General features: G+C 44.0%; 18 protein-coding genes and 2 long non-coding RNA genes across 70 annotated transcripts; 8 read left to right on the top strand and 12 right to left on the bottom strand.

The window, feature by feature from the left end:
- Window positions 1-7,218: 7,218 nt before the first annotated feature.
- On the bottom strand, window positions 7,219-14,452 carry pfkfb3 (6-phosphofructo-2-kinase/fructose-2,6-biphosphatase 3). Of its 5 annotated transcripts, none has more exons than XM_040174831.2 (15): window positions 13,823-14,452; window positions 12,698-12,826; window positions 12,444-12,540; window positions 12,294-12,360; window positions 12,139-12,213; window positions 11,994-12,050; window positions 11,761-11,885; window positions 11,475-11,682; window positions 11,223-11,369; window positions 11,031-11,135; window positions 10,758-10,887; window positions 10,504-10,631; window positions 10,138-10,326; window positions 9,857-9,879; window positions 7,219-8,588 (listed from the first exon to the last, which is right to left on the bottom strand). In XM_040174831.2, the coding sequence occupies exons 1-15, from the start codon at window positions 14,049-14,051 to the stop codon at window positions 8,582-8,584; spliced, it is 1,716 nt and encodes a 571-aa protein (XP_040030765.2). In that variant the 5' UTR covers window positions 14,052-14,452; the 3' UTR covers window positions 7,219-8,581. The 5 variants fall into 5 exon arrangements, with proteins under 5 accessions (XP_040030765.2, XP_077957678.1, XP_040030764.2 ...); XM_078101552.1 differs by lacking the exon at window positions 13,823-14,452 and adding an exon at window positions 13,506-13,634; XM_040174832.2 differs by lacking the exon at window positions 7,219-8,588 and adding an exon at window positions 9,163-9,356 and having other exon boundaries at window positions 13,823-14,450.
- A 3,298-nt stretch (window positions 14,453-17,750) lies between these two features.
- rbm17 (RNA binding motif protein 17) lies at window positions 17,751-27,018 on the bottom strand. Of its 3 annotated transcripts, none has more exons than XM_040172742.2 (13): window positions 26,630-27,018; window positions 26,168-26,319; window positions 24,961-25,077; window positions 24,571-24,737; window positions 24,289-24,401; window positions 23,453-23,503; window positions 21,910-22,045; window positions 21,151-21,302; window positions 20,870-20,920; window positions 19,748-19,824; window positions 19,537-19,635; window positions 19,389-19,461; window positions 17,751-18,036 (listed from the first exon to the last, which is right to left on the bottom strand). In XM_040172742.2, exons 2-13 carry the CDS (start codon window positions 26,288-26,290, stop codon window positions 17,933-17,935), a joined length of 1,263 nt encoding a protein of 420 aa, XP_040028676.1. In that variant the 5' UTR covers window positions 26,291-26,319; window positions 26,630-27,018; the 3' UTR covers window positions 17,751-17,932. The 3 variants fall into 3 exon arrangements, with proteins under 3 accessions (XP_040028676.1, XP_040028678.1, XP_040028679.1); XM_040172744.2 differs by having other exon boundaries at window positions 21,910-22,041; window positions 23,452-23,503; window positions 26,630-26,771; XM_040172745.2 differs by lacking the exon at window positions 20,870-20,920.
- il15ra (interleukin 15 receptor subunit alpha) lies at window positions 26,793-34,052 on the top strand. Of its 30 annotated transcripts, none has more exons than XM_078100203.1 (10): window positions 26,849-27,230; window positions 28,053-28,259; window positions 29,244-29,282; window positions 29,448-29,519; window positions 29,626-29,673; window positions 30,279-30,401; window positions 30,980-31,093; window positions 31,190-31,259; window positions 31,395-31,509; window positions 33,069-34,052. In XM_078100203.1, the coding sequence occupies exons 1-9, from the start codon at window positions 26,849-26,851 to the stop codon at window positions 31,492-31,494; spliced, it is 1,155 nt and encodes a 384-aa protein (XP_077956329.1). In that variant the 3' UTR covers window positions 31,495-31,509; window positions 33,069-34,052.
- On the bottom strand, window positions 32,874-43,113 carry fbxo18 (F-box DNA helicase 1). Its single transcript, XM_040172741.2, has 21 exons — window positions 42,369-43,113; window positions 41,764-41,928; window positions 41,074-41,663; window positions 40,647-40,783; window positions 40,298-40,445; window positions 40,029-40,210; window positions 39,866-39,940; window positions 39,655-39,746; window positions 39,036-39,204; window positions 38,482-38,701; window positions 38,265-38,352; window positions 38,070-38,165; window positions 37,834-37,970; window positions 37,189-37,285; window positions 36,921-37,087; window positions 36,742-36,805; window positions 36,446-36,637; window positions 35,860-35,985; window positions 35,550-35,656; window positions 33,349-33,483; window positions 32,874-33,223 (listed from the first exon to the last, which is right to left on the bottom strand). The coding sequence occupies exons 1-21, from the start codon at window positions 42,385-42,387 to the stop codon at window positions 33,065-33,067; spliced, it is 3,165 nt and encodes a 1,054-aa protein (XP_040028675.2). The 5' UTR covers window positions 42,388-43,113; the 3' UTR covers window positions 32,874-33,064.
- A 1,831-nt stretch (window positions 43,114-44,944) lies between these two features.
- nudt5 (nudix (nucleoside diphosphate linked moiety X)-type motif 5) lies at window positions 44,945-48,575 on the bottom strand. The gene is made up of 11 exons (XM_040174149.2): window positions 48,499-48,575; window positions 48,122-48,223; window positions 47,688-47,752; window positions 47,220-47,287; window positions 47,064-47,116; window positions 46,872-46,979; window positions 46,658-46,753; window positions 46,383-46,484; window positions 46,196-46,204; window positions 46,055-46,108; window positions 44,945-45,966 (listed from the first exon to the last, which is right to left on the bottom strand). The coding sequence occupies exons 3-11, from the start codon at window positions 47,742-47,744 to the stop codon at window positions 45,857-45,859; spliced, it is 657 nt and encodes a 218-aa protein (XP_040030083.1). The 5' UTR covers window positions 47,745-47,752; window positions 48,122-48,223; window positions 48,499-48,575; the 3' UTR covers window positions 44,945-45,856.
- On the top strand, window positions 48,475-53,955 carry cdc123 (cell division cycle 123 homolog (S. cerevisiae)). The gene is made up of 13 exons (XM_040174148.2): window positions 48,475-48,606; window positions 48,917-48,988; window positions 49,180-49,243; window positions 49,697-49,729; window positions 50,115-50,210; window positions 50,554-50,660; window positions 51,079-51,130; window positions 51,323-51,398; window positions 51,827-51,949; window positions 52,281-52,309; window positions 52,395-52,499; window positions 52,597-52,734; window positions 53,412-53,955. The coding sequence occupies exons 1-13, from the start codon at window positions 48,533-48,535 to the stop codon at window positions 53,454-53,456; spliced, it is 1,014 nt and encodes a 337-aa protein (XP_040030082.2). The 5' UTR covers window positions 48,475-48,532; the 3' UTR covers window positions 53,457-53,955.
- A 3,258-nt stretch (window positions 53,956-57,213) lies between these two features.
- camk1da (calcium/calmodulin-dependent protein kinase 1Da) lies at window positions 57,214-93,202 on the top strand. Its single transcript, XM_040174094.2, has 11 exons — window positions 57,214-57,578; window positions 72,204-72,335; window positions 74,597-74,671; window positions 79,969-80,107; window positions 80,274-80,400; window positions 84,497-84,572; window positions 87,028-87,140; window positions 87,387-87,465; window positions 87,559-87,646; window positions 88,103-88,319; window positions 88,586-93,202. The coding sequence occupies exons 1-11, from the start codon at window positions 57,481-57,483 to the stop codon at window positions 88,708-88,710; spliced, it is 1,269 nt and encodes a 422-aa protein (XP_040030028.2). The 5' UTR covers window positions 57,214-57,480; the 3' UTR covers window positions 88,711-93,202.
- Window positions 93,203-94,987: 1,785 nt separating this feature from the next.
- ccdc3a (coiled-coil domain containing 3a) lies at window positions 94,988-103,210 on the bottom strand. The gene is made up of 3 exons (XM_040173985.2): window positions 101,603-103,210; window positions 101,046-101,223; window positions 94,988-95,922 (listed from the first exon to the last, which is right to left on the bottom strand). Exons 1-3 carry the CDS (start codon window positions 102,007-102,009, stop codon window positions 95,629-95,631), a joined length of 879 nt encoding a protein of 292 aa, XP_040029919.2. The 5' UTR covers window positions 102,010-103,210; the 3' UTR covers window positions 94,988-95,628.
- A 633-nt stretch (window positions 103,211-103,843) lies between these two features.
- optn (optineurin) lies at window positions 103,844-111,838 on the top strand. The gene is made up of 13 exons (XM_040173984.2): window positions 103,844-103,987; window positions 104,694-104,818; window positions 105,103-105,311; window positions 105,530-105,691; window positions 105,803-105,987; window positions 106,866-106,959; window positions 107,868-107,983; window positions 108,154-108,303; window positions 108,467-108,551; window positions 108,660-108,818; window positions 108,916-109,058; window positions 109,307-109,392; window positions 111,104-111,838. The coding sequence occupies exons 2-13, from the start codon at window positions 104,698-104,700 to the stop codon at window positions 111,214-111,216; spliced, it is 1,623 nt and encodes a 540-aa protein (XP_040029918.1). The 5' UTR covers window positions 103,844-103,987; window positions 104,694-104,697; the 3' UTR covers window positions 111,217-111,838.
- Window positions 111,839-113,294: 1,456 nt separating this feature from the next.
- Window positions 113,295-123,370, top strand: mcm10 (minichromosome maintenance 10 replication initiation factor). Of its 2 annotated transcripts, none has more exons than XM_040173983.2 (18): window positions 113,295-113,685; window positions 116,690-116,742; window positions 116,831-117,124; window positions 117,210-117,428; window positions 117,547-117,678; window positions 117,809-117,977; window positions 118,091-118,256; window positions 118,744-118,911; window positions 119,483-119,599; window positions 119,706-119,902; window positions 120,192-120,286; window positions 120,390-120,503; window positions 121,385-121,873; window positions 122,024-122,154; window positions 122,548-122,661; window positions 122,789-122,934; window positions 123,016-123,058; window positions 123,147-123,370. In XM_040173983.2, the coding sequence occupies exons 2-18, from the start codon at window positions 116,736-116,738 to the stop codon at window positions 123,228-123,230; spliced, it is 2,685 nt and encodes an 894-aa protein (XP_040029917.2). In that variant the 5' UTR covers window positions 113,295-113,685; window positions 116,690-116,735; the 3' UTR covers window positions 123,231-123,370. The 2 variants fall into 2 exon arrangements, with proteins under 2 accessions (XP_040029917.2, XP_040029916.2); XM_040173982.2 differs by having other exon boundaries at window positions 113,422-113,685; window positions 117,806-117,977.
- A 750-nt stretch (window positions 123,371-124,120) lies between these two features.
- ucmaa (upper zone of growth plate and cartilage matrix associated a) lies at window positions 124,121-128,867 on the bottom strand. The gene is made up of 5 exons (XM_040173986.2): window positions 128,659-128,867; window positions 127,544-127,603; window positions 127,369-127,461; window positions 125,776-125,874; window positions 124,121-124,580 (listed from the first exon to the last, which is right to left on the bottom strand). Exons 1-5 carry the CDS (start codon window positions 128,714-128,716, stop codon window positions 124,492-124,494), a joined length of 399 nt encoding a protein of 132 aa, XP_040029920.1. The 5' UTR covers window positions 128,717-128,867; the 3' UTR covers window positions 124,121-124,491.
- A 724-nt stretch (window positions 128,868-129,591) lies between these two features.
- LOC144406241 (uncharacterized) lies at window positions 129,592-130,358 on the bottom strand. Its single transcript, XR_013467443.1, has 3 exons — window positions 130,223-130,358; window positions 130,017-130,092; window positions 129,592-129,730 (listed from the first exon to the last, which is right to left on the bottom strand). It is a non-coding gene; the product is annotated as an uncharacterized LOC144406241 (long non-coding RNA).
- Window positions 130,359-131,364: 1,006 nt separating this feature from the next.
- Window positions 131,365-135,077, bottom strand: phyh (phytanoyl-CoA 2-hydroxylase). The gene is made up of 9 exons (XM_040172624.2): window positions 134,805-135,077; window positions 134,394-134,449; window positions 133,864-133,974; window positions 133,418-133,586; window positions 133,241-133,322; window positions 132,960-133,141; window positions 132,728-132,877; window positions 132,475-132,609; window positions 131,365-132,139 (listed from the first exon to the last, which is right to left on the bottom strand). Exons 1-9 carry the CDS (start codon window positions 134,868-134,870, stop codon window positions 132,086-132,088), a joined length of 1,005 nt encoding a protein of 334 aa, XP_040028558.1. The 5' UTR covers window positions 134,871-135,077; the 3' UTR covers window positions 131,365-132,085.
- Window positions 135,078-135,888: 811 nt separating this feature from the next.
- On the top strand, window positions 135,889-172,990 carry cdk17 (cyclin dependent kinase 17). 2 transcript variants are annotated; one of them, XM_040172621.2, is made up of 17 exons: window positions 135,889-136,361; window positions 156,845-156,989; window positions 159,096-159,260; window positions 163,609-163,742; window positions 165,703-165,828; window positions 166,242-166,298; window positions 166,405-166,519; window positions 166,642-166,736; window positions 167,282-167,344; window positions 167,538-167,661; window positions 167,852-167,972; window positions 168,145-168,242; window positions 168,343-168,448; window positions 168,674-168,716; window positions 169,548-169,638; window positions 169,738-169,815; window positions 170,423-172,990. In XM_040172621.2, exons 2-17 carry the CDS (start codon window positions 156,863-156,865, stop codon window positions 170,461-170,463), a joined length of 1,584 nt encoding a protein of 527 aa, XP_040028555.1. In that variant the 5' UTR covers window positions 135,889-136,361; window positions 156,845-156,862; the 3' UTR covers window positions 170,464-172,990. The 2 variants fall into 2 exon arrangements, with proteins under 2 accessions (XP_040028555.1, XP_077957679.1); XM_078101553.1 differs by lacking the exon at window positions 135,889-136,361 and adding an exon at window positions 147,739-148,969.
- Window positions 172,991-173,482: 492 nt separating this feature from the next.
- elk3 (ETS transcription factor ELK3) lies at window positions 173,483-182,080 on the bottom strand. Its single transcript, XM_078101554.1, has 6 exons — window positions 182,045-182,080; window positions 181,576-181,787; window positions 178,401-178,636; window positions 177,532-178,248; window positions 176,142-176,264; window positions 173,483-174,481 (listed from the first exon to the last, which is right to left on the bottom strand). Exons 3-6 carry the CDS (start codon window positions 178,605-178,607, stop codon window positions 174,386-174,388), a joined length of 1,143 nt encoding a protein of 380 aa, XP_077957680.1. The 5' UTR covers window positions 178,608-178,636; window positions 181,576-181,787; window positions 182,045-182,080; the 3' UTR covers window positions 173,483-174,385.
- A 1,314-nt stretch (window positions 182,081-183,394) lies between these two features.
- Window positions 183,395-191,666, top strand: hcfc2 (host cell factor C2). Of its 2 annotated transcripts, none has more exons than XM_040175029.2 (17): window positions 183,395-183,624; window positions 184,250-184,398; window positions 184,488-184,648; window positions 185,154-185,356; window positions 185,530-185,614; window positions 185,713-185,816; window positions 187,066-187,296; window positions 187,395-187,580; window positions 188,256-188,320; window positions 188,801-188,918; window positions 189,190-189,246; window positions 189,330-189,385; window positions 189,792-189,929; window positions 190,015-190,200; window positions 190,349-190,646; window positions 190,746-190,818; window positions 191,034-191,666. In XM_040175029.2, exons 1-17 carry the CDS (start codon window positions 183,459-183,461, stop codon window positions 191,041-191,043), a joined length of 2,286 nt encoding a protein of 761 aa, XP_040030963.2. In that variant the 5' UTR covers window positions 183,395-183,458; the 3' UTR covers window positions 191,044-191,666. The 2 variants fall into 2 exon arrangements, with proteins under 2 accessions (XP_040030963.2, XP_040030964.2); XM_040175030.2 differs by having other exon boundaries at window positions 189,795-189,929.
- A 1,400-nt stretch (window positions 191,667-193,066) lies between these two features.
- Window positions 193,067-201,478, top strand: cep83 (centrosomal protein 83). 9 transcript variants are annotated; one of them, XM_078101560.1, is made up of 16 exons: window positions 193,067-193,473; window positions 194,141-194,347; window positions 194,846-194,996; window positions 195,215-195,307; window positions 196,200-196,331; window positions 196,419-196,670; window positions 196,742-196,873; window positions 197,239-197,353; window positions 198,439-198,583; window positions 198,736-198,885; window positions 199,192-199,267; window positions 199,333-199,490; window positions 199,581-199,794; window positions 199,877-199,977; window positions 200,110-200,299; window positions 201,166-201,478. In XM_078101560.1, exons 2-16 carry the CDS (start codon window positions 194,148-194,150, stop codon window positions 201,301-201,303), a joined length of 2,247 nt encoding a protein of 748 aa, XP_077957686.1. In that variant the 5' UTR covers window positions 193,067-193,473; window positions 194,141-194,147; the 3' UTR covers window positions 201,304-201,478. The 9 variants fall into 9 exon arrangements, with proteins under 9 accessions (XP_077957686.1, XP_077957689.1, XP_040029321.2 ...); XM_078101563.1 differs by having other exon boundaries at window positions 200,113-200,299; XM_040173387.2 differs by having other exon boundaries at window positions 199,581-199,689.
- On the bottom strand, window positions 201,390-219,426 carry plxnc1 (plexin C1). 3 transcript variants are annotated; one of them, XM_040173385.2, is made up of 31 exons: window positions 218,181-219,426; window positions 217,755-217,871; window positions 216,201-216,335; window positions 215,998-216,098; window positions 215,825-215,930; window positions 215,575-215,740; window positions 215,349-215,451; window positions 215,144-215,219; window positions 214,885-214,926; window positions 214,655-214,788; window positions 213,867-214,046; window positions 212,741-212,849; window positions 211,976-212,149; window positions 211,734-211,901; window positions 211,439-211,532; window positions 211,211-211,312; window positions 210,153-210,256; window positions 209,987-210,028; window positions 209,778-209,902; window positions 209,228-209,426; window positions 208,102-208,248; window positions 205,903-206,071; window positions 205,665-205,765; window positions 204,826-204,901; window positions 204,227-204,261; window positions 203,992-204,087; window positions 203,695-203,861; window positions 203,453-203,600; window positions 202,433-202,573; window positions 202,271-202,345; window positions 201,390-201,787 (listed from the first exon to the last, which is right to left on the bottom strand). In XM_040173385.2, exons 1-31 carry the CDS (start codon window positions 219,177-219,179, stop codon window positions 201,683-201,685), a joined length of 4,536 nt encoding a protein of 1,511 aa, XP_040029319.2. In that variant the 5' UTR covers window positions 219,180-219,426; the 3' UTR covers window positions 201,390-201,682. The 3 variants fall into 3 exon arrangements, with proteins under 3 accessions (XP_040029319.2, XP_077957682.1, XP_077957681.1); XM_078101556.1 differs by having other exon boundaries at window positions 216,016-216,098; window positions 217,755-217,877; XM_078101555.1 differs by having other exon boundaries at window positions 217,755-217,877.
- Window positions 219,427-247,666: 28,240 nt separating this feature from the next.
- LOC144406242 (plexin-C1-like) lies at window positions 247,667-257,442 on the bottom strand. 3 transcript variants are annotated; one of them, XM_078101558.1, is made up of 16 exons: window positions 255,701-257,442; window positions 255,187-255,303; window positions 253,652-253,786; window positions 253,448-253,548; window positions 253,254-253,359; window positions 253,004-253,169; window positions 252,778-252,880; window positions 252,573-252,648; window positions 252,314-252,355; window positions 252,084-252,217; window positions 251,298-251,477; window positions 250,187-250,295; window positions 249,547-249,720; window positions 249,305-249,472; window positions 249,010-249,103; window positions 247,667-248,882 (listed from the first exon to the last, which is right to left on the bottom strand). In XM_078101558.1, the coding sequence occupies exons 1-16, from the start codon at window positions 256,706-256,708 to the stop codon at window positions 248,776-248,778; spliced, it is 2,820 nt and encodes a 939-aa protein (XP_077957684.1). In that variant the 5' UTR covers window positions 256,709-257,442; the 3' UTR covers window positions 247,667-248,775. The 3 variants fall into 3 exon arrangements, with proteins under 3 accessions (XP_077957684.1, XP_077957685.1, XP_077957683.1); XM_078101559.1 differs by having other exon boundaries at window positions 253,466-253,548; window positions 255,187-255,309; XM_078101557.1 differs by having other exon boundaries at window positions 255,187-255,309.
- Window positions 257,443-267,796: 10,354 nt separating this feature from the next.
- On the bottom strand, window positions 267,797-268,564 carry LOC144406309 (uncharacterized). The gene is made up of 2 exons (XR_013467582.1): window positions 268,191-268,564; window positions 267,797-268,110 (listed from the first exon to the last, which is right to left on the bottom strand). It is a non-coding gene; the product is annotated as an uncharacterized LOC144406309 (long non-coding RNA).
- Between the last annotated feature and the right edge of the window lie 13,476 nt (window positions 268,565-282,040).

A 282,040-nucleotide genomic window follows, 5' to 3' on the forward strand; every position in this document is an offset into this window, starting at 1 on the left:
CAAATCTGCCTATTAATTACGCTGTGTACCGCCACCCACGGGCAGAGGGGAGTATTGAGCCTTCATACCACCAACAGCGCGACGACACACACACACACACAAACACACAAGTTGGCTCTTTTTTTTTCACCAATGAAGTGACAGTATGTAAAAAATGATTTTACGGCAAACCTGACAGCTGTGAACGTGTTGAAAAACACTGCTTTAGAGGACAGGATGTCAGGACATCTCACAGAAAACCTGTTTGAACATAAAGTCTAAACACAAACATTTTTTAAACCTCACAAGAAGCAGAAGAACGTACACTTTACTCTCAATATATAAACTAACGTTTAATCACTGGAAGGGGGGGGGGGGGGGTAGGCTCCTTGATGTAGCCGCATTACTTTGGTTGTCCAGCAGGTGGCACAAATGCAGCAAAGTTGGACAACTTCACACGGAAGGTAGGTGGCAGGTAAGCAGAGCTCACATCAGCTGCAGTGAGGTCCTCAGCAGATGTTGTGGAGGCACAGCATGGCAACCCTCTTATTCCCTTCTTACAGTTTTCATTATGGAGTTTTTCAATCCAACACAATGGAGAATACAAAGATGTCATGGCTGACATTAACTCGGATGGTTTTATTTTGCTAAAATAACTTTAGCCTCAATCTTACTTGCAGGAACAATCAGCTCATTCTAAATATGAAAAACCCAAAGTCATTCTAACCGAGATAAAGTTAATAACAACACACACGTTGCACTACTGGTTGCACTCCTAATGCAGCTGACCCATAATCCTATTAGTCAGCACATTTCCTGTTCATATGCTGCCATGGTGACTGCAGCATTGCCAGGATGTTGCCTCATTACCAGCTCAGCCGTGTTTACCGGATTTTCTCTCTCTTTTTTAAAAGCATACCAACACATTTTTTGTTTTTTTGACGGACATTTTTTGAATTTCATGAAAAAGTACTCGTTTACATGTATTTATTGAATGCATGTAATAACGATAGCAATTGTGCCAGTCGATCTATTGACACTGGGCCCTGACTGGCAGCGGTGTCTCTTACGTTAAACATGGAGCCTTCAGCTAAACTGGCCTCACATATTCTATCAGTGGCAGAATGTGACTAAGTATACAACATTTTGAAAGAAAATATTGTACTTTTAAGTCTTGTATTTGACAATTGTTGTTCGTATTTACTTGGGAATGACCTTTGCATGAGTCTACCTGGACTTTTACTTGTGATAGTGATCAGAGTTATTCGGGCCTGTCAGTTAAGAGGATACGCAGCAGCTAAAAGCAGATTGCATTTTACGTTCAGCATTAGACCGGCTCTCACGTGCTGCTCTCGTGGATTAAGGAGCAGTTAAGTGCAGAGTCAAGGACAAAACCTGGATGTGAGTTTTGATTGAAGTGTTTTTTGTTTTTTTTCTCGGCGGTTAATACCAAATCCAATCAATCACCCAATTAACCAGGTAGAGAATAAATCACTGTTGTCTGGGGATAAAATTGAAAGGTTAAACGCTCCATGTTCTTGACATTAGAGGTCATGTAAAAGGGTCAATGTCAGGGATTCTCGAGATGATGATGAAGCAGAGGACTGCAGACAGAGAGCAGGCTTGCATGCGGTCCTGGGTGAGACCATCAGAGCTGCCCTACAGATGAACGAACTGAGGATCACATCAGGTTAAACATTTCCCGGAAAGAGTTTGACATGAAGGAACGGCCTCGCGGCCACGCTTAGCTTTGGTTTCATTCAAGGTTTCATATGAATCTATGATATTTTCTCAGGTACACAGGGATGATAAGCGGCCGTGAGTCAAGGGAAGGTCACACTGCCTTTAAGTTACAGAAGTCACTTGTTGCAACACCGGCTACTTCGCAACACAACGGGAGAAATTCAGTTGCGCCCTGTAATTGCAAAAGTAAACTGAGAAATCCCAATCATCACTTACCTCGCCGCCAAATGAATATGATCACCTGTATATTATATAGATGGTTAATTGGTGACGGGGGGGTGTGTTGAATGTGAGTGCGTATTCGGTTGTGTGTCTCTGTGTCTCTCAGCTCGGCTGGGATTGACTCGAGCCCCCCCGCAACCTTGAATGATTGAATAAGCGTCTGTGAAGAGGAGAGATGTGAATTCATTCTTATTGTATGTATGGTGTTTTGGGAATAGAGAGTACAAAAACAAAGTACTTACAATAAGATTCAAATTCTGCTTATGCAAATAAAGCTGTTTCTGATTTTAATAAAAGTAATGGAACGTTTTTAAACACATTGCTCAAAGTATGTTATATGGAACTTAAAAAGCTAGTTGATGATGATGAATAAATTGTGTAAAAACGGAGCCTAAAGTAAATTGTAAAGCGCTGAAATAGGTAGCTAAAAGTGATGGATGAAAACTATATTATTAAAATACTTGGACGGATTAAAAGGAACTTCAAATTAATTGTGAGCATCCCCTTGTATTTGTTTCAAGGATCCGAAATCTTTTGAAAACCAAATTTAAGAGCTTTTTGATGACATTGTTGCTGCCCTTAAAACCTTAATTTCACCGGCACATTACTACAATGCATGTTGCAACGCTGCATGTTCTTATTCACTTGTGAGCTCTTTCTCAATGTTCTCTTTTCAGAGTAGAGGAAATACCAATACGTAGGTGTCTCTCCCCTCAAGGGGGGAATCCACCCCTGGGTTTTTTCTTTGTCAGGCTGTGACTACGTGAGTCTTCACACATCACTCTTGATTGATTATTCATGCAGAGGGCCAAAGAGGTGGGGAGGAGGGGAGGAGAAGAAAGATGAAGCTTGGTTAGAAGGAGAAGATGTACGTGGTTTTGCTCACACCAATCGAAACCTCATTTTCTTTATTCCGGCCTTCATACGAATTTGCGTCTTTTGCTTATCACTTTTTTCCCCATCTTTTCCTCTCCTTCTCTCATCCTTCATCCTTCACATTCTTACCTTGTCATCAAAACATACACCACCTTTATTTATTCTTCCCATAATTTCTTTCCTTACTTTATTCCTCTACTTTTCGGCTGCCGATGTCATCATCATGATTTTCAATCATGTCACGCACACAGGAAAGTATGTGGCACTGCCACTGAGTTCTTCGCTCCGTTACATTTGGATGAGCTGCAGGTTCTGCACCTTTTTGCCTTGTGGTTCAACAAAGTATGTGTGCAAATGTTCCCTTCCCAAACCAGCAGACTGGAGCGGGGCAAATATTCTGCTAGAGAATCCATTTCAAATTCCATCCCCCCGAGTCCTCTAATCTTAAACTGGCGTTTTTAAGTTAAAAAGTATTTGTGTGGGAGGTGTCCCGGGCTCTATGCAGTATAAAGTACATTCTATTTAACCACAACATGAAATCCAGCCAGGGACCTTCGTCAGCTGATGATCTCTACTGCACACAATCCAAAAATGGCTCATGTTTGAAGAGTATATTAAAAGTAAAATGTCAGAGCACTAACCTGTTTCCCAGTGCTGACGATTAAAAAAAATCCTGCTTGTGACAGCAAGGAGAGAGAACTGTACCAGCATTTTCTTGAACACACTACAAATACTGAAACATGATAAGTTAATACTTATTAGGTTAAATAAGTCATGATTAAAGCATGGAAAAAGGGGACTCTGGGAAATCCATGTACTGTAAATGCAATGTGAGCCAAACCTAAACGTCAGGGTGAGTCACCGTGGAAATGGAACCGTGCAGAGGATCACGTAAAAGGGCTTTTATTAAAGCGCCAGTGTAATCAGGAATAACGCATGGTCTATTTAATCTGCTATGCTCCATTCATGGCCACCGAGTGACTTATCCTGTCCATTCAGGACAATATCTCTCCATCAATGGTCTCTGCACAAAGAGAGAGGGATGAGTTTTCACTCCTCCACTGGAATAATGGAGTTTCACATGTTTTACTAAAAGGTCAACTGTAGCACATGTGTATACTGTTTTATATACATACATATTGAATGTATGGATACTCATATTCATCTCACAGCTCACAGAGTCGGGCAGAGGGGTTTCAGTTTTGAGACTTTTCCTCCTGTATTTATTTAGTTTCATTGTCTTCTGTTAACAATGTAAAGAAAGATTCCCACTTGTAAAGAAGTAGTCTACTGGTTCAAACCAGTTTGGCCTATTTGAAAGCAAAGACTTGCAGGGTCTCTGGAGGGGCTACAGGTCTTTTGTTTAGCAAGTAAACTTCCACAGAGGACCAAGAGAGGAATGTGTGACGTTGCGGCGTTTCTACAGGGAAACGTGTTTGACAAAGATGAGCATGTGGTTTCTGATGTCCAACAGTCAATAAGACATTCACATGTTTTTACTGACAGTGATTTATGGTTTCCAGCCTCTTTTAGTAGGATGGATCCACAAAGCCAAACACACGTCGTGTTCCAAGCATGTTCATTTGAAATTAAATAAACTGGATATTAACTGTGCCAAACAGAATTCTGTTTTTGTTGTGTGCCTTTTTTTGCAATGTTTTTACTACATTTGGTGTCAATGTCGAGGGCTGATTGGTTACACACTTCCATTACCTTAAGTTATTTCAGAAATTGAGCTAATTCTTCAACCATTTATCCAATTAGTTGTAGTCATTTTAGATATGTAGTCATTACTTGCATGTAAATACGTTAATAATGTATCTGGTACTTTTATAACGTTTCAGCCATCTTGCTTGCTGTTACTTTTTTAGCTATTAGAGTAGTCAACCATTTATTCATAACATTCAGATATTTCATCCAACTAGTTTTTACTACTTACTAGGTAATTTATTCATTTCTTTTAACTATTTCAACCTTACTTTTAGTTATTTTTCACCAATTAGCTGGTTCCTATTCCAGACAGCTTTGAGCCTACATGTGTACATGCTCTGTATGTGATGAGTACAAGTAGGTCACCTTGACCTCAAATGGGCCTGTGACACATGACCACCTAATAAGGCTAAGCAGGTATAGAGGATGACGAGCTGCTGAGTCACGATAAGGAGCGACAAAGATAGAGTGCGAGGCGCGACGCTCGGCCATCTGAAACTGTCTTGATGTTCCCAAGTGAGCTTTTGGTACACTCGGCTAAACTTGGACCAACGTCCACGACTAAGTGTACGTTTAGTGATTGGGTACGTTCACAAGCCTTGGTCAGTTCAGCATTAGACAGCTGTTTGTGAAGCTTATTCGCTTCGCCCTCCCTGCCAACACCAATCTGGCGCACTATTCATACGTCTGACACAGCAGCCTCCCATAGAGATTACACACACACACACACACACACCAGGACCAACGCCAGACCACAGTCTACTTCCGGCTGAACACGTCACAGCTGGAGCAACAAGTATTCAATTTATATCTTGCTCTTTATTAAGATAAAAAGCAGCTAAATATTGAAATAACACGGCAATGACGGGGCGTAAGCAAACATTCTGCATATTGACAGTAGAACACTTGCATAGGTAAAGTGGTCCAATATGCAAAGTGAGAATGCAAAATAGGTTTGAATTTCCGTGACGTTGTGACTGCAGAGGAAAAAGTCATGAGTCATGGACACGAGTTGTGTATTTATGTTTGTCTGTGTACGTGTGGAGGTGCACACGGAGCATTTAGCGTACCTGACAGCAGTAACGTAGCCCATCTGGCCACAAGATGACCAGTTTGAGCCATGACAACCTGTCTACCCGTGATACAGACTCAAGGAATTCTTGCATTCAGCTGGCAAATACTAATGAGTGTCCACGTTTGTTTGAATGAGCGAGCGTGGGAGAGAGGAGACGGTCCGCCACAGCATAGAGCGGCAAATGTTCAGCTCATTATGCAGCAATTTACATACATTTCTACATTGTGTACAACAGTGATTCTCAACTGGTGGGTCGCGATTTTTAATGGCCTTTGCCTGGGAAAATAAAAATTAGAATTAACAGCTAGCTGTTTTGTTTTTTCATTGGCGTTTTTGTGTTGGCATACGCATTCTGTCTCCATACTATCTCAGGTTCAAACTGCACCATATTTTCATTAAAGAAATTTGAGAAGTTGAGAATGTTCGGCTTGTCATTAAGAGGTGATGATGGGTCCCGGAGCCAGACCAGTTGAGAACCACTGGTGTACAACATATCTTTCCAATGTTTTATTTTTTAAAAATCATCATTTTGATAGTTTGCAAATAGTAACTTTTTGCGTTACACCAGAAACACACTTGGCAGCAGTGAAGTGCGACTTGAAGTGATCATTATATCACTTCTGCAGCCGGGAGGCCTACTTGTGGGTTTCCGGAAGGGAATCATTTTTAACTAACCGACTGACTGCGGTACAACGTCCGTTGACAGTATTCCCAATAGTTCCCATTTTAGTTTGGCCGCACTTTAAAGACACAGCTGCAGCTCGCCTAGCTCGGAGCGGCCCAACGCAGCTTCCTGGTTGTCTCACCGCAGTTGCTTTGGAAAAGGCATTTGCAAAGCAGGAAGCAGTAAAAGTAGCAGCTCGTTTGCATCTGTAAAGTGGTGAAAACGTCCCAGCTCATCAGCACGCCGGGATACAAACAGACAACGATAGATGTTTTCTGCATGGATCATATGAACCATGATGAGCGGCCCGCTAAACCCAAAACGTGGTGACACTATTGAAAAAGTCAAAGGGATTTCAAACAAAGAGCAGGACTCTTTTTAAAAATAAAAAAAATGATTACACACACACACACACACACACACATCACAATAAAGCTCTGTTACTTTGTAAAAATGTTTTGAAACATAGCATGTTACGAAGTGATTGTGTAGCATGTTGGCAGTCCAAGTTTTGTGCATAGGTTTCAATTTAGAGATCTAGAAAAACACAACGAAGACAATTCTATTTTTAAATTAAATTATTTTTGGTCACCAAGCACTGCCGGTCAAAGGTTTATTTTTATTTATTTTTTTTAATCAACCACAGAACTTGAATTTATTACCACCACAAGTGCAATAACAAAAACCTCATGTTGTGCTCAATCCTTTAAGAAGGAGAGCGCATGTTTTCAGAGACATCCTGAATCGCAGCCACTCAGGATTTGCCTGATAGGGGCCGTGCTTCTCACGGCCTGTGACTCATGAATCTTGTGAATGGGTTAGATAATGAAGGCAGGAGTGCCAGAAAATGCTGGGCACACAGCAGATCTAACTCCCTAACAGGAAACTGGGTAAAAGTAGGCTTAATGTGAATGCTGGGCCCGATGAAGATAAGCAAACCAAAACACTGTAAATGTTCCAGGAGTTCATTTATTGGTCCAGCAGATGCAAAAATTAACATACCGTCCACTCATGCATAGTCCTTGGAGATCAAAACAAGGTTCCTTTCACTCAAAGCATCCAAAATTACATATAAATAAATATGATAACAGTTTTTACAAAAAACTAATTTTCAAATATCTTGAGCAGAAATGTTAAAAGTTTTACAGAGAGAGAGATTAGCAACTTCGATCTCTAAAGATCGGGCCTTTCATAAGTACAAAAATACTTCTACAAGGGAATTTATCTCCTATGCAGTTATATTGTATGCACACACACACACACACACACACACACACTTAAAGATATTATCAACGGCACGCATTAATATAACAAAAATATATGCTTACATCTGTGCGGAGCATTGCAGCGTAGAAGACTTCAAAAGAAAAGAACTTTCAAATGATCGGGATGCACTGTAGTGTCAAAACTTACACACTGAAAAATAAAAAAAAATGTAAGTGATATGTGTAGTTATTAGACTACACATACATATATATTATGTGTAGTTATTAGTGACACGTGTTGGCCCTTCCCGAGCAATCGATTCCAGAGAAGCGGCGTCAGGCTTGCAAAACAAGCACTACAGGCACTCTACGGCAAAAATCACTTCCATCTCCGAGACATGACAAAATAAAATACAAATGTATACTCGTTGTGCAAAATAATCACATTTGTATAGTGTCAAATAACAGATTAAATCATAACGCTCTTCCATTGCACAGGTTTTTAAAAAAAATAATAATTGTGCATTAAAAACAGCAGGGCGTCTTAAAAACTTTACAATGTAAACTAAAATAGAATCCTTTACATTTGTATTAACAGTGCCATCATAAGTTAAGAATGGTTTGAAATATTTAACCTTGCCGTGACAGTTGGTCTCTCCAAATTAATAAACCAGTGAGACTAGTTCACAGAGAGCCATCAGAGATGTGGTGACCTACCAGTAATAACCGTCGATTTGAACGAGTCACAGTTCTCCTCTTTCAGTCTTATAAAAAAAACGGGACGTTAAAGGTTTTCCCATCAAACAAATACAATAAATTGAAAATGGCAAAAAAAAAGAAAGTAATAAATAGTCTTGATTCATAATGAAACATCTTTGAACAGAAATATCTGACTGGGCAGCGAAAAAATATCATGATCCTTCATGAATAATAAAGACTGAGGTTACTTGCGTGATTAAATGAGAAATTATACCAAAAAAGAAAAAAATATATGATTTAACTCTTCCTGGTTGCTTCGTGTTCAGAGAGCCTTTGTCAGCAGTCTGCTCATCAGTGAAGTTTATAGGCAGGGCTGCAGGACGTCCCGGAGGCCGGAGGAGTTCCTCCTCAGGTTCTGTAAGACCACAAAAAAGAAAAATGCTGTTATGGCTTTACACGTCTTTAGAAACTTTTCTATAGTTCTGATTCGTCAGATATTTTCAGAGGGTGTGAAAACCACGCAACCATGCAAGTTCATGTGTAAGTGACCAGGTTACAGTATACGTGCGCACACACCCACCCACACGGTTAATCCCTAGGAGATTAGGACGAAAGCTGAAAAGAGTCTCACACCCAAAAGCTTTGTCTGTGCCAGCAGACATCTTGTGCGAGCTAATCAGCGCACACTGCATGTTCTCTGCAGACATAAAAACTATTTGGTAAAACAAAAAAAAAAAAGTACATTTTGCAAGATATGTAGCATAAGACAGCTGCAACTAAAATTGGCCATTAAAAAAGGCAAAACACTGATTGGAAAGAGATAATATATCAGATCCTTTTAATTCAGCTCGTGGCACATTGATTGTGTCTCTGCGTTAAAGGAGAAGGCATGATGCCTATTTTTTTTAGGCTAATATTTCCCCCCCCCCCCCCCCCCCCTCACTAAACAATGCGCATTTATCATGTATTTGATACTTTTGATTAATTTGTTTAGTTCAGTGATTCAAAACCTCTGCTTGCTTAGGAGCATAAGCGTAATTGTGCCACAGTCATTTGATTTAGTCTGGTTGGTTATTAGTTCATCTTCTGGTAGAACGGAGCAACTGAGAAGCCTCCACAACGCATTTACCTCTGAAAGACTAAGAGGGAAACTACCTTCAGATATTGGAGGTGGGTGGTTCGTCTTTAAGCGAGCCATGAAGAGGCCAAAAATAAACCCAGAAACAAAAAGAAAACAACCAGAGTTCTCAGCATTGGTCGGCATGAGTCAGCGTAGTACAACAAGCCAGTTGTAGTGACGACTACAAGAATGACGAAGGCTGAAGGAATCCCAGGAATGCAAGCGGGGAAGTGAGGGTTGCTCATTGACAAACACAGCGCCAACGCTTTCTCATTTCCCTCACGGCTACTCACGAAATAAATGTTCCAGTTACATAAGCATGGAACGCTACGGCTCTTCTGTTAGAGCATTTGAAATAGGAGCATCATAATAAATATGATTAATAAAATAAATTACTATACATATTTACAGATTTTTTTTTGGACAAAAGAAACCTGCCTGTTCATTCCTCAAGTTGGAGAAAATAATAGTCGGCAGTGAGAAGTATGTAAAGAAAGATGAAGCATAAAGCGACAGGAAAACAGCGAGGAAGCCAGACACACGAGAGCGGAGTGAATACTTACAGGCAGACTTGGCCCAGCCAGCGCTGGAAAGGGACGAGGAGAAGAGCAGAAGAGGACAGGAAACCAGAGGGTGAACATACATGCAGCCGGCACAGAGAGCAAGACAGATGAAGGAAACGGGTAGAAACAAACATCTTGCCAGGCATCATCGGGCAGCTGCTGTTGACTTGCGTCTAAATCATTAGATCCTGGCTTGTCTCTTTATTCATAGTAACTCTGAACATGTAATACTGGGAAATTAAATGAAGGTGTGTTGTGCACATGTTTTATAAGAACGCTACCTGTCCAGCCAGGGCCAGAGGGAGGTGGGAGGGGCTGCAGAGTGCCAGCGAGGCCACGGATGGCGGTAGCTCCTGGATGGGAGCCTCGTCGAGGTCGTCGATGCGAGGTTTCTTGATGTTCGACTCGGGGCTGGTCAGAGGGGTCACACTGTTCCGCCTGAGCAAGCTGCCCGGAGCCCTCCTCATCTCCTGCAGAGTCAGAAATTATCAAGATGATTTAGACTTGAGAATAAAGCATTTGGTGGGGCTGCGTGTAACTCGCTTTTGATTCACCGGAACCACAATAGTTACACAGGATGTGACATTGACTTTGGTTCTGCGTGGACGAGAAGAACGTGTCCAGTGATCCGTTGAATGAAGCGTTACCTCCGGCCGGTCTCTGTGGGTGTTCACCGCCTCCACATTGAGAGAGATGGACTCCACCTTGCACCCGTAGGCGACCGGGGTGAGCTTCAGCACAGTGTGGAGGGGACACTTCAGGTAGGGCATCTCCTCTGGAACAAAAAGGAAGAAGAACAAAATCAGAGACGTGAACACGGGTGCGTCAGATTGGGGAATTGTAAATGTTTTTTAGTTAGTGGCACAAATCCAGAGGGATTTATGGGGCGTGTAGTACCCACCTGCACTCTTATCCAGGAAGTAGGCCAGCAGGCAGCGCATGACGGCCTGGTGGCAGATGACCAGGACGTTTGCTTGCCTCTCCAGGTCCATGATGACCGGCTCCACCCGCTGGACCAGGTCCTGGTAGGACTGCAGATGAGGTGAGAGGGCTGTTAATTATTGTGATTTCATGTGATTGTAGTAATCTAAAATACATTGAAAGGGAGGGTTGAATTCTTATATCTAAAATAATAATCCAGATTTTTAGAGAGTCCAGCGGACTGGGCGTGTACCTCCCCAGCAGGGTAGCGATAGTAGTATTTGTCTTCATCTCTCAAAGCAAACTCCTCCGGGAATTTCTCCTTTATCTCGTCGTACGTCATCTCTTCACACATTCCCTAAAGCAAAGAAGAGGTATACGATTAGACTCCTCCTCTCGCGGCTGTGTGGCGAGGTGGAGCGGCGTGCGATGGCCCGATGCTCACCGCGTCGATCTCGTTGAGAGCCTTCCACTGTTCGTACGGGACGCGCAGGTGCTCCGCGGTCTGGATGCTGCAACACAGCTGGCTGGTCCAGACCTTCAAGTCCTTGGGCTTCTGCTCCTCCACAAACCCAGCGAGGGCGGATGAAAACTACGGCAGGGAGGGGACAGTGTTCAGCACCTGAAGCGTAGCGGTCAAGCAAATATATATATATATATATATATATATCCCAGCAGTGTGTGCGGCGGCACGTACCTGCCTGCCCCGCGGCGAGAGGCCCGCGTCTCCACCCAGCCGCCCCTCCAGGTTGTCTGTGCTCTCTCCGTGCCGGCACAGGTAGATGGTGCGGGGCTGGACGTGGATGTTCATCAGGTAGTAGACGATCTTACTCTGGATGTGATCTAGGATTTGGTTGACGAGGAAACGCCGACCCACGTCTATCACCTGGATGAATGAGAGATCCCTGCAGGACAATCGGGACTCTTAGAGTTTGCGTGTGATACCGCCGACGTGCCGACAGAGATCCACGCTGATCGTTTACCTGTCGTACTGGTCGGGGTCAAGAGGTTGGTAGCTTGTTTTGTAGCAATCGATTCTCCTCTGGAAATCCAGCACGGCGTCGGTCGTGTTGCAGTCACGGTAGTCCGGGCACGACACCTTCACTTCCTGCGCAGGGAGGGAGATTGTAAGATGGCCACAAAACGCGCCTGATCCCAAAGAGTTATGATCATTTCATTTTTAGGCCACGCCAGGTTCCATTGTGATTTCCCTCACCATGATGTTCGATGCAATGACGCCGGGATCGTCGCACACAGACTCAATAAAAAAGATCTGGGAACAGAAAGGACCAATTGTTGAAAGTCGCCGCATCGTCGAGGACATTGTGCTTGACCCCTCGGGTCGCCATAGCAACACTTACCTTGAAGTCATTCTCGCTGCCAAACTGGAGGATCATGTCTCGCCTTTCTCTTGTTGTGTTCGTGGCATCGAAGACCTGAAGAAACGGACACGACAGCGTTGTCAGACATTTGGGTTTTCCTTTGGACAAAACAAGATGCATAATGGGAAACTCACCGCTACTTGGCCTCCCTCGTCTTTTAAATAGGACTTTACATCCCTCAAGGCTGCTAAGGCACATTGCCTAGAGAGAGAGAGAGAGAGAGAATGTCAATAAAGAGTAAACCGTAGCTTATTCTTTTTATTACGCACAGGTGTTGAACTCACTGCCTGATCTTAAAGGCGCACTCGTTATCCGGCTTGAAAAAGTCATAAGAGCTGTAGTTCTTGACCGCCTCCCTCCGGTACTCCCCGACGTTAAAGACTACAACACACACAGGAGAAGGAGCAAAAAAAAAAAAAAAACTATGAACGCAATATCCTGGAGGAAGAAACATCACTCGACGCAGCCGGGTGAAACACCCGGAGGAGCCGAGCGGCACCGATGAGCTACTGAACGAACGAACGGGTCGCTGCGGTACCTTTGGTGGGCATGCCGATCCAGTTGAGGTAGCGGGTGAGTTTCTTGGAGATGTACGTCTTGCCTCGAGCCGGAAGACCAACCATGACGATGACGGTGGGGGGGTTGGCGAAGTGTGGGGCGCCAGCCGCTGCGAAGAAGCACGGGAAGGCGTGAAACAGAGACAACAGCTTTGTAAGCAGGTCGACGACCAAGCAGAGGAAATCCTGTCCAGAATTAACTTCCTGAATGTACAGCTTGTGCCCAGTAACCCGAGAGCAGCCCACAACCAGACTACCACGGGGAGACGGCCCAAATAGCAGCTGCCCACCAGGAGCCGAGAACCTGGCAGAGTTCAGTGCAACACCCTCTGCACCCATGATCTCCATTACCCTCCCAGCAGGCACGTGGCCTTGTACCTCCACACCCACTGCACCCACTTTTCAGAACGGGGGCTCGCACGACCCACAGGTTGTTTTCACTTGACCCTGATGTACCGTAACATTTTCCCCTGGAGGATATTAATCAAAACGACATGCGGCTGCAGGTCGCTTCACATCGACTTGGACTCAAAGCGGGGCGGAGGAATGCTGGGCGTCGATACCGCGGAGGAATGGAAGATGGGATTTAAGTTGGCCGACTGAAGCAGTGAATACTTCTCATGTCCTCAGCGTCAGAAAAGGGTTTGTGACAACTCGCTTTTTGTGACAAAAACAAAAATTGTATTTTTTCTTTTTTTTTTTAAACGGGTCACACTCAAAGTCGATCCTAGGATATCAAGTTAATCAGCACAAACGCGCACGCGCACACCTCATCCATCTCCAACTCACCTGTCCTGCACGCCCTCTTTGTGCATCTAAATCAACTCCACACGTTATGGAGGGGGATTAATGTGTGCTGCTCGGGCGCGGGGAGGGCTGACGTTATAGGACCGGTGTGACTCAGGTGCACCTCGGTGGAGATAACACAAGTAAATTTGGAGTGACGATATGGAAGACATTTCCTTCTAACAGCCTCGTAAAGCTACGAGCTTCTCCGCGGACGCACGCGCACGTTGTCACGTAGAAACACAACTCAGACATCCGATCAAGAGAAGAGAAGAAACACGAAAGAAGACAACAAACCTTCTGGGATTTTTTTTTTTTACCTCTGCGGGGGGCCGGCTTGTCATCCTTGGCGGGCACCCAGATCTTCTGGGTCCGGTTCTGGGTCAGTTCTCTGGGCATCCCGTCAGCACGGAGGAGCCGAGTCGCTCGGATCCCGGTGGGGGGAGAAAGGAGTGAGGAGGAGGAGGAGGAGATGGCGGTTGTTGGAGCCAGAGACTTGTCCGTTTGCGTGTAATTTGCTGAACTCTTCTCAATGTGTCCGGTGCGCATGGAGCCGGTGTAAAATGCCGGTGTGCGGCACACATCCGCTATTTAACTCCGCCCGGCGCGGCCGAGTAACGTGACCGCAGTGACGAAACGTGCCGAGACGTGCGTGCGCACCGGCCATGCGCGCGCTCACACACAGGCAAACCACGGCGCGTCCCCGTGTGCACAGATTTCATAAGGTGATGATATTTCATGTAATCTCGGGAAGCGTGCTTTTTAAACTGACAATAGTAGCCAAAGTACCTTTTATTCGGCCTTTATCATCAGTATTTCATTATCAAGTTCATTCTTGTTATGAAACATGGTGATTTCATGTATTTTTTTTAAGCTTTTAGCTGTATCTTTAAACTACGGTTACAGAGGTGACAATACGTAATCAATGGATGCATTTAATTTTATTCTAAATTGGAAATTTCGCGATAAAGTTCTCACCCGTTTAGCGGTTGTTCTTTACATCACGTTCACCACGTCTTCAGTCCAAGTGACGTCATCTCACGCTGCCTCCTTCCTCACACTGGGTTGCCCCTGAGTCATAATGGGAATGACAATTGACAAATGTTGCATGATTATATATATATAATCATGCAACATTTGTCAATGTATGCGTGTGTGTGTGTGTGTGTGGATTTACAACAAAAATATAGAAATAAAAGACTAACGAGTAGACCTCAATAAATCATACTTAAACTAACTTAAATCAAATGTATTTGAGGCTAAATATAACATCTCACTGAACCTCTACTGGTTTATGCCACCTGGTTGCAAATGAAGACACACCCAACACACACATACACACACACACACACACACACACACAAACCATCTTATCCCACTATCACATTAAAATAATTTTCAAATTCAATATAAAAGATCAAAGATCAAACTTACTGACATTCGTGTAGTCATACTATAATGATTACGTTTTTTATAATTGAGTTATTAATCAAAGTGCATCCACGAGGGTCAAAGCTTACTTCATCATGACCTCATTTAATCTTTTTCTTTATATTATCGTTCTGTGAAGCGCCTCAGAACTTGCATACAGTAGAGGATGACGATTTAACTCATCAAACTACAAGTGATTATACACCTGTCTGTCTGAATCAGTAATGTAGTATTCCATACCCCATATTTTTACGCAGTTAACAAAGCAATGCTATTGAGAATACCTTTTACAGCGTAATGAAATTCCGTTGTTGCATCAGTTTGTGGCCGTACCCTGAACTCTCTCCAACCTTTCCCCCAAATCCTAATGCTTTATTGCATTCCAGCTGATATCCTGTCTATTTAGCTGGATTTATTCAACAGTGACAGAGTCTCCCGTGTTGATCACCTGAACAAAGGTCATCTGTCTGACAATAGACACAGAAGCATTCAAAGAACATTAACTATTACTTCGGATGACGTTGTGATGTTTCCACCTTACGGGTTCATTTGAGTCAGTCTGAACAAGGACTGTCATTGTGAAACTTTGTTTGGTTTGTGTTCATTGTCTCAATAGTGAAACTATTCTAAAATGTAATCTTGAGAAAGAAAGTGCGGTGGAGGATAATAAGCCTTCTATCTTATCTTTTTTTATGCACATAAAACCTCTCACATACTTGGCAAATGCGGAGTGTGACCATGTTTGAGATAGTATTTTGGAGGGCTAAACTGCTCCTAAAAGTAGCTGTTAATCCCGATGGGGCCTGAATGAGTACAAGGTAATAACAATATTATTTGTGATAAAAGCTCTTAATTTAAGTTTTTAGTCTGTGATCAAATGTACTTTGAATCACATCTATCTCAACAGAAATGTTCCCTTTGTTTGGAAGCGTTTACAATAGAATGTCCACTTCCCACTTTTAATCCCACTGACATGTGGAGATTCAGGAGACTCATAGCATGAGTTGTTCTTTGAAAGAAGTTCATTTAATCCTCGGCTCTCTAATGGCCTCACTGTGAATCATCAGCCAGCAGTGTCTGGGATCCACAGATCAAAATAACAAATCTCCTCCAGTGTTTTGTTTTGTTCATCCCGTTCATCAAACAGTGTACGTATCCCCACCCTTAACGCCACAACAGAGTAACACCGGAAACAAATGACCTTAAGAACAAGTCTGTGGTGACGTCTAAAAGACAAAGACCTGCACAGTTTCTATCTTCTTGCCTTCACCACATTTCAGCAGGAGGGCAGGACAGGTGAAGCCGAAGGGTCACATAATATACAGTATGTATCCAGTAGGCCAAAGAAACTAAGTACAGCTTTGAGGCACTTTTAATTTGCTTAAATATGTCCATAGTATCCTCCATAACTTTACTTTAGAGTACTTTCTTTTTCTCTGCCATGTTTATTTGGCCCTTATAGTCACGTAAAATATATATGATATACTCATCAAATATAAAACTGTTTAACCTTTACCAGTATTTATCAGCTGTTCCAGCCTCGTTTAAAATACCTGTTAAAGAACCAAAAAGATTAAAGCATAATTTCAGAATGAGAGCAACAATTAGATAAAAGACCCCTCAAAATAAATAAAAAATAACTTTTTTCTTTCTTCTCTCCTATCTGGTTGCTTTGGCAGTTTTATTTAAGTGAAGGAACTGACACTTCTATCCTCCAGTCGTTTAGCAAGTTCTAAATGCATTAAATTGGTCTGGAGAGAAACATCAGCAACGGCAGAATAAGGTGAAGGACATAATCAGAAGGCGGCCCCCAGTGAATATAGATCGTTGATCAACACGCAACATTTTAAAACCACACAATGAGCCCGACACATCATGACCAGGTCTCAAGTCACATCGGCTGGTATGTAGGTCACGGTTAAATATGCCGCTGACAACCAGTGACATCACTCCACCGAGCATCGCTTTCACGCCGGTTATATGTGCGCGCATACACACACATACACACACACACACACACACACACACACACACACACACACACACACACACACACTTCTAATGCAAACCTGCGTCTGACCCCCGAAGGTTGGACTTAATTCAAAATCACATAAAGGGATTTTAGCTCTACAGATTGTAACCAAGCTGATTTTATTTTGGAATGTCCAGCTTTCCAAAGTAAAGGAATGTAGTTTCAGTCATTTATTTAGAACCAGCAGGAGAAAGAGAAGATCCATTCTGAGTAAATGCGAGAACTATTCATTTTGGTATGTGAGGAACAAATTGATAACCCTTTCCTGTCAGATTCCGCCACTTCATCTGTACTCCCTTGACCTTTGACACCTGAATGAGGGAAGGACATCTTCCAAACGGCCTCTCAACTCCTCTCTGGTTTCCGGTCCAGCCCGTTTCTCTGATCTGAATTAAACCTGCTCCGGTGGGATGCTTCCTGATATATTTCACCAGCACCTCTGGGGCTCTTTTTGGTGCGCTTACATAATTCTGAATGAGGCTGGGGCTGTATTCACCATCCCAGTCCCCATAATCCATCAGGGCTAAGTTAAGACTGTCGGCCCCTCGGGATCCCAACACTACTGAGGAACCGGCGTTATGTCAGACAGAATTCTAAAAAGGAAACTAGGCTCCATGACAGGATGAAGTTTTGAGCAACATTCCTGGGTTTGCTAGTGTGTTTATACAAGGATGAGTTATTTAGTCACCGTGACTCGGCTGCTTTCTAAATTCTACACTGACTCGCTAAACACGGCGTTAAACTTTACAACAACATAAATTTACGCAGAATAAGTAGAATGGACATTTTCAGTAGACATTTTCTTCTTCTTTATTTTGTCTCGACATAAAAGGTTTTTCACATATCAGGACAAAAATGAACAGAAAACAATAAGATGAACATCACATACAGACAATTCACTGTTACTCAGGAAATTTAAAAAAGGGTTTATGTACAAGCGAGGAGACGGTGTGGGCCTGGGGAGACGTCAGAACTGCTCCCCGAGGTCCAGAATCCGAAACTTGTCTTGATTGTAGAAGCAGGCCTTGACGACTCGCCCGCCGAAATACCGACCGTTCAGATCCACCACGGCTGCACAGACACAGAGACAGTGTCATACGGTGAAGACGGGATTAACCAGTCACATTTCTGCTGTTTTTTTTCTTTTTCCCCCCCAAAGAGTCCCTATGACAATCTCCTGAACATGCAAGTCTTCTACAGTCCAGTTCTCCCAGTATGATTGTTGAACAACAGCACACGGTTGAAACGCAGCGGTATTTCCAAAGCCCTGATTGCTGGAAATCTGCTGATGTAATACCGGCAGGAAAAGGAGAAACACAACAAACTAAATGACGCGAGGGTTGTTTACAGTTCAATAGCTCTGCTGAACTTCCCCCATTGAAGCTTTTAGAGGAAATATGTTGATTTGGATTAGCGAATACACGGAACCAGTGTTTAGCTGTAATTCTTCTCACATCCTCAATTCCATATGTGCACAGAGACAGCTTGATATATGCCGAATTGTACTTTTACCCATTTGGGGAAATATGCTTATTAGCTTTCTTGCCATGGGTTATGAGAACCCACAGCGAAGCATGGGGGGGCTTTTTTCTTCATCCTTAGTCATGGGGGAGGGAATTATGAACAGTTCCAAAACCTAGTCTATTTTAGCACAAAACCTTCAGGCTTCACAACAACACAACCAAATCTTACAAAACAGTGGCTTCAACCGAAGAAGATTCACGTTTTGGAAGGACCTTGATCCCAGCTGAAAATCTGTGAGAAGGCCGTGCACAGGAGAAGTCCCGTGCTCAGAGACTATCCGACACACTTACAGCAACTTTTAAAAAACAGTGGGCAGATATTACCAAGTCAAGTTGTGCCTAATAAGACTCCTACCTCAAAAAGTCTGAGTGCTGTAATAAAATCAAAAGATGCTTAAACAATATTGAGGGTGTGCATATTTAAGCAACCAGGTTTTGTTTGTTTGTTTGTCTTTCAATTGAAATGTTCAGACATGATTTATCCCGGCCTCATTTTATTTTAGTCTAGATTTTTCATATCCACTGTGTATGGTGTTGTGATCCGACTGGATGCCACACAAGAACTAGATCACGCAGCGTGGCTGTTGAAGACAACCCGTTATGATGGTGTATTCAGTGTATTTCCTGAGCGCTGGGATGGAAGCGCGGTTCTGCCGGGGTTGCAGGGCCACACGTGACACGTAACACCGCAGGGAGCCTCACCTTGTTTCTGAACTGGGTCGACCCATTTAGAACGTGGCGCGCTTTCACCTACACTACTGGAGCAGTTATACAACGGTGGGAGGTAAGTGATGCAGTTACGTAAAGTCAACCCACCCCCCAAGTGGCGATGACCCGCTGATGATGAAGATCAGGTGGGCCTATTAGCGGGAGGCTCGTACCAACAAGAACAATACTGACCTTTGATGGCCGATTCCACCCTCTCAAACTCCAGAAATATCCTGACAGCATCCTCGTCCGGCACCACTGCAATCTGAGAAACGTTTGGTTTGTCATTGTCCCTTCCATCAATAAATCCACGTCACACTTCGGGATTCTCTGTCCTTACTTCAAATATGACACATTTCACAACTTTGCCGTATTTCTCGCATTCCTCTTTCGTCTCGCCCTCCAAGTCTTCGTCCACCTCCCCACGGCCCACCATGTTCTGTGAGACAAACAAGGACATCAGGCCTACCAACACAGGACCAAAGGAAATAGCGAGGGCTCAGAGTGCACTAAAATGTCCTATAAGACAGCATTTAAGAACACACACATACCCTCAGCAGGACCACTTTGGTCGGGTTCTTGAGGATCTCTGTGAGCGGGTTGGCGTCGGACTTCTTGGAGGAGTCCGCTGGTTGGGTGCAAACAGAGTCAAAAGGTTATGTTGTTGTTAGAGGGGGGGGGGTTGTTCTTAATAGAATATGCCTAGGCTGCTGGTGACCTGGATTGAGAAACGCAGAGCCTAACAATACGTTTTATCGTGGCGAGCTTGATTAAATACACGTGACGGATTAAACAATTTGGAAAATATTTTGCTCAAAAGCTGCGGTTTGCTGAGCCAACGCGGTGCTTCGGTCACATCTGGCATATTTATATTAAGGGTTACTTATATTGTTTTATACATGCTTCTAAAAAAAACACTGAAAAGATATTGGTATTCCTAGAAAATGGACTCGGGATAAATGCCTTGCTCAAAGGAATGCTAAAAATGTATCTTGTACATACACAGAATTCTTCTCAACTTATGAGCATGTCTCTAAACTCTGACAAAGACCAGTCGTCCCCAAACTTGAAACAGTGTTCCTTAGGACGCATACGGGGTCCACGAACTCGACCTTCCACAGGGAGACAGGGAGAGAATGTATGTAAGAGTATTCTCATCTAGTACTCTTGTAGCGATATCAAACTGTAAATACCTCTTAAATATAAACTAAATATACAACTACGGCTGTTTTGTTGGACACAAAGCTGTGATGATGGGTGACCCAGCTGTGATGTATAGTGTGTGGGAGAAAACACTGCATCCATCATTTCAAACTAAGAATCAGGTGCCATTAAATTATCATACAGGAATTACGGTGGGCAGCTAGTTAGCTTAGCTTAATATAAGGACTAAAAGGACGGGGTAGCCAGCATGGCTGAAGTAATTCATCTTTCTTAATTGTTTACTCCGTGCAAATACAGAGGTGATTGATTATTTCTAGAAGTAAATCAGCGTTCTAGGGTCACTTAACATAAATGCATGGCTGTTCAAATTCGGCAGCTTTGCCTAACAATAAATAAACACATACATGGATGAAACACATAGAAACACACGCGTGCGTCTCTAATAAAAAAAGAGGCAGGATGGTGTACTGTGCGTGATGAAAAAAGAGAAAATGAGAGTGAAGGCCAACCTGCAGAGCCTCCACCTGAAGTCTCAGCAGCGACTGTCTGGCTGGACCCTGCTGCTCAGACACACAGACACACGCACAAATTTGAAAGACGTGCAAACACGGTCACAGTAAAACATCGAACTGATCCTTGAATGACGCCATAATGAGCTCTGGAGACAACACAAGCAATGGTGGCTTCATGTAGAAGACAGGTAAAAAGGACTCGAAAGAAGTGGACGAGGGAAAAAAAACGTGTGTCGTTTACTGCGTCAATCATGAGAAGAATAAAAGGTGGTGCTTACGTTTTTCCGCTGCGTCGCCTATGATGATTTTTCCGCCCCTCTTGCTGGTCTTCTCCACTGACAGCGCCGTGCTGAGGCCCTGCTCGTGCTTCCCCAGGCCCTGGCCTTCTTTGAAGCCGTACTTCTGCATGATCTTATGAGCCACCGTACCTCTATGGGGGGTTCAAAAGTGTAATTTGTGGAGATGCCAAAACTGCTTTCACAATACTCTTATACTGAATGTTTTCTCTTATCTATGTAAATGTTGCTTCATCGGAATTGATCTGGCTTTTGACAAACTAGCAAGTGTATAAATGATAAACACAGCAAATGTTCTTTGGATGGAAATAAAGTCATTTTATACTAAACACGTACTTTAAATTCCACTAAAATGAATTAAAGTTATGGCCTTAATTCATTAGACATTCCTGCCAGTAGGGCGGCATGGTGGTGTGGTGGTTAGCACTGTCGCCTCACAGCAAGAAGGTCCTGGGTTCGACTCAGTGGCCTTTCTGTGTGGAGTCTGCATGTTTTCCCCGTGTCTGCGTGGATGCACTGGGGATCACGTTGATTGGTGACTCTAAATTGCCCGTAGGTGTGTGTATGTGTGTGTGAATGGTTGTATGTCTCTGTGTAGCCCTGCAATTGGCTGGCGACCAGTCCAAGGTGTACCCGGTGCTCGCCCGAAGGTGGCTGGGTCAGACTCCAGCGACCCTGTGTGCAGGATAAGAGGTTTGCAGATGGAAGGTTTCCTGCCAGTTTTGTGTGTGTCGCGCTCACCCCATGTTGGCCAGGAAGGAGCTGGTTGGTGCGGGAGGTGAACGGGGGCGCTCCGAGTCCTCGTACATTGGTGGAGGGATGGCGGCCTTTGAGCCTCTGGCGGGGCGACCTTCATCTTCGTATGAGAACGATGAGCCTAAAAGCACAGCAGTCATTGACACGTGTTGCAGCATTTGTAATGTATTATCCAGGCATGAAAACGGGTCAAGGGTGAAAAAGGTGAGAAGGATATTACCCCTCTAGGGCAGGGGTTTTCAACTGGTTTTGTCCCAGAGATTTGTTCGAGTCATTCATCATCATCAAGCTGTAGCTAACGTTAGCTAAGTCTATGTCAACAAAGATCCTGGGTAACTTAACTTGGATATACCAGAAAATATTAAAACCATCACTGACCCTGTTCGCAATTCCCTGAATCTCGCGCTCCCTTCTGACACGCGCACCTGTTCGCAGTTCACTGAATATGAATACCCCCCCAAAAAACCTCATTGAATCTACACGATTCACGTAGGTCACCTATTTTGGTTTCAAAATGGCGAATTTCGCCGAAAGGTGAGGGATTTTCATGCCTGATTATCATTACTATTACTACGAACTAGTTTTCATCTTGTTTTACTTTCACTACACTTCCCCCTCTTTGCTGCTATAATCCTGAACATTCCACTGCTGCAATACTTATAAAGGACCATCTTATTTTATCTCATCGCTTATTCACGGTTTTTATTCTTTGCATGTATTTTGGGGTTTCCTTTTATTTGATTTTACATTGACATTCACAATGTGAAAGACACCTCAAACTCTGAAGATGTAGACAGTGCCGCCCTCTGCTGTAGACTTAAGGCCGGTGCATGCTTCTGCGTCGTTGCGTCGACACACTCGTTTCAATTCATGGTTCTGTGTGTGTTGCAGAGCAATTCACCTCCAGAACAACAGGCAGAGTAACATGTTTTTGTTGAAGACGACCTAGAGAGTCACGTCTATTCATTTATTTGTTTATCATAGACTTTATTGCCCCGTGCATCGCCACTGCTGCTTTTCATCACGGACACATTTGTCCCGTATTTTCCTCCACAACTTTGTTCACTTCTCAACCGGCAAACCGGCGATCTCCCTCCATGAATCCAACCCGCTTCTACAACCCGCCAATGACGGCTTGTATAAGCAGTCATATTTACGCATTTCTTCCGACAAAAGTTCTTCAATCTGATCTGTTCTGTTCTCTTGTAAACATTCTTCGTTTTAATAATGGCGGTATCGGGCCATGAAAGCGGAAATGTGAGACTCCGTAAAGGATGTAGTTAGCAGACCAATTGCAGCCTTGTGCGCTGCGGGAGGCTTGCGTCGCTTGCGCCGAAAGCGACGCAAGCCTAGAAAAATGGCTCGACACACACAAGGACGCAAGGAGGTGTGAAAAGACACACAAGGGGGTCTTGCGTCTGCCGAGCTCTGAAAACGCAGAAGCATAAACTAGGCTTAACTGATACTGATTTCCTTTCACTAGTCAGTAGCTGAAAACCATCACCACATCATGAATCTGAAGACTTACCATCTTTGTCCACAAGTGAAGAAGGAGGGGCGATAGCCGCTCCACCCATCACTGCCAGAGAGAAAGATCATGACAGATGTCATTGATTTGAAGTTCATTTTTGTCCTTGTTTCAAACATGATTTTTGGGGGAGAATTTGTTGAGGTGCATATTGTGAGAGTCTCAAGAACTCGTATGTGACCTTTCTTGGGGAACTCGTGACCTGACCTAGTCTACGATGAAATCCATATGTGGCTTGGACAGACCATATCATGTTCTTCTATTTACCTTTCTCCTCTGTTTTCCTCTCTGTCTAATTAATTGATTTGGTCCCACTAAGGGAGTGTCGCGGAGGTTCCCGAAACAACATCTGGTTACCATTCCTCGGACCTTCAGAGATGTATAAAAGCTCCTGGTTCCCCCCAGAAACTTTGTCAGATCTTCCTGCTCCTTTTGGGGGAAGGAACTTTCTGTCCCTTTTCAGCTGAATTGTAGTCATTTGACTTCTGTCTGTGCTTACGGCTTGTGCTGATGATTTCTGTATTCTTTATCATTTTTCTATATTCTAGTTAGTAATAAATACTTAATCACGAAGCAAGCTCAAGATACTTTTGATTTCTCACATGGGCTAGATCCACAAATTTCCACCACAATGATGACTTTGATGCACACATGTTACTGAATCCAATGTAACTAATGTTATTCAGCAATGGTGTTATGTGGACTCCTGAGTCTGTAAATACAATAATAATGGCAAAATGTTTGATATATTAATTTACCTATATAATGGCTCTCAACCAATGGCAAATCTTTCTACAGGCGTGTCCCATGTGAGCGCATTGGGATAAATTACTCACTCCGTTTCCTCCGCTCTGCCTCGTAGTCCTCCTCCTCATCCGACTCGCCCTCCGCTGCAGGGAAGCGAGAGAAACCACTTGGAGCTCCACCATCTGGCCGATCTTTCCTCTTCCTGCAAACACATCAGGTTCAAGAGTACAGAAGTCCTGTGTTCCTTAAATATTTAATATTACTATTCCATGGGAACTAGAAAGCCCTCCAGAAATGTTCTGGGCTTGATCCCATGTTGTTGCTACAAGCACGCAGATACAAGCTATCATCAGGGAAAGAGGTGGCAGTACTTTTCTCTCTCCTCAATCTCCTTCTGCCGCTCCAGCTCCCTCTGGCGCTGTCGTTCCTCTCTGTGTCGCTTTACCACTTTCTCGTAGTCGTTGGGGAACATTGGATCGTACTCGTCCGCCAACGGGATCAGCACATCGCCGGAAGAGAAACCACTCGGCACAGCTTCCTGTAGCACACACACATATACAAACACAGGCTACGATATGAGATCTACAGATAGGGGTGTTAAAGGTCCAATAGGTTATTGGATCACAACACCACACACTAGTCTGTAACTTATTATTAACATCACACACTGACATTTTAAGGTAAAAATCAAGCTGCTTGGACATTCCATACATTGTATAAACTCACAACACTGATGATCGGGCTCACTGGATAAGACAGACCTTCAGTGCAGCGGCAGCATATGGAGGAGTGTCTGCAATCTGTCTCTCTTCACTGGAGCCTCCTCTCTTTAGATCAATAACGGGAGCCAAGACCGTGGTCTGCTTCATCCGCTGGGTCTACACACACACACACACACAGAATGAGCACACACTGAATTCATAATGTGTCCATGTCACAATTGTTTGGTATGGGTTTGGTTTGGATCTAAAATGTAACATTACACTGTTTACATGCTACTCTGTGTCGTTTATAATCTATAGTGCAGCGGTTCCCAAACTCAAGAATGCCGCGGCCCAATTTGAAATCTGAAAATCTTTTGCGGCCCACCCAAACCTTTAATCACAACTCTGATCAAAACATAATGATTAAATGACCGTAAGAATTTAACCAAAATCAAACATCCGCGAGCAAAAGTTAGTCTCCGCGAGGTATTTGCTCGCTTGCGAAACGTGAACTTCGTTGCTCGCGGGGAGAATCTTTGCTCGCGAGGAGAATCTCTGCTCGCGCTCGAAGGAGTTTTCTACGCGCTCGCTGTTGTTCTTTTTGACAGTAAGGTGGAGACGGTGCTTTCAGGGTCCGATCGATGCCGTGAGGTGCGTCCGCTCCCGCCGCCCCCCTCGCCATCCACGCCTTAAAATTTCGGCTGCTTTTAGAATAACTTATTTTCCCCGTTAAGATGGTTCAGCTACTGTAGAGAAAAGGGCACCGTCTCTCGATCTTTAATCTCATGAAGTGCTCGGCGAGAACGACAGCTTTGTTTCTCCGAAATTAAAGCCTTTTAAGTGCGCCTTGGAGTGCGGAAAATGCGGTATATTTACTTTAATACTACAAGTTCGCCCCGTTTGTTGAACAACGAAAGGCGGACAAGAGCAGCCGTTTCGAGCAAGAGCCTTATTGTTTTAATTAATCTGTCCGTTTAAATTGTTTGTGCTTCATCAACTAATGTTTCGCATACCTAATGTGCCACATCATAAATATTTTATATTAATTTCAAACTTTTAAAAATTGAAAATTAAAAAACTTTATTTATTTATTGTAAATGACCTCTCGCGGCCCACCTGCAGTACCTTCGCGGCCCACCAGGGGGCTGCGGCCCACACTTTGGGAATCGCTGCTATAGTGTATTCTCTCTATGATTGACCATTCTCCTCCACATGTACATGCGGTCGGTATGTTGGTGCTTGTGTTGCATGTAACGGTGCTCACCTTGGCTTGGGTCAGAGCCGCCTTCTTCACCTTCAGCTGGGACTGTAGCAGCTTGAAGTTTTTGGACCAGCCTTCGGTCTTGGTGTCACTGGCACCCACACCGAGGTCATCATACAGCGACATGCCCCCCCCCCCCTCAGTGCCTCGGTTTCCTGCGGACAGGTTTCATTTGATTCACCGTTAGCGTTGATGTTAAATGACTTCAGAAGCATCACGTGTTGCAACTGGTTACATGTTTTATTCATTAAAGGACTAATAAGTGATGTGTCACTTACAAATGTTGCCGGCTATATTTATTCCATGCTAAGTACGCTATGTTAAACTCAAGCAGACAAGGAGCTGCTGGCTAAATAGCAACGTAGCTAGCACTAGCTAATGCTAATATAGGCGTTTAACGCTAACGTGACGTCTAAAGAATTATGGAGTAAACAACTGTATTATTTCGCTTGTTTTTTTACTTACCGGGTTTAGAAACACCTGGACATCAACTAAATGTAAGTGCTTATAGCATTGAAAAGGGTTAGAGGAAAATGTAATGTGCAGCTACGTACTCGCAGCCCGACCCGGAAGCTGAACGCAAACTAAACGTCACGCAGTCGGCCGCTGACGCTTTTGCGCCACCTGGCGCCCGGCGGAAGGAAGGCTGGTTCACGTCAGAACACACCGGATAAATGCATTTTAATGGCGTTTACTAAAGCCTTTGTAAGACGGGTATTACTAGCGGGTATTACTAACAATGTGCCGGAGTGGACCAATGCGTCGCCAGACCGCCGCCTAGCGCGCGCCGGGGAGGACGGAGGATTTCTGGGTTCCTACAAAAAAAACACGCAGGGCATTTCAGCCCATGGCCAAGAGGAGTGGCATGAAAGCAAAACTAAAAGGCGCAGTTTAGTGAGCAGCAGGGCGTTGACCAGTGAGGATGGTCCTTGCCGGTCATGGATTACCCAGCGAACATGCTTTGAGTCTCTGCAAAACCGCCAGATGGACCTGCACTGCCGGTTTGCTTTTTCCTCTGTGTGCCTGATGGTAACTTGCCTCCTGCAGTCCAGGCACTGCTCCACCGGTGAGTGCCGCGCATTAACGCTTCATGTATTGGATTGTGCTCGGGACTCCCTCTAAAGTTTAAACAATCTTCACTTCTACGTGGCACTGCAATGAAACAATTATGAAAAACATCAATTAGTGTCTTCGTGTATCGGTTATTATCTATTTACTTCCTCTTTCAGCCACAACTGTGTGCGCAGTTAGGGACTGCAACAGGGAACACGTTTTAAATTAGTCAATACAAACACTTGACAAATCATGCGGGCAACGGATTTATATGCGTTCACATCTGAAGGAATGGAGGGTAATTATTTACCTGGCAAGCCTGGTCAGGGGTCAGGGGGATTTAGTAAAAGGCTCCTTAAATCTACGGAGGATAAACGGAAACTTTCAGTTCTACGCCATGCCTTTTTTTGTATCTAAACCATGAGTGGAAGATAAAGCGATGAAATTATGAAAATTATGATTTTTTATAAAACAAAAACACCCAATTGTACCAAACAAAATTGTTTTTAGAGGTTTTAGTGAAGAAACGACTCCTCACTTGATCTGCGTTAGAGAGTTAATGATTCATCAAGGAACATGTACTATGAAGGTGTTTATGGAGTCCCACTAGAGCACAAGGACATTACATCCAATGATGCAGAATAATTTAAGAAAATTACCTGCCGTATCCAACATTCAGGACTTTTTTTGTAGTTGTAGCATATTAGGAATTTGACATGGCGGTTGGTGCATAACATTGGAAAGTAAGACCACGAACAATAAGACGAATAACATTCAATTCAATTTGCATACTGTTTTTGTTGTAATTTTTCCATATGATTTGTTTTTCTTCCAGACAAAATCAATTGTCCGTGTCCACAAATTCCCCCAAGGCTTCTAACTCTTCCACCAGACACATGCTTCCAAATTGACCAGACTTTTCGCTACGTGTGCCAAGAAGGTTATTTGAGGAAGGTTGGAACTTCCAATTTAATCAAATGCAAGCAGGATGGCAATAATCCTCCAGAGTGGATCCCTCATGAACCCTCCCTCAAGTGTATACGTAAGATTTTTATTTTTTATTTTCACTTTCCTAATGATCGGTCCAGGGGATCTGACTCGGACATGTAAAACCATTTGGGGTTTTATATCCATTTTTTGATCTGTATTCATAAGCAAATCCATAATGGAAGAAGCTATACAGTGGAGGCTGGTCCATAGAGGGCAATGCGGCGTGGCCCCACCTTGAGCCCCCCCAAAAATGTATCATTTTTTTAAATGATATTAAAAATATATTTTACTAACGTGTCTATTTGTGTTTTTGAAACATGGAATATACCTGGTATTATTTGTAAATTAAGATATCAGCGCAAAATATATGCCTTTCCTGCACGTCCTCTCCGCGTGTCTCAGCTGGGCTCGGGCCGGGGTACCAAAGCGGACGGTCTAAGAATTAGAGTTAGCCAATCACTGATGAAGTTAATGAGGGACATTATAATTTCAGCGTCCTAAAATACATTGAGTTTTGGGCTAACCCCTCGTCGCTCTACGCTGGGCTCTGGTCATGGCGAGTCTCCGAAGCGCCGTTTAACAACATAACAAGAGTGACCACCGGCGGTGTCCTTCCAAGAAGACCCGGCCCAAACTTGGTACCAGAGGAGAACTATATATATATATATATATATATATTGTAATATATTTATCATTATATAGTAATATACATATTCAGTAATATAATGAATTGTTTGAATAAGATGCCCTTTATTATGTTAAATATGTTATTTTATGGTAAACTGTAATAAATATTTAACTGCAAAGTCACAATGCATGTTCGATACCTTTTTTGCATTAAATCATCCTGGGATGTTTACTGAAACTGATTGGCTGGCCCTACCAAAAGAAAAATCCACCAGCCGCCACTGTATTACAAAGCAACTTTCAAGTTCAATAATGTCCACAAAAAACTCAAATCTAAAGGGAGTGATGGGAGGAATGCAGAATCCTCCGCATTCTTCTTCTTCTCAAGCTACCATTTGCTGTTTTTCAGCTGACCCGAAGCCACAACCACCAAAGAGCACGGTAACAAGTAAGTGTTAGCTCCATTAGAAAAACTCTACAGTTCCTGTACACCGGGATGTTTTATTATTATGAGAAGTGTTTTTTTTTTATACATTTGTGATTTATGATGGTCAGACCTTACACTAAGTGACACTGATATCCTATATGATCCCTCCACTGCCACCACGGTCAGCGCGATCCGCTCATTGTTGTTCAGCTGAACCAAACACAACCACAACACAACAAGCAGAGAGCACGGTAACAAGTAAGTGTAAGCTCCAACACAAAACTCTGGAATACTTGTAAAGAAGTAATATACAGGTTTAAATGTCTGTTTGAGTTTCATGATTGATAATGGTCCGATCTTGCAGAGGGTCGTGCTGTCATTCCTCACAGCTTCACCATTGCCAACACAGTCAGTGAGTTCTGTACGGGCATGAAAAACTACAATAACTCTAATAAACTCTGGGCCACTGACGATGACACTAAAACCATAACCCATGCTATATCTGGCTAAATTCTGTGTTACTAGTGGTTATAGTTGCGTTAGTTGTTATGATTAGAATCAGCAGCAGTAAACGTTGTTGTACATCTTCTGCTGTGTTTACATGGAATGTGGTAAGACACCTTCTAGGCCACACAGAGAAAGCAGCATACCTTTTACTTGACTGCCCCGTAACACTTAAATGTAAAATGGCACAAATAGAAAGGTCAGTTGTACAGCCACACCTGTACGTACTAAATTAAGTATCAGCCATTATAACAGTGGCATTGCTATAAAGCTCGTAACAAACTAACACTAAAACCTCGGATGAGTTTCCCGTCTTTAGTCTGTACCGTCACTGGTTACCTGTCCATCCATGTAAGACACTCACGCACCTGGAGTCCCCCATTTACGCATGACTAGACCTTCCTTCCTAGTAGTTTGACAAACGTTATCGACAGTGAGGGGAGGGAGAGTGTCGTTAAGAAGTACTAACAGGCATGCAGTTTGAGTTTCCAAGTTTATGTTTTTTCTTATCAGCAGCCACTTCCTCCGGCCCACAGACGACCCAGAAATTAAGCCCCTCGCCTTCAGTTGCTGCAGAGCCAGACAGGCCAGAGCCGACCCCATTGGGTCTGCTGGCCCTGCCAGGTCCCTCACAGGGTAAATGGCTTATAGTCCCGGCGATGCTAAGCTGGAGGCAGCGCGTGTGGTTTGAAAATTGAGAATGTGGTTTTACCGGCCAGGGACTGTAGCAGTTAAACTTAAAAGAATGAGAAAATGCCTGCACAACTCATTAGATAGATATTTGGTATACTGCATGCAAGATGGACATCTTTAAAACATTATCCCCCCCCCCGTACTGACAATGCCGTACTGTGCTTTGTGGGGGACGCTCTTAATAAAACTTGAGAAATTAGTTTAAGGAATGATCATCATTTTTAAGTGACCTTCAAAAAAACATTACTCGTCTGGTAGTACTTCACTTTGCGCTTTCTATCTTTTATTATTTATTGTATTCACTGCAGCTAATGTACCAGAAGTTTCAAAAGTTTGGACACACTTTCTCATCAAATTGACTGAGAAAATGTGTCCAAACGTTTGACTCTAACTGTAATTACAATTGTTTTTACATAATTGACGGCTTTGGCCAACAGAAGACATTTCGTACATGTCACATGTTCGAGCCCCCCGTTATGTAAAACTCAGGCTGGTGAAAAAAAAAAACCTCTCTTTCACAGCAGCAACAGAACGAGTCGTGACCGAGACCGAAGCGACACTATCGACCTCATCCACCGCTGCACCTTTGAACGGCTCGACACACAACCCTCAGGCGTTCCCCCCCGCCGCCCACAGTAAGCTGCTGCCGCTGTACCCATCTGTGCCAAAGGTCAGTCCTGAGACGGAGGGGGAAGGACACCCTTAACCCCGAGTATTTCTGTCATCCGCAGCCGCCGTCGGCTGTGGCTCGTTGGCGATCGTCTGTGCTTCGATGGGGATCGGCTTCTTTTGTCATAGAAGGTGAGCAACCGGCAACGCGCGCAAACATTGCCGCCGGGTTTGATCATTCCATCTGTGCAAGCAGAAGTACGTCACACAGTGGTCCAACGTGTTTCACTGATCCGGGATCTCATCGCCGCTCTCTTTGTGCTGAAGGAGGTCGAAAAGCCACACCCTAACCCCAGAAGAGCAGATGCCCATGAACGGCGTTCAGAGCGACAAAGAGACAGCGTCAAACTCTGCGACATCGCAGTGAACCCACTTGATGTTGGTAATAATCTGTATGGTTTTATTGTCATCAAATCGAATGAGAATGCTGAACCCAACAATGAAGTGATCCCTCCAACAACAACTACTCTGTTTAAAGTAACCCTCATAAAGCGCTTTCTTTCAAGGTGTATTGTTGGAGGAAAGCGATTACAAAAGGCACCACCTGCTCCCTGCGGTATTTGGAAGGTATCCAGAGACAGACTAACAGCTGGTTTTGCTCATTTAATTGGAATGATGACTATAGAGAACATGGAGTAGCTACACCCTGAGCAGCAAACTTATTTTTTGAAGTTGTTAGTCTAGCTGTGTTCAAACTGGCTGTTGCTACTGAGCCAGCGACACTTGCTTACGTTTGTCAGCACTTGAGTGTGTCAAACTCTTCCAGAAGGGTCCGGTCGCCAACATTATGGAGAAAAAAAAAAGAAAAGAAAAAACTTATTTGGTTATATATTGAAGGGGGTCAATGATGTACTGATGTTAAAGACCTTTCAAGTCGAAATATTTCAGCGTCTCAGGTGACTTACCGCACCACTCGTATAAATAGAGTACCTGTCAAAAGTTTGGCCACAAACTTCCTCCACTGCATAGAAAAAAACATTCAGTTTCAATACTGTGTCATAGCCATTTTTAACATTTCCAACTACCTAGATACCTCTGTGTTGGAACAGTTTAACACTCCTCTCTTCATGATTTAATTTTCAAACATTCTTCTGCGCGCCTGCTAATTAACGTCTCATTTTTATGCCCATCATTTTGAGCCTCATGAAGCAGCAACTTGAACAATACTGGAATAGTGTCACTGATTGTCCAAACGGGGCGAGCAGCTTTTAGAGGCAACATTCGTCATCATCAGAAGATAAGATATTCTTTCAAAAACTAATTTGAGATTTAAGAAGTCTTTTTTAGCTGCAGATGATACGATCTGGTTTCAGTTAGAACTAGACACCAAGTTGTAACAGCTTTTTGCCAGATGTTCCTTCTCAAGAGTTACAACAACAGGAAAAGCTTTTGTGGTATTTTCGTTCATCACTCTTGCCTGCGAGCCTAGTTGCGTACACTGATATAGATCCTCCTCCTCGTCATGAGAATCTTTTGGGGGGGCTACTTGTACACTGCTCGGTACTGAATGAAGTCATTACCTGCCAAATGTGAAAGACGGTTTCCTTGCTGTTTGCTTAAGAAGCTGAGGCTGATGGCAGGAATGTAGCAGATGTTAAAGCCGCTGCGGACCAACCGATACTGCTGAAAACTTCTATCTCCTTCCACCCACAGCAGAATATGTTGTACCGTACGTAACGTTGATCTCGTTGGTTACTTTAAACTGTTTTCTTCCCCCCCCAGCGATTACTGGAAAAAAAGTCACGATCCTGCAATTTTTGTTTTATATACTCAAACACACAATAACAGAGTGCTCTCCAATGAAACCTCAGTCCGACTGATGGTCACTGGGAGCAGTAGGCTTTATAAAAAGGCTCCTGAACTGGATATCACACACACACACATACATATTTTCAGTCTGTTTCGGTGTAAACACGCAGCGCCGTCCCTTTGCGCCTCTAGAAAAGACCCAGCAGCATGCGGTTGTCCAGGTGGACGAGTCCTCGTGGTATTTCGGCCATGGAGAGCACGTCGTCCGTCATGAGGAAGGCTGTCGACCCGATGCGGGTCCACACGCACCTCTCGCACAGCGGCCCGCCGGCAGACACGCCGTCCGACTAGACGTGGACAAAAGGAAATCCGACAAATGAATCCGACATAATCGTGCTGATTTGGATAATGTAGGGAACCACTAACGGGCTTCATGTGCTCGAACATATCTCGTAGGCTGGTTATAACTTACACATTTCATCTGCGTTTTGCTCATGATGAACGCGGAGCCGGGCGTGGTGCAGTTGGGGCATTCGGAGATGCAGCACGGGAGCGGGTCGCCCACCAACGGCGTGCCGGGGGGCATCTCCGACTTCAGGAAGTATTCCTGCAGACAACAATCATCATCACATTTTGAAAGAATTGAGGTTATTAGGCCAGTGGCTAAAGGGCCGAGCAGCTTTGCTGCTGTAGCATGGCGGCTTCCAGAGAAGAGGACCAGGGTGAAAGGGGGGACGGGGGGGGGGCAAAGAAACAGCCAAGTGCGGTCTGGCACTGACTTCCTGTGTTTTGGGCTTTTGTCACTTGATTCAACTCATCTGGTCTTTGGACTTTGGACTATTCTAATCTGGGCTTCACAAAACTTCTGGATAAAGACATCTTGACTACACAGAATATTTTGTTAATTTAGTGCTTCTGCTGAGTGATCCAGACTGCGGAACATTTGTTGACTTGCACATATCTCAGTTAATTTAGAAAGGAAAGGACACCCAAGAGAGGATTTGAAACACTTTACATGATCTTAGTACCTTTTTAAGAGGCCATTGAAGTAAAAACAGCTTATTATTTTAATGAAATTGTGACGTGATTCTCGTTTTTTTTGAGTCTGTATTCTTATGGTTGAATGCACTTATTGTAAGTCGCTTTGAATAAAAGCGTCAGCTAAATGACATGTAATGTGGTGTTTGTTTGTTTTCTTTGTTTATATGTTTTTAAATGTTTTATCTGACTTAATTAGTTTGTATGAAGCACCAATTCACAAATATGAAATATGGTGCTCTCGAGGAGGCTCCTCATGGAAAAAGCTGTGCAGCAGCTGTGGAGCGCTGTGTGTGTGTTCCACATTTCACTGCTTAAATTGATCAAATGTCTGATTATGAACAATGGATGTATAATAATTCTCCCACACACATAATAAAACTCTGAGTTCTATATGGCGACTGTGGGTGAGTGGGGAGCACGGTCGTCCTCCAATCAGAGGGTTGTCGGTTCGATCCCAGGCCCGGCTAACCCGCATGTCGATGTGTCCTTGGGCAAGACACTTAACCCAACATTGCTCCTGTAGCTGCGACTACAGAGTGTGAATGTTAGTTACTGATGGGCAGGTGTCACTGTGTGTGGTTCTCCTGTCATCAGTGTATGAATGGGTGAATGATGTCATGCACGCATACACATACATATGATACATAAGCTGATAAAATACATATCCTATTCATTAGTATCAATTTGATTCTTTGGGCTTGTTTTTATCTACATACTCTGAAAGAGTTGATCATTATTCTCATTGGATGATCATCCATGAAGCCTCCTACAAGCAGGCACATTTAAAGAAATATAATCTGATTGATTAGTGACGAGGCACTTAAATGAGCCGTTACATTTTACCAACACGCATTTAACGTTAACTTGTCTGCAAAACTTAGTCGGGCTTGTAGCCTCGCAGGGGGGCGGTGACTGTTTTTGCCAGGATTATATGATTCATTTAATTGTATTTTGTATTGCACAATATCGCAAATTTGCCTCAGAGGTCTTTACAGTCTGTACACATGTGACATCCTCTGCTCACATCGGCACATGAAAAACTCCCCAAACAATGAAAAAGTATTTGATGGGAAGAAAAAAGGGAATAAAACTTTAGAGAGACACAGGACAATCCTCCCTGGGACGGACAGAATAAACAACGTAAAATATGTATAATACATTAAATTCATCCGACAAAAATGATTCAAATTATCATTATCGCCTTCTAACGTAAGACGCGCACACGCGATTATCCTGATGACTGACATCTGGTTCAAACTAACGAGACGGTTTGAGCGCCGATCCACCTTCAAGGGACCGAGATAGCCTGATGTCAATCATCTTGGTAATTTGAGCTGGATAATCGGACATTTGATCGACTTAGTTGAACCACGTACGAGGAACAGGGCCCAGCTCATTAAGCTGAATGAAAATGAAAGAGATTGTAGAGAACAAGGTGAAGGAAGTGAAACTGCGCCTGCATGGGGCGGTCATACGAAGGAGGAAGAATCATGATCACGGGGTTCGGAGCAAACAACCTTTTACACAATTTCACACCACTAAGAACACAAGAAGGAGACAGGAGACATTCTGACAGTAGAATAATCCACAGTGGCTATGATGTGAACGTATGTGTGAGAGACGAGGTCTCACCCCGGCCACTGTGAGGAGGCGGCGGATGGACTTGGTGATGATCAGCGAGGTTCTAGCGCGAGTCACCGCCACATACAGCAGATTCCACTCATCGTCTGCAAGCTTAGCTGAACAGGGAAGACACACACAAAACGCTCACCACTATTAGAGTGACTTGAAATCTGCATTAGTTAAACAATGGTTGATAATTTGGCACTATAACGGGACTAACAACATGAAAAAGCAACCCCATGACACTTGCTCCAGGGCAACAGTGCCTCCCATTAAAACCTACAACATAAAATCTATGGCAACAGGAGAAGAAACCCACAGAAGGAGAAGTCTGGATTGAAGTGCAGGTTGTGGTTTGAAGAGGGGACTTTGGCAAAGTCATCGGTGACCATCACAGTGTCGAACTCCAGACCTTTGGCCTTGTGGACGGTTCCCAAAATGAAGTCTCGAGCAAAAGCAGAAACGGGTTGTTACCAAGTACAGTGAGTTTAACTGCAAACAGACTTATTGTGAACAAATATGATGAAAAAAAACAACAACCCATAATTGAGTTGATTTTAGTAACTAGTATTGTGTGTTTGGCTAGAACCTGAAATGTGTTAATCCTCTGTGTCATAGGGCATAACTACTGTTTAAAATAGTCCCAGCCAAATACACCATCCCCTGTATTTTTCTGTTTATTTCAATAACCTACAGCTTCATAAAGAGGCAATGGGCATGTTGCAAAAACACAAACTAGGATTTTAAAAAGTATTTAGAGACAACAAAGGTATATTAACCGTAGCGCCGTTGGAATGACATACTGACAATATTTATATCATGACTTCACGTTGCATTATGGATGTCTGTCCCATATGTGGTGTTTCAGTTACTACCCTTGAGACCAATAGGAAGCTACCTAGTACCTGCTTTGTGAATGTCCTCTTCAAAGCACATTTCCAGGCGCTTTACCAGCTCAGGGATGCGCTTCCTGTATTTTTCAACAATGCTCAGTTTGGTCTCCAGTTCCAAGTCATTGGTCTGTTGGACGTACTTCCTGAAGGCCCAGACACCATTCTGTTTGTTGGCAAAGCAGCGAATCAAAGGATCCCTGACGCCTGAGGAAAGAGCCAATGTTGTTTATAAAAAGATAATAACAGCAGAGGCTAAATAAAAGGGGTGTTACTATTCTGATACAAAAGGTCAGATGTATGAATCTCACGTTTTGTCCCTTCCAACAGCTTCCAGATGTCAAGGATCCGATTCAGGCCGATTCCACCGACACCCTGAAGGAAAGGGAGGACCTGTGAGTGCCTGATATCACATGCAACCTCCCCAGTCATCCTGAAGGAAAACACTCTTGCTATTTCGTCCTTAACTGTCAGTTTAGTGTAAACTCACTCCTATGAAGTGGAGGCGGCACTGAGGGTTGGAATCCGTGAGCCGGACGGCTTCGCCGAAGACAGTGACGTTGCATCTCGACAAGATGGCCGTCTTCCCCGGGCAAAGACTCACACCCTCCATCAAGGCTGCCCGAACGTTGTCTGCCGCCTCGTCACACACTCCGCCTGCCTCCGCCAACAAACAATGCAGGATTTTCTTACTGAGACAACTTTCAGGGTCACAAAGCATCCATATTTTGGAAGAAGCGTACACGTTTCCAAGTTACCTTTCTGCTTTCCTCCCACCAGAATTTTCTCCACTCTCTTGCACTCTTTCAGTATGGTAGCACCCACGTAGGCGATCTCGGCACCGAACCGAAAGCTCTGAAAAGAGACATCAGAGGCGTGTTGCTTCAGTTCTTTTGTTCACACTGAACTGCTGAGAGTTACAACCATTTCTACACACGACTTGCAGAATATTAATAAACAACTGTTTGCTATGTAAAGATATAGTGGTGATGACTTATTAAACAAGCTTTATGTTGACCTTTATCCCGAGTAGATATTACAGTAGAGCATGCTGAGCTGATCTCAGATTTATACCTGCATGATGTAGGTTTGAGTGAGATCAATCAATAGACTAATAGGCAATAACCTCAATCAGCTGTTTTTAAATGTTTGTATACAAAAAGAAGTTGATAGTGGACATAGAATAGGTTAAGAATCTTTTTTATAGCTATTATTGGCCAAAATGAGACACAATGTCGATGAGATGCCTCTGAGCGAACACATATCGTTGTTATTATCATATCTGGCATATTATGTTGCAGCAGCAGTTGTTGTGGTACGGGCTGTTCAAATATGGCTCCACCCTGCGGAGCTGGTGTGTTAGAAGGTTGCCTCCATCTGCGTGTCTGTGTGCTCGTCAATACCTGCGTCAGATAGAAGATGTGTGTGTGGTCGATTAGGTTGAGGGCGTTGACGGCTCCTCTGAAAGTGTAGATCTGCTGATGAGGATCCCCGACCAGGATCTTCCCACAGCTCTGCGCCAGAAACACATCCAGGATGACTGAGAGGGAGAGAGGAGAAGAAAGAGGCCGTCACCATTACAGTAATCAGATGAGACTCTTCTCCCCCCTCTCCTGGGACTGCGTCACAGCGGCGCTACCTGGCGTGCAGTCTTGGGCCTCGTCGATAAAAAGCACGTCGTATTGCTGAGACAAGCAGGGCTTTGGAACTTGGAGCTGCCATAACTTCAGGTAACCTGAGGATGAGAAGTTCCGTTGACCACTTCTGCAGCATTCCCTCCAATATTAGAACAGAATTCCCTTAAAGGCATTTCCCTCATTGGCAGCGGGCGTACCGTCGTGGGTCATGTGGTAGGCGTCCACTTTGGTTTCATTGAGATCCTTCATCTTGTTCCAGATAGTCAGCGCTTCATCAGCAAACAACTGAAAAAACATACACCATAAAAAACGATTAACTATTAACTAATTAAAACATTAAACATTCAATGTGACCGTTGGGGTCCTCTAGCTTAATGTTCATTCACACCAAAGTGGCTGTTTGTCACCGCACACCTTTCTTTCAGGCTCCAATATGGCCTCCCGCTCGCGGTGCCTGTTTATGCGGACATAGGGGACGTGTGCGACGGTGAGGTTCTCGTCCGGCGAAGCCATGAAGGTCCTGAGAGTCGTGGAGACGACTTTGGCCCTGGCGAAGCCGCCGCGGTGCTCAGGCAGAACAGAGTTGATTGCGAACGGCTTCAGGTCAAAGGTGAGCTTCCGACAGGACTGGTATCTGCGGCGGGGGAGATAGCGGGAGCACAGCAGAGAGATGCCGACACACAGAGATAAAGTATAATGAAGTTTTTACGCTGTACATTGTCCATACATGTTTTTCTTGACACACTTAGTATGTGAAACTATTTATTTTTGTCAGTATTATGTTTAAAACATCTAGTTATAACTTAATGCTGAAAATAAATAATGACGTGACAAAATGCTGAAAGGTAATTTCATAAAGAATTATGTCATTTAGAAATATTTTTAGATAATTGACATATAAAATACGTGCAGGGATAAATCGTAATAAATCAATTTATTTTTCTATAAGAAGGGGGGAAACTCCTCACCTCCTCCCAACGTCGGCAAAGGCCAACGAGTGGACGGTCTTGCAGGTCACATTTCTGGGGAAACGGCGCTGCGCCTCACTGGCCACCGACTTGTTGAAGGCCACATACAGGAAGCGGAGGTGCGGCCGCTGCTCAGCGTACTTCACCAATGTGGTGGTCTTCCCCGTACCTGCCGATGGACAACACGGACCTCTCAGCTACACACGGCACACCACACGCAGCAGCACCGACACAAAACTAATTTTCCTTCTCCAACGTTTAAACGGCTGCACGTCTCCAAATGCAGCGCTGACAACGTCAGAACCTGTAATGCTAAAACACCTTTTCCTTAACTTAAGCGCAGACATGCAACAAAAAGACCATAGCCAGTGCCTAATTAAAATGCGTAAAAAAGTGTTAAAACCCCAATGGTTTTTACATCCAGATGTAACTGCTGCGGGTCCAAGCAAAGGTACAGGATTCAAAATGAAACAGCAGATTTGTTGCGTGTGAAAATCTACTTGACAATAAAACTCATTGTTAATTACGCCACATTACTTATTCAATCATTATGTTTGTGTGTTGGTGCAATGTTTTCTTGAATGTTTGAATGTTGACGGTCATGGTGCTGCCATTCTACCTGCAAAGGCCACAATCTTGATCACGTGGTCCTTCTGGACGTCGTGGCTGAGGATCTGCTGCTGTTCACCTGTGAGCTGAACCTGAGGCCGCCTGGCAGCAACACACACACACACAACAGGGCACTGTTAAAAAGCTCCTCAGATTTTGGCACTCCACTGGTTGTTGGTTGTTGTTCTCATGCCACGTCAGTGACGCTTTCTGGTGCTCACCCGCTCGTCCCGGAGCCGACGGTAAAGGGGCCATTATCCATCAAGTGAAGTGTGTAGTAGATGTTGTAATGCAACCTGGAAAAGACGAGAAACAAAAAGAATCACGAGGAAGCAGGCGACAAACGCGAATGGAGCTGAAGGCACCGACTCTCGTAGCTCTTACCGACTACTAATCTTGATGTGGTTCCTCTTCACGGCGAGCAGCATCATGGCCATGTGACTGAAGTACTCTGTGATGGCGGTCTGCGACATGCAGCCGGTGAGCAGAGACACCAAGGCCTGTACGTCACCCACGCTCTCGCTCAGGATCAGAATGACCGCCATGGCTGCGTACGGGTTGGGACCCTGAAAGGTTGGAAATGATGTAAACATAATTTTCTCCATAAGATAAGAAGATGACGTTTTTTCCATTTGTATGTTTTTGAATCATACATTTATGCTAAGGTTGAAGAACTTCTGAATATCAGGAATGCGTAATCTGATGGAGGCCTCGGCCTGAGGAAAAAGGCGGTGTTTCTTTACACAGTCCAGAACGTCCTGTGGCCTCACCCGCTCGCCGACTGCATGCTGCGCCATTAACCTGTCCAAAACACACAGTAACAATTACACACAGGCCGCATTCATTACATCATAATACAGAGCTCCATTTAGTATGAACAAGCTGAAAACAGTAATTGAATGGAAGGGACATGCATTGCATTTAGTTGAATTCCAGAATGTGTTATTCAATCTACACATTGAAATGTAATGTTTCATAAGCGGTCCCTTATTCATGACTTACACAACAAGGCTCCGTATGCTGTGCTGCGATGACGACGGATCTGTGATGCTGCTGTTCCTCAGCACGGAGCAGATCTCCTGCACGGTTTCCTTCTCCCTCATCATGTAGCGGAAGTATTGTTTCTTGAAAGGGACAAACTGCACAAGGGAACACAGACGCACAACATCCAAAACAAAGTTATTTTTTTAGTTTTAAATATGAGTACGGCAACGTCCAACCACAGGAGTCAAGCAAACTACTTTCTTAGAAAACTCAATAGTGTTCACAAAGTTTCACTATTTCTTTTTTGTTCTTCTTCTTTTTACTTGCTTAAACGCATTTCTCCAGCCACAGTACACGTACCCTGATTTTGTTTCTTAATTTCAACTACCCCCCTACACCTTTCTGCTAATATGGAATTTAATATAATTCTGTGACACGTTTGAACCTTGGTGTCTTGGACGATGTTCCTCCAATGATGGCAAACCAGGCTGACACAGCGGTAGAGGTCTTGGGCGGTGACGAGGCACAGTATTTGCCTCAGCACCTCCTCTGGAAGATCATCCATGCAACCCTCGGGTTTAAGCAAGACCTTCCTGCTACCCAGGAGCCCGTAGTGGGCGTCAGGCAGGGCCTCCACCTCCTCTTCCATGTCGTGACTTTCTCTGTCCCATTGGACAAACTCATCATCATCTCCAAAAATCTCTGCTGTCATTCCCTCCAGATGATCCACGCCATGCTCGTTCTTTGGCATTGACTCTGCAGCCAAAGGGCTTACGTTGTCAACCTCCTCCTCCCATTCTTCTTCAGGGTTTGGCGCCGACGGGGGAGCCAAGAAGCTCACATCGTCGTCGTCGTCGTCATCCTCCGTCATGACGCCCGTCTCTTTTTCAGGAAAGCGGTTTCCATTGAGTACATTTGTGCATGTGGACGAGTCGGGCTGAGGGAATTTGTGTGGACTTGAACGGATGACTCTTGTCACAGAGAAGAAGTTGTCAATGGCCTTCTGGTGCCCAGAGGGACTTCCTGAGGCAGATGCTGTGAGAGAAAAAAAAATATTTATGTGTTACAACTTTAGGACTACACAAACTAAAGAATGGACAAGTGCACATGTTGCAGAAGGAAAAGAGCAGATTACCACACTTCCGTCGCTTGGTGGGCGTCCTGGGGTAAAGCCCCCGGTTGGCGCTGCGAGTGCCTCGCCCGTTGACCGTGTGGGGTTGGGTGAGGGCATTGGTGCCCTCCGTCCTTCGGGCAAGTTCATCACATTCTCCGGCATTCAGGTGCCTCCTTTTGGCCTTTCCTAGAAAACGACGACAGCCAATAGCATGGAGTCATGACAACACAAACCACTGTATTGGAGATGCCCTTGTGCAATGTGAGCCATTCCTCAGTTTCCCTATCCAACAGCTTATTGCTAAATCTAAGGATAGCCAAACAGGCCAGTGTTGTACTGCACATCATCAGTGACCCCTGAAAAGTTAGAGGAAAGCACCGAATTTATCCGTTTCTGGCTATGAAAAAATGACAAAACGAACATGAGCGAGTCCACTTTTAGTGTTACTATCTATTGGCTGAATTCACTCCAAGGGCCTCACTAAATACCATCTGTGCGACACTAAGTTAATTGAAGGTGGTTGTTTTAACATTCTCCTCTTTTGGACTCTGTACTATGTTTAATAAGCTTCTAAATTAACGTAACGGAAGTAACGTTAAGTCACTCGCCTCCTCCTAGAAACTTACCCTTAACAGCCATCTCCATCGTCGTGTCCAGGGCATCCGTCTTTTACTCACAGAACTACGTGACTAGCGTTAATGATTCCCATTTGCTTTGCTTCTGGTCAAACGCAAACTTATTTGAGCAGAAACGTCGAAGCTTGCAGAAAAGCTGCTGAATGGGGGTGGGACAGCCGTGCATCCAATGCCTTGGTAAACAACGACTGTTGCGCTAGCATGCTAGGCTAACCCTACTTTTCAGCTTTGTCAACAGCAAAGTTGTTGAAATTATCTCGTGTAGATACTTTGAATTAATTCACGGGCTTACTGACGCTCATTTCGGAGCATTTGTGGATTGAGAAAATGTTTCTAAACAGTCAGGCAGCAATAATTAAGGCAGAAACGAACAACTCTTCGTGTTGTTCATGCGGAGTTGCGCACGCAGGCTGTAGGCTGCGTACACGTCGCGAGAGCGCGCACGCACAGCGTGATTCTCATGGGAAACTAAAAACTTTTTTAACCTCCCTTGGTTAAAAACTTACTCACGTGTGTGTAACATTTTTATTGACTGAAATATCTGACTGTTCCGAGTGAGGAGCTTGCAATGCACAAAATACAACATGAATACACTGTAAGTAAATATTGTATGATTAGTGAAATATTAATGAAATAGAAAGTATGTACAGTGGAGTAAAATAGGTATTCAATTAATTTAAAACAGCAGGTGCAATGGTTTTTGATAATGGTTAAATTAAACAATGATTTTTTCAGGAGTTTTGTTGTACAGTAGTATATTGCAGTAGGCAGGAATGATTTCCTGTAGGCCTATCTGTCCTTGTGACAGCAAAGCTGGATTATCCTGCTTTTCTTGCAGTAGATGGTGAAGAGGGTGGCCTGGTTTATCCTATATGGATACAGCGGTTTACCATCATGCACCAGGGTGAGTTATAACAATGACATACCCTGGTTTACAACAGAACTCAGAAAGCTATGGTGCAGAAGGTTCAGGCATTTAGGAGTGGGGACAAGGACAAGACAAAATACAGGTTTAGCAAGGCGATGCTAAAGAGATGCTAAACGAATGTACACTTAGAAACCGCAACACCAGCTTTCAGCAATTGGCTCGGCTTCTGTCTGGAGAGGTCTCACACAGACTACTAACTATAGGCCTAACCCCCCCCCACTGCATCAATGTGACCTCTGCCTGCCAGACCAGCTGAATCAGTTCTACTGCAGATTTAAAAGACAATGTGACAGTCATTGACTCCATACCCCACCTCCTCCACCCTCCTTCTCAGTCCAGGGGTGTTAATCGGATCGTAGTCGGACCGCACATAGTCGGACAAAGGTGTTTACATGAAACGGATAATTCGATTTCAGTCCGACTAAGCCAGTTATTCGAATCCATGTAACCACGCTGAGTGACGACCCTTTCTATTCTAGAGAGAGAAGTCAACAGGCTTTTTAAAAAGCAGAACCCACGCAAAGACTGTCTTCCTCTCTACCCTGAAGCATTGTGCTGATCAGTTGTCTTAGGTGTTCACAGCAGTCTTTAACACCTTAGAGGAGACGTGCCACGTTCCAGCCTGTTTCAAGGCCTCCACCATCATCCCCGTCCACAAACAGCCTTGGATCACAGGATTTAATGACTAAAGGCCCGTCGCCCTGAACTCTGTAGTCATGACGTTCTTTGCCTTGTCCTATCCCACCTGAACTCCCTCACCGACCCCCTCCTAGATCCCACTGCAGTTTGCCTACAGAGCCAACAGGTCTGTATATGATGCGATCAACATGGCCCTCCTTTCATCCTTCAGCATGGACTTCCAAGGAACCTATGGCAGGATCCTGTTTGTGGACTTCTGCATCACGTCTCTGCTGCAGGACAAACTCGCCCAGCTGCACGTGCCCGACTCCACCTGCAAGTGGATCACAGACCCCCTGTCTGACAGGAAGCAGCACGTGAAGCTGGGGAAACATGTCTCAGCCTCTCGGACCATCAGCACCGGTTCCCCCAAGGCTGCGTTCTTTCTCCTCTGCTCTTCTCCCTGTACAGAAACAGCTTCACCTCCAGTCACCAGTCCGTCAAGCTCCTGAAATTTGCAGATGACACCATCCTCATTGGACTGATCACTGGTAGGGATGAGAGCGCCTACAGGTGGGGTGATGAAGATCTGCCGTGGTGCCCAACAGAGGTGCCAAAAGACGAGGATGGTGCATTTCTACACGGCCATCAGCGAGTCATCCTCTGCTCCTCCATCACCGTCTGCTACGCTGCAGCCACAGCCAAGGACAAGGGCAAGCTGAAGTGTCATCCGCTCTGCAGAGGGTGATCGGCTGCAATATGCCGTCCCTACAGGACTTGTTCGCTTCTAGGACCCTGAAGCGAGCTAAAAGGATCGTAGCTGACCCCTCTCACCCCGGACAAAAACTGTTTGTGCCCCTTCCATCTGACAGGAGGCTGAGGTCCATCAGGACTAAGACCTCCCATTAGACAATAGTCTATAGGATAATTCCACTAGTCAGGCACACAAACTAAGTATTTTCTCTTCTACCACTTTTGCTGTTTAAGTCAGTTTGAGATAGAAACACACAATTTAGGAAAGTAAAAGTAGTAGAACATTTATTAAATGGTCAGGCATTTCTAGAGTAAACCATCAGTATTGTTATTGGCACCATAATGTTGGGAGGCACAAAATGAATCATTTCCTATTAATCATTTGCTACCTTTATCACAACAGCATCTGTTGTACATTACAGTGGAGTTACACAAAAAGAAAGAAAATATGTTGTTAATACCTCAGACAAATGTACTATATGTTACTATCACAATACATGGGTTATTTATAACTCACTGGCTGTCTACTTCATCTAAAGGGACGTTTCTTCTGTTCTCAGGAGGCCTTTAGACAAATGTGCATGCTTAAAGTGTTCGGAGGTGAATTTGTTGCATCCATTAAAGTTGGCAAAATACTATGTTAGGAATGTTTTTTTGATCACTCAGTAAAAGCAGCGTCTCAAACTACACGTAATATCATAAAAATAAAACCGGTGACATTAGTCATTCTAGACTAAGGGCTGAAACATATTCTGTGTTGATGTGTGAATGATTAAACAGTCGACCAACCGGAGTATGAGTCAGTCCTCAAGGTAGTACTTCCATACTGACAACCACAAAGTGAGCAAGCAATTGTAAACAGCTCCTCCATACGCTCATTTCCGAAAACCAAGGCCATTTCCGGACTTCCATTTCATAATTAGACTTTTGCATTCAGTATGTTCAAAACACACAGTTGTTAATACGTCTTCTAGATTTCATTTTGCTCTATGGATGGGCATTATACATCGCAGAAACAAATTAAAATAGGAAGTTACTTGTGTCTGAAACCACATTTCAACAACTTTTCATATACAGTTTCTCATTACAAATTTGGAAGGCCTTTGTTCACAGTCCTGTGTTGTATGCCCTTTGTAAAAGAAAAGAACATTTATTTCTCTCTCATCCCGAATGTTTCCCTTCACTGCTTCAGGACGGGGAGTTCCCTCGGCTTAAAGAAGGCCTGAACCATCCCCATGGCGAAGATGTACACTTTGGCATCCACCACAATCTTTTCTTTCTTCATGAGATCTACCAGATAAAAGCATAAGTCAGTGTTACTCCTCGCTCTCAGAATGTTATCGTTACTCTTAAAAAAAATAAAATCCCAATGCCTCACCATCTATTTTCATCTGGAATTCATCGAGAGGTAAGAGAATGACTTCAACAAATTCTGCAAGGGGAGGATACGACCGTGGTTTGATCTGGGATACATTTTATTTATTATTTCTGATGTATTTTAAAAAGGAAAATAACTCACCTCCATCACCTGTAAGGAAGAATTAAGGAAGAATTTATTATTATTACAAAATTCAAAATAAAGTTATCTATTGAAAATGTTCCCTTGAATCACTCATGCGCCCTCACTTTAGTATTTTGCAAGAGGTCAAAGATTACATAAATATTTGATTAGACAAGAGAGTAGGAGATAAGTGAATGACTCTCACCGAGCTGCTGCTTTGGGTTGATATTCTCCCCCTCGTCTCCGTTGATATTGACCATGACCATCTGGGTGGTGCAGTTAGACAGGCCGGGGTCCAGACAGGTCACTGCGACCAAGACAATAACATAACTGCTCTACCTTGTATTTTCAAAGGAATTAGAGCAAGATACGTATTTTCACCCTTGGCCCCTTAACCTCTCAGACACACAGAAGATAAGATAAATCCAAGAGAATGTGCTTATGCAATCACATGCACAGCAAATCTCAGCGTGACGGTACCTGGAGTGATTCCCACTACTTCCCCTTTGTAGCCGGTTTCTTCTTTTAGCTCCCTCAAAGCAGCCGCCTCTGCACTTTCCCCCTCGTCAATCAACCCTAAGCACAGCAGAGACATCAACATGAAAAATGGACACAAACTTTGTCACTCGACAAGAAAAACTCTACTTTCGACGCTTTTCAAATGGTTCCAATTTGGTGAAAGAAACCTTCCGACCTGCAGGAAACTCCAGAGTGTGGCAAGCCATGGGGGGACGGAACTGCTTCACCATCACCACGCAGTCTTTGTGCAGCGTCCGCTTCAGCAGGGCGATAATCCCAACACCTGGGGGAGAAGTGTGTTACAGCCAACAGCACCTTTACCAAGCAGTTAAAACATACACATATTTATATAACTGGATGTGCTCACCATCTGCTTCTGTGTTGGTTTGCCTTGTTGTCCTTTTCACGGTCTCCCAGGTTCTGGTGGATGAAAAAAAAAGGAAAAAGGGGGGGGAGAGGGGGGGTCAAAACGACACGTGTGTGTGATTGCGAGGATTGTGGCAGTCCATACGCACAACAGTACCTGGTGCTTCCGGACCAGTCCACGTACGTGGTCTTCTCCAGCTTTACCCACTTGCCTGTCACCATGAGCTGCAAAACACACCGTTGTGTGATCACAATAGATTACAACTAAACAGCTTAGTCGAGAAGTTAGTTACTTAGTTTACAGTGTGAGCTACTCCAATTGCACACAACTCTTCTGTTATAGAGACGCATGCATGCGGTATACAAAGGGTCGTTCCTGCAAAACTGAAAAGCAAATACATCAAATACATTCATTCGTGTGTTAATCGATTCATCTAAAAGAGCAATTGGTATTAATCGAAACATAAAAGTGGAAGTAACAACGGCAAATAATATGGAGTCTCGGATAAATAAATTGCCAGGAGTAAGGAACATAACGTGGCAGAAAAGGAACGTCCTGCGAGTGTAATTCACAGCTTCGCGTGGAGCATTCGAAGCTGCAGGCTTCACGTCAGTGGTCACTTGCCTCTTCGGCCACGACGTGCGGAGCAGCGGACACGTTGGCTTCCTCGGCGTGGTTCATTTTCCCAACTGTGAAGGGGAGGAAAGTAGAGTCGGAAAGCTTCAGTTGAAAATGTGATAAGGTCCGCTTCAAGCTAGACTGGAAACAAACAAACAGAGGTCCAACCAACATGTCCCAGCAGAAAAGAGAAGCCAATGTTACACGTTTCTGGTCACGAGTTTGTCAATTAACGTTAGCTGCTACAGCCACGACTCTTTGCCTCCCTTCGAGCATGTTTGTATTTCGTTTCTTTATCTGACGCTAGCGAGCAGCGTTGTGCTTTAAAGTGCTTCCGGCGATCGGAGAGTGCTCGATTTAAACTTTGGATGATCATTACAAATGTGCTCGATTTAAACTTTGGATGATTATTTCAAATGGACAAAGTAAACTAAACTCACGTGAGTCTCCAACACAGCCGAAGCAGCAGAGACCGGAACGGAGCAGTGACGAGTCGGTCACCACTTCCGGGTCCCGCGAATCAACCGCAGTCCAGTTTTATTCTTTATCGATGTGAAAGACTTTACTTAATGGTTCATGTTTTCATTGGATACCAACATTGTGTCATTTCCACATTTTATAAGGATAAGTGCAATTAGATACTAACACACGGATAGTGGATGATTCAGGCATGCTTTATAGATTACATTTTAATATGTTGTATTAGTTTGTAATAGTGAAATGTGAGGAAAGAATTGTCTTAAACTGTTAAATGTCATTAAATGAGAAGGCGGCTCCAACAGTTCCATTTAACATCCCGAGTGCGGAAGATATTTACCGATGGACTCTCTTCCGTTACGGGAAATCGCAGCATGAAGAAGGAGCAAGTTGTAAACTGTCAGTTTTCGGTTTGGTATCCGATATTCAAGCAACATACGATTAAAAGGTAGAAAGCTGACGTTTGTAAAGAAGTCCGATAAAAATGTTGTCCTCGTCGATGCTGTTTAGCGAAGTCCATCTTTAGCTGAAAGCTAATGTTAGCTTCCAAACAGGATATTAACGTTATATCTGTTATTATCTTCCAACTCTGCTCCTTACGTCGCTCCTCATTATCACGCGTATTCCTACAAAATGTTGTTTGAATCACTCGCATTCCTCCGTGTCCTCCTTCCTCTCACCTGTTCTTTGCCTGTTGTATATTTAATGTATAATTGCATGTATACATCTGTGATGTCGTGTGTCTTCTTTTCCTCCAGTCTGATTCTTCCACTGCCTCAGAATGTAATAGACTATTTACTGGACGATGGCACACTGGTAGTCTCTGGGAGGTACGAGGCCACTGACACACGCAAGCACACACACACATTCTGTTTTCTTTAGTATTTGAATGGATTTAAGAAGCATCGAGAGATGCTTTTTGTGCTTATAGTGGACAAGTGCTGCTGCAGGTTGATCCTGTTCTCCGTTAAAACTTAAACTAGATCTGATTTGAAAAATCACTCCTATTGTTTCTCTTCAGTGACCACAACGCACAGCAGACATACACTAACAACAGCGACTCCGATGACGAGGAAGACATTCAGGTATGTATGCGGAGACTTTGTTGATGTTTGTCTACTTAGAGAAAGAGAAACTGTCACACATATCTGCACACTTGGATCATTTCAGTGTTACGCTTTGTTGTTTGTAGAAAAGCCTTAGACATCTGGTATAATATGAGACATAAAGCACTAAAACTGGTTAGCAGCTTTATGCTGATCGACTTCAGCTACTAACAAGTAGGTAGGGCACTTTATTCAATGCAAAGTAAATTTATACTGCAACGTTGGTGGATAAATGCATCCACACACAAATGTTGTGAGCTGTTCTAGTCTGTTTTCAGGCGTTTTTATCAGGGGTCTATCATATTATATTCCATAATTAAATGCCTTGTCACATTACCTCTGGCTTCAACGCAGGCTTGAAGAGAACTGTTGATAGCAATGTTTACAATGTTTACCCTGAAACCCCGTTTCTTGTTCTCTGTTTCTCTCTAGTGGTCAGATGACGAGACAACATCCACCGTCACCGTGAGTACAGCCGATATTTCCCACCAAAATGTCGGTATTCTGAACCTCCACCTGATGAAACATTTACACCAGCTTCAAGTGATCCGCATCCCTCTTATGGTGCATTCCTGACATAAAGCACTAAAACTGGTTAGCAGCGTTATGCTGATCGACTTCAGCTACTAACAAGTAGGTAGGGCACTTTATTCAATGCAAGCTGTTCAAGCTGTATTCAACAGAAATCTGCACCCCCCCTCCCTGTGCGTATCAATCTATAATGCAGTATTTATGACTACCATGTGAATATGTGGCTTTCTTTGTATGTGTGTGTGTGTGTGTGTGTGTGTGTGTGTGTGTGTGTGTGTGTGTGTGTGTGTGTGTGTGTGTGTGTGTGTGTGTGAGATAGGCTCCTGAGTTCCCAGAATTCACTTCGAAGGTGCTGGAGGCCATAAACGCCCTGGGTGGGCGCGTCTTTCCCAAACTCAACTGGAGCGCTCCTCGGGTAAAACATCAGTGACCAGTATAACCTTGAGAGGTTGATGAACAGGCAATGGAACTATATCAAAACATCTGCTTACATTTATATCCATTGTTCAGGAGTTTGACCCATGTAATATCAGCAAAGCTCAGTGTGCTACCTCATGTCCTTTTACTCATCAACACCGCCTTTTGGAGGCCTGGGAGAAAAACCATGTCCTCCTCAAGAATTCAAGCTTGAGTAATTGAAATACAAATGATTTGTTTTGTAGAATTTGTTTGTATTTATTGAAGAATGAGGGCTGCTTCTTGTACCACACACCAGCTTTAAGCGTGTGTGCTTGTGTGTGTGTGTCCCTCCCTTTCAGGACGCTAACTGGATCGCTCTCAACAGCTCCTTGCAGTGTAACAGCCTCACCGACATATTTCTGCTCTTCAAAAGTTCTGACTTCATCACTCACGACCTCACCAAGCCGTAAGCCTCGCCATCTAGCAACGGCATAATCACGCAGCGTACTTTACATTTAGATGAGAAATGATACAGCTCACTCCTAAAAAAAACAAAAAAAACACGACAACTGGGGTTTTGTTTATATGTGGCAGCAAAGCACAAGTGGCAGCTGAAGATTTATACCTCTCAGCTCTGCGTGATAAACATTTACTGCAGCAAGTGATTTAGTGCGGCACACAGCCGCCGGCGGAAGCTCTGTGCGTGTGTGTGTGTGTGTGTGTGTGTGTGTGAGACTTAGAGTGAGAGATTACAGAATGCAATCTTGAGAGCAACACAGCAGCCGAGCTGTAAATATAAAGCCCGAACCCGTGTGATGCTTCAGAACATATATTATAGTTGTATCTATTTAACAGGTGTAACCTTCCTTCATGTCCATGTGCAGATTCCTCCTATGTAGTGACCAGGACTCCCCAGATCCACTCGTAAACTATGAGGTATTCAAAACTCAAGATGACTTTCATTAGCCGGTGTAATGAAACTAATATGAAGTTTTATTGTAGAAAATTCTGTTTTTTCTTTCTCTGCTGTTTTATTTGTGAAATGTTGTGGTCTCGTCCCCCCCACTTCCTCCGTGTGGCCGCTTGTCTAATGTTCCTGTTACCGTCTGCGTTGTCCTCTGTCCCCAGCTGGTCCTGAGGAAGTGGAGCGAATTGATTCCTGGCGGAGAGTTTCGCTGCTTCGTCAAAGAAAACAAACTGATCGGTAATAATCCTCCGATAATAATCACCCTCCATTTGGGCTTTGTGCCAAAACATTTGGAAAAATAACTGCTTATAAGAAGGTATTAGCCAATGAGTTTACGTCCAATGTTTCCTTAACTTTACTTGATTGTTTATTCTACATTTTACCTTCACTCTACTGTAGATGACACTACACCCAGTAATCAATTAAAACCAGCCGCTACTTCATAGAGAAGCTGCCGCATTAAAGTACAGTTTGATTCTACTATGTTTATACTTTTGAGTAACATTTTAAAAGCAGTGCGTTTACTGTTTAACGTGTTTCATTTTTTCTTCCACCGCCGTTCTTAACTCATAAGACTCAACTGAGCTTCCCCTCCATCGTAGCACTGATGAAATGCTGTTTGAGGTGATTCAGAGAGGATTAACGGTGCGTCCGTCTCTTCCCAGCCATCTCCCAGAGAGACTACACTCAGCACTACCAGCACGTCTTGAAGCAGGAGGAGCAGATCCTTCACGCCATACAGGCCTTTTTCAGCCAGCACATCCAGTACAACTTCCTGGACGAAGACTGTGAGGATCGCTGTCTTTTTATTATTTTCCTTTTATATTTCATTACTTCTTCCATTGAAAGCTAATTATCCAAATATGTTATTTTTCAAGCAAATAAATGTTCTTTGTGAAACTAGCAGATAGATTTATATAGTGTATACTATATTTCAAATGTGGGCGAAATGCTGTCATTTCACTCAAACATACTAATAAATAATACAACCAGGGAAACTGATCATTTTGAAGTGGTCTCAAGCTGTATCTGCGCATGTTAAATCACTATATATATGTGTGTGTGTGTGTGTGTGTGTGTGTAGTTGTTTACGCTGTTGTCTTCTTTCCCGTTTTACAGTTGTGTTGGATGTCTACAGAGACAGTCAGGTGAGCCCCGAAATGACTTTGGATGTGGGCTTTGTTTTTGCTTTCGAAAGAGTGACACTCATGCGTTTTATGCGTCTGTTTGCAGGGGAGGGTGTGGCTGATCGACGTGAACCCGTTCGGCGAGGTGACCGACTCGCTGCTCTTCAGCTGGGAGGAGCTGGCGACCGGGGGGGAGCTCGCCCAGCAGCAGGTCTGCCATCATGACACACAGACACACATGCATTCTAAAAAGGGAGAAAAGTTGCCAATCCATACTGAAAATTCTTTTCTGGTTTCCCCGCGTGCAGGAAGGCCCGGCGTTTCGCTGCACCACCAGCGAGGTGACGGTGCAGCCCAGTCCCTGTCTGAGCTACAGAATCCCACGGGACTTCGTCGACCTCTCCACTGGAGAAGACGCTTACAAACTCATCGACTTCCTAAAACTGGTAAGAAGCAGCCGGCCTCCTTCGGTTCCTACGAGTGATTAAGAGCATTGAACAGCGTACTAGTGGGCGGGCTTAGAATGTGCTGTTACACACACACACACACACACAATTCCCCCTGCTACAGAATGATGTATGTCATGAAATTGGTTGGTTAGTTTCTGTAGGCTCACTTGTTTCATAAAGATGATTGACATTTGAAGAAGTGTGTGTGTGTGTGTGTGTGTGTGTATGTATATATACATATCTATATATTTCATTTTTCATTTTGCATCTTTTGTTGAATAGAACAACATGATCAGGGACATGAGCAGGGTTGACACCCTGAGTGGGTTTTTCATCTCCACTTTAAGCCAGTGGAGTACTAGTACCTTGAGAGATTATTTTACTGCAGGGCAAAGAGAAAACTGTCTGTCATACACATACATTATTCCATTGCTCAAATTCAAAGACAATCACGTTCATGATGACGTTTCTTCATTAAAGGCCGCGTGGATATTTGACTGAAAAATGAATTCCAAGGGGTTACTTTTATTTATTTTTTGTTTGAGTTACTCTGACTTAAACTACACGGTTGCCATGGTGATATATTGTAGAGGGTAAGATGACTAGCAATGAGTCTCTTCTGGTGGTTACAATCAAGAGTTTGAACTCTGCTGTTCTGTCTCCTCTCCTAACAGAAGAAAAGCCAACAGGAGGAGGAGGAGGAGAACCCTCCACAGTGACTCACAAGGAAGACGCAGATGCCAGCATCCTCAGCCCGTCCCCGACCCAGCGACTCGTTACCCTATGTCCCGATTTATTTCCCTGTTGAGGGGGGGAGGCAATGATTAGTTGTTGTTTTTTTCCAATGGAGAGGGAACAAATGAAAGCAAATATATTCATGAACACTGTAGACCCTGCCCTTCTACTACTAATATATGCGTGTGTATTATTTTATCAATCTTTATTTCAGCCCAAATAGCTGGAAATTAAAAATTGAATGCTATTCGGCGCACACATCTCACCGTACGCAAGCGCTGGTGCGTAAAGGACAGACTTTTTTTATATAACCCTGAAGCCGTGAATCACAGTCACCGTTCATTATTCTCCGCAGCCCCCCCTGCTCCTCCATCCACACCACCCTACCCTTTGCTCCTAGTCGCTTATTTCCAGCCTTTTTGTTACCCATAATGCATCACTGTAGACGGTAAAAAAAACCACCATTAAACTTCTTGTTGTGTATTTGCTCGGCTGTCAAGTCTGCTGGGTGCTGTAAACTAACACATCGAATTTTTTTTTTTTTACAACATTTCTCTCATTAGGGAGCCAAACGAGCGCCGCGTGCACAGCGCAGGACACGGCAATTTCTTTTATCTTCGTTGGATTGATTGAGCAATTACAGGGAGATGGAAAGAGCTGGTGTGATGAGAGTTATGGCTCCCCGGGTTAAAAAGCTGTCGATGGGGAGCGGCGTACTGGGCACATATTGTGGGGGTTGTTGCAAGGTAGTAATTGTTTTTCTCCTTCTAAATGAAATTGGACCATAAACAAACCAGGAGGCGGTGTCTTGGTGTGACCCGCGGTGCTGGAGGAGCAGATTCACTATTTACCAGGAAATACAGAACGTAATCAACGACAGAGTCTCACGGCTCTCATCAGCGTCATTTTCGGGAACAAAAAAGAAGCGATCATTAATCCCTGTGCTCCACTTGGTTCCAAAGAACAGACAGAAAACAATCTGGTGAACTCTGCAGTTGGATTAATAGTCGCCTGGACACAAAATGCTACTGTTGCTCTTTAGCTGTTGGATATGTATATAGTGTATGTGTATTGCTAATTGTTATAATGCTGTTATGACAACACTATAATATGAATCAGGAATCAGGAACATTTATTACCAAAATATGAATATTCAGACATACAAGGAAGTTGACTTGGTGGTTGGTGCATAACATCAGACAAGACAATGGACAACAAGACAGATAAGACAACATAGTGCAAGAACAACAATAGGTGCAATAGGAATTTAAATTAAAAATAAAAGTTAAAAATAAAGTGCACCAGCGAACAGAAAGTGACAAGTGTGTGTACGTGCACGTGGAGTGCGAAGGGAGTGACCAGTGGAGAGGGATGTCAGAGTCAGTCAGTGGGGGACCAAGCTTGACTGCCGATTGGAAGAAACTGTTAGTGTGGCGGGAGGTCTTAGTCCTGATGGACCTCAGCCTCCTGCCAGATGGAAGGGGCACAAACAGGTGGGACTGTGTTCTTCCTGAAATCTACAACCATCTCCACTGTCTTTAGAGCGTTGAGCTCCAGGTTGTTCTGGCTGCACCACGACAACAGATGGTCAGACTCCCACCTGTAGGCGGACTCATCACCACCAGAGATCAGTCCAATGAGGGTGGTGTCATCCGCAAACTTCAGGAGCTTGACAGACTGGTGGCTGGAGGTGCAGCTGTTGGTGTACAGGGAGAAGAGCAGAGGGGAAAGAACGCAGCCTTGGGGGGAACCGGTGCTGATGGTCCGAGAGGCTGAGACATGTTTCCCCAGCTTCACGTGCTGCTTCCGAGAGCAAAATGTGTTTGCCACCTGCTTAAGAAAATTAAAACATTGTGAAAATGGAGTACGCTGAAATATCTTATTGAGCAGTCCTTTAACAGCATCCTGAGGGGTAATATCAGCCCCCCTTCCCTTTTGACATGGCAGACGATGACTTTGAATTTCTAATCCTAGTTTGTGGTTTTAACGATGATACACTTCTCTTTTGTGGATGCATACATGCACAAAGATAATCATTTCCAACAAAATTAACAAATTAGAAAGTGACTCGAATGCCGACGGGAAGAAACCGTTTGTGTAGCGTGAGGTTTTGGTCCTGATGGAACTCAGCCTCCAGCCAGATGGAAGGGGCTCCAAAAGTCTGTGTCTGGGGGGAGAGAGGTCGCTGACAATCTTTCTTACTCGCTGTAGGGTCCTTCTAGTGTTGAGGGAAAATATTTCTTTTTGTCCAACATATACTCCTGTAATAACCACTTCTAGGGAATTGTGCAAGTAGGGATATAGCTGTATTTATATATCCAGGTAGATGAGTTACAATTTAACGGAGGGAAAGGCGACGCTAGGAGACCCGTAGATCGATATAGTAGGTACAGAACGGGAGGGCCAGCGAGATGGGGTCAACCGTCCAGATTGAGCCTGTTATCATCAACGTACCAGATAAAGGGAGAATAGTGGGAGAACATCGGGACAATAAGGTGCGTAGTCAGAATGAGGGATAGTTAAAACCATGAATAAATGAATCCTCAACAGAAGAGAAGTCGGTTGACAGCAGATTGCTGCCAATCACCCCTCTCTGCAGAGCCAATGAACGATGTTCACGGCGGTGAGCTGAGTGACATCTAGATGAGTTAATGTGATCACATTCTTCTGGACCCATCCAGTGAGATTCCTGCATGGTGCACCATCACGATGTATGGTCGAGCACCGCGCCTTCATCTTCCTCGACCTTCATCCTCACTCTGCAATCACCCCCGCTCCTTCCTTTGCAGCCGGCTCATCATCTTTCCATCAGGGGGAGGTCACGCTAGCTGGAGTAAATGGTGAGGGGGAGGAAGGGTGAAGGGGATTGGGGAGGGGAGGAGAGGAGAGGGGGTTCCTCGGTTGCTGCTGAAGAAGAGCTGCAGTAGTTTGCAGACAGAATACTCATGAGCAGCTGAGGCTGCAACATATTGTCCTATCCCTCCCTCCTTCCCTCGGTGTGTGCGCGTGTGTGCGTGTGCATGTGCGTGCGTGTTGTGAGCCGTAACGCCGTCAACAACCTCCCGCGCCACAATTCCATTAATGAATTATACGGTGAAAGAGTTTTCAGCTCGGAATTACACAAGGGAAGACGAACATTTTCAATACACACAAATGATAATGGAAGGGTAGAAAAAGTGACCGTTCAACAATTAACGACGTTTAGAGAATTGTAGCAGCAAGGTTCACAGTCAAAGTGGGAATTCTTGACAGCTTAATACAGGAAGTGTTCATTTAAAAATAAAAGCCCGGTAGAAACGGAAAAAAGTCCGGCGTTGAATTGTTGTAATAAATGATCAAAGCATCAAAGTAAAACCGATATAGGCTATATATGCCATATGATTCGGTTTTTTTTTTTACAGATGCTTTAATATTCTCTGTATTTTACCTATTAGTTTGATCGCATATCTGATTTTACTAATCATTGTCTGTTTTTATTAAGTTAGAAAATAGAATATTAAGTATATAAATCTCATGTATATATAATCATAATGATGATGATGATACTGATTTTATTAGTTCTCGTACTATAACATTAAGAATGATAAGTATTATAAACACAGAACAACCCCCTCATGCGCGTGCACCTACGTCATACTAATCAACCGTAAATTATTTTGAAAGCCACCACGAGAAGCGTCGTTATCTCCTCTTCAACTTGACAGCCGCTGTCCAGGCGGCCAGAGATGGGGAAGGGGAGGAGGGAGAGCGAGAGGAGGAGGGGGGGAGGGGGAGGCAGCAGGGACACAGTAACCTGCAGGAGGACTCACATGGTCCTGCTGCAGTGGAGGAGCACAGACCTGCGGGACTCTACAAACCTCCCTCGTTTAGTTCCACTTCATTCTTCTTCATTTTCATATACACCCCCCTCCCCCCCGGGGCCATTGTTATTTTCTTTCTTTCTCTTTGCTTGTTGCTCGCATCCCTCCGTCACCGCAGCCCCGCCGCGTCGCGCCGGTAAGCAGCGCCATGGCTCGGGAGAACGGAGACACCGGGCGAGGAGAGACGTGGAAGAAGCAAGTCGACGACATCAAGAAGATATTCGATTTTAAAGAAGTCCTCGGCACGTGAGTTGACTTAACCTCGGGTATCTCTCTCCGTGACACTGATACCCCCCCCCCCCCCCCCCACAACCCCCCCTGACCTCTCCATACCGGCGTACATGCGCGGCTCCTCAATGCAAGTTTAGGAACTAATTTACTGGTTTTAAGCATCAGAATTTGCCAATTTAGCATGTAACAGTTTACCTTTAACTTTAGGCTAACCATTTCATTTTATTCTGCTATTCTAACATGTTCTCACTGACTCGATTTGTATTCTCAGATAAATATATAATGATAATACTAATAGTAATAATACATATTGATCCATATTTACATACGTGTGTAGTAGCTACGTAGCAACGTATTAGCAGGTTCATATAGCGTTTTGTTCCCTAATAAAGAGACTAATGTTCCCCTAGTGGTCCCGTCATGTTTATATGGTCCCGTGTGGTGTTTAATCATGTAGGGACTTTGTAAAATGACCTTGGATGACTTTGGTGCTTAAAAGTAACTTCAGAGTGGATAATCTTTTCTTTCCAGTGGATTATCTTTCTGGCACATTCTGTAACATTCCTGGACGGCTTTGACAGACAGTCGTTCAGACCGTCTGTCAAAGTCTGTCTCCCCATTCCACTCACAACCTTTGTTTTTCAATCACCTGAGACACACACGCTCCAGCTCCATGTTAGGATCCATGCTTCTCCCTCCCTGTTGCATCTTCTCTGTCCTCTTCCCTCTCGTTCTCATTGAAAAGGCAACGGGATAAAGGTGCACCCTCAAAGTCTCTCATCTCTGTGTGCCCGCTCGGTTTTTCCTGTTGGGTGGAATTAGCCGCATCTGTATTGGACGGCAGCCTGGAGGGGGGACACGCAGGACGGATGCAGATTGGGATTAACTGCACAGGGATTAGGAAAAACTTCCCCCTAAATGCTACGAAGTGCTATCATGTTGTATAATTGCTGGATGACGGTGGGTGGCTGGCTGGCCAGAGTTTGTTTCTCTAGATCACCTAAAATTAGGACTGGATGTGGGGAAAACACACACACACTTACTGCAGGCCGGTAGTGGACTCAATGATCCAAATCAGCCATGTTGCAGCCACATATTAACCAGAGCTGCTGACGGGCCTTAGAAATGGATGCATCAGCAAAAAAGGTGTAGGGGGGAGTCTGTGTGTGTGTGTGTGTGTGTGTGTGTGTGTGTGTGTGTGTGAGATGGAGTGGTTTGTGATTAGCATGGCAAAGCAGAATGAAGGAGAGGAAGAAGAGGAGACAGGGTGACTCGGTTGGAAACAGATGGGATTTTTAATCTGCGTGACGGAGCAGACAAAATAGGGATGAAAGTAGCAGCTTGGAGCCAATCAAAACTGAGTTGTTCTCAGCGACCGCATGACACAGGACAAGGGGACGGATGTGTGGCGCTGCAGGAGTGTCCCAACACCCGGATCGTAGTTTGTAGTTTGGAACATCCGTTTCCCTCGTAGTCACCAGGCTTTGAAGTTTGATTCTAGGGTCAGTCTACAGGTCAGTGTACACCTGTTTTAGGTTGGTTTGCCACTGAGCTTCTTTTCCACAACAATCCTAATCCCAATGGCGAATTACCAGTGGCCTCTTGAGGAGGGAAACCACCGCGATGCTTCTGCCATCTGGCTTCAACCTACAAAAGCACATCAGTGTAGCACTCTGGGACAGTGAACCAAGCACAAATAAAGATTTGCATGTCTGCCTTCCACCCCCGGCGTTGTGTTCAGGTCCAGCAGCATGTGTGGGAAACCCTAAAGCTAGTCGGCGTATTGCTCAGCATTGAATGTCTCCTGCATCAGCGTTTCTGAGCTGCATCAGCACTGACAGGATGTGACACTGCTGACACTGACCCATCATAGTCTGTGTCCTCACACTAAATCACCCAGGCAAACCATGTGTATTTGTGTGTGTTCTTTGTGTGCATGGTTGTGTTTGTGCATTTAAACACCTCCTCTGTTCACATTGTTGATATACCTTTTTTCCTGCTTATATTGGATTCATCTAAAGCCAATATTTATGCTGCAAGGTGTGTGTGTGTGTGTGTGTGTGTGTGTGTGTGTGTGCGTGTGTGGTTGCCTATACACTCTCCACAGTGTCTAATTACCCTCCCCACTGGTGTGTGTGTGTGTTCAATAATTCAATACCAACAGGGGTGTGTTCTTTGTGTCGGCGTGTGTGCGTCTCAGGTAGGCCGCAGCTTGCTCAGCGGGAGGGGTCACAGTGAGAACAAGTGCGGGAGACGGATAAAAGAAGTGAAGGCCGAAGAGAGCGAGCGCACTGTGTCGCTCGACACAGGGTTTGGATTAGCCTCATGGTTTAGACTCCGGGTTGAAGTAAGAGGCTCACTGAATGAGTGAGTTATAGACATAAAGTGAAGTGGCGTCCGTGATGGTGGTGCATTGTGGGACCTCACTGTGCCATCTAGGGCACGCTGGCCTTAATTGCTGCTCCATTTCCTGCTGCTGCCACTGCCCCCCCCCCCCACATCCTGCTGTTCTCTCTCTTTATGTCTCCATATCTCTCTCTCTCTAGGTCTGAAGCTCTTTCATTCACCTCCCTGTGCCTCCCTGAAAAAAAGTTCCTATTCTTCCATCCGTGTTATAAACGGCCTCCTATAAATAGAACAAAAGAGGATTGTTTGCAATGTGACAAAACCAACTCCAGCAGTTTGACCGTCCTCTTTTTTGTCTGCGTGGCACACGCTCCAAGACCACGCGACCACATTGTAGAGGTGCTCAGAGAATCCCTCCGTCTGCTCTGTCCTTTCCTCCTCCCCCTCCCTCGAGTCCCTCTCTCTCGCCCTGGGATCAGGTGGTCGCCGTCCCTCGCCGGGAAGCTCTGTGACGTCATCGGTTGTCGTGTCGGTGGGGACCGCCGATGCAGCTGCAAACATCTTTGTTGTTTGTCACTGGGGTGATTGGCTGGGGATGACGCTGATGTACGACATCAATCATGTTGTTACTCTCAGCTTCGTTTGTTGATGATAAGCAAAATGCAGACAAGGTGGTGACATGGTTAGTGTTTATATTATGACGACAATCTCCTGACTTATTATCCAATAAACATATTTATGATGCTATTCCTGTTCCTGGTTTTGTGGTTGATGATCATTTCAAGTTGTGGATGCTGAGGCCATTAGTTGTGTTATGAAGCAATATGGGGGGTTTGTTATAACCTTTTAATAAAAAGATCTTCACTCAAGGTGCACTTACTAGTTTTTCCCCTGCAACCATCCCCCTCAACCTTATCCCAGCGCCTTCATCAGCGGATGAAGTTTGCTCCGTTGTCATAGAAACGATTACGAACCTCGTGGTAACAGGTGGTAATGAACACCAACAACTGAGCCATCTCCATGACAACACTGCAAATAGCTTCAACAACGCCCCATTAACAATGGAAATAACGGCCATTGCTGCTTTGCTCAGCCTGGAGCGGTCCGTACTATGCTACGCTCATGTTGTAAATGCTCGATCAACAATACAAACAACTTTGCCTTCTTTGAGTCACAGCCCAAAGTGGAAACATAAGTTGAAGTAAGACAAACGGTAACACTTATGTTCTTGTTGGTCTGATCCTGGTGTTATCCAGGTCCATCATTGTTACGAACGACGAGGGCAGGATTTCAATACACTGAACATATGCTGAGCTGCGTTTGGCACCTCAGGGCTGCTAAATTTGAGCTACAGTCACGACACAGACACACACACACACACACACACTCACACACTAAGCAGAGCATTTAAAAACAGCAGAAGGGCAAAGGCACTTTTTCCTCTCCGTACACGCTTCAAATGGAATCCTTGCTTTCGCCAGCTGTCAGGGCTTTCCTCATCACTAATTGCATGTGAAAGTCTGTGTGTGTGTGCAGGGGGAGGGGCAGCATCCACCTCTCTGCACATACACGTGTACCGACCAGACCTCTGAGTATTAATGATCATAAAGTTTAGTCCATTATCGGATCAGCGCTCTGTATTAAACCTCGGAGCAAACCGCACTCAGCTTATAATGTCCCCCAACTGGAAGCCTGTTGCCGCCGCGCCGATCTGTCCCACCAGCTGCGTGCCCCCTGGTGAGCCACTGCCCACACATGTGGGAACGCGGTCGCTGTCTTCGGGAAGAGCACAAAATGTGGACGTTCAAAAGGACAAAGAAAAGTCCTGTGCTTTTTGTCCTCTTTTTTCCCTCATAGTATTCCATCAGTTGCACAGAAAGGAGAACAATTTTTGTGACATTACACACATCAGAAACACTTCACACAGCATCCCAATAGGGGAGACAAAATAATGTTTCTGGAAAAAACGCAGGGCCAAAATGGAGATGCTGTGCAAAGACCCCCCACAGAATACATTTCCCCTTGTTTGATCTGCAGTCTTCAGCTTATGTGATTGGTTGATTCATGATTTGGTGCTGCTGGGGTCAGAGGACCAGCGGCGACAGGTACAGTTTAGCTAATTGTCCTCACGCGGGCCTTTGGCCCCTCAAAACAACATTCAGAGGCAAGTTTGTTACTGCTCTGTTCTCGGTATTAACTCAATGGTTGTTTGCGTGTCTATGTCTTGTGAGACACAAGTGCATCACGTATGAGGGATTCTGTTGGCTCCAAATGGCCAATGATCTCACCGTGTAAATGTGGTGTTCATGTGAACGCGATATAAGCGACTGCTCATATTGGTCTTTGAACTGACAAAAAGGAAGCTGAAGCGCAAATAAAATGAAAGGTAGCCTGTTTCACTGAGGCTGCTGTTGATTGTGATGAGGCTTTAGCTAGCATTGCTCCTCATTATGGGCCAACAAAGGTTTCTTCATAAAAGGTATGGTTCATGATTTGTTGTGTTGTAATTAAATGACATTTGTTGTTTAGTAAAAATCCAGAACATTTACACTGCAAACTCTCAACTAGTGTGCAACTTTTCTGGGCCCTCATCCCATATCGATCGGACTGCTTGGATTAATCTTAGTGTAACAGGCGTGAGTGATTGGCGCCGTTAGTGGAGGCAGCTCCGCGGCGGGCCAGCACGCACTCCGTCTTGTGGACAGGTCATTTCGGGCAGACTGTACGCACACAAACAAACCCACGCAAACACTCACAGAAAACCCCACGAACACACACACTGCATAGAAAGAAGCACAGAGAGGCTGAAACACACGAATGAGCCGTGGCGCTAACACGTACACGATCCAACATTTTGGCAGAATATTTCACATACACACACAGGTAAGACATTTATGTAAATAAAAAAGTCTAAACAAAGCTAAAAGTAATTCTAAAATGGCACATTTGACCCTGGTAGGCATCGCACTTCACAAGAGTGACACACACACACACACACACACACACACACTCATCTGTACCTCGGAGGCTTTTTCTATATTATACTGTAACAGACCTACTTGGTGTGTGTGTGTTGGGGGGGCTTGGCCCAGTTGCTCTCACATTGTCCTTGAGCAGAACGCAATGCTGCACACACACACGAGATGCCACGTTTCTAAACCTCTCATGCTCTGTGTACCTGCACAAGTTGTCTTACATTTAACGTCATTTTCATACAAAGAGATGCTTTACCAGCTTTGAATTGTGTTACGGTATAGTAAGAACAACGCTGTCATTTGTGCGACACACACACACAGAGCAGCACATGTAGGCAACGCTCCTCAGCAGATGAGTGATTAAGTATTTAATTTGTTTGATGTTAGTGTGATGACATCATCGTGACATAACAGTCAATCCTCCACATTTTTATTTTTTCTTTCCGCCGGGAATCCTCTTGTTGGGCTCGGAGGTAAATCATATCACTAGCACAGGTGATGTAATGTAAAAAAAAAACATTCAGTATTCTAATTGGATTTTAGTTTTGATGTTATTTTATATTTTTTATTTAATATTTTGTAACCATGGTTTGTTGGGGCGGGCCGCTGGACGCTACGGCCGACAAGGGTGGAGGGGCCACTACGGCCCCCCCAGAGCGGAGCGTGCGGGTACTCTGAGAGTCCCGGTGCGTTTCGCTTAACAAACGGTTCATAAAAGGAAGGAGACATATATTTTACATATTTTCTGCTGTATATTGGGGGGGGGGGCACATTGGTATTTTCTCAATATTGGGGGACACGCCCCCCCCCCCAAAAGATTGTGTGGTTACGCCCTTGGTCTGGTGGCCCCCATGAATGCAGTAACTTTGTTTAGTGAACAAAAGATGAAGCTACATCCAGAGCACGGTTAGCTTAGCACAAAGATTGGAAACGGGGGGAAACAACGGGTCTGGTTAGCTATGTGAATCCATTCACAAGCTCCTCTAAAATTCTCTATACAAAACAAGTAAAGAAATGTATTTGTTGGGCTGCTTCTTAACCCTGGCGGCAGTCGATTCCCCTTCCCGCCGCTGCATGACTCCAAGTTTGTTAAATAGTGACACCAGAAGTGATCACAAGTCTTATACACTAATGATCTCAGAGGCTGCTGGGTAGCTTCGATGAAACACTGACCGGCTCCTGACTGACTCATGGAGTCACACCGTTACATCATCATTCGCTCCTCTCATCCAGCCCCACCAGTGATGAAATTCCATCCATCCCCCCACGTAGCCAACGGTCGCCCCCGGCGATTCGAGAGAGGCGAGCTTGCTCGCCTGTTGGCGGATGCCATTCACTCTCTGTAACCTACAGGCCAGCCGCACCCTGCCGCTGTTTACACACCTCCTTTCATAATGTTGAACTTGTGCTAGCGTGATGTCAGCGTTGATTAAATGAAATGTGTAGTCTGCTGAAAGGAGCCGAGATTAGGCTGATTTAATGGCTGCTATGCTGTGCCGCAGTACTGCTAGCACCTGTTCTCTTGTGTGTGTGTGTGTGACAGAGGTACATTTGGTTATCTGTATATGTGCACGTAGAGCTGCAGGGAAAGCGAATGCATTATATCCCAGGAGGGAAAAAAACAGTGTGGGCATGTGTGCGTATCTGTTAGCCAATTAAAAAAGAGGATCCTATAGCATGTTTAAATATTTGCACTAGGCTTGTTTCTAATGCAACCTCAATGGGGGGCAGGACACAAGTAAACATGCAGGTCTTCAAAAAGGAGGAAGATTCACTTAATAATGACTCATTTTCATGTACCACAACCTGGCTGGAAACACAGAGGCTTGTGTTACCAGCCAGGTTTGCAGGTCTTCAGTAGCCCTGTCGTCCGTGTCCCCGTCGCACAGTCCGTGATTGTTTCGCACGGTGACGTCTTACTATAATTCTTTAAACAGATGCTGGTGCTTCAACTAGGCCGAGTTGATGCCCGTCAGCTAATGCGCGCGTGACCTCATCTTCACGAATGAAAAGGATCCGTATCTCATTTTGTACATTTTGTTCCTCCTGATCCGTGGGTATTTAGGGACCAATATTCTTTTAAAGGACAAGATGACCGTGTTACTCTACTGAGTCAGAGGAAGTGGACATGTTGACCCACCCCGGGAAGATAATAGGAACGGGAACATAATGAAAAAATGACAAAAAGATATGTTTACTCCTAGTGTGTGATACATAAGCAGGCAAAATCCTCACCGACTCAACATGTAATAAACAGTGAATGCCACAGAAATAGAAACACAGTAGAGTGTCAGTAGATTTGGACAACACTGGTCTCAGTCATTTCCGCTGTGTCATTGTTGTCTGTTCTCACGGCTGAAGCCCCTGTCGTACTGTAAAGAGTTAAAACGGGTTTAAAGCTCTGGAATAGTGTAAATGTGGATGAAGAGATGAGTTTTAAAAAGGAAACGTAGAAGAGAGGATAGACTAGCTAGACACATGTGACCCCCCCTCCTCTCAGGCCGGATGTCTTCTCATCACAAATCTATTTAACTTCCTACTCAAGGCTTCCACACACTCTCATTAGAGCTGAGGACCTCCAGCATGGCCTTCAACATGTTAGGTCATGTCCTTTTATTTATTTCCGTTTGCAAAAAATGCCACCCTCCTCCCTCCCTCCCTCCTCCCATCTCCGCCCCCACCCCCCTCTCTTTCTGTATGCCTCCATCACTCAGCAGGGTTCTAGTTATTCTGACTGGGAGAGTGCGGTGCTGTGCTGGCAGTGTGCATGTTGCTATCGCTACAGTCAGCCATGTACCTTTTGCCACATCCAATGCTATTGCCAGATAATCCACCGTCTGTGTATGTGTCTGTGTGTGTCTGTGTGTGGCTAGGGGAATCTCCAAGGTCACAGGACTAGAGATAAACTGCTTAGTCACAACAGATTTTCTTTTTGCCGCGGCAGTTTATTTTTCGCTGTTTTTATTGTAGATTTGGGGCGTTGTTTTAGCGGTACATTCATATAATTTCAATCACGCAAAATCCATACGAAAAGTCATGGTTTTGACACCTGTCATCTATACGCCGTCGGTGAGCGCAGCAGCAATGACTGTTGGCGCTCCCCCCTTTTCCCTTTTTTCTGATCATATTTTTGCCGTTTGTCTTTTTCTTTTGTTAAAAACATCCACTGAGCTCATGATTCACTCCTTTCATGCTGCCACAACCTTCATTTTCATATGTGCCGAATTTTGACTTTGAAGTATATTTTTCACACGCACAAATATGTCCACACAGTCATACACATCGTGCACAAAGGGCCGTGAACATGAACACACACAAAGTCTCACACTTTCACACAGGGGATTACCCAGAGTCCAAGCAGCCGCCACACACACACACACACACACACACACGGGTTGAAGCTGTTACCATGGCGAATAATGTAAAAGCAAAGTGTCCTGACAGCCACATTAGCTGTTGCCTTGGAAAATCCATACCGCGCAGGCCGTGTTTGTCATGTGTAGCCATGTGAATCGAACACACAGACAGGAGGCATCGTCTTTCTTTCTGCCCTGTGTGGCCACTTTCCTAAATTATAGACACATGTTATGCCACTCCTGAATTAATTTCTCTTCTGGATTCGGAGGATTCCAGGTCATCGGCTTGATCGCGACTTGATCACGACTATGGAGCCAAATCCAGGTCAAAGGTTTTGATAATTTGAAAAACAAATCTGAAAGTTTTGGTCTTTTTGGGTTGAATATAGTTTTGACTATACTTTTTTATTATTTTTCATTATTACTAAATGAATAATAAAAATTAAATGGAAATGATATTGAGACCGCCAAAGAAAGCATCACCTTTTTCTGTGGAAGTGTGGCAGTGAGACGTTTCAATGGAGATGTCCAGGGTTTTTGTTGAATCCCTACTTGGACCACGTGTGTATCTTGGATGCACACCTGACATCTCAGCTTGTCTTTGCCGTGAACGCATTGAATCTGTTACGACAGTGCATTGCAGTGCATTGGTTCATGTCTTTCTGTTAATGTTTATTTTTGTGCCACAGAGCTCAGCGTGCACGTCCCATCTGCCATGGTATTGATGGTGGCGAGTAGCCCGGTCCTCACCTTATACGAACAAGTTGGTTGGATTACCGTATCTCAAGCGTTTAGACCAAATTCTGCTTTCGCTTTGTGGCTTTTTTTGTTCTTAATTGCACAGGCATTTTCCCATGCTGTTTTCTCTCTCCCTCTTTTTCTTTCTCTCTCTTTTTCTTTCTCTCTCTCTCCCTTTCTCTTTCTCTCTCTTTTTTTCTCGCTTGTCTTCATCTTCTGCTGTCGGAGCCACATTGAGAATACAGACTATAATTGGCACTTAATTGCTGCCCTGGCAACAGTGCTATTTAAGCTTGAGCACTCTGTAACGAAGGCATAGAGCACGTGCACAGTTGTAAAATAAAGAGGAAGGATGACACACATGTAAGGAGGTTCCTGTTTTCCTCATTTCACCCAAAGGGTGTTTTCTACATATGGAGATGGTGGCTCAGCCGAAGATGCGCGTGGCAGCAGTGTTTGCTTTCTGCTGTGCTTTTATTCTGCTCCGGTGCGTTTACGCAGAAGCTGTACTCAATTTTCTTACCCGTTGCTATAGTGATTTAATATCCGTGTTTCACCTGCGGGTCCCCACAACAAGTCCAGAGATATTGTAGAGAGTCAGAAAGGCAAACAAACATTTGTACTCTATAAAGTTAAATCTGTCTCCTTTGATCTTGATGTTCATATTTAAAATATTAAAATGTTTCGAAGTAGTTCTAGTGATTTATTGAATCAACAACTGAGATGAATGACAGATGCAGTAGCTCATTCCCATCATGTCAAGACCCTGCAATAGTTGTGGACTATGTTATGCTGCGTTTATGGCGCCCCGCAAACGCGAAACCTCATCCTCGTGTCGCTACCGAGTTCACCTGCCCGCTGCTGCGTTCAAAGACCTCTTCACCCGCCCCGCAGGAACACCGACTGCCCAGTGAGTAATAACGGGCTGCGTTTACAGCCAGCGAGGTCTGAATTAGTTCCTCAGAGCGCAAGACGGGACTCCTGAAAGGGTTCCATGAAACCCTGAGTTTCTTTTAGTTACAAGAAAGGACCTTAAGACAGTGGAGGATGACGTGTAACCAGTGGAGTCATTATGAAGCTAAAACAACACAAACCACTCAACAACCTTCTCTTGAGACAATGACACACAACTGTGTCATACTGTGTGTGTGTGGATGTGGTCCGCTCAGTGATGACGGTATTTTGGGGCTGTGTAATTTCCCTTGCCCAGGCTCTGTCGTTATGTGTGTGTGTGTGTTTGTAGGTAAGAGCACATTTAGAGGCAACCGCTAATTATTGAATTGGCAGGATGTGACCTACACTGCTGACACACATCTGAATGTGTGTGTGAATCATAAGCATACAGAAAATGTAACTTAGCTTAATAATAATAATTTCGCTAAGAAGCTGATTCAAGTGTATCGTGTGGTTGAGCGAGGGATGTGTCAACATTTTGCACTTAATACAACAAGCGTGCGGCATTAATTCCATTTCACAGTCCCATTGTACCTGAGCAAGAGAATGGACTTTCTTTGTTTAACAACCCTGTTTAAGTAGGGTTTGCTTCTAGAGGTGTGAAATCATGGCACTTTTGAGCAAAGCTTGAGCCATTTTAACACCACCATTGGGTTCCCTTGTCTATCAAATAAACTTTTTTTCTTCTTCAATAAATACCATTCTACAAGGAAGCAGCAGTTTGAGGGAAAGTCTACAATCTGATTACTGTGTGTGTGTGTGTGAGAGAGAGAGAGAGAGAGAGAGAGAGTTGAACATGCACTTGGATGTGAAACAAACACATACACACTGTTGCTACCAACATATTTCTCATAGAGGCAGCGCAGCTCGCCTGACACAGTTACACAGGTTCATACAGGGGGAAATGCAATCATTGTTGCCGCGGGTAACGGCAAGCGGGTGCTGCCAGCCAGTCAACCCCCCTCAAACACACACACACACACACACACTGGCCAAAACTGTGCAGCCAGATGTTATACAAGCTCCTGTTCTCCAATCAAATGAGCCCCATAGCGTCTTCAGCGTGTGTGTCCCTGTGTGTGGTTGTGTGTGTACAACCAAATATACACACACTCTTTTAGTCCTTTCCTCTCTATTCTGACCTTTTTCCTGATTTCAGTATAGCTCAGCTTCACATAGCCACTAAATGTTCCACTATCTTCTCCAGGTAATCACTACCTTTGTTTGTTCGCGTATCAGTCTTGGCAGGTAAAATAGGTGCTGAATATGAATGAATATGTGCTTTATTTTTTATTTTTGTATAGTCCAATGACTGAAACAGCTGCCTCCTGCGGCACAAAATGAGGCGATACGAGCCGTGAAACTGAAACACAGTGATAAAGTTTGGCAACAAACAAGTGCAGCATGTTGCATCTGTCACGGTGTGGTTTCATTTCCTGTCTTATTTTGTAGTTTTCTGCTTCTTGTCTCCCTGGGTAACTTCACTTCCTGCCTTGTCCTGTCATCGTCTGTGATTGTCTGATTGTTTCCACCTGTGTCCAATCACTTGCACCTCCCAAGTGTATTTAAGCTGGCCCTAGTGTGTGCGCGTGCGTACTTAACTAGCGTTTCTACGTCTGCATTTGGGTCCTGCCTTCCCCACACATCCCTGACAGCATCAGTATTGTTTGTTACTAAGAAGTGCTTTTTGTTTCTTCTTGCTTTTAGATATTACATTACATGTCATTTAGCTGACGCTTTTATCCAAAGCGACTTACAATAAGTTTCAACCATAGGGATACAAACTCAGAAGAACAATAAACAAGAAAGTGCAATTTCATCAAATAAGCCAATTTACAACTTGCTATAGATCCATTCTAAGAACAATTTAAGTGCTGCAGTTTGTTTTGTGTTTTTTAGTCCAGGTATAGTCTGAAGAGGTGTGTGTCTAGTTTGCGGGCAGAAGATGTAAAGACCCCAACCAGGACAGCACAGAGTTGTGATCTAGTTGAGTTTTTTGCTCTCAGTGAGGGATGAACAAGCAGGTTTGCAGATGCAGAGCGCAGAGTACAGGATATAGCGTTTGACCATGTCCTGGATGTAAGCTGGACCCGATCCATTCACAGCATGGTAGGTGAGCACCAATGTTTTGAACTGGATGAGGGCAGCCACCGGTAGCCAGTGAAGAGAGGAGTAGTGTGGGAGAATGTAGGAAGGTTGAAGACCAGTCGCGCTGCTGCATTCTGGATGAGCTGCAGAGGTCGAATGGCAGTAGCAGGGAGACCTGCAGTAGTCCAGGAAGGAGATGACAAGAGCCTGAATCAGTACCTGCGCTGCCTTCTGAGTGAGAAGGGGACATATTTTCCTGATGTTGTAGAGCATGTATCTACAGGATCGTGTTGTTGCAGTAATGTTGGGAGTCAGGGAGAGTTGGCTGTCGAGTGTCACGCCGAGGTTCCGAGCAGTCAAACTGGGCGTTAACAGTCAGGTCCTGTGTAGGAGAACCTTTTCCCGGAAGGAGAAGTAGTTCAGTCTTGTCGAGGTTGATTTTCAGATGTTGAGCGGACATCCACTGAGTCTGAGGAACTCCAGTAGTAAGAGGACAAGGTTCCGACACAGATCCTGGCCAGGTTACCCGGTAGGTGCGGCCGTCGAGGTAGGACGAGAGAAGGGAGAGAGCAGAGAGAGCAGCTGAGACACCGAGTTCCTGAAGGGAGGAGATAAGGATCTGGTGGTTGACTGTGTCAAATTACATTACAGGTCATTTAGCAGACGCCTTTATCCAAAGCGACTTACATTACATTATTAACCCATGGCTTTTTTACATTTTGCCCGGGGAGCAATTAGTGGTTAGGTGTCTTGCTCAGGGACACTTCGACTTGAGACATGGGGCAGCCGGGACTCAAACCACCAATCTTGCGGTTCCTGGCGCACCCGCTCTACCCCCTGCGCCACGACGACCCCATGCAGCAGAAAGGACAGATGAGAGAGAGGCGGCGTTAGCAGTGTGGAGTCTGAGACAGCGAGGAGAACAGTCTCTATGGAACTGCCTGCCTTGAAGATGGTGGGTGTCAAGGAGGTTGTTATGGTGGAGATAGGAGGAGAGTTGGTTAAAGATAGCAAGAGTTTTGGACAAAAAGGGAAGAAGAGAGACCGGTCTGTAGTTGTTTTCTTCAGATGGGTTGAGGGTGGGTTAACTCTTGCCTCCTTCCGAGAAAGAGGATAGAAAGAAGGATACAAAGTGCATTTGAGCGGAATATCATCATTTTATGCTCACACTAGCCTGCTACATTGTTTGGTTTCAAAAGATCTCTTGACTTGAGTTATGTTGTTATGTATTAAATGGCTCTTGAAAATGGCTATAAAAAAGTTCATCCCCAAAATTTTTTGAAGGTGTGTCAAGAGGGACAAGTGCATGTAATTGGAAGAGTTTGGTGGTTGGAGACCCCCGATTTATACGAAGCAGGACAGTGGACGGTGAGAAGAAGGAGCTGGTAATGTTGAGGCCAAATACTTATGATTGGTTGATGCTTCACAGATATAGCTTCATGTCACCTGCTACCACTAAAAAAGGACTCGTTGCCATTAGATTTGATGCTCGTATTGCAAACATATTGTATTTTTATGTCAAGACGTTTGTTTTGCAATAACACAATGTCGGTAAAGCTGAGGGCAGATCGTCTCAGGAGTCAACATGGACCGATTACCTCTCAATAGGCTCATCTTCATTTGTCGCCCTGCCTGTCACACACCCACACATACAAACATACACACACCATCATACAAGAACCAAGAGACGTTTCGCCTCTTATTGTCAGGATGATTGTGATTGAGGAGCATCCATTTTTATGATGCGAGAAGCCGAAAATTATAAATCATTTTTCCACCGTAACAATGAATGAGTAAAAATAATTGCTAATGTTACAGTTGGCAAAGCCAATTCCCTCACCGTGGCGGTGTAATTTTCTGCATGTGACGATCAGATACCTGAATCTGCTGTCAATGAGATCTCAAAGGGAAAATAACTGAATCATTCCAATCTTTATTTTGGCATTTTCTTCCCTCATTTGTTCGCTCGGTTTAATCCGGCAAAAGCAAATGTCACTGAAAATGAGGTTGGAGATATGCGAATAAAATGCTCGGGTTTAAAGTTACTGACCCCACTCGTTTGGTCAGCTCGACCTCTAATACATTGAGTTTGTTATGTTTTTTGTGTCGATGATGTATCGTCCAAACCTATTTAAAATTAAAACCAGCATAAATGATATGCCTCTGTTTGAATGTGTCCCCAGAGGAGCATTCTCCGAGGTAGTCTTGGCCCAGGAGAAGCTGACCGGCCGGATGTTTGCGGTGAAGTGCATCCCCAAGAAGGCCCTGAAGGGGAAGGAGAGCAGCATCGAGAACGAGATCGCCGTGCTGAGGAGGTGAGCGCCGTCAGACAAAACACACAAACGCAAAGCCTGCTCAAAGCGCTGGTTGTCGGGGCAACTGTGCAGCCCCTCTCTCCCCTTCGCGCATCACTACCCCTCCGGCTTCGGGTCACGATTCGTAGCCCATCTACCGCACATGTTCACACCACGGCTGAAGCGCCCGTCTGTCGGAGCACCAAATGGTCGCACCACGTCGAACAGAGGAACTTGAGTGCCGTGTTTGGAGTTTCAATCAGTGTAGAGGAAATGCATCATGATCAAAAACATTTAGCATCACAGACAACGACACACATTAAAAGGGGTTATATTTAGATGTTCACACTTCAAGCCATCGGGTATAGTGCACTGTATAATAACCGCCGTGACAGCTACTAACATGCAAGGAAGGCAAAGCTTATCCCTCCAAGAGGAATAAATAAAAATGTCTTATTTCCCTTTCACGCATGCACATGTGACCGCAGAAATGTCAAGCTTCTGGGCCTCTGTGCGCTGTGACAATACAGATGTGTTATTCTAATAGATATAATAAATGTGTTCATTCAGCCGCTCTGTGCAACATTAGAGAAAATGAAAATTGCCTCCAGTAATAAAGGAGAGAGATGTGGACGTTCGTCGAGACAAATGAGTGTCATTACTTCAAACACATGAGAGCCTAAGTGATCCCGCTGGCCGCCCCCACCGGCCCGTTCGCATCGTGCGACGCAGGTTCGACTCTGGAAAGAAAGCTGACGACTTTACACCGGTCAGGGTTTCTTTGTGTTTTCACCAAATCAAGATAGTACACGCATGCAAAACAGAAAAGCAGCATTTAAAGAATGTTGACACTCAACGCCTTTCTTCTCGCTGTCTTTACATTGTATATTGTAATTTGTAATTTGCATACTAATGTATCATATAAAATAGATATATTACTCAATTACTAAATAACAAATCAATTGTTTCAGCTGACCTCTGAGCTTTGTTCTATGCTACATTAGAAACGAAAAAGCAGCGCCTCACATGACATCTGTGCAGAAGGACACACGCAGGACAAATCCATGAATGAGAACAACTGGCAGTAGCATCAAACCAGTAATGTACAAAAGCGTTCTTCACAAAGCACCCTGTCTCTCCTCTGCCATTACACTCTCTTCATTATCTCAGGCAGAGAGTCAATACACACACACAAAACACACATTCTCCCTTTTCAACCTGCTCGCCTGTGTCTGTGTGTATGAGTCCCGTCTCAATACCACAGATCATCGGCAGCCTGCCGTCACAAAGGTTGCACGCTCCATAATAAGTGTTAGATGCACACCTGCTGTGCATTACTGTGTGTGTGTGTGTGTGTGTGTGTGTGTGTGTGTGTGTGTGTGTGTGTGTGTGTGTGTGTGTGTGTGTGTGTGTGTGTGTGTGTGTGTGTGTCTGCGTGTGTGAGAGAGAGAGATGTAGGCTAGGGGGAATTACCTTTGTTCACAATGCAAAAGATGATTAACCCACACACCCACACACAAAATCAATTGTGTTTCTACAAGTCATGAGGTGTTAGAATAACGAATGTACACCTACACACACACAGACACACAAATAGAAGGGTGGAAACACCCTCTTCCAAGAGCCGTAACCATGGAGAAACCAGCAGAGAAATGACAGAATAGAGCAGAGAGGTGAGGAGAAGATGAAAATGGTTTTGTGGCACAATGGCCCTCTGTGATCGGAAAGTCGTCTGTTCCCTGAAGAATTTTTGGTGGGATGACGTTTTAGTGCAAAGGTTCATCCTCGGCTTCGGCATCGTTCGAATTGCAAAAACATTACAATCCCATTTACACACAGTTTCACTTTCAACTGATACTAACGTCCACATACTATGCAGCGGGATTGCAGAACATGCTCAATGTCACAGCATACTTAGTCATCTGTGATTTTTAAACCCGGTAATGGACTTCTTCAGATGCCAACTAGCCTCCAGAAACAACAATCTTGCCTTTAGTAGCTGATCTGGAGCTTTCATTCATATCTGACATGATCTTCATCGATGGGTAATGTTTGGGAAAAATGAATAACATGGAAATCTTTATTTACGTGGCAACTGGGCTAAATATCCACAGATGAAGGTAATAATAATGTGATCGAAAACTCCTTAAGGAATCTGGATACTGACAGTATCTGGAGGTAAAAACCCCATTGGAGTTTAGCTGTTTTGGTGGCTTATAGTGTGACGTAAGACCTGCTGCAACTTTGAAATGTGACACTGATGGTCTGTCTTTGCTTTGCAGGATCAAGCACGAGAACATTGTGGCACTGGAGGACATCCACGAGAGTCCTGATCACCTCTACCTGATCATGCAGCTGTGAGTGTACATGATTTTTGATTGATTTTTGTTTAGTTTGTTTGCTCTCCTACTTGAGCCTTTGTGAGCGTTGATCAATATTGATGATGAGGAAACAGGCCTCGAAATGATCCACATGTCCTGGGAGATCATTCAATCAGATCCATGCGTAAACTTAGTGTATTGAGGACGCACATAAAAAATCCAAAAATACTGGAGGCATTTTAATATTTAAAAAAATCCAAAAATCTAAAAATTCAAATAAAACCCTTTATGCATGCTGATATGTCATTCATAAATACATTTACAATTTATAAAAACATACACACATACACACACACACACACATACACGCACTCACTCTTCACTTCAATGACAGCTCTACTAAGACGACAACATCTCAGACACACGCACAAACAGACCTCCCGTCCTCCCGCACACACACGCACACACACACACACACACACACACACACACACACACTCATAAACACGAAGGTTGCAGCACGGTGTATGTGGTTCACCTAAGGGTGCCCTACTAACCCTCCTCTGCAAGGTTACTGCTTACATAAGAGGCGAAGTTGGTCGGCCTGTTTGTCTCTTGTACTGGAAACATTTTGATCAAGGTGCAATTACACAAGTGAGGCTTTACAATTGCAACCCGGCGTTTTCTCTTTGCCGTTAGCCCCGGTTAAATACAGCAAGCTAGAGTATCTTTTCACTGGTAAAACACAACATTTTTATAGTTTTTATAGTTTATAGATTCACAGAAGAACATGTTGAGTAGATGCTGATATAAGTGTATACATGTTGTTCTGTGAATCAAAACTATAAAAATGTTGGGTTTTACCAATATATATATATATATATATATTAGTTCTGAAAAACATCAAAAATGAGATCCATTCCCTTATTAGTTTTCTATGCGGCTGAACTGGTTTATTTGATTGTTTGTGCTCTAGTTCTTGAGTCCATGTATCAGCTGTGTGTTACAATCAATAACAATTAAACTTGGGGGATTTTTTTACTTGCAGAATTTAGCCTGGATATTCTTTAGATCTGGAAGATTCAAATGTACCAAAGCTTTACAGAAACTAGTGCGTTATATCTTTGAAAAAAAGACTAGCCAGAGGCTACAAAGGCTTACGATTACTCACAAATATAATAGTAACATTTGCGGGGGAAAACTGGCAAATATGTTAATGTTTAGAGGGAGAGTGTCAGAGACAGAGACGTAACGTTTAGGAGGTTGTTCTGGTGTAGCTGGGAGCTCGTATCATTCTAAGTAATAGGTTGATGGGATGTGGCTCCTATATAAGTTACTGGGACATAGTTGTCAGACCTATATACGAATTATACAAAATTATCTGTGTAACATTAGCTTTGGTTAGTGACCATACGCTACTGCTCATACCAGACAAAATAAAGGCTGGAACAGAAAGAAAGTATGTTTTGAATTGAGCAAAGTTGAAGAGTATTGCCTAAGAATTTGACATTTTGTCAAATTTATGGAGTAACAAACAAGTACATCACCCTTCTACTCAAGACCAGGAAAGATTCTCACCGTACAGCCAGGCGGCTCCTTCTGCTGAGTGAGAAAGTGCAGAGAAAGTGCAGAAAGTGTCTTAAATCTTGCATTCTCACTACTGACCATCAGGGGCGACACCTCTGGTTGCAAAAATAAATCTGATGTAATGGTCATAAGTCTATATGAATATTATTCTACTTCTCTCTCGGTTCATTTCATCTGTAAACATTTTAAACATGATTTTATATTCTCCATCTCTATTTTCAATTCTTCTTAGAGACTGCAAATGAAGGATTTACTCCGACGAAGCCTTCTACCTCCAATATCGTTAACCTTTAGCAGAGTTTTCCGTTTTCACGAGTAAACCAATTAACAGCACCCGTGTGTTCTGCCCGGGGGCCAACACCTGTTAGTCAGGTTTACTTTGTTACACTGATCGAAGCGGAGGATTAGTTCCTGTTTCTAGATTTAACAACTAGTATATCTTGACTTTGAGTGGAAGCTTTACAGAGGTATGACTTTCTGTTTTATGGGCAGCTATAAAGTAGATGTACCTCTTTCTTTTGCACAGAATAGCACAGGCCTTCAGACTTCAACAAAGACGTCATCTCAGGGGGCTCTGAGCGTTCAACCTGATGCCTCCGCTCCTCCATCCCCCTGTCGACCTCCCCCCATCCCTGTGTCTTTTCTCTCCTCACCTGCTCTCTGCTCCCTCCCTCCTTCATTACTTCCTTTCCTCTCCTCTCCAACCTAATTTACATGCTCTCTGGTCTTTCACTTGCTCATTTATTTTTCCTAAACGTTTTTCCTGAGCTTTTTTTTCCCCCAGGTTCCATCTATTAATAGAATATGGGTCAGTTGCCATAGTTTAGAGGTCAAAGTTAACACCTGCTTCATAGCATTTAGTTGGGACCTTGCGAATGGCAGCAGGTGGCATTAGAGGTTAGTTGTGCAGTTCTGAAAAGCCGTTTTGTGTGATTTTTCTTTTTTTGCTGATTTTAAGCCCTCGTCACTGTAAAAATATATTAGTCCCACTTCTTATGTGCCACTTTTTGTTCTATTTTATTGATATTTTCATTGTGCTCTTATACAATTCTGCATTGTCTAATGTTCACACAGAGCTTTGGAGGGAGGCGTGCTTTAACTATGTTTAAATATAGATTGCTTGGTGTAACAGCGTGAGAGCAGAAAGCAGAGAGCAGTTCAGCTTCCCATTTGATCTGGCCTCAGCACTGCAGGCTGTTCTTCCTTATGCTGCACACAGCCACTCCGTCACTGTACTCAGATGGATCGGTGGAGCCGGTGGCAGCAATCTGCAAAAGCAAGGCTTTTCCAGACCAATCACCACCATAATAAAGTAGGATAATGTTCATTCACCAAGGGGGCTTCAGCACCCATGAATCTCGTTTAGAAACATGGATTTTCTGTGTAACTATGACGTGACGGATCGATGCTGTCCGACAGCGCTTCCTTCACTCCAGTTCATCGAATCTTACGTAACCTCCACCCCGGGGAGGGAAATCGATGCGACCCAGGCTTTTTATTGATATGAATGGCATACCAGCCAGAATGTGAAAGCAAATGCAGTATTGAAAGTGGCATATTTGAACTTGAGCAGAGAGGTTACCTGAGGAAGGTTGCAAAAATATGCATGATGCTTGTGGTATAATATTTGATTCTTAGAGTATATTTTTAAGTTATGTTCTTTTTTTCCTGCATTTAATTAAAATAATTAAATGATTCAACATTGTCATATAGCAATTCTGAAATTACACCATAACAAAACAATTAAACCGTCATGTCATTTTACAAAATTTTCTTTCGTCCAAATTAAGGATTTTAGACATTTTGCAATATTAGGGAAAGGTTTGTTCTTTATATTTGTTTTTTAATGCAAGTTATTGTGTGATGGATGCTCATGTGACCAAACATGAACTGGATCTAAGAAAAACAAAGCCAGGAGGGCCTTTGAAGCAAGAATGAAAATATGATCAGTTAGTCAGTTAGTCCGAGACTGTAATGACACGAAGCACAGCATGAATCTCTCTCTCTCTCTCTCACACACACACACACACACACAGACACACCTGAAAATAAGGCCGCCTGTCAGACGTGATGCAGCCACATACCTCTAAACAGATGAAGGAGAGATGGATGTAGGGATGGTGGGGGGAGAATGAGAGAGTTGAGAGAGTTAATCCTGGAAAGAAAATACATCGGCAGCTGGAAACAGGGACGACTCCCCAGAACCCGATGGCTTAAAATGTAGACGCGTTTATTTCCCATTGGACATACAAACCCTGTTGTTACCTTTTTCACCCTTTACGGCTTTGCAGGTACGTGTGTAGATGTTTCTGCTCTGATGAACTACAAAATTACCAAAGCTCATCAGAAGTTTGATGGTCGGACTCGTCAACAGGGTTTTTGTAATAATTTGGGTAGTTGTAAGTGTTTAACTTGTACGTCATATCTGTATTTTCGTCACACTTGTCTCCTTGTGTATGCGCTTGCTTTTGTGTGTGTGTGTGTGTGTGTGTGTGTGTGTGTGTGTGTGTGTGTGTGTGTGTGTGTGTTTGCGTGTGGTCCTGCTCTCGCATCTGTGTGCTCTTGTGTGGGTGCTCCTGTCTGATTGCCATAGTCTCCTTACGCAAACGCTTATGCAACGATGCAGCCTGGTGGCTAATCTCTCCTTTTGCATGGTGTGTGTTTGTTTGTTTGTCTGTCTGTCTGTCTGTCTGTCTGTCTGTCTGTCTGTGTGTGTGTGTGTGTGTGTGTGTGTGTGTGTGTGTGTGTGTGTGTGTCCAGCCCTTAGCTGTCATTCCCAGAAATGACTGCCTCTGAAACCGAACATGTCGCTGCCCTCTTTGAAGATTGAGGCTTAGCAATTAATTCCAATCTTTTTTTTTTCAGAGACTTCATTAGAGTTTAACTTCCACAGGCTTTAATCTGATCTGTCGCCGTGACAATTTCTCACAGAAACCCCGTGCAACTGTGCAGGCGTTCGCCTTCATGCACTCTTGTGTGTCTGTAGTGTTGTATGAGCACATTTGGGGCCACTGGTGTATATTAGTGCAATATGCCTTCACAGTTGTATGCAGTATGAAGAGAATACTACAAGGTTGGTTGAGTTCTACTGCTGTTATTATAACTACTAATAATATTACAAACACTGCTACTGTGATGCTGATTTACGTCTGCACTTTTTCTGCATTTTGTCCGGAAAATTGTTGGATTAACATCCCAATATTTAGATTAGATGAGAGAGGTGAAGCAGGAGCTTATCCCCCGGCAGGGGGAGCTATGCGCCTGTACAGCAGATAATGAGCCCCATCTCTGAACAAGTAATTTCATGTGGTCCGAAGTCATAAAACATTTTTGGAAGAATCAGCCAGAGGGGATGAACGTTGAAATGTTTCTTTTTTGTTTTTTGGGGTCAAATCTAACTTTTTTCTTGTACTAGCATTGATGTCTTCCATTCCAGTTATAGTTTACTTTCTCATGCAATTCCAAAACCATTGTATCTGCATTTCTGGGCCCAAATACTGAGATTCAATACCAGAACTGTGTTTTTGAGAATCAATACCATAGCATATAATATTGCTATTGCTATTTTGCTATATGTTACAAGGTAAGCTAAACACTGCAGGGTGTCTGAGGACTTTGCGTGTGTGTGCGTGCGTGCGTGCGTGCAGCACATGGCTCAGAACTTATACACAGTTCATAAATGATCAGAAATCTTGATCCAGCAACACACACTGACATACATACATAATTGTCTTGGCACTCCTCAGGGTTTCCGGTGGCGAGCTGTTCGACCGAATCGTGGAAAAAGGTTTCTACACAGAGAAAGACGCGAGCACGCTGATCCGACAAGTCCTGGATGCTGTGAACTACCTGCACAAGATGGGCATCGTCCACCGAGACCTGAAGGTAAGACACACACATACACACAGGCCCTGTGTTTTACATCACACCAGCGGTTTGTCCACAAAACAGGCCGCGTCTGACCAAATAACCATGGCTTTAATAAGAAAATAGAAGCCCATTGATTCGCCCTCTATCTCTCTCTCTTTCTCCCTCCCTTCCCCTTCCCCAGCCAGAGAACTTGCTCTATTTCAATCCCCAGGACGAGTCCAAGATCATGATCAGCGACTTTGGCCTCTCCAAGATGGAGGGCAGTGGCGACGTCATGTCCACCGCATGCGGCACGCCAGGATATGTGGGTGAGTTGGCCTCCAACAGTCTGTAGTCGTTCCTCATGTTTCTTTACCCAGGCAACTTTATGAAGAGCTAATAAACAATTTGATCTTTTGTTACCACTCAAAACTCTTGGTCAATTTTGAAACAGCTCCTTGATTTTAAGACAGATGTTGACAAAATCCGGTTTAGCCGACCAAAATGACAGATTTTACTGTAAGTAGCTAGCTTGCTAGCCAATTAAGCTAACTTAAGCTCCCACAGTTCAATCCTCTTCTCCGCGTGTATTTTGCTGTTTGAATCAAGTTTTTCCACATCCAATCCACAACTTCAGCCTAGTTACTGTCGCTAAGCTGTGATATGGCGACCGTTTTTCGGAGGAGGGGTTTAGAGCTTCTGGGTCCTTATCCGAGTCGTGGTTTGGCGATGGAGGTCATAGCTGCCACGCGTCTCTATTTGTCATTATGCCGCTCATAGCTGCCACGCGTCTCTATTTGTCATTATGCCGCTCATAGCTGCCACGCGTCTCTATTTGTCATTATGCCGCTCATAGCTGCCACGCGTCTCTATTTGTCATTATGCCGCGACCATGTAAGTGTATATAGAAACTGAGCTGTCTCCTTTGATCTCTGCAGGCATTGATCCAACAACACACGCATGACAAATTCCGAGCGCATGTTGTTTCCATCTGACACCAGCCATGTTTCCTGTGTGTATGTGTGTGTGTGTGTGTGTGTGTGTGTGTGTCAACTGGCAGCTGGCAGCTAACTAGCAAACACACATCATGGCATAGAGGTGTTTTTTCCCATCCCCCAACTATACAACTCAAACATGAATTAAGAGGCTTTCAATATCTCAAAGAACCATTTAATATTGCAAAGTCAATATGCAACGCATGTAGAACCTTCAAATTCATAAAATGTTTTTTGTAGAACCACACTGTCTTCTAAAGAACCATTTAAGAACCTTTTTCTCTGCGTGTGCAGTGTGGATTTTTAGTGGATTTTTTTTATGAGTGAGTAAATACTGATAGCGCTGATGTCATTTTTATGTTAAAAACGTGTCAATGAGAGCATCAAATGTTCTACTTTATTGGCTCTCAGTTCACAATTGAGGGACGTGATGGTGATAAAAAAGGAAGACGTGGTACTTTTAAGTCGGGACTTAAAATAAACTGAAGCCGAAGAAGTTCTAAACGGTGTTTTACGTTAACAACCGGAGCTGCTTCTTTAATGAACAACAATTTGCAGTAGAAACCATGTGACCTTCATCCCAAACTTTAAATAATTTTAAACTAAGACGAGTCATTATGGGTCCAAAGTTTTTAGCTCTCTTCATTACGAAACTTAGGAGGTAATGTCACATTTTAAAATCCTGGTTGAATTAATTTGCTATAAAAAATGTATTTAAAAAAAAGAAAAATAACACACGTGTGACTCAAAGTATTACATAAAAAAATTTAATTAATGAAAAAATAGCAAAATACATTATAAATCATTATAAATTAGAAGAGCATGTCATTGTAATTATACTCTAAAAACCACCTGAAAGGATTACAATTTTCTCATCATGCAGTTAAAAAAAGCAATACACGTATCGGAGCATTACTGAATGGCATAGCAACACCCATTTGTAAAGAATTTTAAATGTGTTTCTAATGAATGTTTCCTGAATACAAATGTTATTACTTTTGTTAGGGACAACCAAACCAATTTTAGATATCTTCAATTTCTGAGTGAACATTTCATGTAGACAGTAGAGGGTAGCTCTGTTCATATTCTGTCAATAAAAATCACATTCTCACAGTGGGTCCTGTGATAGCTCAGAGAACTGCAGATATGGAAACGCACATGAGGGTCAAACTACGATTCAATGAATAAGCAAAAGAGTACAATGGCTGACATCCATTGAGTGAGAGACATGAATCTCAGCTATTATTAGATGAAGAGGCTATTTAGCCGTTTTTAAAAGGGGGAAAGGGGCTCAGGCAAATGTAAATTCTTTAATGCATATGTATATATATTTATATGTATGTATGTTATGTATATATATATATGTATATATATATGTATATATATATATGTATATATATATATATATATATATATGTGTGTGTGTGTGTGTGTGTGTGTGTGTGTGTGTGTGTGTGTGTTATACGAGACAGATTTTTTTTTCTGAGCATCTGCGGGTGACACATACACTTTGACTTTAAATGATGAAATCCTTGTGTCATCCTCCCGCAGAGGCCTGTTTGGCCCCGGGGCATTTCTACCAGACAATTTGTGTCTAACTGTGTCTAAACAATAAATAACCCTTTGAAGGCCACAAATTAAAACCAGATCTGAATAAATTCCAATGACAGTGTTCTTCCTAAAGTTCTCCAACACAAATCTATTTCGAGATGCTAACAAATGCTTTGAGCATTTCTGAACATGTCACCATGAACCATAACTGAACTTATCATAATAACATGCTACATCATGAGCAGTAGGTTGACAGAATGTGGGGAAAGTGTGAGATGAATTTGTTGGATGACGGGATGTCATGAATTTGGAGCTTCCTGGAATACAGCTCATGCTTAGTGTGCATTTAATGATAAAGTAGTTGATGTTATTAAGAATTGAAAATGTTTAACCACTCTCCTCTTTATATAGTAGGGTCATGTTAAACAGAACACAAGGAAGACAAAAAAAAAAGTACAGGTGTGACGACTCGACGAGACAGTGAAGATTATCTTCCTGTTTTTATTTTTGTAACCACTGCACTTCCTGTATCTAGTTTCTCACCCTTCGTTTCTCCCCACAGCTGAGTTTAATTTGCAATCACCTCCACCTGTATTTAAGCCTCAGTTCCCCCCCACTTGTCTGTGTCAGGTTATCTTTTGTCTTTCCCAGAGGTGCATGTTAGTAGTCAGAAATTCCCAGTGCTGTTTTTGGTTATCTTGTTTTTACTTCGTTTCCAGGCCCTCTTCCTTTTTTGTTTCTACAAGAGCGTGTGTATTCCTCCTTTGCCTGTGCACCCTTTTGTTAAAAGATTCCAAACCTGGAAAGAAGTTTTTGTTGCCTTATTGCTCTGCACCTGAGTCGAAGTCCTGACCCCTCACAACAGGATTGTTGTATAAATTAAAGAAATAAATAAAAACTGATTCGTAAATGAAAGTTTATATATATATATATATATATATATATATATATATATATATATATATATATATATATATATATATATATATTCCACTTAACATAACACAAAATATACAAGGTACATGGCAGAGTTAACTTAAGCGCCTGTGGGTCACATTCCTGGCGGCTTGATAGCTCTAACTGGGAAGCAGCTTCAGGCTGGTGATTCCAAATAAGTCCTCTTGGATTTAAAAAGCAACGAACACACCAAAACAGCTTTGCTTGGTAACAGCAGAAGAGCGACCAAAACAGTCCAAAGATGATGATGTTTTATGGGTGATGTGGGGGACGCACCGTGCAGGTGTTCTAAGCAATGAGAGTGGAGGTACACATGTGCTGCCATGTTTTAGTCATTTACAACATATTTGACCATAAACTCTTCATCTTTCTTAAGCAGTGAGCTCAAGGCACAATGACCTCAGTGTGTAAACATGATCTTTATGCAGCAGGTCCAGCAAAACAACACAGCCACACACGCTTTCGCAATGACCCCGTTTAGGTCTATAAACAAGGCTCTGATTCAGCCTGTGTGCGAAGTGTCTGTTTCGGCATTTCTTCATATCTTGCCATGTCTGTGTGACGAATCTATTTAGAATCATGACGAAGTTGGTGAAATTTGTATATTCCGGGGGTCTACTTTTGTGTCGCTTGGCGTGAAAACACTTACCTCCCGCGGAGGACATTCCACCGTTATCCAAACCTGACACGTGATCAACTTGGACAGACAAGGAGAGTCTGCATATTTTCTCTTTATTCAGGCTCCTAAAGCAGCCACATTTTCACCTAATGATCGCACCAGAGTTTTAACTGGACCCTCAACTTGCTGAAAAGACATTTTGGATTTCAGCTGAGTGAAACAAACCCCATGCTGCTGCAAATTGGAGCCACATTTGTAGCAAAAACAAGTAACCAATTACTTATTTTTTCCTTTCCCTTTCAGCTCCGGAGGTCCTAGCCCAGAAGCCGTACAGCAAGGCGGTGGACTGCTGGTCCATTGGCGTGATCGCCTATATACTGTAAGTACCAGATGGTCTCCTTTAAGGTCAGATCCTGCTGCGCAGCCAAGCGGCCCGACCGTCAGCGCACACTCCCAGCTGCTGTGAGATTCACAGTTTGCACTAGCTTCTCGCCGGGAGCCACGTTGACACCTTATGTCAGAATATCGAGCTGGCTGAACACATCAGAGTTCTTTTGCACTTTTTTTTTGCCGCAAGACTCCGCTCATTTGACTCACTGGGATGAGTGAGTCTTTAGTATTTGGATAAATGATGCACATTCTGAACTATTGTAACATTTTTGCACCTGTAAGCTATGAGAAATAAATAGTATAGTATCCATTTGTCTTATTGACTTGTCATAGTAGGAGAAGCACAGGTGTTGCCACAAATTAATTTGTACTCACTGCTCCAGTTTTGTTTGTGAGAGATCCAGCCATGTTAATTTGTGTACACAAATTAAATCCGTTTTTATTTTTGTATTCTACTTAACCGTACTGTATACGTAATTAAAATATCAAGGTATCTGTATGCATCAAATCAGTTAAACAATTCTGTTTAGACATCTTTTTCTCTGCGTAGGAATCTGTAACATCCCAAATATCAGATAACATTCCGAGATTCCGATGACACAGAATGACTCTGCTAAGCTTGTACACACACACGACCACCGGCAGAGTTTTGATGTTTAACACCCACCACATTCCTTTCATCAAGTTAGCTGGCATTTATTTGTGGTGCACCAGCTAACAATGCCAGTATGAGCAAACGCGTGAACAGAACCTTACCTGGCCCTTAAAGGTCGTGTGACTCTACTGTGTTCTGAAGCTGACTTGTCTCTGTCCCACATGTGTGTGTGTGCGTGGGTATTTGTTAATTTTACCCTGTGCGTGTGTGTTTTGGTGTCGTTCCGCTTCCTGACGTCTGGGCCTTGTATGAACATGGGAGTCTAAATTTGTCATTCCCGGCTTTTTGTTTTTCTTCTCCCGCGTCATTCCGACCTCACAACACCAACACACACACTCGCACGTGTGTGTGTGTGTGTGTGTGTGTATGCTTGCTTGCTTGCTCCACCGAGAAAAGACATTATTACTGTAGCTTGAGCATTAGGTTAGATCAGATGTCAAGGGTCAGAGGTCAGCAGCAGGTAAACGGGATACGGTGTGTGAGAAGTCCCAAAAGGACAGCATGCGCTGACTGTTGTGTGTCTAAGAGGTCTGTGATGTGTCTATTATATACACGTATACACAGTGTGTGACTGTGTGTGTCTTTATATGTCTTATAAGATCATACCGTTTTGGTGCAGCTGCATTCTCATTGGAATAGTGTGTGTGTGTGTGTCTGTGTGTGTATGTGTGTCTGTGTGTGTGAGAGGGAGGGAGAGAGTTAGAGCGGCTCCCCGCTGACAATTAGCACAATTAGCGTTGGGATTCAGACCTTGTTAGCTTTTAGATGCTGCTCAGGTGGAAAGATCTCATCAGGTAATCAGCCATGATAATCACCTGGGAGTGTGTTCAGGTGCGTGCTTGTGTATGTTTGTGTGCGTATGAGTGTGCGTGCGTGCACGTGTTCAGTGGGATGGACGGTGAGCAGAGGCTAAGTCTCCAACCGAATGTGAAAGCAGCATCCCTCCACACCAGGCGAAACCTAGTTTGTTCCTGCTGTGTGTGTGTGTGTGTGTGTGTGTGTGTGTGTGTGTGTGTTATAATGTGGAGGCTTAGCTGAGTGACACATGAGTCTAAAACCAAATGAGAAACTCATGGTGTGCTTTTATTTTCCTCTTTGAGTGTGTGTGTGTGTGTGTGTGTGTGTGTGTGTGTGTGTGTGTGTGTGTGTGTGTGTGTGTGTGTGTGTGTGTGTGTGTGTGTGTGTGTGGGGGGGGGGGTTATTGTGTATCGGCGGGGAACGGCATTTTAATGAGTTTTTATCAAAATCTCTTGGGGCGTCCAGAACTTCAGTAATGAGGTGCGGATGGTGTTTTTGGGGTTGAGCAGCAGCTCCCCCGTCGGCTCAGGCGGTTCGTTTCAGGGACTCAGACTGGAGCCTCAGTAAACACTGGGAACCAGTATTCTCACGTTGACCCCATTAAGGTGATACCGCCAACTATTGCCAGGACTACCAATAAAACCACCGCTGTGAGCCTGGGACTGGAAGGACACCGCAATGAGCTCACACAAGTAACCCGATATCGAGAAATCACGGCACATGTGTGCTGTTTAGTATAACAACAATGAACAAACTATTTAATTTAACTAATTAATATCTTACAAAATTCTGCCTCGTCATTCCTGAGATCCTAATGAATGGCTTAATAACTGTGAATGCCTGAATAATTTATTGACTGAGTAAAAACATAAAAATAATCAGTGGTTGTTTTGTTTTGCGCCGCATGAAATGACAGAGTGAGTTAACAAATCCCTCTGTGACTGAGTGAATAACCCGATACACGAGTCAGTAAGTAACGTCTCGTCTGCAGGCTGTGTGGTTACCCTCCGTTCTACGACGAGAACGACTCCAAGCTGTTTGAACAGATCCTGAAAGCCGACTACGAGTTTGACACGCCGTATTGGGACGACATATCGGACTCAGGTGAGCCCCCCCTCCTCCTCCTCCTCCTCCTGCTCCTCCTTCCTCGTCACACATACATATTTACCTCTGACATCATCACCCTGGAATAAATGTATTTGGTAATCAGTCACCTACAAAACCACGTGCAAACTACACACTGTGTTAAAGCAGATTGCACAAAGAATTATTCTAAAAGGCTGTTTAAAGCCTGTGCAGTTCTTGTGTGTGGCAAGTTTTGACTTTTCGTGGCCCCTGTGTTTCATTCAGCCAAGGACTTCATCGGCAGTTTGATGGAAAAGGATCCTGCCAAGAGGTTCACCTGCGATCAAGCGCTCAGACACCCCTGGTGAGGAATGACTCTCACTTGGGCTGTCGGACACTGTATGGTCACAACTGTTAACAGAGAATGTGTGTGTGTGTGTGTGTGTGTGTGTACTAGGATTGCCGGTGATACAGCACTGTGCAAGAACATCCACGAGTCAGTCAGCCGACAGATCAGAAAGAACTTTGCCAAGAGCAAATGGAGGGTGAGTCGAGTTTTCTGTGGTCTCTTCTCGTTGCTTCGGTACGGCTCCTCCAAAGTTTGTCTGTGTTTTGTAGAAGATGAATCCCTCTGTAGTAAGTTTGGCCCGACACACGTTAAGGAGTCAACCATCATCATCTCATCCACCTTTTTCTTCCAGAAAGTAATGTGCACACCAAATCGCTGCTTTCTTTAAGAGCTGCTCCTCAGGCAGTGTGACATTTACAGCTCTGCTTGTTAAAAGCTAGCGTAAGATGACCTGAACCTCCAATGTTTTTAATGGAAGATGTTTTATTTTGCTGGCGTCACTTCATGGAAAGCTTGGTCTTCAAAGCCTTTTTTTAAATGAAATCTTTCCTATGGTTCCCCTCCTACTCATGAAACAGTACATCGGCGGCACAGCGACCTCCCCCCGAGGTCAAAGTGAGAGCTCACCTTCCCATTTCCCACCTCTCTCCAGCAAGCGTTCAATGCCACCGCCGTGGTCCGCCACATGAGGCGGCTGCAGCTCGGCAGCAGCATGGGGAGCAGCGTGGACGCCTCCAACCCGCCGAGCCAGAGACAGACTGGCCAGAACCAGCCGGCTCAAAGCCAGACGGCGCAGGGCCAGAGCGCCAACACGGCCGCCAACAAAACCACTTTGACAGACAACAACGCGGCAGCTCCGCGCAAGGAATGTGAGTCAGCCACATCAGCGGCACTTATATATTTCAAATGTTACAGATTCGCTAATACTCTAAAGCTACACTACGACGACACAATTGAGGTTGAGCGGACCACAAAATTAGAATTAGAGCTGCCAACATTAGCGTGTCCGGCTAAGTAGCTTGGCTACCTGCTAACCCAGCGAACATGCTAACTTTATGTATGCTGTCTTAGTTGAAGGTTGCTTAAAAAAAGGAAAACATTGCCCCTGATCCGGCCGCCGTCTCTTCACTCTCAGGTGTAACTGCGTCGGTCTCATCCTGCAGTCTGGCCTCCGCGGTCTCCTCTCCCGCCACGGGGGCGGAGCTGAGCCGGACGCACCCCTCTGCAGTTCCCGCCCCGGTGCTCACAGAGACCAAGTGACGCCAGGTCCCGCGGGAAACCAGCTGGGAGGCAACGGCACTGTGAGGCGGAGAGACGGAAGAGAAACGGGAGGACGACAGGAGAGGAAGAGGGCCGCATCCGCCACCCAAGCTCCGCCCCCGCCTCTTCTTCTGCGTTCCTTTGCTCTCCTCACTACGTTTCCACTTAAATGAGCCCGCCCAGCAAGTTTCCCGCCCTGCTCCGGTGAGAGCAGAGGACTTTACTTCCACCCCACCGAACCGAGCCACACGGCGCCACACTGCACGCCCTTCCGCCGCCCCGACAGGACGCCGCGCGGCCACGGACTCTGATCCGGGACGTTTGTGAGGCTCGAGCAGTAACTGATAGGGTCCGTTGGTGTCACATTATTCAGTGTCGGTCAACATCAACTTCCTTCTCCAATCGGGTCTTTTGCTGCGCCAATTTATTTAGCTTTTTTTTCCAAATTAGGTTTGACTGACTTTTTTATTTTGTATTATTACTGATAAGGTCAAAGGAGGTGAACACACCATTGTCAAATTGATATTGCTACTTAATGTTCATAAACGAGATCACTGCCAAGACAAGAGATCTCCTTAGCAATCATTTCTTTACACTGATTTGACCAATCTAGCAAAAAGATGTGACAATTCCTGTTACCCTTGTTAAAATGCTACATATAGCACCTTTAAGACACTTTACATGCCCTCATGGGCTTGTCTGTCTGTTTGTTTGTGCTTTAAGAAGTGCTTTAAAAGAACCATACGACTGTTGAGACGTGGAAACATGAGTCAGCGCTTTATGTATTTTTGCACAGAGGGTCCGATGTGTTCGCAGACACAGATTAGCCGCTTTCCACTTAAGTTAATCAGAGAGTAGAGATTGTAAACCTCTATCAAAAATAAAACTATTATAATTATAATGACTCAGAATGCAAGCCGCAGCATCGTGCAACTTTATTGACTGAAAGATTCCTATCGGTTTTTCAAGACTTAACAAGACAATACACACATACTACGACGCATGCAGCAGGTTCAGGATAGATCATTTTGCCATTTTGATTTTCCAAACCGGGAAGCGGCGCAACTAAAGAAAACCACACGTTACGAGCGTCTGTAAGATAACTTCGCACACGGGTCCTCGGAGAGAGATCCGCTGCGTGGAGTCAGAATCCAAGACGGAGAGGCCGTCGGCTGCCGCTCTAAAGAAGCCATGACCTCACCGTTTTTGCATTGTCAAGCTATACCCAGTGTAGAAGTGCTCAGGGAAAACTACAGCTGCACTCTGAGCTAGTGGATATGGATTTCCCGGTTTAGCTTGTTTCCCTCAGTGTTTTGTCGTTTTATGGTCCCGGTGTTGTGGCATCCCAGTTAATGATACGGCGCTGACGTTGTGGTGACTTGATAGACAGCGACTTGGACTCAAACCTGGACGGCTCCACAGAGGACTCCTGTCGACTCAATCCGCAACCTTGTGCTTGACAGAATGGGACCGTACAGTCCAATGATCCACGCCTTTATCCCCCCCAAACCCTCCTCTATCCGCTATCCAGACCAAAATTAGAGTAGCGTGATTTTTGAAGACAAAAACTGAACGTCCTGTTTGTATTGCTAATCTAAGTTTGATTTTACAGGCTGAGTCTTTGATGAGTGGGAAATGACTTCAGTAGCTTGGATCGTGTCACCTACCTAACAACGTCGAGTGCTCACTCTCACATATCAGTTTGTCAAGATGCAATTCTTCTGATCCCTTTATTGTGAATTGTAGCCAAAGACTAGTGCTGGGTACCAAGACAATTTGATTCATTCTACTCAATGAATTAGTTAGAACAGAGCTAGTCAGATGTGAAGTGGACTAAACCTAAGGGCTGAACACCCACTGCAAATTATTCTGGAGGGGGATTTATTCCCCATTCAATTCCTTCCTGATCTTTTGCCATTTGCCTTCTTTTTATTATCTACACTGAGTGCTGGCGACAAGCATCTGCGTATTATTCATAGAGCTTGTTTTGCTCCGTACGACATGTCAGCGAGGGTGAGACCACAGCTGGATGAAAGTCAAATTATGGTCAAAATGAACAGCTCTCTGGAATTCACCTTCAGCACGCTGCGAGTATTAAGTTTAAGTATTAAGTACCTATTTGGCAATGAGGTTGACTAAATCAAAACTTACCAGACAGTTTGTCGTATGTCCTGGGCGGTGTGTTACTCCTGCTCTCAATGCACAACAACTTTCTTACCCCATCTGTAGCTTTCAGCCCCAAGCCCATAGACTCCTACCGAGGACGTAAATCTTACAAAACGAGTCACACACCATGTAGTTGACCTGAGGCAGAACCAAATGCCATTCAAATCTGCTTATTTTGGTAGGGCGTAGTGTAAGAAAAGACCTGTTAGCCTAATTTATTTTGTCATTTTATATATGCAGTATTAGTGAAAGAGAACTTTTTAGTGTTTCTACATATTTACAACACCCACATGTCTCCTTACACTACCGTTCACCTCTCAGAAATATATATTAATCCTTGACGTTTTTACAGCGGGGTCTTGCGTTACATTTCTCTCTACTAAATCAATCCATGTAATCATCTGTAACCTTTCAACCATGTAAGGGCTTTATTCCTTAATCTGATTATTCATTGTATCCATGTCTATATCCCCCGTTGATTGCTATGCATTTTTTTTTACATATTTAAGTGGCGTTGATGTTTTTTCTTGGAAGTGGGATCAGGCAACGCGTATAGATTAAAGGGTTTGGGGAATGGAAAAGTACAAGACACTGAATCCCTGACAGATCTTAGACCATTTCATCTTATTAACGTCATTATCGAACGAGCTATATTGGTAAAGCAGCCTGAAACTTTTTTCTCTGGCACAAAAGACGTCAACAACTAGTCAGTTGACACTATGAGAATCATTAAATGTGATGTTGTCCACTTCCGGGTGGGCGTTTGGATTTATGAATGTATTGTGAGGCAGGCAGAAGGGTTCCTGTTCATGCTACTCTGTGGTTTTATGTCTGCTGTTCAAATTAAAAAGGGTTCTGAATGAATCTTTCCATGTTTGACATGTCACTGTAAATAGATTGTGAATATGAATGATTATTTTCAAGATAATATTTACAAATGTTTTGCTGTTCGGGCATGTGGGAGTTAATGAACGAGTGAGTGAGTGGCTGTGTTGAGGGAAGTTGATTGTATTCTCTATGGAATGTTTCATGTAAAAAAAAAGAAGCTAAAATCCCCTTTCCTCCCCTTCTGCAATCTGCTGTCACATATATATGTGTGTGTATATATATATACACACATATATATGCTGCTACACAGTGCAGGTCAATGCCATCAGTGTTGAACCACCACGTCAGTGTCTGCCCAACTAAACGTGAAAGCATTGTTTATTGAACTCAGGCTTATGTTTTTTTGCCATTCTAAAGAAAGAAATCCAAAGCTGTGACCTGCTCAGAAACACACTGTTAAGGACGAGGCACAGCTACGAGCTGCTCTCCTCCGCCTCTTTCCACCCTTTGTGAGCCTGCGCTCTTAGTGTTTGACGGTGTCACTAAAGATGAAAACGCAAGCATGACATGGAAAAAAAAAAAAGTGCACCAAGAAATCAACTTCACCATGTGTATTTGCATAACCGTGTATATGCCCTTGTATGATGTAAGTATCTCTGTACTATGTAAAGACATGCACAGGTTAAGGTGTCTGGAGTCCACAAAAAGCTGTTTAGTCAGAAGTACAGTTTTAGGTTCTACAAACAATTTCCAAAGGCAAAAAATTAAATGATCAACATTGTAACCTCGCATTTCTTAAAAGAAGCAGGAGTTACAATATCATATATAGTTACAATGTCATATATGTAATTATGAGAGTAATCTCGTGCAGATTCTCAGAATACATGAATCCACAGATTTATCATAAAAATAATCAACTAAAAATGATTAACATATTTATTTCACCATGGCGCAAGAGAAGTTGCTTGCTTATTTATATATATACTGTATATACTGTATATAGACAATGACCCGTTGCAAACTGTTGATCCGTGGGAACTGATTTCAAACGATTTAGGAGTCCCAACATTATCTTGGTCTCTCGTGGACTAAACATGTTGCCCTGTGGCGCATTAGTGGCAGCTAATGAGAGCTGTGCCGCCTCTGAAGAATTGTTTGTAGGACTTAAACCGTATACCAGCTGCTTTTATGTGACCCGATGTCTCCCTGTGAGCGTCCTCGTCCCGCTGACCTACGAAGTTAGGTGCCTGTATTGTATTTACTCTCTGCATGTGACCACGACAAGCTCCCATCCTGTGCACCCTCCGTCATATCTCTCAAAGTGGGTGCTGCCCACCGCACTCACTGTGCTGGTGATGACTTTCTGTTTATGGAGCTTGTATATCAGATGCCTTCGACAATCACGTGCACATATCAGAGGTAACATGACAACACAGGCCAGAGCGACTGTTTTTGTTTTGTTTGTCTTTCTCCTGGAATAAATTTTGAATGATCGTAATAAGATTTTATTTTTTGGGTGGGCGGGGTTTGTTCTTGTGTCACATGTGTCTTAGTACCACTCAGTCTCGGAGTTAGTGTTTCATTTTTTACAAATGTAAACCCATACGTGTGTGTGTGTGTGTGTCTTGTACTCTTCCACACTCCCAATTTAAGGATCCACGCATGTTTGACAAAAAGCAGACACTCAACCACGAGGCCGACATATCGTCCACTTATATCCTGCGCAACAGATGTTAAGTAGACATACATGTTGCAAACACATGAGGGACACTCACTAGCACATGTTAGAATACATTATTGTTAAAGTATTTAAAACATCTACAGATGAAACTTTTGTTTCCTCTTCGGGTTTAGACTCAAATCCACACTGAAATGATTGCGCAGTTGGGTTTGATAAAAGTTCAGTTAACAACACACTAAAAAATATGATTCTTCAACAGCAGTTTGACAGCTGCCATGCATCCGTGTGGAGGAGACACTAGTGGTTTAAGGTATAGGGCTGCAATAAGAAAGATCCATGCTACTTTGATATTTACTGTGAAGATGTTTTTGCTTTTCCCGCTGTCTCTGTTTGAGCTTCTCTTCTTTCTTTCATACTGCACTCGTCACTTTCACTCGTCACTTTTGTCACTTTGTGTTCACTAGTGCACTTTATTTTTTAATTTTTATATATTTTTTAACTTTAACTTTTATTGTTTTATTTTAAACTAACCCATAGCCTTATACTACTAACCCATAGCATTTTATATTATTTTATTACCCGTGCACTGTTGTCTTGCCGTCCTTTGTCGTACTGTCGTACTGCCACGCACCTAGTCAAATTCCTTGTATGTCTGACATATCATGGCAATACATGTTTCCTGATCCCTGATCTTGATTCTTCTTATCTCGGTTCAGTGTGTTCGTTCTTAGCATCAGTTGCATGTTTGGCTACTTCGGCGGTTGGAAGAGATACTAAGTACTTCCCGTCGCTGTGAACCTTGCACCAGCAGAGAAGAAGACAATGATCGAAGGGATTTGTTTAACAGTACTGCAAGCGAGAAACTGCGATTTAGCTTTTCTCTCCATCCAACCCGCCCCTCGTTCTTTCAGGATATTCTGTGATTTTGAGTCCCTTGCATTTGCTCCGGTCCCGTAATGTGGCCTCCTTCCAGAGATTTTGGTCTTCCACCGAATTGGAGGAATAATTTCCAGTGGCGTCCCGCTGTTTCGGAACATTGCTTCCCACGCTAACACATTCCCTTCACTTGATGAACCTGAAGCACATCTCTTTCTTTGCCAGATACAAGACTTATACACACACAATATCTCCCCTGAACTTAACCTGGAGGGCTTAAAAGACACGTGTGTGGATATTTGTTTTTTTTTTGTGTTCCGGTGTCCCAGGTGTTCATAGTCTCCCTCAAAGCATTGCCACTTTCACACCCATGTTTATCCAAGTAAGATTTTTTATGCAGAAAAAACCATATCAACAGACCAGCTAATGCTTACAACTTTCAAACACTGATATTGACTAAATGATGAATGAACCATCTCATGCAACATCCCGGGATTCTCATTCTTAAATGCACTACTCACGTTGGTTAAAGAAAAGGTTGATAAATTACAAGGTTCTAAAATGAAATGTAATGTTTCTTATCACTGCTTCACCATGGCATGATTACGTGGAAGGCATTTTTTATTTTTCTTATTTAACTTGAATTGGATGGTTTCTGAAAGCAAAAAGCTCACTAACCTAAAATACTTTCCAAGTACAAGTATATTTAAATACGTAAAGCTGCCGTAATCAATATTTTCTTTTATTTCAATTAACAATGGGTCAAATTAGGGTGTTGATTACAGAAGGTGTTTCATAAAGGGACAGTTATCACAAATTTGCATTTCCACTCAACTCAACATCTTGTTTTAGCGTGTTTTAGCCCATTTTGTTTGTGCCTTGGTCTGAGGCTTCAATGGTTCGATTTAATCCAATCGCATTAACATTAGTCTCCAGCTTTGTCCTCCCACCTCCCATCTCGATGTCTTTCAAATGTCTCGACGCCAATGTGAAACATTTTCTGTTGAGATGATTTTGGTTCAAATTTCAAACTTGTTGAAGCTCTTAATCAGCATAAATATACCTGTACATGACTTTTTTTTGTCATAATGTAGTTTAAAAACTTGGACCATTATTATCTCTGTCTTCCACCATCGTTCACAGCCGTGTTGGACCACACGGAGGCAACTTGTGCCGGAGACAAGCGGCAACTGAAGGCCGCAGAGCCTCAGTACTGAGACCAGACATGTTCCATTGTGTCAGATGACCAGGAAGGGGCGTGACAGGAAGGGGCGTGGCAGGAAAGGGCGTGGCCGTCTGACAAAACAGACAGGAGGGATACTAAAGAGAAAGTAGTAATGGTTGAGGGAGCCGGGTGGCGGTTTAAGTCAAAGTCGCGTCCTCTTGCGCATCGTGGTGCTCGCGTAACGGCCGGGCGGCGGCTCCTCCTGCGTTATGGCGTTGCGGTGATGTCCCGCCCTCCGCTCGGCAGCCTCCAGCCTCGCCTGCAGCTCGCGCGCCTCCTGCGCGGCCTTGCGCGCGTTCCCCAGGGAGCGCTTGACCTTGCGAATGCGCTCCTTCAGCTGCCGGTTCCTCCTCTCCGCCGCGACCAGTCGCTCCTGCATCCTGCGGCCCCGCTCCTCCTCCTCGAAGAGCGCGGCCTGCACCGAGGAGCACATCAGCTGGAGAGAGGAGGAGGAGGAGGCCGGGGAGGGGGGTGTTAAAACAAATGAAAAGTCTTGTTTAACAGGGCAAACCCAAATGTTGTAAAGCAGCAATTACTATCATGTCAGTTGGTTGAGAATGAGAAAAGAAAACAGTCCCTCGCTGGGATGTCCACAGTGCTGTTAGTTCCCATTCTCCTTTGGGAGAGCCGACACACTTAGAGGGAGGGGAGAGGAAGTGGAGGTCCTGACCCTCAACACTTAGATTCATCCATTCATACAGACTCCCCAAAGGCAAAACAAAATCAAAGGGAGGGCGTTAACTGTATGTGTGTCTTGAATATGAATATATATGTATCACCCTCATGCGCCTCCTTGACAACGAGAGGGATCACGTACTCTGATGTTTCAGGGACCCAAATTTTCCATCTCATTGGTAGAAAACGAAGCTGACCTAAACCAGCAGCACTTTGAAGAGAGGAACGGGCAAACATGGTAAAAAGGTTTTGGAAATACGCTATTACTAGCACCCATCTAGACCCAAATCTAGCCCCTTATGAAAACATAAATGCAAAAAAAGCATGTGAATATGTTTGCATATGGATTTGTATGCAACACAAGCATCCAGCTGCAATTGACCTTGGTTAAGTCCCACCACGAACGAAGACTGACCCATCATATCGTGATGCAGCATCCGTCATCCGGCCTGCTCCACAGGCTCTCATGAAAGAGTTGTACACATTTTCTCGAATTTTCACAGCCGGTTTAGTTTAATTGGATCAAGTCTTAGTTAAACGGTGCATAGTAGTGATACTCATTGTCTATCAATTAAATAAAAAATCCCTGGAGCTAACATTAGCTGACTACATTAGCACATGACTATTGAAGCTCTAAGCATGCTGCTTTTCCTTTTTAATGATTGTGATAGGGAATAAAGACCTAACCACCTTTACAGGGACGGTTATGTTCCTTAATTTTATGGTTTTCTGTCTCAATCATCATGTGATGGGCGTTAACTTTTATCTGTAACTTTAGCTAGGATCTTAATCGTGTTAAACTGTTTTTACCGCTGAATCAGTTTGACATCCTTGATAAATCATTCAAACATAAATTGCTTATCTTGTGAGCAGTTACCTCCATGCCTGCTCCTGAAGTCGCAAACGGAGGCGGGGCTCAAAGAAGTGTCAATTGAACTCAAGTCATTGCATTGACACGACAAGTTCCCTCAAGACCACTAAAGAAGTACAAACTATATTCTATTCATCTATTGCATAAATTGCACTTTCTTGTTTCTTGTTTTTCTTTGTATCCCTCTGGTTGAATGCACTTATTGTAAGTCGCTTTGGATAAAAGCATTAGCTAAATGACATGCAATGTAATGTAATCTATAATTAATTAAATTTCCTTTATTATTTAGGTGAACCGATCCTTCAAGGAAAGTCTTTCCTTTGAAAAAGGATTACGAAACAATTGTACTTTTTTTTTTTTACAGTTTGAACCCTTTCTCATGCTCACAGGAAGCTTCTCAGTGGGATTCCCCCAACACACACATGAACATGCACACGCACACCACCTGTCAAAACATCCGGTTGTTACCTGCCTGCTGTTAAGCATCATCTGTACAAACAGTATTTAGAGGACGTGTGAAGAAACACACATGCATGTACAAGTTCTCAAATTCAAGTGAACAAATCGGACCACTGAAATGCGGTGTCTCTCTTGTCTGTTTTTTCTACGGCTGTAAATGTTAAAAAGATTAAATTAGCGCTGTACAATTAACGCGTGAATCTATAAGATTATATGAAGTAGCCCAGATTCAATATTTTGAAGATGGAGAGAGCTTTTTGCGTTGGAAGTAAAACAAACAGAGGCGCGACATACAGCGAATAACTATGCAGGGGCACTATGCATTCCTCCACGTGTCAAACAGAAGGGGGGCGAGTGGCCAAACGGACACTTTAGGCACCGCTAGGCTAAGATAGCTGCTAGGCTACTTCCATCTCTTGATATTTTGGTTTCAGGGGCGGCATCTTAGATTTGGTTGGAATCTCGCCGTTCTCATTGTGGTTTCCAGTCTCAGCAGAAGGTTTTTGTCAGGGTTAGTTGTCAGCCGTGGAACACATCTCCACCCACAGATAGAGAACTATATATTCTATATATATACTATATACTATATATTATTTAAAAACTTTGTCACTGCCAAATATTATCCTTGGAAAAGTTATTGCATGAATTTACATGAATTCCTCTCTAAATGTTTGAAAAAGTGACATATGAATATTGTCGTGCTTTTGTTTTCATATAATAATGCTAAATGTAGCAAAACTGTGCAGGAATTTAGAACAAGATGCAGAGTCTTAAAAAGACAGGTGCTAAAGCAGAAAGCTTCGGACACAGTGCAAATACAGGTGTATTCAGACAGTTGGGGAAAAAAAAATGTTGAAAAAATAAAAGAGTTTTAATTTTGAACGCAAACATTTAAATCGCGTCAACATGTTCATGTCGAAACCAAAAATACATGAATGAACCTAAAAGTGAGCATGATATTGATATGTATGTTCCTTTTATTTGCTGGCTAACGACTCACGTGACTACGACTGATGAGTCACATGACAATGATTTTATTGAGAAAACACAGAAAGCGAGTGAGAGATGAAGAGATAAATGGAACACAATTGGTACAGAAAGAGGAGGAAAAACAAGGACAAGTCAGATAAAGTAGGAGCTCGAGATACTGAGCAAAACAGCCTAATACTGTTGTCGCCCTTTTATCCACATAAAATGTTAATGGGACTCTGGAACTCTTGTTAAAGGTGTTTACATGAATGTTACAACTGCAGTATTCCCTCGCTGAGGTTATAATCATTAGAGCACATGTAAACATGGAAATGTGCTGATTAAGAAGCATTTTTTTAATGGAATTTGCTTCAAAATCAACTGAAGGAAAGGAGCCCAAAAGAAAATAAAAAGTGGAATATCTTCCAAAAAATGAAAGAAATCTATAACAAAAAGGCAGGGTCGTTGTAAAAGCTGTTCTCAGTGCTGCTGATAAGAGGAGGCTTTAAAAAAAGATAATTAAGGGTTCCGGGAGAAAAGTGGATCTGTCTGAAGGGACATCTGGTTCCCACGAGACTGAAGCCAGAACCTCCCAAATTGCGTTTTAAGGGTGGTCTTGTGTCTAAACTCATACCACTGACAGAGTGATGTAGCCATGTAGCCAGGGAAAAACCTTTGAAGATCCTTTGGAGATGGATGGATGAAATTACAAAATTGGATTTTGTGGCTTTTAATTTATTCATAATTATGCTTTAGCAGCACAGAGGAAAAGACAGAAGAGAGCTTTTATTAGCTTCAAGTCTTATACAGAAAACTGGAGAGGGAAGCTCCTTTCATCTCCCCACCATAAATACCTGGAGCAAAACACCCGTTTCGTCCTGTAAATGTCTTCAACCCCTCCCTCACTGACCTTTGCCCCCACAGGTCAGAGCCTGCAGGTCATACCCGAACAGAAAGGATAAGGAAGACACTACACCATTACAAGTCAGGAATAAGCAGCATCCTGACTGTTACTTACAAAGATGCTGATATATTTATTTTATCACAAGTTACACAAATAGGTGTTGAATTACTGTGTGGATGTCGGTGCTGCGTGATGTTAAATCATGAATATTTTGTGGTTGTCCAGAGTCATATTCTGAGTTGATTTCGGAACAAGTTCAAAATGAGAGTACGTCCAAGTCGAGACCCAATGCAGTGGAAATATGTGCAAGTCATGTTGTCGAAGTTAATGGGTCAAGACTCAAGTCTATGGGGACATGTCCAATTCAATTTCACTGGAGACAAGGCTAGAACCTCAAAGACCATTTAACTGAAACATCCTCATATTGTTTTATATTGTGTTTTGACACACAGAGGCCTCTGCCTGTCTAACAAATCATATTTACATGTTATTGCTCTAGGACATCAGTAGTTAAAAACTACCAAACAAAGTCAACTCTTGGAGCAGTTAAGTCTAAGTCGGATACAACTAGTGAATTCAAAGGCTACTGTAATGACAATGATGATGACAATGATGTAACCATATGAATGAATGTCCTTTCAAATCCAGGACTTTGACCTGAGTGGCTCCATCACCAGTGGCCGAGTTCCGTCTTGTCCAAAGTGTGACCGGCTGAGCTCACTCAGAGGAGGTTTGATAATAAACACGGCAGAATCTCCTTCCTCTGTTGACACGGTCCAGCTTATCTCTCTTATGGTATTGGGTCAGCAAACATTGCATCACACTGGCGTGAATCGAAGCTGAAAACTGACACACTTTAAAGCTGCTTCCTGTCAAAGATGTGGATCTGTGTTTTTTGACCCTTGACCTCTGGATAGTCAGCATCCTGCCTCTCTGAAGAGCGTGGCATTTAATTGTGTTCATGTGAGTGAGTATTCTTGTATTCTTTGAATCCTTCTGAGGATCAGACCGGTAAGTGAGCTGTTTCTACTGATCCTTACTACGTTCCTGTCAGCAGCGTCACAACTTAACTCAGGATTAAGTGTCCACACACTCACATGCGCCCACAGATAAATGAATGAAAAACATGCACATTAAAAGCTGCAAAACCTTACCCCCCCCCCCACTGCTAATCTGTCATCTCCACGGTCACAAGATGGTGTCAACTGAGCTGACTAAAGAAGGGGGCTGTATATTAATATTCTCACAATGTAATCGGGTTGTGTAAGGAGAGGTTTTTTTTTCTTCAATGAAGCAGCAAGCACTATTATGGCAACCACCAAGCAGTTATGCTGCATACAGTCTGAAGGGGTACAACTCTATCTTGGTTTTGTATGTGATGCTGTGGAAACCAGTGCAATAACACTTTACAATAAATCATCCCTGGCTAAATAATGACAATAATAACCCTTTACTGCTGTGATGTTACTGCTCTTTCCTCTTCCTCTTCTCCTTTTACAAATTATTATTATTGTCTCTTTTGGAAGGTTATTCTTTTGTTTCAGTTTATTTAATTTAATTTAATATTTCTTATTATATATAATGTGTATCTTTTTATTCTATTTCCTTCCCTGTACATGCTGCTGTGATACCAAAATTTCCCTCTTGAGGGATCAATAAAGTATCTATCTATCTATCCTACCCTGTTGTCCTCCTGTGTGTCCCACTCCGGGCTGAAGATGTGGAAAGGATGGCTCCCTTGGGTGCAGTTGGAGAACTGGAAGAGGCTGGAGAAGGTGCGCCTGTTGTCGGACGTGTCGGCGAAGATGGCGTCCTGGAAGTTGACGCCGTGGGGCAGGATGTTGTAGTTCTCATCCATCCTGCAGAGGAGATTGTCAAAGAAACTGTGAGGAGGGAGTTGAAGCTGCTGAGGGAATTATTGGTGTTTTGGCTGACATTGTAGCAAATCAAGTATGTTTCATATGTTTAAATGAGCCTTTTTGCTATCAAATAATCAGAAGATAAAAATCTCAAGTCTCCCCTGCTGGAAATACTCTTGGCATACCAAATATTTTTATTTAACCATAGTTTTGATTATACAACTGATCAGTGCTCCAAAATAAACTGACAAATGAAAATAACTTTTTGTTGCTATTCAGCTTAATGGACTTGATAGTGACAACAATTAAACGTCTAAACTGTTAAAATAATGTTTAGAGTCCAAAAGAGTTGACTTGAATTAGGTTCTGACTTACACACCTAAGGAAGAAGAAGTAGGAGTAGTTCTCCATCACGGTGTGGGTCTGGCAGGAGAGGTACCCCAGTCCGGTCAGGTTGAGCCTTGATCCAGAAGGCACCTCCAGCATGCTGCCCCAGGCCTGATCGCACAGCAACTCCACCTCCGCTGTGTACAGCAGCCCTTCCTCCACGCCCTCGTACCCGTACCCGAACCCGAACGGCAGCGAGTTGTAAAGGCTGTCCACGCCGGTGCCCAGGGGCTCTCGGTGGATCGCCAGGACCCGGGCGTACACGATGATCTCGGCCAGCTCCGCCCGACAGACGTCGCTCAGCGGCCGCCACTCGGAAGGAAGCTGGCACCCGTGCGTAAAAGTGTCCAGATGCGCTAAAACGCCAAGCGCTGCGAGGAGAAGAGTCGTGGAAGACATCCCGAAGAGCCCGAAAGGAATCGTAGGTTGCTGGTAAAACGCCTCACAGCAGAAACCTGTGATTTTACTAATTCATTCAAAGTCAGTGTCCTCTAACATGCAAGTTTCTCAAAGTTCCACATCTGGTTTGTGACCTGGAGGCTTGATGGTGCTCTACTTCACCTAAAACTCTTGAAGCATGTAACGTTTTGCACGAGGTTCGACCACAGTGCTTTTTTCCATTTAACTAAAGGTGTACAGACTCTTTCCACCCCCAGACTCGAGAACTCAACCCTCTAACCCACTTTAAAGAAACGTAAAGCACTCCAAGCTGCTGCTGTGTTCCCCAGGGCTTCCACTTCATCTCCCACAGCAGGGGTCACAGACTTCATCAGAGCACGCGGGTGCTGCGTTCAAGGACTCTTACAACTCTCCGTAATTTTAAATTGCCTTGGAAATTCGATTGGTAGAAAATGTGTTTTTTAAACGTCTTCCAAATGTTGCAAAACATTGTAAAGCAAATTTTACATCCATAACTCTTCCTCCTAAATAAATAGTAATAGTCTGGTACACCTTATCAGATTGATCATCGTTAAAAGAGTGCGTTACTGTTGAGATGCGAAGTTCCTCGTTGAACACAATGACATCCCTGATTGATAACAGTAGCACAGTGGAGCAGATAAGGATTAGGGTAATGGTATTCATTATCTCTGATACAGTTCTCATATACTGTTCAAAAGTAGACTACATCTCTGCAGAAACGATGATGTGTCAGAGAAGGTTCCGTGTGGATCCATCAGCTTCGGCTGCATTTTCCATAAAACAAAATGCACATCACACAAACCTTTTAATAATTCAGTGGCGTTGATTAATTTCAACAGCATTTGCTTAGAATAGACGGCCATCTAACGGACATTGCCATGAACAGCATGCGTACGTTTTTCTTTTTCATATAATAGCGATATAAATAATTGTAATAAATGCTATATGTCACTCTGTGTACGTGGCTGGACCAAAACTAAAAAAGAGATGTAGAATTATATCAATGTAGAAATGGATCTATCACTATCGCCAGGTATTCAGGATCAATCGTCGTTATATATTAATTTCCAGGTGCTATCAACTAAACATGACTGTCATGCCAGTGGATTAGAAGATGAGTATTGCTGTGCAGCTCAATGAAAATGAATCTGCGTGTAGTCAACCACTGTTGCTGACGCACTCCCATTGGCCACAAATGATTTATTTATATGCATAAAATACATTTTCTTCTAATGTTACGCTTGCATCACAGACGAATTTCTATCATATTAACGTTCTGTTGCGTCTGCTTTTACTATGGAAATCTAACGTGTGCACGTCCGGTTGAGGGGCTTCGCTTCGAATTTTCAAAAAGTTGTGAGTTTGTCTCGTTTTTTGGTTCTAAACGAAAAACGAGAAAACGACTGTCCACTTCCGTTTTACCGTTTTGGATTCAAAACGAAAAACGAGAAAACGACTGTCCACTTCTGTTTTACCGTTTGGGATTTAAAACGAAAATCGAGTGTTTTCGTTTTCTGGTTTTTAAGGTAAAAGGGACTATCAAAACGTACACGAAACAGTGCCCCCCAGTACGCCCCCAAGTGGTGGGAGGTCAACAAACAAAACAATACCAAAATGCCTCACGGTCCATTGTCAATAAAAACAACAACTTCAAAATGCATCTCTGAAATAAACAATTCAGAATCCGAATAAAGTAATTTAAACAAACATAATTCACTGTTAAAAGAAGTGTTCAATTCTTGTACCGTTTGCAAACAAAACGCTTTTGTCAATGCGTGATTTTATTTTGAAAATAATTCCCGGACAGTGCTTGGTTTCCGTACGTGAGTGACGTTGTACGTCACAAACCCAGAAGCAGCACGACATTGCTCGACACATTCCGCAGCTCTCTCCGAGTTTGCGTGTATCTCTGGAGGAAAGTGTCGGACCACGTTCATTTCCATATACTTCACAGCGGGTGAGTGTGAACACTTCTACGCGTTTTCAAGCGGTTTTTTCGTGACGCAGTTTGCCTCATCTGAGTTATGAGCAAGTCACTGCTAACTTTTCCGTGTTTACCAGGAGTCGCGCGCCGGATAGCCCCATCTTGAAGAAAGCGAAACTAAAGTTTTAAGAGCGGATGCTAAAAATAACATACAAGGGCGCCGTGTGTCCGCGACATTCGTTGTATTGTACGTAATTGTGTCGGGCAGTCGTCATTGAGTAATTGTTTGGCCATAGTGTGTTTCCCCTCGTTACCATAATGTGATTTTACTATCATATGACCTGCTGATGAGATCATTCGGGCTGTGTGCTCCTGATACCGAATGCTGAAGCACTGAGTCATTCAGTGATGTCAGCAAGGGACTTTTTATTTATGTGCACTGTCAACATGGCAGGGGGAAAACAATAGTCCCATGTTATTATATTTTATTATAAGTTATTCATTCTGCCTGTCAAATTAAAACAAGACTCTGTCAGTGCAGTTATTCCTGTGGACACGATTATGCTCAGACCACATGATGTCTCTGAATCAACGTTTTATCTGTGTGTGTGTGTGTGTGTGCATAGTGACTCCCAGTCTCCTCACAGATCAGTAAGAAGTCCAATGTTCCAAAGAGAAAATCTTTCTCACGATTCTGTTAATATTCAAAATCTCAGTCTCTTGTTTTTGTCCTTCTCAGCGCCATGGCGTCTGAAGGCCCTATGATGAATGGCGACATCTCTCGCTCTCCCGGTCAGTCAGGTGCGTTGGAGGAAACCCTGCAGCAGATGAACATCCTCATCCAGGAGAACCGAGACCTGAAAGGTGAGGACAGGTGGACGAAGGTGTAAGTCTAGAATTATTTTTTTCTGTTCCGCAACATAGCGTTCTGAATGCTCTTATTAGGTCTCATAGTGCCCGAGGGTCGAGAGTCAGGGGAAGCATAACTTCCTGACGGCTCTTGTCAGGGTGGTTTCCGAGTTGTAGCGTGATAGACCTACTGGACCGGTGTATTGGGAAACACATGGCTGAAGAATGGCAAATTACTCGGCCTGCTGCGATTTGTATTCATTCAAATTATTTTCGGCTCGTGTCTGTTGCCACCTCAGAGGCCCTGCGTCAGACCAACCTCATGATGAAGGACCGTTTCGAAGGTCTATCCGCGTGGCGGGAGAAGCAGCGGGAGGAGCGGGACTTCCTGGAGAACAAGCTGGAGGACGCTCGGGGACGCATGGAGGCGTTGACCCTCCAAAACCAGGAGCTTGGCAAGAGGAGGGTGGGGGACGGGAGAACAGAGGCAGCCCTGGGAAGCGTGCTGGTGAGAATATAGAGGGTCAAATCATCTGACAGATTAGAGTTATAACAATAATAATACAATTATTATAATATATCATATTTTAAAATTATATTAATTATATAATTACATAATTTTAAGCTAAACTAAGCAGGGTTTGCCCGGCTGACTTTACATCAAATCTCACAAGATTTAAGCCTTCATGGTATTGTATTGTAATTTCCGCGTGATGTGGTCTCCAGGCGGTGTCATCCAATCAGAACGCTGAGCTGGAGGCTCTGCGGGCCCAGGTCTCTCGCCTGCAGGCAGAGAAGAACGACCTGGTGGCCATGAACTCGGAGCTGCAGCTGAAGACAGACCAGGACTCGCACGAGGACTCCTTCATTGAGATCATCAGGGTCTCGGTGAGTCGACACACACCTTTTCAGCGTGGAAAGGCCTCATCTAATAAACCAAAAATAAGCCTGCAACTGCCGCTCTGGGATATATTTGTGTGTGTGTGTGTTTCCTCTTAGGATGACGGCGTAGACGGTGTGAGCGGTGCGTGTGGTTTGGAGAGGAGCCGACGTCCAGACCTGAGCATGACGGCGTCACGGCTGGAAAGCGAGGAGATGACCGTCAGCCAGCTGCTCCAGTCACTGAGGAATGAGACGCAGCGGGGCGAGCGACTGCAGGGCGAGCTCCAGGCCTCCGCTGCCAGGTAGGCGACCCGGCTCGCCGCTAGCTGATGCCAGGGCTGGGCGGTTTTAAATTTCCTTACGGTATGAATTCTTCACAAGCCGTAACAACTGAACTGCAGAATTCATTCATACCTTGTCGCAAAGCGTTAAAAACCATTCCAAAGTTGGCCGCTGGAATTGCCTCTGGTGGCAACACCAGCAGCCACAACATTGGTCCTTTTCGGCATCCATCCATCCATCCATTGTCAAACCGCTTATCCTGCACACAGGGTCGCGGGGGGGCTGGAGTCCATCCCAGCCAACTTCGGGCGATAGACAGGGTACAACCTGGATTGGTCGCCAGCCAATCGCAGGGCCACACAGAGACATACAACCATTCACACATCTACGGGCAATTTAAAGTCCCCAATTAACCTGATCCCCAAAGCATGTCTTTGGACTGTGGGAGGAAGCCGGAGAACCCGGAGAGAACCCACGCAGACACGGGGAGAACATGCAGACTCCACACAGAAAGGCCACTGGGCGGAATCGAACCCAGGACCTTCTTGCTGTGAGGCGACAGTGCTAACCACCGCGCCACGGTGCCGCCCCCTTTTTGGCATCAATAAATGAATGTTAGGAAAAAAAATACTGTGAAATAGCAGAACACCGTCAGAATCTTGCAAAATACAGTGATAGGAATTCTTGGCCACGCCGCCCAGCCGTAGCTGATGCTCTCTCTCGTCAAGCCAGTTGAAGCTGAGTTTATGGCATTAGGAAACACACAGGATGTCAGAATGTTGTTCCCTGCACTTTTTATTTCAGTAAATCAAATGAGCAGGAACGTATATGAATATAATGTGTATCTGTTTTAATTATTTTTACTTCTTGACATGTGTTGGACATATTACTTGAACAGAATTAGCGAGCTGGAGAAGAGAAAGACGGATGTGGAGAAATCAACACAGACCCCCCAGACAGAGACCAAGGAGGATTCCGGGAAAGAAGAAAAGGTATTTGCTTAACAGTTAAATTCCTAAATCTGGCAGCATTTTATTGTAGTGTTGCAATAATCAATATATTGACTTATTGCAATTGGTATATGGAAATTAACGCAATTATTTTTTGGTGCAGCGATATCTTATATTTATTTCTACATAAAAATGAGTGTCGCCAACATTTTAGCCGATCGCGCTGCCTCTGTCATCTTGTCTGATTTCTTCGCCTCTGCTTTCGAAAGCAGAGGCGTCTCCTCACACACACACACACACACACACACACACACACACACACACACACACACACACACACACACACACACACACACACACAGACGTAGACACACACACATACAGACAGAGCGGAAACTAACCGGTTTTCTTTATCGGGACATCTACAGTCAGTTAGGAAAGGAAGTCTTTTGGCCAATTGGCAGCGGGGCCGAGACGCCCCGTCTCCCCCTGCAGGCCACGGAGCGTGTCGCCCTAACAGCGGTTGAAGCCTCCGCGTCGCGCCTTTCCGTTGAACACATTTCCTTACCGCATGAAGCCAGAGGCTTTGCCCCGATCCCTGTCCCTTGCACTTTTTTGTTAAAAACGGTGTATTTATTGTTTTTGTTTTATTTATTTAGTGTATATTTTTTCACATTCCGATTCTAAATATTCTGAAGAATAAGACATCCTTTGAAAGAACGTATTTGCATTACTATGCTATTATATATTCATATTGTCATTATGTAATCAGTGACTTATATGGTATAGAAAATACAATAATATTGTAATTAATTTATTACCAAAAGTAGTTATCGTGAGTGGTGTCATTGTACTGTGTGCATTCGGCAGTCCGACAATGGTCCATTCATTTTTGCAGTGTTTTGTTTTTCTCAGCTCAGTGATGCTGTCATTGTGCTAACATTCTTCAGGCAGCATCGGAGGTGGAAAATCTGAAGTGTCAGATGATGACACTGTTCAAGGACCTGCAGCAGGCCCAGAGCAAGCTGTACGAAGCAGAAGGCATGAAGAAGAACCTGCAAGACAGGTTAGGCCAGCACAGTCTGCTCTGAACCTGAAAATCGTTTAGTGAACGAGCCAACAACAATACCAGTTTTTTTTTTTTTTTAAAGCAAAGCTCTCCTTCAGGCAACGTTCTCGTGCTTTATTACCACCTGTACACACACACACAAACCATTCTGTTCCTCTCGTGTCCAGATGTCGCGAGGTGGAGCAGGACGTGGTCACTCTGAAGGCTCAGCTGGGGGAGAAGCAGGCCGTTCAGTCGGAAAACAGCCGACTGAAGCTGCAGGTGGACAGCATGCAGTCTCAGACCCAGATGGAGCAAAGGAAGGCCGGGGAGGAGAGGTCAGAGACGACACATATATGTACATGTTTATGTGGATCTGACTGCTTTCACTCTCTGGAAAAAAATAGATATCTGAACTGAGTTTCTTTCCCAGTTGTGTTCATCCTATATTTGGACACGCCCACTGGGTCACAGTTAACCCCTTTGCCTCCTAACTCACAGGACCAACCTGGCCCAGCTGAAAGATGCCTACACCAAGCTATTCGAAGATTACAATGAACTCAAAGAGGAGAAGAAGAAGAGAGAGGTCAGTCAGTGAAGACAAGGACCGTTTTAGCGAGATTTCCATCAAACCCAATGCAGTTATAAGAGAAATGGGAGCCAGACGTGTGACCTTTTGCCCTCTGCTCTTCAGTCTCTCATGGTGCAGAAGGAGGTGGTGGAAGAGATGCAAGAACGTCTGAGTTCTGCCGAAGAGGCCCTGGCTGCCAAACAGAACCACATCGACCAAATGAAGCAGGAGATCTTCAGCAAAGAGGAGAAGCTACAGACAATATCCGTGTTCCAGGCTCAGGTCAGCAGGTTGACGATTTCTCCACGTTGACTGAACCAAAGCACCGTCGCACCCAGAGTTTCAGACGTTTCACTCGTGCTTATTTGCTTTATCGCAGGCGGAGGTCTACTCCTCTGACTTTTACGCAGAGCGAGCAGCGAGGGAGAAACTCCATGAAGAGAGGGAGCGTCTGGCCGCTCAGCTGGAGTACGTAAAGAAGCAGAACCACCAGCTGCAGGAGGAGTTAGACTCGCTGGGCAGGTACGGAATCAAACCGGAGATCAAGTCTGATGCTGACGTGCTAACAGGCATAAGTCTAGCATAGTTAACGAAGGATCTTGGGCAAATATATACAGGTGTTGGTTGAAGATCGCTCTTGTGAGAGGAGTTTTATTTATTTATTTATTTCAGTTTAGCTTAGGCCGTAAAATCCGTGGTCCTGCGGTTGGTCTGCTTTGCTTTGACACCACAAACCAACTGCACCCGTGTGACACCCGCCTTCTTCACAGGCAATCACTGAACGAGATGAAGAAGAGACACGTGCCACCGGGAGGAAATCCGCACGGAGCCACCGCTAGTCTGGTCGGAAGAGGAGGTACTTCTGCTTTATGTCATATGTTTTTGGAATTGCAGGTTTTTACCTGATAAATAGGTAAAAACGCTTAGTGTGACGCATCCAGAAATTGTAATTCCTCAGTTTGATGGCCACATATTTGCATTTGAACAAACATGATACAACAGGCTAATTAGTATAGATACATTAGTGTAGACCAGGGGTGCTCACATTTGTTTTGGCTCGCAAGTTACTTTTCAATTGACTCAAGTTGTGGCGATCTAAATTGGGCACGCCAGGTAGAGACTCATTAGTTTAGCCTTTTTGACCGTGCCAAGCAAGCTATTTCTCTCCCTTTTACACTCTTTATGCTAAGCTAAGTTTATCATTAAACCATGGTTTAGACATCCAAATGAATACCATTCCCCATATTATTATTTTTTGTTAAGTGCATGGCCTACAATTCTATATTTATATATGAAGATTTGCACATTCGCCCAGTGGCCTTTCTGTGTGGAGTCTGCATGTTCTCCCCGAGTCTGCGTGGGTTCTCTCCGGGTACTCCAGCTTCCTCCCACAGTCCAAAGACATGCTCTGGGGATCAGGTTAATTGGGGACTTTAAATTGCCCGTAGATGTGTGAATGCGAGTGTGAATGGTTGTATGTCTCTGTGTAGCCCTGCGATTGGCTGGCGACCAGTCCAGGGTGTACCCTGTATCGCCCGAAGTTGGCTGGGATGGACTCCAGCCCCTCCGCGACCCTGTGTGCAGGATAAGCGGTTTGACAATGGATGGATGGATGGATTTGCACATTTAAAACATAGTTTCAAGGACTACATTGACCATTTAAATTCACATCTAAAGGAATAGTGTAATTTCTCTGTGACAGTGACTGAGTTGCTTACTATTTACTGACCTTAAACACACCTACCAATTACAATTATGCTTTTCCAGTTGTACTGTAGCAAATAGGATAGCTTCCAATGGAAAAAGAAAGACCACTTACTTAGCTACATACTTAAAATGACTGTCTATGTGCAATACTAAATTGCATTAAATTTCACATTAATTTCTCACCTGATCATCTGCATGTCCAGAGCTTGTCCCTGTCTGGCCACTGCTTTCATCTTGCCTGTCTCTTTCCCTGTCTCTGTGATGCCTGCATTGTGACCAAATGTAATTTTATCAGAAAAACAGTGACTCGTGCTTTTATGAGGCTACTCGTTTTATTTGCTTACACATTTAGTTCGTAGTTACTTACTGTCTGAAAAACAACGCGAATGCTCGGCTGCTGGCACAGTTTTCTCTGCTTTTTAGGTAACCTAAAATCCTCCATTACTCTACCCTAAGGTGTCGAACTCATTTCAGGTTCGCGCCAGTTCGCTGGTGGCCGAAACTGCCGTGCACAGTAAGAGGACAATTGAAAACGTGAAGAAAAACGCTTGGTGGCGCTTGGGAAATATGTCAAGAGGGACGAGCGCACATAATTAGAGAATCCGGTCAATTTTCAAAATAAACATTTTTTTCAGAAAAGAAAAAAAAATCTTTCTGTGGTGCAGCCCGGCACCAAATGGCCCACGGACCGATACCCGTCCGCGGTCCGGTGGTTGGGGACCACTGTATTAACTAACTGACCCGTAAATCGTGATTGGTAGAATTTATTGCAACGCAGCCACCGGTCTGAAAGGTAGGCCAGGGCTCGCTCAGTGACTGGGACATCTATCGAGGTTGTGATCACTGTCTCTGACTCTCAGGTGCCGACTGGCAGCATCAGGGGAATATTCCAGAACATGCATGTCCCAAGTGCAATGACATCCTGCCGGACCTGGACTCCCTGCAGATCCACATCATGGACTGCATCATCTAGACCTCCACCGTTAAAACATCCATGACAACAGTGGCTCCATTTACACCTCAATCTAAGTCTTCCTCTGCTCTCACAGTTCCACGGTCACCTGGGTACCGGTAATATTCACCTTACGAAGGGAAGAGTTCACTTTTTGGTAGGATTTAAAAGAAAAGGATCCTACGGCTTTATTTAGGGAATTATTGCTCCCCTCTAATTTATTTTAAACTTGAGAATTCGTTGAAATTAAAGAAGACAAATTTTTGAAGTGTCAAGTTTGGAAAAGAGTTACACAAACCCTTTTGTAATTAGACGGTCACGTGTGCGATGCAGACATTCAATAAGTTCAGCCTTTGCAAGTTGGGGTATAAACGTTAAAAAAGTTCCAATGGAATTCTATCTATATTCTTTGCTAGGAAAAGCTTTTTCAGCTGATGACTGGGTGGTTGGCGAACGCACAATGTAGGCACTTTAATATGAAGATACCCTGTAACTAGTATGTAATATATTTAACTTGTTTAGTTATCCGTCACTGTAAGCCCAGCCTTTCTACGTCTTTGTGCAGGAGGCTCAAAGTAGTCTGCTCAAAAGTAGTCTTTCAGATTCCATGTTGTACTCCTGAATAAAAATAAAATCTGCAAAATCCTGTCTTCTTCTGGTCATATTGTAACAGTACTGGAAGATTATTTCTGTGACTAAGTTTATGAAAAACCCTTGAGTTTAATGATACAATTGACTTGAATTCAACCTGAACTTAGTGATAAACAGCAGGCCCGTATCAGCGGGTGTCCTCATTACTTGAACAGCGTAGTCACTGTTTTTGTGCAACAGAGGAAAAAAAGACATTATTTAAGGCCCTGTTCTTTAAATATACGCTATTGAACAGTGTACTAATACTGATGCAGCTGTTTAGAACCTTCCTAATGCAGTCTTTGTCTTCGCATGCGGCTTCATCCACAGAGCTTGTTACTTAAGTTATATTCTAATGGTCATTCTGAAAACAAAGACTTTCTTTTTGAGACTTTAGTCCCACAATCTTTTTTTATTTTAAAGGGCAATTTAGTCATTTGAATTGTCAACATCAGACATGAGGCCACTATATGTTCCCCATGTGGAACTAGAACCTGGTTTTATTGCTCACATAACATTCTGTACTTCCGTGGAACTTCATTATTGAAACCCAAACAACGATCTTCTCAAAAGTTTTGTTTCCTTTTTCAACTACATTGGTTTATAGCCACATGAATTCACTGCCACTGTTACCATTATCGTTTTCGTACTGATGATAGCTGGTCACATAGAGCAGCAAACACGCATAGCAAGCCCTCTGCTTCATAAAAGATTCAGTCGTTGTTTGTATCCCTCCACCCCTAGAGGCAATGTAAGCCTGCCGAATGACAACGTATCTACCGTGAGTTAATGGTATACTGATGTTTAAATATTATCTCTTAAAACATTATTTTAAAGTAAATACATACAGCGTGTTTGAAATGAAATTAAAATGCAATCTTCTTTAATTCTATTACTTTTTACTACATCCTGATTACTGGTTTCACCTTACAGATCATAACAAATCCACGATGAACTACATGGGATGTGATCAGTTTCAGCACATCTGACTAGAAATGCCAACAAACACAGTGACTTGTTTTGTGAATACTGGTTCATAATTTAGAATGACATACTGCTTGGTGCTCCAATGCTATGCATTATAGATTTCAAACTTCTGAGTCGACCTCGGGATGGGCCCGTCAAACCACTGTCCATGTGCCCTGCTTGTGACTTCCCGTAGAGGGCATCAGGATCCCTTTCTTTCTCACAATTCTTTGCTTCAATCTGCTGAGCAATCTACAGATATAGATGCAGAATATTTGCATGACATTTTGTTGTTGCCCTAATGAAAAGCCATTACTTGATTTTTTCCATCTTCGCACAGTGATGACACAGGGCTTCCCATTAAAAAAAGTCAAGAGTTTGAATGTCACGGATCTCCATGCGCCCTTTTGAGTCCATACTGACATTCGAGTATCTTAATGTAAGACATGCGGAATGGTTATAGATTTGACCAATACCAACACAAAATTGAATTTTGTGTTGGGCCGCTGAAATGCCCACTGCACTTTCTTATTATGTGTCCTTTTAGAATTAAATTAAGCCGTAAAAGACTTTCTACGATATAGAAAGTTTTTGTTTTCAGGCAGATTGTTGGGCAGCTACTACATCTTTGACAACACGGAAGGGTCCTTCGTTTAGCGCCAGTTTAGATTTTTTTTTCCCTCGTCCCGTGCGACTGTTGTGGAGAATACAACAAAAGTTGTATTCAAATGTATTATTTTTTAACTATAACTTGTGCATTACAGACGTAGTTTGTACTACAAACTTCGTAGTGTTGATTATCGGAAAACAAACAACAAATTGACAGGTTGGAAGGAGTTATAAACTCAAAGTTGCATCAGAGCTATCGAAGGACACAAAGCTGTGACACCTGAGGTAAGTCGGCTAGCTCACTATCTTCGAATAAACAAGTACATAAATTAACGTCAAATGCAAACTTACATTTTAAGGAAAGTATTTGAAGAACGGTTCATTTAACTCTAAACATCGTCACTGTCTATAATATTAAACGTTGTTCTGTTTGACAGTTTAAAGTGATCTGCCTTAAGTTGCCTCAAGCTGAACCTAACTTTCAGTAATCAATACAATATGTACTGAACGTGTATTTAGTACATCCAAACTATATTTTAAGTAAATATAGTTTGTTTTGTCAGCGAAGCCTTTTCGTGCTTTTGTCAAGCTGCCCTTCAAACATGTGTGCAGCTGGCCGGACAGTGTACGCAGTGGGTACAGTTATTGCTTTCCATTCATTAATTATACGCGATGTTGGCTGAGCTTATGCAAGTACAGTTTACCATTGTAATAATACAGCAAACACTGAGTGCTTGAACTGCTCATTTTACTGAACAGGATCAGGAATCTCAAGGCAGCACTTAAACCACAATCAGTGTATCATGGTGTCATTGTGTGGTCCAGTGTAACGCTGGTTGAATGACATATTCACCTGTGTAGGGAGCATTTGAATTAGTTTTTGGTACACGAAACAAGTGTCCCCATTCCAACTTGCATCAGAGCTTTGAGATTGTGAAGTGTGTGAGAAACATGATATTCAATTCATTTTATTTTGTATAGCCCAAAATCGCAAATTACAAATTTGCCTCATAGGGCTTTACAGTCTGTACACATGCACACATACGACATCCTCTGTCCCGAAACCCACACATCGGCACAGGAAAAACTCCCCAAAAAACAAGAGGGAAAAAAAGGTTGAACTTAGGGAGAACGTCAGAGGAGGGATCCCACTCCCGGGATGGACAGACTACAATGGATGCCATGTGTACAGAATGAACAATGTATAATACATGCAAATCCTATGACAGAAATGATTCAAGTAACTGAGTAGTAAGCCAGGCGCACAGCAGGACCACTGCAGGGGCAACCACCATCAGATAGAACCACCATCCACAGAGGCCTGTGGGGAGGGAGAGCACAGAGACTTTAGGAGAGGATAATGTTGGTTTACGAGTACAGTAATATGATTAATATATAAAATAATAATGTTGATGGCAGCAGCAGGTGTCAGCAGGGCCACAGCAGCGGTCAGGACCAGGGTCCAGAAGGAACTACAATCTACGGAGACCTGCTAGGGGAGAAAGCACAAAAAAAAACTTCCGGAAAGAAGCTGAATTAGTCATGTGCATTAATAAAACGTGAATTATTGTAGAACGAGAGCGTGAGAGAGGAGCTCAGTGTGTCCTAAGAAGTCCCCCGGCAGTCTAAGCCTATAGCAGCTTAACTAAGGGCTGGTCCGGGCTAACCTGAGCCAGCCCTAACTATAGGCAGAATCAAAGAGGAAAGTTTTAAGTTTTACTTTAAAAGAGCTGACCAAATCTGCCCCCCGGACTGAAAGTGGAACCTGGTTCCACAAAAGAGGAGCTTGATAACTGAAGGCTCTGGCCCCTAGCCTACTTTTTAAAACCATAGGAACAACAGCAAGTAACCCAGCATCTATGGAGCTCAGCTGCCTTGTAGGGCAATACGGTGTTACAAGCTCTTTGAGATACGACGGTGCCTCACCAGCAAGTGCCTTGTAGGTGAGGAGAAGTACCTTAAAATCTATTCTTGATTTAACAGGGAGCCAGTGCAGAGAAGTTAATACAGGAGTGATATGATCCCTTTTCTTAGTTCTTGTTAATACACGTGCTGCAGCATTCTGAATCAACTGGAGAGGCTTAAGAGAAAGAATTACAGTAGTCCAGTCTGGAAGTGACAAACGCATGAACTAATTTTTCTGCATCACTTTGAGACAGGAAGTTCCTGATTTTTGATATGTTATGTAGATGAAAAAAGGCAGTCCTTGAAGTCTTATTTATATGCGAGTTGAAGGTCATATCCTGGTCGAAGAGAACTTCCAGATTCCTGACAGTGATGCTGGGTACCAGAGCAATTCCATCCATAAAAACTGTATCATGTGACAGCTGGCTTCGAAGTTTTGATGTCTCCAAGACATTCTTGAAGTCTAACTAGCTGGTCCGTCTCTTCTGGCTTGATCGACAGATACAGTTGAGTATCGTCTGCATAACAATGGAAGTTTATGCAGTGTTTCCTGATAAGATCGCCCAAAGGAAGCATATAGAGGGTAAATAAAATTGGTCCAAGTACAGAACCTTGTGGGACTCCGTGACCAACATTGGTGGTCTTTGAGGATTCACCGTTTACAAGCACAAACTGGGATTGATCCGATAAGTAGGATTTAAACCAGCTGAGAGCAGTTCCTTTGATACCAATTAAATGTTCTAGTCTCTGCAACAGGATACAATGGTCTATGGTATCAAATGCGGCACAGAGGTCCAGCAAGACAAGAAAAGAGATGAGTCCTTGGTCCGATGCAAGTAGAAGATCATTCGTAATTTTCACCAATGCTGTTTCTGTACTATGATGCACTCGAAATCCTGACTGGAAATCCTCGAACAAAGCATTGTTTTGTAGAAAGTCACATAATTGATTTGCGACGTATTTCTCAAAGATCTTAGAGAGGAAGGGAAGATTAGAGAGGTCTGTAGTTAGCCAACACCTTTGGAGATATGAATTGCACAATTAAATATATCATTTTGGAAACCTGCAAATGTGTAACACAGTACACCCGATAACCTGTGATACAAAATTATTCAATATGAGGTGAAATTGTCATGACCACGATAAGCGGACTCTGCGATATACAGCGAGTAGCACTTTAATTCACCGTCAGTTCCACTTTAAAAGCTGAGACTGTGATACATGTATATTCTGAACATTTTTAGTAAGTAAGTAAGTAAAAAAATCCAGTCATGGAGATCTGGGTTTGTTTTCTCAAGTCATCATTTCATATGAACAGAAAAGCTGCCAAAGAATTCTTTCCTTTAATTCACTTTACTCAATGGAAGTGTCTTCCTTCTCGTAGGTCCCTTTGCTCATCTGAAATCCGCACCACTGCTAACATCTCCATAATGGACAGTGAGTATAATGGGATTTAAAAACACCTGAAAAAAAGAGCCTCTTAAATAGTTCCAAATAAAAGTTGGCACGTGTCTTGTCTGCCCAGGTGAGGATGACCTGGACATGTTGACGGCGCTGCTGGCTGAGAGTGAGGGAGTGGAAGAAGCACAGGGCTCTCACGAGCAGGCGGACGACTTGGACGGACTGTTTGACGCGGACAACGATGAGGAGTTCGAAGAGGGCGTTGAGAAAGAAGGGCCAGATGTGGGGACGGTGGAGGCCATGTCGGATCTCTTTGGGAAGGTGGATGACATTGAAAATGAAGAGAAAGACGCTGAAAGGAAAGAAAGTGTTGGAGAAGCCTGCAAGAGCCTGAACAGGTCCAAGGAGGATTTACAAGGTACGTGCCGCTGATCTCGCTCCGCTCGTTTGCTTCTAGTTGCTGGACATCGTGTTCACAATCATTGAATGTCTTCCTTCCTCAGAGGAGCTGAGGCGCATGCAGGAGCAGATGCAGCGGTTGCAGCAGCAGCTGGAGGCAAGCCAGAACGTTTCCCCCTCGTCCTCCACTCAGGTCCCGACTGCAGGGAGCTCGGCCGGTCCCAAACCGATGACAACCAAACCGACACCCCCTCGTCAGCCGACCTTCAAACGGACCCCAGCTAAACCGGCTTCAACCACACAGAAGGCCAGGACACCAGCAGGTAGACATGTCGTTGTTCACCAGCCAAAGTCTGAACTGCTTTGGCCACAAAAGTGTAACCTTCATAAAGACACGAAAAACAGGAGTTGATTGTTTTTTTCCTTGTCTTTTAACTGCAGCAAAATCTTCATCAACTCCGGTCAGGGGAGGAGCCAAGGAGTCCTCTGATTTTTCTGATATGCTGAACAATGCTGACTCTTTCAAACGTAAACCCAGGGTAGCTCACCATGTCAAAGCCAGCACACCTCCAGGTAGAACCTTTCCTCGTGAAAACCACAGCAATTGAATTTTGTCATCGGAAATCAATGTGTATTTCTGTTCAGAAATGCTACTTTTGCATCTATTTCAGTGTATTTTTCCTTACCGTTGTCTTGTCAGAAGACAGAGGTCCACTGATGGAGATAAAGATTGGGGGAACCTTCCTGCCAGTGGAAGCATCCTCTCAAAGCAGAGCTGCTCCAGCTGCATCTACAAGAGCGCCTAAACATTCTTCTCTTCCTCCCCTCCCCAAAGACGTGGGTGTTGAGAAATACTCGGGACTGCGGCTCAGGTGAGGAAACTAAAGAAATGCCAGCTTTTTGGTTTTAATTGAACATCAGCATCTGAGTCCGAATTTGTGTTGTCACGTTTTTCAGTCTGTATGTGGACTCTTTTCCGTTTCAGAAAACCACGCGTCTCGTCATGCGAGATGGACCGCAAGATGGCCGACCGGCGCTTAATCCGTCTGTCGCAGGTGCCAGAGCGCTTGGCTCGAGAGAAGCTGGAGGATAGTGACTGGGTGACCTTTGCTGTGCTGGTCAACAAGGTCACACCACAAAGCAACAGCAGTGTAGGTCCACGCTCCCTGGCTGTGACCCTGATGTGTGGCTAACAAATAACAAAAAAACGCAATGTTTTTTTTTTTTTTGCAGCGTTGCTGTTTTGCAGTTTATTCTAATTTTTTGAAGCATTAAAGCGCCAACTTCCCATCTAGGTTTGATAGAAAAATAACCTCCAGTTCACCACATAAAACATGCTGCTAGCAACTCAGCATTTGGGGGAACCTTCTGCTGGGGGAAGCTGAACTAAACGTATCTCTCTGCTGACCAGAAGGGAGCAGATTGTATTCAAATATGTCTTAAATCTTAAAATGGATTGGAAACAATGTCACATTTTCCGCATCTCCATGGCGCTTCCATGTCTAAAATGCAGAAATTCTGCAAGGAGGTGACTGACTGAGGTCGGTGATTTGTGTGTCTGTGTGTGGGTGTGTGCGCCTGCTCCATCGCGGATATTGCAAAGTTACCCCTCATTGACTGAGCGCTTTCTGTCCGTAGGGCAAGACCTTCAGCATCTGGAAGCTGAGCGACCTCCATAACCTGGAAGTGTTTGTGTCTCTGCTGCTGTTTGGTGAAGTCCACAAAGAGCACTGGAAGACGGAGCTGGGCACCGTCCTCGGACTCCTCAACCCCAACCCCATGAAGCAGAAGGAGGGGTACGACGGGGTGAGTGCACAAGCAGAAGAGAAGCCGGTGCTTTTCTTATTATCCTCCTGTTGTTATAGTCATATAACAACAATAATAAGTAACTCCAATACGATTACCATTGTAATATACTATATAAATACTGAATTGTCTTCTTTTTTTGTTTGGTTTTTCTAAAAACTGAAGAAATTAACCAGCAGCTCTTTCAAATCTTTAATTGTCCACATTCTATTTCCACCTTTTAAAATTGTGCCGCATAGGGCTGCAATTAATGTTTATTTTCTTAACTTTTAAAATTCTTTCTTTGCTCTTTATTGATCATTTGGTCTATAAAATAAAAAAGTAGAATTAAACTAAACCAAATTAAAGATTAAACTTAATCTTTTTTTTCAGTTTTGTTTGAAAATGTCTGAAACATATAATCTGTTATCTTAATTGATTAATTAATTAATTGAATCTGAGGAAAATAACAACACACAAAGTTGAATAAATGCTTGTCATAAGGAGAAGAAAGTTTAATAGATAAAAGAGAGAACGGGTGGCGCAAGAAAAGACATTACCAGAAAAATGAAGGCTGTTTTTTTGTGTCCAGGTGAGCCTGACGGTGGATCACCCACAGAAGCTGCTGCTGATGGGAGAAGCTCAGGACTACGGCAACTGCCAGGCCATGAAGAAGAACGGAGACCCCTGCTCTCAGATTGTCAACATGGTGGGTCCTTCTTGCCCTGCAGAATGGGTTACGCTCGCTCTTAGACCCATGCTGCCATCAGGTACCAGGGGCCCAACGCGTCTTACAGTCTCTGTGTCGTCCGCAGTTCGAATGCCAGTACTGCCAGTATCACGTCAAGGCCCAGTACAAGCAGATGAGCTCGAAGAGGGCCGAGCTGCAATCGGCGTTTTCCGGCAAAGCTCCCAACAAGTTGAAGGTGAAGGGCAGCAACCTGCGGGAGCGTCTGTGTCAGGACGGCTTCTACTACGGCGGCGTGTCGTCGGCCGCCTGCGCCACGTCCCTGTGAGTCACGCTCTGCGTTGTCATGTCAATGTTTATTCTAGGAAACATTTGCTTTCATTCAGTGGAGTCTTCCACAAACCAATCTCCATTTTTATTTTATCAATTGAAGCAAGACTGAGTAGTAATGAACCTTGCGCATAACAAGGTCGCAACTATGACTCCTATATTTGGAGGTTTCACGACGTTAAAGTTAATTTCTGGAAGTCGTCCTCCGTTGTCAGGATCACAGTGTGAAAGTGGGCAGAATCTCAGCCGCCTGACATCTCGGTAACAGTCTTGCGTGTTGCAGATCGGCGGGCAAACCGAACAAACCCGTCCAGAAGACGCTGGACAAGCTGTTTGTGAAGGGCTCCGCTCAGCTTGTCAGTCAGGCCAAGAGGCTGGGTGAGCACGGATAGTCTCCCTCACACACACACATGCGTATGCACAAACCCCAGCACCTCTGGTTGACCCCATTCTGTCTGTTCCTTGTTTCATTTGTTACCAGCCATGCGGTCCGGTGAAGTTGCAGGTTGTTCAAATGAATTTAAGAGCCTGCTGTCGGCGCCGACTCCTGGAGCTCTGCAGCTGAAGAAGCACTTAGTACAGGGTGGCCAATCAGGTACACAACCAGGACACATGCCTGTTTTTTACTGCTCGAGCTATGAGGTAATACACTGCCTCTTATTAATAGGCGGTCCCATCACTGTTTCTACATTTTTTATAGGTTTTGTATCATTCAGTAGAAGTAATCCTTAAACGTTTTCTGCATGTTAATGCTGCTACATTTAGGTACATGTACATACTTATAGTTGAGTCAATTACATACAGTAACCCAGCTCACAGTTAAGAGAGGCAGACGGGACAACGCTAGAAGTCAAACGCACTGCTGCTAACGCTACCGTTGGCTCGTATTCTGAAGCCACACAATAACACAATAAACTCCCACTCCTGAGTTCTGCAACGCAATGTTACAGTTTCTGTCGACTGAGACAAGATAACGTCTTAAGCTCCCCGTCTGATGGCAAGGTTAACTAGCTGAAATATTTTAAATATAGTGTACACGTATAAGGCTGGCTAAAATACATCTTAGTACACATCTATCTATTCTACTCACCCACCAGACAGCCCCTTCCAACTCAAGCCACAATACTATAACAACAACTGTAATTTATCCGGCGAAGCACAGAAGTATTAGCACAGCTAACGTTGACTCAGCTTGTGCTAGGTGAACATTATTCATAACATGGCTGACTAGCAATTTGCTAACTTCTGAGAGAAAAGACCGGGCGGGAAGTTGGCCTTTACTGCACTGTACAGCTGCTCATCCCAAATCAGTCGATGTGATCCGATATATTTTCACAAACCATACTTATCAACCTTGCAGTTGTGATGTAGTGAACATTTCCTTTCTGAACATAATTTTCTAAAAGATTCAAATAACCAGACAATGTCTGGTGTTATTAATTGTCTGCCCTCCATCCATTTATTAATCTGCTGCAGTCTCCAAAGATGCAAGTCCAGTTCAGTCCATCACAGCCTCGGACCTGCTGAAGCAGCAGAAACAGATGCAGCGGGAGCTTCTGCTCAACCGGCGGCGGAGGGCTGACGACATCCAGAAGGGGGCCCTGCCGCACTCAGCTGGTCCCGGCCCCAACGCGCTTTCCTCCTCGATGGGTCGGCAGGCTCGGATGTCCCCGAAAGAAGCCTCCGAGGTCCCAAGGGCCACGCAGAGCCCCGCGGCCCCCCACGGACCCACCCTGGGCCGAGGCTTCTCCGAGGGTGAAGACATCGTCTTCTTCGAGAACAGCTCGCCGCCACCGCCTGCCCCCGTCACTCTCAGCCTGTCGGCCGCCAAGCTATCCGCTCTGAAAAAGCTGAAAGCTAAAGGGACGGGGCTCAAAAAGGAAGACCCCAACGCTGTGAAGAGAAAGAGGAGTACCGACGGCAAGATCAATGCCCGAGTCGAGAAGAATCTCACCTCTCCCAATGGTACACAGTGAAGAGCCATTTCTGATATTAACAGAGCGTGAATGAGAAGACATGTTAGCCCTTGATTTGATTAGTACATTGCAGAATTTTTAATTTTTTATATGAAGTGATTTAGCTGTGTCATAACTTGTCCTCTTACTTTTTGCTCAGGCGGATTGTCCGGTAACGACGAAGAGGAACCGGCGCTGAAGAGGAAGCGAGAACAGCTCCGCTACATCCAGTCAGAGGAGTTTCAGAAGATCCTCAACGCCAAATCCCGCCACGACGCCGCACTGCAGGCGGTACGACCAGTTTGAACCTAACCACGTGTTTCTGTTAAGACGTGTTTAACCGGGACAGCCCGTTTCTGAATCGACAGATGTTGCATGTATATTTATGGTAGATCTCATCTCGCAATCGCTTCTTCAAATCGAGATGTCATCTAGGAGTAAAACAGTTTTTAAGGTGTCTCCAGTTTCCCCTACCATTGTATCAGAGAGGGCGGTCCCCACGATTAAATGAAATGGAAAAAAATGTACCCCACGCACAGCAGTTCTGTCCCAAAACGTGCGCAAATATGTCCATGTGTATGCACGCACGTGGTTGTCTTACTAGTGGACAGACTACGCCTCCCTCCTAAAGCTGGAAGCCACGGAGAAACACTTGTGTCTGAATGTCCTTTCTCTCTCTCTCAGGCGGAGTACCAGCTGCAGGAGAGCTACTTCGATCCGCTCGTGAAGAAGGAGCAGATGGAGGAGAAGATGAAGGCCATCCGAGAGATGAAGTGTCGTGCTGTTACTTGTAAAAAGGTACACAGTCGAATTCTACACCTGCTCAGCTCAGATTTGTATCAATCCAAGCCTTCTATGAGATGTATCTTCTCGGTCAGAAGCAGGCAAAGTAAGCCGTTACTCTTCCCATGATCTTCCCTTCCAGTGCAGTTACACATACTTCAAGCCGGCAGACCGTTGTGTGGAAGAGAATCATAACCTGCGGTGGCACGATGCCACCAAACGTTTCTTCAAATGTCCCTGTGGACAGAGGGCCATCGCTCTGGACCGACTGCCCAACAAAACCTGCGGGTTAATATTCATTTCCTACAGCTCATGTCTGGTCCCTCTTGTACCTACACGCACATTTTAACAAGTGTTCTACCATTCCAGCAACTGCGGTCTGTTTAAATGGGAGCGCGATGGGATGCTGCAGGTAAAACCTCTCTCTCACACTTCACCTCTGATATCGTGAAAGAAAGCAGAGCTGACGTTTCTCACCACTCTTCTTTTTTTTATTGCAGGAGAAAAAGGGACCAAAGATCGCTGGAGAGCTTCTGCAGCCTCGTGGAGAGGAGCACGGCAAGTTCCTCAACAGCATGAAGTGACGGCCCCAAGATTTTTAATTCTGCAATTTGTCTCTGTAGCAATTTTGTGTTTGTATTAATTCTGATTTTAAATTTCAAACTTGTTTTTAAATTGGGTGTGCTTTAAAGACAATAATTAAAGCAATATGTTTCATATCAAATGTGTTTCTGAGGAGCTGAGAACACTAAATATAGGGCAAATCTGTTTATCACATATTTGATGGTATTAGTGTACTGTGGTGTACATACAACCTTAAACATTAACCCAACTTCAGTTTTTAGGAATAATAAGAAAATACTTCCACTTAGTGGTTGTATGAAAATTCATTTAAAACTTCATCAACTATTTACTTTTTTTTCCTGCAGAAAAACATAAAAAATCTATACTCGGAGGATAAACCCCTGCCTTCAAAAACGTTGGACACGTTTTAGCTTAAACCCCTCTTAAATGCACTTGATTTTCATTGTGACACCATCGCACTCCGTGTTTTAGAGTGATGACTGCCGAGGCCAAGTCCGCGTGGCCTCGGGACGGGGGAGGGTGGTGTAGAGATAAAGTACTGCTTTTGGATTCAAATCATTATGATGGTCAGTAAGTACAGAGTGACTCGCCACGGTGTCGTTTTTCAGGGTGGTGTTTGTGCTCAATATCTTATTGCTGCTCCTTTCCCTCTCTCTCTGCGCGTCTCCTGCCCGGCTTGTGTCTAGTATTTCCACACTGGAATGTTGACTTGCTTTCCCCATGATGACTTCTGCAGCTCACCTTCTGTTTTATTCCACACCGCCTCCCTCCCTCTGAATGTTCCGAATACCAGTCGGTGCGTAATTGAGATGAGTAATTTAAAATCAGTGGTCTGGGAATTGGGTGACATACCCCTATACATTTGTTATTTTGACTTCAAGACATGATATTGAAAATGTACGAGGTTGATTTATTGCTACTAATGCCACTGGCTGACGTGAGACATGGTATAGCTTGTATGTACATGTAAAAAGAAAAGGTTGTGAAAACTTGCATGCAACACGTAGACACTCCAATTAATATGATAAAGATTAGCTAATGATACCCCAACTGCCCTTTTTATACAGCTTTCGACATTGCACAGGTATTATCTTATATAAAAACAAAAAGTACAGAAAAACATATTGTGGAGAAAACTCAAATTTTCCGGAATCCGGTAAACTGATGGTGGTGTGAGCACTGCTCCGGTGGGAGAGGCCTCTTCTCTCTGGTGGGAGGGGCCTCTGTGCTGCGGTGGGAGGGGCCTGCGTGCACAGAGACTCAGTGGAACCAGTAGTAGCGAGGTTGATAGCCGTCGTAATGATACTCTCGAAGCTGCTCATTCGTCTCCCTCGATCTCTCATTTTGCTCTATGGATTTAAAAAAAAAGTGAAATAAAGTGGTAAAAGATCGCATGGCTGCTGATGTGGGTTATAGAGAAAGCGCCAAAAGGAGAGAAACACAATTCCAAATGAAAGATAATGATGTCTGCTGTGTAATTAGGTAGTAATTAAAGCCAATTTTAGACTTCATAAATAATGGTGATGAATACCAGAAAGAACTATGTTTAAGAATACATTTCTTTTGGGAAAAGAAATTGGATATTCTCTGATATTAGTGTCAAATCTATCAGAAAAAAAATATTGTACATTGTTAGCATTTAGTCTAAACCGTAGTGTAAGTGGCGCCACATCCTCACACTATTTCTAAGAATGCAAACAGCCAGGTTGGATTTATCAGGGAATTCTTTTGTCCACAATATCTCCAACTCGTTGAAACCAGCTGCAACTGACAACAACCTGCTGAAAAAAGGTCAGCAGAGTCATTATTGCTGGCACTTACACTAAATGCAATGAATTCAGCTCATACATGTTTGTTTGTTTGTCTGAGTCTGGTTTGACAGCCAATAATGTGACAAAATGTGTTCGGGGCCTGGTGGAGCTGGTTCTTCTATAACACCTCATTGACCCAAACTACTTAAAACACTGTCTATCTTTAAACCAACTTGCATCTCTGTGGTGTTGCAGTTTTTAGTTTAGAAACTGCCACTGCAACTATATCACACCAGACAGACAGCCGCAAGGAATATTGTCAGCTCGTGGTGGACCGCAAATGGACACTTTGATTTTGGTCGCTCCGCTTTGGTCCAGACTCGTCGGGGCCGAGAGGTGTCGTTCAAGGTCCAAACTCTGCCTTCCCATGATGTGTTCTGCATAGGGAGCAGTCTCGTGATAACAGTCATTTGAGTTATCTTGGGTGTGTTTACTGATCCAGAGTCTTGTAGAGGGAAAATGTTTCTATTTAGTCCAACATGTACTCATGTTATAATCATGTGTGGGTCCTCATCACGACTCAGATGGATGAAGTCAAGGAGATTAGAAAATAGTTAAAACTGTAAAATCGTAATCCACAACAGTGTGTTGTTGATATTTCTTTCTCAATTCAGTGTGACGGAACAAAGTGATGATGAAGTAAACATAATCTTAAATTAAAATGTGATGGATGCCGGGGTTGAGAGGAAAGCATTTGAGAAGGAACTGAAGGCCATTCCATCGAGGATCTCACCGTCACGCTCCTCCTTCACGTAGTTGTCGTACTCATCCCTCTGCTCCTCGCTGTACTCCCTCCTCCGCTCGTACACTGAAAGCCTCACCCTCTGCTCGGCTGTGGAAACAAGAAAGGAAAAGACACTGATGGATGAAGGTCAGTATGCCACTGTGGTTCAGATTGACACAGATCTCTACAGCTATCTAGTGGACATTGCATTCCGTACAAACATTTCCCAAATGGCCGCCTGTCACAGGAACCACCCGTAGCTCAGAAATGTCTCTCAATGTCAACAGAAGATCCACTAATATTTCCTCCAGGCTCACCGTGAGGTGGACATTAAAGAATCCCTCAACACACATTGAATAGATTGCAATTCAATTGGGCCTTTTGTAAGGCCAGACGACAACCTCCAGATGCATTATTTCCGAAGATTAGCAGAGGGGGTGCTGAGCGACAAGAAGAAGTCTGATTGTATAGATGTCCATGAGAACATTACTTAACTTCTCTCAGACCAGGGACCTCTAGTGGTCAAAAAGACCATAAAGCAGAGTATGCTTTAGGGCGGGACTCCTCCGCTTTCACTGTTCCCACTAGTGTTTATTGCTAACTAGAAAACGTTAGCATGCAAACATGTTAAACTGTGATTGTAAATATGATTTAGCTTCCCTCACTCATGTGAAAGTACTTAATAGTTGACAGCCGGGTGAGTTGCCTCTGTGTTTGTCTTCATTGCTGCAAACTGATGAGGTTTCCCACAATCCAATGTGATCGAGAATTAGCTCATTCTATGATTATGTAATCATCCAACATGGATCTATGCAGTAAGGAGTGACATTCTGCTTTTCTCCTTCAGTGGGTTTTCTATCTTACACTAAATGAGGTTAAACTGATGATAAAATCCTGAAATTGGCCGACAAACCAATACAAGCTATTCTCAGCATTACCCAGAGGGCACTTTGCCATCGCCAACACTTTCTGACAAAATGACTGACAAGAGTTCTCACAAACTCTCCTCGGCTGTCCCCTGAGGTTCTCATTAACCGTCCTGGAAGGGAAATCAGGCTTTTTTTTATGGTTCCCAGAATGTGGGGGCGTGTTTTTCCACAGCCGAGGCTCCTGCGGGCCCCATCAGGGCCCATCAGGGCCCGCAGGAGCACTTTAACACTTTTACAGGAATCCTATTTTGCGAAGATATTTGAGGGCCAGAATATGATCACGAGTTCCTGTGTGTTTGCATCTTCGGCCTGGAACACCTCTCGTCCGTGTGTTTGTTCATTTTGTTTGAAGTGTAGATCGCGCTGATGCGAGTGAGAGAACGAGCTTATTGTACTGAGAAAGGAGAGAGAAGGAGAGCCTGCTCCATACTACCCTGTGACTCCTTCTGCAGCCTCCAGTGAGTGTCCGTGTGTGTGTGAGTGTCCGTGTGTGTGTGTGTGTCGGAGTCAGACTAGAGAGCTGGAACTATGTGGAACAACACCTGCTGGAGTTTCCACTACTCTCTTCCTATTTCTCTCCTGAACTTCTACAGCTTGCGGTCAAAAACCTCAGATCATGTCATCCTGGGAACTACCGGCCCGTAGACACATGGATGGATACCGAAGAACCTGCCTTGCAGCTCATAGTATCGGGTTGAGCGGCGACTGCGGCGTTTGAAGAAGTTGGCGGCATCCGACTCGGGCACGAACACTTGCCGCGCTGCGCCTAAAGGTCAGAAGTCAGAGGTCAGAAAGTGAAGGTCACACGGGGAGGAGATGTGGGACGAGATTATTTGAAGGAGTGTAACCTTTAGGATCAACTGCTTTTGAGTCGCCCAGCACCGCCGCGCTGCCCACCACACTGGAAACTGAGAGAAGAGAACCAATCATTTCTTGTCTTTACAGGGAAGCATGCATATGGGGCCAATATTGATACACATGCAGAGATTTGCTTAACGGTATTGCTATTCACCTGTGGGTATAGAATTCTGAAGATACATACTAAAAAGGTTGGTGTAAACAGCAGAAGACATAAGAAGCTGAAAACTGATAACTTATTTTTTTCTTTAAAGCGGACCACAAAATCCTCATGAATTTACAGAATAGACCCTAAACTTCTATGCCGGAACACAAGATTACAACATTAACATAAAGCTTTCTAGCTTTCTAATGTTTAGTTGCACCTTTTGTGTTTAAATTGTCCTCTACAAGTTGCTGCTACAGTTTCTAGTTAGAAACCAGAAGACAAAACACAAGAAACTGCTAAATAAAATACATGCAATACATAAATTATGTCAAACAAGATTATAATTAGAGACGGACCTCTGATGTCACCAAGATAATAAAGTTTGCTTTGGCCTTAATTGTTCCTCTACAAATGACCATTGTGATAGTTTTGAATTGAATTAAAACAGCCACAAACATAATATTTATAATTTCTACAAACTATAAGGTTCTTGTTTGACTTTGCTCACTGCGGTCTGATGTGGCTCATTTCAAATGAATGCTGCTTCTTATCATTGTGACTGAATGGTCCTAATCCCAGTCGTCCTCTGGACGCGTGTCTCATGCTGTGGACTGACTGTCTTTTGGAGAACGACTGGACATCTCCAGACACAATTACAGCTTTTCGATGCCTGTTCTCTTCACTGAAAACATTACATAAAGCTTTGATGCAAATATGCAACAATTCACTTTAATGACCAGAATTTTTGATTCATTTGATTCATTCAAATTCTGATACCAACAAATATATCATGCTCAAAGCAACAAAACCCCACTAGTTTTAGTCTTTATTTCTATAATAACAGACCTCAAATATTAGCACTTTAAATCTTAAATGCTTTTCTGCTCATCGCCCACAGAGGATGTATGACCCACCCAAAAGATACTTTGCCCCAGCTGCCCACAAAAAGGTACTCACGGGTCAGTATGAGGAGGGTGGTGAGCAAAGAGAGCACGAAGACTCGAGTCCAGGACATCTTGAGAGAAACTCCAGTGGACTTAACGCATACGTAGAAGAACTGAGCCGGGACTGATGTGGAAGATGGGAGAGACGAAGAGGGTGGGTGAAGAAAAAAGGAAGGGAGGGGTGGGAGACTGCTAGAATACCAGTTGAAAAAGAGAAAGACGAAAACAAGGAATGAGTTTAAAAAAAAGGAAAGAAAAGGTGGCAGCAGAAGGGAAAACCACCGTCTGAGTAAAGTCATTTTAAAAAAAAGAAAAAAGGTCCAGTGCCCCCAGTATGTGTGATAGCTTTGAGATAATTCTCTTTGACCCAGTCTTTGTCCATCTTGGGTCATATGCTGTCAATTTATAAGTGGATAGTCTGACATGAATCAGGAATCAGGAACATTTATTACCAAAATATGTTAAACATTCAAGGAATTTAACTTGTCAGTTGGTGCATAACATCAGACAAGACAATGGACAACAAGGCAGACGGTTCAGACAACATAGGGATAGGATAGGAACATATAATAGGAATTTAAATTAAAAATAAAAGTTAAAATTAAAAAGTTTTAAAAGTTTAAAAATAAAGTGCACCAGCGAACAGAAGTGAAAGTGTGTGTGTATGTGCATGTATAGTGTGACGGGAGTGACCGGTGGAATGTCAGAGTCAGTCAGTGGGGGACCGGGCTCTGTTGATGAGCCCGACTGCCAACGGGAAGAAACTGTTGGTGTGGCGGGAGGTCTTAGTCCTGATGGACCTCAGCCTCCTGTCAGATGGAAGGGGCACAGACAGTTTTTGTCCGGGGTGAGAGGGGTCGGCTACGATCTTTTTGGCTCAAGTCAAACCAGATGGTCAGACTTCCACCTGTAGGCGGACTCATCCCCACCAGAGATCAGTCCAATGAGGGTGGTGTCATCCGCAAAGCTTGACGGACTGGTGGCTGCAGGTCCAGCTGTTGGTGTACAGGAATCAGGACACATCTCTCACCACCAGTCAATCACTTATCAAAGATTCCTCCTGGATGTCATTGGTCCTTTTAAACCTTTAGGATCAAACAGAACATATCAAACAAACCTCCACGTTAGCTGCTGTTCCTCTGCTCAGGTTAAAGCATCCTTCCTCCAGGCTGGACTTTACATTATGGATGGACATCATAGTACAGTATTTAAATTAAGATATACAATTCATATTGCAGATATTAATATAATATAATAACCAATATCTATAACAGAACTACAATTTTACCTCTGGTCATGATCACATATTATAATTCCTCCTCTATAGACGTGCTCTTCTGCTTAAATTCCTTGCACATAGACAGGGTTTACCTGAGATGCAACAGAACCTGAACCTTCAGGACACATCATTGTCACTCCCAGTATTGTGCATCCAAGGACAGAGCGGCTACATTAAAAGAAACAACACAGAAGCTCTGATCACACGCACAGAGGGAAACCAACTTCATGCTCTGCACAGGACACCATTATCACTCAAGTGAGGAAAAAACGTTTGCACTTTAAAGAGTTTAGCAGACCTGCTGTGCTTTCTTGAATCTTTTGCTGGCATTGTGCATTGTGGCCTTGCCAGCGTCTTGAAAGCTGCAACCGTCCCTCTCGTTGTCATTCCAGCTGTCACCAGCTGTGAATGATCTCAGGTTCTTAGCGTTGCACCCAGCTGCGAGTTGAGGAACTGACGGAGAGGAGTTTCGCATTAAGCGAGAGATGCAGAGCTCCCGTGGATTGGAGTGTCTGTGTGATGTCGAGAAATCTGGTATGCGTTTACTCTGAGGAAAACTGGGCAGAGACGACAGGAAAAGTAATCGATATGCAGTCTGGGAAAGTTTAGGCAGTTAAAGAGTGTGCGAGAGACTCATTTGCTGCATCTGCATTTCTACGCTAATGTGAATACACTAGTGTGTATTCATATACACGTTTATTGTGTGGGTGTGCATATATTTCATATGCGGACGGAGATGTGAATATGTTTGGTAACTTGGTGTTTGTCTATATCATAGACAAACTTGTCTATGTGTCAATGTCGGTTTACCGTGCCTCCACATTTCTCCTGCATTCCAGCGTGGGGAGCCAGTGAATACCTGGGCCTCCGTCTGACAACCAGCCCAATGTCGGCCACCGAGAGCAGTTAGAAAAGTCTAAAGCGCGTACTGTGACCGGTTTGTCATTCTGCCAGGTGAGAGAAACACAACAAGTCTGCACTCTTGTAGATAAGGCTGAAAGAGTGCGGATGAGACCGGTCTTTAAAGATGGGACTTCATTTTGTACTGCTTATCTTTCTCAGTGATAATCCTCTTACCCATAATCCTTTGTGGTTTGGAGATCTCTCTCGTTGTGTCATTTACAATCCCAGAGATGACACCAGAGTTCTCACAGGCTATTTCTCACTTAGCTTAGGACAAATTAGCTAATAATAGATATAATCACTAAAACATAAACCTATCATAGCAGCCTATTTCCCTCTTTGGTTTATGCAAATTAAGTAATGTATTGTTCAAATAATACAAATAACATTTTCAAGATGTTATTGGCATTTAAATATGTTGCCGACCTAATCAATAATAATCAAACGAAATAACTGATTGTTATTAAATTACATTGCAGGTCAAAGGTTGCAGGTGTGTGTTTATGTGTCTAAAGCATGAAAGGAAATGGAACTAGGTTTCATTAAAATATATTTTATATTTTTTATTAGTGTTATTAAAAATTAGATTCGCAACAGCAAGATTGTAGGACAAACGCTCACCATCAAAAGGACATCCAGACATTAACGCATTGATATGTTTATCAGGCAGTAGTTGGGTCAAGGCCTCGGATTGTGTCGATTAACAGGAGCTACAATCATCATTTATACATTTATGCCTCAATACAGACTTCATAATTCTTTCTCTTCGTCACTCTGCTTTATTTGTCTCTCAAGCTCTCTGTCGCTCACAATGTGCTTACTTTCCTTAATCAACATGCCACAAATCATTGTGGACTTTTCTTTCCGTGGAGGTTCTGGTGAATTAAACGGCATGTTGTGCTGGGAAACGCTGCACAGCCTACAGCAGCAACGCCTCCTTCTGCAGGACTTTGTAGTGATTCACTCTCATGTAACATGACATTTTCTACTGAAAAAGAATGTCGCGCTTTTATGCCGTCCTTTAGAATTACACAGATTACATTCCCAAAATGTTACGTCAAACACAAACTCCGAGGTCGCAATTAAATAAACAGTAAGTGATTTAAAGTGAATTAGGAATTCCAAGATTAGATATCTTTGTTTTTCCTCATTACGGGAGGAGGAAACGTGCAGGTGCCGACGTGCCCTGATTGCATCACAGTGTTGGACTGTGGTCGGTCACGCTGCCACGACGTGGTGCTTTATTTGTGCGGAGCTTTCACAGCGAGGTCCTCTCTCCTTGCACCAGGCGGCCTTTGAAAGCCCAGGTGTCCTGTAGTGGGGACAAACCAAGTTTAAGTGGACAGTTGAACCAAATCAAAGTTTCCCTTTAGCATGTTGCCTATACAAGTACATTATGTCCCAAAGAGAATCAGCAAGTTCACTGAGGCTAACGCTTATTAATGAGCAGGTCACACGGAGCATCTCTTCACCTATAAAACGGTGCTTTCCTACTATGCCTCATTGTAACGGTATAAATGATCTAAATATCAGAGCTAATTAAACTGTCCAGGCACAATTAAGTCTCCTGCATCTCTGATTGTGTCGGCGGTTGGGGCAAGAAGGGTTTTAAGCAGACGGATGTCCTGTTGAACGTTAACGTCTGACCTTGAAGGTAATTTCATCGTCCAAGTTGTACTTCCTGCTTGCGATTTCCTTCACTTCCTTCTCTATGTTTTCCTGCATGGTTCCTTTCACGTCGATGTAATAGCAGTCAGCACTGGCGTAGTGGCAGGAGATGGCCTGGACACACAAACACGCACACGTTTTAACTCCCAAATGTTACTACTTTCAAATGTAAATACTTTTTATCCAATAGTCTTTAAGGACTTTCTCTTCCTGGTCCGTTTTAACGTGGTACCTTGCGGAAGCCCTTCGTCTGGTTCATTCCAGAGCCGTGAATCAGCAGCGGGTGGAAGAAGACGGTGTCGCCCTTCTCCATCTCCAGGTGGACCCTGGGGAGGGCCGGGTCGTAGTCGCGCACTCCGTGGTACATCTTGTTCACGCCACCCTGAGGACACGCGAGACAGTGCGCATGCTGCCGTGTTCCTCCGGGCAGGCGTGTCACGGTGAATGTTGCATGCGTTCCATACCTCCCACTGCGGGTAGTCGTGCTCCCGCAGCGTGCTGGTGTGCGTTTCCGGCAGGACGACCAGGCAGCCGTTCTTCCTGTCCACCCTCTCCATCGCAGTCCAAGAGCAGACGATCCTGTCGGCCGGGCGGAAGGGGAAGTAGTGCAGATCCTGATGCATCGGGTGACGAGACGTCTTCTTACCTGAAACGAGTTGGTGGGCGTTTTTGATTGAACTGGACGAGGTCGCTTCCAGTTTCTCTACAGATCCAAAATGCAGCTGGTTAAGAGTTCGGATAGTACCTGCATCGGGAGGTTTGTTGATCAGCATTGTGTGCATGGCCATAATGTTAGGGCCGGTGAAGCACTCGACATACTTCAGTATCTAGTACAGGAAAGCACACACGCTCTTTTAAACAACCACTGGACGGGGCCTTTAAATCCCTGAGTATAAAAAACAAAATGATTGTGTGTGTGTACCTCGGGTAAGGAGCAATACCGAAACAGTTCAGGATCTTCTTGGAAATCCTGGAGTTTGGAGACCGCTTTTTGATCCGGAACAAACTCGGACTTGGCGATCGCCACGTCCCTCATCACCACCATTCCTGGAATCTTGACTTCCCGTCGACAGACCCGTTCAAACTCCTTCCTGCGGGACGCACGGGCAAAGGAGCACATATGGATCATGTTCATCACCTGACCAAACACTAGTGGTCTATAATAAACAAACACGCTTATTCACTGTGGTCATGAATTGATAGTGTGCTTGACATTTTGATGCCAATATACATTAAGAAAATGATATCCATTGTGTTATTATAGTGAGTTTGTTGTTCTTACGTGCTTAGTTCGTAAGAACAAAGTTCCGCCACTTTGAAAGGCCACTATTGTTCCTTCTTGGTCGTCGTGGTGTCTCGGATGCTCACCTGAACCTGTCGATGTCCTCATCAGAAACCAGATTCTTGATGAGGATGAAGCCATTTTTCTCATAGAAGAGTCGCTGGTCTGGGGTCAGCAGGTCTGTGTCGTCGGTGTACCTGCCCAAAGTAGGTGATAAGAAACAACCATATTAACATTTGTCTGCCTGCAGGCTATTATAAACTGCATTCAAGTCATATTGGATTTACAGGTGTGGGCTCAGAAACCTGCCAGTGGTGATAATCAATCAATGAAACTTTTATTTCAAACTCGAGGTCCACATAGTACAAAAGATAGACATCTTCACTCCATCAGTACACGTACTAAACTTGCATGAGAGGATGTTTGCTTGTGCATAAATCCTACGCCTATAGATCCACCTTCACCATCGGGTCGTCACGTTTCACACCAGAGACAGTACGACTCTTCTCTACGAACGCGAACTGACACTAAACATCTGTGTCGTGACCTGCCACCACTGGCAGTAAAGGGGGACAGTATGAGAGATAACGATGTCGTGTAAAGGAGCGGAGAGGACCTCAGTCTCTGAGGAGGACCGTAGATGGAGGCTTGAGCTGAGGTCGGCGCAGGTGTCTGCAGACAGGCGGTCAAGGAAAGGAGACAACCACAGCACGTTAGGACAGCGTGGGAGGTGAAAGCAACGGAAACGTTTCACGTTACAGCTCGACTTGTTAAAGCACTCAAGTTTACGTAGCGACCCTAAAGCAGACATGCTAACGCTAGCTTTCGTTTAGCCGGACTTCATAGTGCGTCGGGCAGTTGATTGAGAAGCCAGAGCGTGACGTAACGGCCACACGTATGTTTCTGACATTAAACAAACATAGCGATATAACAGCTAGCGATAAGTTACGATGCACGAGGCTACAGCGCAGCCGTCCCCCAGTTAGCGGGACAGATAGACATAAACAAAGCCTACGGGAAAGGATACGATCGCGGCAGGTGGTCGATCGAGATGATTGATCAGCAGTCTGAGTCTTTCCGCAGCCCGAGACATCTTCTAGGCAGGTTGTCTCCCGGTGTAGACAGCGAGGACAGAGAGTGGATCTGACTGGGGCAAAGGGCGGGTGGGTGACGTCACACCCACAAACACTTTGGACAACTGGACTGCAAGAGTGATTCAACATGCAACACATGTCCATGCTTGCAGCAGCACAAGGGAAATTGACCTCCTTTGTAATCGTTTGACAGAAAGAAGATATAGGGATAGATATATCAGAGGATGCTACAAACACAACAGTGACATAACGATCAGATTGTATTAATTGTCATTTCATCCAGCAGGTGCCGCCACACAACCAAAGATAAAATGTGATGCTCGGTTTATGGTTGTCGATTGTCCCATTATATATCTGCTTGTCACTAATATGATGATGGCTATTAATATTAATATGCATCGTTTCAAATAAATGAATAAATAAAAGCAATTAAATCGGGGTAGAAGGAATGAATTAATCACAACATAAACACAAACATCTTTTCAATTAAATGGACCTAGTAATCTTATTTTATAAGTAATCCCTTGAGATTGCTTTTGTACGATATTTACTACAAGTGCCATTTATAGATCTTTACGTTTAGAATATATTTGAAAGGTCGTGAGTATTTTGTACTTCTAGTTGTATTATTGTCATAATGAAATACAATCCATGGCGTAAAAGCTGCATGCTCTAAATTGAATTGACGTTTGAATGCGACAAGTTAAAATGTATTCTTAGAATACTAAAAAGCGTCATTATTGCATTGTTCAGTTAACAGCTATTGAAAACTAATTTTAAAAAGTCTGTCCACCAGTGTTACCGGTTTACACCATTTCCCTTCATTTATTTTGAAATGTTACCGGAAGCTGTCCACCACAGTATTGTAACTGGTGGCAGCTTATTTACACCATTTCCCTTCATTTATTTTGAAATGGTACCGGAAGCTGTCCACCACAGCTTGTTTACACCATGTTCCTTCATTTATTTTGAAATTGTACCGGAAGCTGTCCACCACAGTGTTGTAACCGGTGGCAGCTTGTTTACACCATTTCCCTTCATTTATTTTGAAATGTACCGGAAGCTGTCCACCACAGTGTTGTAACCGGTGGCAGCTTGTTTACACCATTTCCCTTCATTTATTTTGAAATGTACCGGAAGCTGTCCACCACGGTGTTACAACACGGTTAGTGGCAGCTTGTTTACACCCCTCCCTTCTCCTCAGTCGACACAGATCCTCCTCCAGCCTCTTTAAACTGCTTTCACCGCCACATTAACGATATATTTTCGGGGAGGGGGGTGTTCAGTCTTAATATCCCCGTCCTCCTGCCCCTCACATGTATCCGTGTGTCTCGGAGGATATTTCTCTTTCGTCTGGAGCCGAAACCGAGCACAGACGGAACTGTGTTACGAGCTAACGTTCCTTTGGTGGGCGAAGAAAGCAGAGGAGCGCGCCCGGGCCTGGCTGCTCCGGAGAGTCGACGCGAAACGACGGAATTCACCCTAATCAGGTAAACACGCGCAAACGTCTTTGGATTACCGAGCAACCTGTCCGATTATGGACTCCGTGGCGTTACATTTCCCCTGGACGCTTCGGGCGCAGACTGAATAGTTGCGCGTGGACAGGTCAACACAGAGGAAACTACAGTTTGACAACAATTCAACCAGAGATTTATAATTTATCAAAACTGTATAAAATGAACTCTATTATTTATCGTTAAGTACCAATAATATATGGTCCTGCCGTGGAGAATGGGGAGAACTTTCCTGCCTTATTTATGAGATTTCATGGCGTCCTGATGTCACCAATAATGCAGGAATGAAATTTCCAAATCGGAAATGAAGAGACCCCCCCCCCCCCCCCCCCAATGTATGTCGATGTGTATCACTGCCGACACACTTCATGACCAGACTGTACGTATACATATGTATTTTGTACATACAGGGATATTAACCTTTCACTTTGAGGCAGAGAAGTTACATGTTCTTCCAGGGCAAGCATTTATTTTTCTGCCGTTAAAAGTGCTGCGTCTGTGAAGACCTCTGTCCTCCTGCGCACTTGAAAGCGTCCTTCAACATATTGCAGTAACCTCCTCCGATGTGATCCGTGTACATGAATTCAAAACGACGGACTTGGAGCTCATGTTTTAACCGTTCTCTGCCACTTCTATTGACGTACCTCTGCAAAATTGCAGCTTAAGTTGGAAGAACACTGCGCTACATGCTACTTGTAAATTGCCTAGCCATTACAATGTTTTCTGTAGCCAAGCTAAGTAAATGCTAAATCCGACACAACGTGAACGCACCATCCCGACTGCTATAGAAACGGTGAGATAAAAAACTGATGTCTGAATTCCTTCAGAACATCTAAAAACGTTTCATATTTTAATTGATATGATGTCTGAATTCCTTCAGAACATCTAAAAACGTTTCATATTTTGATCATATTTCATTTGATCACACAGTTGTCAATCACAATGGCATCACATCGCCCCCGTATCAATCAACAGCCGATGACAGGCACCCGTTTACACCGATCACCCGTTATTCACTTTGGCATCGAAGCGCCCGTGATGCATTTATTCCCTTTCCGCTTCCTGTATGACCTGGATTTACTTCCACTATGCTTCAATCAACTGGCTGCTCATTTGTGTGTGAGTGTATAAGATATTGACCCACATTCAGATGGAGGCTGTTGGCTGTGAGAGTGTTACACCGCCAGAGGAGGAAGTAATTACCCTGACATAGCCCCCTCCCAACCCCAACCTCCATGTCTGTGGAACCGTATAGCAGAGTTGGTATTGATCTGTCTCTGCACTACGTTGCCTGCAGCAGGATCACGAGAGCTGAGCGCGTGCGCTGTGAATCCGCGTACACACTCGTCGTCTCGGCTGGACGAGGGAGGGGACGGCCGAGTGACCCGTCGGCCCGACTGACCCGTCCCCGAGCAGAGGTCCGTTTTGAAGGGTGTGATTAGTTTGAGTTTGAGACAGGAAGTCCGACAAAGTAACCCCGGCGAGGTCGTTGGGTGTTGTCTCGGCCTCGCAGGCGACCTTAAAGCACGAGGCCTCGGCGGCTTCGATTCGGGTCGTCACATTTTTCAAGCGTCTCTTCTGCGAGTCCCCTAACCCACAGAAATCTATCTGTACTTCAGGGAAAAAAATAATAACAATCATTGTCTGTGGTGCAATGCATGGCCATATCCCACCATGCTTTGCTGCAGTGCTCCCTGCACTTACTGATGATCAGCCTCCAAAACACTGTTGCCATGGACAACCAGGCCTTGCTGTCTCTCTCTTTCTCCCCGGCTCAGTTTCTCTCTCCCTTTTTATATAACTCCAACGTGTGCAATGTTTTATTGATCAGAGTGTTTTGTGGCTGTGTGTGTTTTCCCTCCTTATGTGAGGGTTCACATGTCTTGGTATGTGGTTCAGTGAGTGCATCATCATTTTAAGACTGCGTATAGGGCTGGGAGTTATAACAGTTCAACTGGCATGCTGGTAGATTTTTTCACGTACCTTCATACTGGTGTATAGGCGTAGCCACTGGTGTTGCTCTTTTTTTAGCCAGACGACTAACAAGCCAACTCGCCGGCCAGTTGCGGGCGAGTTGGCCAGTGAGCGGTGAACAGCTGTTCAGGTTTTCGGGGTCAACGAATGAATTTGTTTACTTGAGAGAAAAAAATACCGTTACAGGAATTTTTGGCCATACCGCCCAGCCCTACCTGTGTGTGTGAAAAGTGTACACACACTTTTCTCAGCATATATTTTGATTTGTGTAGATTTTACCCCTGGAGCTGATGGGGAAACGTTTCTCTGCCATTTCCCTGCGACGCAGTGGGCATCATGTGGGTGAAGCATAAATCATTGGGTTTATTTTAGGGGGGTCCGGGTAATTCTAGGGCTGGAAAATGAATACAATTAGTGTGGGCTCGGTGCAGTGAGAACACACAATTACACACATTCATAGCTATACGAACACACACACACACCAATGAGGAAAAGTTATGTGAACGATGCAGGGAATGTGAAGTCGTGTGAGTTTGCCCCTCCTCTCTCTCGCTCTCTCTCGTGTTGTCATCTTAGATGAATGTGTTTGGGTGTTAGAAGGGATGTTTGGTCTTGTAGGACAACTCTTTGTGTGGTGTGTGTTTGTGTGGGTATCAGGAGCAAAGTGACTGGCCATTGGCCAGTGTATTAGACTTCTATGTTCTCTCTCACACAGAAGCACACTCTGCTTTAATGCCCAGTGTGGTTATGACATGCGCACGCACACTGTCTGCGTTATTCCAGTATGTTTTGGCACCACGTTCTCTCCAATTACCCACAGGATGAACGATCCTACCATGGCTTTTGTCAGGTTTGTGTGTGTGTCATGAGCACACTCACAGAGGGTTCAGTTGAGTGGAGATGGTCTCATAATGCGTCAGCTTGACCGGTGGCCTGGTTAGAGCAGATACAGACTCAGAGGTCCCACGCAGAGACAGACAAACCCGCGGCTCATTCATAAAGTGACTTCCGCCCTCCCGCGGCGAGCTCTCGCTCTGAATGCAAGAGGTGTCGTTTGGCGGAGAACATGCTGAATTATTCACACAGGCTGTAACACGTGGACCATGTTGACCCCTGTTTCCCCTTTTATTGTCTCTGGACGGAATGAGATATCCGGATCATGTTTTCACCACAAGGAATGAGATATTTATGTTAATAAGCGACGCTGTTGTGCTAATCTTTTATTTCTGATTTCTTCTGATGAACCTTTAGTTTACCCGACTTGACTTTATCCAAACATTTCAACTGGCTCCTTGACAAAACACAGCGTAGACCAAAAATGGCCTAATCTTGTTTAACCTGTCTCCACAAGAGGACTTTTAAGATTTAAGGAAAGCGTCTGCTTACAGTTCTTCCATTTTGCAGCTCAAGGGCCATATTGTTGGTCTGCACGGTGCATCTGAAATGTTTTTGAGTCTAAAAGTAGACTTGATGTGCTGACAAAAACACAAATAAGAGGCACAGTGTTGGTACAGTCAGCCGTAGCTCACAATCTGCTCTTCAGTACATCCCGTCCCACACAACTCTCGCCATCTGCCGGCCTCTCTTCAATCTTTGCAACCGCTCTCGTCAAAATCATAACAATGGAATTACTCAATGTGCCGTTGAATTTGCTTGATTTCCCAACTGTATTGGCAATCTTAGGTTTGCTGCCCCTTTAGCTGGCTTCTTGTTGTTCTTTGCCATCAGGCACAGGTGGGAGTGATGTTTCGACGCAGACACACAAAAGATTTTCCAGTGATGATTTTAGTTGAGGTTTGTAATTTATTGCAGGCAATTGTATAAACAGATGAACATACCGGTTGAACGTGCTCCTATTGATGGTGGTCTGTCTTCGTGGTCTGGTGAGAACTGTCTGGTGCTCCCCTACCTGTGCCTCGCTTCCTGTCACCTACGTCCCTTATGTACACCCAGGTGCACCTAATCACCGCCACCTAGTGTCCAAAGTGTCAATATAAATACGGTGTAACAAACAAAATATACTTTGCCAACAACAACACATAATGGCTCCTACACACCGGCCCCTAATTGTCTTTTATAACAATTACCAAAAAATAATAAGGGAATGTGTTGGCAATTAATTCTCTTCACTGATTCTTCGGTCTTCTTTTGAAGTAGTCATTTTTAGGGCCCGGGGCTCCAAAACTTGGAACCTGGTGGTATCTGATCCTTACCACCAGGCCTTACTAAATATCAGTTTCTTTAATCAGACATATCTTCGTTATTGGTCTTTCCAATATGTTGGTTTTTGTCTGAAGTCGGACGGTACGCACAAGGCCTTGTGCATCTGCTTTCGTCTCCAGTATTCTACCCATTAACCAGGAGCCTCGTGGTGCAGTGGAGTCGACCACCACAACTATGTCACCTGGGGCGAAGTTCCTTTTTACCTTTGACCACCGCTGTCGTTCTTGAATTAATGGTAAGTACTCCTGTGTCCACCTTTTCCAGAAGAGATCTGCCATGTATTGTACTTGTCTCCATCTGCGCCTTAGATACAAGTCCTCTCTTACGAAGAGTCCAGGTGGTAGTATCGGCTTGGTTTTCAACAGAAGGAGGTGGTTTGGGGTGAGTGCTTCCAGGTCCATTGGGTCCTCTGAGAGCTTGGTAATGGGTCGATCATTTAGAATTGCTTCAACTTCACAAATTAAAGTTTGCAATCCTTCATCATCCAGAACTTGTTGGCTAAGAACAGAGCGCAGCACGTTTCGGACCATGCGGATCAAACGCTCCCATACACCGCCGTGATGAGATCCTGCTGGGGGGTTAAAGTGCCATTTAATTCCCTTCTGAAGCATAGCTGTCTGGATTTTGTCCTGATTCAAGGCATTAAGTGCTTCTCTCAATTCTCTTTCAGCTCCAACAAAGTTTGTTGCGTTGTCTGATCTTAAAGACTGCACTTGACCTCGCCGACAAATAAATCTTCGTAGTGTATGGATGCAGGAGTCTGTGTCAAGAGTATATGCAACTTCGAGATGCACTGCCCTGCTTGCCATGCAGGTGAAGATTACGCCATATCTTTTAACAAGACTTCGTCCTCTTTTGATCGCTATAGGGCCGAAGTAGTCTACTCCTACGTCTGTAAATGGAGGCTTGTCTGGTAGAATCCTTTCCAGAGGTAAGTCTGCCATTTTCTGTTCTCCAACTCTTCCCTGCAGTCGTTTGCACACAACACAGTTTGTTATGATCCTTCTTGCTGCAGAGTTAGCTTTGATAATCCAGTACTTTTTACGGAGTCGGGACAGCATATGATTTCTTCCCCCATGGCCAATTTGTTCGTGGATATGTCGTAGCAATAGTGTGGATACGTGCAGGTCTTTTGAGAGAATCACTGGGTGCTTGGCCTCTTCAGGCATCGCTAGTCTACTCAGGCGACCGCCGACTCTCAGAAGTCCATCGTCCAACACCGGGTCCAGCTTGTACAGATGACTGCTTCTTTTAACACCATTTTTACCAGCCCCTAGTGTGGATAGTTCTTCTTCAAAGCTTTGCCTTTGACTGAAAGAGATAACAGCACGTTCTGCATGCATCAAGTCCTCGTGATTTAAACACTGTCTTTGGAGTGTTGCTTTAAAGGCGTGCATTTCCTTTAGTTGGCTGGCCTCGTCTTTTAAAATACTCACAGCGGTCTGGATCTCCTTTCTTTTTCTAGTCAGCAGTAATAGAGTTGTTTTTACTTTAAGTAGCCACGCTACAGCTGTCATTAGACTTTTCCAGGAAGAGAAATAACTCATTAAAGAGCTGGTGGGGTTCAACGGACCTTTCACAATGAGGTTACTTGTGATGTCTTGCTTGACTTCTGGATCATTGACAGAGATTGTGGTTTCCAAAAAAGGTTTCTGCCATTCCTTTTCTGGTTGATAGAGAAACTCTGGTCCTTTGATCCATCTCCTGCAGCTTAAGAAGCGGTTTGCCGTTAGTCCTCTAGAGGCTTCATCTGCTGGATTTTCCTTTGTGCTGACATATCTCCATTGTGACACGTCGGTAGCGTCCCTTACGAAGGAGATTCTATTTGCTACGAAGGTTCGGAAACGTTTTGTTTCGTTGGTGATGTATTTCAGCACTGTTGTGCTATCCGTCCAGAAGGTGGATTTGTTCAGCTGAAGCTGTAATTCTCTCCGAAGCATTATATCAACTTTGACAGCTAGAACTGCAGCAGTAAGCTCCAATCTGGGAATCGTTACTTGCTTTAATGGTGCAACTCTTGCTTTCCCTATCATGAAGGCAATGTGCACCTCCTTTTCGTTGTTTTCCAGTCGAAGATATGAAACTGTACCATATCCACTTTCGCTGGCGTCTGAAAAGTGGTGTAACTGTGCATGTCCAATTTGACCAAAGTTTGTGGGCTTCATGCAGCGGTCCACTTTTAACTCTGTCATGTTGTTTAGATCTGTCAGCCATTGTGTCCATTGTTGAGAAATGGTTTGGGGTATGTTTTCATCCCATCCAAGGTGTTTTCTACAGAGTTCCTGCATAATCAGTTTGGCTGGCAGAACAAATGGCGCCAGGAATCCCAAAGGGTCGTATACAGAGCCAACCACGGACAGGATGCCGCGCCTGGTGTATGCTCGTGAGGGTGCAGTCATTCTGAACGTGAACACGTCTGTCTCAACGCACCAGTGCAATCCTAGTGCTCTTTCCGTCGGCAGGTTGTCCTTGTCCAAGTCCAACTCTTTTATTTCCTTGGTTCGGTTTTCTTGTGGAATTGATGCCAATACCTTACGGCTGTTGCTGATCCACTTAGACAGTATGAATCCTCCCTTCTGGCAGAGAGTGGTCAGGTCTCTTACCATAAGAACAGCGCCCTGTTCTGTAGACATTGATTTCAAACAATCATCTACGTAAAAGTTGTTTTTTACAGTGTCTATAACCTCTGCTGGAAAGTGAGTTAGGTTATCTTCAGCGGTCTTTCTTAGTGCAAAATTTGCACAACTCGGCGATGACACTGCTCCAAAGAGGTGTACTTTCATCCGATATTCGACGAGATCCTGCTGCACGTCACCATCAGGCCACCATAGGAATCGCAAGTAGTCAATATGGTTGTCTGACACTTTGACCTGGTGAAACATTGCTTTGATGTCAGCCATCATGGTAACAGGCTCTTGTCTGAATCTGAGGAGTACTCCTATAAGTGAGTTGGTAAGATCTGGACCCTGTAGCAATTGTTCATTGAACGATGTTCCTTTGAAGCCAGCGCCGCAGTCGAAGACCACTCTCAAGGTTCCTCTCCTCGGGTGATACACCCCGTGATGTGGGATGTACCAGAGTTTCCCATCAGTACGATTCAGTTGATCCTCTGGTATCCTTTCCGCATAGCCGTTGTTAACCATTTCTTTGAGAAAAGTTGTATATTCTTTGCGAAACATCTCCTTTTTAACAAACTTGCGTTTCAGGCTTTGGATGCGTTGCTCTGCTATGCAACGGTTGTTTGGCATGCGGAGATTTTCTTGCTTGAAAGGTAAGTCTATACAATAGTGACCATCTGTAATTTTTGATGAGTGATTCACGATATCCAGGGATTTTATTTCTTCTCTGGACATTTCCTCTCTTTCATTGCTGCTTTCTTCATTGTAGTCATGATTGTATTGTTTAACCAGTAGCTCCTCTAAGTTCACGATGGACAGTCGGTTGACAGCAGCAGCAGGGCAGCCATTCTCATCCCTGCTGTTGTCTCCTCTCAAAGGACCATATATGACCCACCCCAATAGGGTCCTCACAGCGTATGGTCCATTGGCTTGGCTATTGACCACCTCCCAAGGTTCCAATGCCTTAGAAGCATTTGTGCCTATGAGCAGGTCAATGCCAGAATCTATTTCATGAATCTTGACGTCCTTCAAGTAAGGCCATTGCATCAGGTCTTCTTGTCTGGGAATGTTGAGCTTGGAAACAGGCATGATCTTATGTGTAAATACATTGGGCAGTTGTATGAAATCAGTTTTGTCCAGACTTGATATCTCTAAACCTGGGATATGATGACTAGTCACAGGTTTCACTTGGTTCATTGTACGTAACAGAATACTAGTCTTTTGTCCTGTTACATTCAGTCTTCTCATCAGGCTTTCTGTGCAGAAGGTGGCTGAGCTTCCATGGTCCAAAAACGCATACGTCTGCAACACAGTGTCTCCTTTGGGGGTCTTCACTTGTACTGGCACAATAGAGAAGAGACAGGCTATTTCACCGGCCCCAATATGCCCACATGTATGAGGTGAGAGAACAGCATTGCTCCCAATTGATTTTCCATCCAATTCTGTTTTCCTTCCTATGTCTCTTTGTTCAATGTGAAGTATTTCAGGATGATTTTTGTTGCAGATGTCACAAGTCAAACGACTATCGCAGTCTTTGCTCATGTGTCCTACCTTCAAACAGCCAAAACAGACTCCCCTTTTCTTTAAGAAGTCAATTTTTTCCCTGTGCATCTTTTTCCTAATTTGTGGACACCGCGCCAACGCGTGACCATCTCTCTCACAGAACAAACAGGAATTTTGAGGGTTGGTGACGGATACATTTTTCATTCCACTTGTCATTTTTTCTTGTATTGGCATTTCCACAGGTGTTGCAGTAGTTGCAAAACTGCTTCCTCTTGGTCTCGGCCTCTCTCTTGCTGTGACATAGGGTTTGACGGATGTAGTTGTCTTAGCATCCTGGATGTTCCCAAAAAGTGGATCCGACAATATCTTCACTTGTCTCTCCATGAAGTCTACCAAGTCAGAGAAACTAGCTCGACGTCCATGTTGTTCCTGGAGCTGACATGCCCTATTCCTCCACTTGTCTCTGAGCTTGTAAGGCAGTTTCAGAAGAATGGTCTTCATACTGGAAGCGACGTTCAACTCCTCCATATAGGTGAGTTGTTCCATTGCATTGCAACAACCTCTCAGGAATAATGTAAACGCTTGCAATGCTTTCACGTCCTCTGGCTTAATCGCTGGCCAGGCAAACGCTTTGTTCATGTATGCTGTAGCAATCTTATGTTCGCTACCAAAATGTTCTTTAAGCAGTTCTTTTGCTCTTTTATAGCCCTCAGCCGAAGACAAATGTTGACAGCTGTGGACTAAATCCTTTGGATACCCTCTGGTATATTGCTCTAGGAAATGCAGGCAGTCACTGTAGTCATCAGTCTTTCTTTCCACTCCTCTCTCGAATGCCCTGATGAAAACTCCATATTGCAAGGGATCACCATCATAAACGGGAATATCTCTTGGTGGTAAAGTAGAAGAGAGATTGTGTTTAGCTAGAAGAGAGGTTATGTCACTTTGCTTCTGAATGATGTGATAGATATCACCTTGATTATGATCATTATATCCAGGTTGTGTTAGAGGAGTCATATCCTGAGCTCTAACAGATGGTCCATCAGCGCTTTCCTTTGGCTGAACAACCTGTTGCTGGGAAGATGATTCTGTTCCTGTCCGCACATTCAGTCTTTGTTGCACTTGATCGGGAAAATAGGTGTTTGCATGTGGATTTTCTTTGACTGACCTTTTCCATTGAACAGTTCCTTTTTCCAAATAAGAGTTCATTCCGTCTGACACTTTTGAGCTATTTCTTGATTCAAGTACATTGATTTTTGCATTGGTTGCTGCCAGTTCAGTCTCTAGTTCCAGTTGTTCTTTCTTCCTTTTCAGTTGTTCTTCCTGAGCCTCCAGGTCGTGCATTTTCTGCAGAGCGGCGACCCGTTCCATGAGAGCAGCCTTTTCTGCATGAGCTTTAATGCGAGCAGAGGATGTTGAAGAGGCACGTGATGAAGAACTTGATTTGTTGCTTGATTTGGGTTTTGACACATTAGAAATACTGTCATCAGGTCCAATGTCATCTGTGATTATATTTTCGGCAATGGTATGCGTTGCATGCCATCCAACCTCTGAAAACCACACATTTACATCCTGTATAAAACCATCAAAAATTGTCATTTTTTGTTGAAACCAGTGATTTTGCTTTTCAAGTTCACTTTCAGGCAATGGTAACTTCACCAATGACTCATGACTTCTTTTGGCATCATTACAGAGGTTGATTAATGTAACCAAGTTAGATTGCACTTCATTTGCATTCCCTTTTGATTTCATGAGCTCTTTCTGAAACTCCATTGACTTCTTAGCTTGCTTACATTTCAAGTTTCTTGCTTTCTGACAGTTTTCAATGAACATTTCCAAACCTTTTTCAGTGTGTCTAGTAACCCTTTTTCCCTTTTCAGAATCCAATGCAACATTGCCATTTTGTGACCGAACGTCAGGACATATTTGTTTGTGATCCAGTAAACCGCACTGAAGGCAGAATGCGTCGTGCGGCTTATATTGTAGTGAGAGTCAACGAGATTCAGTGTTGCTGTTTCTGGTGCTATAGCTTTTCCAATAAAGCTTAGTGTTGCACGTACCTCCTCCGTGGTTCCTTGTTGTTTGGAGTTTCCAATCTCCTTCCATTAGCTCGCACAGGTGGCGTCAATCTTCCGTCGATTGGGCTGCCCGCGTCTGCCCTGGCAATCCTTATCCAGTTCCAATACCTTCACCGGCTCAATTTTCACTCATAGAGCGCAGTTCTCACTTTTGTACTGGCAATCTTAGGTTTGCTGCCCCTTTAGCTGGCTTCTTGTTGTTCTTTGCCATCAGGCACAGGTGGGAGTGATGTTTCGACGCAGACACACAAAAGATTTTCCAGTGATGATTTTAGTTGAGGTTTGTAATTTATTGCAGGCAATTGTATAAACAGATGAACATACCGGTTGAACGTGCTCCTATTGATGGTGGTCTGTCTTCGTGGTCTGGTGAGAACTGTCTGGTGCTCCCCTACCTGTGCCTCGCTTCCTGTCACCTACGTCCCTTATGTACACCCAGGTGCACCTAATCACCGCCACCTAGTGTCCAAAGTGTCAATATAAATACGGTGTAACAAACAAAATATACTTTGCCAACAACAACACATAATGGCTCCTACACCAACTCTTTCATTTTTTTGAGTAAGCCGTTTTGGCTCCTGCAGAATTCACATAACAGTGAGTTGTTTCTTTAATCTCAAGCAAGAATCTCTAATCATCCCTCTCTTCCCCACTGGGTTAACTAATCAGTCAGTGCCAGCAAAGAGCACCCAAAGTTCACAAGAAACAATCCCCAAAGTTGTGAAGCCCAGAAAGAAAAAATGCTCAGTCTTTGTCTTAATTGAACCATTTCAAAGGACTCCTGTTGCTGAGACGACCGGAGGTTTGTCCCTCTGTCCCCACTGAGGTTTAATGAATCTCTCGCTCTTCACCGCGTAAGCACTTAATTCATCTGAAAGGTCGGACCAATCCGAGGTCAGTATCGCCTGGTGGGCGCGCCCACTCGCACGCACACAAAAACAGACACTGTTAATCTGTTCTGATCAGATTAACGCATCACTCCGACGCGAGCAGTGACAACAGCCACAGCGGAACACACCGAGAAACTGGCGAAATCTCCTTGACTTTATCAACCGGAATCTAGCAGGTGAAGAAACCACAATGCAACACAGCGCTTTTTAATTGACCGAAGCTCCTGCAGGTGTGAGCGCCAGAGACTGAACTGGTGACTGGTGCAGCGACATCTTCCCTCGTCAATGCTGCGTGGTTGAACTGAGGCAAAAAGCAGAAAATGAGCTCCATGGTGTTTCTGGATTTGCCTACAGCGAAGGAGGAAGAGGAGTTAGCTTGGGCTCTGCATTGCTAATGGCCCCCAGTGTTGATATGACCTGAGTGAACTCAGCCGGTACTACCCTGCCCTTTTAAGAGAAATATGAAGACAACACTAGCAGTTAGTTAAATTAGAGTAACACAAAGACTGGAAACGGAGAGGAACGGCTACGAGGGGCTATGTGCCAGACTATTTCCTGGCTGGGCACAGTAACTTCCTGGAGCCCTGTTGTCAATGACGCCAAACCCGGGCCGTAGTCCAGCACAAAGCGCTGTAATGTAATGTGTGAGTGCATGATCTTTAGAGGTGTGGGTTGAGATATCTCATTGGACAGAGTTCTCCTTGTGCTAAGCTAAGCTATCTGACGGGTTCATATGGTTTTGTGTTTTAGTGGACGGACGTGATGGTGGTTTCAATCGTCATCTGACACTCATAAAGAAAACAAATAACCGTGTTTCCCCAAAATAAACTAATGACAATGTGTAGACTATTTTTCTTTTGTATAGCTTATATCTTTAGTCTACATAGCATTTTCCCATTACATAATAACGCTATGGGGTGTGTATTTAATAAGCGAACAAGTCCCCAGCCGACTCGCCCCTTTTTCTAACTAGTTCTCACACTATTTGTACTTATGTCAGATGAATTCAGGATTTTTAGAACGGCACGTCTGTACTTCTCAGAGTAAAGTACAAAAATAAGTCTATCTCTATGGAAACTGCAGTATCATATTGACACTATTGTAAAATAAAATCAACTTAAGCTGAAAACACTGTGCTGCGGACGAGCCTGCTGACCAGTTAGTGCTCCGTCTTTCATAAACTCCATCACAAGCACCGGGTTCGATCGAGCTCCGTGCGTCACCGCAGACGTCAGATGCGATATGTCGCATCTTCGCCTGCGGCTGGGACGTCCCACCTGGCCTTGACCCGAAGACAAGAGGTAGCCGTTACACGCACACACACACACACACACACACACAAAGGGAGCGAACATTCGTTCCCACGGGCCTCGGGAGGTGAATGATGATGGACTTGGTCGCTGGTGTTCAGGGGGTGTGTGGGTGGGGAGGGAGGCGTAAGACGGAGTATGCCCGATGGAGAGCCTTAAAACAGACAGAGGATGCGGAGGAGGGGTAATTACGGAGGGGTTGTAATCTACCATCCTCTTTGTCTTTGTGTTGTCGGGTGTGTAGCTGTTGTTGCTTTGATCTGGCGAAGGATCAGCTTTGCATCTGAACAGAACATTGCATCAAATTAGACCGTTTAATCATCTAATTGAGAAAATGGTGAAAAATGCTTTGCGATATGTTTATATATATATATATATATATATCTATATATATATATATATTAGTGTGTGTGTGTGTGTGTGTGTGTGTCCCCTCTTTAGCTTCCCTCTCCACTGGAATGTGCCATCTCCAGCTGTGTGCTTTGGATTTACCAACCAAATATCCAGACAGGAAAACACACATTCTTTGCATGTTGTGTTCATCAAACTGTGTGTGTGTGTGTGTGTGTGTGTGTGTGTGTGTGTGTGTGTGTGTGTGTGTGTGTGTGTGTGTGTGTGTGTGTGTGTGTGTGTGTGTGTGTGTGTGTGTGTTGGACGGACAGGAAGCTCGTCGTTAACCCTTGTTAGTCTGGTGTAGACTTAATGAGACGGACGAGCGTTATGCAACAGAGGAGGAGGAGGGTGTTGATTTCACAAGCACAATGGGCATTGTACACACGTACTGTAGTGGATCATTGCGGCAGGAGGAACGAAGCAGGGGTTAACAGCAGGTGGTCCGTCTATTATCTAAAGTCTTTTTGTTGCCAGGGAGAAAATGATTGCTAGCTTTTTAAAGCTGCAGTTAGCAAGTTTGTAGGACAACAATGTTGCACCGTTATGCCGTTACGCAGCGACGGCAAGTCGCTTGTTTGAACAGCTCCGTATTCATTGGGATCCAAAAACAACCACTTTCACCACACAAACAACATGGCGCCTGTAAGGTCCAGGAGCGGTGGGCCGTCGCTGCATATAGCCCAACAGTCCCGTTAGATACTGCTCGTATTTTAAAGCAAAACAGCCATTTGGGAAACCCAAAGCCGATTGATCACAAGCCAAATCATCTTCAACTTTTGAGAATTTTTTGGAGAGTTCGTTTCTCCTTTTGTGCCTTTTTATTTTGACTCTGTCAGGGTCCTCGCACACAGTCGTTAACGCAAAGGGAGTCCTAGGTAACATAGCAAGCGAGCAGTCTCTGTGGGATGGGGGGATTAAGAGGATAATCTATCTTGCGCACACAATATTTGTTTTGGTAATATGAGACGGGTGACCTCAAGCGAGATGCAGCATGCGCGCGTGCTTTGGGTGTCAGCTGAGTTCCCTGTAAATAAAATAAATATTTTCCCTGTAGGAGACAGCAGCTCACCGATGTGTGATTCGATTCATTGCCGTGTCCCTGATAAAGCCAAATGTGATGAGAGTTCATTGGTGAAAACCTGAAATAGTTTCTGCCACTCTAAATGTTTGTGTGCTCCTACGCCGTCCACTTGTCTGGTGGCAGCCGGCTAAACAAGGTAGCCCATGATTTTTACATTTAGCTTTTTCACAGAGAATCCAAGCAGCCCCGGGAGGGAGGTAAATTGACCCCTCCCTTGCGCTGGGTCTAACCTGAGGCCTTCTCACAGGTGGACATAGTTGCAAAACGTCCTGAAGCCTTGTAATCACGTCCTCAAATCCTCTGTGCTGGATTCCTGCAATGCAGGCGAGGCAGCAGTTCTACTCCAGGAGCCCTCTGGACGTCCACGCTGCTCCTAAACCTCTCGCTTGTATCTTTAATCTCATTACCAAGGAAGCATGGAAGGTGGATCGAGTGGTAGATATAGGAGCTTTGCAATTGGGCTCAGGTCCCTCTTCATCACCTGCGTTACTGTATCCTCATGCACGTCTAGTAAATTTTAACCTTTTTACTGGGAGCAGCTGAGCCAACATTTAAGTAACATGTGTTCACACTCTGTCTTTCGCCATGCATGTGAAGGCAATGTGTTAAATCAATAACATGCTGTCGTTTGTCGTGGTTATCGCTGCCCGACTCGGGTGTTTAATTAATTGTGTCGCAGGAACCGATTGCAGACCCTTTTAGATCAACAACGGAAAACGTTCAACCGAACACACGTAAGTTTTGGGATCGAGCAGCCACACAAACACACGGATAGTTCCGGAGCGGTGGAGCGACTCGAAAGACTTCACTTTGAATACGTCCCAGGAAAGGCGATGAAGCTGCTCCTCCTCTTTATCACCCAAGTGATATTATTCATTCATTGGCCATATGTAAAGTCCTTTTTAATATTAACATTGGAGCCTTTTGTGCTCTTACAGGCTCAGGGTTATTTCAGCTCGCCCCTTTGGCTCAGTCAGGCTGAAGCTTTTTCTTTTTTTTTCTTTTTTCCTCATGCAAACAAAGGGTCTTTCAGTGGAAAGCACCCACTGCCCCCGGGCCAGCAGCACTGATGCTGATTCTGTGTCTCCTCATAGCAGCACAAACACACACTTGTGACTGTACTCGGCAGGGTGCAGCTGACATGGGGCGCTCGTTTCCATAATCAGGGTGAAGACGTTGTTGCTTGATACAAAAAAAACAACCCAAAATGAAACGCATAATCTGAACACTAGAAATGCAGTAAATATATTTAGTCAGTGGACAACTGCAGTCTCCTGTTTGATTGAGACCTGTCAAAGCATCTACTGTCGCAGTTCTGGTTGTGAGAGGCATCAGGTGCAGGGATTCACGCCGCACCGAGGCTTTGGCTAGGTGACACCCTTTGTGGCTTGTGGTATTTGCAGCGGTGCTCTGATTGTAATGTATACCATGGTTATGAGGGAAACTCCACACGTCTGTCTCTTCCATCGCTACATGTGGGCCTGAGGCGGCGCAAACATTTGATCCTCCTGTGATGCCAGAACCAGACATTTTCTTAATGAGGCGCTTGGGGGTGTCAAAAGTGAGCATTCTAGTCATTTTTCCATTAAAACCTTTTTGATTAACACGCCTGTCGCTGTTTTGAACAAATGCGCGACTCCCAGGGTGCGTACTGGCGAAGCATGTGGGAGGAAACACTCAATGAGACACTTAGAGATAAAACACTCGCCACGATTTGTATTATTATACAGTTTGCAGAGAAAGCAAAAAACAATTTCCTTATTTGATAACCGAACATACAGAGGATGTTTGGCGTGGAGCCGAGCTGATGAGTCAAACACCATCTGCTCGCACCCCCCCGTTTTGTTTGTTCACCACGTCAGTTATTAAAATCAAAATCAACCATTTCTGTATGTTGTCAGTGGCAACTCAGCAGGGACTTCTCTGCTGGCTTAAACATCATCCTACTATAAACTTCATTTTAGTATATTCTCTTTATTTCTTAGTTTTCCTCTTGGTTGCGCTACACGCCTTAAGTCGAGACTTGGAGGGTGGGCCCTTTTTAAGTGAGAGTTTTTATGCAATCATATTTCAGCCGTCATGTGTTTCCAGGGCCCAAGAGATCTGCCCGTAGGCCTTCAGAATCAAGACCGCAATCAAACGGAACTGTGGCGTTTAGGGGTGGGAATCTCTTGGCACCTCATGATTCGATTCCCGAGGTCAACGATTCGATTCTAAACCGATTATCAATTCTAAACTGATAAAACGATTAGCGATGCATCTCGATTTTCTAACTTTTCTCAAATCTGAGTTTGCTACTCAGAGGTTGCTAATCACTTACCTACTTTATTTGATAATTAAAGAAAATCAACAGATGAATTACCTTCTCTAATTTTTTATACGGGAAAAAACATTTGTCACAAATATGATTTTCTATCAACAATGCAAGAACCAATGCAGCTTGCATTTCAACACAATATGGAAGTAGCCTATGTAAAAAAAATGTTAAACAGATTCATTTTTCTTTTAAATGAAGAAAAAGCTGCTCTTAGTCTCAGACCGGTCTGTATTTGTAAAATACAGTAAAAAAGTCCAAATCTGTGAATATCTTGCCAACTTTCAATTACGGAACGACTTTTTGGAAAATCGAAATAATGAGGTAAGATATGCGCAGGCTCCTCCATAGTTCGGTAAAGTTGGCAAGATATTCAGATTCAGACTGACGGACCGGTCTGCGAGCTGGACGCATTGCTCTTAATGTGCCGGTAATGATGGTAAATGATGGTTGGTAAATGATGGTTGTAGCTGGTTGTCATCTACGGTCCACTACGATTACCGAAGTGGGGGCGTTTGTTTTTTGACAACGTTTTATCTCATAATTTCGACTTTCTATCCCCTTTCTTTAGTGTGGAAATGGGCTTCTATAGTTGTGTGAATGCATCACTCCAGCCAATCCAAAAACGGGGTTTGTAACCAATCAGGTGTAGACCATGGTGACTGGCTCCGCCCCCTTACTGTCAAACAGACTAACCTCGCGAGTGAGGAAGTTCACGCTCCGCGAGCGAGCAAATATCTCACGCGAGATGGACTTTTGCTCGCGTGAGACAGGATTTTTTTTTTTTTTTAATTCCGATTATTAACTTTTCTGAATCGAGACCGAATCGTTCTAGAGAGAATCGAGAGAAATCGAAAAATCTTTTCCCCCACCCCTAGTGGCGTTAACCAATCACGTTTCCAGTTGCCGACACCGGGGCCAGCTAGCCGTAGTCAGCACGTGCACGCCTTTGGATTGAATGCGCACCAGTGTTGGGCGGAGCTGTGCCGAGCCAGCAAACTCAACCGGATGACCCCGAGGTGACCTGAACAAGCTCACTTGTGTAGATCTACAAGCTGGTTATTTTCAACCCACAGTGGCTGATTGATTTGGTCGCAGATATACTTCAAACAACCTTTTCAAGACTGACTCCTCAAGAAAAGTTAGACATTGTGGGAAGAGGTCGGCCAACCCCGACGCTAGCTTTTCAATCATTAGACGTTGTGGTCATTGTCAATCGCCCTTCACCGGGCCTCACTTAGGTTTTGTCACCACAGCCCAACGACCAGCTTTAGCAAACGGGGGTTAGAGGAGCACGGGGGAACTTTATGGTCCTGTGGAGCACACACTTGATAGGCCAACTTAAAAAGTTAATGCTGCGAACTCCCAAATCTGCCATTGACACCAGAGGCAGCGACCAAAAGCCGAGCTAGTGTAGAGTTGAGCCCCTTCGCTCTGTCTCTCTCCGCAGCATGTACATGCCTGCAGTCACACTGGTGATTTCATGGCTCTCAACCAAACACAAACGCTCCATTATGGCTCTTTAGTCTGAAATAAACTCACTTGCTTTTGCCTATTACTTTCCTCCCTCCTCGTTGTGTCTCCATCCTCCTCCTCCTCACAAATATTCTGAATTTGCGTTGGATGGAATTTAGGAGAGGAGGTATAATGCAATGGAGGGAAGAAAGGCGTGGACTGGAGATGGGAGTGTGTGTGTGTGTGTGTGTGTGTGTGTGTGTGTGTGTGTGTGTGTGTGTGTGTGTGTGTGTGTGTGTGTGTGTGTGTGTGTGTGTGTGTGTGTGTGTGTGTGTGTGTGTGTGTGATTATTAGGTCGGTAATTAGACCTCGTTGCCTGTTGTCTCCCCCCTCGCTCACCCTTTGAAGTTTCCTCTCCTGGAATACCCGCAAGGCGGAGGGGGTGGGAGTTCTCGGGAATGTGGGTCAAATGTGTGTGTGTGTGTGTGTGTGTGAAATTCATTTGTTGGAGGTGATAATGATGACTGTCTCATATTTCTTTTGATGTCTCTCTCTTGTCGGCAAATCGCTTGGATACCCCCCCCCCCCCTCCCTCTCCCCCTCACACACACACACACACGTCACATGAGTCTCTTTGTTTTGGTTTGTTCCAGAGATAAAACCCGGCTCTGTTGCCCTCCTCAGTAAGGGAGACAAAGCGCACTTATCTCACGCGTGGTGAGTGTGTGGGTGTGTATGAGGGGGGGGGGGAGAGAAAGTGTTTGTGTGCGTTTGCTAGAGAGGGCTTCTCCAGTGCCGTTATTTTGTGTGTGTGTGTGTGTGTGTGTGAATGCCGATGGGGTTAGCATGACACACTTCCGCTCTAAAATTGGGCTAATCACACTCCACATGAGTCACTGGCCAACACTTTGTAGATTAGCTATATATTGCACATATATTGCATTATATATCTACATCTCGTGCCACTTTACTGCTGGAAGGGATTAGTCAGACATTTGGCTGTGTTACTGTTTGCTGCTGTTCAATCTTTCCATTATTCTTTGCACCTTTTTAGGACAAGTTGTCCTTGTTGTAGGTGTTGAGCCTGGTTTTGAGTGTCTTTTCCGATAGCTGTCTCCAACGACAACCGATGCTGAAAAATGTTGAATTGATCATTAATGCCCCTAGTTTGTGCATCGTCTACGTGCAAACCCGGTGTGACACTAAGCAAGTGAACGGCATCGGCAGAGAGAGTGTGTGACGAAGACCACGGACTAATGTCTCGCTTGCTCACCTGCTGGTCTGAGTGGAGGTGATTAACGTTGAAGCTAGCAACCCGGGGTGACCTCAGGCGGCTGGACTTCTAAGTCGAGCCATCAATTCTCCTTCGAGGGACGAGGCGCTCTTTTATGTTTCTGACGTTGCTGCTACGTGGCAGCGTGGAATCGGAGGCAGAGTGGGCTACAGAAGTTTATAATTGCAATTTGCTGTCCAACAAACCAAACAGTTATCGGTTACGAATAATTTATACCAACAAAAATGTTTTTGTGGACACAACTTAGTCATACAATATGTATTAGTAAGAATACAAGCTAGAGTAAAATCTGTAAGACTTGATGTCTAACTCGTACCTAACAATTCCTATTCATGAATTAAATTAGGTCGACTGCTAAGAAATTCAGGTCATATCCTGCCCGAACACACACGCAAACCTACATCCGCACGCATTGCACTCTCATTTCCCTTTTATAAGTGTGTGTGTTTTTGTATCATAGGTTCTGATGACTGGGTTGTCTGTCGCTGTGAGGTTTCCCTCATACGACGTCCTAACACTGATTGATGACAAGTCTCTCGTCACGCAGTGCCGTGAATTGCAAATTGGCAAAATGGGGTGTGCGAGCAGATGGTGTCTCCTGAGTACGACTGCACTATCGACTTTGAGAGAGGACGAGAGGGAGGGGGAGAGAGAAAGCGAGACGGCGGCGGCAGGGGTCACTTTGTTTTGGTCTGAGGATCGGGGGGGAATGGGCGGGAGGCTTCCTCCACTACTGTAGAATGGCCGGTACACACACAACCACACGCAAACATGCACAACTATGTGCGTGGGGAGTTGACACGGCAGCACAATGAGCAGGGACCGGCTTGAGGCATATCGAGCAAGGTGCTTCCTGTGACCTGGACGACTGCTGCGTCAACATAGGCGCACTCGTCTGGCATCCGTTTGTGTGTGTGTGTGTGTGTGTGTGTGTGTGTGTGTGTGTGTGTGTGTGTGTGTGTGTGTGTGTGTGTGTGTGTGTGTGTGTGTGTGTGTGTACGTGTGACTGATTTGACTCACTCCCCCTTCAATTAGTCATTCATTTCTCCTTGTTTAAATGTGTGAATGTGTGTGCAAATGAAAACAGCTGTGTTCGAGATCGTGATATTCATCCTTTATTCATGCTTTATTCATGTGCTGTTCAATCATTTTCAGTATTGGATTAAAAGCAGCTTTAAGTTATTCATAAGCTGAGATATTTTGGATTGTACAGAGGCTTCTGGAATCCCCAGACACACACAATGAAACCATTCCTCTAAATGTTGCTTGCAGTTGTCTGTCTCAGGTCCGACTAAAGGTGGACTGTGTGTCTCTGTGTGCGTCCCACAGGCTGCACGCCGCCCTGCTATGGAGAAGATGAAGAGGATTAAGAAGCGGCTGTCGTTAACGCTGCACTCCAGTCAGACCATCGACGAGTCGCTGTCTGAGCTGGCCGAGCAGATGACCATCGACGACGGAGGCACCAAGGACAACGGTACCAAATCCACTATATTCAACTCTTAAGCCTAGTTTATGCTTCTGCGTTTTCACAGGGACACAAGGAAACGCAGACACAAGAGTCCCTTGCGTGTCCCTTCCGTGCCTTTTCAAACGTGCTTGCGTGCGTCGATCCATTTTCCTAGGCTTGCGAAGCAACGCAAGCCTCCCGCAGGGCACAAGGCTGCGATTGGTCTGCTAACTACATCCTTTACGGAGTCTCACATTTCCGTTTTCATAGCACAATACCGCCATTTTTAAAACGAAGAATGTTTACGAGAGAACGGATCATATTGAAGATCTTTTGTTGGAAGAAATGCGTAAATATGACCGCTTCTACAAGCCGTCATTGGCGGACTATAAGGACGTGCGGATGGCTTCTGATTCATGGAGGGAGATCGCCACAAACATCAGTCTGCCGGTCGAGGGGAACAAAGTTGGCGGAAAATACGGGACAAATGTGTCTGCGATGAAACGCAACAGTGGCGATGCACGGGGCAATAAAGTGTATGATAAATAAATAAACAAACCAACAACTTGCAACACATGCAACACACGCAAGACTTTTAGAACCATGAAATGAAACGAGTGCGTCGACACAACGGTGCAAAAAATAAATAAATCAGAAAAGATTTGTATAGCATATAATGCATACATACATACATATAATGCATTGATCTGGGAAGTAATAATTAAGTAGAATCACCAGCGCATTGGCATTTTTTATTTCATTTTGTGAGTGTAGGATTCTTTGAGCCTTTGGCAGGAGGGCGGCCACTTAAGCCAGCCACTTAAACACACACACTTTGTGGGAGGGGGGCTAGGCGTTTAGGGTGGACGCGTGCTCACTGTCCGCTGGTGCAAGCGTCGGGTGCACGCATACGGGCGTAGGTGTTGGGGCAGAACTACTGTTTGCTTATGTGTGTGTGTGTATAATATATATATATATATGTGAGCACACACATGATTATCTAACACTCGGACGGTTTTAGCATCGCGGTACGGTTCGTCTCCAGTATGTTGACGGTGTGTTAGTCACATTAAAGTGATAAACTGCCACTTGTGATTGACAGCTGCCAGAATAAAAGTACACTGAATGCTTCCTGCAAACTGATTTGATATGAGTTGTTCAATCGGCAAGTGTGGCTTTTATGAATGGCCCAGTGAATATATTGAAATACGAGACACGTTGTATCCTATCTACTGCCGGTTGCTGAAAGGATTCCTCTCAGAATCCACGAAAACCCCGGCTAGCCGAGACATTTTACCTCCTTATGTAACTCATCCTAAACTTGTTGTTCTGATACAACTGACAACCACCTGCAGAGTGCATACCGTTACAATGACTCGTGGGACCATGGCACGGTCTGTCGCCTCCGCTTTTAGAAGGTGGGATAAAGTTGCCAGGAGCAGAAAGGTCAAGCCACACGTTGTGAGAGACTTGTGTGCCGTCTCATGCGGTTCACAACGGGACTATTTAAGAGCTTTTCACAAGTGTGCTTCATCTGAACTCTTGACAGTCTTCTGTGATTGGAGATTTGACCACTTGTTGGGGCCCCTGACTGAGGCTAATATTTTCCTTATTAGTCGAGTAACATCATTGCCCTGGATTTGACAATCCTGCTACTATAGATGCAGGCAGTTGGCTCAGATTGCCAAAACGAAATTCAGTTGTTGTCAGCTGTAACTAGGTGTTGGGAATAGAAAGGGATGCAGATTTAGTCCTCAACTCGCTCAAACGTATATTCTTATCATTCAATTTCCTTGTAAGCAGCACAGTCTCCCCGCCAGTTATTCAAACCTGACTTGGTGCAACATTACACAGCTTTGGAGAATATTTGATTACATTTCTCACAAATTTAGCTCGATGTTTGTTATTTTTGGATACTTGTACTTAAATGTCAAATAATGTCCTGTGGGTTTAAAGGACGCTCGACTGCACAACGTGTGTTTGAAATGAAGAGCGCACTGCGGCGGGTTGACGGAGATGATGTTTTAGTTTCGTTTCATGTTGATATTCGATGTGGGGTGATGAAGATTTGCGAAGATGTGACTGCAAACCCCTGATTCATCAACCGGTCGTTGTTGTTCCGTTGTGTTTCAGAGCCCTTCATGAGGAACGGGCGCCCCCCCACCTCGCACAGCATGCACTCCTTCCTCCACCAGTATACCGGCTCCTTTAAGAAGCCCCCGCTCCGCCGGCCGCACAGTGTCATCGGCGGCACCCTGGGGTCCTTCATGGCAATGCCTCGCAACGGCAGCCGTCTAGGTGAGACACACGCGCACCCTTCAGCACATGTTCTAACACTCGCGCACCAGGAAGGAAGTGACTAGTGAAAGTGCAGATGGCATCCGGGAAACCAAAAAAAACAAAACGTGTTGCGACCCTGACATTTTCCGTCCTGCTGCTTGTGGAGAGCACACTTGAAATGACGGGATGTCTCCATCCGCGGGGGACAGATGCACTGGGGATTCAGTCACTCAGGACTCTGTATCCGGCACGAGCTGATTCAGATCGGCAGTCTGAGATTGTGATGCAGGGGGAGGGTGAAACAGACGTTTTGTTTGGTACCAAAATCTACCTGCCAATGAGCTTTCTAAATATTCAGTCCAGTGGGCATGCGAGCCACAACACTGACGAGGCTGTGTACAACTTCACAAAAACACCAGTGTGCTGTACCCTCTTTAAATTGTAGTATTTTGAAATTGTTTCCTTACTGCTAAACACCACGTCAGAATACTGACCGGTGTTTCTTGCCAGATTCATAACTGCTCTCATAAGCCGCCGTAATCAGTGTGTTTGACTCAATGTTGTAGGTTATACCCCTGGAGTAGTGGAATAGTGTTCATTATTTCATTAATAACGTGGGCCCTGATCGATGCTTCTTGAAGCATATTTTCGCGGCCGGGAGGGGGGAGAGGGGGTTACACTAGAGAGGACCTGTCGAGTGTCGCACTGGACCCTGGCCTAGATAGAGGGACTTGGATCCAAAAACAGGGCAGCTAAGTAGGACATCGATGTACCACATACTGCTGCTATTCTCTATGTGCTTATTAGCAGAGCTGCTAAAGACTGCAAAGAGAACAAGCATGGAGAGAAACCGATCATAAAGTCAGAGAATAAGTACAGAATACTCTCAAGAAGGCGAGGGAAGGATGTTTGGAGAAGGACCGAAAGACCAAAAGTGGGTGGTGGATCGAATCGTTCAAGGTTTTTGAAAAGAGGAAGAAGTGAGGCAAGACGAGATAAGAGACGTACAACAACAATATAGGGAGATTAGAAAACAGCCTTCAGGGTTTTTGAATCAGGTTTGGCTGATGACGGGATAATGTGAAAATATTATTGCGAGCGAAAGAATTTAGGAGTTTTTGGAGGAGATGACGGGATAAAATAGGTGGAGATAATGAAAAGGAATGCAAAAGTAAAAGTAGGCTGAAAGGAACGGAAAGTAGGACAGATGAGATCATTTGCACAGGTAGCAGCCGCAGTCAGACCGGCTGAAAGACACGACGAGTTATATCAGAGCAACGGAGACATATGTAGAGCAAAAAAGAAAGAATGCTGGTAATGGGAAGTGAAAGAAATTGGGGAGGTTTGTTAAGTAAGGCAAGAAATGTGACCGCGGACAACACCAGAGATAGAAGTCACCAAAAAAGGGAAGAGCAGACTAGAAAATGGTGCGAGGATGAGTCGTTTGCAAGATGGTTACAGAAAGAAAGTTAGGAGGAAATGTGGCACTTATGGGGAAAGTTATTGAAGGACAATGAAGACTGGAAGACAAGGTTATTTTTCATAGCTTGCATTGAGCACATTAAATGTGTGCATGGAAAAAAAACACTACTCCTAAAAAGGCATTGGATGGGTTAAATACAGTGGTCAAACATGTCAGGGGCCTATCTGTTTTATAATGATAGCAGTACAACTCCATATCCATCTGCTTGTGCATGTACAGGCTCGTTTAGGTATAGAGAGGAGCCCCAAGAACGCCATATACGGTCAGCCATGTCTCTGGAAGTGCTAGCAGCTGTAACGTGGTGTTAATTGTTAGGAACAGAAAGTAGCAACCAAGAAAGATTAAAAAAAGAGGAAAAATATCACAGACAATGAGATTAGATTTTTAATGTTAGATTCCGGTTGCCTTGGCGTAACCCGTGGTTACCAGGAGGTACCAGCAAATGCGGCGTATTGTAAAGTTCCTAGAAGTCTAAGAAGAGCTACAAAAAAATACAATGGTAGAGTGATTGATCTGCTCACAGTGCAGCCAAATAAACTCCTGCTGTTTTTAAAGAAAAAGGTCAGTCAATTATTAGCTGATTTCCGTCAGGCCACGAGCAACCGCAGGCTCATTTCCTACTGTACATGACATGTGACAGCAGAAAACAATAAATAAATGTTAGTTCTACATCAAATGGCTCACTCCAACTTCTTGTTCCTTTACTCCCTTGCAAATATAAAAAGTTATACTTGAAAAAAAGGGCTGTCTATAACTGCTGTCTTTTTCTTTCGATGCGTTTTTGATTATAGCCTCAGTGATGAATACAGCGTGGGATGGTTCATGAATAAAAGCCATGCTGTATTTAGCCAGTTCTCTCGATCTTGAGCAGGACAAATGTTTCAATGGCAGAAACATAATTGATCTTTGTGGCAGCAGAAGAATGAACAGTAAACTGTGAGGCTGAAATCACTGAAATAGAATCATGTATTTGCATCATGTCCTGTGTGAATCCCACACATGCTCATTTAAGGCGCTGGGTGGGAATGGCAGACCCGCCGCTATCATTGACAAATAGAGGGAATTACAGAATGTAAATATATTGAGTAGCTCCTGCTGAAAATTGTTGACCATAAATGTGTGTAATATCTCTATAATTTTAACTTATCATACATTTTTTTCCGAAATAAAGGATTTTCTTGTTTCCTAAATATAAAGAGCCCATTTGACAGTCCGCCATTGATACTCATATTAATGTTATGACAAGTCGCAGTATGACCACGAGTCTGTTGGTCCTTGCGGTTAGGAGAAATGCTCAATGTGAACACGCTCTCAAGCATGAGTAGAAATCGACTTTCTGATTGCACAGTATACAAAACAGAGTTGTATTGACTGTTCAATAGTCATTGACTGCTGTCTCCTCTTTGCGGGTTGGCGGGGGCAGCCGCCTCAGCAGCAAAAGGCTTTTACAGCCATACCAGTCTCTTGCGGGTCGCATTTTGAACCTTTTTTTGTGGTTCATAAACAGACATCCATAGAAAAGTGGTGATGATCTGGAGCATCTGCAGATTACTTACAGATGCTAATTTTGTTATGATCGGTGGAAAAGTGGAGGTGGATGAAGGTGGGGGGGTTGAAAAGGCAAAGGTGAGAAGAATAGATAAAGAAATGAGGAAGGATGTGGCACAGATGGAAACCTTGCAACAATTTCCTGTTCCTCCCGTTTTTCTTCTTCTTTGGACCTCCTTCACCTTCTCCTACATCTTGTTGTACCATTTGTTTTTCAAGCAAAACAGAGAGGACAAGTTTCTTCAATTTGTTATTTGTTTATTTCAACTTGGATTAGAACACCCTGAAAGTTTTTCATGGAATTTCTGCCCAGCGGTATTGGGAACAACACACAAACGGCACCGAACCAACGGCCTATGGCCGGCGTTGGAGACCTCCGGTAGTATACAACGTTGTTCCTCTCTCACCAAAGCCAAATAAGCAGCAATCAAAACCTCGCAACAATCATGCGTGGAAGGCCGAGTCACAGGTGGAATCAAGCGGGTCAGCCCCCAGAGGAAAATCCTGAAAATGTTTTGGGTTCTAAAAGTGGATCAGTGTCTGAGAAGACTTTGTATGTTTAGCGCCGGCAGGTTCACATTATGGGGCAAAATGTTCTTCTGGGTCCGTAAAGGATAGAAATAGAACCTAACCGTGTGAAGAGAAGTCAATAAGCCACCTGAGTAGAGTAAGAGCTTTGTTAGGGTTCAAAAACACAATGATTCTCTCCAAACATCTTGACTAAGAAACAATAATGAATTATCTAATGTGTGATATTTTGAGAACTAATCCGCTTTGTCTCGTTTGAAATAATGGAAAGACTTGATTTACATCAACAAAAGAATTGTTTCTCCCCTCATTTCTCTGCTCTGCCTTCACGTCTGATGACAGACGGCATGCTTGGAGGCTCTGATACCCTGATGACAGAGACCTGCTCAACCAAGGCTACTCATTCACTGTGCTTGTGCGCACGCGTGTTTTAAGAGGGGAGTGGGGGTGGTTTGTACATTAGTGTGTTTGCTCCTGCTGTTCTATGACAGTAGTGGTAGTTTCATTGCCCTGGTGGAAGTGGTGCTGGTTAGAGAGCTTAATATTTGGGCTCCAGGGGTGGTGTGCCTGAGCAAGATTGCAATCGGTAGAGAGAGAAACGTATGTGCATTTCATTACATCTTCAAAGGTGACTGGGGTTTGAGGGCCAGAAGTAAGCTAACGTATTCGGATCAGTATATCACTATAGTGTGTTATAAACTACTTGTGTTTACATCGTACTAAAGAAATTGTAAGTATAAGCTGTAATATCGTTTAAATAGATTAAAACACTCTTTAAAGCATTGTGCTGCTGTCATTCGGTTTCAGATATTGTGCACGAGAACTTGAAGATGGGCTCTGATGGGGAGAGCGACCAGGCGTCGGGGACGTCATCAGACGAGGTTCAGTCTCCGACTGGCGTCTGCCTGAGGAACCGCCTCCACCGGAGGATTTCCATGGAGGCGAGACACACACACACACACACACGCTGCTCACTCACCGCAAATAAAAAGCTGACATGGCACTATTCCACTCTTCACCCCCTCTCCTTCTGCTCTGCTCACGTTCTCTGCACTAAGCCTTGTGGAAGATGTGATGGGGGAGTCTCTTTTGCTCCTCTTATCCAGACAAAGTGAAGATATTTGCATTTCCGAACTGCAAAAAAAACCTTTTCAGTTAGCAGTATTCCACAAGCCTCCAGTTGGACCTTTTTAATGTGCTGCTCGTATCTTCTGGACGCAGACCTCCCAACCAAAAAGAGGCTTCTTAAACACCCCGCTGGATCAAAGGCGATAAAATGCCCTCTGGGGCCTACAGGGTACCTCAGACACTGTAACGTCCTCAGGCTCTGCAGATGAAATATGAAAAGGATGGATGGGAGGAAAAAAGAAAACTCATGATCATCAGGGGACCCGTTGGCCAGCATGTTTCTAATTTCACGGGGGGTTTATATGAATTCACTGAGACACTTGGGCTGTAGGCCACAACTCGTTTTTCACGCAACTGTTACATTGTTTCACTCAAGAAAAGCTTCATGAGGTCGCATACCTCTTGTTTCGAAAAAGTAATTGATGCTACATTTTAGCCATTTTGTAGTTTGTTTGTGGCTCCAAATTGAATGCAGACGTTCCAAATAGTCATCTTCATGTTTTATAGATGTGAAAACCGAAAGGGTCGGTGTTTGATCTGAGGATGAGTGTCTCATCCTGGAGGCCTCCTGCCCCCTGCTGGCAGAAGAGCCAATGTGACAGAATCAGCCTTGAAAACACTGTTGATGCTTTGACAAACACACAGTGACCTATTGATTGCATATTTTAATGGTTAAAACCCCAGTGAGCATTTATGTTACTTTCACATCCTGTTTACTCTTTGGAGGTGGTTAGTGTGTGCTACAACAGCTTAATTGTGAATGGTTCTCAGTTTAGGTGGTTGGGTTTTATATGCAGATATTTTCAATAAGCGTGTTTTAAATATTGCAGTCGATTAATTTTTCATTTTTTGAAGCCTAAATTGTAAACAGGGTTAATATTCTGATAATTATTTACCCCTAATGCTATATTCTGTAAACCTTGATGTATAAATGGCCATTTGCTGCTATCCACATTTACTATGTAAGAGTGGCTGTTGACATGGATCTCAAAACCCTCCTCAAATCTGTCCACAAGTCTGGTCCACAGGCCAACACCCAAATATCGCAAATTGGACATGGGACAATTTAGAGACATGCGGCAGAGGTTCAAGATATCTCTACTGAAAAATAATCCCTCCCTTTTCTAGACCCCCCGATATGCCATAAGTAGATGCAGCTTCTTCTGTCTGAGCCACTTTGTCCCAGAGCACAAAGCGCGGCGCTGATGAAATGCGAGCGGCCGACTGGATGGTATTTTTGGAGAGGCCGAAACTTCACAACGCGCACGATGAGCAGACAGATGTGACGTCCTCTCTCGATGTATTTTTACCCTTGTTTCTCTTACAGCTTCTCGGCGTTGTCAGTTTGTTTGCCATCTTATCTGTTCTCCCTTTTGATCCTGGAATAGATGTGATTGTTCATCCGCAGCAAAAAGACACAAGCTCGTTAATGTCGACGTTGTTAGACGGAGAGTACATGCTTAATGTCCACACGTGTGGTTTGTTTTTATTCTGGTCTTGTTCTGTCTCGCTGTTCTGCGTACAGGTGTGTTTGTTTACATTTGTGTGTGTGTGCGCGTGAAGTAGCCTACATTGTCTTATTTGTAGTTAAAACATGCCCCACATCAGACACCAGGCGTGTAGCGGTACATTTTCTCACGTGGGCGGTGATGTGAGCAGATTGCATAAAAGCTACATGCAAACGCTCCGTGCCCAAAGACACAAATGTCAAATCGCTAGCTCGGTTACAAATTCAAAACATTTAAAATGTATTTTTCCCGTGTGTTTCTTTAGGACCTCAACAAGCGCCTGTCGCTGCCGGCCGACATCCGAATCCCTGACGGGTACTTGGAGAAGCTGCAGCTCAGCAGCCCGCACTTCGACCAGCCGCTCAGCCGGCGCTCACGCAGAGCCTCGCTGGTCAGTCTCTTTCTCGCTCTCTGTGTGTTCGTGTCTCTGTGCAAGTCACCATGGTAACTGGGCGCCTTTAGATTGGGATGGATTAATAGGGAGTCACAGGCGCTCCCTTCTGCTTTCAGCCCATCAAAGTAGATCATCAGTCTCAGCTGGGGTGTGATCGTCATTGGTCACAGACTGTCAGGGTCATTGACGCTCTGTATGTCAGGAGTCTGTCGACAGTAAGCTTAAAGAAGTTAGTGTTGGTGCCTAGCGGCTAGCATTTTATCTTGTTTGTATCTAAAGGAATAACAAGACCCTGTTTGTGAGTTGATATGAGCTTTATGCAGATTGAGCATATTGCACAATCAAATGTGGGACTCTAATCGTGTCTACATCCGTGGTTAAAGTGACGCTCTCCACTGTCTCTTCCGCAGTCGGAGATCGGTTTTGGCAAGCTGGAGACGTACATTAAGCTGGACAAACTGGGGGAGGTGAGGAATTCCTGACGTCCCATCTTACTTTATTCAAGAAGGAAATCTGTTTCACAGCCCACGTTAAGTCCATCATATTCAAACCAACGTTGTGTGTTGCGTTCAGGGAACCTACGCCACAGTATTCAAAGGGCGCAGCAAGCTGACGGACAACCTGGTGGCACTGAAGGAGATCCGGCTTGAGCACGAGGAGGGGGCGCCATGCACGGCCATCAGGGAAGGTACTCTGGCTTTCCAAAAATATAATATATTTTTATTTTTACTTGTCTATGAAATGCATTTCAATTGCAGTCAGGGGCCTTTGTGATGAAAGAGTGTTCCATCCTTCTGTCTTTGTCCGCAGTGTCGTTACTGAAGGACCTCAAACACGCCAACATCGTGACGCTTCACGATATCGTCCACACTGACAAAAGCCTCACGCTGGTCTTCGAGTATCTGGTGAGACAGATTCCTTTGCGTTATTTTATTTTTTTTCTGTGGCTAGCAAGAAAAGTTCCAGAATGGGACCTCCCGTGTTCACGTTCTCTTTTGGTTCCTGGCTCAGTCAAATGTTTCCCTGCGATAGTTGGGCGAACTGTACACGCCCGCGACCCTGAACAGGATAAGGTGTACAGTGTTTCCCCTACTAGTATAACAAGGGTGCCCTCCCACCACCCCTAAAAAAAAAGTCTGTAATAAAACGCACAGCAGTTCCGCCCCGACACGTCGCAAATATGTCCTGGAATTTGCCTGACTACAAGCCGCCCCCCCCCCCCCCCCCCCTTTTCTGAAGTTGTAGACGTAAGGGAAACACTGGAGATATTGGATACAAACTCAAAACTCTGGTTCATCTTAGCCTGATCTCCATCGACACCGATTGAACACCCACATCGAAGATGGCCATTTGAAACAGAGGATTGATGAGTCCAAAAGACGAGGGGAACCATATGGGGGAGGAGATGGTTGGGTGTCATTCTGTCTGATGGTGTGATTTCTCCCTGTAGGATAAGGACCTGAAGCAGTACATGGATGACTGTGGAAACATAATGAGCATGCACAATGTGAAGGTGCGATTACTCATCTTTTGATTCTGCCTTCTTCACTTATTGCAGATTTAAATTCACATTTACATCCCATCTGAGGAATAAAAAATTACAGAATGTAATGTGTTTATGTATATACCTCTTCCTCTATTAGAGAGTGAAGAACATTTTACACTCTACAGTGATGAACCAAGGGTTTTTCCACGCATCTCTACAGGTTTTCCTGTTCCAGATTTTGCGAGGGCTGTCGTATTGTCATAAGAGGAAAGTTCTCCACAGAGACCTGAAGCCCCAGAACCTCCTCATCAACGAGAAGGGGGAACTCAAACTGGCTGATTTCGGTAAGCGGAACTATGGCAGCAGCTGTTTCCATCAAGGCAGCTGCGAATGATTTCCCGTTGTCAATTTGCAGCAAAATCATGAATTTCAGCTTTAGAATTGTGTAAAGATGCATTTTATTATCCTCAGTTCTGCTCTCTACAGATGCAATGCTTCTCCCCTGTGTAAACAACCTGTGTTGTCTCTTTGCAGGGCTGGCGAGGGCCAAGTCCGTCCCGACCAAAACCTACTCCAACGAGGTGGTGACTCTTTGGTACCGGCCTCCTGATGTCCTGCTGGGATCCTCCGAGTACTCTACACAGATCGACATGTGGTACGAGTCTCGCATCTACTACTGACTACTCCATAAATCACTGGGTTAACACGGAAAAATAATTCCTGTAAAATTCATTATATTACTTGAGCCATTCAAGTACAAACATTTGGAATCAACAGCATCTAATAATATTTTTAAATCTATCCTGTGTGTTTCTGTGTGCGTGCAGGGGTGTTGGCTGCATATTTTATGAGATGGCTGCAGGTCGGCCGCTGTTCCCCGGCTCCACGGTGGAAGACGAGCTGCACCTCATCTTCAGGTTACTGGGTGAGCGACTCCTGAAAACCCGCCCGATTCTCAAGGCATGTCTTCAACCACACCCGGCACAACCCTGTGTATCTGACTGACTGTGATTCTCTGACTACAGGCACGCCAAAGGAGGAGAACTGGCCGGGGATCTCCTCCATCGAAGAGTTTAAATCCCACAACTTCCCCAAATACAAGCCGCAGCCGTTAATCAACCACGCTCCCAGGTACCGCGACCCTGCCTTTCTGGACGTGTGTACAAACTTCTGTATGTTTCTACTTTATGCACCCGTGGCCCGCCCCTTTCGCATGTATACAATAATAGTGTGCGTGTGTGTGTGCGTGTCGCAGGCAGGAAATCCTGTGGAACATTTCACACATCGTTTCCTTCCTCCCATGAGCCCCCACATTCCTGTCCGCTAAATCAGTGCTCTTCCTTTTGTCTCTTGCAGGCTGGACGGCGAAGGCATTGAGCTGCTGCTGGCTTTCCTCAGAGTAAGTGTGTGCTTCCCACATAATACCCAGAATGCAATTCACTCACGGCTGATTTGTCCATTTCACACCTCTGTTTCATTTTAGAATGCTCTCATCTTGAGACACACATTACACTAGGAACATGTTACATGCCCTTCTAAAAGCCAGGTAAAGCATCTTAGAAATATCTAGTGACGCCACATGCACTAATTTCTCTTACCAGTCTTTTTAAAAGGACTGCATTTTAATTTGGGATAATATTTTGAATCCAGTGTATTCTTGCTGGTTTAACCAATGAAACCTACCCAAGTTTTGACTTATAAACTGTTAACTTTAAACACGGTTTGCTTTCTATTTGTCTCAATCAAGTGCTTTCTTTTTATTTGTTTTATTCTTTTTAAAATTTGAAATATAATTATGCATACATAGCTAGCTCATTCTAATCATTATTACAAACAAACAATAAGTTGTGTTATTCCTAAATTTGCTTCTAAGTGATTGATTAATTCTTAAAGTGCATGGATGTTCACATGATATGTCACATGACCTCAATGTAAACGTCATGTTACAAGAAAAGGAGAAGATGCATGATCACAAGGTAACCCTTTACCATTACAATGTACTTTATTTTGGCAATGAATTCCTTCAGTACTGGTTGTAGACAGCAGGAGGCGCACGTCTGTCGGGTTTCTCCCATAGGCAATGTCTCTGGTGAACATGACTCCAGGTTCCTCTTTCTAATGTGGTCAGGTTTATCTCAGTTCATCTAAGTGAATCATTGATTTTAGACGGCAACAGGAAAAACTGCCAACTTCACAGGAAGGTTGATGTTTCCTGTTTCTGTCTCTGCAGTACGAATCCAAGAAGAGGATTTCAGCTGAAGAGGCCATGAAACATTCCCACTTCCGGCAGCTCGGGACGAGAGTCCACACACTGCCTGAGAGTGAGTGCTGCTATTTGTCCTTCTTGAGCCTTCTCACTGCATTATTTTTTTCTCGTCCCTGCTAATGTCTGTAGACTAAACCTCTCCTCTGCGTTGCAGGTGTATCGATATTCACGTTAAAGGAAGTGCAGCTGCAGAGGGACCCTGGTTACAGGAACTCCTCTTACCCGGAGTCAGGTAAAAAAAATAACAATCCCATTGGATATTTAAATTATAACAAAAATCAGGAAACTTTACACAACATCCGGTAAAATGAGACTGATGAACACGCAACGGCTTCTAGGCGATTGTCTTATTTAATTATAAGACAGTTGGCAGTTAAAGATATTCCAGTGAGGAAGTTTTCAGTTGGGGGATTCACAAGAGACAAACGGGAGCCGTAACTACACAAATAGTCCACACTGAAGCAGCAGGGGCCAAGATATCCTGACCTTCAGTTTTAGTTTCCTATAATGCAACTGAAACAGCGTTTTTAATTGGACCCGTACTTCTTGCAAACCACACATCTCCAATGTGTAATTTAGAGCTTTAGTAAAAGCATTTCAAGTCTCAAGCCAAAACCCAAATAACCCCAATGACATCATTATTATTGTAATTTCAACCATCAAGCTCCCTCCAGTACTAAAGAAGACGTTCTACAACAGACCTTTTAGGGATCCTGATTACAAATTAAATTATTTTATTACAACACTCCTGAAAGTAGCCGTCCCGTGATGACGTTATTAATGTAAAGCCGAGGCAGTTTGGGTTTTCATTTTTAAAACCGTTTCTTCCTTCTCTCCAGGTAACGGCAAGATCAACAGGAGGCAGAGCATGCTCTTCTAATGTCTGGTGAAGAAGATGGTCGGCTACCCACCTTCATCATCCCTTCCCACCAACCTCTCGCATGAGCCCACCTCCCCTTTGTACCTGCACACACACATAAACATGCACACACACACACCCCTCTGAGCTTGTGACTCTGGGTTAAATCTATTTGGAAACTGTGTTTATTTATTGGGGGGGGCGGGTTGAGGTTGAATTATTTGCTGCTAAACTACTACTGTCTGTATTTAACACACCGTCTGTGTGTGCGCGCGCGCGCGTGTGTGTGTGTGTGTGTGTGTGTGTGTATATGCATGATGTGAACTCGAGACGCCATGCACAGTTGAGCAGTCAGAAAGGTGACCATTGTTTTACTCCTGACAACGATTCTCCGGCTTCATTTGAGTTAGAATTCCACTGATGTCGATGTCGGCGCTGTGATCCAAGTTGTTGTTGTCGTGCTTGGAGACCGAAACGCTTCAGCTTCTTTAATGTTCTTTCTTTTTTATAAATATGTATATTGATATCTATATATTTGGAGTTTGTTCTGTTTTTCTTTGAGCTTCCGTGACTGAATTGCACAACATTTCCAAATTTAAAATGGCCGTGACGTGAGATGGTGGGGGCAGAAATAACGCTGCCTCGGGATTCCTCGTCGTTTCACAGTAACATTTGAGTTTACCTTACTTCTAGATGCCCCGGGGTGGTCGGGGAGGGGGAGCACTGAGGGTCAAACAGCAGGACTTTGAGCTGATTATGGCTGCAGTTTTACATTGATGGTTTAAGAAGCACACAGTCCAATCAAACTTGGGTTCTTTTGTTCTTGTTTGACCATCCAGCAATGGGACCAAACAGAGGAGAGGGGGCCCGGGGGCCGGGTGGGTGGCGCCAAGCACAGTTGAGAGAGGAATGTTGGAGCTGAACAGGAAGTGACGTCCCACAGGAAGCCATCAAACCTTCCCTGAGACCTCTCAAAAGACTGCCAGGATTTTAGTGCTTAAAAAAGAAAAGGAAAAAAAAAGATGCAAGCTACACTTTCTCCCTCGGTGCTTTGAGATCTCGCTGCAGTAAGTCTGTTTTTAAATGACACCTTTAATGTGTTGTTTTTGGAATCAGGGGCCGGCGCCCAAAAGTATTAAGTGTCCTCTGTGTCTGTGACCTCTGACTTCTCCAGTGTGGCAGATTTTTCAGAGGGGGGTTCAAAAGCCTGATGGTGTTTTTTTCACTTGGTGTTAGACCACTGCTCTCTGGCATTTGTACACAAGATTAAAAAAAAAATTCAAATTGAAATTTTAGATTCAACTGCCTGCAGTGTTGTTTGCGACTGACAGTGATGCTTACAGATGAAGCCGGTTGAGAATTCTCACTTTTCACTGCACGTTTACTGAAGCAAATAGAAGCTCTCCCAAAAAAAATTCTGAGGTGTCAGCTGGTGTGCTTTTCATCCCTGGTTTGAATTATTTCTGGTGTATTCTCATCTAATCCAGATAATTCCAGCAGCTATGTGCTGGCAAAAAGTGCTTTTCAGGAATGTTTGACATTTTGATTTGAGGGATGCCCCTCTCCTATCTGTACAGTAAGTATGAAGCGAGCTGCAGGAGCCTGCTGGCTCAGTAAGGTCAGCTTATTTGAGCGTGAAGACTTGAACAGAGGCTTACCTGGCTACGTCCGATGGTTACACATCTGCCCTGATTTTATTTTTTTGCGTTCTAGATTATTTATGCTAAACTGGTCCCGGACCACATGTTGATTTTGCAGACTCCAGTTGTGGTACTTTTTGTCTACCCGGCAAGAAAACAAATCCTTCAAGAACTCCTTCTAAACGGCACACACGGCCGCTTCAACACTCACAGTAGTTTATAAGGAGAGCAGTGCATAAGCTCCTGCACTGAATTACACAAGGAATGCATTGAACATCACAAGTTGAAGAGTGTTAGAAGATCTTGGGGGCGCTTTTCTGTTACTGCAGCTCTGTTGCTCAACATCTACATGAAAATTTCAAATGTATTTTACGGAGTCTGCCGAGATTTAAAGAATTTAAACAGAGTTGCTGATTGGGTAGAACGTGCCAGACAAATGTTGGAAGCATGACTAATGGTTAACTCATTAACAGCCTAGAGAATTAATGTATAAACAATTAACTTTATAACAGTTTGCGGCTGACAGTGTAATAATCCTGTAAAAATACTCATCATTTTCCCTAATCAAATCCTTAGGATAAGGATAGGTCCTTTTTCACAATGTTTTAGATTAGATTAGATTTTGTGAGTTCATAATTTAACAACCAGAGCTCGCAACGTACAAATGCAGATGGAAGATACGATTTACATTTCAAATAATCTAACAATCATTGTACTCACAGGAGAAATTGTCATTATATTAATGGTTGACATCCTGTATCACATTCCCCAAATGATTTCTCCATAGGTAGCTCTACAATGAGAAAACATTTTTCTTCTCATGTTGTATTTCACGTGAACTGCATCAGTGTTTGAATGCTTCACTGAAACTTTATCACACTTACAATAAATTGTCTTTTGTTTGTCATTCATGTCGCTTTAATTACTCCTTTTGAATACGGGATTATTCCACCGTTAACTGCAAACTGTCAATCATGAGATTCTTTTTTTAACATGAGCAGCTGTGACAGTTTTCTGCAACCGCTAAATGTTTAATATTGCAAAACTGTAAAACCTTTTCAAATGTATAAATTACCTGAATTCATGTGAACGTGTGAGTGTGTATGTGTGGCTGATGCATGGAAGGCCTGCTGTGTTGTGTATTCGACCTCTGAAACACTGAGGTGTGTGTGTGTGTGTGTGTGTGTGTGTGTGTGTGTGTGTGTGTGTGTGTGTGTGTGTGTGTGTGTGTGTGTGTGTGTGTGTGTGTGTGTGTGTGTGTGTGTGTGAGAGAGTGAGAGAGAGAGACTCTTTTTACTGGAACTATTTATTTCTCATAACCATTTAAAGTAAATTTAATAAACCGTCTGTCCAGCAGTTGTTATTTTGGTGGTGAAAGAGTGTTGTTTCCAACTAAAATGTTTATAGTAACTCATTTTATTCCAAAGAAAAAGTAACATTTCTCTCAACAAAACACAAGCAAGTCACTGAGAATACATTTCCATTAATTTCTTTATAAAAATAACCAGGAGCCATTTTACAAAATAAAAGCTTTTGTGCAATTTTGACCTTGAATATCTATTAAAACCTGGTTTTAAGCTTAATACATTTACACAAGTCTTACAATATTGAAGGCACAGCTGGTACAGAGCTGAAAGGTACAGTGCATTTAAAAAAAAGAAAATCGTGACACTATACAGATAAAAACAAATTCACAGCGTCAAATCAAAGCAATGCAGGAGACGAAATGAAAAGACTTCTATGTTTTAACGTGCTGGCTAGCAGGTCTCTGCTAGGAGTCAGAGAGGGACTCATCCTGTGGCCATGCTCAAACCACATCTAGACAAATCTTCATCAAGTTGTAAGAAATTATCCTGATCCGTTGTGTCACTCATAGTACTTTGTTGACAAAGGACAAAAAGCTATTGGTTGTGTGTTAAAATACCTGACAAGGTTTTCCCCAGATTATTGTTGGAATCAGTGGTGTGGATTTTAATGTGGCAGGGGGGGTTAAATAGGGATAACACTAATAAAATTGCAACCAGTCTCTATCACTGAAATTTAAAATGAGATGAGAAATGTAAGGAGGTTTAACCTCCAGTCAACTTTTTGGCATGAAAAGAAGCACCAAACACCCACATGAACACACAGAGAGCGTCTAATGTGAACACTCCTCTCAAGGCCAAAGGTCATCTGGTAAATCAAAACAGGTCTCAGGTGAGACTCCTGTGTGGTTCATCGTCCGAGTCTAAGGCGGATGTGCTCCGCGCAGATCCGGCCTGGCTTGGTTTGGCCCACTTGACTCTTGGAGATTTAGGCTGGCATCAGCACTTGTGGGAGCTGGAGGAGAGCAGCAGAGGAGAGCGAGCATCCATGCTGGGTAACGGCACTGGGATGTTTCCATTCAGCAGAGTGGGGAACTGCAGTGGGGACAAGTGGAGGAGGATTAGAGGGGGAGCCAGATAATGTTTATTTTCCCTAAAGAAAATGTCTGAAGAGAAGCATGAAATGTGTCAGAGTAACTTCCTTTTGGCTGAAGGGACATATACTTTCCTTCTTCAGCCAGATAAGGTGTGAGGAATTATTTGTTATAACTTGTTATTTACATTACATTAAATTTAGCTGACGCTTTTATCCAAAGCGACTTACAATAAGTGCATTTCAACCATAAAGATACAGACTCAAAGGAACCAAGAAACAAGCAATTTCATTAAATAAGCCGATCTACAACTTGTTATAGCTAAGAGCCATTATGCTACAATTTGTTTAATGTATTTAGTCAAGGTATATTCTGAATAGGTGTGTCTTTACTTTGCAAAAGAACACTTACATCCAGGTAAGAAAACAAAGTTGTGACATAGTCATTTTAAAAATAGCTTAAATAGCTTAAATCATGGGGGCTTTACACTGATTGAAAACGTAGGTTAATTTAAAATGTGTATACACAAGTGTATGGATTTATTGATCATTACTATATAGTATTAATTGTATTACATTATTAATGATGTCACCCCCATAATGCTGACACTGTTAAAGTTAGTCAATGCTTTCCTGCAGGGATCTGGGCAATAAGATGAGGTGAATGTGTGTTCTGTTTGAGGTGAATTATTTAACAATCTTGCCAACTGCTCTATTCTGACTCCTGCTACGTTACATTCTGGGCACCCTAGTGGTACACAGCAGCGTGAGGACCGACATTCATTGCAAGGACTAAATTACGGGCCATTAAATGTAGTTTGTCCGTTTTTTTGTTTTTTTTTGTTTTGTACGCCTGTGTATGTCTGTTTAAGAGAGTCGACATGGCTGGGAGGGGCTCCTGACCAACCAGCCGTCTCCTGCTCCCCCTCACCAACAGGAAGTTGCCCCCTCTTTTAGTCCAAACCGCAACGGAAACATCTGTGGCTTATTTTGAAACCCTGGTACGCGGCAAGTCACACATACACCAACAAGCACACAAATGTTGGATAACAAAGCACAAGGTAAGTCTGTAGTGTGAAATGACCGTAACAATAGTGTGCGTATGGGCAAGGGTTTGTTGTAAATAGAGTAAACATAGAGCTGTTTGTATTTTTTACACAGGACAGTTCAAACTGAAACCTAAAAAAAAAAAGTATACTGCCTTAAAGGAGCGAAATAACTGGCTCTTCTCTCATCAATACATTTTATGTGTATATTATATTACGTTACAATATTTAGAAGAACCAGATCAGTTAGCAAACTGACTAACTTAAGAACATCGATCTCTAGTCATTGAAATTGGCAAACAAAAGGAGCTACTGGTCAGACAACTTCGACTGTATGAACTCTTATTCATGTCTTATTTCATGATTTATGAATTCCGTAGCTGGTTTTGTGCGAGGATGAATTTATGTCCTTAGAGGAGAGTTTAAAAACTAAGGTCTTGTCAGATTGTTCAACTGACACTGGAACCTGTTTTCAACGTAGGATTCAGGCAGGTTATGTCCGAATAACTTTGCAACTTCTGGATTGGCCATTCTTTTGTTTGGAGAACATGCGGTCTCTGAGCTCCTCACATATACACAAATACCAAATGTGTGGGGTTGCATATGTGGGTATTACCTGAAAGAGGGGGCCATGGCTCTGCAGCTGTGCAGGGCTGAGGGGTCCCACTGGACTCAGGCTGGACCAGAAATGGATATTGGAGAGCAGAGAGCTCGGAGTGAGCAGCAGACCGGACGGAGTCTACATTGACATAAAGTGAAATGTAGAATAAATACACCACGGTGGAAATGTTTTGGTGTTTATTCTGGCTACAAGTGTTGGAGATCTGCTCATCAAAGCCAAGTCTGCCCTCTAGTGAACTCATGCCTCCCGGACGGACCAACTTGGCAGACTGACCACGCAGGTCCGGAAGCTCCACTCATACCCAATTCATGACATCTATTCTTCCTTCTATCTCTTTAAATTGGACTACGGCTTCTTTCGGTTTTTGTCGCAGGAACATAGGACTTCTATCAACGCTAGTAAGCGGGAACAACAGTTTCCTCAATTGTCATATTTCCACCGCAAAGGAGAAGTGCCAATGAAGTTGTTGTGTTCTCCAAACAAAAAGCTCTGCTTCATTCGTTTTAGGTCAATATTTTTATGCCTTTTGTTCTAAGCCAAGTCAATCTTTGAAAAGGCGCCCTGGTGGCGTCTATCATAACCGTTGCAACTTATGCCCCATGTCTTTCTCATCCTCTTCCATCTCATCTATCAGCTTTCTAATAAAGCCATCAAATGAGCTGAAGAAATATATTTTCGTTCTCAAAAGCTTCCTGTGAACAGATACCAGGCTGTGCTTTGGCAATATCTTTTTCCCGGCTGTACCTCAAATTCCCTTTGTTTGACCATTTTTTTCTGCTGATCTAAAACAGGCGTATGAGCCTTGGTAAGCTGCTTCCTCAGGACCAGCTTATACTTTGTTTTTTAGTGAGTGATCTGTTTTTTTTATTTTTACCAGCCAGAACAAGCTCACGGCGTGACTTGCAAAATAACCGTTTACCCCCAAAAGACCAGAAATCACTGTAATCTGACAACAGGGATGGCTGTCCTTCGGGGACTTTTAAAGGTAGGAACTAAAAGTCTGTCCAGGGGAAAGTGGATCGGGGGCTGTGGATACCAACAGCTCAGGTGTGCCTTGGAAATACATAATTATACAAAATGTTCAGTCTTGAGGGAACTGTTTAGCGTACACTTTTACTTTCCATCAATTAAGTACTGTACACTCAGCGGCATATCAGTGCTCCGTCTGGATAAAGGCGTCAGCTAAATGCCTGAATGTAGTCAACTGTCCTGGCGAGTGTGCTGCTGCCAGTGAATCAGGAGCTACAGAAACATATGGCTTCACTTATGAACCTCCTCCCTCCCTGGCCTCCTCCCCTGTTTCCGCTCACCTCTTTCCATCTCCCTGTCTACGGGCTTCATTTTCTTCCCCCCTCCCTACTATGTGTTATATTCCACGTTGTACCTGTGTGGTGAGGAAGGCAGGGGTCAGGGAGCCTGAAGGCAGCGCCGGGCTGTTGAGAGCAATGGAGACGAGGTCGCTTCCTGTCAGGAGAAGCGAGGAGGCGGAGATTTCCAAGCCTTTGGGTTTCCTGCTTTTCAAAGGCCCGCTATTGGCAAATCTCCCGCTCTCCTGGGTCGCCTGTGACCTTTCTCTCTCCCTCTGACCAGATGAGAGGTTTAGAGGTTGGGCACTGTGCTCTAACTCATTAGTCTCCGAGCCGTGGCCCCGCCCCCTCCACAGGGCTTGTGCCGGGCTCTGCGGCGGGGAGGAGGACGAGCAGGAGGAAGAGCGGGCCTGCACCGGTGACGGTCTGGAGGAATGGGAGGTCTCAGCCGAGGATGGTGGTGGGGTGGGGGGCAGGGAGGAGTGCCCACGGTTGGTTACGAATCGGATGACGGAGGAGCTGTCGCCGTAGTGATCGGATCTGGGCTCCGTCTTGATCGGCCGATGCTGCTCCATGTGGGGCCGCAGGGAGCCGCCGGCGAAGGGGGAGTACAGGCCGGAGTGGAGGTATTGGTTTCTCCCGTCGTCGTCGTCAGCCTCGGGCTCTGACGTTGCGCCCCCACCTTCCTCGCTGCTGCGGCCCGACTCGACCACCGCGGGGTCCATCTTCAGGATCTCAGGGAACGACACAAACTTGTAGACAAACTTCTGGCCGATCACCTTCTTGATGATGTTCTGCAGAACAAACGAGACGTGATTTGATTACTTTTTCAAGCCTCCTTTTTTGTGTGTTGATTTCAATTGGGTTTCATGAGGACATGAATCCCATCATGAAACCAATCAGGTGGTTTGACAATGAATAGTCGAGAACTGTATACGTTGCGTACTTTGTCGTAGTAGTAGCGCAGAGCTCTGCTCAGCTTATCATAGTTCATGTTGGTCTTGTTCTTACGCAGCCCCCAAAGCTTGGCCACCTCTTCTGACTTCAGCAGCTTGAACTCGCCGTCGTTGGACGTCCAGCAGATGAGATGTTTGTGGCTTTGGTCAATCAGCAGTTGCAGCAGGAACTGCCAGAGTGTGATGGAGCTCTCCATGACGGGATGACACCAGAGACACGGGCGATCTACAGAGGAGAATCCAGGCTTAGAGAAATAAAACCAACCAGGCATTGCTTTGTACTATAAAGACGATGGAACAGAATTCTGTTGGGAACCAGATGGATTGCTTTACAGCCTTGTTATATATCCCCTGTTGTTATAAATGTGTTAGCAATCAAATGTCCATTTGCATGTCCAACATACCCTAAGCATTCATTTGACAAAGTTAACGCCTAAGTCTTTATGGGAAATAGCTCAATGCTGGCTCATGGTCACTTTGGCTGTCTGCTGTTTGGTGCTGGGCAAACAGCATTCAGAAAGTCTCAATTATTTCAATTGTTGAACAGCCGTAGTGAACTGGTTAGAAAAGAGACGTGAGACTCAAATGAAACAAGAAAGTTGTGGGACGTAAGAAGAACCAAATAATGAGTTGGCCAAAGGCTAAATCCCTCCGTTGGCTGAGGTTAGATGATCACCAGAGTTAGGTGTTGATCATTATGGATTTTTCCACAAGCGACACCTTTTCCAATTATTAAACATACAAATATTGATCAGTGCAGCTTCTAACCGTTACACTAAAGCCCTTAAAATGGTCTTACATTTTTGGGTTTTTTAAATTCAAGCAATCATTCACATAAAGTGAAGGAAAGAAAGAGAGTAAGGAGGGTAGATGGGTAGCGTTGAGAAGAAGGAGAAGCGCGAGGAGGAACTGTTTCCGGATCCTTCCTCCGGCGTAAACTCCACAAAGGAACATAAGCATAAACAAAGCTGTCCACCACCACCTATCCTCTCACCGTGGACTCCCTGTCTCACGCTAAGACAGCAGACAATAACACAAACTAACATGTATACAAACACCGACCTTGCTGTGAGTTATAAAATGCTTTGATTTGAGACATATACGTAATCTATACTTTGCATACATGAGCTCCCGCTATTTATCGTCATGGCATCCTTTGGCTGCCTTCCAAAGCTGTAGTAAATACTAGTATGAGTGATGCTCAGGGTTACGTTTGATGCCTGTGCCTCACTTCCGTAGCCCATTTAGATGTTGGAAAGAACCATTTGTCATTTGTGGAAAGATGAGTGACAATTTAAAAGAACATTTATTGTGTTTATCTGTGTCCATATCAAGGTTAAAATTCGATTGCGGTGATCGTTGAATATGCTTGAACTGACGTTTACTCATAAAAATTAAGTTTTATTTAAAGGGAGAATGTAAAGTTGTGTTTTCATACAATAAAAACACTTTGCTAACAATTGAGAAGCGTTTTGGTTTGCAGCCCTCTTTACACACTTAAAAGTATAATTTTGTCGGCTGTACTTCTTTTACATTATTTTTCCTTTGTTTGCTCATACTGTCGTACTGTTTTAGTGTGTGTGTGTGTGTGTGTGGGTGTGGGGAGAGACAGAGACAAAAAGCGAGGGCCAGACTTCCGGATGTTTCCATGGTGATAAAGCAGGATGTGGTCAGTGACCTTCTGCCAAGACTAGCACGAGTCTAAGCGGCGCGTTTACCTTGAAGCCACCGACTGTCTCTGAGCATCTTCCTGTTTGTCTGTTTCTCGGCCTCCTTTGCTGTCGCTCTTTTTTTTCCCCCTCCCTCTGTCTTTCTCAATTCAATCAATTTACAAGCTGCTTCATTAGCAGGAAATATAGAACTACTTACTGCCAAAAGCAAACCCTTCAAATACGTCATTGGAACCAGATTTAATTTGCAACCATGACAATATCACAAATCCCCATGGCAACAACATCTGCCTCGAACATTGCCCCCCCAGAAGTGAGGGTTACTCTACCCACCTCCATAACCGACCACTAATTCAACATGAAAATACAGCACGGATCCCTGTTTCTCCCTCTGTCTCTCTTACAGGAAACCACCCAGCAGAGAGGGGAAAGTGTGTGTGCTGCGAACAATGACCCGTCGCCAGGAACACACACAAAAGCATATCCCTGCTTCCTTTTTCCTGCATGGGTGTGTGTGTGTGTTTGTGTTAAGTGATGGAAGAACTGTAGTGCTGTCTGTCTAAACGAGGGCTTCCTGTCATTCAGCTTTAGGGGGCGTCTTCCCGGGGAAAGGCCTTCCTTCTCTGCAAGGTGGGACGTCCTGTCACTGGGAACCGCCGGGAACATACACAAACACATGCACATGCGCGCGCACACACACGTATGCTTCTTTTTTAGAGAAAAAATTCAACTCGCACAGGTTCAAAACCTTAACTGTTCGCCTTGACGTTTTGCTCTGAACAAATCTGGAGTTCTGCGTCTCCCGTAGTAAGTGTCTATTAACACGTTTCTGATACATGCATAAACATTATCCTTCCTAAAACGTTAATCCCTCTGATATACACTCAAGTGCAACTAGGAAACTCAATAAAAGACAAACCAAAAAAAACCCACTCGACTCTCTCTAGTTATTTCTTATTTTTGGAGCGGGGTTTGTGTGTGCGCGCGCGCGGAGGAGAAGGGGGGGGGATCTGCTGGAACTCAAATGGTTCTTTGTTTTGCCCCAGTGACTCATTTTCAAGATGTTGTCTGCTGCCAGCTTCAATCCGGAAGCGCACGGCAATTAGTCTCCGAGGTCCAGACTAACCAGAAAGTCTACAGCCAGACTTTTAAAGGAGCCACGGCTAATTTTTTGGAACAGTGACCTCTTTTATTCCCCCCCCCCCCGTCCGCCGCCCACTAAATTAGAAAGCTACACTTTGGGGAACTTTACGCATGCGTCTGTGCCAAACCCGGAGGACGCATGGCTTTAACACTTTTTTTTCACGCACTGGTTCAACGCTTATTACGCACAGGTTTAATACGTGTCGCGCCGCATCGACGTGCTTTTGAAGTTGCGAACCTGATCGCTTTTCATAGAATACGAAAAGAGTAAATGGAAGTGCGCTTCTGTTTCCCCGTTGCGCACGAAAGCGCACACAGTAAATGGGTGAAGTATTAGTAAACGTGTACCTACCCAGCTGTGGACGGCCGCTCGCTCCTCTGCTCCTATGGCCGTGTGCGAGGCGTGTGTTCGTGTCTTAGAGCGCTGTGTGCGAGTTGTGTCGGGGATCCATGCCGCTGCCGTCTGAAAGCGGATCTGCAGCTTTTCCCTGCCCTGCCTCAGAGCAGGAAGTCGAGACACGCAGACGGAGAACCGGCGCACTTCCTCTGGCGTAGTATTCCCGTCTGTGTAAACACACGCACGCGCGCGCTCACACGCACGCACCCACACAGAGGGGGAGAGAGAGAGAGCGAGAGAAAGAGAAATATTCCCGTAAATACACACTTTTTCCGGAACGCTCATACACCTTTTCTCGTGCAGTTAAATCACCTACAGGTAGTCATTTTCTTCCCCATCCTCTCTATTTAATTCCCTTTCTCTTTCTCTCTCAAACACACGCACAGACGTACACGCACAATAGACGTTTGTAATTCTGACTCACTCAGCGCTGAGCCGAATGACAACTGACGTCACCATCTTCCTGCTCACCGGGAGGGGTTCCTGTTCCTTCGCACACGCGCACACGCACACACTCGAACACAGGCACACCGCACACAATCGTATCTATTTTTGTAACTTATTTTTTATATGCTTATTTTATTCTCCCTCCTTTTTCACTTTATTTTTTATGACAATTTTTTTCTTGCTTTGATTATCATACATTTTTCAAACTGGATGAAATGTTGTCATACAATCTGAAACATCTAATTGGTAGCGATATTATTATACACACGCGCCAAAAAAAAACCTAATATACCAGCCGGTGATTAAATATCCAGGGTCTCAGTATCACAAAGTGAGGTTTTTTAACGACAAAATCTAGTAAAGCATCTGACAATTATGCTCTCAAACAATCCTACAATGTGACAAACAGTGGAATTATTCGTTACCGGACAAAGAAATAAATTGGCTCGGTTACTGTAAAATTGTTATACAGGGTGTATAAGAATTTTAGTAATTAATTTACACAGAAGTGCCCTCAGTTTGATAAAGAATGTGTTAAGTCAGATCCGTTTCAAACAACTCTTCACTATGGACTAATTATCATGTTATAATGTGTCTATAAAATGTTCTAATCAACAAGAAAACGTTCCCTCTTTAAGAGGGCCCTGAGAGACAGATTTAATTAAAGCTGCATTAAAGTAGTTGTTTGGACCCTTGCACATGGACCCACGGGGAATGTACCTGTCAGACTTGATGCTGCATACACAAGTTTAGACAAGTCATTGTGTACCAGCAGAGTAGCCAGATCATTTTGTCTGGTATTAAGTCTTGAAAATTTTGAGTGTATCTAGAAATATAATCATAATTGTAAGTCAGTAAAGAAACAAGTTTATGTGTGTGTGAATAAGACGTTGTGTTTGTAACATGACAGACTGTTATTAATTGCAAGTCTCAAAACCGACTGCTTGTGGCAGCTCGGAAAATAACTACTAGTGATTCAAAGTGATAAAGTGTGATAATGTTGAAGTAAAATGTAATGTAATTGACAAATGAGATATAAATAAAAAAAGTATATGTAACAATTTCCATTGAAAAAAAGGGAAAATGTATTGGGTCAAAAAGTGTCATGGAAAACAAATTTTTAAAAATGGTGAAGAATGTCACAGAAAGTAAAGCCAAAATATATTAGCTTTAAATGTCATTGAAAAAGTAGTGAAAACATTCAGTGCAAAAAGTAATGGAAAACAAATCTATATAGTCGTATTTTGCCAACTTTATTTTGATACCTAGTAAACGAGACCGAGTGAGATGTTGTCTCAACCTCTCTGATTCCATTTCCTCAGGCCTCTTTCGCCCCGCCCACTTCTTTGAAACGTCAACAGCGGCAAACTTGAGGCTCCCTAATCGGGAAAATGACCACTTGTGCAGAGGAGCCGCAATGGAGAAAAGTTCACTCCGTCTCCGGCGTGGTACCGCGGTCCAGACACGGACACCGAGCTGCTGCAATACGGGAACTGATTGTTGTGTTTGGTGGTGGAAATGAAGGAATATCCGAGGACCTCCATGTTTACAACACTGGTAAGCTAGCGCTAGCCTCCCGACTAGCGCGTTAGCGGCTAATGTTTTTAGCATGAGCGGGGGTCAAAAATAACCAACCCGCCTTGAGCCGTTAGTTTTAGTGGTTCATTTGCTGGGTCTTTGCCAATGTTAGCACGTTTTACAGGTTCTTTGGATAAACTAGACGCTAACTTAAACTGATGTAACGTAAGTTGAATCAGTAACGTTACGAATAACCCCCCAAATCGTAACTTTACTCTTTGTTCTGCCATCACGGAATAAAATAGTAGCCATTTTTTGTTTTTATTTTTTGTTTTATATAGCCTTTATCATGGAGGGTCTGAGTGTACTGTTGCCAAAGCTTGAGACGGGTTTGTATTTCGTGTAACGTTGCACAGTGAGTCTTGTGCTTTTTGTGTATGACGTGACAGCATTACGTGGTTTTATCTAAACCAGATTACATGGAGACGTTATGCAACAGAGTCCAATAATTTTACCACTATTAGTATTAAATGTTCTATGCATGTTTTCCGGTTATGTTTTGTGTAATATTGATTTTGCCAATGTATTAAACAAGGGTTTATTTGTGAGGGTTATTGTTTATATTCTGTCTGATACATTGACTGACATCTGCTCATTTCCACAGTCTCTAAGCAGTGGTTTCTGCCCGCGGTGAGGGGTGACATCCCACCCGGCTGTGCCGCCCATGGCTTTGTCTGTGAAGGCACCCGAATACTGGTCTTTGGCGGCATGGTTGAGTTTGGGAAATATACCAACAGCCTCTATGAACTTCAGGTAATGCCGTCGAGCTCTTGCAATTCAAACCCCAATTTCGGTAGTAAAGATCACTCTCACGTGTCCACCGTGGTCCCCCGTGGCTTTAGGCAAGTCGCTGGCTGTGGAAGAAGCTGAAGCCCAGAGCCCCCCGGAATGGCTTTCCTCCCTGCCCTCGGATCGGACACAGCTTCACTCTCGTGGGTAACAAGTGTTACCTGTTTGGAGGCCTGGCCAACGACAGTGAAGACCCCAATGGCAATATAACAAGGTACTTTATCAATGCACACAAGGGGGGCAAATTGAGTCCATCCTCAAACCAGCTGGCAGTCATTTTTAGGGGCTTCTTAGTGACAGCCTATCTAGGAAGCCCTGTGCCTTTACAGGTTAAATTAGGACGGCAGCTAATGATCATTTCTGTTATTAATAAATCTGGTGATTATGTTTCTGATTGATTGATTTCATTTATGAACCATAAAGACCCAAAGATATTAATTTACAATGATATATGACAGTCTCAGAAAACCCTCTCTTGTGAGAAGTTAGAACTATAGATAGTTTTCTTCAAAATTAGTTTTTGCATTATGAGTGAAATGATTGATCGATCATCACAGTTGTTAATTATTTTACTTTGAATCAATTCACCTTTTCAGCTCCAGTTGCAATTAAATCTTTTTAAATTAGGGGTTGACTCCAGAAGGTGCCTCGAGTGACATTTGATAGTTAACCTCTATGAAGATAGATTCATAAATGAGTTGGGTCTTTTCCCGTCCTAGATACATGGGGGACTTCTATGAGCTAGAGCTGCAGTCGCTATCGGGGGCGAGAGGCTGGAGCATCCCGGAGACAAAGGGCGGTGGTCCCTCGGCGCGGGAGTCCCACACCTCGGTTGCCTACACTGGCCTCGGCTCCCAGAAGCTCTACATCTTTGGAGGGATGCAAGGACGGCGGTTAGGCGACCTCTGGCAGATCGACCTCGGTACGGTGTCTTGTTGTTGACTGATTATATGTTATACCTCAAGTAAATTTTAGAAAGGAAATGGAAACATTTGACATCCGTTAGTTGGTGCTGTGCTTTGAATAAAATACAAGATTCTAGTGGGATAGGGTTATTTGCCTATTTGCAAATTGTTGTCCTTTTCCTTTCTTCAGACACAATGGTTTGGTCGAGTGCTGTAACCAGGGGCTCCACGCCGCTTCCCAGAAGCCTTCACTCCGCCAGTGTCATTGGAAACAAGTGGGAGATCTGTCCGCATCAGTGTCATACCTCTGTCATAGGAGATGTCTCGTGTGGGACACCTTAGCTGACAAACTACTATGTCCTTCTGTCCGCAGGATGTATGTTTTCGGTGGCTGGATTCCGGTTCCAGGGTCAAACAAACAAAATGCTTCAGGAACTGAATCGATCTGCAGTGACTCTTTAAGTGTGCTAAACTTAGGTCAGTACGTGTCTGTATAACTGTCCCACGCTGTGGTCACGGGTTTTCATGCAGGGTGAACCCACGGAGAACATATTTGTTCGGTCAGTTAAACATGAAGTTATGTCAACTGTTTTTTAACTTAGAACTTTCAAAGCTTTCAATAGAAATAACAAAAAAACAATTCATAAATCTAGATGAATCACTTAAAAGTTTGACTAAATCTTACGAGTCATTACTTTGTTTAATAGTTGTTTTGTGTTATTAGAGACGTAGGCCGATAACTCTAAAGTGCCAGTCAGGCATTTAAATATTATGTATGATTAATTGTATTAAAAAAAGTCAGGATTTTTTCCAAACCACGGTCTTTTAGGGACACGGTGGTTGTCCTCTGTAGACTCCGCAGGGTCGATGTTGAGATGGAAGTAGCCTATCAGTCCTAAAGTGCTCCGTTTGCCACTTATCTTCCTTCTGTTTGACGCATGGAGTAAATCATCTGCACAGTTCTCCGCTGTATGGTGCACCTCTGTTTGTTTTACTTCCAATGCAAAAAATATCAAATACACTGAGCTGTGGCACCCAGGTATTTGTCATTGCTGACTGACGTCCAGTAAGGGCGACGTTGGCAGCTTGCTCGAGGAGCTGAATACAAGGAATGTACGCGAGACCCAATGGTGCCCTTCAACGGTCAACTGTGTCCCCTGAAGCAATTTGAATCACCTCAGTCTGCCCACCGCCCTCAATTACGTTAATGAAGCGACAGTCACCGGCAACGCAAACAGTCAAAGCTTTGGTCACCTTCCCTCCACCGACTGGTCTGCTGATTTTCCTAGAGAAGTCGTGGAGTGTGCGTCGGCGACCATTTAACCTGGGACTGCTTTCTGTCGCGTGCTTTGCATTAAAGTGGTGACTTAAAGACAAGCTGCTTCTGTGATAAAGCTGAATTCAGCTGTGTGCTACCGGTACATACAACTTTAGTTTTGCCGATTTGTTCCGTCATTTTGCCTCCTAAATAGAAACTTTTCCGCTCATCTCTCTCCGTCTTCATCTACCGCCTCGGTGACACACTAGGTCACGGGAAGTAAAAATTAGTTTAAAATATTTTATCACATTAATCTCGGTCACAATAATCTCATAGATTAACGCGTTCATTTTGACAGCCCTACTTCTAACCAGTGTTTAAGGGGGACCTTAAAGCTGTGATGCATTTTGTTCCTTATTAATCCCACGAGGCCAGCAAGTTCACTTCTGCCCTGCTTTCCTGTCACAGACACGATGTGCTGGCAAAAGCTGTGCCCGGAGCAGCAAGACCATACTGGGTCCCAGCTGCCGGGCCAGGGACCCCAGAGCGACGATCCGTACGCCTGTCGGCCCAAAGCCAGGGCCGGACACTGCGCCGCCGCCGTCGGGTCCAGGCTCTATATCTGGAGCGGCCGTGACGGATACCGCCGCAGCTGGAACTACCAGGTCTGCTGCAAGGACCTCTGGTACCTGGAGACAGGTGAGGGCTTTTTTTGATTGCTGTACTTTTCTAGAGCAAAATATAAGAAAATTAAAAGGCTACAGTTGCTCAATTGATTCTTTATTTCCATCCCCCAGATCGACCAGCCACCCCAGAGGCCCCCTTACTCATCAAATCCACAGTCAGCATGCTCCATGTGGCATGGCGGCCCCTGGCGGCAGCAGACTGCTACGTCCTTCAGATCCAGCCCGCGCCTCCACCAGCCAAACCAGCCGACCCCACTGGAGCGGGTGGACTGGACTCGAGAGGGAAAGATTATGCGGGTATCCTGAGTTTATATATCCAGACAACTTCTCACTGGGCCTCATGACACAGCAACAAATTACATTACATTACATGTCATTTAGCTGATGCTTTTGTCCAAAGCGACTTACAATAAGTGCATTCAACCATAGGGTACAAACTCAGAAGAACAAGAAACAAGAAAGTGGATCTTCCTCTAATAAGCCAATTTACAATTTGCTATAGATGAGTGGCGCTATAAGTACAATTTAAGTGCTACAATTTGTTAGTCTTTTAGTCGAGGTAGAGTCTGAAGAGGTGTGTCTTTAGTTAGCGGTGGAAGATGTGAAGGCTCTCTGCGGTCCTGGTGTCTTCAGAGAGCTCGTTCCACCATTTCGGAGCAAGGACAGCAAAGAGTCGTGATCTAGTCGAGTGTTTTGCTCTCAGTGAGGGAGGAACAAGCAGTTTTGCAGATGCAGAGTGTGCTGGTCAGGATGTAGGGTTTGACCATGTCCTGGATGTAAGCTGGACCTACAGCTTACATCATCATTCACAGCATGGTACGTGAGCACCAATGTTTTGAACTGGATGCGGGCAGCCACCGGTAGCCAGTGAAGAGAGCAAATGACATGACCGGAACAAATTTACTCCCTTTAAAATCTGCCTTCTAAGGAGATTTGTGGCACTGTGACATTTGTCCTTCTCTCCTTTCTCAGGTGTCCAGTGTCTTCACCCTCAAACGGGAGGAACCACTAATCTAGAAGCAAAAGCATCAGGCGAGGTAGATGTGACTTACTCAACAAAGTGTTTGATTATTACATTTAGTACCGCACCCCTGTATCGTCATTAGATATGCTGAGTAGTATATCTGATGTATGTCGGTACTTTTCACTTATACTGAACTTGAACACAGAGCGTTTCCACTGAGGATATTTAGTGTTTTCCTAAAGCAGCCTGCTACTACTACTGAATTTTTCCATATTAGATCTACATGTGAGTGTCCATCCTGAGCCCTCCCCTCTACAGCCCTATCAACCCCTGATTTAGATATTACTCCGCTTGGTCGACAAAAGACTGAATGAGTCAAATCTGTATTTGACTTTATTTTACTGACAGGGGCCTGTGGGTATGATCTCAACATTGCTTAGCATCCACTTGTATCTAAGACCACTAGTCCATATGATATTTCTGTTAAATGTATTATGAATGTTATTATATTCACCGCTGTTTCTTGTGCGTTGACCTCCCCCCTGGATTTCAGGTTTCAGCAGAGCAGCAAACCCTGACAGAATTGACTAACGACTCCGCAGAGACCAAAGCGCGAGGAGAGCCGAGCGCTGGAAGGGAGACAGAGAGGCAACCTGACCCGCAACGCCGTGGTGCGTTGTGTTGTCTCTTGACTATATGCTGGAGGATTTCTGTGCTTCCGCAAATGTAATTTTCAGCTGCAGTAGGCATGTCTAAGTGAAGACAGCTGCATCACTTAATGTATTCTCCTAGTTATTCCCCACACTGCCCTACTCGTCAAACGAGATTTGTCTCCTCGCTCCAGTTTCCGAGCTTTGGTCCTTTGACCTGTGTGTGTGTGTGTGTGTGTGTGTGTGTGTGTGTGTGTGTGTGTGTGTGTGTGTGTGTGTGTGTTGGTTGTAGGTGCTGGACAGGACACCTCAGCAACAGAGGTCAGCGGTTCAGCTCAGCAACAGCCAGGTGACCATGATGCTCAAACGTCAGCAATGACAGACTGCATGCTCGTGTTAAGTGAAATTTACTGTGAACTTTTCTTTTCACAGAGTCGCAAACTGTTTCTGGTGACAAGACCACGGACGTCTGCGCCCCTAAACATCAGGTCAGATTAGGGTCGGGCAATCTGGTGCTTGAAAAATACCTCTATATTTGCGGCTATATATCGATATTTTTGCATCTTCTCGAAACTATTGTTTGACGCCTATAATCTGATCAGCGTGATCACTCCAGACTAATCTGTCACTATGTTTGTTTGTTTTTTGGTCGATTTCAAAACATCACATTCAGGCGAATGTTGATGTTAATAATACCTAGTATATATGCACGCACATTCATACTCGTACAAATGGTGTCTTATGGTCAATATGGCAATTAACTACATCCCGTGTGGAACAGGCCACAGCACATTGAGCGTATTCAGTACACCCCCAACCTCCACCGCTTACCCGTGTCCCTGCGGAGTGGTAATTATTGGTCTTAAATAATCCTATGAACTCCTCCCTGTCCAGCAGAATTCAGACGAAGCTGTGTGGTTCGATGTCGGTGTGTTCAAAGTCCTCTTCTCTGAGGTCAGCCACTACTTTCTACTCGCCGACAGTGACCAGGCAACGGGGGCCGTCACCAGCCGGCTGCCAAACACTAAAGAGGTAAAAAAAAGAAACGCCTGTGCAGTGATGCATAGCGGGTATCGATTGGGTCTCCATGAAACTACCGGTTTCTTCTCACCCACAGAGAAAGCTCCCGGGGCCCCAGGACTATCAGAGCAGAAAGAAGCAGGAGCTGGCTGCGGGTCAGACCTACAGGTTCAGAGTGGCAGGCATCAACTTCTTTGGCCAGGGAGACTTCAGCGCTGTCAGTGAGTTTAAGACATGCCAACCCGGCTTCCCCGGAGCGCCCTCTGCTGTCAAGATTACCAAGGTGACTTTCAAAAAGAATATGCCGACTGAAAAGCTGTTGATGAAATAAGAAAGATCTGCTGTTTCCTTCACGTTCAGCCTAATAAATCACAAATTTCCCCTTGGGGATTAATAAAGTTTCTATCTTTCTATCTATCTATAATCCTCAGGCCAATGATTCTGTCCACATCACATGGGAGGCTCCTTGCTCTTCGTCAGGCCGGATCTTGGAGTACTCCATGTACATGGCGGTAAGGAAGAGCCGCTCCACCAGCTCGGAGCGTCTGGCTCAGATGGCCTTCGTCCGGATCTACCGCGGCACCAAGACGTCCTGCTCGGTTGGCTCCGCCCACCTGGACAATGCCCAAATTGACTTCTCGGCCTCCAACCGCCCAGCAGTGGTGTTCCGCATAGCTGCAAAGAATGAGCAGGGCTACGGACCAGCGACACAGATCCGTTGGATCCAAGGTGGTGGAGTGTTTTCAGTTCCTGATCAATTTTTATAGATAATACTTCGATTGATGTTGTTGATTGCAACTTGACTGAACCTCCTCTTTCTGTCTCTAGATTTCAGTAAACTGCGAGGGTCCACATCCAAAGCCGATGGCTATGCTGAAGTCGACCTGGATGCTGCGGACAGGTAACCACGGTGACCCGACGTGCAATGTTTGATTTGTCACATTGTGAGAAAGAAAATCCAACAGCATGAGATTATAAAGAGATTATAAGGATGGTTGTGATTGTTTACGGTTCTACTACGGGACCAAAACTATTTACAATATTTCATGAGTTCTGTTAATTTTCCCTATCTAGGATTTTTATTGAGGGGTCTGGCTTTTTCCTTCTTTGTTGCAGCTCCAGTTGAAATAGTTTGGATCAATGACAACGTGTTTTGGAGAAGACGATGTTTGCACTCAGGAAGTTGGCAAAGTACCCCACTCAGACGTTGTATATTTCCCTAGATAATTTTGTTAATTTATTTTTTTTAATGTATTATTACATTGTACATAGATTTTCACCATTTTTACCATGTGCTGTTTTAAACAATTGGTTTGTTGAGTAATAATAAGTAATATGCAACTACAAGAAGAATTTACTATATCTGCCACAAATGCTTTATAAAGTATGTGATGGTTTTGATTAAAACACAGATGTTCGATGTTTTCAGGACCAGGACATCAGAAGGAAAATATCTTTCTGCATTGGACCAATTTTACAATCCAAGTTACACAGCAAGGTTATAAAATACCAGTTATGTCTGCTGTGGAATGCTATTATTGTTTTACAATCAGATCCTTCAGGTTTGGTTTAAACCTGAAATCTTTGTTAATGTGTTTTGTCAATGTACACATTTGTTAGTACAAACAATTTAACTATCAATTACATTGCTGCGTCACTTTTATTTGTGTATGAGTTGTAGCATTACTTTTGGACTACTTCTCTCTCACACACACAGTATCTGTAATATAAAATAAAATGTGATCTGGAGAGAGGAAGTTTTTTTTTTAAGGCGCCTCATATTTGCATATTTAACAGTTCGCTACGAAGGGGTGGAGCAAGCAGCAGTGCTCAAAATATAATTCACATATGTTTTAATATAAAATGAATATAGTAAATAGGTCAGTAGGGGGATTTTTTTTACTTCACTTTAAAAAAATCCCCAAAGTTTAGTGTGCGTATCATGAGTTAATTTACTGCAATATTCCCATATTGAATGAAAAATACCATTGGTTTAAGACTGCGGTCAACTCAGCCGACGCTTGAATTATAGTGCACGTATATGCTGATATTTACGGTATTGAACAAGTAACCCGAAAAGTAACCGGAATAAAAGCTGTTTAATCAAATATTCTGGACACTGACTGAAGTATGTGTGTTCAGGACCATTCTGACTACTATTGTACAAAAAAGGAATACTTTTACTGTACAAAGTTAGATAATTATCCTATATTTAGTTTTCAGTTCAAAAGGACCATTTCTCAAGTTTGAACCGCAATAAAAATACTTTTCTCAATAATTCAAGTCAAAGACTAACACATGTATTAAGGACATATCTGACTACTATTGTAAGAAAAGTGAAATATTTTTACTGTACAGATTTGGAGACTTCTTCAAAGTAAAAGCCCTATAATTGCATGTTCAAAAATACCATATCTCCATATTCGAAATGCAATAAAAACATAATTCTCAATAATTCCAGGCCAGGACCAGTGTACTCATGTTAAGGACCTCTCTGACTACTACCATAATGAATATCAAGTATTTTTACTGTACAGATTTGGAGATTTCTCCAAAGTAAACACCCTATAATTGCACGTTCAAACATACCATATCTCCATTGTTTAAATACAATAAAAACAGATTTATCAATAGTTCCAAGGCAAGACAAATGTAGCTGTGTTAAGGACCTCTCTGACTACTACCATGCTGAATTTGAAACATTTTTACTGAACAGATTTGGTACAGGAAAAACACCATTTCTCCAAACATGGAGAAATGGTGTTTTTTAACTTGCAAAAATAGGGCTTTCACTTTTACAGAAATCTCCAAATCTGTACAGTAAAAATACTTGATATTCAGCATGGTAGTAGTCAGAGAGGTCCTTAACACAGGTACATTGATCTTGGCCTGGAACTATTGGGAAATCTGTTTTTATTGTAGCTCAAATATGGAGAAATGGTGTTTTTGAATTAGCCCTATAAATTTCAATTATAGGGCTTTTACTTTGAGAAAATCTCCAATTTTTTACTGTACAAATATTTATTTTATTGTACACCAGTAGTCCCGTACACACATAGTTCTATCATTGTCTGGAAATTGCTATTTAAATAGCCTTTTTTTCGGGTTACAGTACTTGTTCAATACCGTAAATGCCAGCATATACGTGCACTACAATTCAAGCGTCGCCTGAGTTGACCAAGGAAATCCGAGTGTCGGCTGAGTTGACCGCAGTAGTTTAAGGTAATATCAAGCCTGGACCAGCGCGACACTAACTTCCGGGGATCCCCCGCCCCCAAAATACGTCATCATTGCGCCACTCGATAGTAAATAGAAGGTTTCTACAAACGTTGGATTTTATATATAAGTACCGAGCTAAAATACAGAGCTATTCCTGAAGCTGTGATCGAAATGGCTGTTTCTTATAATTTGTAAGATATTCCTTAAATGGAGAAATGCACTTTTAAAAAAAGTTCCCATGGTTCCTCAGTTTGTAGTTTAAAGATTAGCAACCCAGTTCTGGCTAGTTAAGCAAACAATCACAAAGCAAGAAAGGAAGCTCCAAAGTCAACAACGGGTAAGTAGCTTTCTGCAATCTACAGCCACAGTATGTATATTACATGATGAGTTCTTCAATAATTCTTTACAGTGTCCTGTATTTTCATTTGTAAGGACAAAGGAAGCCAGTGTGCGATATATGCTAACTAGCAGCTAGTTAGCATATATGGTGTCGTGGAAAACGGCGCGACATTTAAAAATACTGAATTGCTGTTGCCTCATTCGTCCCCGTAGCAATTTTGAATTAACGTAACAATGTTGTCAACTTAATTCATGGGATGGTTTTATCGTTTGTCTGCTCATAGAGAGAGAGAGTTTCTATTACAGACTCTGGTATCCACATCAGACCTACACTCCAGGGAATGGAGGCTAACTAATCACTTGAGCTTGATTCACAGCCTGGTCTTGACTGATAAGGTTGTGATTTAAGTAGCTGTGGGACGCCTGTTCAAAGCCTCCATGGTAACTAACTGACAACAAAGGCAGGGATAATTGTATCCCTCTCAGAGCACCACGCAACACTTGGAGGGAGTGCGGGCAGTTTGTTGTCATCGTTAAAGACAACGGGCATATTATTCCTATTATTAAAAAAATGTTTTGTTAATAACAAATTTGCCCAGCAAATCGTTTGCTTTGTCCACCTAGCTTTCGTTCAACTGCGCCCCTCTCTCGTCTCCTTGCCGCAGAGGTGAGATGGCCTCCTCCGTTCACGGCCACCCGGCACCTCTCCTCCCGAACCTGGAGCCCGGGTTGGGGATGTCCGCCGCCATGCTGGGGCTGTCTGCTGGGTTGGGTGGAGCAGAGCTGGAACTGCAGAAGATGCTGATCGATGAGCGGATGAAGTGCGAAAACCACAGGACCAACTACCAGACACTAAAGGCTGAACATGCCAGGTATATTTCATTTAAGATTAACCTTTTTTGAATCCGATGGAGATCTATGCCTTTAGTTTCTTGTTGATGTATAAATATTATTGACAGATGGTAGATACAACAATAAATTGTTGCATGTGTAGAGAAAACTGGGAAAATAAAGAATTTCTACTATATCATCGACAACCATGGGCTATGATTTTTATGCAAAATCTGTATTTTAAGAGTGCAATAAATTCAATTTACATTTACAACAGTGCTATCTGTTGGAACTGTACTGAGCTCACTCATGAGGAGGTAATATATGTGTTTGTCTGAAAAAAAAATTTACTTCTTCCTTTATACTAGCTTGTAGGACCTTTATGATCGTTTAAGTGTGTCCCATTTATGAAACCTATACATGAGGTGAGTTTTATGTGCATTTATTTAGGTTATTTGCAGATTTCCTTTGACCAGGATAGTTGTGTGACAGGACATTTTTCATAACCTCCCATTTCTACCCGGTATCTTCTCTTGCAGCTTGCAGGATGAGTTCACCCAGGCGCAGGGGGAACTGAAGCGTCTGCTGAGCGACAGGCAAACACAGCAGGAGAAACTGCAGCTGCTGTTGGCGGAACTCCGAGGAGACCTGCTGGACAAAACCAGGGAGCTGGAAGAGCTGCGACTGCAGGTGAACCAAACCTGGAAAGGGGAAAGTCTGACGCCACAAAGCTTGCACGAATGATGCAGTCTTCTGTTGTTTGATTGTGGCCAAACCTCACTTGTTGGGAGGGTTTGGTTACGTTGACAGATTCAAAGAATTGGACAGTTTCTGTTGTGGTCAAGGATTCGGTTCAAATTTTTAAATTGACTTTTTCTAAACAAAACGTGTGTGTCTGTGTGGACCAGGTGATGACACCTCAGCGGCTGGAGTTGCTCAGAGCTCAGGTACAACAGGAGATGGAGGCTCCAGTCAGAGAGCGGTTCAATAAACTGGAGGAGGTCAGTCCGTCTGTTTCTATATGATTGCTCATTACTTCTTTGTATTAATGGCACCGATAAGAGCGAGACCTGTGTCATTGGTAGCTGCTACACATTTATTTATGTTTAGTTTGCACTTTCCCTTTGTCATAAATGGATATGCAAATTGAGGGAAAACTTAAGTGACCTATGGGAGTCAGAATGATTGGCAGGAAGACGTGTAATGCAGCACTAGTATAAAACAATACACAGACAGATAATACAAAAAAAGAAAGTTGTAAACCATGTCCCCTAAATGCCCTTTAAAGACAGAGTTTTGCATTATATGAATATGTACACACATTAACATGCTATGTGCCCACACTATGTCTTCCCAGCTCCCACAGGACAAAAATCACTCAGAAACAAAGAACTTCAAGAATGAAATTTAAGGGGAAATTAAAAACAAGATTTAAATTAAAAACACTAGATCTTGATCCACAGACAGCCTGAGAAGCTTTCGTTTGAAAAAGGACGAACCCTCGTTAAAAAAAATGTTAGGCAGCCTGTCAGGTGATTGGATGAATCAAACTTACCAAAGTCAGTCAGGAATCAAGACCAACTCCTGTTTTCATCCGAAGGGAGCATCAGGCCTGTGGTCTGCTGCTCTGATAGGGATGATGAGATGCTGCAACAGCACCGGTCAATCATATCCAGGAGTTGATTTGAACAAAATACTTTGCTTTACTTTTTATTCTATTTTGGTCCTTCGCCGGATACATTTTGGCATTTTCCTTTGTTGGCGCCGTTGTGGAAAATTGAAAAACGTCTTGACAATCATCTGGAAGTCAGCGCTCTCAAGCTTGTTTACATTTAGTCCGCTCTCCTGTCACCGATTGAGAGTTTAATTAGTTTTCTCATGTTTCTTTGTCAGGAGACTGAGAAGTACAGGTCAGAGTACAACAAGCTGCGTTATGAGTTCACCTTTCTCAAGTCGCAGTTTGACCACCAAAGAGAAGAACATGCTCACACACTGGAGGAGAGGAGGCTCCGCTATGAGGCAGAGGTCAGTTTGTTGTTCACGGTTATTTTACACTGATTTCTATCAAAATAAAGTAGACTCCAAGTGAAACGCCCCCCTTGCTGTCGTCAGATCTCCCGTCTGGAGAAGGACCGAGAGGACCTGATGGCTCACTATCAGGGTTCAGACCAGCTGCGTGACGGGAAACGAGTGGAGGCTCTGCTGAGGGAGAAGGCTCAGCTCCACCTGAGGCTGAAGGGCCTGGAGACCGAGATGGCGGAGCTCCGCGCCCAGAAAGACAACTCGGGCCAGCAGGCCGATAGCGTCCAACGCATCCAGATCCGACAGCTAACCGAGTCTCAGTCTGCAGTCAAGTCGCTGGAGGTGAGACGTCTCATTGCTGCAGCTCTAACTTAGTTACAATTCAGCTTGATGACCGACTGCTGTTGTGACAGGCGGAGCGTCAGTCGCTGCGTCTACAGCTGGAGCGGATGGGGAGCGAACTCCATCTGACACACGAGCAGAACAGCCAGCTCAGCGGACGACTGAACAAAGCAGAGCGAGAGGTCAACTCTCTGACCTCCCAGGTACGCTGTTTTGTTTTAACTATAATATTATAAAGCATTGTCTTGTTTCCTCCATAGTTAATGGTGGAGACGGGCTATTGTTTGGCATATAGATGGACTTCCTCTTTAGTGTTCAACACCTGAAAATAGATTTTGCCAGACTTTAGGGTGATGAAAGGATTTTCAGGACGATGGTGGGAAAACAGTAGACTTAATAGACACCCACTGCTGTGATAAAAAGAGTGTTGGCCAATGAGGCTTCTGATGACGGCATCCCTTCTGAAATTAAAATTTGTGGTCATGAATTCTTCCGCCAAGTCCCATCAGAACCTCAAATTTGCCACCATCTACTCAAGTTTTCCAGTTTGTCTGTTCGTGGTTCTCAGATTGACAGCCTGAAGCACTCCCATAAACTGGAGGCGGCCAGCATCAAACTGGAGTGTGCTCGCTCAAAAGGGGAGCTGGAGAGAGAGCGAGACGCACTGCACGGGCAGATCGACGGTATGGAACACACACACACACACACACTCTCACTCTGCAGGGAGAAGTGGGCTGTGTTCCTGAAATATCTACTACTTACGGTAGAAGGTATAAACGGGCTGATCGGTGGAGCCTAATAATATACTCATCAATCAGCTGCCATAGAAACGGGCCGCATACATTGATTTATCAGATATTTAGTGGGGTCACATTTAATAATGCGGCTCATGTTTGCTTCACACGGCGACACAAACCGCAAGCGCAAAGAATAAATAAAGTTTGCCTTTTCTAAACCTCTGCGACTCCAAAATATGCCGTGAAAGAACCAACTTAATCAAACACTTTTCAGCTAAACTCAAAGGATGGTGGCGTTGAAGCTCTACTCAGTAAAACAGGCATGAAAATCCCTCACCTTTCGGCGAAATTCGCCGTTTTGAAACCAAAATAGGTGACCTACGTGAATCGTGTAGATTAGATTCGGTTTTTGTGGGGGGGGGTATTCATATTCGGTGCACTGCGAACAGCTGCGCGTGTCAGAAGGGAGATTCAGTGAATTGCGAACAGGGTGAGTGATGGTTTTAATATTTTCTGGTATATCCAAGTTAAGTTACCCAGGAGCAAATGATTAGCTACCGCTACCCCCCCCATCAACGAATGACTCGAAGAAAGATTCGTTCATTTTACTGAACGAGATTCGGTAAAATGGTCGGTAATATCTTACCGCACCCCCCCGTCAACGAATGGGTTTTCAACTGGGGGATCCTTCTCACCTTTTTCACCCTTGACCCTTGAACCTTCACCCTTTTCATGCCTGGTAAAAATGTGTATTAAGAAAAAGTGAATTCTATTTTCAAAATACATTTTACGAGGAGAATCGTTTGAATGCAGTACTCTAAATGTGAAATACATACTGAAGAGAGAAATATGACCGGATAAACTTCCTTACACTATACTACTGTTAACAGTAGTATAGCTACTAGCTATAAGCAGCTATAAATGACAGGTTTCTTTTTATTAAAAATATTTTTCATTTGTATTGTGCATTTGTCTTGTATAACCTGTCTCCTCATTACCCTCCGATTGTCATGGTAGCTTGTGTATCTCAGGCCTGCAGGCGGACATGGAGGTGCTGAAGGCTGCGGTGGAGCGACACAAGGACGTCCTTGTGGAGAAAGAGAGGGAGTTGGTCAGGAAAGTGCAGTCTGCGCGCGAGGAGGAGTTCCATAAAATTGCAACCCTGCACGAGGAAAAGTGAGAATCCCCTTTTGTTATTTCAGTTGGTGCTGGGTCTTTTGAAAGGGGCCCGGCATTTAAATTCCTTATCGGTACAATCAAAAAAAGACTGATATTTGTCACTTCCGCTGTGCAACTTGTCTTGATTGTTCAATACTTTCTGTTGTGAGGTTGGAAGTGGAGAACCGCCTTGCCTCTCTGGAGCAGCAAAGGGCTCTGCAGGTTGCAGCAGACCACTCCCAGAAAGAGGAGTGGGAGGAACGTCTTCGTATCAGCCAACAAGGAGAGGAGTCTGTCCGCAGGGAGCTGCAGAACCTGAGGTCAGCTTCATGTAATATTAGTGAACAGTTACAGGAAAACTTACTTACTGTGCATGGAGAGGCCAGTTTATTATCTGAAGTAAATTTAGAGGAAGTGGTACTGGAGTGGAAAAGCCTTGGTTTATTTTCTCATATTAATGTTTTGCACAAATTAAATGGTGTCAGTTATGATTTTCACTAAATAAAAAAGGCCAAAAAGTCAACAATTCTAAGACAAATAATGTTCATGATCCTACAAAATAGAGAAGTAATAAAATCAAACCTTTATTGCATTTCTATTTTAAAGGAAATTGCTTTGTCTTACAGAAGCAAACTACAGCAGCAGAGCTCCCATGTGGAGGAGCTTGAGAGGCAGAAAGCAGAGCTTGCTGACCTACAACAGGTAACTCGGTGTAATGTGCCCCGGGAGTGGGCTGAAATAAAAAAAGTTTTGTTTTGACCCAACAGCAGAACCAGGAACTGGGTGTCCAGCTGGGGACGCTGTCTCACTCTGAAAGGGACTTGATGGAGACAAACCAGCGACTGAAAGAAACTCTGGACCGAATCAGGGAAGACTTGAGGACGGCCCGAACCCAGGCTGAGAGGAGCCAACACAAGGCAGAGAGGTGCTGCTCCGCCTCGCTCCGATAGCCATCAAATCATACATCTTTGAAATATCTCTTAAATTTCCTTCCTGTGTGTTGCTCCTCCTTCAGGCTGGTGGAGGACCATCGGGTGGAGTGGTTGGAGGAAAAACACAAGCTGCTGGAGAAATACTCTCAGGTCAAAGAAAGACTGCAGAGGGCAGCAGTGGCCCAGAAGAAGGTACTAGTCCTCCTCTTCCCTGTGTCTTTGTATTGGCTTCAGAATGTATCCACTACTACAAGAAGATTCCTTCGTGCTAGACGTTGTCTTGTTTTCAGAATAAGGGTTAGTACATCCCACCTGTTTCACGGGAAGGACACTGTTATAATGCATTGGTGAGATTTTAAACATGCATGTGTTTATTCAGAGGAAAACGCTGACAGAGAACAGAGAGAAAAAAATGCAGTATAAGATTCAGTTGCGGGAGGCCAGGATAGAAGAGCTGGAACTGGAAGCTGCATCAAAGAGGTAAACAAGCTGGTCCTTTTTAGCAATTTCTAAAAGTATAAATTAAGTTGAGGTAAGGGCAATTTGCAGCTAAATGGTTTGTGCGGTGGTCTTGTTCTAAACCCACAATAAATGTTCCCCCTCTCTGTCTAGAAGGCCCCTGTTGTCAGAGGAACAGGCTCCAGTGAACAGACGGCTGAAGGAGCTGCAGCGACGGCACAACGAGTTCCGGCGTCTGCTACTCGGCGGCCAGGGGCCCTACAGCGCTGGCCCTGCCTTCCTGACCTCTTCACCCGCCCCCTTTGTTTTCCTCGGCTCTGAGCGGCCATTAGGCACCATACCGGTAAGTAACATGATTCTGTAGATGATAATAGTCGAATGGAGACACAACCACAGCGGTAATTATGTAGAGTTTCAATCCAATTAAGGCTAATCGATGGAACTTAACTCAAGTTATCATCATAAAAGCTCCATTCTGTAGGAGCAGTGACCGTTACTAAAGAAGGATGTGTGAACTAGGCTGTCAACGAATATTCTGTATTCAAATATATATATGAGTAGTTAAATTAATATTTGAATGTAAAAAAAAAACAGCGGCAGAGGCGCGACTGTACTATACTATATATTGCATGAATAAAATAGAGTGTGTAGGCTGCAACAGCTTCATGCACTGGTTTGATTATTTGCCGTTTCATGCCAAGGAAAAGTTCTGTGTTTACAGCACAGCTCGCTCGGAGCGTTCAATGTCGGTACTGTAAAACTTTGTTTCAATCACAGAATGAAGCCTGCCGTATTTGCGACAAGAATCGCGACCTTAAATTGCTTGCACAAAACTCTCGATAAGCACTCGACATTTGTTCATTTAACCCGCTACGCGCAGAGTGCGACGGTGCGAGAGATCTGCGGTCTTGGCCGTTAGATCGTTTCAAACCCATTTAATGTTGTTAAATGGATTTGAACTTAACTACTTGTACAGGTAATTTATTTATGTCTCGTATTAATTTGTCCTGTTATTGACGTGCCTAATGCCCAACCACATATTCGAATATAGTCAAATGTTTTTTTTTTTAAGTGAATATTCAAATGTCATTTTTGAGCAATTGACACCCCTAGTGTGAACTGATCACTCTGAAAGCAGTGAGAGACAGGTGAACATTAATGTGATGAGGCTGGTGTAACATTTGCCTGTATGACTGTTCTGCGCCGCAGGAGGAGCAGCAGCAGAGGGAGCTGTCCCTGCTCCGTCGGAGGCTGGAGGACTTGGAAAGCGCCCAGCAGCTGCAGCTGGAGGAACTAGGATCTCTGGTGCACGGGGAGCGGGACCCCTCCTCCCAGCCTGGCCTCTGATCTCTACTTCATATTGGACATTTAAAATGAGAAGAAGCTTGTCCCTCCCCCCTAAGACGCGAGGAGTTTACCTGTGGAAACAGAAGGACTAGACTGGTGTTTAATTTAAGCATTTACAAACACGTTATGGTGCACTTTTTTTACAGTGGAATTATATTAAAACATGTCACTTTTCTCCGGTCGTTGTTGATCAAGCAGTTTAGTACTGAAAAACCAAACATTCATAAGGGACATGATCTGAAACTGATTTTGTGCTTTCTGTAAAAGGGTCCTTCACAGAACTGAGCGATGCCTTTCTTTCAAATCCTTGGCATAACCTCGTCTTTGTAGCAGATGATCCAGCCCGGGAAAAATGTCTTCCATGAAAGAGGACAGCAGCTTAGTTCCAGGAGCAGCTTTTTAGTCCATCAAACAAGTTTTTAACATGCTGTAGTTGCTCCATCAGCTCAGCAGGAGCTCCATTTTGTTCCAGCTTGTCTTTGATCTTTAGAAAAGACAGAGCAATCGCATGGCGTTATTAAAAATACGAATAAGGCTTTTTATGATGGTCTAAAATAGCATTATTACATTTTGAAACAGAATGATCAAATTAAACGTTTTATTTCTTCTTCACAATTGTCATTACATTACAGGTCATTTAGCAGACGCTTTTATCCAAAGCGACTTACATTACACTTTAAACCCATGGTTTTTTTTTTTACATTTTGCCCGGCGAGCAATTAGGGGTTAGGTGTCTTGCTCAGGGACACTTCGACTTGAGACATGGGGCAGCCGGGACTCGAACTGTCTTACGACAGTTATGAACAAATTCCTTCTACCTGACCTATTGACACATTTATCTTATTTCAACATTACTCATCTTCCGCATCAGGCTGTGTTCATACTATATTGAGTACAAATAACCGCACTGTTGAAACTTTACTGAGGGATATCAACATGGTGTCTGTGTGCGACAAGAAGGACTGACCTCAGGGAAGTATCGCTGTATGAATTTGTAGAACTCTCTCAGGGCTGCGGCTTCGTTGAACTCGTTTTCGTGTTTCTGAAATGGAAAAAAAAGTTATCCTATCTCTGCAGGTCTTCATATTAGTGGCAATTGTTTAATACTTTCTACAGAAATACACGTTACCTTTGACTCTTCCTGCAGGAATTCCTTGAATTCAGACCCTGTGAGCGGTGACTGGTCACTGATGTGCTTGTAGTAGGCCTTTACTTCCTGTTTAAACGTGGGTATGTCTTTGGCGTAGAGCAGTTTGTTGGTTGGTGCACCCTGAAACACAATGTTCAAAGTATATTGTGACTGAAATGCCTCGTACATTAGCAACAAGTAAAATACCTGAAAGGGCCTTTATTGTAATACGGGTGGATGAACTGCAGAGTTCTGATTGGGTGAGTGAGTCACTGGGGGTCATGCTATTGAGCGATAATGTACAGTACCTTTTTTTCCCTGGAATACTAAAATAGATACACAACGTTTGGTGGCTAATACCCTTTTGTGCTGGAAGACCACTATTTCCTAATTACTATTTCGCTGGTAACCGTATTATAAAAGCAATAAAGGTACGAGAGTGTGTACTTTCTATCTTCAATAATTTAACAGTTTGGGGGCGTTGTTAGGCCCGACGTGCAACTTATTGCTTTACTAAGGCGCTGCTTTATCTTGATATCACACCGTTTGGGATCCCCTTCCCTTTTTATTATCCATGCAAACAATATTTTGTTTGTTTTTTTCCCCCTCAAGAGCACCAGTGCAAGAAACCTGTCTTTTTTCAATGACATATTATGCATTTTTTAAACTTCCTTCCACTACAACTTTTGGACCCATGTGATTTATTTATGGAAATACTGTAAAAAATACTTTAAAAAAACATCTACACGACTTCACATTTTCCACATCCTATTACTATTTTATGACATTCTAATATAACTGGGATTTTTCTGACAATCTATATTATGTTTTTTTGATTTTGTATAGAATGTATGAAAACAAGTCACTACAGTCTTTCAAAAATAAAGACAGCATTGTACATTCAATCTTAGAACCCCTGCATATAGACAGCTTCACATTACTGTAGATCTATCCGTTGTCTCGACACGGAAAGTACACAGGAGTTTCCTGCAATAGTTCATAAGACACATTTTGTGTTACCTTTCCTAGCTGGGTATCGCTGAGGGAGAATGAGTCCATGAAAGCCTGAGTGATGACACTTAGGCAGCTTTCGAGCTGGGGAGTCTTCTCCATGTCAAAAACAAACTGGGGGTTTTTCAGGATATTGACCCAGAAGCGCAGAGGTAAACTGTGGACATCAGCAAGAAAATGTTGGTTCTAAGAGAAAAACCTCTACCAGCAATTGTCCACTGTCCAAAGAGCTGTAGATGATCCAACAATACCTGTTGGTCTTCCAGATGTGCAGAACATCTGGGTCGGTGATCTTCATGTTGTCTGCCTGAGTGTCCAGGAAGTCAAAGAAGTATTTGATGGCTTGGGGGGTTCTGCCTTGCGGCGTTGTCCCCCAGATAGATCTGAACAGGTTCTCCACAAACGAATGCACCGCCACCTTATAGAGGGGAAAAAAGGCAATCTCCTTCTGCCCTGCTACAAGATGAAAAGTGCCTCAAACTGGTATTTGCATTTTTAGAGCTGCTATGTGTTTGTGTGCACGATGGATTCAGGCTCGATCCTCTTGCCTTGGTGGAGAGCAGTTTGGTGAGGTGCACTTCCTTCAGTTTCAACTTCTTCCTCTCCGGGTTCCTACTCTGATCCTCGTCTACATCAGGATCAATCTGAAGAACAGAGCAATTGAAAAAAACATTGAATTACTCAACCTCAATTCCATTGGAATATTTAGCTAGGGACATGTGTAGTGATGTCTGCGCTTATTAGCCAAGGATTCACCTCAGCACCACAAAAAATGTCACCTACCAAGTGGAAGTATTTTCCAGAGAAGTTCTCATCGTCTAAAAGAAAATCAACCAAAACGAACAGTGATTATCAATACCAGTAACAATAAGCCTACTTGGGTTGGTTTGTGCCCCGTCAAAAACAAAAGTGTGGGCCACAGTGCTGCGATAGAAGAGTTAGGGAAAAGTCAACGCTGTGTTTAGAGAATCCAACTATACTTTACTAAGCTGGGTGAATAGGATTCACTGAGGCAGGTCTGCCATGGCGAAGTTACAGCAATGAAGGGCTAGAAAAATCTAACTAAAACACAAGCGCAGAATAGATATGACCAAAAAAAGTGCATTTCCTGAAAGGGTGCTTCACTTGTGATGTGTGACACAGAAGCCCCTTCCTTCCTGCAGCCATCACACCTAGCAAATATAAGTCTCTAAAGAGGAAGCGTTGATCGTTATCGCAAAAACGATCAAAATGTTCAAAATCAGCAGACTTTTTAAAATCCATCACAGGCCTACCTTGTTTCCGTTTAGCTTAGGCGTCTTGTTATGGACACTGACCCCTTCTGCCTCCATCTATATCTATAGTAAACAAGTACACAATGTTGTGTCCTTCTCAGCTCTTACCCTTCAGACTTCCCTGCGGGCTCAGAGGGGGGTGATCTTTCTTTGAAAGCACTTTGATGGTAGCTCCATCAGGAACCTACAGGAGTACAAACAGAAATGTTAGTAAATGACAACAGGTCAGTTGAGATCAGCCGCACCTGAATGGCGGACAAGCAAGAGAAGCTCTGTTCATGTTGTCCAGTTTTTAGCGGCCATGAAATAGTCAGGGAGTCAAAGGAGGTTAGATCCCATTTAAATGTTCACGTTATGCATTTATAAATATAAATTCATGTGGAAATGTGTGTGTGTGTGTGTGTGTGTGTGTATCTGACATATCAGATGATTTTCTTCGTAAAACACTTTGAAGCTCATTTTAAAGACAAGTTGTAAAAATATGTGTTAACACAAAAGATGTGTTGGTTTGAACCTTCATTGCACAACATGTGACAGATCTTCAATGTGGTGACAGCTGGGGATTTCCTAGCGCTTCTGTCAGTGGTTTCGCAATAGACCGTTTCCAGATTATCTTTCACCAGTTCAACCACAGAAACCAAGCAGAAAGACCCGTGTCGTTTGCCTTTGTAGGATGGATCATATTGTTCCATCAAACAAATCCTGATGGCATTCAGAGATTAAAGTGACCAAGAGCAAATAATGACTCCATGATCCAGTTATGAAGACATTACAAACCACTCTGCACTAGTGGGGATTTTCTTCCTCTTGTATAAAAGTCATGCCAACCGGCAGGCCGAGACCCACTTCCTTGCTCTCACGTGGACTCTGTTTCGCATTGAGACGCAACGTTATAGTGGGCGAGCCTTCTTCCACTGACAGACTTCCTAAATTATCCTATTCCTCACCATGTAGTGCTTGAGTGTGTTGAGCATCGTAACCTCCCCAATAACCTCAGAGCTTGAATCCACTTCTTCAAGGGCAACGAACAATCCATTCTTCTCATACTCTGGTGGGAAAATGGGTGCATGTGTGATTAAACTGTGTGAACAAACAAAGAGATTTTCTTTAAAACAGTCATTCCCACCCAAAACGTTGGTAAATTCTACATAGACAAGACTCATAGCTTCAGAACTTGTTACCTACCAAGACAAACGTCCCTGAGGTGGCCGTTGTAGGGGAACCCAAACTTGGCCTTGAAGGTGGACAGGATTTTCTCTTTGACTTGTTCTACTGAGTCACAGCTGAGAGCGTTGACCTCCAGATGATCGCTGACCTCTCCGTCAGTGCCCACTGCAAACAGCACCTTCAGCTTCTGTAAACAATAAACAGCAATATGGACATGCTTAAGTGCTCATTACAGGGAATAACTTGCTGGATTTTTATGGCCACGCAAGATTCAATCAGCTATGTCAGAAGATATGTCCTTAATGGCAGGAGCTCATTCACTGCTTTGAGATACGCAGATTGCTCAGTCGGCGTACGAGTGCATGTGTGAATGCTGAATGCACACAGCTTCTTGTTGCAGTATGAGGCCATTTGTACCCTTCAGAAAACCACTACAATGACCAGTAATAATCAAAGGCTGATTGAAACAATGCTGGTTTCAGAATAAGAAAAATAAAGATTCCTCATATGTCAGGCTGCATTGTTGCTCAGCCGCTGTAAAGATTCTTTAGGGAAAATTGAGTGGTTACTAAAAGGCTTTCACAGCGGTGTTAACAGATAATGTATTATCACTCTATCTTACTTCCTTTCCACAGTTATGCAGCTAATGCAGACAGCCCAATGGAGATAACCCAATAGATAGTTTATGGACATTTGCAGTTTGTTTGCAAGCTGTTCATGTGTTTAATGTGTTAAAACCTGAACATAAAGACTTTGCAGGTGACAATTAGAAGAGTCTTGTTAATTTTACAGGTGTAGCTACTGTTGAACATGTAATACCACTTTCAACCTTTTCAATATTGTGAATAAAGATGTTGTGTCTTTTTAATGCACATCACTAACTTTGTTTTGTATTTGTGGTTTCTCGCCTCACAGGTTTTCATAGGTCATGGTTCCGCTCCTGCCTCCAATCATAGCATCAGCAGGTGCTGCTGTCATTATTATTATTATTAGTCCCATTACTATTACTGCCAGCATAAACCGCGGGTAGCTGGGTTTGTCGTTTACGTTCATCATTTTATTTGTGGGGCTTCGGAGGCCTGAATGGACGGGATGTTGCTGACTTCAATACGTTCTCTCTACATTCAGAAACTTTGGAGCTAGTGCTGCTGCCATTTGATAAGAGTCGGCAACATTGGGTTGGTTTGGGTTTTTGGGTTGGATCTTGCAAATATCTGCAGATTACTAACCCTTCTTTTAATTTTCCATCACAGGTTTACCCATATTATGAAATAACCAGGGCTATGTGTTAGGAACACTCACCAGCTCTGAGGAGTAGGTGCATTCAAAGTTAGCTTAGCTCAACATACACTGCTCACTGACTGTTTAATCCGAGAAATGCTGTGGCGCTCCACTTCCTTGAATTGAGTTTTCGTCGACGAAATTAACACTGTCTGGAACTATTCAGAACCTCTGTTCTGCAACTTCCAGGACATTTGTTTTTTATAATAACCATAAAGAAGCTCCTGTAAATAAAGCTACTGAAGTTGTCCGGTACCGGCCGCTGTGTACTTGGCACAATGTTGCAAACGTTCTCGTCTCGATAACAAAGTGAGTGTGTGAATTAGAAGATTTGGGGTGCTGTGTTTATGTTTAGTCAACAGACCGCTTATACAGTTCTTCGAACTGAGTTAGCCGGATAATTTTCAGGATGAGATTCTAGTTCCACAAAGCAAATTTGGCAAAATCACCATAGAAACACATCCAAAAACTTGAAACTGCTCCGGCGCAGGTTAACTGGATAAACTCGCCACTAACCCGGAAAAAAGGCCAGCTCTCTTCCACATTGACGAAGGAGCAATATAATAGTTAGATTAATATTTCATAGAGTTATTTCAGATCACACAGATCTGTTATCACATAACGTCATGACTTCCTGTACGAGCGCCATCGAAACATTCATTTTAGACCTTCTCTATGGTAACACCACACGCCACGGCCGAGAATTCACTGTCTCACAGACTGTCTGACACTGTCCTAAAAAACAGAACCAAGAATCGGGAAGTGTCAATGCACACATGACTAAACTTGTGACATACCAACACAGAGCAATATGCAAACACAAGAAAGTGTTAGCATTTAATTCCTGAGAATACCACAAAATGAACCTCTTTGCACCCAAGCAAACAGCTCAAATGACAATGCCGTGAGATGTAGAATGTGTTTATTTATATCTACCAGGGAAATGAAGTCCTGAGCCTGCCACAACAGCCAGTCCTCGCTGAGTGTGTACAGAGCTTTCCCTGTCACGCAGTCCACAGGTCCTTTAGCCGTCTGCTGCGTGAGAGCGCTGACCATCACAAACAGGTGCTGACCCACACTCTCCTGCACAAAACCAGAAACGGGAAGAGTCTGTTGGTGAAACTAGGCACAAAGGACACGGTGACTTTGTCACGAGCTCTTGGTGGTTTTAACCCGGTAATATAGTCTGTGGTATCTTTGTTTTTGGCTGTAAACTGCATGTAACATTAATGACCATCAACATGAATTAATAACTCTAGTCGTGATCTCAAATAGCCACTCTGAGCACCGCAGCACACGCTGGTTCACTCTGTTTTCTTTTTTTTGCAATACACATATCAACAGGGATTTAATTTAGTGTGAGGCCTCAGATTAGATTCACTACTGAACCCTCTAAATCTGTGATATCTCTACAGATGTAACCATGGTAATTTGGGTAAGCAGATGAGGCTAAGCGAGAATAGAATGTGGTTTATGAAATGGCTGAACTGACTTCTAGTTCAGCTGTGGGGCATTTGGTAAATAGGCTCCACGGACCTCAATGGAAGAACAAGGCATAATCAAAAGTCAATCACAGGACAGAAGTGCTGTATTATGGTGCAATATATATGAAGCCATGTTTTTAGCTCTCCAAGGCTGTATGGAAGCTAAATGCAAACAAGCTAAATCCCAATGTTAGCATGCTGCCATACTCACATGTTAACATGGCAATGTTTAGTGTATTATATTTACCATCTCAAAGTGGCTTGTTAGCATGGCAACACTTGCTTGTGGAAAATAAACAGAAATTTGAGCTGAGGTTGATGGGAGTATAATATAAGTTTGCGAGTGTAAATTCAAAATATATAAGAATATATTATTTTGACCTGATGGTGGCACAACATGAAAGTCATGGGATCCCCAAAGGTTTTATAAGTAATCATGAAGGAAACCAGGGCAATCCATTCAGATGGATATTTAAGCCTGTACCACGCAGTGGACCAACCGACTGACAGACATTGCCACCCCTAGATGCTAGCATGGTTAAAATAGCCAACTTAAAAGAGACATGAGAGCAACTGACTCTGAGGAAGCCATAAAGGCAGATGGACATCCAGTTGGTCAGCAGCTTCTCCACGGTAGACTCGGTGCGTCGGAGCATCAGTTTGGGCTGAGCGTTGCTCTTCTGCTGAGTCAGAGCCCTGAGCAGAGTCTCCATTATCTCAGTCAGGTACGACAGGTTGTGGTGGAGCGCCACGGTCAGTAAAGAAGCCAACACACACCTGCACAACATTAGGCAAAGGTGAGGAGACAACAAAAAGACGAGGACAGTATCAAGGAACCCAATGGCAGTTATCAAGCAAAAACACCAAACACCATCTGGTTTAAGTGACAGGATCCAGGCTACACTAGAGGGACCATGATCCGCAAGAAGGGAACAATAATGAAACAGCTAGATTATGAAATAGACAAGAGCAAGTCATGAAAATGCTCAACCACAGTAAAAGAACGGAAGATGAGTCGATGAAGTTTGGTGAGCAGAAAGCAACTGCATTTAACTACACTTCAGACATCTGTTATGCAAGACTGCCGGCAAGAGACAACCACACACAGAAAAAACACCCTAAACTGACTTGTCTTTCACGGTGAAGCTCTTCTGCTCTTCTAGAGCGTGCACCATAGATGTGAGAAACAGCTGGTCCTGGAGTAGCCTGGACAAGCCCTGGCAACCTTCGTCAAGTCGAACCTTCACCACGTCCTGATTTCAGGTCAAACAGAGCAACATATCAGTGAGAGTTACAACGTGGTAGCGACATCGACATCATCAGGGCTTAAACCTTACCTGGCCGATGTCTTTGATACACAACGCCATGAAGGATTCACTCTGAAACATACCAGTAGATAAAAAAGGTGGCTTTGTTAATCTGGGAGTAATGTTACTATACGTAGGTTGTATTTGACATCTCACAGCATCAATGTGTAGGATTTTCTTTCCAGCTGAAATGTACCTCTGGAAAAAAAATTCGGGAGGCAAAGTGCTTGTAGTCCAGGAAAGGAATTGCTCCAACGTTTTCCATCAGGTCAACTTTCTCCGTCTGCAGATCAATGAAACCTGCGGAAGACAGTGTGGCTGTTTTTGAATCGTGTGCGTTAAGTTGCTGAACCTGGCACTTCCCTACAAACTTTACCTAACAAAATTATCTAATTGTGAAACAAGCGTTTGTTTGCACGTAGACTGTGCTGCAATGGCTGCACATGCCAAAAGCCGATTACTATAAATGACATCAGAAAAGGGAACAAGCTTGAATTGACAAAGAGGAACTGTGCACATGTATGTATATATGTGTGTGTGTGTGTGTGTGTGTGTGTGTGTGTGTGTGTGTCCAAGTCCGTCATGGTGGAGTTATGTGTCGATGTTACTGTAAAGTGGAACAATGAGTGTATGATGAGATATGAAGCAGTTAACTACAATTTGTGATCACCGTGTTAGCAGGAAGCAAGGCATTGTCACCAAAAAATATATATATATGTATGTAAGTATAATCTTCAACAATTTTCTAAGAAACAATGTATGGATACCATTATTAAACGTTTCTCTACAATATTTCATAGTATGCCATCCAACAATATATGTAAATAAGAGGATTGTGATTGTGCTAGAGGAAAAGTGCATTCTCTTGACCATAGTGTTGGAAATGTTTTAAAACGTGTGATATGATACTCATATCACAAGTTTTACACCTCTTATCTTTAGGTATTTACGTTACTGTATCAACTGTTTTTCTACATTTGTTTTTGTCTTTTCTAAGCAGCCAAATTACTGTTGTCTCAAAAACAGATCTCCAAGAGCTTTGCTCGGAGCGTGGCAGATTTCTGGTTACCCAAGACCGCAAAAAGTACAACCTCAACGCTCGTACATCATTGTAGAGTTTGGAAGCAGACCTTTGTAGTAGTTTGAGCACATCTGCCTTCGTTTCCAGCAGTATTTTGATCATATTTAAGCATTTACGAAAGTAAAGTAGAAACGTAGATCATGAGAGAGAAGGAGTGGCTTCAAAAGGTCAACCTTGTCGAATGTCATTCCTGATGTCGAGCTCCAGGTCTTCCATATGCTTGTTCATCCTAGCCGTGAGCTTGTTCTGCTGGCCTCGGTAGAAGATCACCACCGCTGAGAGACCAAATCAAGCAGGGAAAGGTCATTTATCCAATTGAACAACAAAAATATGGATTTCTTTTTTAGGCTTTTAGTAGACGAAATGGGTCAAATCATTCAACCCCTCTTGGTTTTTATTACCAATAATGATGCAGGGTATCAGCAGAAGGGCAAGAAGAAGGTACAGATATGAAGATGTGCCATTCAATGTTACCATCTTGTCTCCATACTTTATCTGTAAAGAAAAAAGCGACAATCACTATATATTTGAATGGAATATTACAGAGAAAAAAAGCACTACCTTGGTTGGGTAACTATTGCAGGAAAACTCATACTTCTATTATATTTGGTAGCATAGTTTACCATTGATCCAATGAAATGAATATCTGATTACTCCATAGCATCATCTAGACTGGTGTGTGACCAACAAATTTACCAATAACTGTGGAAATATAGCGCTGGTTGTCCTTTGAATCTCGCAGATAAAAAAGTCTGTCTCATTATTGGTATGTTTGGCCTCCATGATGCAGGGGTATTCCTTTCCTTCCTTAACGCCCCACACGGACAACTCTGCCAGGGTCATCTCCAGTTTGTCTGCAATTTTCTGAAATTACAACAGAAACAAATTTGAAGTTTTATGTATCCATTTGTGGATGTGTATTAAAGAATATGCATTACCTGTAAGGTGATGCGCACATCTTCTCCTGTTCTTATGGAGGAGAAACTAGTGAACTCGGGGTCCGGATAGTAGTCTATTGTTGTGGAGCAGGCTACGGTTTGATTAGCCACTTTTAATAACACGGTGCTGCCCAAAGTCTTTTGGTCAGCTGCAGGGGTGTCATAGGTGAGATTCTGAAGAAAATAACACAAAAAGAAAAACCCTGTGTTATTTAGAGTAGCAAGCACGCAAGGAGGTGTGAAAAGGCACGCAGGGGACACGCAAGGGGCTGTTGCGTCTGCGTTTCCTTGCGTCACTCTGAAAACGCAGAAGCATAAACTAGGCTTTACAAATGATGACAGCCTCCTGCTGAGAAAGCTTTTTAATGAAAACTCTTAACAGGAAAAACGCCAAAAAAGATTGAGAATAAGCCAGCAACAAGACATTTTGATTTATTCATGCTATCAATTCTCAGATGAACGTCAAAATACCCCAAAACAATGTGACAATGTTTGAGGTTAAATGATGCCATGTAACATGACATACTGCCGCATAAGGAAAGGGCACGTTATAGCATGATGTCACATGCAAAGCATATACAGAAACAAAGTGGGACGTAATACATGACATGCCTCACTCCACATGTTTGTGCGTAGTGTGTAACAAAACGTAACATAATCTACCATTAGATTACCCAATACTTTTCATTATGTAAAACGACAGCATGTTTATCCTGCAACATAATTAATGTGAGACAACAACACTATGGCAGTCTACAGGCTCACCTGACTGGTTCTGCTCCTGGGAGCTGTGACTTCCTGCAGGGCGTGGCTGTGCATGATCCCTTCCACAAACTCCAGGTAGGATCCTGTGAGTGTTAGCTCCCTCTTCCCACTATTGGACACAGAGCAGCAGCCAATCAGAGAAGATGTTGTTTGTTTGGGTTGCAGGGCTCATGTATCTTTGTAGGGCTAAATAGTTAATGGCCAATGGCAACTTATCAGCGTTCTAATTTCTGCAAAGCTATAAAGCAGAGAGATCATGAAAGCCTGAAATTATGGTAAAAATACATCTGTGGCTAGTAATTTTATAAAGGGTTACCTATATATTACAATCTCAGATTAAATCTTATTGTGGCTCCTGGAAGCTTCAATGTTCTCTACATCCTACAATATACAAAATATTAGGTTTCATGAATCATCAATTATCAACTAATAATTTTATTAAAACCTCCTATTTCTGCATGAGCTCTAAACCAGAGAGATCACGATAGCCTGAAATTATTCATCTATGGCTAGTCATTTTATAAAAGGGGTTACCTATGTATTACAACCTCACTTTAAATCGCATTGTGGCTCCTGGAAGTGTCAATGTTCACTACATCCTACGATATGATGAATAACATTTTTTTATTCAAATTCAATTCTATATGATAATGCCGTCATGCTTTATGGTTCTGGGATCATTACATTTTTTATTTCCATGTTCTGAACAAATTTACATCAATTGTTTTTCAAGCAACAGTGTAGAAATACAGAAGTGGGCCTCTCAGCTGTGCAACTAAAAAAAGGAAGCGGCATGATGGTGAAAGACCATTTTTGGGAAGTGGCGTTCTTTGCCCATAAGATGACCCTCAACTCTTAACTTACTAACAATGTTTCCTAATATAAGTCGCACCAGAATCGTCGGTGAAAAATCACTGGAGGCCAATCCCAAAATAGCCAACTAAAGGTTTTATCGCTCTTTTTGAAAGACTTGTTGACAATACTGTGTAGAAGATTTGTAATTGTCAAAAGTATAAAATCAAGTTAGTTATGATAACCATGGTGAAGACCACAATGTGTTACTCCCCTACTAATTAAGCCACGTGCGTGTGTGTGTGTGTGTGTGTGCGCGCATGCATACACATACCTGATCCAAGTGGTGCTTGGTACGATGTTGGTGCAGGACGGAGATGACTTGTAGGTGATTGTAGCATTGCCGTGGCAACTGCCGTCTGAGAGGAGAGCGCATACTTGGACAGTGCCTTTATTATCGACACTGGGAATGTGGAACGTCAGTTTCCCATCAGTCTTGTTCCATACAGGAGACCTGAGAGGGGAAACCAGTTATTCTCACTGACATCAAGAGTGAGAAAATAACACTCACATTTTGACGCTCTTATGTGGCTTGGAATGAGTAAAGACCTTTTTTTCCCTCAGTAAGATGGAGTTTTATAGTAGAAAGATGAAAACATGATGCTGAAATGGCTTGAAACAGTCCACTGCTGAAGCAGAAGCCCAGCCCGATTCATGACGCTTAGGCGGACCCAAAATGTCCGCCTAAGCAACAGTGCTGCAGAGAATTCTACTTAAAAGGGAAAAGGCACACGTTTTGAGGCTTTCCTAAATGAAAAAACTGGGCATGATCAACAGCTGCAGAACAGCTGCACCAGTGACAAGAAGTTTTCTGACTTTCTGCAACACAAACTTGAAGTTTATAATGACATCCATGAACCATGATGTTATCCTAATGTCAGCAGAATTACATAAAAACCAAACAAAAGAGGAGCCACATCACACAAAGAAAGAAAAAAATCCAGCTTCACTTTAGGAAAGAAGAGAGCACATAGTATTGACCAATTGTCACAAGCACGTTTTTAAAATAATAATAATTAAAATTGATCTTTTAAGCCTGATTTGAGGCGCTGGTAAACTGACTCTAGTGGAAGGCAGTTCACGTCCGCCTGGATCTTCACTCCGGTCACGTCAATGAGGTTGTAACCGGACAACACTGCATGGTTTCTGCCGTAGAAAGACACGCTACTGGGAGTGATGGAAGAGATCCCTGGTGTCTGATATTAAAAAACATAAACATCATTAGTTTCAATCTGAATGTGAATGAGGTGATTAGATGACGATTATGTGTGAGAATTTAGGTTCAGACTGACAGAAAGGTTTATTCCTGACTCCATCATTTGGCAAACTTTTTCCTGCAGATAGAACAGAGGGGAGAGAATGAAGCAGGTTCACATTACTTACACTGTAAATGGAGCCAACAACTATACAGTCAGAGACATCAATCTTCAAAAAGCTCAAAATGAAAGCGGTGTTCATGCTCTGGAGTTCAAATGTAGCACTTTAACACCTGTATGGTGTCTGGAAAAGCCTTGTGTACAATAGATAATACATAAAAACATGCGTATTTACATCGTCCCCTTCTCCATTTGCCCAAGAGCAGCCATCTTTGCTCCAGCCACATCCAGCCTCGATACACGTTCGACACCTGAAGAGGAAACAAATGACACATTTTTGCTGATTGAAACTCAAATCATGATGACACAAACCACATGTTTGTAGTACTGCTTATTGTGTGTTTGTCCGATAATGAAACATGGAGATACTCTGTACTTACAGGACAAAAGTTGGTGTTCCCTTGATGTCAGAGCAGCTGGACAGCTTCAGCTGTTTGTTGAATAGTGTCTTCCCAAGTTTAAACTTCACTGTGAACAGCAGCCCTGTTGGGTCATAATGATGTAACATGTTGACTTTTCCACCTTACACGACTCTTGTGAAAGCGTGAAAATCATTGATCGACAGGGAATTAATTCACTAGATTATTATATGTAGAGCTCACTGACCTTCAGCAGGAAGTGTACTATTTGAAAGGACGCAGGTGCATCGTGGGAACAGCGGAGGAGGGTTTTTTGTGCCACAAAGCTCTCCGGAAATTGCGGAAAATTGACAGGCAAAGTTAGACGCAACCTTCTGGCCCACAGTGAGGTGAGTCTGGATGTGAAGTGTGATCTGATAGAGGAAGGATAAGAGTGTTTAGGAGAAACATGAGACACTCCCAACTGACTGCAGTTAAAGCGTTTAGGTGGTCTGTACCTGTCCAGTGGCGTCCTTTGATACTTTGTGGGACACCATTCTCGGTTGAGAATAATCAGGAATCGACACCCAGTCGGAATCTTGGCATTCATCCTCGAATTTGCAACTAGGAACAGAAACAATATGTGAGTTTATGATTGATTGAAAGCTTCAAAACCACATGTTTCCCTGACCTTCTTTCAGAGCCGCACCAGACGCAGTATGGATCCTGCGCAGACCAACACTTCTGCACATCTGTGTATATGCTGCACTTTGACACGGGAACACGCTTCATCTACAACACAGTCACATGTTAATATACAGTCTAGTTATATTTTACATTTTTATAATAATAATAATAAACATTTTGATATGCATGCATGTACAATGCACCTACCTGGTTCTGTAATGGCATGTACACATGTTTACGATCCACTTGATCCAGATACATTTTGGGAAACACTCGGCGGTCGTCAACGGCCCTGTAGAGCACTCTGGGACAGGTGGGGCGATAGTTCTGGTCCACGGAAAGCTGACGACAACAACAACAACAACAACAATGTAGTTTTGTTACGTTTCTGATTGACCGTCAAAGGGAAACAATTAGGTTTGATCCATTCAAGAATGAGCATTTATGTTTGAAGGACGGCGTAATCTGCTACGGCTAATTAGAATTTGGACGGTTGGGTTTGGGCGACCAGGTAACTTGTAAGGATTTTTACAACCAGATTCTCTGCATCTTAAATATCTTTAATAGTGATAAACAGACACTGTGTTGCCCTCGGTCACCACTAAGAACTAACAGCTACTATGGAAACACAGTGTTTCTGTCAGTATGTTTGCATCATGTCACTTCAACTACCAAAACACAGAATGTGGTTGAACTATATTATTTAGCAGAAATGTCCTTGTGCCTCTTCTTCCTCACGCTCACCAGTGTAAATGATGATTTTCCAGGTTCTGTCTTACCTCACTTACCCCTTTGAGAAGCAATCACCTGACCACACACCTGTCTGCACAGCTGAACCTAATTTTCCTTAATCACTTCTGGTGCTTATTAAAAGCAGCTTTTCGATAGCCTTATTTACCATGCTGCCGTAGATGTGCAACTACTTTTAAATTCTTTTTTAGAATTGAGTTTGATACTAGTTAACCTTCTGTTTGACTTGCATCTTGCCAGGGGAACTGCCCTCCTTTCTCTGACTCACACCTGTTGGTAATCGCTGAACGACAAATATTTAAAGGGATATTTTCGGTCTTTTGAAAGTGTACTGCTGGGGACCGGGGCAGCAATGAAACGTACTAGGGTACCAAAAAATAGACCACCAATAGAAAAATCAGTTCATTAGCAGTTTATCAAGTGTATCCTGTATTAACAATAAACCAATTTACTGTTTTAACCTGCAGCTGTTTTGTTGGTTTATTCTCTTTGCCAATGTCACCAGAAACTGTTCAAATAAAAAATATATTTTACCTCGCAGTGCTTTTTATTGTTTTTTCCACCCCAATGGAGCCGATGGCTTTGCCATGAGTCTAGATTCAATTCTAAATCATTAATAAAAAAACAATTTGGTATGTCATATTTTGGACCAATATTTACAGACCAAAAGGTTTCTATGATTGTTCTAGTTATTTATAGGTCCCCAGCTCACACATTCTAACACTATCATCTTTAACAACAAAAAAACAACCCATTAACACTGCATTGTTTTTATCCACTAGCTGTCATGTGTCCTGCCCTATGCGCGACATTAGCTGCCGGGTCAAAAGACAGGCCTCTGCATTGCAGGGAGACACGTAGGGTTTGGTGAAAATGAAGCTCAGCATGAAAGAGCCTATTGTGTCAGGCAGACGGTTACTGTAAAGTGCTTCCTGACTGATGTTTATTATATATATATAAATAAATAACAATAATCATAATAGATTTTGTATTTAAAGTATTTATACACACCTTGATGAGCTGCCCGTCTTCTGTCCCGATGAAGAAAACCATCCAGGCCTTCTGTCTCACTGCCAGAACAGAGGTCATGTAGTTCTGCTTGTAGAGCACGGCCATTGGCTTCAGAATCTTTGGCTAGAGACAAACAACACTCAAATTAAAGTCAAATGCCGATTTTAGCACCATCTCTATAGCCTTAAAACACATATGAGCCTCATGAACCTCTCACCTTTTCATTACAGTTTTTCTTTTTTAATTCAGTGAGCAAACCCTCATCAATTTTGTGCCTTCATTTCACCCTTAAAACGCTTTGTTTATCATGAGTTCATACTGTGATTGTTTTCAGAATGTAGGACGTCAGTGCGCAAAATGAGCCCACAATTTAATTTGTGTAACTTGGAAAAACACATTTAATCCAAAATCTATGAAACGACCCACCGTCCGGTGTTCCTTATCTTTGCAGTCAACGTGGAAGTCTGGATCATTACAGGATCCGCTGAGGTCCGGGCTGATGTCAAACAGCACCAGCTCGGTGGGGGTTTGTCCTCCACCCACGCGGAACACGCCGCTCCACAGAACCTGCGGCCCTCCGGGGATCACCGCGGAGGCGAGGAGCTCGCTGCCTTTACCCCCATCACCTCCAGGGATGCTGAGCGTCGCGCTCCGGAGAGAGCGGAAAGTCTCCTTTTTGTTTTTTTGTACCCAGAGCCAAATTAGACGGACTTTGTTGTTCTTGTCACTTGAGGGCAGGTTGGAGAAAAGATAAATGCTTGAGTTGATCTGAAATCCGTCCACAAACTTGACATTGCCGTTGATTCGTTGGATTGAAGGGGTATCATGACTGTCCACCATAGAGAATATATGTCCTGTCTGATTGTGTTGCGTATTATGGAGGTACACAGCGTCTGGTTTCGGTACGCAGTGGGGCCTTTGCTCATCTTGCTGATTGGCCGTCAAAATGTAACTCTTGTTTCTTTCCTCCGCGTCCACCAGGAAGCCGACGGACGCGCTGTCTGGCCACATGGACCCCACCTGGATGTGCTCCTTGTACTGCACATTGGAGATGTTCTTCAGGTTCAGCACCTCGCAGTAACCGCACGCAATCACCCCGCAGATGACCAGAGACTCGTTCTTAACAAACGGCAACAATATGTGGACACCAAACGTTGCGTTCTCCTCGTCCGTCTCAGCAACCCGGGAAAAGTGCTCCTCGTTCGTCTGATGCGACCCTGTCAAGACTCCTCTCAGAGTCAGACTGTGGACCTGAGTCAGGTCGTGGCTCAGCTGGTACAGCGTCTTCTCCGTAGCGACGTACACCGTGTCGGAGGCCACGGCGAACCGGCGGATGTCTCCATCAAAGGTGAAGCCTCCGTTCTCCTCCAGGCACCGACCCGGATCTCCCCACAGCGCCAACAACAGACTGGGCAGCAGCATCATATTGTGGCAGCACAGCACTCACACACCGACGGTCTTCATGGCACGCTGCTCTCCTCCACGATGTGACAGGAGTCACGCGTGGTCCTGCTGAAAAGAGAAGTGCTGCCACTGGGTGGGAGGGCGCGCACAACCGACAAATGACGCGCGTAACTTGCCGACTTCCGTTTACGCTCATCGGCATTTGTGCCACTTTTTTTTTTACCTTGTTTGTATTGTCGTAGTCGGACTGCAAAGCAGTTGCAGACAATGAGAGCCTCCTGCTGAGAAAGCTTTTAAATTAAAACTCTTAACAGAAAAAACGGATTCAGAATAAGCCAGCAACACGACGTTATCATTGATTCGTCCTATCAATTATCAAATGAACGTCGTCCCTAAAATGAGTCCATAAAATAGATTTGCATTGATTTGCATCGCGTATTTGCTGCTGCTCGATACTTTTTAAGTCATTCAACGTTCTGCGTTCTGTCATCAAAGAGTCAATAAGCTGCTTAATACTCAAACTAAGGTCAGAACCCGCATCTCAAACATAGATGCACTAAAGCAGCGATTCCCAAAGTCAAGAATGCCGCAGCCGAATATCAAATCTGTAAATCTTTTGCGGCCCACCCAAACCTTAATCACAACTCTGATCAAAACATAAACTAGGGATGATTAAATTACCTTAAGAATTTAACCGATTAAAAATGTATTAACCGACAATGTATGTTTTGTATACCATTTTCTCCGGAGCTCATATATATTTACTTTAATACTACAATAGGGCGCCGCATTTGACATATTTTTATATTAATTTCAAACTTTTCAAAATTGAAAATGAAAAACATTTTATTTATTTATTGTAAATGACCTCTCGCGGCCCACACTTTGGGAATCGCTGCACTAAAGTACTAAAGTAGAGCACATTCGACATCTAGTGTGAGCGTTGGGAAGCGTTATATTTTTGCTGTTAAATGTCACCGACCAAACAAGTCAATGCAATAATAGAAATGCGACTAAGGGACAGATCTCTCCAACATAATAATACAATTCTTATTAATATTGATTCTAAACCAAAATCACAGGATTCGCTTTTTAAATTAACTTAATGTAGCCGAGCGTTTATGGTGCGCCTATACTTTGTGTTAATAATAAAACAAACAAAAATACGGAGCTCCGGTTCTGCGCCATCCGGCCGAGTTGAACACATCCTCTACTTCCTCTTCTTCCATCTTCTCCTCCACAATAAAAGCACCCACACCGGAACATTTCTGCAATGATAGCTTACATACCTCCCCACTCCCATAAAGAAACGTCCCCGTTTCTAAACTAAACTTGAAATGTTACACAACCCCCCCCCCCCCCCCCCCTCCAGCAACATGTCTTCATAACACAACATTTAACAGTAAATAATATCATACATTCTTCATCCCCCACTGCAGATCCTCCCGAAAATACGCCCCACTAATAAGGCATGTGCAGCTACATGACGAAAACATGTCAATCAACATATTTACACATGTAACATCAGCTAGCGATAAGTGACAAAGTCCCTTAAATATGCTCACAAATCTGTCTCACAACTCTGAATGAGTCCTGGTCTGTTGTGGTTCACCGTTTCCCGTAACCAATGCAGTCACTGTGCCAATAGTGACCCGTGGCTCCTCCACTCTACTGTCCTCCGGAGACGCTTCATCCGTGAGGAGAAGCTGGGAGGCTACCGGAAGCACCAGCAGGCCATAGCAAGGTATACGGTTTCAATCTGTCATAATGGACCACTTGCTCCGGTCCGTGGAGATCCAGCGGGCTGCCAGTACGATAGATGAGTCCCTGTTCTCATTGAGTGTCCAACACAGCCAGGACCCTGTAGGGTCGCTTCCAGTGGGAGCAAGTTTCAGACGGTCCTCCGTAGGATTATGCAGCGATACGAGATCCCCTTCCCGATACGGATGGTAACGTGCCCTTCTATCATAGTACAGCTTTTGTTTTTTGTGGGCATCCGCACCATACTGTCTGGCATCACAAACAGCCATCTACAGCCTTTCTGCCAGAGAGGTCGCAAAGTCAGCGCGACACAGAGGCAAGTTCATGTGAACCATCTGCGATGGCACCAACACCCTCACCGGAACACAAGCTTCCCGTCCATGGGTTAAAAAATAAGGGGTGTAGTTTGTGAAAGCATGAACAGATGTATTCTAGGCATAAGTCACCTGTTTCAGATAGTCATCCCATTCACCTCTGCAGGAAAGCAATGCCTTGGCCAGTTGGTCAATGAGATTCCGATTAAATCTTTCGACCATGCCATCAGATTTGGGACTATACGGTGTGGTGCGTGTTTTGTTAATCACTAAAAGTTGACACAGTCTTTGAATAACGCCAGTTTCAAATTGCTGGCCCTGGTCACTGTGAACTACCTCGGGAATGCCATGCATCAGCACGTAATCCTCAAACACTGTGCTACTGATAGGGCTGTTTGATTATGAAGAGCATACAGGTTCACAAACTTGGAGAAGTACATCTGACATGGTTGACACAGTTAGCATCACTGTTGAATGTCTTTGAACATAGAGGGCTAGTAACACGTTAGCCTCTGTAGGATATTAGAAACAAATACACGATCCGGTTCATAAAATTAATAACAATGCATATAGTGTACACCAGAATACAGCCATGATTCTGAAACTGTGTAATCAATAAAGTATTGACAATATTGTAAAACCACTGTAATTCTGCAACTGTAATAGAATAATACCAATGTGCAGTTATGATTGTATTTGATGTAATGTAATCAACTGGAATGCATGCATGTAATACTTGCACAACAACTGATATTGACTAAGGGTCATTCGAAATCCGAGTTACATTGAAGACCACTCCCAGAGGTGTGGACACTGACTTTCACACCTTTAAGCATTGTTATAAATACCTGTAGGAACCATTGTTCTCGAGTTCACTGGTGGAGGCTACAGACGGGCACTAGGGATGGTCAAAAGGACTGACCTGGGGCCTGTTGGTCGCTGAGACCAGCGGCTCCTCAGCTGAGATGTTCTTTTTACCACAACGCCATCTCCTTTATTAAATACATTTGATTTTAACCTTTTGATCAGCGATGACCTCTGTCCGTCCGGCGTTTCTTCATTTTTGAACACAACACCTCGCTCGTTCCCATACTCGTTCCGCTGAGAAATGTGCCGACACAGGACCACCTTAAGGATGCTGCAGCACATCTGGTACAAGCGATACGGCACGACCACCTTATACTGAGCTCCCCCTGTGAGGTTGGAATTCACTCTCCGGCAGAGGAGGCCATTCACGACAGTGAGCCGAGAATATTCAGTCCACAACTTCGAGCTTCCTCTCATCTGCCCCCGAGGCGGTCGAGAATCCCCCCAATTCAACACTGTAGCAATATCCAGATCGGCTTTTTGCAGCTCCTTCAGCCCAGTCCTATCATGTGACGGTGTATGTATAAAAGACAGATCATTTGTCTCCCCCCATCCGGTTTCAACGGCTGCCTATGATGAGGTCAGAGGTCGGGACGTTCCGCGTAGATGGCTGTGTCAACTGACTGTCGGCTTGGGGAGTCCCTGTCTCCCTGTCTGAGCCAACAGCATTCACTAATGTGGTGACCTCTGGTGAGTCGTCATTCCCCATACCTAACCCTGGATCCTGTGGTCGCCGTGAGAGAGCATCAGCATTGGTATGCTTTTTACCATCCTTGTGTGGGTCATTCAACAGGGATCCAGCTCCAATAACCACCTTGCTCTTCTCCCAGTGGGATCTTTGTCAATAGACAGAATGCTGCGGAGGCCCAACAGAGGTTTATGATCGGTTATCACGATGAAGCCCAAGAAACACCACATGATCTTGGGCTAGGTGGCACTTTTTAGGGTTTAGTTTGAGACCTGCTACGTGGATCCTGGAGAAAACTTCACGCAGATGGAGAGATGGCTCTTAAAGGTGGGGCGGTATATCAGCACATCATCAAGATACACCATACGCACCCGTTACGCAGTCCCCGTAACACCAGCTCCATCACCCGCTGAAACGTTGGTCCGGTCAGGTGAGTTGGTCCGGCCCATAGGCATTGACCGCCACTGGTAGAGTCCCCTGCTCGTTGTGGAGGCTGTTTTTTCTCTTCCACAGCAACCTCAACCTGTCAGTAGCCATTAGAGAAATCTAATGTGCTAAACGACCAGGAGTCTGCTAACACATTGTAAGAATACGTGTTCAAGATTTGGAGCCTGGTCGGGGTTATCAAAAATTCAGCCGAATGACTTCTCTCGTTCTGGAAAATTTATTTGTCAGATCACAGGTCAAGTATCAGCGCTGCGTTTGCAAAGGCAGGAGCAGTTCAGGCAGCACACAGGCCGGAAGAACAACTAACTAACATCAGCAAGAACATCATGTTTTATAACCCTTGAAAGACAGAGAAGGAAATATTTCTATTGGCCCTAAACTGGCGTAGAGGAGGACCTTCCACCTCCCGCATCTAAGATCCGGTCACATCCAATGTCCAGACTCCTGACTTAACGTAAACATCGTAAACAGAGTGTGTATGTTGAATAGTGTTGGTGTGTCTCTAACCCCCTTTGGCTGGTAAATCTTCTAGTTGACCCGCAGACCTTACATTCCTCAGCCAGGACAGAAACTGACTCCCCATCCTGTCAGACTCGTGTCTGCCTGCTTGGCAGATCCTGCTTACCCCCTTACTTAACTCTTAAATCAAGACAAGACAGCAAACCCCCAACTAAGCCCATGAAAATAACTTTTGATTATCAATTCCCCCTTTTTACATAATTCATTATGTAAACCAAAAAAAAAATCAAAAGAAACCACCAATCTAAACGCTAAATATCTATATCAGTGAATACGGGTGAATGCAGCAGTCATGGAAATCCCTAAACAGTACAAAAAATCTAAACCGAGTATAATAGACACACAATACATAGAAATATCACACCATCTACGTGTATGCATCCACTATATATGATGTGTGCAACAGTTAGCAGATCACGCGGACAGGAATGTTGAACCTAAAAGGATTTCTTCTTCGGGTCCCTCGAAGTCGGTTCTTACCATACCTATCTCCTCTCCAATCTCCTCCGGCCCTAACAATTGGATCCTCTCATGTAACAAAGCCATCTGGTATGGCAGGGGTATTTTAGCATCTATTGCAGAGGTGATGCGTCGGAGACATAGTTGTCTGATAAAGGGGATGCAGCAGCATCCACAAAAACCACTATTGCGATTACTAAGGTCAGAAAAACTGACAGTAAGAAGCCCTTCCATTGTCCAAAGTATTTACCAAACCAATTACCGACGGTGCCGTCTATACCAGAGTGTTCAGCTAATTCAACAGACATGGCTCTTAGTCCGTGTAATGGTCTAGTGAAGGATCCATCTGGGGCGGTGTTATTGGGGATAAAAGTGCAGCACGCTTGGCCAAACATCGCACACACTCCTCCTTTTTCAGCTAATAACATATCCAAAGCCATCCGGTTCTGGTAAGTCATCAATGAGGTGGCCGATAGTTGGCTGTGCACCCCTTCCAGAGCATCTCTTGTCATATTGGTGAGCCGCTGGATATTGAAATGTACATAATTTAGTCGATCCACATTTTTGTTTACAGTTATAAAAGGGAACAATGATTCCCATCCGGCCGCTATCTGATCCGTTAACTTGTATTGATCAGGTACCCCTCTCGGCACACTATCACACAGAGCGTGGTTACTTCTGCAACTTTGTATGGACCTTCCAAGCGGGGATCAGTCCAACTGAATCTGGCTACTTTACGTAGTACCCAGTCATCCACCTCCACTGGTGCACACTCTCCTTCTTCTTCAGAAAGGATCTCTGTCACCTGTTGAGAGATACTCATCACAGTATTATTACACATTCTCATATAGTCAGATATTTCCACATGTTGGTACTGCAATGGGCTGACAGTGATAGGCAAAGTGGTTGTTAACGGACAAGGCATCTTTCTTCCCGTTAATACCTCATGGGGGCTTATCCCTAACTTAGAGTTAGGACATGATCTTATCCCATACAGCACTATCGGCAGGGCTGCCACCCACGTCAGCTTCGTTTCAGCACAGACTTTAGCCAAACCTTCCTTTATGGTTCTGTTAGCTCTCTCAACTAGCCCTTGAGACTGAGGATGATAAACTGCCCCAAATTTATGCTTGATCCCAAACGTTTTCTCTATTTCTTGTAGTTCAGCGTTCGAGAAGTGTGAACCATTATCCGATCGTATGACTTCTGGAATACCAAATCTGGGTATTAGTTCTCTGGTCAGCCATTTTACTACGTCTGCTGCTCTTTCTGATGTTGTGGGGATCACCTCCACCCACCTAGAAAAAGGATCAACGCATACCAACAAATACCTCTTGCCCTCAACTTGGAAACTTCCAAGTCCAGCCTTCAGTGTTAATGTCCACTTTTATTGCTCTTCAGCCCAAAAGCAAAGCAGAGGGTGGGAGACATGTCACAGACACTTGCAGATAAAACTCAGCTCATGCTCAGTTTGATCCAATCTATTCATTCATTACTGATAGATCACCAACCTCTCATGGTTAGCGTATCCAAATGTAAGGGTGTACTACCTGTTGAACATTACAGGATGACCGTCTGTAACAAGTTTCCATATTTCGGGTACTGGTGCTATAAATGTTCCTTTGATCAGACATTTGCTTCCATCATCAAGATACTGTATCAAGTGTATCGTGCACTATACACTCAATAGCAGCACTCAACAATTTACCGCCCATCTCTGAATTTAGGAGAAAACTCGAAAAACTACAAACATTAATCCAAAAAATGGACAATATATACAACAACTCTCCTAATTCCTTATCACCTTCATTCCTCATTTAAATCTTACACAACCTTATCTCTTAATTTTCAATGACTGATTGTCTTGCCGTGGAAAGTGTGAACGCGTTTGACTGTAAGAACGCAACTATTCCATGCGATGTGTGCACAACAGTCTGGTGTTCCATTGTTATATGGGCCGTTTCAATCAACGCTCTTCCAATAGCAGCTACGTTTCTGACACACGAGGGATACCCTATTTCCACGTTATCCAGCTTACCACTATAGCACATCAAAACCTTACGATCTATGTTACCCTCCCCCTTTTGAAACAGAACGGAATTCACAAATCCGTTCTTTTCACAACATCCAGATGGATGCGTCTCGAGTAGTCAGGGGGGTGAAACGTGGCTGCGCTGGCCATGGCCTGCTTGGTGGCAATAAATGCAGTCTCCGCCTCCCGGGTCCACACCAAAGGCTCTGAGTAGTTTTTATAGCCTGCACCCAATATTAGCGCCCTCAAAGGAGCCACCTGCACCGAGAAATCAGGTATAATATTCTAGCTCCATGTTACAAGTCCTAAGAATTTCATCATTTCTCTAACCGTCGTGGGCCGAGGATGTTGCAAAATGGACGACTTCTGTGTGTCAGTCATAGCTTGCCCTGATGGTGACACAATTCTCCACAGAAAATTCACCTTCTGTCTCCCAATCTGCAATTTCGATTTAGACACTTTGAAGCCGTTTTCCTGTAACCACTGCAGAACCGTTCTGGTAGCGGACATAATCGTTTCTGAACTTGTCCCTGCTAGCAGGATGTCATCCACATATTGTAGTAAAACAACTCCTTCTGGTAGTTCCAACTCGGCCAAAATGGTCTTCAGAACATGGTTAAAAATCATAACCGCGTATATGTATATTGGCGCCCCTTATACGTAAACGCAAACATTTGTCTCGAGCGCACAGCTAGAGGGACACAGAAAAAAGCATTCGCCAGGTCAATGCAGGTGAACCATCTTTTATCAGGGCCTATTGCATTTAACATTGTATAAGGATTTGGGGTGTCATAGTGAGTTGGTACTACAACTTTGTTGACGAGCCTCAAATCATGCACCATTCTATAGTCAGGCTTTCCGGGTTTAGGGACCGGGTTAATCGGGGTATTCCAGGGGGACCCCGTCCTCTCCAATACACCTGCCTGCAGCAACACTTCAATTGTTTTTTCTATCCCTGCGATTTGTTCCTCCCTTAAGGGGTACTGAGGACGGTAAATTGGGACCGTTCCGTTTCTTAATTCAATTACCACTGGGGCCATTGGAATCAATCCCACATCAGCTCCCCCTTTTGTCCAAAATGTATCAGGAAAATCAACTAGCATGAGCTGTGTGTTCTCATGGTCAGTATTTTCCCTACCATGTGTGCGGCTTAGCAGGTGTTTCTCTGGTATAAGTTTTACTTCTGAGGTATGTGCAATATGGTACATGTCATTAGCCTGAGAGTAATGTAAGTTAACATTTTAAGTGGGCACCCAGTCCGTGGCATCAACCCCCGCTTTAACCATTGGCCCCATGTTCTTGGCTTCTCCTCCGCTTTGGATGAGCAAGGTGATGTGAGGAGCAGAGGTCTCTTGTAGCGCATATAGAACTTGTAACTCAGAGGTTAGTTCCACCGCAGCTGCCACACCTTGTTTCCCCACATAGATCTCTCGGACCTTAACAGCAGGATGTCCATGGACCTCGCTTTCAAACTCAAGTCCACTCCACAGGGTGTCATAGTTCTCATCAGGAGACAGCGAATAGTTCATCGTGCAATGAGGAGGATCCGCAGGTGGTTCAGTCGGGTGTAATACCTTGAACCATGGGCCCCAACGGCGGACAGTCTCATGCAGAACAGTTCCATCATAGTCCTCCACTCTCCCCCACCAGACCTCTGCATTCAGCGTCTGTTGAACTTCAGCTTGCAGCAACTGGTGGCCATAAGAGTGGGGTGTGGCACATCGTTGCTGTGTCCCATCCGGGAATGTTACAGTGATACATCCCTTCGTCATTTGCATAATGATATTTTGGGAACACAAAATGTCTCTTCCGTTGATTGTCAGAGTCACCATGGGTTCTGGGAACAGGTTACCGTCAGCCGTCGGATCTGGGCACCCCTATGGCATTTGCTGATGACCTGGGGCCTGATGCCGCAGGCTATCGTCGTGGGGTCGTCGTGGCGCAGGGGTTAGAGAAGGTGTGCTGGGAAGCACAAGGTTGGTGGTTTGATTCCAAGCTGCCCCATGTAACATGTCGAAGTGTCCCTGAGCAAGACACCTAACCCCTAATTGCTCCCCAGGCAAAAATGTGAAAAAGCCATGGGTTTAAAGTGTAATGTAAGTCGCTTTGGATAAAAGCGTCTGCTAAATGACCTGTAATGTAAAAAAATGTAATATTACCCTGTTGTAGTGTATGTGGTGCTTGTGGTGGGTAGATATCATAAGGGTATTGAGCTGGGTTGGACTGAGGCCTCTGACCCTGAGGTGGATGGGGGCATGCGTCGGACCAATGTCCAAGCTGCCCACAGCTGAAACAAGTATTCTGTCGTTGTCTAAACTGCCCTAAATTGTTTGGAACTCGGCCACGATTTCCCCCTACCCACTGTCTTTTCGGTTGCCTGAAGCCACCGTACAGTGGGGCCCCCATCATGTGTTGTGGTTGCGGGGCATAAGGTTGGGGATAGTAAGCCTGTGGAGGAGTGTACACGGCCTGTTGTGGCTGCTGGCAGGCTGGCGCACATGGGAAGGGAGGGGGGTCTGGATAAGGGTCATATTGAGGTGGCCCTTCCCCCTGAGATGGCGCTGTTGTTTGGGTCATCTGTTTGGCTTCACTCTTGCCCTGGTTCACCTTCTCTCTGCTTTACTCCAGCTGTGCTTTCGCCAATTGTAACTGAATATTGTTTAATTCACCCTTTTCCTTATCATATTTTTCTCTGCTCCGGTCCACATAGTGTTTAATCTGTGAGGACCAAGCATCAAAATTCATGTCAGACAACCCCACTATTCCTCTTAGTTGGGTCTTCATTGTCTCCGAGACAGATGACTCTATGGCGCCGCGAAAAAGAAGCTTGGTTCTGTGATCATCCATGACATCTTCCCCTAACTTGTTGTCCCATAATTCTCTGACTCTCCTTAAATAACTATTTCCACCCTCACTGTCGTGTGGGGGAACATAAGTGAGTTCTGTGGTAGCCACCTTCACAGGATATTGGAGTCTGAGCTTTGGCCAGAGCACTGACACCCAATTTGCCAGAGGCTCCCCGTCAGGGAGGTCAGAGGTCCTGGCTTCCCCCTCTAACTTCTGGAGGTCAGCTAGTGAGGCACACGCCACAAAAATTCTTCTAAGATCCCCCAAACCGGGAACACTACCCGCACACTGAGCAAGGAACCCACGAATCCACACTGCACCACCCTTCTCTATTTTAGGTAATGCGAGCTTCATCATGCTTAGGTCTGACAATGCGAGTGGCGCATATGTTGTTTTTTCACTTCCGTCTCTACAAATAGCCGTTAACAGTGGTAGTTGATGAGAGGCCTGAGCATCCCGTCTGATTTTTGACTTCAAATCATTACATTGATGCACATTCGCTCTGGCTGCATTCCCCTGATAATATCTGTTCCTATTACCTCTTAACCCCTGTCTCATGGCGCTCCATCGGAGTAGATGACTGTGGTTTTTGTGACTCTAGCGCTGCTCCATGCTCCTGAAATTCCTCGTCCCAATCATCTGCAGGGCCAGGCTCATCTTCCTCTGACTCAACCTGCCTCCCCCGCTCATCCTATCCACGCCGGGTGATTGATTGCCGCTCTGCCTGGGCTTTGACTAACAAAGTTTCTTCTCCTGCAACTCTTCCTCCCCCTACATTAAATGAGGTCATAGGTCTGTGCTCGGGTTGCCGCTTCTTTACGACTGTCGAGTGACCCTGTGGTGTGTTAGGATTACTCCAATTGACAGGCTCCGGCTGGGGCCTGTCCTCCAAATATTGTACCGTCTCTGAGAGAAAAGCAGAAACCTTCTCCACCCCATCATTCTCTTCATGTGGATATGGGGTTACCTGTAACAACCCTTTTTGAACTACCAAAACCTGAGATTCTCCTGGATTAGTAGCTTTCCCTTGCCTCAGTGGCATCTGATGTGGTTCATTTAACAACCGATTAGCCTCCGCATATGGGCCTGTCGAGTAGGGAGGAGGCGCACTAGATTTACAACCGGTCTCATGCACTTTCTCTTCTCCTGCTTTGGTTTGCGGCAACTGCATTGCCGTCTTACTCACGAATACCGCATTTATTTCTCCCAGAAATGTTCTACAGTCCGCTAAGAACTCATCTGCCTTTTCTGCACTTTTCTTCTCTTTTCCACAAAATCTCCCCTTAACGGCAAGGAGCGCATGCGCTTGGTCTTTTCCTCTTCTCGCCATCCTAAGATGGTCCTGCAGCTGCTCGCCTGTTGGTTGAGAATCTATCTCCCTTCCAAACATTCCTCTTTCCTGCATCTGTGCAACCCACTTCACATATTTTTTTGTTACACATTTCCTATCTTTTTCTAGGGTTTTATCCATATGTCTCTTATAAGTCTTAAATAGGGCAAAACCCAGAGTGCCTTCTTTACACCTCTCCCATATCGTTATGGTTTCCTCCATTTTCATCACAGGTTATTTATTTATTCACACGTGGTTTTTGAACACAAGAGAAAGGACTCAATGCCCAATACTGTGAACCCAATCAAGAACCTTCTACTGTATTAGAGGAATACAGCGCTCGATTGTTGAGGCTTATAACACCAGTTCACTCGTATTGTTTTATTTCTCTCGTATTTATACCACCATCATTTAACTATGATTTTCCCTTTTACCCTTTAATACATATCCCCACAGATGTGTAATCCGGTCAAACACTTTTCACTGTCGGATTCTCAGTCCTTTTTCAAGTCCTGATACGCACAGCTTCCAGGTTCGGTAAAACACCAGGAGTTACACCAACCACCCACACATTTCCCAGTATGAAAAACAACAAATCTTTCCCTGTGTCCTTATTTCTTCATCTAATATTCTAACCTGCCAGTCCAAGAATCACACGAGTAGGACTGCAGGACCAGAGGTATCTACGTACCACACGGATTGCAACTTGGATTTCTACAGACTAAGATTAACATAAATCCCTGCTCTATTCTAAACTGCCAGCCCACTGCATGCAAACGTGGGACCCCAGTCACCAGAGGTATCTACGTACCACACGGATTGTAACTTGGATTTCTACAGACTAAGAGTCGACCTCAGGGAACTCAAGTGAGCCCCGTCATTCCTTTTTAAACTCCTCATATATTTACCTAAGTCCCTAAACCTAAACCTAAACCTAAACCTAAACCCCTACACTGTCTAAACTGCCAGTCCACTGCATGCAAACGTGGGACTGCAGTTACCAGAGGTATCTACGTACCACACGGATTGTAACTTGGATTTCTACAGACTAAGAGTCGACCTCAGGGAACTCAAGTGAGCCCCGTCATTCCTTTTTAAACTCTTCATGTATTTACCTAAGTCCCTAAACCTAAATCCCTACACTATTCTAAACTGCCAGTCCACTGCATGCAAACGTGGGACTGCAGTTACCAGAGGTATCTACGTACCACACGGATTGCAACTTGGATTTCTACCGACTAAGATTATATATATTTTTACCTAAATCCCTAAACCTATGGACACTTATTCACTTTCCCTAACGTTGAATTCAGTGTGAGTATGTGCTTATACTTTACATGTGATCAACAGGAAATTTTCAAATTTAGTTTTAAATTTAATGGTCTTATAACGACCTTATTCAGTCAATGGACAGAGACGAATTCTGCAGTTGACAACAAATCTTTTTAGAAGTATCCAATCACAGACATTTTATTCATTTAGAACAAAAGGTTGTCTGCTCACCTGATTCTGTTTGCGCGCCTGTTGTCAATGCTGAACCACGCCGCCGGTCCTTTCGGCTCGGTCCGGAAAACGGACGTCCCCGTCTTTCTTTGTCCAGGTCAGCAAATCACGTCGGGGTCACCAAATTGTAAGAATACGTGTTCAAGATTTGGAGCCTGGTCGGGGTTATCAAAAATTCAGCCGAATGACTTCTCTCGTTCTGGAAAATTTATTTGTCAGATCACAGGTCAAGTATCAGCGCTGCGTTTGCAAAGGCAGGAGCAGTTCAGGCAGCACACAGGCCGGAAGAACAACTAACTAACATCAGCAAGAACATCATGTTTTATAACCCTTGAAAGACAGAGAAGGAAATATTTCTATTGGCCCTAAACTGGCGTAGAGGAGGACCTTCCACCTCCCGCATCTAAGATCCGGTCACATCCAATGTCCAGACTCCTGACTTAACGTAAACATCGTAAACAGAGTGTGTATGTTGAATAGTGTTGGTGTGTCTCTAACCCCCTTTGGCTGGTAAATCTTCTAGTTGACCCGCAGACCTTACATTCCTCAGCCAGGACAGAAACTGACTCCCCATCCTGTCAGACTCGTGTCTGCCTGCTTGGCAGATCCTGCTTACCCCCTTACTTAACTCTTAAATCAAGACAAGACAGCAAACCCCCAACTAAGCCCATGAAAATAACTTTTGATTATCAACATCCAACGTATCATCCACTCTGGAAAGGGATGACAATCTTTTACCGTTACACCGTTCAAGCGACGGTAGTCAATACAAAATCTCCGTCACCATTATTTGTTTTTTACGAGAACCACAGGCGAAGCCCAGCAAAAACGTCAGTGTTAATTCAACTCCCATAGAGTCAAATTTAACACTTTCCCTGAGTTTATATAATCCTCACCAGTTCAGAGTTAAATTAACACTTTGGTGTTAATATTTTAACTCCATAAGTGTTAAAAATGTAACACGTGTTGTTTCTTAACACATTGAAGAGTAATTTTTACACTAAACTGGGGTTATTCCTTTTCACTGAGGGTGTTAATTTCTAACATTCAGTGTTATTTGATGACACTTTAAAGTGTATTTTTACATCTAAATCGTGTTACTCCCTTACTCTTAAAAGTGTTAATTTAAATCATTCAGTGTTATTTTACACTAAAGTGTATTCATGACAGTTGTGTCACATTTGATGTTCTGAACATGCTTTTTCACTACCAGAAAAAACAAACATTCGATGAATTAATCTTTTTTAATTACAAATATCCAAGCACCATACAACTGAACTCTATGCACACTTACAGAGAACATAATGGTACAATATAAAGGCTATCATCTCCACCATAAGCACTTTGTAAGTCAAAAGGCTTATACATTTTCAAGACTGTCTGCTTTCATCACATTTTTTTCATCACTTTCAAACACGTTGTAGGCATGAAGGTGCTCACTGAAATGGTCAACCATGAGCTTATTCACTATGAAGTAGATCACACTGTTGACTAAAATTATGTTTTTTATTCTGCAAAACACAGGCATATCTTGTTCTGTACCACTGCAAATGACTAACCGGCTCTGTACTCTACCCCGCTGATCTTTACACAGTTAGTAGAGAAGATGTCTTTTGATACAGCGGGCAGGGCTTGGGCAAACATTTCACCACTTTCCTCATTGTCCACATTAAATGTTTTCAAAGGTCCGTACTCAATATGGTTAAAAGAAGATGTTTCCCAATTGGCCGCTATCAACATTTGATGTTTTTTGGCAAGTGATACAGTGATGTTCTTGAAGTTTTTTTGTGTTCTTTTGCCTCAATATCTCATACTCCACATATGTATTAACGGTCCAATTTTTCAAATACAAGACGGGTAATGTAACATAAAATGATGTTTAGGAATCAGGTTTCTACCTGGATACAAGTGTTTGAACAAGTCATGGTGTTCCATTATTAAATGCTTCAAATGCAGTCATGCCTAGTGTAACAGATGGAGAGAATATGATGTTAATTATCTGCAGTAAAAGTCAGCAAAGTCCAATTCTGGTTTCCTTCTGGCACAATGTCACCAAAAATCAAAGGAATGTTTACCAGACAAAGAGTCTGAATAGAGTTGAGTCCTATATTATTGCCTATACTGTCCAAGTTGACCCTTGTCGGACAATTTTTGCTCTCCAAGTAGCCATAGTTAAAAGCATAGATTCGTGACAAAAGACCAGGTTTTGACAACACATTTTCCGAGAGATATTCAAACAGTAACTTTATCTCATACTGAGCCACCCCTTCAAGTATGTCATGCATTATGTCCAAAGAAAAGTTGTAGCAAAAATGAAAGTACTGTAGGCTGTTAAGAGTTGAATTCTTCTTTAGACCAAACACACACATCTTTTGTGGATCAGATTGCAACTCACTGCAGTGCATTTCAAAAGTGTCTTTTCCACGTAAGATTATCTTTGGGTCATCCTCTTTGTAAACATTCTGAGCATCCTCTTTTTCAATCAAACACAAAAGACAGAAGTGACGTCCACTGAAAGACTCTGTAAAACCCATTATTCCATGCATCCCCAAGTTGTCCCCAGTTATCTGACATATAGTGCCATAGACCTTTTCAGATGAGAAAGGCAAATCAATGCCATCACTCTCCAATATTTTGATGTCATCAATTAGAGGCTGTAAAATAGGATCAAAGCCATATTTTTTCACATCTTCTGTGTGAAACAATGCCACCAAATGTTCATCAATACCGAGTTTAACTTTGGAGGCAGATTTCAGGGGACAAAATAGAGAGCACCAACTTTGTGAACACCACGTTTTGAACCCAGTGGGTTAGCAGTCTCAAAGTCATCATAGTAAAGCTGAATTACATGACTAATTCAGCTTCTTTCTGGGAGTTTTTTTTTGCGCTTTCTCCCCTAGCAGGTCTCCGTAGATCGTGGTTCCTTCGGGACCCTGGTCCTCACACCTACCGTGGCCATGCTGACGCCTGCTGCTGCCATCATCATCATCATCATTATTATTTTAGATATTAATCATATTGCCGTACTCGTAAACCAACATTACCCTCGCCCCAAGTCTCTGTGCCCTCCCTCCCCACAGGCTTCTGTGGATGGTGGTTCTATCTGATGGTGGTTGCCCCTGCAGTGGTCCTGCTGTGCGCCTGGCTTACTACTCAGTTACTTGAATATTTCTGTCATAGGAATTGCATGTTTTATATATTGTTCATTCTGTACACATGGCATCCATTGTAGTCTGTCCATCCCGGGAGTGGGATCCCTCTGACGTTCTCCCTAAGGTTTCTTCCCTTTTTCTCCCTCTTGGAAGGGTTTTTTCATTTTTTGGGGAGTTTTTCCTGTGCCGATGGTGGGTTTCGGGACAGAGGATGTTGTATGTGTACAGACTGTAAAGCCCTCTGAGGCAAATTTGTAATTTGCGATAATGGGCTATACAAAATAGAATTAGTAAAGAACTGTGTTTTTGAGAACAATGGATGTGACTTAAAATACCTTCCATCACAAAAGTCTTCATATCTGTCTTTTGATACACATGGTTTTGCAAGTAGTTCACAAATATAAGAATTGCGACAGAAATTTAATAGTTTCCAAAATTGGAATGTAAACAAAAGTGTCTTTCACTGGGACCTGATCATAAGTACCTGTATTTTTATTTTGTCTTGTATCAAACTCCTAAATTTTTTTTCCAGCGGCTCCACAATTCCCCATTTTTTGTTGAAATACTTCATTCTTTTAGTTTCAGTATTAAAACTCACAAATGGGTTTTCTAAATTCTCAAAAACCTTTTCCAATGTAGATCTTACAGGGTTATCTTTTGGCACGGCAGACAGTATTTCATGCTTAACTTGGGAGTGCAGACAACCAGCAAATTCTTCCAAATCACTAACAATTGACGAAACTACACTATTTGCCATTCCACTACCATGGAGTTTAGCAATAATTGTAGCAGATATCTTCTGGGTTTTCATTGATACTTTGACCTGATCCATTGTTATCAAAATACCCAGTGTCAGGGCTCTGCACGACACTTGTTCCTGCAACTTCTGTACCATTTTGTAAAATGAAAATCCGCCTGAAATGACTGAGGTTTCTGCATCACCACTTTGACAATCCTTATCATGCACACTAATTAAATGCTTTTTAAAACCTGAAAATGTTGAAAACTGACGCCTACAGTGATCTTGTGCACAAACTAACTTAGACCTAGTGCTTGGATAGAGACTGTGACAGATTCGGAAATGAGCTATTAGGCACTGACTGGTAGCATGCACAGCGTGACATACAAACCATTTAAACATATTCGTATGTCATTCAAAAGTTTTGCCCGCAACTCACAAACTCTTGGAGACTCATCTGTTGTGGTAACATCAATGTTGTAGACCGTTGTCTGCAGAAAAGTGTAGAAATGGACCAGGGACTCATCATAAGACAAGTTGAACACGTAGTGGGATTTAAACAGTTCATCAAAAGCACCCAACGAGCTGGTGGCTTGGCAGAGGATGAGCGGTTTGTCAACGGCGATGTAGAAGGTATCAATCGCCTTCTGGGTTCGGCCAATGGCAAGGATGTATAGTCGTTTACTCTCCCTTTCCTGCAAATATTCATTGATGGAGCAGCATGACTAAAGAAAAAAAAATATGTGTACACCTTCAGATGAATCTGGTACTTGCTGGTCCATGTGAATGTAATAGACATTTTGTAAACTGCCCCTGTGAATGAGATAATTTGCTTCACTGGAAAAACAGTCCTCAAATAATTGGGACATACTGGCCTGGAATACCATTTATTTGGAAGGAACACAATTTAAAAGCAACAAATGGCTAGCAAGTGCATATACTGTAACTAAAAAAAAAAAAAAAAAAAAAAAAACTGTCTCGTGGAATTTTAACAAATGAGGCATATAATGTACCTTACGTCATCTTCATCTTCTGAAATACACTTGCTTCATCAGGGGAGTGAACAAGAAATGAAATAGCCTCCCTGCAGGCATCTCCATCAAGCTGCTGAGGCAGTGTGTTTGCTGATCTTTGGCGCTTTGGTCCTTGTGCTTGATGCACTGAGACTTGACTGGCCGTTTTGCTGAAGTCCTGGAAATGGTTGTGAGGCGCCACGCTAAATATCCAGTTCCTCTTTCCCCATCACAGAAATGCTCCTGTTACATTTAAATGAATAAACACAAAACAATCTTAGATAGAGTGAAAATACAGCATTGTGAAACATAAGAACAATTACTTAACAGGTTTTTAATATCCTTATAACCCAAGTAATTTCAAGTCAGAGCACCATCATGATTGTTGAATTCTGAAATATTTTCACTTTTATGAACAACAGTAGTTATTTTATAATGAAAACTATAACGCCAAAGCCCTTTACTGTAAATCTGCTGCTGTGTTTTCTTAAGGTTGAAAAACTTGAGAAAAAGGATCCTTCAGTGAGGGAAAGAGTAATAATTCCCAGAGCATACCTCTCCTGCTGACGGGAAGGAATCCTGCTATGGAGAGAGAAAGTCCATCTTTAATAATTTCTTTAGTACAAGAAACGTTATATCATTACATTAGTTATATCATTACAAGATTACAGTCTTATTACATTTCTTTGTAATTCCTTTTTAAATCTTACCCATGTCTCTCAGTCATATCACTCGCCAATATGTTGACAAACTGTCTCCGAGTGCGGTGCTGTCAGGTTGGGACATGGCTGGACCCAAACGCAGAACAGACAGACACAGCAGTCAGGAGATGAGTGAATTAGTCAGTTTATTAGTCGACACGACTGTAGAGGTGCAGCAGGAGCGGGCGTGAGGAGTGCAGGTGAAGGAGGTGGTCCCGGGTAATGATCTCCTCGACAGTGCGCGGTGCCCAGTGGTCCTCCCACGTGCAGGAACAGACAGGTGTCACTGTAACCGAGGAGGTGAGACAAGAGGTAAGTAACAGGATTTACACTGAATGAAAAGAGAACAACAGCCGGCTCTCGGCTTGACTGGGTGCTGGTCACTGAGACTCGAAGACTGAGGTCGACATACGTGACGTGAGTAACAATCCGACGTCGGCCGGTTGTCAGGCTCTCCCTCTTATCCCCTGGTGATTGTGGCTCCGGTGCAGGTGCGTGATTGCAGACCTGAGACAGGTGCGTGCGAGGCCAACCTCTCCTAGATCCACCAGAGGGAGACCTAAACCAGCCTTTACCTGGGTCCAGAGGGGGGGACTCTGACAGGTGCATTAGTGAATTTTCTGACTTGTACTCCTCAAGAATATCCTCTCCTCCAGGCTTCTTAAGCAAGGCATTTTCTACAATCTACTCGCATAACAGGAAAAGGGAAAATAAGTTTCAGTGTTCAATTCAGTCTATTAGAAAAAACATACATGTCTATATAGACTACGGGTGAAAGTTCAGAGGAATGACAAAAAACAGCAGTGTTGTGAAAGGTAAACATCTACGAAGGGAGCAAATTAATAATATTTTCTTTGATAAAAAAGTGAGTTTGGAACCAAATGCTTAAACGTGACATCTTATAATTGATAGTAGATCAAAATAAGACGTTTCCAGCTCTCAATTACCTCCTTTGCCGCCTCTGACACGGAAGCCTTTGTTGCAGAACTGCTCATGTCTTCTTTGCTGGATCTATTTCTGCCTGTGGTCATACCCAGTTCTCTAAGGTCACTGTCACTTGAAGGAAGTGATATGGTGTCCGTGAGGGAAGATGGTGTTGAATGATCTAGAGGAGAAAAGTCTTTAAAAAGTGAATTTTATTAACTTAATGTGGCTTTACCCATTTAAGTAAAAACGTTAAAGTAACCTTAAACGTATTCAGATTATATTTTTAGTAATCTGTAACAAATTTGACCTAACCTTGACCACTTCCATGTTCCTTCCATAAAGAAAGGTCAACGTTAGGTGCACCAAATAGCCCTATCCATTAACATTGGTTTTCTTAATGACACCTACCTTCATTGGAAATGCTGTCACGTACTGTCAGGCACATGTCTGGATTGGCCTCCAACAGCTCTAGAATGTCTTCCTCTACTGCTGTGTCAGTATCATCAAAAATGTCAAGTAGAGCTACATCAGGAAGCCCAAACTTGTTGACTGTAAAAAGGAGGGAATGTAAGCAGATTAAGTCACCTGGAGCAAATTTGAAATCATCCTGCTTAACTCTGTTAAACTAAAAAGAATCATGTACAACCGTGTTCTAACTAATGTTGATGATTCCACTGTGCTGGGATTTGTTGTTAAATTGGCTACATATTTCATCTTGCCTTCAAATGATTTACCTTCCCTGATGAATTCTGAATAGGTGAAGCCAGAGGGCAATTGGATGTACTTCTTGATAGTATTGCATTTCACCTTCAGCAACATCCTGAAACTGCAGCTAGTGAAAAAAGGAAAAAACCGTTCAATCTCCTGCAAGGAGAGAACATATGTTTCAAACAACAGTGATGATTGTTCATCATATGCAGGAAAAAGAAAAGAAAGAAAATCTAAATATTCTGTTTGCAACATGATGCCCTGGCAACTTTTTTAGAACTTTATTCAGAAAACAAGCATTATTAAAAGTTGTTTGCTTGTCATTTTGCAGACAGACCTGATTTATCTATCTTTTTTAATCTGTATCACAATGTTGCTGTTTCGGCTTACTTTAGACCCATTTCACAAGTAAATAACGGCGGGATTAGGTATTTTGGGTTCACACCACTTTTATAAATCCACTATTGCCCTAAACTCTATTTAAGGAACGAACATTTTAAAAAGTTGTTTGGTTGTCGTCTTGTGGAAGGACCTGATTTGGTATGAATTCGAACGTTTAACAAATCTTCATCACAATGTTTGTATTTTAGCTTTAGCTGATTTTTATCAGTTTATTGCAATAACTAAACAGTTAAATCTGAACCGCACAGGAAAAGTTACCGTTACTTGAGAAGGCTGGTTCGTTCCACCAGATGAGGTTACTAATCCAGACATGACGCAGTTTAATTTCCAAACATATCTAGGACTTCCAAAGCAGAAACAAAGCTGCAGCAGTCGGCATATCTGCCATTTTAATGGCGCAGGCCTTCATTACTGACGAAAAATAAACGCGGGCGTGCACAAATCATCTTGAACCTGACGACGCCACAAAGTACTAGCTAGCTAACACCACGGTTTCCCGCAGCACTTTGTAGCCTGCCGCCTTAACTACGGCGTCCCAGTCGGACGACCTAGCGAAACAGCGCCGATCGCCCCCCGTCGGACGACCAACCACCTTGACTAACAAGTTTTCTGCGGGAAACCCTGAACACCTTAAGCACATTTTATATTAAAACACACTACCGTAATTTTACCGTTTTAAAGATGCTGGACTAACTTAGTGTTAAAGAATATATTTATAAATTTGAAAATGTTTCAAAATGTTCTCTCACAGAACTTAATAGAACAATAGTAAAAGCAATGTTAAGCACAATGACGCGACAAGTGACACACGGCTTAAATACACAAGGGAGGTGCAGGTGATTGGACACAGGTGGAAACTATTAGACGATCACAGGGGATGACGGGACAAGGCAGGAAGTGAAGTTACCCGGGGAGACACGGTAAGTGAAGACAAATCCTGCTCGTCAATGAATGAGCGCGAAAAAAACTCAAAATAAGTGTATGCTCTGAACTCCTTGGAATGACGTCCCCCTCAGAGCTTTTTCTGCACTGTAGTCCAACTCCAATCAACACTACAATTTTTGCTGTGAGGGCTGCCACCTGCCGGTCTATTTCCCTTCTTTTTTCTGGTGAAGTCTGGTAGGCGAGCTGTCGCAAAGGAGGATAATTTGGTTTTGATGTGATGTTGAATAAGAGTGCATTTGCCGGGCACACCTCTTGACGTGGTCCTGGTGTTCTGCCAACACTGCAACCAGTTGTGCCTTCTGCTGCTGACTAGCTGGACACTCCTCAAGAGACACAAAAGAGACATCAGTGACTGAATTTCTGGACACAGGCTCCGATGGGATCTGAGGGAGTGACACAAGCTCAGACTCATTCACAGAAAAAAACTCCCCAAGGTGCATGCCCTTTCTCAGTACCACTTCCTGATCTGTAGGATTCAACACCCGGGCGGTAGTAACCCCCTCCTTCGCCGAAGTCACTGTGTGAGCAACGACACATTAACTCTTGGTCCGGAGGTTAGGTGCTAAGTATCCCACGAAGTCACGCAGCTGTTCCGTGGCCCTGGCCGGGGACACACACACTGGCAACAGCATCTCGCTGAGGGGTGGCAATGTCGTAGCAGTTGCGATCGAGAAATTACAACACACGGAATCAAGTCTCTGCTTTCTAAGTACGTAGAAAACATTCTGCCAGGATTCATCATTCAGGTGTAGGGTGGTTGCTATGCTGCCCAAGGTGCCAAGCATCTGGCCATTCACAGCACTTGCGGCAATAAAGTCAGCATTTATGGGCCGCTCAAGCAGCGCTGGAACTGACATGCGAAAATCAGCACTGATAAATGACTCAGTGGCCCCTGGCCTGAATCCACCAATATGTTGATTTCAGTACCTTCAATGCTTCCCCTCACATACAAGGTACTCTGTTGCTTTCTCTGGCCCTGTATTGTTGCATTACTGGCTGAGCCCATTGGTGAGGTAGCTGGTGTCTGGCCCGCAATATCAGCTAGAATCCGTTTCCCGACTGATCAGTTGGGTTCTCTCTTCTGGGCGAGAGAAAAAGCACTCCTCTCTTCCTCTGTGTTTCTTCATTAAAGGGGCCTCTGGGAGATCTAGGGCCCCTCCAAGTTGGAGAGACGGCTCTATTATCGTGAGGCGCCGGTAATCCTGTCTTTCCCTGGGACCTCTTTCTGCTCCACGTTCCGACCAAGCATGGTCAGGAGAACGTCCTCTCTGTTCACCCCACAGGCGCGGTGACTGGCAGCCCTGGTCCCCGCACATACACTCACACTGACCTCCACGCACTGAGGGATTGGTCTTCCACTCGTCCTTCCTGGATCTCAGTCGATCGTTTTCCTCTGTGTTAAGGTTTCGGAAGCTCTCGAGGGAGGACTCAATCCTCTGTTCTCGTCCCGGCCGGAAACGAGGACACGAATGAGTCAATTCGTTTAAATTCAAAAATCAAAAGTTATTTAATAACTGAACAACGTAATAGGGATTACAATTACAAAGTGAAATACTAAGCGAACAGTGGAATATTTCGCGAAATAGAGAATCCTCTGAGCAAGTCTGAAGTGACTTATCAACGCGGCTGCAGGAGAAGTTCTAACAGTCTTTTCCCCGCCATGGTCCTTTGAAACCTCTTGAGGTGTGTCTTCTTTGGTGCATTTGAATGTCATTGGCCTCTTCTCCAAAGGGTCACCTCCTCCATTGTCCCCTTCACGTCGAGGTGTGAAGCTGCAGCTGTAACCTGAAACCTCTCTGTCCTAGCTGTCCCTCACATTCCAATGCACTCAATGTAGATACAGTTGGCTTTATGCCTCAATGAGTGAATTTAACAAAGCATACATCGTTTAAGTCTTCATCTTATAACTAGTACACTTTAATTACAACAACCCATCATTAATGATCACCGTTCATCACACTTCATCATAAGATCTAAGACAGTTCATGTGGTTCAATTCTCAAGACAATTGCCTCAGTCGGCTGCCTTACATGAAGTTGTTCATTTATTACCTGACAGGAGAAAAAACTCCCAAAAAACCCTTTTTGGGGATAAAATTGGGAGAAATCCATAAAGAACGGCAATTGGCATCCGTCCCCAGGTTTTAACATCACATTGTGACAGAATGTTAATGTGTACAGTGTTTATATGATTTAAATGACTATGAATTGTGTTTGATTGAAATTGCATTCACTTAATCTAACATGTTAATGTAATAACTAATATCTAACATCACACAAACTATAATTCTAACACTAAACATTATTACACCACTACAATTCTATGACTAGGGGTGCACTTCTGGCTTAAATCCCTAACATCTGCCATCTTCCTTATTTCCACCCTTATTTCACTAATTTCTTCAGTAACTCGGTTTATTGTCCTGTACAAGCCACCTCCATCAGATACGGACTGTACCATTGTTGCTGTAAGAGGCTGGCTTACTTGGGTGTTGACATAGTACATCTTAAGAGTCTCTCTTGCCATTTCACATCGGCCGGCGATGACCGGAGCCTCAGCCACCTCCGTAGCACCCTGTTTGTGACATTTAGCTCTCAGAACCGGATCGAGTCCAGCCAGAAATCAGCGGAATTTTCCTTCTCTGTGAGCTATTTCACCGCAGCCTGGGAATGCCTCTTGAACTAGTTTTAATTTTTCCTTTACGGCAGAATAGTCGTTCTGTACGGCCGCTGGCAGGCTGTCCCACATGGGAAAAGCAGCCTTGGTCAGCCGCGTCGGCAAGATCCTAGCCAGTTCATAATCATAGTCACCTGCGTTGCCTCCTACCAGTGCCTTCACAGCCAGCTCATAATGTCTGGGGAAAATATTGCCTTTTCTTCCCAGCAAAATTGGGTGGAAGTTCGATCTTGACGTTGCTGGTGATCGATCTCGGTGCCGCACATTGTAACCCAGCGAGTCCTCCACACATTTCCACATTCTGTCTGCTTCTTTTTTTCTTTTATATTATTATCTTTTTTCCCTGTCTGTGCTTACTTTGCCGATGTAACATGAGATGTCCCCGCTCCTACGACGTGCGGAGTCTCCACCTTGTGCTAGCGTATTACTAAAAACGTTTTAGTAATATAACACTGTTTACTAGTGACACCATCAAAAGATCCTAACCCACCCCATAGGTCAAAAACCTATTTGCCTCCAAAACACCAACACCAAATCCTGCTGATTATATGGACTTTGCGGCCTAATTGAAACATAGCTGCAACCCCCCTAAGTGGTGGGAGGTTAACAATCAGAAACATAACAAAATGTCTCTTACAGGCATTTTTCGACAAAACCAACTACGGCCCAATTACAACCTTCTCACATGCAAAGTCAGCTGTCGCTAACTGCCTGATGGCTTTCTCTCCTATTGTCAAATCGTTGTGTTCGGAATGTTCAAGGGCGTTTTTTTACGAAACCTTTTTGTAACTTAAATTAAATGCTGACTTAGCCCAAGGGAATTACCCACAAGTCATTGTGAGATATTCATTTATAAAATAATTAATTTTGTCATTGGAGCAATTTTGACCAAAAAAAGAGAAACATTTTAAATGACAAAAGAGCCTGAACGACAGTTGAATCAGAGCGTGAAAAGTATGAAACAAATGCCCTCAATTGTAAATCGTATTTTTGGACGTTGGCATGGTGAGATGTGGTGAGATGTGGCAGTAGAGTGCTGTCCCATTCATATTTACACCATTTAAAGCCCTCACAGAATCTCACACTCAACCACTTACCAGGTGATGCTAGTAAAGTCCCTGAGAGGTCAGCGTTGAGCGTTTATGGGGGACATTGGGATTGGGACTTTAAATCATTGCAATTAAATTCATCGAGATGGTGGACTGAATAAAGCCTTTCATGCTAGATGCAGGCAAAGACAGCAGGGCCGAGATCCTCCTTGTGTCACTGGCACGCAATGGCACTCAGTGGCTCTCATTGGCACAACTCGTGGCACTCAGTGGCTCTCGCAACGCCAAGGGGGGCGCAGACGGGGGTGTTCCAACGGGAGGGATCGGCGGTGTTCCGCGGGGGAGGGATCGGGGGGATCGGCGGTGTTCCACGGGTGGGGGATCGGGAGGGAACGGCGGTGTTCCACGGGGGGCGGTGTGTAATTCAGTGGCAACAGTGGCACTCAATGGCACAACACGTGGCCACAGAGGCACATCAGTGGCATAAGAATAAGCATATATATATATTATTCTTATGCCACTGATGTGCCATATATATATATACATCCTTCCTGACAGTCTCTGCGTCTCATTTAATTCTTCTAATGGTCCCACTTATGACAACTTCATCTCTATTGATTAGGCAAATATTTATGCTTTCATGTGTAACTGAATTTCTGTTCCAATAGTACTTTTCATTGAAAACATAACAGAATAAAATAACCTTAAAAAGAGTATTTTTGGAATAAACTGACATCTAGATGTAGCCTCTGTCACATAGAGGTATTATTGTGGCAGCTTGGATATCCTCTGACGAGTGGCAATAGGAAAAATAAGTGCAAGTCCTAGAATAACAAAACAAAATGCTCAACATGCTCAACAAACCCAATAAATTGAAAAACAAAACCCCACTCAAGTCAATAAAAAACAAGAAACAGCTTGGCTGCCACAGTGGCCACTGATGTGCCACTGAGTGCCACGAGTTGTGCCATTGAGTGCCACTGTTGCCACTGAATTCCACACCGCCGATCCCCTCCTCCCCCGTGGAACACCGCCGTTCCCTCCCGATCCCCCACCCGTGGAACACTGCCGATCCCCCCCCCCGTGGAACACCGCCGATCCCCCCCATCCCTCCCCCGCGGAACACCGCCGATCCCTCCCGTGGAACACCGCCGTCTGTGCCCCCCTCCCCAACCCCCCCAGCGGAATACGTCGGACTTGAGATAGAGGTGGGGAATATGTCGTGTATCAAATAAAATAAAATAAATACAAAAAACATGAAATAAAATAAAAAGAACTACAAAAAACATCTTTACGGCAGCTAACCTGTCGCACAAACAACGGCCGTTTCCGGGAAAGCCTGGCTCCGCCCACTCGGGGTGGCGTTGAGACGCCCGCCCCTTACTTGACGCGAGTTGTGCCACTGAGAGCCACGAGTTGTGCCAATGAGAGCCACTGCGTGCCAGTGCCACAAGGAGGATCTCGCTGTCTCTCGGCAAGGAATTGACTGGTTGGCCTTCAACCATATTGCAGCGTACTACAGCACTTCTGTCCAGCGACTGATTTTTGATCATTATATCTTGTTCAGGTATTCTTCTATTGAGGTCCTATTTACCAAATTCCCCCCTAGGGTCCCACAGCTATAGAAGTCAGTTCAGCCATTTTCATAAACCACATCCTATTCTCATCCTAGCCTCATCTGCTTACCCAAGAAAGCACACGCTCGGTTACGGTTACCTCCGTAGAGCTATCACAGAATTAGAGGGTGCATTTGTGAATCTAATCTAAAGCCATATACAAAAATAAATCGCTATTGGTTGAAGAAGCAAAGTGTCCTATTTCCTCTAACTTAACAAATTAACAAGGTTTTTATCCATATATGTATTGCAAAAAAAACAGTGCGCTGCAGTGTTCAGCGTGGCTATTTTGGATCACAACTAGTTATTAATTCATGTTAATGTTCATTAATGTTACATGTAGTTTACAGCCAAAAACAAAGATACCACAGACTATATTTCCCCACTTGGGTTAAAGTCACCGAGATCTTGTGACAAAGTTACCGTGTCCTCTGTGCCTAGTTTGACCAACAGACATTTGTGATGGTCAGCGGTCTCACGCAGCAGATGGCTAAAGGACCTGCGTGACAGGGAAAGCTCTGTACACACTCAGCAAGGACTGGATGTTGTGGCAGGCTTAATTTCCCTCTTAGATATAAATAAACACATAAACACCTTTTACGTCTCACAGCATTGTCATTTGAACTGTTTACTTGAGTGCAAATAGGGTAATTTTGTGGTATTCTCAGGAACTGTTATGGTGATTTTGCCCAATTTGCTTTGTGGAACCGAAAATCCTGACCAATCACCTCTTGCAAGGAGTCCTCTTCTCCTGAAAAGTATCCGGCTAACTCAGTTAGCCACGTACGAGGAACAGGGCCCAGAACTGTAATTGCTATAAGCTCAGTCTGTTGACTAAACATTAGTGCACTTTATGCTTAATACTTTTCTTTTTAACTTTTTAATATTTAAAATTTGTTTAACTTTATTCCCTTGTTTTTTTACTAACCCATAGCCTTAGCCTTATTCTTACTAACCCATTGCATTAGCATTTCATTCCACTTTATTTAATTACCTGTGCACTGTTGTCTTGTCTGTCTACTGTCGCGCACTAACCGCCAAGACAAATTCCTTGTATGTTTGACATATTTTGGCCAATAAATGTTTCCTGATTCCTGATTCCTGAAACACAGTACCCCAAATCTTCTAATTCACACACTCACTTTGTTATCAAGTTCAGATTAGAAAGTTTGCACTAAGAGTATTGTGCCAAGTACACAGTGGCCGGCACCAGACAACTTCAGTAGCTTTATTTACAGGAGCTTGCTTCTTGCAGAACAGAGGTTCTGAAAGGTCCAGAATTGCTTCAGTGAAAATATAAACCTCACATCACAAAAACCTATTGCTTTGTTAACAAGGATTTATTTTTAGATAAGTTATAATTATTCACATTTAGACTTTAGAGTTAAAAAACACTGTGGTTTCTGCTTTTAAAACACAGCGTACATGGGTAACACAAGTGAGCATAGTTTTTAAATCATTCAGTGAAATATGTCGAGAATTTTAATACTTTACTGTTCAGCCCCCCCCCCCCCCCCCCCCCCCCCCATTATGTCCATGGTTTATTAAGTTATCTGCAAAACTATTAAGATCCCCATCAGCCTCAGCTGCACTTTGTGCTTGGTTCTAATTAGCATATGTTGGCTTGCCAGCATAATATATATATAGTTTGCCTGGTGAACAACACCATGGTCACATTGTCCCTCTGAACGTGTTGGCAGTTCAAAGCTGAAGCATTATTATTCAACAATTTCCTAGTTAAGGCCCTCGAAGGGGATCACACTCCTTTTGTCCCTTGCCCCAGCCGGAAACGATGAATCAAAAGAACTGGCTTGAGTTGAAATATCAAAAATAATTTAATAACTATGTGATAAGCAATACAGGTACAAAGTTAAATGCATTAAGAATAGTATTCACTCTCAGTCTAAAGTGACTTCTCAAGCAAGCGAGAACAGTCCCTTTCAAATTTTAGTCCTTTGAAAACTTCCGGGGTGTGTCCTTTGTGTGCAACCTAATGTGATTGGCCTTGCATTAAAACGTGTCTCCTCCTTTTTAGTCTCCCTCACATTACTTTGGGCGACCGCTGCTGCATCCTGAAACCTCCGTCTCATCTTTCCCTCAACATTCCAATACATTCAATGAATATACCTTTTGGCTTTATGAGTCATTGTGTAAACATAACATAGATGATGACAATATTATGCATGCTAATAGCTAGTACACTTTAATAATAACACAGCATAAATGGTCACAGTTCATCAAAATTCATCATAATGCAGTTTATATGGTCAAATACTTAAAAATAATTGCCTTGCATCCTTTTGCCCATTCACTACTTGACAGGTGACAAACTCCCAAACCCTATTTGGGGAGAGTATGAGAAATCCATCAAGGAATGTTTATGAATCCTTCCCCCAGGTTTTAACATTACATTGTGGCAGGATGTTAATGTGTACAGTAATTAAATGACTAGAAATTGTGTTTCCCGTTTCGGGAAACGGATTGTGCAATTCACATTGCAGTCATCTTATCTAACGTGCTAATGTAATAACTAAAATGTAATAACAAACTAGAATTCTATGTATTATAATTTACACCCCTAGGTGTGCTCTTATGCATGAAGATAACACCCCTTATCTTTAGGTATTTACGTTACTGTATCAACTGTTTTTGTACATTGTTTTCCTCTTTTCCAAGCAGCCAAATTACTGTTGTCTCAACAAAAACGGATCTTCAAGAGCTTTGTGCGGAGTGTGGCATATTTCTGGTCCCCCAACATGGCAAAAAGCATAAACTCAACCTTCGTACATCATTGTAGAGTTTGGAAACAGACCTTTGTATTAGTTTGCACACATCTGCTCTGTGTTTGCAGGAGTATTTTGATAATATTTAAGCGCTTACGAAATAGAAACGTAGATAATGAGACGGAGTGGCTTCAAAAGGTCAACCTTGTTGAATGTCATTCCTGATGTCGAGCTCCAGGTCTTCCATATGCTTGTTCATCCTAGCCGTGAGCTTGTTCTGCTGGCTTCGGTAGAAGATCACCACCGCTGAGAGACCAAATCAAGCAGGGAAAGGTCATTTATCCAATTGAACAACAAAAATATGCATTTCTTTTTTAGGCTTTTAGTAGACCAAAATGGGTCAAATCATTCAACCCCCCTTGGTTTTTATTACCAACAATGATGCAGGGTATCAGCAGAAGGGCAAGAAGAAGGTACAGATATGAAGATGTGCCATTCAATGTTACCATCTTGTCTCCATACTTTATCTGTAAAGAAAAAAGCGATAATCACTATATATTTGAATGGAATATTACAGAGAATAAAAGCACTAATTTGGTTGGGTAACTATTGCAGGAAAACTCATACTTCTATTATATTTGGTAGCATAGTTTACCATTGATCCAATGAAATGAATATCTGATTACTCCATAGCATCGTCTAGACTGGTGTGTGACCGACATATTTACCAATAACTGTGGAAATATAGCGTTGGTTGTCCTTTGAATCTCGCAGATAAAAAAGTCTGTCTCATTATTGGTATGTTTGGCCTCCATGATGCAGGGGTATTTCTTCCCTTCCTTAACGCCCCACACGGACAACTCTGCCAGGGTCATCTCCAGTTTGTCTGCATTTTTCTGAAATGACAACAGAAACAAATTTGAAGTTTTATGTATCCATTTGTGGATGTGTATTCAAAAATATGCATTACCTGTAAGGTGATGCGCACATCTTCTCCTGTTCTTATGGAGGAGAAACTAGTGAACTCGGGGTCCGGATAGTAGTCTATTGTTGTGGAGCAGGCTACGGTTTGATTAGCCACTTTTAATAACACGGTGCTGCCCAAAGTCTTTTGGTCAGCTGCAGGGGTGTCATAGGTGAGATTCTGAAGAAAATAACACAAAAAGAAAAACCCTGCGTTATTTAGAGTAGCAAGCACGCAAGGAGGTATAAAAACTCTTAACAGGAAAAACGTCAAAAAAGATTGAGAATAAGCCAGCAACAAGACATTTTGATTTATTCATGCTATCAATTCTCAGATGAACGTCAAAATACCACAAAACAATGTGACAATGTTTGAGGTTAAATGATGCCATGTAACATGACATACTGCCGCATAAGGAAAGGGCACGTTATAGCATGATGTCACATGCAAAGCATATACAGAAACAAAGTGGGACGTAATACATGACATGCCTCACTCTGCATGTTTGTGCATAGTGTGTAACAAAACGTAAAATAATCTACCATTAGATTACCTAATATTTTTCATTATCTAAAATGGCAGCATGTTTATCCTGCAACATAATTAATGTGAGACAACAACACCATGGGACAGTCTACAGGCTCACCTGACTGGTTCTGCTCCTGGGAGCTGTGACTTCCTGCAGGGCGTGGCTGTGCATGATCCCTTCCACAAACTCCAGGTAGGATCCTCTGAGTGTTAGCTCCCTCTTCCCACTATTGGACACAGAGCAGCAGCCAATCAGAGAAGATGTTGTTTGTTTGGGTTGCAGGGATCATGTATCTTTGTAGGGCAATAATAGTTAATAGGCCAATGGCAACTTATCAGCATTCTAATGTCTGCAAAGCTATAAAGCAGAGAGATCATGAAAGCCTGAAATTATGGTAAAAATCCATCTGTGGCTAGTCATTTTATAAAGGGTTACCTATATATTACAATACAGAAATGTTTGTACAATAGCTTCAATGTTCTCTACATCCTACAATATACAAAATATTAGGTTTCATGAATCATCAATTATCAACTAATAATTTCATTAAAACCTCCTATTTCTGTATGAGCTCTAAACCAGAGAGATCACGATAGCCTGAAATTATTCATCTATGGCTAGTAATTTTATAAAAGGGGTTACCTATGTATTACAACCTCACTTTAAATCGCATTGTGGCTCCTGGAAGTGTCAATGTTCACTACATCCTACGATATGATGAATAACATTTTTTTATTCAAATTCAATTCTATATGATAATGCCGTCATGCTTTATGGTTCTGGGATCATTACATTTTTTATTTCCATGTTCTGAACAAATTTACATCAATTGTTTTTCAAGCAACAGTGCAGAAATACAGAAGCCTCTCAGCTGTGCAACTAAAAAAAGGAAGCGGCATGATGGTGAAAGACCATTTTTGGGAAGTGGCGTTCTTTGCCCATAAGATGACCCTCAACTCTTAACTTACTAACAATGTTTCCTAATATAAGTCGCACCAGAATCGTCGGTGAGAAATCACTGGAGGCCGATCCCAAAATAGCCAACTAAAGGTTTTATCGCTCTTTTTGAAAGACTTGTTGACAATACTGTGTAGAAGATTTGTAATTGTCAAAAGTATAAAATCAAGTTAGTTATGATAACCATGGTGAAGACCACAATGTGTTACTCCCCTACTAATTAAGCCACGTGTGTGTGTGTGTGTGTGTGTGCGCGCATGCATACACATACCTGATCCAAGTGGTGCTTGGTACGATGTTGGTGCAGGACGGAGATGACTTGTAGGTGATTGTAGCATTGCCGTGGCAACTGCCGTCTGAGAGGAGAGCGCATACTTGGACAGTGCCTTTATTATCGACACTGGGAATGTGGAACGTCAGTTTCCCATCAGTCTTGTTCCATACAGGAGACCTGAGAGGGGAAACCAGTTATTCTCACTGACATCAAGAGTGAGAAAATAACACCCACATTTTGACGCTCTTATGTGGCTTGGAATGAGTAAAGACCTTTTTTTCCCTCAGTAAGATGGAGTTTTATAGTAGAAAGATAAAAACACGATGCTGAAATGGCTTAAAACAGTCCACTGCTGAAGCAGAAGCCCAGCCCGCTTCATATGACGCTTAGATACAAAAATGTCCGCCTAAGCAACAGTGCTGCAGAGATTTCTACTTAAAAGGGAAAAGGCACACGTTTTGTGGCTTTCCTAAATGAACAAACTGGGCATCTGACAGATCAACAGCTGCACCATTGACAAGAAGTTTTCTGACTTTCTGCAACACAAACTTGAAGTTTATAATGACATCCATGAACCATGATGTTATCCTAATGTCAGCAGAATTACATAAAAACCAAACAAAAGAGGAGCTACATCACACAAAGAGAGAAAAAAAATCCAGCTTCACTTTAGGAAAGAAGAGAGCACATAGTATTGACCAATTGTCACAAGCACGTTTTTAAAATAATAATAATAATTAAAATTGATCTTTTAAGCCTGATTTGAGGCGCTGGTAAACTGACTCTAGTGGAAGGCAGTTCACGTCCGCCTGGATCTTCACTCCGGTCACGTCAATGAGGTTGTAACCGGACAACACTGCATGGTTTCTGCCGTAGAAAGACACGCTACTGGGAGTGATGGAAGAGATCCCTGGTGTCTGATATTAAAAAACACAAACATCATTAGTTTCAATCTGAATGTGAATGAGGTGATTAGATGACGATTATGTGTGAGAATTTAGGTTCAGACTGACAGAAAGGTTTATTCCTGACTCCATCATTTGGCAAACTTTTTCCTGCAGATAGAACAGAGGGGAGAGAATGAAGCAGGTTCACATTACTTACACTGTAAATGGAGCCAACAACTATACAGTCAGAGACTTCAATCTTCAAAAAGCTCAAAATGAAAGCGGTGTTCATGCTCTGGAGTTCAAATGTAGCACTTTAACACCTGTATGGTGTCTGGAAAAGCCTTGTGTGCAATAGATAATACATAAAAACATGCGTATTTACATCGTCCCCTTCTCCATTTGCCCAAGAGCAGCCATCTTTGCTCCAGCCACATCCAGCCTCGATACACGTTCGACACCTGAAGAGGAAACAAATGACACATTTTTGCTGATTGAAACTCAAATCATGATGACACAAACCACATGTTTGTAGTACTGCTTATTGTGTGTTTGTCCGATAATGAAACATGGAGATACTCTGTACTTACAGGACAAAAGTTGGTGTTCCCTTGATGTCAGAGCAGCTGGACAGCTTCAGCTGTTTGTTGAATAGTGTCCTCCCAAGTTTAAACTTCACTGTGAACAGCAGCCCTGTTGGGTCATAATGAGGTAACATGTTGACTTTTCTACCTTACACGACTCTTGTGAAAGCGTGAAAATCATTGATCGACAGGGAATTAATTCACTAGATTATTATATGTAGAGCTCACTGACCTACAGCAGGAAGTGTACTATTTGAAAGGACGCAGGTGCATTGTGGGAAAAGCGGAGGAGGGTTTTTTGTGCCACAAAGCTCTCCGGAAATTGCGGAAAATTGACAGGCAAAGTTAGACGCAACCTTCTGGCCCACAGTGAGGTGAGTCTGGATGTGAAGTGTGATCTGATAGAGGAAGGATAAGAGTGTTTAGGAGAAACATGAGACACTCCCAACTGACTGCAGTTAAAGCGTTTACGTGGTCTGTACCTGTCCAGTGGCGTCCTTTGTTACTTTGTGGGAAACCATTCTCGGTTGAGAATAATCAGGAATGGACACCCAGTCGGAATCTTGGCATTCATCCTCAAATTTGCAACTAGGAAGAGAAACAATACGTTTTAACAGAGTTTATGATTGATTGAAATTGAGTTTATGATTGATTCAAAACCACATGTTTCCCTGACCTTCTTTCAGAGCCGCACCAGACGCAGTATGGATCCTGCGCAGACCAACACATCTGCATATCTGTGTATATGCTGCACTTTGACACGGGAACACGCTTCATCTACAACACAGTCACATGTTAATATACAGTCTAGTTATATTTTACATTTTTATAATAATAACCTCCAAACATTTTGATATGCATGCATGTACAATGCACCTACCTGGTTCTGTAATGGCATGTACACATGTTTACGATCCACTTGATCCAGATACATTTTGGGAAACACTCGGCGGTCGTCAACGGCCCTGTAGAGCACTCTGGGACAGGTGGGGCGATAGTTCTGGTCCCCGGAAAGCTGACGACGACAACAACAACAACAATGTAGTTTTGTTACGTTTCTGATTGACCGTCAAAGGGAAACAATTAGGTTTGATCCATTCAAGAATGAGCCTTTATGTTTGAAGGACGGCGTAATCTGCTACGGCTAATTAGAATTTGGACGGTTGGGTTTGGCCGACCAGGTAACTTGTAAGGATTTTTACAACCAGACTCTCTGCATCTTAAATATCTTTAATAGTGATAAACAGACACTGTGTTGCCCTCGGTCACCACTAAGAGCTCACAGCTGCTATGGAAACACGGTGTTTCTGTCAGTATGTTTGCATCATGTCACTTCAACTACCAAAACACAGAATGTGGTTGAAGTATATTATTTAGCAGAAATGTCATTGTGCCTCTTCTTCCTCACGCTCACCAGTGTAAATGATGATTTTCCAGGTTCTGTCTTACCTCACTTACCCCTTTGAGAAGCAATCACCTGACCACACACCTGTCTGCACAGCTGAACCTAATTTTCCTCATTCACTTCTGGTGCTTATTAAAAGCAGCTTTTCGATAGCCTTATTTACCATGCTGCTGTAGATGTGCAGCTACTTTTAAATTATTTTTTAGAATTGAGTTTGATACTAGTTAACCTTCTGTTTGACTTGCATCTTGCCAGGGGAACTGCCCTCCTTTCTCTGACTCACACCTGTTGGTAATTGCTGAATGACAAATATTTAAAGGGATATTTTCGGTCTTTTGAAAGTGTACTGCTGGGGACCGGGGCAGCAATGAAACGTACTAGGGCACCAAAAAAATAGACCACCAATAGAAAAATCAGTTCATTATCAGTTTATCAAGTGTATCCTGTATTAACAATAAACCAATTTACTGTTTTAACCTGCAGCTGTTTTGTTGGTTTATCCTCTTTGCCAAAGTCACCAGAATCTGTTCAAATAAAAATATATATTTTACCTCGCAGTCCTTTTTATTGTTTTTTCCACCCCAATGGAGCCGATGGCTTTGGCATGAGTCTAGATTCAATTCTAAATCATTAATAAAAAACGATTTTGTATGTCATATTTTGGACCAATATTTACAGACCAAAAGGTTTCTAGATTTCTATGATTGTTCAGCTCACACATTCTAACACTATCATCTTTAACAACAAAAAAACAACCCATCAACACTGCATCGTTTTTATCCACCAGCTGTCATGTGTCCTGCCCTGACATTAGCTGGCGGGTCAAAAGACAGGCCTCTGCATTGCTGGGAGACACGTAGGGTTTGGTGAAAATGAAGCTCAGCATGAAAGAGCCTTCTGTCAGGCAGACGGTTACTGTAAAGTGCTTCCTGACTGATGTTTATTATATATATATATATATAAATAACAATAATCATAAAAGATTTTGTATTTAAAGTATTTATACACACCTTGATGAGCTGCCCGTCTTCTGTCCCGATGAAGAAAACCATCCAGGCCTTCTGTCTCACTGCCAGAACAGAGGTCATGTAGTTCTGCTTGTAGAGCACGGCCATTGGCTTCAGAATCTTTGACTAGAGACAAACCAACACAGCGATTATAAGATTAGAATCAAACACATTTATAGATTTTCGAAGTAGTTGAAATAGCTTTCGATGACTCAAATTAAATAAAGTCAAATGCCAATTTTAGCACCATCTCTATAGCCTTAAACCACATATGAGCCTCATGAACCTCTCACCTTTTCATTACAGTTTTTCTTTTTTAATTCAGTGAGCAAACCCTCATCAAGATTCCCTGCATTATTTTGTGCCTTCATTTCACCCTTAAAACGCTTTGTTTATCATGAGTTCGTACTGCGATTGTTTTCAGAGTGTAGGAACGTCAGTGCGCAAAATGAGCCCACAATTTAATTTGTGTAACTTGGAAAAACACAATTAATCCAAAATCTATGAAACGACCCACCGTCGGGCGTTCCTTATCTTTGCAGTCAACGTGGAAGTCTGGATCATTACAGGATCCGCTGAGGTCCGGGCTGATGTCAAACAGCACCAGCTCGGTGGGGGTTTGTCCTCCACCCACGCGGAACACGCCGCTCCACAGAACCTGCGGCCCTCCGGGGATCACCGCGGAGGCGAGGAGCTCGCTGCCTTTACCCCCATCACCTCCAGGGATGCTGAGCGTCGCGCCCCGCAGAGACCCGAAAGTCTCCTTTTTGTTTTTTTGTACCCAGAGCCAAATTAGACGGACTTTGTTGTTCTTGTCACTTGAGGGCAGGTTGGAGAAAAGATAAATGCTTGAGTTGATCTGAAATCCGTCCACAAACTTGACATTGCCGTTGATTCGTTGTATTGATGGGCCAATGTTTTGGTCATTCTTAGAGAATATACCACCTTCCTGATTGTGTTGCGTATTACGGAGGTACACCGCGTCTGTTTCCTGTACGCAGTGGGGCTTACTTGGCTCATGCTCATATTGCTGATTGGCCGTCAAAATGTAACTCTTGTTTCTTTCCTCCGCGTCCACCAGGAAGCCGACGGACGCGCTGTCTGGCCACATGGACCCCACCTGGATGTGCTCCTTGTACTGCACATTGGAGATGTTCTTCAGGTCCAGCACCTCACAGTAACCGCACTCGATCACCCCGCAGATGACCAGAGACTCGTTCTTAACAAACGGCAACAATATGTGGACACCAAACGTTGCGTTCTCCTCGTCCGTCTCAGCAACCCGGGAAAAGTGCTCCTCGTTCGTCTGATGCGACACTGTCAACATTCCTCTCAGAGTCAGACTGTGGACCTGAGTCAGGTCGTGGCTCAGCTGGTACAGCGTCTTCTCCGTAGCGACGTACGCCGTGTCGGAGGCCACGGCGAACCGGCGTATGTCTCCATCAAAGGTGAAGCCTCCGTTCTCCTCCAGGCACCGACCCGGATCACCCCACAGCGCCAACAACAGACTGGGCAGCAGCATCATATTGTGGCAGCACAGCACTCACACACCGACGGTCTTCATGGCACGCTGCTCTCCTCCACGATGTGACAGGAGTCGCGTGGTCCTGTTGAAAAGAGAAGTGCTGCCAGTGGGTGGGAGGGCGCGCACAACTAACAAATGACGCGCGTAACTTTGCGACTTCACCGTTTACGCTCATCGGCATTTGTGCCATTTTCTTTACCTTGTTTTATAACAAAGTCTGTATTATCTTAGTCGGATTACAAAGAAGTTCCAAACGCTGACAGCCTCCCGCTGAGAAGGCTTTAGATGAAAACTCTTTACAGGAAAATCGGATTCAGAATAAGGCAGCAACACGGCGTTTTGATTGATTCCTCCTATCAATTCTCAGATGAAACTAGTGCACCGTCGGACAAACACACATACACACACAGCTACACAACTGAACAATCATGAAAGGAAGCATTAACGTCCTTTCATGATTGCAGAGTTGGTAAAACTTCACATTTTTCACCCTCGCTGGCTGCAATGAATAGTGATGGCATTATAGTGACCCTTTATCAAAAGAAGATACTTCAGCTCACTCACTTGCAATACGCAGATTGCTCAGTCAGCGTACGAGTGCATGTGTGAATGCTGAATGCACACAGCTTCTTGTCGCAGCATGAGGCCATTTGTACCCCTCAGAAAACCACTAAAATGACCAAAGCCTGATTGAAACAATGCTGGTTTCAGAATAAGAAAAATAAAGATTCCTCATATGTCAGGCTGCATTCATTGTTGCACAGCAGCTGTAAAGATGTTTCAGGAAATTGTGTGGTTACTAAAAGGCTTTTACAGCTGTGTTGCTGTGAAACTTAGTTCCGTATTTCCGTTTTGCAGTTATGCAGCTAATGCAGACAGCCTCCAATTGTTGAAAATGTGCAGTAAAGTGAGATGGTTTCTTAGATTTGATCAAATAACATGACTGCTGCAGGGAGAGGACACAAGTGTTGCAATAAAAGAGCCTAATGGAGATAACCCAATAGATACATTTCTGTTACAGTTTATGGACATTTGCAGTTGTTTGGAAGATGTTCATGTGTTTAATGTGTTAAAACCTGAACATAAAAATTTTGCAGGCGACATAATGAGAAGCGTCCTATAAATGTCTGGCTGGAAATTCATTTGTCAAAATACAAACAGGTCATCATTTTATTTGTGTCACGAAAGAACAAGGGTTAGGACCCAAATGCAACCACAGGAGGCAGTATAAAGATACCAAATGTATTGGTTGCCCGAAAAAGACAATGACGCGAGTCCCGTAGATCGACGTCGGAGGCAGGCAGGTCTCGGTGTGAGTCTCGTGACTCGACAGGACCGGCAAGTGGAGTACCGGAACTCTACAGACAGACAGACAGACAGACAGAGAGAGAGAGAGAGAGAGAGAGAGAGAGAGAGAGAGAGAGAGAGAGAGAGAGAGAGAGAGAGAGAGAGAGAGAGAGAGAGAGAGAGAGAGAAGGTCAGTAATGCACAAGGTCAGGCAGAGGACCTCACAGACCGGGAGTGGTGACTACCGGGGGAAGAAGACAAACGGACTGACTACACAAGCCTGCAAAACCAGGGTTGAAATGCAGCCATTGACAAGTCCTCATCTGTCTCAGCTGTGTAGTGCTCGGGGGTGTGGCAATGGGCAGCAGGTTGGACAAAGAACACACCGACAATGAGTACATGGCAAAACAAAACAAACTGGGATGAGAGACACATGAGGGAAGGAGACTTTGGGGGGAAAACAGAGGCAAACGACAGGACGGGTCAGACATGGACCATGATAATTTGTGGGGCTTTGGAGGCCTGAATGGACGGGATGTTGCTGACTATAATAGCTTCAATACTTTCTCTCTACATTCAGAAACTTTGGAGCTAGTGCTGCAAAGCTGCATTCGATAAGAGTCGGCAACACAGGGTTGGTTTGGTTTTCTTTTGGTTGTATCTTGCAAATATCTGGAGATTACTAACCCTTGTTTTAATTTCCATGAAAAGTTTACCCATATTATGAAATAACCAGGGCTATGTGTTAGGAACACTCAGCTCTGAGGAGTAGGTGCATTCAAAGTTATCTTAGCTCAACATACACTGCTCACTGACTGTTTAATCTGAGAAATGCTGTGGCGTCCTTGAATTTGTGTTTTTTGACATGAGTCTGAGGGGGTAGCTACTTCCGTAAACAATTAATCACGGCAGAAAATGATGCAAGACTGTAAAAATTGTCTTTTCACTTGTATTCAATTTAAAAACGAGACTTTCTGTTGCACAACTTACTATAGAGTAGATAAGATGACCCTAAATGATAATAAATAAAAAGCTTTGTCAAGCTCTTTAAACGAGTGCCGCTTTGCAGAGTGCATAGAGGAGGAAGTGGTTAAGGGGCACTTTTCTGTATTTGTAGTGATTGACGTTCATATGACGGTTGTTTGCTACACATAGGATGTACATGGGTACAGTGGTGCTTTGTGCTGCCAACACGTTCAGAGGGACAATGTGACCATGGTGTTGTTCACCAGGCGAACACATTTGCCCCCCTTAGTAAAGCGTAATAGCAAGCCAACATGTGCGAATTAGAACTAAGCACAAAGTGAAACTGAGGCTGATGGAGATCTTCATAGTTTTTACCTTAATAAACCACAGGACATAATGGGGGGGGGCTGAACAGTATTATTAAAATTCTCGATATATATTTCACTGAATAATTGAAAACCTTGACCTGCTGGCTGAAGTCAAAGGATTTTTTCAGTTTCACTGAAACTCAAGTACCTGCAACTGTGGTTTAAAAATGGAAACCACAAGAGTTTTTAACTCTAAATGTGAATAATTATAACTCATCTAAAAATAAATCATCAGGCAATAGATTTTTGTGATGTGAGGTTTATATTTTCACCGAAGCAATTATGGAACTATTAAGAACCTCTGTTCAGCAACCAGGAAATTAGTTTTTTCGAATAACCATAAAAAAAGCTCCTGTAAATAAAGGTACTGAAGTTGTCCGGTACCGGCCGCTGTGTACTTGGCACAATGTTGCAAACTTTCTTGTCTTGATAACAAAGTGAGTTTGTGGATTAGAAGATTTGGGGTACTGTGTTTCTGTTTAGTCAACAGACAGTTTATACAGTTCTGGGCCCCGTTCCTCGTACGTGGCTAACTGAGTTAGCTGGATTATTTTCAGAATGAGATTCTGGTTCCACAAGCAAATTTGGCAAAATCACCATAGCAACACATTCAAAAACTGCTCAGACCCAGGTCAAGTCAGTTGGATAAACTCACCACTAACTGGAAAAAAGACCAGCTCTCTTCCTCAGTGATGAAGGCACGATATAATAGTTGGATTAATGTTTCATAGAGAGTTATTTCAGATGAAAGTAATCCGTTATCACATCACAATGACTTCCTATACAAGTGCCTTCAGAACATTCATTTAAGACCTTCTCGAGCCGTATGTGGTAACACCACACACAACGGCATGTGTGTGGTTCACTGTCTCACCGACTGAAAACAGAAACAAGAATCGAGAAGTGTCAATGCACACATAACTAAACTTGTGACACACCAACACAGAGCAAAATGCAAACAAAACAAAGTGCATTTAATTCCTGAGAATACCATAAAATGAGCTCCTTTTGCACCCACGTAAACAGCTCAAATGACAATGCCGTGAGATGTAAAATGTGTTTATTTATATCTACCCGGGAAATTAAGTCTTGAGCCTGCCACAACAGCCAGTCCTCGCTGACATGCAGGCTCTAATCCTGTGACCGCTGAACAAAGGTAACCATGGTAATGTGTCCGTTCGTGGGTAGGCAGATGAGGCCAAGTGAGAATAGGATGTGGTTTATGAAATGGCTGAATTGACTTCTATAGCTGTGGGGGGTGTGAGGGGGAGGAATTGTAAATAGCCTCCATGGACCTCACTAGAAGAAAAGCTGAACAAGATATAATGATCAATAACCAATCACTGGATAGAAGTGCTGTAGTATGCTGCAATATACTGTATTTCAATCAGGAGAGACTCATTTAATTGAATAATACTTTATTACACATGCATCAAATATGAATTGTGCAACGTCTTTGCCGATTGGACTCCAGGTTCTCTCCCTTCGTCAGGGTGCCGGAACAGTAGCAGAATACGCAGTGGATCTTCGGATCCTAGCTACAGAGAGTGGGAGGACACTGCCTTGCAGAGTGTTTTTGTCTACGGGTTAGCGGAGAATATCAGGGATGAGCTAGCTACTAGGGAGGAGACAGACAGTTTAGACTCCCTAATTTCCCTATCCACCCGCCTAGATAACCGGATCCGAGAGTGCACCATCTGCAGACCAGCCTCCACCTCTTCCACTCAGCTTCAAGCAGCGCCGCAGCTTAGAGATGACAATCAGACTGCCCTGGGCCCGCCCTCAGCATTCGACCCTCACTTTTCACTGAGGAGCCGATGCAGTTGAGTCGCGTCCGTCTCCCGTTTTCAGAGCACCAAAGGCGCGCTAGGGCAGACATGTGTGCTTATTGCGGTCAGGCTGGCCACTACCTCGCCTCCTGCTCCCTCCTGCCAAAAGACTAGGCTCATCAGTTTCTGGAGGGGTCCTGATGAGCCATACCTCCTACTTCAGCCCTTCTATCCTGTACACCAATGAAGCCATATCTTATGTGGATGTGCGCCATCGTCGCTCAGGCCGGGAATATTGACCTACCTGTCCCTAAGAGGGTCAACGCCCTGGATGGACAACTCCTGGCTAATATACGGTAATCACCATGGGTCCGTAGAGCGACTGATCATTTCCTCACCACATGTTCCAGTGGTTTTCAGCCAATCTTGGCTGAGACGTCACAACCCCCACATTGATTGGTCCACAGGGGCTGTAGTTAGTTGGAGTACATTTTGCCACTCTCACTGTCACCAGTCCGCATCAGCCCCCATTAACGTAACTGCAACAACCCCTATTGAGCCGCCTAACCTCATGTTAGTGCCACCCATTTATCATGACTTAGGAGGTATTCAGCACTCAGCGAGCCCTAACCCTGTCCCACATAGGCCCTATGACTGTGCCATCAACCTGCTTCCTGGTGCCCCCCTACCCTCCAGCCGCCTTTTCAAGATCTCCCACCTTGAAAGAGAGGCCATGTAGAAATACATCCACGACTCCCTGGCAGCTGGGTTAATCCGACCGTCCTCGTCGCCGATGGGGGCTGGTTTCTTTTTTGTGGACAAGAAGGACCACACACTTCGTCCCTGCATCCACTACTGGGGTCTTAACGATGTCACCATCAAGAACAAGTATCCTCTCCCCCTCATCGACCCCGCATGTGAGCCCCTTCTCAAGGCCACCATCTTCTCAAAATTGGACCTCCGTAACGCCTACCACCTCATTCGGATACAGGACGGAGATGAACGGAAAACCGCTTTTAACACCGCACTAGGCCATTTTGAGTATCGGGTCCTGACTTTCGGTTCACCAACGCCCCAGCAGTGTTCCCAACCCTTGTGAACAACGTCCTTCGGGACATGCTCAACCACTTTGTTTTTGTTTATATTGATGACATACACATCTTCTCCCAGAACATGGAGGAACACATTAAGCATGTCAGGCTAGTGCTACAAAGACTACTTGAGAACAAACATTTTGTTAAGGCTGAGAAATGTGAATCCCAAGTCACTACACTGGGTTTCCTTGGATTCATGATGCAGCCGGGGCAGGTGAGGGCGGATGCAGCCAAAGTGCAGGCAGTGGCAGAGTGGCCATACCCACCACTCGAAAGCAGTTGCAGCGCTTTCTATGATTTGCCAACGGTTTATCCGGAATTACAGCAGGGTGAAAACTCCTTTTACACAACTCATCTCCACTGCCGTACCCTTTCAATGGACTCTAGAGACCAACGCGGCCTTCACACTAAAACACCTATTCACCACTGCCCTGGTATTAATTCATCCTGACTTGCAGTTTGTTGGAGGTTTGTGGAGGTGGATGCCACCGGTTCTGGTGTGGGGGCTGTTCTCTCTCAGTGGTCTCCACAGGAGGAACTCCTCCGCCTCCTGCGTGCTGGCCACAGTCACGTGGGGAGTAGAGTCTCTCATCCAGAAGGCCCAGCACTCCCATCCAGATCCAGGCGGTGGTCGTCCCAACCGCTTCTTTGTGCCGGACACAGTCAGATCCCAGGTACTACTTGCTTTTGTTCACCAACGGTTTTGGTGGCCATCCATGTCCCGAGATACCCATGCATTTGTGTCAGCCTGTTCAGTTTGTGCTCGCAGCCAGGTGTCCCATCAAACCCCAGCTGGTCAGTTGCAGCAATTGCTTATTCCCCACCGTCCAAGGTCTCACATCGCTGTGGATTTTGTAACAGGCCTGCCTGCATCTGTGGGCAATACCACCATTTTATCCGTTGTGGACCGTTATTCCAAGGCTGTGCATTTCATTCCCCTCACCAAGTTGCCTTCGGCCCTAAAGACTGCTGACCTACTGGTCCTTCATGTTTTCCGACTCCACGGCATTCCCCTGGATGTTGTGTCGGACAGAGGGCTGCAGTTCTCGTCACAGGTCTGGAAGACTCTCTGTCGAGCGCTGGGGGCCACTGCTAGTCTCTCCTCTGGTTACCATCCCCAGATGAATGGCCAGACGGAACGAGCCAACCAGGATCCAGAGTCGGCTCTGCGGTGTGTCACTGCTCACAACCCGTCTTTCTGGTCCATGCACCTGCCGTGGGTTGAGTATGCACACAATGCTCTCACTAGTACCGCCATTGGCATGTCCCCCTTCATGGCCTCCTTGGTATCAGCCCCCTGTTTCCGGCCCAGGAGAGCACAAACGAACAGATTCAAGATACATGACTTGAGGCATTGCATCACATTTTCACCCTCTCGACTGTAACGCAAGATCAATATAATATTAGTTTCCTTGTTTTTTTTTACTCCGACGGGCAGTGTTTTGCGATGCACCTGTCATCACAACAGCCGCTGTCTCCGCTCCGCCGGACGGCGAGTAAAGAGTAAAGGGAGTATGGGGGGCGCGTTGCTTAGAAAAACCAGCGCACAGGTCATCAGTCCACTTAAAAGTCAGCCTACGGGTTATTTTTCTCAACCTCTGAAGTCACCTTAGAGAACTCTCTTCAGGAATCTTCAATCGTCACTAATCACGACTGCCACGGAGCAAATACCACCCAGAACGTATTTAATCTCCCAATACATTTGATGTTTTCTAAGGCTCGGAAAAAACAAAGATAATTTAGACTTAAAAGGTGACCACTGTACATCTTCTCCAAGCTACACGGGACCTGCCCGGCCTGGAGCAGAGCTCCTAAAGACGTCACTGTCCCGCCCCATGTGTTATGAGGTGTGGAGTGAGTGGGTACAAGTGTCAGCCTGACCCAGGGGCTCACCGGAATCCGCTGCTCGGACCCCTCGCAGGAGGTCGGCGGGTCTCAGTGAAAAAACTCTTCAAAGGCTCAGAGCGAACTCGGTTTATTGTTTCTTGAGGAGCGTGAACGACGGAGGGTTGAGCGTTTGTGTTTTAACTGTGGTAAAGCTGGACACTTTCGGATCACCTGCCCACGTCGTATGACTGGATCAGAACAGCCGCTACGAGTGAGTACGCTTCTCTGTCTGTAAGAATACGTGTTCAAGATTTGGAGCCTGGTCGGGGTTATCAAAAATTCAGCCGAATAACTTCTCTCGTTCTGGAAAATTTGTCAGATCACAGGTCAAGTATCAGCGCTGCGTTTGCAAAGGCAGGAGCAGTTCAGGCAGCACACAGGCCGGAAGAACAACTAACATCAGCAAGAACATCATGTTTTATAACCCTTGAAAGACAGAGAAGGAAATATTTCTATTGGCCCTAAACTGGCGTAGAGGAGGACTTTCCACCCCTCGCATCTAAGATCCGGTCACATCCAATGTCCAGACTCCTGACTTAACGTAAACATCGTAAACAGAGTGTGTATGTTGAATAGTGTTGGTGTGTCTCTAACCCCCCTTTGGCTGGTAAATCTTCTAGTTGACCCGCAGACCTTACATTCCTCAGCCAGGACATAAACTGACTCCCCATCCTGTCAGACTCGTGTCTGCCTGCTTGGCAGATCCTGCTTCCCCCCTTACCTAACTTTTAAATCAAGACAAGACAGCAAACCCCCAACTAAGCCCATGAAAATAACTTTTGATTATCATGTCCGAATATTTCTCAGCACCAATGCCTTTTACCTGTCACTGTCTCTGGGAGTATGGGTCAGGCAACCGTTTTATCCATTAACTTCGTAAGTCAACGCCTGGTTCAACAACTTCAACTGCCTACGTCACCCTGTTCTCCTCCACTACCGACTACATCCATTGACAATCAGCCCTTTGGTTCTGGCTTCGTTACCCTGGCTACAGTCCCGGTTACTCTGGTTGTGGGTGTTCTTCACTCAGAGAAATTATCTGTTAGTTATAGATCACATAACGAACAATGTTATTTTAGGGTTACCTTGGCTCGCTTATCATGAACCACAGATTTGGTGGTTCTACCTGGTCTACTAATGAACTGCTCCGTTGGGGTAGCAAGTGTGTTTCCCACTGTCTGGCTACACCCATCAGAGCAACCATAATTGAGAGCCCATCAGTCGCTGTCACACCAGATGTCCCCTCAGCCTATTTAGACCTGGCAGCAGTCTTCAGCAACAGGAGCGCCATCTACCTGCCACCACACAGACCGCTACTCCACCCAGAGGTAGGATTTATCCATTATCATTGCCCGAATCCCAAGCTATTGAAACTTATGTGGAGGAGGCTCTCGCCAATGGTTTTGTCCGCCTACAACCTCATTCGCCTCAGGGACGGTGAAGAATGGAAGACTGCTTTTCACACAATGACAGGCCATTATGAGTATCTGGTGATGCCCTTTGGATTATCCAACACCCCTTCAGTGTTCCAGGCTTTTGTTAACGAAGTTCTTCGTGAATACATTGGCAAATGTGTGATCGTGTACATTGATGATATTCTGGTCTACTCCTCAGATCTGGGTGAGCATGTCAAGCATGTACGCCAAGTCCTCAACAAACTCCTTGAAAACCGTCTGTATGTCAAACTGGAGTGTGAGTTCCACAAAACCGAAGTACAGTTTCTGGGGTACAGAATATCCTCCCAGGGGGTCCAGATGGATGAGGGTAAAGTCAAGGCAGTGGTAAACTGGCCTGAGCCCCAGACCGTTAAAGAGCTTCAGCGTTTTCTGGTCGTTGCAAATTTTTACAGACGCTTTGTTCGCAATTTTAGTTCAGTTGCTGCACCCCTAACGTCTCTGTTAAAAGGGGCCATCAAGAGGCTCTGTTGGAATGATGCTGCCGACCTGGCCTTCGGGAAGTTAAAGAGCATGTTCACCTCAGCGCCTGTCCTCAAGCATCCGGATTCGGATCTCCCCTTTGTTGTTGAGGTAGATGCATCGGAGTCTGGGGTGGGAGCCATTCTCACCCAGCGCCATGGTAAGCCCGCCAAGTTACACCCATGTGCTTTCTTTTCTCTCAAATTGACCTCTGCAGAAAGGAATTACGATGTAGGAAATCGAGAACTCCTGGCGATCAAACTTGCCTTTGAAGAATGGTGGCATTGGCTGGAAGGCGCCAGGCATCCTTTCCTGGTGCTAACGGACCACCGTAATCTAGGATCTAGTGGGCCGGTTTCGGAGACAAGGCTCAAGCCTAGTCCCAGACTAAAATGCTGTTTGAGCTGGCTTAACTGAAATTCACTTGCACAGACGTAGCTTAAAATACTCGTGGATTAAGCCTGTTCTGGATTAAACAAACCCGATTGCAAAATTGAGCATTAGAGCTACTCCAGGACTAAATTGGACTGAATTGAAGCTTAAACTAATCTGCCAAGGAGGCAGGTTTAACTCCCGCTTAGTAGGCTAGGCTACTGTTTGTGAAACTGAGCTTGGATTGTTTGGGAGCATGGACTATTTGGAATATCTAAATGAGGACCAACATGCACGACAAAGGCCAGCCAGACGAATACTGCTGGATAGGAGTGATCCATTGAATCAGTTTGATGAAATAACTTTTCGAGACCGCTTTCGTATGCACAAGGAAAATGCATTGGAGATAATTACTTTGCTTGAGCCTAGACTTTCCTCTCTGTCTCAAAGAGGAAGGCCTGTGTCCAATCAACTGCAAGTTCTGATCACTTTGAGGTTCTTGGCATGTGGAATCTTTCATCGTGAAACTGGTGATTTGTGTGGTGTCAGTGAACCAACTGTATGTAGAATAGTTCACAAAGTCTGCAGTGCCATTTGTGAACTGAGGAGTCTTTACATCAAGTTCCCTGATGCTGCTGGGCAAGCCAACTATAAAGTGCAATTCTATGAATATGGGCACTTTCCAGGAGTGATTGGCTGTATAGACGGATGTCATGTTCCCATCAAGTGTCCATCAACTCCTGATGCAGAGGAATACAGGAATCGTAAGAACTGTTTTTCAATCAATGTTCAGGGTGTATGCACTCCTAATTTGGAGTTTTCAAACATTGTTGCCCGTTGGAAAGGTGCAACCCATGATTCAAGGATTTTTCTCAACTCTTCATTGTGTGCACAATTTGAGAGTGGACAACATAGTGGACTACTACTTGGTGATAGTGGATATGGTCAGAGTAACTATTTATTCACACCACATCTAAATCCCACAACAGCTGAGCAGCAAAGGTACAACAGAGCTCATATCCGTACTAGAGGGATGATCGAGCGTATGTTTGGAGTATGGAAAACTCGATTCCAGTGCTTACGAAATACGATTCGTTTCAAGCCAAGAAGATGCTGCAAAGTGATCATTGCTACAGCTGTGCTGCACAACTACCTGAAGCAGCATGGCTGTCCTGACCTGCCAATGGAAGATCAGGATGATGCAGATGTGCCCATGGTGGCAGAGGCAGCCAATGACCAGCGAGGACTTGCACACAGAGCTGCTTTCACAGTGCAGCACTTCAGCATTTAAATATGGAATGTATCCATTATGGTATGGTGGTGCTTGCATACTGTTTCTGTACAAAATTACAATAATGTAGCAAAATTAAACTAGTGAACCAAGTCGGGTAAAATGTAGTTTGTGATGATTAATACTCACTCACACGCCAAATGACAATACATTTATTTTTATTTTTCACAATTCCTCATATTCACCATGGCTACTAGTATGCAGAATTCTTTTTTGGAGCATAGCCCTCTCTCCCAATTTCATATCCAGTTCAACCTCTAGAATTCTCATTTTCATTTCATGTTCTTCTTTTAAATATTCAATTTTACGCTCATGAAATTCTCTGGCTAACTTTTCATGCATAGTTATCTTTTTTGGTCTCTGTTGGATGGTAGCAGCTTCATCTCCCAGGGGTGCCATAGCAGATGTGGAGGGTTCAGGCTCGTTGTGAACTGGCTCTTGATTGGTTTCCTCTGGAAAAAAAGACCACTGTTCCAAACTCAAATCAACTAATATGGTCCTGTAACCAATTTACTTCCTAAGGTATATTTACCATTTGTGCTCAGTTCTCCATGTTCACTGTCCAAATGGTCATTGTCTGGTATACCATCCAGAGGTTGCTGGTGCTCTATTATACCAGACAGCAAGTCACCCAATTCATCACATGTGTCCTTTATTGGTGGTCCACCACCTGTAATAAATCGCTCTCTTCTGCTTGCTGCATTCTCTTTTTTTAATCCCAGTTTAATGTTCTTCCATAGAACCTATGAAGGCAGATATCATTCATTAGTTTTCTTTTTTGATGTCACAAAAATAGTAATATGGGAAATCTGAAATACTGGTACTGATAAGGCATAATAAAAATAAGTTTGTCTCCTGATAATTTAGGTCATGGTGGAGAAATGATTGTATATTTCTTTCCCCCTCACATATAGGTATGGATTTTCCTTTGTGCAACATATCTTACTCTACCACCATGTTTAACATGCATATGCCCCTTTAAAATAGGTTACTATCCTTTTAAACAGGATATTCATTCAATGTGAATGCTACAAGCAGCAGGAGTATTGTATTTGGGTAGGCCATAAATAAGCAGGGTATAGGCAACAGGAAACAAACACATATTTTTGTGCCTAATAATGAAGATTAACTCACCTGCAGTTGTTGTACTGTTCTTGTGGTGACATCTTCATTTGCATTGAATTCTTTGCCAATTGCAGTCCAAGCACTTCTTTTCTTATGTTCAATAGCAGCAGTATGGATTTTGCTTTCAATGACTGGATGGTTCGATACAATTAGTTTTAGTAGTGCTTTTTCATGCTCACTATAATTTTTGGAGCGAATTCTCTTTGCCTCTGACATTGTGTTGTCTCAAAATTCACTGCAACAATGGTGTTTCATACTCCATTTCAGGTTTTCATGAGCACAATTGGACCAACAGCCTGTGCTTCCACTTAGTCTAATGAGGCTTGAACCAGGTGTTCTCATTAAGCTTACTCCAGGACTCCATAGTCTCAGACTAACTAAGCCAAATTTATGCCATGTTCATGCAAGCCACTTAAATAGCCAGGATTAACTAGTCTGATTTAGGCCTACTTCAGTCTTGATTTAAGCCCTGTCTCCGAAACCGGCCCACAGTGTTTTTCAACCAGAGGCCGTCAGGTGTGCCATGAAAAAAAAATCATTTTTTACATACTGTCACTTCATTGGTGAAAAAAAAAAGCCAACTTGTGTGTTTGTGTGTGTGTGTCGTCGCGCTGTTGTGTTGGTGGTATGAAGGCTCAATACTCCCCTCTGCCTGTGGGTGGCGGTACGCAGCGTAATTAATAGGCAGATTTGGTGAGGCGACAATTTAAAAAAGTGAGATTTAAGGCCGGCGCATGCTTCTGCGTTTGCGTCGTTGCGTTGACGCACTCGTTTCAATTCATGGTTCTGTGTGTGTTGCAGAGCAATTCACCTCCAGAACAACAGGCGGAGTGACGTGTTTTGTTGAAGACGACCTAAAGAGTCACGTCTATTTATTTATTTGTTTATTTATTTATCATAGACTATGTTAAGTCTAATAAAACACAACAAATAGAACACGCGTTTCCCTGATTTCTTAGAGTATATTATGCTCATGCCGAAACTATGTTTGGGATTGATTTTCATATCATTTCCGGTTGTTGGTGTGCCGTGAGATTTTTTCTGTGTCTTAAGTGTGCCTTGACGCAAAAAAGATTGAAAAACACTGATCTAGAATACATACAGTCGGCCAAACGGTATCTAACGCACCCTTTCACTGGTCAGAAACAGAGTCTCGTGGCCATCTGTGAGATGTGATGTCATGCAGTACGTTAGGTCTTGTGCTGTGTGCGCACAAACCAACAAAATCTCCCCGTCAACTACCCTCAGGTCTCCTAAAACCCCTCCCCATACCTAACAGACCCTGGTCCCACATCGCTGTGGATTTTATCACTGACCTTCCCTGTTCCCAAGGTTTTACCACCATTTTGGTTGCAGTGGATAGGTTTTCCAAAGCATGCCGTCTGATCCCCCTCAAAAAGCTGCCTTCTGCCATGGAGACCGCAGAGTCCCTATTCCACCATGTGTTTCGGACTTTCGGCCTACCTGAAGAGATTGTGTCGGACAGAGGGGTTCAGTTTACCTCAAAAGTATTAGGGGTGCAACGGATCAAAAAACTCACGGATCGGATCATTTTTCGGATCAGCAAAAAAAAAAAGACAAGACAAATAAACATAAATTTTGTCTTTTGGTTCATTAAGACTTTTATATTATTAAATTAAAATACAGTATATAAAATCAACTTAAAGTGCACAAGGCATGGTATCTTCATTTTAACATAATTATTGAAAAACAACATAAAGTGCAACATAAGAAGGGACATCATCTTCCTTGAAACATGGATAGTGAAATAAAGCCTATGTGCACAATCACATCATCACAGAAGAATAAAAGACAGAAAGAAAGCAAAGCATATATGAGCTTATAATTTCAAATTATTTTTCAAAAAGACAAGGATGTCTACACTGTCTGGGGAGAGTGTGGACCTCTTTGCAGTCACTATGTCCCCTGCTGTTGAGAACACTCTCTCGAAAGGAACTGAAGAGCCTGGCACAGCGAAATAGCATCTTGGCACTATGAGGGTATTTACACTCATTGCTTTTCCACCATGTCAGTGGATCACCATCCACTGTAATGCCGCTTGCTCCCAGGTAGGATGCCACCTCCTCTTTGATGATGTCAGCAGGAGTCATGCTGTCCATGTCTTTGCTGGCAAAGGTCTCTCCTAAAAGCTCTGCCATCGCTGACTTCTTTTGTGGAGGAGATGTGTCCAAGTTTGCTCCTGTTGGCTCTGCAGCTTGACCCTGCAGAAAAAAATTAGTTGATTAATTAAACCTATTATTTATTTTCATGTTTCATAGACATAAAAAATGTGGCAATAACATTTAATAAAAGCCATTATTACTGGATTTTTTTTTTGATTTAAATGTATATGTGGTGGCGGGCGTGGTTTTGGCTCGTCTGCAGCGGGAGAGAGGGGGGAGTGGCTCAGGGAACGGTGCCAGGTGGGAGCAATTGGCATCTGCACAGCTGATGCCAATCTAACTTTGTCTTCGTGTCTTTTTAAGAGCAGTGAGAGCGGCGACAAGAGGGAGACGAGGAAGACGCGGGGACCTCACTGCTCCGTGTGTGTGTGAAAACTGCAATAAAGACATATTGTATTGCAACCAACCCTGCCGTGTCGTGCTGTCTCTGCGCCCCGAGAACCTACATCCGTGACAGTGGCACCCAACGTAGCGGGGGAACGGCGGAATGACCGACGAGCAGCAGCAGGGGATGCCGGCTCAGCCGATCCTGGCGCTGGGTCGGATGATCGGCGAGCTGGCGGCCATCCAGCGGGACCAGGCGGAGGCCAATCGACAGTTCCTGGGGGCGCTCCAAGCCCAGGTGGGGCGTCAGGCCCAGGCTCTGGAGCAACTGGCGGCGCGACCGGCCGACGCTCAGCGAACGCCCGGGCCCGCGGCGCTGACCGGACTGGCGCTCCATCGCATGACAGCGGAAGATGACGCGCAGTCTTTTTTGGAGGCCTTTGAGGCGATGGCGGAGGCGTGCAGCTGGCCGGCGGAGGAGTGGTCGGTCCGGCTTCTGCCTCTCATATCCGGGGAGGCGCAGACGGCGGCCATGGGGCTGCCACCGGCGGCCCGGCGGGACTACGCATCCGTGCGTAAGGCGGTCACCGACAGGCTGGGGCTGCTGCCAGAGGACCATCGCCGGCGGTTTCGGCAGACCAGGTTGGAGCCGGGGGACCGGCCATTCGCGTACGGACAGCGGCTCAAAGACGCCACGAACAGATGGCTGCTGCCCAACGGCGTTGGGGGGATGGAGGCCGTAATGGAGAAGGTGGTCCTGGAGCAGTTTGCGGAAGGGCTCCCGGCCCGGACGGCAGCGTGGGTGAAATACCACCGCCCACCGACCCTCAAAGCGGCCATCACCCTCGCAGAGGATCACCTGGCGGTGCACCCCAGCGGTCAGCGGGACGAGGAGGGTACGCCATCCCCGGCCCGACCAGCGCGACGACGAGAGGGGCAGCTGCCGCCGGTGGAACGACCCGTGCCGGCCCCGCGACGGACTTTGTTCCTTCCGGCCCGCTACCCGCCGACCGCAGAGCGCTCCGGTGCCCTTCCCGACCCACAGGGGGGTTCTCAAACGCCGGGGCAGGAATGTTGGAGGTGCGGGCAGCCCGGGCACCTCCGGAGAGAGTGTCCGCTGATGGAGGTGGGACAGGTGATTCGGGTTGCCGGCGTTCCAACACCCTCCCCCGGTCCGGGAGCGACGTACCGCGTTCCGGTAAGAATCCAGGGGGGTATACGCCAGGCGTTGGTTGATTTAGGCTGCATGCAGTCTATGATTCACCAGAGCCTGGTTCGGCCCAGGGCATTGGTGGAGGCGTCACGGGTGAAAATAAGGTGTGTGCATGGGGACGTTCACGAGTATCCCATAGTGTCCGTAGAATTTAGGCATAGAGGGAAAAAAAATAGTGTGAAGGCAGCGGTTAGCTCCCGCCTGACGCACCCTGTGATTTTGGGAACAGATTGGCCAGGATTTGATAAGCTAATGGGGCTGGCCGCGGGGGTGCGTTCACGACCGACAGGGTTATGCGGTATGTGCGCGGTGCTCAGCGGTGACGCGAGGTCGTCCGACGCTGCAGACGGGGAGGGCGAGTCGGCGGAGCCTCTCGTAGAGACTCCGCCGGTTCCCGGGTTTCGCTCCATGGAAGATTTTCCACTCGAGCAGTCTCGTGACGATACTCTATGCTCAGCCTACGACCAAGTGCTTAGGATTGATGGTCAGTTGGTGCGCCCTGACGCGGCGCAATCATATCCGCACTCTTTATTGATTAGGGACAGACTGTATAGAGTGAGTCGTGACACTCACAGGGCAGGAAAACACCCAGTTGCTGGTGCCAAAAAGCCGTCGGGAAATGATTTTCCAGGCGGCTCATTATAACCCGATGGCGGGGCATATGGGATACGAAAAAACGCTAGACCGGATAATGACCCGATTTTATTGGCCAGGCATCCGGGGGGGACGTGCGCCGCCGGTGCGCGTCCTGCCCGGAGTGTCAGTTAGTGCCAAAAGCGGCTGATCCCACCCCGCTCCCGTACGAGGCCCGTCTCTCCGAGGACCAGAGAACGGACATCGCCCAGTTGCAGAAGCAGTTTGCTGACGTGTTCTCCCCCCTGCCAGGCCGGACCGACCTGATAGCTCACCGAATCGAGACGCCCCCGGGGGTGACGGGGAGATCACGTCCCTACAGGATGCCCGAACACAAAAAAAAAGTGGTTCAGGGGGAATTGGCTAGTATGTTGGAGATGGGGGTAATAGAATAGAGTAATAATAGAGTCCCACAGCGCCTGGTGTAGCCCCATCGTTCTTGTGCCTAAGAAAGATGGGTCGGTGCGGTTCTGTGTGGACTATCGCAGGGTGAATAATGTGTCACGGTTTGATGCCTACCCGATGCCCCGGGTCGACGAACTCCTGGACCGGCTGGGCTCTGCACGTTTCTTTACGACACTGGATTTAACCAAGGGCTACTGGCAGATTCCTCTGTCTCCAGAGTCCAAGGAAAAAACGGCGTTCTCCACTCCGTATGGGTTATACCAATTTACCACACTTCCCTTTGGCTTGTTCGGTGCCCCGGCCACGTTCCAGCGTCTCATGGATCGGGTGCTGCGTCCCCACGCTGCATATGCTGCCGCCTACTTGGATGACGTCATTATCCACAGCACCACCTGGGCGGAGCATGTGCGGCGGGTGGGCGCGGTGCTGGAGTCCCTGAGACGGGCGGGGCTCACCGCCAACCCGGGGAAGTGTGCAGTTGGACGGAGGGAGGTCCGGTATCTGGGGTACCACTTGGGGGGCGGGCAGGTGCGTCCTCAGGTAGACAAGACGACGGCGATTGCGGCCTGCCCGCGGCCCAAGACGAAAAAAGAGGTGAGGCGGTTCTTGGGGCTGGCGGGGTATTACAGGCGGTTCATTCCCGGCTTCGCGGACCTCACCAGCCCCTTGACCGACCTGACCCGGAGAGGTGCGTCAGATCTGGTCCAGTGGTCGGAGCAGTGCCAGCAGGCGTTTGAGAAGGTGAAACAGACTCTTTGTGGGGAACCACTCCTCCATACCCCTGACTTTTCTTTTCCCTTCACTCTGCAGACTGACGCATCGGACAGAGGGCTGGGGGCCGTTTTGTCCCAGGAGGTGGAGGGGGTCGACCGCCCAGTCTTATACATCAGCCGGAAGCTGTCCGAGAGGGAGGCCAGGTACAGCACGGTGGAAAAGGAGTGCCTGGCCATCCGGTGGGCGGTGGACTCCCTGCGCTACTACCTCCTGGGACGCTCTTTCACCCTCTGTTCGGACCACGCCCCGCTCCAATGGCTCCACCGCATGAAGGATACCAACGCCCGGATCACCCGGTGGTATCTGGCGCTACAGCCTTTTAACTTCAGAGTGGTCCATAGGCCGGGGGCGCAGATGGTCGTGGCAGACTTCCTCTCCCGCCCTCTTGGGGGGTGGGGGGGGGGAGTAGGTTAGGCCGGTGGGCTTCCCGGCCTAAGTCGGGCGGTGGGGGTATGTGGTGGCGGGCGTGTAGAGTAGGGGGTGAAGTGTATCTGGGCTGCAGGTCCTCTCTAATGGCAGTCTTGACATCTCGAGTGATGGTGCTGTCTTCCACACTTGGAGCCATGGATTGTAGAATCCTTGTTTTCAGCGGCAGGATCATTGACACAGATGGTGAAGTTTCAGTGCTCAGCAGAGAACAGTTTTGAATGGTTTAAGCACCTGGAGGACCTCATCTGCCACTCTCATGTCATCATCAGACAGGGTGATGATGTCTTTGACATTTTTCTTCAGGGTCTTCTCGGTCAATGCAGAGTATATAGCTGCCTGCTGCTACAGAGGATGCTCGGGATAGCTCATCCACAACTTTTTTCTTCTCCTGCTCATAAAGATCTGGCACAATCTTTTCGCTGAAGTGGGTGCACGACGGGATGTCGTAACGTGGCTCAAGCACTTTCAGCATGTGTTTAAAGCCCTCGTTTTGCACAACCGAATATGACCTCATGTCTGCACCTATAAACACACCGATAGCGCTTGTGATGGCTTTAGCCCAGTCTGATTGTGCAGCAAGGAGCTGCTTAAATGCTGCGGTGATAAGCGGTTGTTGAGCAGCTTTAGTTTTCACTCCTGTCAGTGAAACACCGGGGTGATGTCGCTTCAAATGCGTGGGCATGCTTGATGTTTCCGCTGTCATATGGCTTTCTTGTGCCACGGTGCCTACACACCGTCACGGTTTTATCCACTAACCTCTTTCTTCCTCATTATATTTGACAGGGAAGCCAAAATGCTCCCATACAGGGGATTTAAATGACGCGGGGCGTTCAAGCTTCTCCGTTCCTCCGCTCGCCATGACCACGCTGTGTGTGGACTGAACATGCGCACAACTTTTTTTCAGAAATCAATCCGCGGATCACGTGTGTGCCGAACCGAAGATATTGATCCAAACGGATCACGGATCAATGATGATCCGTTGCACCACTAAAAAGTATGGTCATCGTTTTTCACACTGCTGAACGTGCAAATTAATCTATAATCAGGTTATCATCCACAGAGCAACGGTCAGACGGAGAGGCTAAACCAGGAGATTGGCCGGTTCATTCGCACCTACTGGGGGAATGGAGCAGGTTTTTGCCATTGGCAGAATATGCCCAGAATTCCCTTCCCAGCTCTGCTACAAAGCTCACGCCGTTCCAGTGCGTCCTGGGTTTCCAACCAGCCCTGTTCCCATGGTCTGGAGAACCTTATGAAATCGTGGCGGTGGATGACTGGTTTAGACGGAATAAGGCGGTCTGGGACGCTGCTCACGTCCAGCTACACCTTCCGTCCGACGTCGGAAGGTGAACACATAGCATGGCACCTCGGCTCCAACCCGGTCAGGAAGTCTGGCTCTCCACACGGAACATCCGGCTCCACCTCCCTTCCAAGAAGCTAATTCCTCGTTTTATCGGCCCATTCAGGATTGTCAAGCAAGTCAATACGGTGACTTATCGGTTACAGTTGACCTCTCATTACAGGATCAATTCAACTCTCCATGTCTCCTTGCTCAAACCTGTTGTCAGACCCCAGGATGGCCAGTCAGGCCCTGAGGCTCAGTCGGCACCACCACCCCCTTTGCTTCTGGATGATGGTGTGGCATATACGGTCAGATCTCTGCTGGACTCCCATCGCCGCCGGACTGGTCTTGAATACCTCACGGACAGGGAAGGTTATGGGCTGGAGGAGAGGTCCTGGGTTCCAGCCTCGGACATTCTTGACCCTTCCCTCATGGCTGACTTTCATCTGGCCCATACAGAGTGTCCTGGCCCGCTCGCACGTGGTGGGCCGCCCCGTGGAGGTCGGTCTTGGGCTTCTGGAGCCGCCCTGGAGGGGCGGGGTTCTGTCACGATCCAGCGCTCCCCTTCCCCGGAGTACTGAGGCCTTCAAAATCTGGTCCCCAAACTCCCCCCTGTTTACTGTCTAGTTGGTCTATTCCGTTTTGTGGTTTGTTCCAATGTGTGTCTGCCTGTTGTGCACGCCCACTACACACCTGTGTCTGGTTCCCCATCAAGCTGGTCTATATATATACCCCTTATCCCTCTGTGTTCCTTGCGAAGTCTTTTGTAGTCAACATCCTATTCTGGGCGTTATTTGGATCTCCTGTTTGTACCCCCGTTGAAGACCCCTTGTTCGTTCCAGACCTAGTTGCCTCCTGCCTTATCCCTGTCGGTACCTTCGCCTTGCTCCTGGATTTCGACGTCCTGCCTGTCTACTACACTAGACAGAATGTTTATTTTATTATATGCAACATAATTAATGTGAGAAAACAATACCATGGGACAGTCTATGGCAAGGGTATTCAACTAAAATATGCAAATATAAACAATGTTCTCTCAATTAACTAAATAAAAGTAGGGCTGCATTTAAAAAAAAAGGGAAAATTACATTACATGTCATTTAGCTGACGCTTTTATCCAAAGCGACGTACAATAAGTGCATTCAACCATAGGGTACAAACTCAGGAGAACAAGAAACAAGAAAGTGCAATTTCCTCAAATAAGCCAATTTACAATTTGCTATAGATGAGTGACGTTACAAGTACAATTTAAGTGCTACAATTTGTTAGTCTTTAGTCGAGGTAGAGTCTGAAGAGGTGTGTCTTTAGTTTGCGGCGGAAGATGTGAAGGCTCTCTGCGGTCCTGGTGTCTTCAGAGAGCTCGTTCCACCATTTCGGCGCAAGGACAGCGAAGAGTCGAGACCTAGTCGAGTGTTTTGCTCTCAGTGAGGGAGGGACGAGTAGTTTTGCAGATGCAGAGCGGAGAGTGCGGGTTGGGATGTAGGGTTTGACCATGTCCTGGATGTAAGCTGGACCCGATCCATTCACAGCATGGTACGTGAGCACCAATGTTTTGAACTGGATGCGGGCGGCCACCGGTAGCCAGTGAAGAGAGCGGAGGAGTGGAGTAGTGTGGGAGAATTTCGGAAGGTTGAAGACCAGTCGAGCTGCTGCATTCTGAATGAGCTGCAGAGGTCGAATGGCGGTGGCAGGGAGACCTGCCAGGAGGGAGTTGCAGTAGTCCAGGCGGGAGATGACAAGAGCCTGAATCAGTACCTGCGCTGCCTTCTGAGTGAGAAGGGGACGTATTCTCCTGATATTGTAGAGCGTGTATCTACAGGATCGCGTTGTCGCGGCAATGTTGGGAGTCAGGGAGAGTTGGCTGTTGAGTGTGACGACGAGGTTCTTAGCGGTCGAGGTGGGCGTTAGTACGGAGTTCCCAAATTTGACTGTCAGGTCCTGGGTAAGCGAATCTTTTCCGGGAAAGAGAAGTAGTTCAGTCTTGTCGGGGTTGATTTTCAGATGGTGGGCGGACATTGAAAATGTCTGCATGTTCAAATAAAGTGCTTCAATTCAGAAAAAATAATAAATTAATATATATATATATATATATATATATATATATATATATAGTAGTGCTGTCAAACGATTAAAGCGATTAATCGCATTTATGTCATAGTCAAAATGAATCAAAATAGATCAATGGAATTTTTTTAATCTATTCTAAATGTCCCTTCATTTTATTTATTTTAATGCTCTTATCAAAATGGAAAAGTGGATTGGCTTGCTTTATGCAAATAAAAGTTTTATTTTATTGAAAAACAACATTGCCAAACAGGGCACTACAAAATAAAATGATAAAGTGCACATTTCAGGTGAGGACTGTCCCTTAAACAGGATCAAGTAGTTGGAAGCAAAAAATAAAAAACGTTAATCTCATGAGAAAAACAGAAACGAGTCCGTCCATTGTGGATTAAATGCTCTACTTTGGCTGTCCATTTGTTCCTCATTTTTCACAACCATCCCTTTCTCTCGCTTTTTGTCTCACTCGTCGTTCTGAAATATCTTTCTTCCTACCGTCTTTTTATTTGTAATTTGTCGCTACCTCTCTTGTCTGTCTGCAGTATTGAGGCAAGGCATCATCCTGCCTTGAATGCAAAGACTCGATTGGTCGAGTGGTATCAGTATCAAAAGTACGCTGTCACGTTAAAATCACAACAGTCTTATTTGAGCTTTTGGTCCGGGTGGGATGGCTTCTGGGTCCGGACCAGGACCGCGGTCCGGCAGTTAGTGACCTCTGGTCTACAGGCTCACCTGACTGGTTCTTCTCCTGGGAGCTCTGACTTCTTGCAGGGCGTGGCTGTGCATGATCCCTTCCACAAACTCCAGGTAGGATCCTCTGAGTGTTAGCTCCCTCTTCCCACTATTGGACACAGAGCAGCAGCCAATCAGAGAAGACGTTGTTTGTTTGGGTTGCAGGGATCATGTATCTTTGTAGGGCAATAACAGTTAATAGGCCAATGACAACTTATCAGCATTCTAATTTCTGCAAAGCTATAAAGCAGAGAGATCGTGGAAGCCTGAAATTATGGTAAAAATACATCTGTGGCTAGTCATTTTATAAAGGGTTACCTACTGTATATATTACAACCTCAGATTAAATCTTATTGTGGCTCCTGGAAGCTTCAATATTCACTACATACAACAATACACAAGATATTAGGTTTTATTAGATATCATATCAACTCGTAATTTTAAAAAAAATTGAAAATTTGAAATTCCCAGTTGACAGTGAACTTCTATTGATCAAAACCTAAACATGTTCCATTTAATACCCTAATTCCTTCGAACATATTGAAGTGAGAAAATTGAAAGCCCCACAACTGGTAGCTATGAATGCAACCCAGTCTCACAACAAAACGTGTAATAGCTACGTTGTGGAACGCTTTCTCCCCAAATCGTGACAATACTACGTTTTATTTTGGCCTATTCATTTACATTGCCTTGCAACTACGTCACTAGAAACTAATAAACGGAAGGTCTTCTACATTCTCTGACAGAAGATTATGAAAATATAACGCATACTTCTTGCTAGAAATGCCATCAAAATGCATACAAATGCTGATGCTTTCTTAAAATATTGTGTTTTTCACAGATAATAGACAGACAGCCCGTCCATTTTCTTTTTTAACCTTGATAGTCACGTGACCTAGTTGCAAATAAATTGTCCTCATAAGCGTGAGCATACCACGTTCTACAACGTAGCTATACACTTTTTGCTGTGAGACTGGGCTGATGAATGACAAGCTACCATACGGTAACGTTGTCACTGCCGCTGCATGGTGATATGACAACAGAGGAAAAACTCTGTTATTATGATGTTGCCGTCATGCTTTATGGTTTTGGGATCATTACAATTTTTATTTGCATGTTATGAACAAATGTACATTTGTTTTCAAAGTCAAGCGGCATGGTAGTGAAAGAAAATTTTGTGATGTGCTCGAAACCCTGACTGGAAATCCTCAAACAAAGCATTGTTTTGTAGAAAGTCACATAATTGATTTGCGACGAATTTCTCAAGGATCTTAGAGAGGAAGATGTAGGTTCCTACATCGGAGGACAGGTCGGCACTGGTTGAAGGCAGGAGACCATCAATTTCTCTTTGATAGTCAGAATCAAGTCAGAAAGTCGTTACTAGTGAGGTCCAAAGGAATACACGGCTCGACAGAGCTGTGACTCTGTGTCAGTCTGGCTACAGTGCTGAAGAGAAACCTGGAGTTGGTTTTATTTTTCTCTATTAAGGGAATTACACTATTACAAAGAGAACCGACTGGATTATTTTCCTGGTCGGTTGCGAAAGACTGAAAACCAGGCTTTCAAATGAGTTATAATCCACCTTAAGTTTAAAGTTTATTAAAAGGCAGGAGTCATAAATAGCTGCCACTCCCCCCCCTCGGCCTGTGCCTCGGGGAATATGAGTATTAACATGACTCGGAGGAGTCGCTTCATTTAAACAGAAATATTCCCCATTCAACATCACCAGGTTAGCTGCTAAGCTAATGCTAACGCTAATAGAAGTAACGTTGACTGACGCTAAACAACGTCTAAGCAACTATTTGATGGAGCGAAAATTTGCTAGACGGTGAGGTGTTTAACAACTCCTCACATAGATAAGAATTCACTGTTTGTGATGAAAAATATCACGCTACAGTCAACTCAGTATAGCTAGAGCTGTGAAAAGTTCGATGACATCAAACACGCTGGCAACAGGAAGTGACCCAACACGCTTGCCGTCAGCTGATCGATACCTACTTGTAGCATTGCCGTGGCAACTGCCGTCTGGGAGGAGAACGCATACTTGGACAGTGCCTTTATTAACGACACTGGGTTAATAAAGACACTTCGTTACTGTACTTAACTAGAAATTTTGGGTAGTATTTATCTTTCAGACAACTCTTTACTTCTAACTCCTTACATTTTCACGCAAATATCTGTACTTTCTACTCCTTACATTTTAAAAACAGCCTTGTTACGTCCGGCTTGTCGCAGTTCAAAAACACAAACACAAAAAAAACCTATCTAGATTAATTGCGCTATCCAGACAGTGAATTTCATTGTGGTTGGATGAGAAGTATAAACATTTAGCATCCAGACACCCAATTGGTTTTCTCCGCGACGCGCCGGCAGATCGGAGTGACACCGCGTGGGAAAAGTGGTCGGTGGAAAGTTGGTATTTAGCAACATGGAGCCTCACTGCAGTCTACCTAATCAATGCGAACAACACTTTTATACTTTAAGTAGTTTTGAAACCAGTACTTTTATACTTTTCCTTAAGTAAAAAGCTTGAGTCGATACTTCAACTTCTACAGGAGTCTTTTTAAACCCTAGTATCTGTACTTCTACTTGAGTAATGAATGTGAATACTTCTGACACCTCTGCCTGAGAGGGGAAACCAGTTATTCTCACTGACATCACATCAAAACACTTTGTAAACGGTTATCATGAGTTCGTACTGCGATGGTTTTCAGAGTGTAGGAATGTCAGTGCGCAAAATTAGCCCACAATTTTATTTGTGTAACTTTCTTGGAAACACCCAATTACTCCAAAATCTCTAAAACGACCCACCGTCGAGGTACACAGCGTCTGGTTCCGGTAGGCAGTGGGGCTTTCTTGGCTCATATTGCTGATTGGCCGTCAAAATGTAACTCTCGCTTTGCTCCACGTCCACCAGGAAGCCGACGGACGCGCTGTCTGGCCACATGGACCCCACCTCGATGGTCTCCTTGTACTGCACATTGGTGATGTTCTTCAGGTCCAGCATCTCGCAGTAACCGTACTCGATCACCCCGCAGATGACCAGAGACTCGTTCTTAACAAACGGCAACAATATGTGGACACCAAACGTTGCGTTCGCCATTGTCCGTCTCAGCAAAAGTGCTCCTCGTTCCTCTGATGCGACCCCTTAAAGATTCCTC

The sequence above is a fragment of the Gasterosteus aculeatus genome, chromosome 4, assembly GCF_964276395.1.
Source record: "Gasterosteus aculeatus chromosome 4, fGasAcu3.hap1.1, whole genome shotgun sequence".
NCBI lineage: Eukaryota > Metazoa > Chordata > Actinopteri > Perciformes > Gasterosteidae > Gasterosteus > Gasterosteus aculeatus.

Excerpts from the sequence above, each read along its gene's own strand:
- pfkfb3 (XM_040174832.2), bottom strand. The coding sequence starts at position 14,051 with ATGCGCACCGGACACATTGAGAAGAGTTCAGCAAATTACACGCAAACG. Across the intron at positions 11,370-11,474 it reads TCTCGCCGCGGGGCAGGCAG|TTTTCATCCGCCCTCGCTGG; the intron begins GTACGTGCCGCC and ends TCCCTGCCGTAG. Across the intron at positions 9,880-10,137 it reads CTCTGGCCCTGGCTGGACAG|CGCTGGCTGGGCCAAGTCTG; the intron begins GTAGCGTTCTTA and ends GTCCCTTTCCAG.
- rbm17 (XM_040172742.2), bottom strand. The coding sequence starts at position 26,290 with ATGTCGCTGTATGATGACCTCGGTGTGGGTGCCAGTGACACCAAGACC. Across the intron at positions 19,825-20,869 it reads TTCAGGTGGAGGCTCTGCAG|CGGACTCCTCCAAGAAGTCC; the intron begins GTTGGCCTTCAC and ends GCACCCAACCAG. Across the intron at positions 19,462-19,536 it reads TGAAATGTGTCATATTTGAA|ATTGCAGTGGTGCCGGACGA; the intron begins GTAAGGACAGAG and ends AACGTTTCTCAG.
- il15ra (XM_078100202.1), top strand. The coding sequence starts at position 26,849 with ATGGCGTTTACTAAAGCCTTTGTAAGACGGGTATTACTAGCGGGTATT. Across the intron at positions 28,260-29,243 it reads ACCCTCCCTCAAGTGTATAC|CTGACCCGAAGCCACAACCA; the intron begins GTAAGATTTTTA and ends GCTGTTTTTCAG. Across the intron at positions 31,260-31,394 it reads GGCTTCTTTTGTCATAGAAG|GAGGTCGAAAAGCCACACCC; the intron begins GTGAGCAACCGG and ends TTTGTGCTGAAG.
- fbxo18 (XM_040172741.2), bottom strand. Across the intron at positions 39,205-39,654 it reads CAAGATTGTGGCCTTTGCAG|GTACGGGGAAGACCACCACA; the intron begins GTAGAATGGCAG and ends GTCCATCGGCAG. Across the intron at positions 36,638-36,741 it reads GCTGTTGGAAGGGACAAAAC|GCGTCAGGGATCCTTTGATT; the intron begins GTGAGATTCATA and ends CTCTTTCCTCAG.
- nudt5 (XM_040174149.2), bottom strand. The coding sequence starts at position 47,744 with ATGAACCACGCCGAGGAAGCCAACGTGTCCGCTGCTCCGCACGTCGTG. Across the intron at positions 46,980-47,063 it reads AACCAACACAGAAGCAGATG|GTGTTGGGATTATCGCCCTG; the intron begins GTGAGCACATCC and ends CTTCTCCCCCAG. Across the intron at positions 46,485-46,657 it reads AGTAGTGGGAATCACTCCAG|TGACCTGTCTGGACCCCGGC; the intron begins GTACCGTCACGC and ends TCTTGGTCGCAG.
- cdc123 (XM_040174148.2), top strand. The coding sequence starts at position 48,533 with ATGAAGAAGGAGCAAGTTGTAAACTGTCAGTTTTCGGTTTGGTATCCG. Across the intron at positions 49,730-50,114 it reads AGACAACATCCACCGTCACC|GCTCCTGAGTTCCCAGAATT; the intron begins GTGAGTACAGCC and ends TGTGTGAGATAG. Across the intron at positions 52,735-53,411 it reads TCATCGACTTCCTAAAACTG|AAGAAAAGCCAACAGGAGGA; the intron begins GTAAGAAGCAGC and ends CTCTCCTAACAG.
- camk1da (XM_040174094.2), top strand. The coding sequence starts at position 57,481 with ATGGCTCGGGAGAACGGAGACACCGGGCGAGGAGAGACGTGGAAGAAG. Across the intron at positions 57,579-72,203 it reads TTTAAAGAAGTCCTCGGCAC|AGGAGCATTCTCCGAGGTAG; the intron begins GTGAGTTGACTT and ends ATGTGTCCCCAG. Across the intron at positions 74,672-79,968 it reads CTCTACCTGATCATGCAGCT|GGTTTCCGGTGGCGAGCTGT; the intron begins GTGAGTGTACAT and ends GGCACTCCTCAG.
- ccdc3a (XM_040173985.2), bottom strand. The coding sequence starts at position 102,009 with ATGTCTTCCACGACTCTTCTCCTCGCAGCGCTTGGCGTTTTAGCGCAT. Across the intron at positions 101,224-101,602 it reads TCCTACTTCTTCTTCCTTAG|GATGGATGAGAACTACAACA; the intron begins GTGTGTAAGTCA and ends TCTCCTCTGCAG. Across the intron at positions 95,923-101,045 it reads ACACACAGGAGGACAACAGG|CTGATGTGCTCCTCGGTGCA; the intron begins GTAGGATAGATA and ends TCCTCTCTCCAG.
- optn (XM_040173984.2), top strand. The coding sequence starts at position 104,698 with ATGGCGTCTGAAGGCCCTATGATGAATGGCGACATCTCTCGCTCTCCC. Across the intron at positions 105,692-105,802 it reads TTGAGATCATCAGGGTCTCG|GATGACGGCGTAGACGGTGT; the intron begins GTGAGTCGACAC and ends GTTTCCTCTTAG. Across the intron at positions 105,988-106,865 it reads CTCCAGGCCTCCGCTGCCAG|AATTAGCGAGCTGGAGAAGA; the intron begins GTAGGCGACCCG and ends TTACTTGAACAG.
- mcm10 (XM_040173982.2), top strand. Across the intron at positions 117,429-117,546 it reads GAAGGCCAGGACACCAGCAG|CAAAATCTTCATCAACTCCG; the intron begins GTAGACATGTCG and ends TTTTAACTGCAG. Across the intron at positions 122,155-122,547 it reads ACGACGCCGCACTGCAGGCG|GCGGAGTACCAGCTGCAGGA; the intron begins GTACGACCAGTT and ends TCTCTCTCTCAG.
- ucmaa (XM_040173986.2), bottom strand. The coding sequence starts at position 128,716 with ATGTCCTGGACTCGAGTCTTCGTGCTCTCTTTGCTCACCACCCTCCTC. Across the intron at positions 127,604-128,658 it reads CACCCTCCTCATACTGACCC|TTTCCAGTGTGGTGGGCAGC; the intron begins GTGAGTACCTTT and ends CTCTTCTCTCAG. Across the intron at positions 124,581-125,775 it reads CGTGAAGGAGGAGCGTGACG|AGCAAAATGAGAGATCGAGG; the intron begins GTGAGATCCTCG and ends TTAAATCCATAG.
- phyh (XM_040172624.2), bottom strand. The coding sequence starts at position 134,870 with ATGTCTCGGGCTGCGGAAAGACTCAGACTGCTGATCAATCATCTCGAT. Across the intron at positions 133,142-133,240 it reads CAACAAACCTCCCGATGCAG|GTAAGAAGACGTCTCGTCAC; the intron begins GTACTATCCGAA and ends AACTCGTTTCAG. Across the intron at positions 132,140-132,474 it reads ACGATGAAATTACCTTCAAG|GACACCTGGGCTTTCAAAGG; the intron begins GTCAGACGTTAA and ends TCCCCACTACAG.
- cdk17 (XM_078101553.1), top strand. The coding sequence starts at position 148,904 with ATGCGATATGTCGCATCTTCGCCTGCGGCTGGGACGTCCCACCTGGCC. Across the intron at positions 166,520-166,641 it reads ATGCACGGCCATCAGGGAAG|TGTCGTTACTGAAGGACCTC; the intron begins GTACTCTGGCTT and ends CTTTGTCCGCAG. Across the intron at positions 168,717-169,547 it reads TGCTGCTGGCTTTCCTCAGA|TACGAATCCAAGAAGAGGAT; the intron begins GTAAGTGTGTGC and ends CTGTCTCTGCAG.
- elk3 (XM_078101554.1), bottom strand. The coding sequence starts at position 178,607 with ATGGAGAGCTCCATCACACTCTGGCAGTTCCTGCTGCAACTGCTGATT. Across the intron at positions 176,265-177,531 it reads CTGCCTTCCTCACCACACAG|ACTCCGTCCGGTCTGCTGCT; the intron begins GTACAACGTGGA and ends ATGTCAATGTAG. Across the intron at positions 174,482-176,141 it reads GCCATGGCCCCCTCTTTCAG|TTCCCCACTCTGCTGAATGG; the intron begins GTAATACCCACA and ends TCCCCACTGCAG.
- hcfc2 (XM_040175029.2), top strand. The coding sequence starts at position 183,459 with ATGACCACTTGTGCAGAGGAGCCGCAATGGAGAAAAGTTCACTCCGTC. Across the intron at positions 183,625-184,249 it reads CCTCCATGTTTACAACACTG|TCTCTAAGCAGTGGTTTCTG; the intron begins GTAAGCTAGCGC and ends TCATTTCCACAG. Across the intron at positions 188,919-189,189 it reads ACCTGACCCGCAACGCCGTG|GTGCTGGACAGGACACCTCA; the intron begins GTGCGTTGTGTT and ends TGTTGGTTGTAG.
- cep83 (XM_078101560.1), top strand. The coding sequence starts at position 194,148 with ATGGCCTCCTCCGTTCACGGCCACCCGGCACCTCTCCTCCCGAACCTG. Across the intron at positions 199,491-199,580 it reads AGCCAACACAAGGCAGAGAG|GCTGGTGGAGGACCATCGGG; the intron begins GTGCTGCTCCGC and ends CTCCTCCTTCAG. Across the intron at positions 200,300-201,165 it reads GGCCATTAGGCACCATACCG|GAGGAGCAGCAGCAGAGGGA; the intron begins GTAAGTAACATG and ends TCTGCGCCGCAG.
- plxnc1 (XM_078101555.1), bottom strand. The coding sequence starts at position 219,179 with ATGATGCTGCTGCCCAGTCTGTTGTTGGCGCTGTGGGGAGATCCGGGT. Across the intron at positions 204,262-204,825 it reads CCCGCAGGGAAGTCTGAAGG|ACGATGAGAACTTCTCTGGA; the intron begins GTAAGAGCTGAG and ends ATTTTCTTTTAG. Across the intron at positions 202,346-202,432 it reads TCCTGCAGGAAGAGTCAAAG|AAACACGAAAACGAGTTCAA; the intron begins GTAACGTGTATT and ends TTTCCATTTCAG.
- LOC144406242 (XM_078101557.1), bottom strand. The coding sequence starts at position 256,708 with ATGATGCTGCTGCCCAGTCTGTTGTTGGCGCTGTGGGGTGATCCGGGT. Across the intron at positions 255,310-255,700 it reads AAGATAAGGAACGCCCGACG|TCAAAGATTCTGAAGCCAAT; the intron begins GTGGGTCGTTTC and ends GTTTGTCTCTAG. Across the intron at positions 252,881-253,003 it reads TAGTACACTTCCTGCTGTAG|GGCTGCTGTTCACAGTGAAG; the intron begins GTCAGTGAGCTC and ends ATGACCCAACAG.